Genomic DNA, 284,833 nt, shown 5'->3' with positions numbered 1-284,833 from the left:
AAGCACTCAGGAGACAACGTGAACATAACACTGTCTGTGTAAACTCCCCCAGCCAATCCCCAGATTTCCAAGAAGGGGCCACGTTGAAGTCGGAAGAAATTATAATGCTAGTGCCACTAATAGCCGCACCCATCTGTGATTTACCATCACTTTGTCTTTATTAGTGACCCTTTGCTGTCACAGTCTTAACACAGTTTTGTCCTTATTAAATCTTGAGGTCCATCTGCTCCATAGAAACTGACAGACGTTCCACCATGCCATAACACTGGCTTTTTCTTTGCAACTCTGCCTAGAAGGCCAGCATCCCGGAGTTGCCTCTTCACTGCTGACGTTAAGACTGGTGTTTTGCGGGTACTATTTAATGAAGCTGCCAGTTGAGGACTTCTGTTTCTGTTTCGCAAACTAGACACTAATGTACTTGTCCTCTTGCTCAGTTGTGCACCGGTGCCTCCCACTCTTTCTATTCTGGTGAGAGACAGTTTGCTCTGTTCTGTGAAAGGAGTAGTACACAGCGTTGTATGAGATCTTCAGTTTCTTGGCAATTTCTCACATGGAATAGCCTTCATTGATGAGTTTCAGAAGAAAGTTATGTTTCTGGCCATTTTGAGTCTGTAATCGAACCCACAAATGTTGATGCTCCAGATACTCAACTAGTCTAAAGAAGGTTTTATTGCTTCTTTAATCAGTACAACAGTTTTCAGCTGTGCTAACATACTTAAAAAAGGGTTTTCTAATGATCAATTAGCCTTTTACAATGATAAACATGGATTAGCTAACACAACGTGCCAACGTTGCTGATAATGGGCCTCTGTACGCCTTGTAGATATTCCATAAAAAATCTGCCGTTTCCAGCTACAATAGTCATTTACAACATTAACAATGTGTACACTCTATTTCTGATCAATTTTATATTATTTTAATGGGCAAAAAAAATGAAGGACATTTTTAAGTGACCCCAAACTTTTGAATGTTAGTGTACCTCCTCCATTGAAGTGGACCGAGGTCTATAGGTTTATGTTAAGCCACAAATTGTTTTGGTTAAAGTTTCTAGTAAGTTGAGTGCATACTTTTTTTGTAAGTGATCCCTGCGGGAATTGAACCCATGACCACAAAACACCACATATTGTTTTTAAATATCTGTCCTGAAGTGGCAGAAGATAGTGAAAGAGCAAACCTTGCAGTTCTATATAATTACATAAAATACATAACACATATGTTAGTCTATTTATACATCTTGACCGTCTGCATGTCGGCAACTGTTTTCAAGCAGCTCGAGCCTGTCAGATAGATCAAAACCTATTGAGAAATGTGACTTAGTCGGCCAGAACTGGCACTTTGAGGCGCAAAAGCCCTCTCATAACCACACACAGTGATATAGAAACTGGCTGGTAGTCTAGAGACTGCCCGATGCCAGTTAGTGTGTTGGCTACTGTGCTACACATTAGCCTAGTAACTAGAAGAAGAGCAGCAATTCAAGTCATTGTTTAATCTTATAGGCCCTTCTTAAATAGTTATCTTACTACCTTTTCTCATTTGTTAAAGTGGACATAATCCAGACTACTAATCCAGAGCTCAGACTAATCTAGAGATAAACTGTCCTTCGTAGTTTCGCATGGTTAGACTGACCCTGTCATGTCAATAGAGTGAATGATCTGGGGACAAACCTTAGAATTACTGTATCTCCGAAAGGCACTTGCCAGTCAGGCAAATCAGGTGTACATTTATGGTCACTTGCCCATATATATTTACATGCAGAAATGCCATAAATTGGCCGTATTTCACTTAAACGATGGGGAGGAACCAGAAAGTTTAGGGTTAGGCTACTGGAATTCTTGCAGTTTGGTTGTTTGAGTAAGGAAAACTGCCCACCTTGCCCAACTGTTCAGTTTACTTGCCCCGGGCCAATAGGGTAACCCTTAATGTCAATCCCTGCATAATAGGTATATACATAAATACATACACCCACACGAAAAGACACCAACACCGTAATCATCATACTGCTATTTTAATTGTCCCACTGTTACTTTAAATGCAAGTCTTTTGTAGTTTTATACGTTACTACTTTCTCTGCCATCATAGTTCTCAACGTCATTCGTTCTCTCCATTACAACTTTTACAAAGGTTTTATTAAAAGTGTTTTTTTTTTTTTTTTTTACAAAGTGGTCATGAGCCTTCAACCGTTGTTTTATTCCCATTGACGGACATGTAGTCAAACTGTGCCTGGGAAATAAAATGACATGTGCCAAACTGAGCAGTGCAAGAACTGAATAGACATAAAACATGACTACATCAAGTCCTGCATAAGACATCCAAACCAGCTGCTGGTATCATTGGGGAGAGGGGGGGATACAGGGTCACATAACATGTGCCAAATGCAGTACTCTTACCCAGAAAGTACAATACAGCAGTCATGTGATGGATATGTAGACATTATGTAGTCACACAGCTTTAAAATGTGGCTAAACAATACAAAGTAAAAAATAAATAATGTGGTTTTGATATGCCACTTACAAAAAAAACAATTTGATAAAAATTATAAAAAATAGAGCACAATAAATAAAATTCATTAAGTATAGAGTTGCGTTATAACCGTACCTTTACAAAATGTTTAATGTAAAGTTGTATACATAAACACACACATACATACAGAAAAAATATAAACTATAAATGTTGGCCTAACATTTGCATGTTAACACATACTCAAACATATTGTCAATAGTACCGCTTTATAAGCAGGTCCGTCATGGACCTAACACAAACCGACTGGACCGTTTGACCACAGGTTAGATTGACGACAGAGCAAATCTTTGTCCCTCCTTACAGCAAAAACAGCAGAAGGTTCGCTTTTCTCAGAGACAAATGAAGCTGGTGTCTAAAAGAAAGAAAATTCAACCCAAAGTAGTTTTAACAGTTAGATATAACTTCTTAAGGTCATGCCTAACTTTCCATGTTTCCTTTTGACTAAAGGACTAAAGAAAGATGATGCTCTGTGCAGTGCAAATCTGACCTCACGTGGCAGGTCCAATCATAGCTTTATATCTGATTTAATTCCTTCTGGGGTGCATCTCAATAGTCTAGTGCCTTTCCCACCCCCCCATCCCTGTTCAATCATCTGCAATGACGTGAAAGAATTTGAGAGGAAGCTATGTAAGACTATTGAGATGCACACATGGTTTGAAAAGGACTCTCATTTTGTGCTTTTAGGCTCACCTACCCCGCCGAGAGGGTTCCCAAAACACTAACACTGAAAGGGCCTGGCAACGGACGAGTCTTAAATCGTCCGAGGTAAAAACTCAGATATTAACACACAGACACCCACAGAGGCTTGTAATATTTAGGAGCCCTCTCGAGGAAGAGTTGAGCCTGACTCATTTCCTTACAATGTCACATATAGAAAACAATGCTGTAGCAATCAAACAGACAACATACAGCGGTTAACCAGGTGAAAAGAAAATGGAATGTAAAAATGAAATGAAACTCAAACCGAGCCAATATATAACAACTATTTAAAATGTACAACAACGCATTTTCAAAAATGATACAGCAATTAATAAAACACAGAAGAAAACCTATAGAGGCCAAGGGAATGTATTTTTCGACAAGTACCACTAGAGGGCATTACACATTCATGCTCACACATCCAGTCATAACATTAAATATTTTGAACGTTCTCGTTAACGTTTTCTGTAAATGAGAGACTTGTTACTCTGCTGCCGGTGGTCTAATACTTTTTTGCCCTCTACCATTCGTTAGCCCATCTATCATAACCCCACTAAAACCCATTTTTAGCGTTCATCCTACCACTTACAGCAGCTCTGGTGACTTGGTTCACCATTGAATTCAATTGGACCAATACAGATTCCGTACATTCTTGTCAAACTCTCACAGTGTAAACAACAGCTTCTGTCCAACACTGAATTGTATGTGCACTGTTGCCTCAAACGTCTCACTGAATGACATTTTGTGACGCCACCATTAATGTAGCAGAAATAAACTAAAACATTCCATCATACACCCGACCTATGCAGCTAAGCCACAGCCCACCTGTTCAGAGGGTGTATGATGTTGTACCGCAGTCAGTGTCGCTAGAAACTACAGTCAGACAGTCGATTTGTCTGTTTCTCTATTTGTTTAATGGTTGGTTCTTTTTCTTGGCTCATCTTTTCACCCGTTCAGTCATTTCTTCTCGTATGCAGTCTTTCAGGCATTCGGTTTCTGTTGCTGTCACATTTGCGCTGTCTGTGTTAATTTCTGTATTTCTCTTTTTTATTTTTTTACATATTCATTTGTCTATTTCTTCTCATCTCTGTTCCGTTGTGTCGCTCTGAGTCTGTATGTTCATTGTTTAAGCTCTGTCTCAAGTCTCCAGAGTCAGAACAAGTCTCTGTGTTGCTGTTTCCCCATTGGCCCATCTTTAGCTCAGTCTCTGGGTAGGCACTCCTCCTCTGTGATCCCCTGGGCCTTAAGCTCCTCCAGAACGTTGTCCAGGTGGCCTGGGTCGGGGTAGCCATGGCCTGTTAGGTTGGAGCCAAACTCAGTCTTGTGGTGCACTTCGTTCCAGATGACCGTGTCCGACTCGCCCGTGGTGCTGGACGTGCCCACTGAGAAGATGAGCCGGCGGTCCCACGCCACCAGCAGCAGCTTCAGTACCTAGGAAAAAGAAAAGAGTGAAAGTTAGCTACACAACCCAGTCATTTCATCTACAGCAAACCAGTACAAACTAGTAAACAGGAAGTTAGCTGGTGTTGACCTTGCGTCCCTTCTCGCTATCAGGGAGGTAGCAGTGTCGGGGGAATCCCCGGGCGGTGAATGGCTTGCCCGGGTTCGGGTGCTCAGGCCCCTGGGAAAAGGTGAAAGGGATTAGAATATAAATAATCATGCACAGTCAATGGGTGAATTCACGAGAACGCCCATCATCTTGTATTTACAGTACATCAGGTGCGTGTAGTATGTGGATGGGCAGTAAGGCTGTTACCTGGATGCCGGGGGGGATGTTGTAGATGATGCGGATGGTCTTGCAGTCAGGGTGGCCTGGCAGCGAGTGGGGGATGACGTGGTACTCCATCTTGCCGGGTGGCTGGTTCCCCGTCTTCACGCCGTAGATGGTCTTGCAGGTAGGGCACTGTAGGCTGCCGTCCTTGTTGCCGTTGTTGTACATGGCCACCAAGCACTGCAGGTGGTACTGGTGCCCACATTGAGCCAGGCGACCAACCGACTCTGCCCGCTGGATTCCCCCAACTCCGGGGCCCTTGTATCCCGAGGGCCCAGCCAGGGCCTCCATGCAGATAGTGCAGTCCTCCTCTGGGGGATTCCGGACCTTCTGAAGGTACCTCTTCACTACTTCCTCAGGGGTCTTGCCTAAGAGAAAGGGATGAAAGAGACATTGTTAGTGAATTAATCACTGTGACCCACATTTCCTATGTTGGGGGGTGTGTGTGTGTGTGTGTGTGTGTGTGTGTGTGTTTGTGAGCGCTACACCCACCTTTGCGAGCCTGCTTCTTGGTGGTCTTGCGGCAGCAGTGGCCGAGGCCGGGGACGGGCTTTATGTCACTCTTGCTAACGGGTGGGGGGTGGAGCACCAGCTTGGGAGGGCGGGTCAGACAGACAGGAAGTCCTGCGGCGCTCATCAGGATCCCTGTAATACCTAGAGACAACCAGCAGTGGGAGCAATGAGACTCCTCCACCACTGTCTATTGAGCTTAACCCAGGTAGACACTGGTCCATCATAAGCTACACTCATTCTCTATTTATGGGTCACATTAACAAATTAAGCCGGATTCTCTGTAACACTGTCTATCATTATTAGGTAAAGTGACGTTGACCGCTAAATGACCAAAATAGGCCTAGTAAATGTAGACTGAAAATGGCTTTAGACACTGGTACAAAGTTCCCCAATAGCTTGACTAGGAAACATAGCTTCCCAGGCAGCTTCAAGCTTCCTGTTTTGATATTAAGACTTAATGGTTGTTCTTACCTGCCAATGCAGGGTGGACAGGGCTAGATCCATTGAGGTTCTTCACAGGAACCGTTGGGACACTGAAACATAAAACACACTTCAGAACACACACACCTAGCAGACACAAAGCATTTCCCTGTTGTATTCGGCGCATGTGACAAATAACATTTGATTTGATTTTGAAACAATCACATCAGATGTGTGTCATAGGTAAACTTCAGGTGACCAATGACCACAGTGTCTGGTGTTTTCTGTGTCAAGGGTCATACCATGTCAGCAGGTCAAAGAGCTTTTGCTGAGCCACGTTGTTGACACGTTGACACGTCACTACGCCATCCAGGACTCCCCTAGTTGTCTGCGCCATCACTGAAAACAACAACCCTCACCTGAGCCAACACTGAAAACAACAACCCTCACCTGAGCCAACACCGAAAACAACAACCCTCACCTGAGCCAACACTGAAAACAACAACCCTCACCTGAGCCAACACCGAAAACAACAACCCTCACCTGAGCCAACACCGAAAACAACAACCCTCACCTGAGCCAACACCGAAAACAACAACCCTCACCTGAGCCAACACTGAAAACAACAACCCTCACCTGAGCCAACACCGAAAACAACAACCCTCACCTGAGCCAACACTGAAAACAACAACCCTCACCTGAGCCAACACCGAAAACAACAACCCTCACCTGAGCCAACACTGAAAACAACAACCCCCACCTGAGCCAACACTGAAAATAACAACCCTCACCTGAGCCAACACTGAAAACAACAACCCTCACCTGAGCCAACACTGAAAACAACAACCCTCACCTGAGCCAACACTGAAAACAATAACCCTCACCTGAGCCAACACTGAAAACAACAACCCTCACCTGAGCCAACACTGACAACAACAACCCTCACCTGAGCCAACACTGCTTTGAGAAAACCATGAGTGAATAGATTGTTAAACTTCAGAATGTTTGTTGGCCAGTCGGTCAATTTCATCTTAATTCCGATCAACTCAGGAATGGAATACCACTCCTATGGAAAAAGTCCATGCCCAATATAACTGACAGGAGTTGAAACAGAATCCAACAGCCAGGATTGAAATAACCCATCATTCCCTTCAGCCTTCTCAATACTAGTTATTCACATCCAACATAGTCCCACTGTCAGACAACTGAAAGAAAGAGTGCTGTATCATTATTAGCATGTGTCATGAGCCTCCACATTCTTCACAATATGATCCATACAGAAACCGTACTGACTAGGTGTTCAATTTGATTATTGTCATCTTGACTTTGATTGTGGGGTTTATTTCCCAGCTGAAATCTGCAAACCCCTCAGGTACCAATTAAAATCGTATCCCAAAGACGATTTTCACTATCGCTTCTCCAAACTTTTAATCTCTCTCAATCCTCTCTTCTGTCTCCTTTCCAAATCTCAATAATAAATCCTCCCCGGGTATGTATATCCTCAGATTCGCTGCACCTCCCTGCTCCAGTCTCCCTCTCCTCTCTCAGTAGGTGTAGGAATGTCTCATATTCCTCTGGCTTTTACAGTGTAGGGATTTTCCCTCTGTTGACGTCACCACACTGAGATTACCTGCCAATTAGCATGTCACAATGCACGGCTGCCAAGCGGCAGACAGACACCAGCGCATACTGGAGTAACGGCATTAGCTGAGGTCACCCCCTCTAGCCGTACACGCTGTGAGGGAATGCTGTGCGTTGTCACTGAAGGATAGTCCTTGACATAAAAGCAGAGGCGTGGATTGGTATTGAGTGATTAACTGAAAGTACTTTAGGTAGAGAATATTACATGTGACGTTTACCCCCCCCCCCCCCACACACACATAAAACCTAAACGTGGGAATGTTATAAAGGCTACATTTAGTCCAATGATTCAGCCACATTGTTTGAAATAGGTACTGAAAAATACTGTTCGCCCATCACCGACTTGTGATGTTTCTACTGTTGAAGACAACACAGCACTGAACAACTGTGGCTCATTCGTTGTATGATCTCCAAGGTCTATTCCTCAACAGAGGTATTCCTCATCTGCACATTTCAAACCAGGTTACACCCTCACCAGTCCCTCTTTGAACATTTTGGTAACACTTTATTCGGAAAGCCCCTCACCCCGACAGATGATCTAGCGTAGATGTTCAGCAAGCACAATTGGTTTCGTTTATCGAGTGCGTCCACTGCAACATATTACAACATATTTGAACGCCTGAGTGGCTGAGGATAGTGAACCACGTGTCAACAGTAGTAGTTCAATTCGAATTCATCCAATGACAATAGTTGTTTGATCATCTGAGCACCTGTCTGGCCACTATCCAAATAAAGAGGGACCGGCGTGGTCTTTCAACCGGACACTTTCCAGACCCTCAGTTCAACTGTAGGGAATATCCCAAGTTCCGCCCTACGACGTGGCTGGTGGCATCCCCAACTTGGCTTACAGTTCGAGAAACACAGCGCAGTTCATTGGGTCACCGGCCTTTTGTGTGGTAAACGAGTGACTGTCGGGGTGCTCTTGCCCAGTGTTCTCTCACAGATACGAAGATGTGGGTGAATGAAAAGCACCTTGTGAACTGGAGCAGGCGGCATAAACACATTGGAGAACACGCTCGTGCCAGGGAGCGGACGTGCAAGGTGTGAGATACGGAAGGAGGGAGGGTGGAGGAGAGGGGAAAGAGGGAGGAAAATAGTGAAGGAGAGAGGGAGAGCAAAAATGTGGAGAGGACTTGGGAGTTAAAACTATGTGGTTTAGTTTGATCCCTAGCTAATCTAAAACTTTAGTGCACTTTCTGGCTGATCCATTCAAGAGAACTGCTATGGTGTATAGGACACAAATAGTATTTTATCCACCTCCGAGTGTCTTTTATCCCCCTCCGTGTGTCAGTGAACCTGGCATGGTAACTGTTACAGTGTGTGTGGGTCAGTGTACCAGTCTAAAGTTGTTTGTCTGCTGTGCATTACTAGAAATGATTGGGTTTTGTTACTCTGGGTACGTTTGTCTGCAAAATGTTATAATATGAATAAATTAAATTAAATGTGTATAAAATATAAAATAACTCTAAACAACAACATGAATACTCAAATAATGTGGAAAAGAATGCCCCCGTGTTTTAGAGGAGGGTTTGGCCCGGCAGGGATGTCCTTGTCCCATTGACCACTAGCGACTCCTGTGGGGGGCCGGGAAGAGTGTCGGACACGGTCACCAGGTGTACGGTGTTGTTTCCTCTGACACATTGGTGTGGCTGGCTTCCGGGTTAAGTGGGCATTGTGTCAAGAAGCAGTGCGGCTTGGTTGGGTTGTGTTTCGGGGGACGCACGGCTCTCGACCTTCGCCTCTCCCGAGTCCGTGCGGGAGTTGCAGCGATGAGACAAGACAGTAACTGCCAATCGGATACCACGAAATTGGGGCGAAAAGGGGTACATCTTATTAAAACTTGATTTAAACTTGATTTAACTTCTGAGAAACAATTGAAGATAATTTCGTCAAGTGAATTCTTCTGGAAGCCACAAAAAAGACCTAAAAGCTGCCCTGTCATAAAACTGTATCAATTGACAAAAATGATAATTGAAAAGTAATTAATAATTTATAAGCAAGTTATCAACAATTCCTGACGAACTTTCAAAACGCTGCTTTACCCACGTGTGTCCTGACTCTGGTCCAACCCATCAGTTTCTGGGACCAATCAGACGGTCTAGAATGTATTTCCATTCTAGAAATCACCGGGGAGGTACTCTGATTCATTGCGGAGAGGAAACTAACGTCCGTGGGCGTGGCTCTTGGCCGGAGCAAGGCGTTTGGGTAGCCAGGCAACAAGTTCTCAGCTTTTCACAGTGAGTTGGTCACGCGGCGAACAATGCCCTCTAGTGTTAAGAGGAGATCATTGCTTGACTCCCTCACTACTCTCACAATAACACATTATTCACACAGAGCCAGTAACTGTGTCAATATTGATACTCGCCCTGCAAGCATATGCTCAGGTGGCAACTCATCTATATGCATGTGTGGATTACCGAAGTAACTGCTACCTCGCTTAAAAAACTCTATCTACCTCTGTTGTCCTTTGCCAGGACCCCATTCCACACAGTCTCTTGCTCCCAATCCCCCTATGCACAGATTTGAAAACCTTAGACAGGAGATATGGTGCTATTATCACATTGCTTAAACCTCTCTCTCCTATCTTTTTCCGATCTACACAAGTGCTCGCTTGTGAGCCCCCTGCCTCTGTCCGTGCCCCAGCATTGTTTTGGAAATGGGAACCAGGCCTCGGCTGTGCCCACAATGGTTGCCACGGAGACCGCACACATACACACCAGCGGGGGCAGAGGGGCCTGTAGGAATGAGAATAGGCCTGGGAACTGGGTGTGTAGGGATGATGTCAGTACTACAACAGTAGCACTAAGCATGTCATGAGAGTACTGGGGAGGTTGTGTGTGGGTGTGTGTATGGGGAGAGGTCAATCTATGCATGTTATCAGAAAACTATGCTTACCCCAAGCCCCCCCCCCCATCCACCCTCCTGGCTCTCAAATTCTAACTGGGTGAATCAAATCTGAGTGACACAACGCGGCGTATTTGATATGAATGCGTTAAGGAATTTCACATAGAAATGAACCAGCTAACAGAATGTGTCATAGGGATTAAAGGTTTATTAATGCTAATGTGGTGTTAATGTCAGATATGGGCAGTGATTGTGGAGGCATGTCTACGCCAGTGGAAACGCCTTGGATCAAAATGTTGAAATTCCTCTTCTATCCTCGTGTTTCATCCCTTGTGTTGTGTTTATCTGCGAGAGACAAGCGTAGTCCACCGTGTTTTCGGATCGGGGTTAACAATTGTATCGGCTACATAACATCACTAAGTCTCTCAACACTGAAATTAAATCATATCAGATAGACAAGTGTAGAGAACTATGTCATAAAGGAGGTACATGGGAGGAGTATTTTTGTGAACTGTAGTGACATAACAGCTGGAGCAGTGACTCACCCGGAGGCGATGAGGGCTCTGGACTGGGCCATGGCGATGCGCTGCAGGGCGGGTCGGCTGAGCCCAGCAAGGCTGGCACGAGGTGGCAGGGGGGCTGCACAGGCCGCCGCTGCTGAAGACACGGGCCCCAGGACACGGGCGGAGGGTGAGGGGGTGCAGGAGGAGGCTGCCGTGGAGATGAGAAGAGGGGCCGGCGCGGGCATTGACGGAGGGCCGGAGGACGCCATGGAGAAGGAAGAGGAGAGAGGAAGAATGACACTGGACGCGATAGAGGAGGGCGGAGGCGGTGGAGGAGGCGGAAGGGGGGGTAGAGGCGGGGGAGGGGGTCGGGTAGAGGTGAGGGAGAGTGCGGCGGTGGCCGAACCCAGGAGGGAGAGCGAGTGGGCGAAGCCGCCACCGACCCCTACACCACCGCTAGCCCCGCCCGCGGACGTCCTGTGGGGGGACAAGGACCTGGCCATGGAGGAGGGGGGGCGAGGGAGAGTCAGCGAGTAAGACCCCCCCATGGCCGAGTAACCCCCACCTAGTTTGGGGCTGGGCGGCTTGTTCTGAGGTGGCCTCCTGCCCAGGGTGTGAGCCGTCGCCATGGCGCCTGCCTTGACGCTCAGGACCAGCATGCATTGCTGACAGGCGCAGGGCTGGCCCAGCGATGTGATGGCAGAGGCCGGCAGGGCGCCGCTTGGGTAGGCGCTACCGTTCCCGTTCCCCATGCCCACTGCGGAAACCCCCACCCCCGGCAGTCCTGCAGGGCTGGGTCCCCAGGCGTGGTGTGTCTTGGGAAGGGGCCCCGACACCAGAGGGTAGGCCAAGTCGGAGCGGCGTTGGATGCGGCGGCAGCGCTGCGTCTGCCCGTTGATCTGGGTCATGCTCTGAAAGTCGATGAGGTAACAGAAGCCCAGTGGCGCCAGGTCCAGCCAGGGCTGCTGACGGTCGCGTGCTGCCTGGATGGCGATGCCCACCTCTGTGTCGTAGGCTGTCCACGAGCCTGTGTCGTTCTCCCACTCCCACAGCCAGCCCTGGCCCGGCGCCGACGTGGGGTCGTAGAAGCTGCGACGCACCGGTCGGAGGGTACCTGGGGTAACGGTAGAGAGACGAGGGTCACGCCACAGAACTACAGAGAGGGGAACACAAGAAGGACCTGTTCCAGAAGACCTTTCAACTAACCACATTCAGTCATAACACAACACCGATGACATTTGTTCACAACACCGATGACATTTGTAGCACAGTGCAGTAATAGACATACATTGACACAAATGACTATTGATATGACCTGTTCAAGTGAAAGAAAAGCATGAATAAAAAGTTATGTGTTTTTTTTTTTTCATTAGGCTTGGTTGACTTTTTTGTTGGTCTATCTAGAACCAAAAAGGGTTCTTTTTTTACCTGGAACCAAAAAGGGTTCTGTTGTGGAGCCAGCCGCAGAACCCTTTTGGAACCCTTTTTTCTAAGAGTGCAGATGAGCTAAATGTTCTGTAGGCCTTGCTGTAATAATTGTTGTAGACAAGCAAATTACACCACCACCAAATTTGATCAATCGGTGTGTGCTCCCTAAGAATTTGGGCAAACAGGCTAACAGGTTGCCCCTGGTAACAGCACACCATGTTCTGGATTGTGATTGGTTGCTGGCCTTGGTTGGGCTCAGAGTTGCTCAGAGCTGGTCATGTTTGCTTTCCCAGTCCAGAGACTTAACGTTCAGTCCATATCAACTGTCGTCCTATTACCTGGGATTCAAAGAACTTCTAATCCTGGGTTTAACTCATTTATACTCCCAAAGAGTCTTATTAAAGTGAGCATGACTGGCAGACAATGAATGACGGTTGCTTTTTTTTAACGATGAACACGTTTTGAGAGAATAAATCCGGAGTGCTTGAGATGCCAAGCTGCAATAGAAAACTACATTTTCAAATAACAAGACATAAACCAATATAAATGTATCTATAAACCGTTTGCCGTTCAAAACAATAGGGTTTGAATGTAAATTATACATGAACATACTTATTGAATTATGTAATAGACATATAACAATGCCTGGAATGCAACAGAGTACATTTTTCATCGTATCTGAACTCAACCCAACTACCAACTTTTCTCTCAATGACCTCAGACTTCTGCAATTTATCTCACCTCCCTCCTCCTTTCCCTCCCTCTGGTTTTGGGACTGGGGCACCCTACCCCCTCTCTCCCCACAGCTATCCCCGCCTGGGAAGCAGGAAAACCACACAAAAGTGTTTGTCAGCCCCAGGTCGCTAGGTGCACGGTGTTTCCTCCGACACATTGGTGCGGTTGGATTCCGGGTTGGATGCGCGCTGTGTTAAGAAGCAGTGCGGCTTGGTTGGGTTGTGTTTCGGAGGACACATGGCTCTCGACCTTCGTCTCTCCCGAGCCCGTACGGGAGTTGTAGCGATGAGACAAGACAGTAACTACTAACAATTGGATACCACGAAATTGGGGAGAAAAAGGGGTGTTTGTCAGCCAAAGTGTTGAGAAGGGCGGCAGAGTCTGACAATTCTTCCCTTTGTGTTGTCGCCCACTTTCCTCACTTCATCGTGTGAAGACGTCTCTCTGTCTGGAGGGCTGGATACAATCAGCAATAGCATTAACAGCCTTAATAAGAGGCACATAAGGGAGAGTTTTGGGGTGAAGTTCAGATAGCCAGTCATAGGTGAGAGTAAATACAGTAGTTTTACTTTGGATATTTGCTGCACACCAGAAAGCATGCGAGACTTGCAGTTGCACTGTGAATGTGAACCCAATCCAGGATTGGAGGCATTTGTACACATGGTTTGGGAATGTGTCATGAAAGAGTGTGAGGAAAGTAGTGTGTAGGATACACACTTTTGATTTCAAGAACAATGTGCTTGAGATCAAAAGGGGAACAAGCTAAAAATGTATGCCAATTTTCCCTCCACATTCTCATCTTTATTCATGATCATGTTTTGAATAATAACTCATAATGAGAACAGCTCATCCATAACTGTGCCCTACATATACTGTAGATGTCCACTCACACACAACAACCACCCAGCTAGCACATTTGGTTCCTTGGGAGTTGGGAGCACATATATTTTTGGTTTCACATTGGTTGTGGGAACAAAGCCAGACGTTTCCTGACCGGAAAATGTAGAACCCTCTGTGGAAAGGGTTTCACGTGGAACCAAAAAAGGTTATCCTATGGGGACAGCCGAAGAACTCTTTTGGAACACTTTTTTCTAAGATTGTGCCATGACATCATGCACTACATTGGAGCATGCTGTTATCTAAAAATAAATATATGGAAATATGTGTAAAGCAACTAAATTGTGCCTGGAAAACTGCACTTAAGTGTGCTCAAACAGTTGTCACTTATCAGGGGCCTTATGTATCAAGCGTCTCAGAGTATGAGTGCTGATCTAGGATCAGGTCCCCTTTGTCCATGCAATCTTTTTTTATTGTGATCTAAAAGAACTGATCTTAAATCAGCACTCTTATACTGATACACTTGATACATACTGCCTCTGTAGTCTACCGTACGTACAGTAAGACTGGAAGGTCTTCTGCGCTCACTACCTCAAGGGCTGTGAGCGTACAGTGTGTCACTGCCCAGCTAGCACATAACGTTCTGAGAACCATATGTTTCTTAGTGTTTGGTGAGAGCGTGGTTGTCCTATGGTTATTTTGCATACAACTTTCCCGGAATGGTGGAGGATAGTTGCTTGGCTTTGGAACATTCTAAGCTCATTTAAGGAACTTGACAAAAAAAATATTTTTCTTGGTACTTTTAGGTTCTAGATAGACAGACTCTGAGAAAAAAAAGGTGCCATCTATCTATCTAGGCTACTCTTCTGCCCCTACCCATGCTATGCAGATCCAAAATCGAAAAATGACAACAATGATGATGCTGAAAGACTCTTGTGAAATAATGTTTAGTGAAATGCAAAACACATGATCATGAGAAAAACATAACATAACCTCTGTGTTTGGCATAATGGAGGCAGTTAACAAACATGGCCTTGAAAAATAAATGTGAACTATACACACAACTATACATGCCCACATAGGCTAGTCTGCATAAGATGCGGTTGCCTATCAAACAAGAACATAAAGGCTGTTATTAAACCATATTATTTTGTTTCTACGGGCTAACTGGATAGTGTAGGCTATTGCACTGATATGTTGTGGGCCTATGCTACATTATCGGTTTCACTGCGGTAATAACACTGTAATAGCATAGCGCCTATATTCACATTCCCTCAATACACAGTTGTGTCAATGGTCGTCAGTCACATTAGTCTTACCTGTATCTTGTCGGAACTGGTGCATGGAATGCAAGTCGATGATGTAGGGCGAGAGGCGAGAGTCCACCTGGCCTAAGACAACACTACCACCCCGTGGGTCGTTGCGGATGACTGCCTCGATGTGGTGAGAGACGGCCGGGCTGTAAGGCCGCCAGCGCCCGTGCTCGTTCAGCCATTCCCATACCACCACGGCCGACGCTAGTAACATCCTACGCCTGCGAAATAGAATAGCACAAAAGCATTTTTAGGTGGTTTTCTTTTGAATATGTCCCATTTTAGGTACATATCCGTGCGCAGCTGCATCCATCTTGAGCCATTTGCAAGCTAGGATAGGCTATCGAGATATATTTAGCCTATAATAACAGCGTAACTATAGCTCTGTCAACCTGTAAGTGGCGCCTACCTTCCATGTTGATATTCTGTACAGGTGCAACAATATTTCGTTTCTTTGTTCAAGCGAATCAATAAATCATTAAAATCGTTGTTCATAGGCAGGGGGTGGGGACAAGCAGGTTCCTTGCATTTTAGCCTGTATTCAGAAAAATGGCGTGTAAATCATTTCTGTGGCATAATCAGTTTTGATGTGTGAAGATGCTGTGGTGGTGTGCTGAAGTGATGGGATGGATAGGCTACATCATTCATCGACAAAAAGTGATTTGCTGTAACAAGTGGTTTCATTTTGCGGCAATGTAGCCTATTTGATTTTCTCATCGTATTATTGTAATACAATGTAACAGATACGCAGTGGTCACTGTAAAGACCAAAGATCCATGAACTATCGAGAGTTCCACGGCTTTATTCCACTGTATATCCTTCACATTTTATGAATATTTGTTTATTTGTAGGTAGGATATAGCCTTAAGTAAATCAATATAGACATATTTACCAATGCCGGATACTTTTTGTTCGCCTTCCGTAGGCTAACGTTACCTCCAATCAAAGCCAATCCAGTGTAGGCTAGGGTATTCTTGGTTTAGCTACTATCCATCTCGTTATGTTAGAAAGTATTGCCTATAGTAGTGCAAATCCAAGGCTGTTGTTGCGAGAAAATGTGTTTAGGCTATTTGTTTGGATCTCCACGAAAGCCTGCATAGCCATGTCGTGCAATTGGTCCATGATGTGTATTGGCTTTATGAGTGGGTTGCATTTAAACGCGAGGAACAACTCGAAATAATTCCGTGGGCCATCCCTGGTCAAAAATATATTTTTTTACAAAATGTTGCCATGAGTGCGTGGACAAGCATTTCACCCAGTGATTTCAACCAGTCCTATCTATCAGCAAGAGGTAATGTAGCCAATCAAATTCCAGAAACAAGGCCCAATACTCCGCCCATGACTGAGCGGACAAGGAGGCACCTTTTGCAAGCAGCGGTAGATCTAATTTAAACGTCATAAATAAATTACATTATTAAATGTTTTTATGTGGTAGAATGAGTTTAGCTCCGAATTATCACTTGGTGTTGTAATCAATAATTCATTGTGTAGACAATAGGCGTAAGGTTACATTTTCAGTTAAAAAAAAGAAAACAGTGGAGATGCCGGGGATTGAACCCGGGGCCTCATACATGCGAAGCATGCGCTCTACCACTGAGCTACATCCCCATTTCCTGTATAAACGATATTCAAAATGGAATATAAAAATTGCAACAGGTAAATCTTAGGTGGATTAGGTTGTTTGAAATTGTATTTATGATTTAAAAATGTGAAAGTAATATACACGAATTATTGTATGTGATTAAAAAAAACTCAAGTAATAATTCGAATTAGGCCCTTTATTTCAATACAAACAGCTATTCCTAAAATATACAAAACACACTTTTCATTTTTCGAAATTTTATTTAACCTTTAACCTAGGCAAATCTGTTAAGAACAAATGTTTTATTTACAATGAGGGCCTAAACCGGATGACGTTAGGCTAATTGTGCGCCACCATATGGCACTTCTAATCACAGCTGGTTGCGTTACAGCCTAGAATCGAACCAGAGTGTCTGTAATAAGGCCTCTAGCACTGATATGCAGTGCTTTAGAACACTGCACCACAAATATTCCAATAGTAATAAGACTAATGCAGAAAACAGTACCACTCAAAGCCTGCGCTTCATCATATGAAACCTTTAAAAAAGCTTTTAATATCTCAAAAATATTGTTTCATGTATTCAATCTGCAATTGTTGCTCTTGTCAGTCCCTTTATTCACTTTGATTTATTATTTCACACATATTATTTATGTTGCTCTTTGCTCTGATTGTTGTAATCTGGTTGTAACACTGGTTTGTCAGGTTTACAATTTACAATTATGATGATAATGACGACAAACCTACTGTCAAGCGGTATTGCTGTACAAAGATGAAATATGGAACTATTGTCCCTCGCTGATCCTTCCCTCACAATGCAGTCACATCATCCTTGTCTCTGCCCCCCTCACTCCTATCTTCAGACCAGATGGCACTACCAGAGAACTGATGCAGGTCTATCAGCAAACCTCCTCCTCCACTTTTTTCTCCTCCCACTGCTCCCTCATCACTCTCTCCATCCTCTTTGCTTTCCCACTTTTCCTCCATATTCTCCTCTCTCTCCTCCTCACGCTCTCTTATCTCTTCCTTCTCGCCCGTGAGCTTTGCTCTCTCCCTCAGGTCACAGCCCTCCATGCTGGAGTAGTCATCTGACGAGTCATCCCCTCTGTCTTCCCTCTCATCGCCCTCCTCCTCCCCCCCACTTTCCCTTCCCTCGCTCCCTCTCTCCACATCCCTCTCTTCATTTTTGTGTTCCTCCTCTCTTATGGCCTCCTCATCCGCGCCAAGGGGCCACAGCCGGCGCCCAAGCCGCACTTCCAGGACTCTGACCCCAGCCATGATCCGGTCCCTGGCCCCATTCTGCCCATAGACCAGTTGGCGGACTGTGTACTGGCCATTAGTCTTGCGGTTCAGCCACATGTACAGGAAGACCAGGAGGCAAACAAGGAAGACCAGGAGGAAGAAGGCGATCAATACTTTTCTGGTGGATGTCGTTTCGTCATATACGTTGTTCATGCCTAGAAGTGAAGAGTAAAAATTGGAATGACTGTTTAGACTGACATTTGAAAGGGACATTTGGTTGGGATCTGAACGCCAAGTGAATCTGGATCTAAGGGGTTTTAGACTGTCTGTATGATTCAGATCCTGAAGTGTTTGTTTGGCCTGATCTGCACTGTAAACAATTATATTTCAATTGTCAAACCGAATTTAAATGGAATTGACCCCACCTTGATGGTCACAAAATACAAGTCTCTTAATCTAAAGCTGTTCAAGTACAGTCATGCTTGGCCTTTTATTAGAACAAAACAAATCCTCTCAGAATATCAAAACCATAAACCCACCCTTATTAGGGTGAACGGGTTCAGATTGATTTGATTTCGCAACGTACCTCTTCAAATAGTTATCCGAAAAGTTGAAGGAATCCAAGGCCAAACTCTGCCGTGAAGGAGATCTAGTTTACTGGAAATTGAGGGTGCTCTTTTCTTTCAACTGCAGCTGATCCATACATAGATGTATTACTGGATCTGTAAATAAAGTATATGGACCATTAGTTACCTACTGCCCAAAAACATGTCAATATCCATGCAGCAAAATCTTTAATACAGATAATTACACCTTAAAGAAATATATGTGGCAGAATCGTAGATTTTCCCACACTTTTTTCGAAAGGATAAAGTGAGGCTTGTTTTGAGTGCAGCCTGAAACCTGCCTATGAATAATGATACAATAAATGTGTCACGACACCACCGAGGTGTATAGGCAGGTGCCACGGTGACTGATTATGAATGGTTCTGACAGGTGTCATTTCATGGTAGTTGACATGCCGTGTCATTGTTGTATTGTTCTGTACAGTGTACTGTCACTATATATGCAGCATCCCACCCATTCAGACACAGGAAGTGCCTGTGAAGTCATGATTCTGCCTGAGTGACTCACTAACAGGAAGCCAGCATACTCTCTCTCTCTCTCTCTCTCTCTCTCTCTCTCTCTCTCTCTCTGTCTTGCTCACTTTTTTACAGAGAATCTACATTTCCGCCCTACATATTTCCATCTACCATAGCATCCTACCCTTTATTGCAGGTGACAGTTTTAACATGCATCACTGTATCCTGTATCAAAAGGTTGGCTGGTCCTCATTAAAGTCCCGTAGATCATTTAATTACTCCCTTTTAATTTACAAAGCTCTACTACCCAAGCTTCTAACCTACCTCACTTCACTGTTAAAATGTAAAAATATGAGACACGAAACCCGTTCACAGGGATGGTTACCTCTCGAGGTTCCACTAGTACATACCGATCTAGGTAAATCCGCCTTCAGTTTTAGTGCCTCGCATTTTTGGAATAGCCTGCAAAACTCCCAACATCTAGACTCTGGTGCCTCTATGGCAGTTTAAGACTTTAATGTTGAATGAATTTAATGTGAATTGCAACTGTTTGGATTCAATGTAAATAATTGTATTTGTGATGTTTTGAAGTTGTAGTGTTGATTCTGCAATTTGTAGTTTATTTTATTTTTATTGATCATTTTGAATTTGTTGTATTGTAAATGAGACCCTGGTCTCAATAAATAAAAGTTGTATTTTTTGTTGTTGTTTCAACTATTATATACATAGATATGGATGTCGACAAGTTATTTAAAAACGTACGTTTTGCAATAAGTGTACCTGTTCTCCCTCCCTGGCCTGTGTGGATAGCTGACACATTGAACACTAATTGAATATAATAAAAAAGACTAATAAATGTTTCTAGTTCATACATGAATGCAATGGGATTCATGTATGTGGACTTGTTGTTTCATATGATGTACAAAATGTGACATTCTGCTCATCAGATGAAAGTTATTAACAAAGCACAGCTAATCTCAACTAGATTACCAATTAGACTATGCAAAATATATATATATTTTTTTAATTGAACCTTTATTTAACTGGGCAAGTCAGTTAAGAACGAATTCTTATTTATAATGATGGCCTACCGGGGAACAGTGGGTTAACTGCCTTGTTCAGGGGCAGAACAACAGATTATTACCTTGTCAGCTCGGGGATTCGATCCACCGAACCGTTCGGCTACCTGCCGCCCCAAAATATGATAGTCAATCTTTTCTCTCTCTTTCTACATTCTACAATGCCTTTACATTTCTGCATATGACCTTACATGTTTTCACATGTAGTAGGCAGCCATGATACAGTATTGGTGCGAAGCATAGATTAATAAAGATCCCATGGTGCAATATGCTGTTAACATACTCCATCTGTTTATATGTCTATTACATATGCAAAATCATTTTGTACAGATAATGTAAATGTTTAAATCAAAAGCCCACTTGATATGGAAGTATTAACTCCACTCTTTAGACCCGAATACAGATTCTTACATTTCTGAAAGTAAATAAAACAGGGACACAGACAAAGAGTTGGTGTGACAGAGAAAATCAAGACAACGTGGAAGGAGAGAAAGGGAAGTGAGGAGGAGATGTGGAAAGAGATTGGGAGGAGAGTGCGAAGCTGACGGATGTAAATGGAGAGAGTGGAAAGATGATACAAAAAATGTCAGATAGAAAACGAGAAATTTGAATTATGGTCAGTAGATTTTTAAAAAATCTATAAAACTCACCAATATCTTGCTCTAAATGAACATGCTTTAGGATGGTTTTGAAAAAGATTAACAGACACCCAGAGAGGAAGCAAGAACTCACAGGCGTGTCAGTGGTGGAACTTTTTTTGACTAGATAAGGGGATGCATAAATTTAAAGAAGGGCATGTAAGAATTAGAGCAGGAGGGGGATATAATGTGGGTGGAGAGAGAGACAGAGAGAGGGAGAGAGAGAGAGAGAGAGAGAGAGAGAGAGAGAGAGAGAGAGAGAGAGAGAGAGAGAGTAAAGCGCGGAGATTAGCAAATCCACACCCAAATATAGAAAGAGGAAGGTGCAGTGTGCTTTCATGTATGACAGAAGGTGTGACAGTTGGTGTACAGGGTACGGTTGTGGTTTGGTTCCTTTCAAGTAAATCTGATCTATTATGTCTCCAATATGCTATGGAATTTATTTGTACAGCCATAGGAAGTTAACAGCTGCAAAGGAACCCACCTACAGTATGAACATACTGCACCTGCAAAGTTCAAAGATGCATAAAGTGGATTAACATAACTGGACCTACTGATTCTGCTACACCAACTCTCATCAATGCAGCCTAAGCAAGTGAGATGTATTTGAGTTGCACCAGGTCCCATTTTGTTCTATCCAGACTTGCACAAATAATATTTAGACATATTTTTTTATTTGTTTTAAACAGTCAATGCATGGTTAGAGTTGAGTTTGTTCGCTGAAGTGCAGAACCACTCAGCTGACACTGCAAAGCCCAGAAGCAGGAAGTGAATGATGGAGCACGGGCAGGTTCAAAAGAAATGCACAGAGCTGATGTGCTTTCAGCCTTTAACCACATCCTGTTATGTGCTCCACTGGCTAGTACAAACACAACACCAGAAACTACTGGGGAACCATACAGATTCCGTATGTTTAAAGCCTACTAACAAATGCACTGTATGATCTCTTAATGGAGTTTTATTTAATTTCAGCAATAACGTTGTGGGAGGACTACACTTGATGGTCCATTTGTAATGCAGAATTTCATTGAGTTCTTTCCAAAGAAGCCCCCTTCTCTGAGGAACCAATCAGAACAGCCTTAGTAACATGCTTGCTTTACCCTGTATGATAACACAAGATAACCACTGTGTTACACAGTGTATCATAAACATTCATGATCTGTGTTTAATATGAAACTAAATAATTGTACTACTGGTTGTAAACACTGAGTGTACAAAACATTAGGGACACCTTCCTAATATTGAGTTGCACCCCTTTTGCCCTCAGAACAGCCTCAGTTTGTCAGGGCATGGACTCTACAAGGTGTCAAAAGCGTTCCACAGGGATGCTGGCCCATGTTGACTCTAGTGCTTCCCACAGTTGTGTCAAGTTGGCTGGATGTCCTTTGGGTGATGGACCATTCTTGATACACGGGAAACTGTTGATAGTAAAAAACCCAGCAGCGTTGCAGTTCTTGACACAGTCGAACCGGTGAGCCTGACACTTACTACCATACCCCATTCAAAGGGACTTATATATTTTGTTTTGCCCATTCACCCTCTGAATTTCACACATTCACAATCCATGTCTCAAGTCTTAAAAATCCTTCTTTAATCGGTCTTCTCCCCTTCATCTAAACTGATTGACGTGACAAGGGATCATAGTGTTCTCCTGGATTCACCTAATCAGTCTATGTAACGGAAAGAGCAGGTGTTCCTAATGTTTTGTGTACTCACTTTTCTATTTTTGGTGGGTCAATATACTGCCTTATGAAGTAATTTCAATGAGCGCTAAGACTTCCTGTCATGTGACCTGAGAGGGTTAATAAGTGGCCATTCTACAACCGCAAAAGAGGAAGGACTGTTTATTGGAAGAGTCGCACAGTGGAGTGTCATTTTCATCCCCTATTGGTTCACAACCACACAAAACATGTGTAGTATGACAGTGAATAAATACATATTAATCTAGTAAATAAATTAATCATGTGATGAGCTTGATGTGAGCTAGCCTGGTCCCAGACCCATTTGTACCGTCTCGCCAACTCCTGTGGTCGTTGTCAACAATACAGCCAAAAGCAGATCTGGGATAAGGCTAGATATGAACTGTACCCGAGGGCTGCAAAACGGTGAAGTATAAACTGCTTACAAATGCAAAAAATCTAAATGTAACACAGTGAATATTCTTTTTCAGTTCCGTCTAACAGTTGAGCATTGTATGCCCTTTCTTTCCTATCTTCAAAGACAAACCACAGCTGCTGCTATATCAGTCTAAGACAGTGGTATTCAAAATCAGCGTCAAATCAGTATTCATTATTTGCCACATTTTTTGGGGGTAAGATTATAGATTATTGTATGGGACAATATACAAACCTTTTTGAGAAAGATCATTTGAAAAATACAATTTTATTGGGTAAATGTATTGCGGATGGTTGTGCACGTAAAAATCATAATGTACAGATTTTAAGGTTGTTATTAGTTTTCGGGGTAGGGTCGTGAGAAATACTTGCGGAAAAAATGGAGTCCCAGCTAAAAAAAGTTTGAATACCACTGGTCTAAAACGATTATATTTAGTTCTGACTTGGAATACATCATTCACACAGTAAAAAAAACTCCTCCTCAAATTCCATTGCAACTTTCTTTAGTTCTGTGCCTCATGACAGTCATAGAACTGCTATGATTTAAATTGTATGATATTAAGTTTGTTCTACTGAGAACACATTTTCTGAGGTAACACTTCACTTGAACTCTCTGTTATAAACTGTCATTGGAGTTTACAACACCTTGGGACAAATTATACTGCATGTTGCTAGTCAGTCTGCTTTTGGCTTCACCAAAGGGGGATCATTCACCTAAGACAACTTAAGTTGGAGAGCACAAATTTAGTGTTACCTTCTCTTCGAAGGCAAAAAATTGAAATACAAATCACACAAGAGATTAACAACATACATGATAGCAATCATTTAAGGTACCTCCAACTCAAGTCCTTCACATCATTTGTAAGAAAAATCCCCACATCAAAATCAACATTATTTGGAAATGGACCAATGACTTTTCTTTGTATGTCGACATAGGCGCCATACAGCATAGTTTAATACAACTTACCCAATCGCAATTAACCCGTGCAGTTTTGTAAACAGTATATATCCATTTTAGCATATAGATTTATATTGTTAATACCAATGGTCTGACTTCATCACCTCAGCTAATCTAGGGTAAAAGATTCCTATGATGGAATGGAAAAATAATGTATAGATGCATACTTGTACAAACGTATAAGTACGAATAATAAACTGCAGTATGTATGACGTTTGATATGCATCACGGTTAGCAGCTCTAACTACCCGATTAAACGATCCCTAACGGATTCACAATGTGAGTGCTTCAATGAGAGCAGCAACTGGAAATGACCTGCCTATCTACTTGACAACACTTGTTGAGGGTGTATTCATATTATACAAAATAATGTAGACAGATGTGCCATTTTGTAAATGTGCCAAATTAACATAGACCTTTGTGCCAGTTGTCATACTGTATGGCATAAGGATTCGTGAGTAGGCTACAATTGAATCCTCATGTCTTCAGTTTTGTAGTGATACACAATATTGGATACTTAAATGTATACACCTTCAAATAGTGTCACCATTAACGCTCCTTAATAAAAACCGGTAACATGTCTTACTGCAGTATGGAAGTCCTATGCAGATTATCCCCCTTCATCCTATATCACCCACTATCCAACTGAATCAGCATCTAAAGAGTTGTAGGGTGCATCTAAATGGTGTTTCCTTCTTTTCTCGTGTCCTCCTCTCTACTCGCCTCCTCCTCAAAATGCATTGGAGAAGGTCCGAGGGTAAGAACCTCTGACCTTTTCCTCCAACGCGTTTTGAGGAGGCGAGGAGAGAGGAGGACACGAGGAAATACAATTGAGATTCACCCGCAGAATCCAATTGGTCTCTGTACACCTTCACTATAATAGTTCACCTTATTCTCGACCCCTCTGTGATTCCCACAGTTTAGTAACTCAGCTACACTTCACTACATCCTCCCACTTGCACAGAGCTTAAGGTACTGTTGTTGATTCTAGTAAGGCTATGGTCTATGGAGTTTTAGTAAGAACGCCCTTTGGGTGTTGTGGTGACGCCCCTCTGCCAATCAGACGTCCCCGTCCTCGATGCGGGCCAGCTGCCTCTCCAGCAGCTCGATCCTTTGGCCCTGGGCCAAGACCACCGAACGTAGGGCCTTCACCTCCGCTAGCACCTCGCTCAGCACTTCCTCCTGGAGTGGGGAAGAGGGGGGGATGGATAGGGCGAGATGGAGGTTAAGAGGGAGAATGTAGTCCCATACAGTAGCAGTCAAAAGTTTGGACATACCTACTCATTCAAGGGTTTTTCATTCTTTGTACTATTTTCTACATTGTAGAATAATAGTAAAGACATCAAAACTATGAAATCATGCAGTAATCAAAAAAAGTGTTAAACAAATCCAAATATATTTTATATTCTTCTAAGTAGCCACCATTTGCACACTCTTGGCATTCTCTAAATCAGCTTCATGAGGTAGTCACCTGGAATGCATTTCAATTAACACGTGTGCCTAGTTAAAAGTTCATGCGTTTGAGACAATCAGTTGTGTTGTGACCAGGTAGGTGTGGTATACAGAAGATAGCCCTATTTGGTAAAAGTCCATATTATGGCAAGAACAGCTCAAATAAGAAAAGAGAAACAACAGTCCATCATTACTTTAAGACATGAAGGTCAGTCAATCTGGAGAACTTTGAAAGTTTCTTCAAGTGCAGTCGCAAAAACCATGAAACGCTATGATGAAACTCACTCTCATGAGGACCGCCACAGGAAAGTAAGACCCAGAGTTACCTCTGCTGCAGAGGATAAATTCATTTGAGCTAACTGCACCTCGATTGCAGCCCAAATAAATGCTTCACAGAGTTCAAGTAACAGACACATCTCAACATCAACTGTTCAGAGGAGACTGTGTGAATCAGGCCTTCATGGTCGAATTGTTGCAACGAAAACACAACTAAAGGACACCAATAAGAAGAGAAGACTTGCTTGGGCCAAGAAACATGAGCAATGGACATTAGAGCGGTGGAAATCTGTCCTTTGGTCTGATGAGTCCTAATTTGAGAATTTTGGTTCCAACCGCCGTGTCTTTGTGAGATGCAGAGTAGGTGAACGGATGATCTCCGCATGTGTGGTTCCCACCGTGAAGCATGGAGGAGGAGGTGTGATGGTGCTTTGCTGGTGACACTGTCAGTGATTTATTTAGAATTCAAGGCACACTTAAGCAGCATGGCTACCACAGCATTCTGCAGCGATACGCCATCCCATCTGGTTTGCGCTTAGTGGGACTATCATTTGTTTTTCAACAGGACAATGACCCAACACACGTACAAGCTGTGTAGGGGATATTTGACCAAGAAGGAGAGTGATGGAGTGCTGCAACAGATGACCTGGCCTCCACAATCACCTGACCTCAATCCAATTGAGATGGTTTGGGATGAGTTGGACCACAGAGTGAAGGAAAAGCAGCCAACAAGTGCTAAGCATATGTGGGAACTCCTTTAAGAATGTTGGAAAAGCACTCCTCATAAAGCTGGTTGAGAGAATGCCAAGAGTGCGCAAAGCTGTCATCAAGGCAAAGGGTGGCTACTTTGAAGAATATATAATATATTTGTATTTGTTTAACACTTTTTTGGTTACTACATGATTCCATATGTGTTATTTCATAGTTTTGATGTCTTCACTATTATTCTACAATGTAGAAAATAGAACTAATAAAGAAAAACCCTTGAATGAGTAGGTGTGTCCAAACCTTTGACTGGTATTGTACATGATAACATCCTAAATCCACAAGGCACTACACAAGTCTACTAAACACTTTTCTGGCACTTCTATGTCGTACTCATACCTACATCTCTAACCTCTTATTCATACCAAATCGGAAGAAAACAGACCAAAACAGGGAGGGACTGCCTGAACTTGACCAAGAAACTCTCGCTTTTGTTGCAAAACGTTGTCGGTTACAAAACGCTTTGCTACAGTTTGTACTAGTGAATACACCCCTGCTATACCCACCTACACCCAAACTCCATTCTCACCTCTCTTTTCACCCTATCGGATGCTCCTTCTCCTTGAGTGACCCTCTGCTGCACCACCCCCACCCCCTCGCTCTCCGGCTCCCTGGTTGTTGCGATGGGCATGGCAGCCTGCTGGGGGACTGGGGGAGAGTCTGTCCCGGAGCCCTGTGACGACAACTTGGGCTTGTTGCGGAGGGTGTCCCTGTTCTTGGAGGGGGCGCCCACATAGCCACCGCTCAGAGAGACCAGTAGGGGCGGCGCATCCTGCCCGGCAATCCAGTCCTCGGCCAGAAGGGAGGGCTCCACGCTGGCCGTGTCCGGGTATAGGTCCCCCTGGAACAGGTCTGACTGAGGGGACAAGAGAGGGAGGGGGTCAGAGGGAGAGCGTTTAAGGTCATTTTCAGTCTAGCTTGACTGGTTCCAATATCCACATTAGCATGCCACTTAGTGTAAAGCAACGTTTTGGGCATGCTAGTAATTGGGGTTCTAGTATGGCTATTTGAACATAGCCTTAGTCATAAATGAAGAAGGCCTTCTATTTCAAATGGTGTGCATGGCAGCTTACCTTCCGTGGTACCGTCATAGAAATGGGCTCTACTTTCCTTTCGTGCAGTTTGTAGAACCTGCAATGAGAGAGAGAGAGAGAGAGAGAGAGAGAGAGAGAGAGAGAGAGAGAGAGAGAGAGAATGAAAGAAAGAAAGAATGAGAGAAAGAGAGTGAATGAATGAATAAAATAAATGATTTACAGTGGGAGGACATGAAACTGATAGTGGTACAGTGGGAGGAACATATGAGGTGGAAATGAGGTGTGAAAAAGAGCGCAAAATACACTGAGAAACAATTCAAGTAAAAACCATAAAGACATGCTGAAAAACCTGTTCACCTGGCAATCTCACACTTGTTGACATCCACGCCCCTCTTGCTGAGAAAGCCTGCTCCTCGCTGGGGCTCTTTACTGCTGTACAGGCTGAGGAAGTGGACATAGGGCGATTCGTCCGTCACCTCAAAGTACCGGATGGTGCAGTCCCCCTGAGAGTGATCAACAGATAAACGGAGCTAAACCAAACATCCGGTGGGGAGATCTGATCATATGACACCAGCTGAATTTGTTATTGAAAATGTGGTCGGAAACAGGTGTACGGTACCTTTCCACACAGGTAGACCATGTTGGTGTCAGGGTCATAGTAGGGGAGGAGAACGCCATTACTGGTGTCCATCTCCTGCACTGCCATTGGCTCAGACATATCGCTCTGCAACACACAGATACAATCATTAGAAGATCTGGTGTGTAGCGAACCCCTCAGTGCTGTGTGAGTTGAGTCAACTGAAAATAAACAGGGTTCACAACAAAGACCTGTACTGTCATGATACCTTAGCTCAACCCTCTCCTCTACCATACAGTCAGAGCATCGTTTCTGAGGCGTCAACGTCCCATACACTCCCATAGGACTCTGCAAAGACCTGTTTACGACATGTGTCCATCTAGCCGCCGTACCGTATCCCACAAGGCTAGCTGCCTCTCGCTCATACGGCTGAATCCGGTGGTCAGGATCTTCCCGTCGGAGAGGAACACGGCCCTCATGGGCCTGGTGCCGTCATGGACCTTCTCTTTCACCTGAGACACAGACAACATCACAGGTGTTATAAGGAGGGTAGAGTCAATGTCAACAAGTCATTCTATGTACAGCCAGTAGACTGTAGTTAATGTAGACTATACAGTGCATTCGGAAAGTATTCAGACCCCTTGACTTTTTCCACATTGTTACATTACAGCCTTATTCTAAAATGGATTCCATTTTTTTTTTAATCGTCAGCAATCTAAACACAATACCCAATAACGACATAGTGAAAACATGTTATAATTTTTTTGTTAATTAATAAAAAATTAAAAACAAATACCTTATTTACATAAGTATTCAGACCCTTTGCTATGTGACTCCAAATTGAGCTCAGGTGCATCCTGATTCCATTGATCAGATGTTTCTACAACTTGTTTGGAGTCCACCTGTGGTAAAATCAATTGATTGGACATGATTTGGAAAGACACACACCTGTCTATATAAGGTCCCACAGTTGACAGTGCATGTCAGAGCAAAAACCAAGCCATGAGGTCGAAGGAAATGTCCGTAGATCTCAGAGACAGGATTGTGTTGAGGCGCAGATCTGGGAAAGGGTACCAAAAAATGCCTGCAGCATTGAAGGTCCCCAAGAACACAGTGGCCTCCATCATTCTTAAATGGAAAAAGTTTGAAACCACCAAGACTCTTCCTAGAGCTGGCCGCCAGGCCAAACTGAGCAATCGAGGGAGAAGGGCCTTGGTCAGGGAGGTGACCAAGAACCCCATGGTCACTCTGACAGAGCTCAAGAGTTCCTCTGTGGTGATGGGAGAACCTTCCAGAAGGACAACCATCTCTGCAGCACTCCACCAATCAGGCCTTTATGGTAGAGTGGCCAGACGGAAGCCACTCCTCAGTAAAAGGCACATGACAGCCTGCTTGGAGTTTCCCAAAAGGCACCTAAAGACTAAGACCATAAGAAACAAGATTCTCTGGTCTGATGAAACTAAGATGTAGTTATTTGGCCTGAATGCCAAGCATTATGTCTGGAGGAAACCTGGCACCATCCCTACGGTGAAGCATGGTGGTGGCAGCATCATGCTGTGGGGGTGTTTTACAGCGGCAGGGACAGGGAGACTAGTCAGGATTGAGGGAAAGATGAATGGAGCAAAGTACAGAGAGATACTTGATGAAAACCTGCCCCAGAGCGCTCAGGACCTCAGACTGGGACAAAGGTTCACCTTCCAACAGGACAACGACCCTAAGCTTTGGGACAAGTCTCTGAATGTCCTTGAGTGGCCCAGCCAGAGCCAGAGTCAGAGCCCAAACCCAATTTAATATCTCTGGAGAGCCTTGAAAATATCTGTGCAGCAACGCTCTCCATTCAACCTGACAGTGTTTGAGAGGATCTGCAGAGAAGAATGGGAGAAACTCCCCAAATATAGGTGTGCAAAGCTTGAAGCGTCATACCCAAGAAGTCTCAAGCCTGTAATTGCTTCCAAAGGTGCTTCAACAAAGTACTGCGTAAAAGGTCTGAATACCTATGTAAATGTGATATTTCTGTTTTTGCTTTGTCATCATGGGGTATTGTGTTTAGATTGATGAGAAGAAGAAAAACATTTGAATCCATTTTAGAATAAGCCTGTAATACTTTCTGAAGGCACTGTATCAAGTATGCTGTATTTACAAGTGCTGATTAGTTGCAGCCAATTTAGCATGGCAAAGGTCACTTTCTTTCAAAGGAAGGACATTATGTGAACAAGGTGGTACTTATTTGCTTTGGTCTCCTGTGTGTTGTTGAATTTCTCCTTGAAGGATAATAAGGGAAGTTGTATGGTATTTTGGTACTATTAATTTGACTTATTTCAATTCATTTGCATGCGTGTCATTCATGGGCTAGACAGGAAGCACCTTGAGGACGGTCCCCCGTCGCGGGTCGATGACACGCAGCGCCTTGTCCTTGCACACGGTGCAGATGGCACTGCCCTCCCGGTTCCAGCTCACACTGTAGATCAGGTCTGGGTGGGCATCGGCTATCTGGTACACCAGCTCCCCCGTGCCCACGTCCCACACGCACACCAGGTTGTCACAGCCTGAGAATGAGTGAGTTGCATCAGTCAAAAACAGTCGTGAACACAGAATCTGGGACAGCACAGACAAAACTTACGTTCACAGAAGAGGGTTAAAACGAACACTACCAAGCTTATTTTAACAAAATGTCGATCTCAATAAAAGTGGTAAAATCGTGTGTTTTTTAAGAGTTCTCACAATAAATATGTACGTGCAAAACATTCAAATAATCAAAAGGATACACAGAGATGTAACATCTAAAAAATGCAGACATAAACATACAATTACTGGCACAGGCTAAACGTATAGACATACTGTTCTAAGTAGCACAGACACGTACATAGACATATCAATTGCTTTTAACTTTTGAAACCTTCCGATGCCCTCTTGAAGGATACTCAGTTTCCCGTTGACCTCAACAACATTCTCCTTTAAACGTGCAGCACATGCTGTTAACTGCAAGGCAGGGACACTCAATTCCTGGCTTGCATAATGCATTGGGAATTGAACGGTCTGTCATGGAACACCTCTCCAGTACGTTTAAAGCTGTCCTTCAACTCTCACTGTTTACCCTGACTGACTACTACATCTTCCCTTTCTCTGGGGGTCCAATGTTTAACACATGGGTGTTAAACACCCCCCCCCCCCCCCCCCCCCCCAAAAAAAAATATATATATTTCCTCTATCTCAGACTACGGGCCTATTATCCATAAAAAATCAAAGTCTTAGCATTAGCGGTCTCACATTATCATGACTGGTGGTGACCGACGTGTGTCACAATACTATCAATATGTCTAGTCTACCTTTGTTGCAGCTTAAAGCACACACATTCACTGACATGGGAGGCGTTGCTTGTGAATAGTGACCTGGATAGTCCAAACTGGCAGGCAGACATACACTGCTTGAGGTGAAGACATTGTCCTCTGCCATGTGTTGCCACAAACCATCAGTGCAGACGAAGTCGCTCTATCTGACGTACGACAATGAGGTGCAGATAGATTAAGTTACCTGCAGTTAGGAGGATATTGAAAGCTGTCGGGTGCCAGGCTAGGATTCCCACTCGTTTACTGTGGCCCTCCAGTGTCACCACGGGCTCTGTCATTGGTCCAGTCAGCCCTCCGTCAGGGATTTGCCACACCTTTAACAGACAACACAACCAATAACAAGGCTTTGTTACAGGGGTAGAGCATACAGATGACCCTCCCTCCCATTGGCATACATCTGCTGATCTGCAGCATTTTCAACCCAGATATGCCCTCTTGATAGTAGTCATAAGGCCCTCATAGAACAGCGCATCTGTTATTTACTCCTTTTTAACACTTATGACTATTCATCCAGCTTTATGCCATCTTTCAGCCCATCTCAATCAATGCAAAGGTCTGGACAAAGGTTGAACCTTTTCTCATAAACAATAGTGAGCTGCTTAGGGTTGCAAAGCTACTGGTAATTTAGCAGTTACCAGAATCTTCAGTAAATTTGGAAATGAACTGATAATCTTTGGTAACTTTAGTAATTTATGTCCATGGGTTTCTAGTGGATGGACCATATGCTTCAAGAGAAAATAGACTAATTAATGAAAAAAGTACCTAATTAACAATGGCATTATTTTCAATGAACTCTGCAACTCTTCCAACTAATGTATATATATATTTTTTTTACAACTGCCACCAGTTTGGCACCAAAACTTTTACAACAAAGACATGGTCAAATAAACAAAAGTATGTAATATAATAATATATATAATAATATATATAATAATATATATATATATATATATATATAATAATATATATATATATATATAATAATATATATATATATATATATATATATATATATATATATATATATATATATATATATATAAAGGACGTGAAACACTCGTATTTCTCGTGATAATTAAAGACACCAGAGAATCTGAAGTATCCAAAAAGGCCACTAGATATCACCTGATACAATTCCCCAAAACAATTTAAAGTTAACAAACATTCTGGTAGTTTACGAGTAAACTTCAAACGTTTCCAGTAATATACCCTCCCTTTGCAAACCTAGAACTGTTTATGTTTCCTTTTTAGAGGGCAGCTACCTTCATATCACCACCTACCTTTACAGTGCAGTCCTCTGAGGCACTGGCGATGACGTTGTCGTCATGGGGACACCACTGGACATCCAGCACTGGAGCTGCGTGTCCACACACTGTGGGTGTGGCCTGGTCAATTCTGCCACTCTGTGGAAAAGAAGCAGGTGGGCATGGTCATCATCATCTGATTAGCACAAAACCCCAGGTCAGTGGTTTTCAACTGGTGGTCTGTTATTTGAAACAAATATCAGTTGGGAGTATCAATGGTGATTTAAGGAATTTTCTGTTACTTTTCACAATGCAAATTGTTCATTATAATAATGGGCCTTTCATCTGTTACATTTGTCATAAAATTGCCGGGAATAGGTGGGCACTTTTAGGGTATTAATCCTTATCTTCCATTTGAGAGGTTTGATGCCATGGTGTACTGGAGGGTATCTGCAGGCATATGCCAATTTTATTTATTTAACTAGGCAAGTCAGTTAAGAACAAATTCCTATTTACAATGGCGGTCTACCCCGGCCAAACCCGGACGATGAAGGGCCAATTGTGCGTCGGCCTATGGGACTCCCAATCACGGCCAGATGCAACCTGCCTGGATTCGAACCAGGGTCTGTAGTGTCGCCTCTTGCACTGAGATGCAGTGCCTTAGACCGCTGCGCCACTCGGGAGCCCATATACGCACTTATTTTCAGTGGGCATTGCATATACTCACTTCTTAATCCCCACAATGCGTATCAAAGTAGTGTAGTAGAGGTATACGCTGTATCAATTAAAAAGGCTGATGGAACAAATCAGAATGCTTTGCTTAAAATGTTTATAAACAATCATTTCTTCACATTTTAGGAGCAACAATGTGCACAGGGCTATAGGCCTACACGCGAATATTCCAAAATGTAATGTGCGGGATAACACAGTTCATGTTTCGCAGATGCGAGCGATTTCATGGACAGAGATGGAAACATCCGTTAGAAATGAAAACGGGGCGATCTAAAGATGCAATAACTATCATGGGTTGCCTATATGACCAGGATGCCGCCTTTGGCTGCTACACAATGAAATAAAGTTGAAAGAAAGCCAACAGAACATGAGAAAGCATATGAGGAAGTGCCTCCATGTTTCTATGATGGGATTTTGGCTATAGGCTCCTTTGAAGCAAAGTAATACATGGCTCATAGCCTATGCCTACCTGGCAGAATGATACGATTTTTTTGCATCAATCAAGTGGCCATTTGTTTTGAAAACTCCATCTCATGTGCTACAGAAATACTGCAAAACAAGCAACAGTGCTAGGTCCCTGTGCACTTGAATTAAAGGGTAACTACAATCAAAAATCTAAATTTTGTAGATTTTTCCTAGACATCGAATGTGATCTCCTGATGTGGTTTAAGCATTTTAATAGACTTCGGACCACCAATTTTGCTGTTTTTCTATTACAACAGTGTGAGAGCAAAACATCTCATCTGAAACCTGACTTCGTTGATTAATCTAATCATAATTTATTGGTTTCAATCTTAGGCCTACTATTAACCTACTCGCACAGTACAGCATTGGTTGGCATGACTGAAAGACCAAAATGGGATTTATCATTTTAGGTAATTCAGAGTACATGAAACTGTATCTCAAATGATTTCTCATGCAGGGCACCTTTCCTTTGGCTGGGTGGACTGTTTGGAAAATGTTGGGCAAAATTTGAGTGTACCCACTTCTCCAGGAACCCCTGGGTGGATGCTTAAGTGGGCTAGCACAAACCTTGTTGAGTGGCAGAACTAGGAAGGCCCCTCCTCCACCTGATTCGATGACGACTGCGGTGAATTTGGGGTTCACAGCGCAGAGGGGCCCGTCCCATGTGACACGGGACACTCGGACGTCATCGATGCAGTGCTCTGCCTTCCAAGCCTGGGCGAAGACATGCCTGAACTTGCTCTGTCTGACCACACCTCTTCGGAACGACATGACTGTGGAGAGAGAGATATTGGGAGCGTTCGAGCGGATCACTTTTGTCAATTTGGTGACCATTGTTGGTCACTGCCTTTCAAAGTGTCTTGCATTATGGGGATAAAAATTGTATGACTTGAACATATATTATCGACTGCATGAACTTTACAAAATGAATGCAATCAAAGGTCATGAACGTGACCAAAGACTGACTGGAACAAACTTTGCCCACAATTCATGTATACAGTGGATATGTATAAATGAACGTGATACTGTCTCCCTCTCTCTTACCAATTGATTGCACAATGTAAACATATTTTCAGTTTGGAGGGGTTGGAGACATGTTTATTTCAATATTATAAAATATGAGTTACCCATAACGCACTGTAAGCAATAACGTGACAAATCTTTTATCCTCTAACTATGCAGCCCCACTTCACTGGAGATATCTACCACATGAAATGTACACTGAGTATGGAAAACATTAGGAAGATCTGGACTTTCCTTGACAGACTGACCAGAAGAATACTATGATCGCTTATTGATGTCACTTGTTAAATCCACTTCAATCAGTGTAGATGAAGGGGAGACAGGTTAAAGAAGGATTTTTAAGCCATGTGTGTCATTCAAATGGAGAATGAAAAAGACAAAAGATGTGCTTTTGAACAGTGTATGGTAGTAGGTGCCAAGCACACCGGTTTGATTGTGTCAAGAACTGCAAAACTGCCTGGTTTTTCACACTCAACAGTTTCCCATGTGTATCAAGAATGTTCCACCACCCAGAGTACATCCAGCCAACTTGATAAGTATGGGAAGCATTTGAGTCAACATGGACTAGGATCCCTGTGGAATGCTTGACACCTTGTAGAGTCCATGCCCCGACAAATTGAGGCTGTTCTGAGAGCAAGGGGGATGCAACTCAATATTAGGAAGGTGTTCATAATGTTTGGTATACTCCTTGTATATTGAAATAGTCACACACAAGTGGTGGTTAAAAAGTATTTGAATTCTGGTGGGGCTAATTTTGCAAGTCAGTACTAGGCCAACAAGTTCCTAAAGTGAGCCATGTTCTTTTAAGAACAACCTCAACCAGGCTACAATGTCAAGAGTCAAACTTCTTTTTTTCTTTTTTTTTAAACCCTATCAGGTCAAAGTACAGGATATGGAACTGACCAACACAAACTTGTTTATTCAGTTAATCAGTAACATTTAATGAATGTTAATACTGGGGAGAAGGAAGCAAGTAAACAGCCAAATTCCCCCATACAATGAGTCAGTCAGTTCTAAAAAGAACAGTCAAGGCTGACTGGACAAGAGGGCACGATCCGCCTGCAGTCAAAACACAAGGGGGGACGGGGTAATTCTATAGGCCTATGCAGGGTGATACCCAATTCTTTACAGTTGACGCTACAGTATAATCTAATAAAGGGTATTTACATGTTACATTCCAAAGTAACACATTGATTGTAAATTAGAATAACATGACGAAACGTTGGCTTGCATCCAAATCATTTGAATGTAGGAATGCCTGTGGGAGTGGCAGGTGTAGTTTCCAAATAGATTATCTGCACAAGGCACATTATAATCAGCATCAACAAGAATTTAAAAGATGGGACGGAAAATATCCATATAAGGACACAAAATACAACTAAAGGGAGTGAATGTCACAGACGACAAATAACCTAACGTTAAGTAGCCTACATGATCGAGAAGAGGGTCGACAATATGTGGTTTTAAGAGATTATGCAAGGTAAATACAATAGCAAGGTGTTTTACAAAGAGAATGACATTTTTTTCAATTACTATACCTCGATTTCAGACAACCTCTTAATTGGAAAAGATAAAAAGGCTGAAGCTACACCGTGACAAGAGGAAGCCAATAAAATAATCCGCCACCAGCAGTAACTTAATCCTTTGCTATGTTGGAGAGGCGGCTACACAGCCGACCTACTGCGATGGCAGGAAATAATTGTTGTAGATTATTAAACACAGCCAGGTGATTGATGATTAGAGCTCAATAAAAATTAAACACGCGTAGCGCACAATCCTGAAGCAAAATTATTGCCCACCCAGTTGGTTAAAAATTGCGTATCTGTGATGTAATATTTAACCTGAGCAAGCATGTCAAAAGATTCGTAAATGTAGACGAAGACAAGGGAATGGTAACCGCGAATGATGGGCGTGCGACCGAAAAGATGCTGACACTACGCACTCCGTTTTGGAATGATTACTGTTTGGAACAGAAATCCAGACTTCCGCCCTTGGCAGGATATAGTGGAGGTAGCCAGAGAGGAAGAGGCGAAGCGAGAGGGTTTGCTCCGCTCAAAAGCTGTCCACGAAAATAAGACCATGTAGAGAGGATTTTTTTCAATGGAGGTTAATGAGAGAATGTCGAATTTGGTCAACAAAAACATGTATTGCTAATTTCCTACGTGAGGCTTATTTAATGGAATACAAGTTTCGTAATGTTCAGATTGTTACGAAAGCACTGATAGGATTGGACGCACGTGACATTTCGGCAACAAAAGTACAATACTGTATATCAGCGGTTTCAGCGTATCTGCCCTCTCATTGACTAGAAGGTTCCCACCTGATCCCGTCTCCTCCCGCATGCGTTCCATCTTGGAGGATATGCATTTCCATTGTTAGAGCGGTCACTCGAGTATCTTGTCAATATAATAGAAACTCTTTGATGTAGCGTTGAATCCAAAGCATTACCCAACGATTGGACTGCTGCATTTACACAAAGCCCTACTGTACTAACTCAAATGCATATCAAATGGTGGACATAACGGGTTTGTAAGTGACGTATTCTGTCAACATTTGCATGGCATTACATTATGTCAGCAAAAAAAGCTGTTAAACCGTATGAAGCATACCAGGCCATATATGCACAGTTCTGCTTGTCCCTTGTTGTTTTTCAGGTACGACCCACCCACCACCAGAAGGTGTCTGAAATGCATGACAAGTGAAATGATTATGGGTGTGTGACACATTCTGTCTATATTTGCACATATTTGACAACAGCAAAAAAAGCTGTGTAATTGACCACGTCAAAGCTGGACATGTATGGGTATACATGCAGGGTTGGGTAGGTTACTTTCTAAAATGTAATCCGTTACAGTTACTAGTTACCTATCAACAATTGTAATCAGTAACGTAACTTTTGGATTACCCAAACTCAGTAACGTAGTCTGAGAGGCATTAGAAGACAAAAATGTACGTTACCAATTGAACAACATATATTGTAGGATAAATCCATGTTAAAGTTTACATAGCTGGTCATATATGGATGTTAAATGTTACTTTATGGGTTGGTTATGTAGGCTTCTTCTAACCCATCACTTTCTACTACATATAATAATAATATTAAATGATATCTTTACATCAAAAACCAAAATCTATCAGAATTCCAGTCATTCCAATAAATGTTATACCCCTTGATCTTGAAGAATAGGACTTGGAAATATGGAAGTATATATTATCCTAATTGTTTTACCTGAGCACGACCCCAAAACTAAGGACTTATTAGCCAGCCCTACTCAGTTTTGTATGATTTTGTTGATATAAAAATTATTAAAAGTATTGTTTTAACCATGTTCTGAGACTATACAGTGTTTGTTTACATTTACAATGTTTACAAACATTGGAGTAAAACAGGTTTATATTTTGGGTTCTCATGGAGTGTGACAGAACTAAGCTCATGAGGCATTTATATTCTTCAAGAATCAATGGTTATATATAATTTATAAATTAAAAAATGGATTGAGCAACTACAGATTGCCCCTTTAAGTCTATCAAAAGAGTGTACATTTGGGCATGTGTCCATTAGGCCTATGGATTTTTTTTATCAGCATGAATTAGATTGAGCAATTAAAGTCCCACTTTTATTCCACATGCTTGGATCCGCACTATGCAGCTGTTGCAAGAGCGCATTTGTCACTGGCTGTCCACTGGTTTAAAAAACAATGATTAATAGGCAGCCTAAAATTCTGGAATTCAACCATTATTGGGTTCAAATACACATTTAGATTTGTGAACAGACATCAACAACAACCACAATCCGTAAGGCGCAAATGGCTACATGTGAGAGCAGCAGTGTGATTCACATCAACGCTTTATGTAGATATCAATAATAAGTGATATCCGTATCGCTGTAGACTACACCACTGCTGTCATCCATGGCGTTTATTCAAATAGATTATCTTTGGATGCAGACAACAGTCGTACCATTGGAAGACATAGCTTGGACTGTAGCCTACAAAAGCATATTCCTGCACCTTTCCCGCGATCCATCAAACACATTTGGTGTGTCATCATAGTGGTCTCTGACTTATGGTCAGACTCGCTCAGGTGGAAGAAACGTAAACTTTTTTTTATCTTGTGATGAGCAGACATTTCATTCAATTATTTGTTACACTTGAGATTAAGAAATACAATTTTCTAATTTTAATATCGCTAAATTATTATGTATTTATTTGTGTGATTATTTGGGCCAAGAAATTATCTTATCCCTTCCAATATCATATCATATGATAATCTTTATGTATTTATCACCCCTAGAAATATGATTGTAATTCCATGCTCATACTAACCACGAGATGGCGATCATGTCCCACAAAGAGAAATAAACTGCTTAAAATAACTTTGGGGAAAAGGGAGTGAGTGGGACAATAGCACAGCTAAAACGATGAGACAGATATTTCACCGGATGTATAAATGTGAAGCATCCGTTTGGCTTTTCCACTCACTACAAAATGGAATATAGAAGCCCAGTGGCCGGCAGTAGGAAGAAGATGGAACGAGATGGATTTTGGCCGACATTCTGCACATTTCTTTTTATCGATTAAACTATTAATCTCTATACAGTTTTCGGTTCCCAAAACAGAAATCTGTCATCTAAAGAGTGGACAACGTTTTGTAGACTTTACCCTTTGCCAACGTTTTAAAAATCGCGTTGTTTAGGAGTGCCAACAAGAATTTAGTTATTGCATACGCGCACTTCACATAGTAGGCGTTCCCTAACGGAAATGTGCAAATATTTTCTAGAACGCGCCAATAGGATCTCTCTAGTTTGCGCTTGACTCTTTCCATCCCCTTGCTTGTTCTGCCCGCTATGACTAATTTGTTCCCGTTGGTATCGGCAGGCTGTGGTCAATCTTGGGTTAGTTATACAAATATTTGATGCTAGTAGTAATTGTATCGCGTGCACGGGTTAGTAAATGAAGAGGCTTGATGTAATCTCCCGGGAAGCTCAGTTGGTAGAGCATGGTGCTTGCAGTGCCAGGGTTCTATTCCCACGGGGGACCAGTAAGAAAAAAGTATTATACATCTATACACTCACTACTGTACATCGTTCTAGATAAGAGCGTCTGCTGAATGACAAAAAAGTAAGAGAGAGGGACTTATGTGGAGTATATTACGGGTTGGGCACAATTTTGATCGTCACATTGTGGATTATAGGGAAACTGGCTGTGTTTTTAGTGGAGGAAATTGTGGAGCATGTATGGATATTTGGGAACCGTATGACATAGAGAGGGAGATATTGTGTGAAGGGTTAGAAAGACTGGACGGGTTTGGTTGGTGTAGTGGGGAGAGGGTGTCAAGGCTCTATTTCACTTTCTTAAGAGGAACGGAAGATAATTGAAAGTAGGTAGGCCGTGGCTGACTTCACACTCCAGTACAATAGGTGGCGGTGTATGCTAATTTCAAATTGGATACGATCCGCAAACCCAATCTCAAAGAAGAATAACAATTTTGGTCAAAATGTTTGATGCAGGCCGCCGTAGATCATCCGAACACGCTTGCTGCTAAGGAAGGAACAAATGGTTTTTGAGAAGTCTTCGCGTGATCGTAACCCTGTTAGATAAGTAGTTGCTTCTGGTTATAATAGCCTGACGATATCCAGTACATAACTTAAGTTCACAAGTCACAAAAACAAGAAAAGTAATAGTAAGACTGAACAACCGTAGAATTTCGTTTGTCACTTGAGCTTGCTAGTTAAATGGCTAACCGGCGGTGATGTGTCGGTAGGTATATTGGAATGTTATTGAGCATCTTCCCATTGAAAGCCTAAAGCAGACAAAATAAGTGAGAGGAAGTACATGACACCACGAAGTCCGTTTTAGTACTTTTCCAACAGCAAGGTGTGTTGGAGCAGGTCTAAAACAAGCCTGGACACCTAGTAACTGTCCAGGAGGATTTGTTTAGGCTACAGTTGCATTTAAAAAATGAGACCAATGTAGACAAATTACTTAATTCATAAAACTACAGATAGTTTATAGAAAATGTATCTCTCTCACATTTCACCCTTGTGTGGTGTTTGGGACTGTGGGGCCCATTTTAAATGTTTACTCAAATAAAAATTATACAATTGTTTTTTTTCAACCTGAGACTCATTGGCCTTGGCTCATTTTCTGTGAAGAACATGTAAAATAACACATTTTTATATTACATATGTGGTGTTCGGGTCCACTGTGTGCCTTCAGTCTGTCTTCCTCCTCCCTGGGCCTGCTATTTCAACAGCACCAATAACCTGCCTTTCTTCCTCCCTGCCTGTCCTTTTTTCTTGCACTCTTTACCCTTTGTAGTGTGTGTGTGAAACGTCTTGCTGGAACACATTATTTTGAATTATCACAATAGAGTCGCACATTCCATATAAACTCCAATACCGATTATTGGAGGACCAAAAAAAGACGATAACGATTAATTGTCCGATTTCTATATATATATACAGTGCCTTGCGAAAGTATTCGGCCCCCTCAAACTTTGCGACCTTTTGCCACATTTCAGGCTTCAAACATAAAGATATAAAACTGTATTTTTTTGTGAAGAATCAACAACAAGTGGGACACAATCATGAAGTGGAACGACATTTATTGGATATTTCAAACTTTTTTAACAAATCAAAAACTGAAAAATTGGGCGTGCAAAATTATTCAGCCCCCTTAAGTTAATACTTTGTAGCGCCACCTTTTGCTGCGATTACAGCTGTAAGTCGCTTGGGGTATGTCTATCAGTTTTGCACATCGAGAGACTGACATTTTTCCCCATTCCTCCTTGCAAAACAGCTCGAGCTCAGTGAGGTTGGATGGAGAGCATTTGTGAACAGCAGTTTTCAGTTCTTTCCACAGATTCTCGATTGGATTCAGGTCTGGACTTTGACTTGGCCATTCTAACACCTGGATATGTTTATTTTTGAACCATTCCATTGTAGATGTTGCTTTATGTTTTGGATCATTGTCTTGTTGGAAGACAAATCTCCGTCCCAGTCTCAGGTCTTTTGCAGACTCAATCAGGTTTTCTTCCAGAATGGTCCTGTATTTGGCTCCATCCATCTTCCCATCAATTTTAACCATCTTCCCTGTCCCTGCTGAAGAAAAGCAGGCCCAAACCATGATGCTGCCACCACCATGTTTGACAGTGGGTATGGTGTGTTCAGGGTGATGAGCTATGTTGCTTTTACGCCAAACATAACGTTTTGCATTATTGCCAAAAAGTTCAATTTTGGTTTCATCTGACCAGAGCACCTTCTTCCACATGTTTGGTGTGTCTCCCAGGTGGCTTGTGGCAAACTTTAAACAACACTTTTTATGGATATCTTTAAGAAATGGCTTTCTTCTTGCCACTCTTCCATAAAGGCCAGATTTGTGCAATATTGTTGTCCTATGGACAGAGTCTCCCACCTCAGCTGTAGATCTCTGCAGTTCATCCAGAGTGATAATGGGCCTCTTGGCTGCATCTCTGATCAGTCTTCTCCTTGTATCAGCTGAAAGTTTAGAGGAACGGCCAGGTTTTGGTAGATTTGCAGTGGTCTGATACTCCTTCCATTTCAATATTATCACTTGCACAGTGCTCCTTGGGATGTTTAAAGCTTGGGAAATATTTTTGTATCCAAATCTGGCTTTAAACTTCTTCACAACAGTATCTCGGACCTGCCTTTGTGTGTTCCTTGTTCTTCATGATGCTCTCTGCGCTTTTAACGGACCTCTGAGACTATCACAGTGCAGGTGCATTTATACGGAGACTTGATTACACACAGGTGGATTGTATTTATCATCATTAGTCATTTAGGTCAACATTAGATCATTCAGAGATCCTCACTGAACTTCTGGAGAGAGTTTGCTGCACTGAAAGTAAAGGGGCTGAATAATTTTGCACGCCCAATTTTTCAGTTTTTGATTTGTTAAAAAAGTTTGAAATATCCAATAAATGTCGTTCCACTTCATGATTGTGTCCCACTTGTTGTTGATTCTTCACAAAAAAATACAGTTTTATATCTTTATGTTTAAAGCCTGAAATGTGGCAAAAGGTCGCAAAGTTCAAGGGGGCCCGAATACTTTCGCACTGAAATTGGGCGTGCAAAATTATTCAGCCCCCTTAAGTTAATACTTTGTAGCGCCACCTTTTGCTGCGATTACAGCTGTAAGTCGCTTGGGGTATGTCTCTATCAGTTTTGCACATCGAGAGACTGAAATTTTTTCCCATTCCTCCTTGCAAAACAGCTCGAGCTCAGTGAGGTTGGATGGAGAGCATTTGTGAACAGCAGTTTTCAGTTCTTTCCACAGATTCTCGATTGGATTCAGGTCTGGACTTTGACTTGGCCATTCTAACACCTGGATATGTTTATTTTTGAACCATTCCATTGCAGATTTTGCTTTATGTTTTGGATCATTGTCTTGTTGGAAGACAAATCTCTGTCCCAGTCTCAGGTCTTTTGCAAACTCCATCAGGTTTTCTTCCAGAATGGTCCTGTATTTGGCTCCATCCATCTTCCCATCAATTTTAACCATCTTCCCTGTCCCTGCTGAAGAAAAGCAGGCCCAAACCATGATGCTGCCACCACCATGTTTGACAATGGGGATGGTGTGTTCAGGGTGATGAGCTGTGTTGCTTTTATGCCAAACATAACGTTTTGCATTGTTGCCAAAAAGTTCAATTTTGGTTTCATCTGACCAGAGCACCTTCTTCCACATGTTTGGTGTGTCTCCCAGGTGGCTTGTGGCAAACTTTAAACAACACTTTTTATGGATATCTTTAAGAAATGGCTTTCTTCTTGCCACTCTTCCATAAAGGCCAGATTTGTGCAATATACGACTGATTGTTGTCCTATGGACAGAGTCTCCCACCTCAGCTGTAGATCTCTGCAGGTCATCCAGAGTGATCATGGGCCTCTTGGCTGCATCTCTGATCAGTATTCTCCTTGTATGAGCTGAAAGTTTAGAGGGACGGCCAGGTCTTGGTAGATTTGCAGTGGTCTGATACTCCTTCCATTTCAATATTATCGCTTGCACAGTGCTCCTTGGGATGTTTAAAGCTTGGGAAATCTTTTTGTATCCAAATCCGGCTTTAAACTTCTTCACAACAGTATCTCGGACCTGCCTGGTGTGTTCCTTGTTCTTCATGATGCTCTCTGCGGACCTCTGAGACTATCACAGTGCAGGTGCATTTATACGGAGACTTGATTACACACAGGTGGATTGTATTTATCATCATTAGTCATTTAGGTCAACATTGGATCATTCAGAGATCCTCACTGAACTTCTGGACAGAGTTTGCTGCACTGAAAGTAAAGGGGTTGAATAATTTTGCACGCCCAATTTTTCCGTTTTTGATTTGTTAAAAAAGTTTGAAATATCCAATAAATGTCGTTCCACTTCATGATTGTGTCCCACTTGTTGTTGATTCTTCACAAAAAAATACAGTTTTAAATCTTTATGTTTGTAGCCTGAAATGTGGCAAAAGGTCGCAAAGTTCAAGGGGGCCGAATACTTTCAGTTGATAGGCTTGAAGTAATAAACAGTGCAATGCTTGAAGCACAGCGAAGAGCTGCTGGCAAACGCAGGAAAGTTCTGTTTCAATTAATGCTTACAAGCCTGCGGCTGCCTACCACCGCTCAGTCACTGCTCTATCAAATCATAGACTTATTTATAATATAACACAGAAATACGAGCCGTAGGTCATTAATATGGTCAAATCCGGAAACTTTAATTTAGAAAACAAAACGTTTATTCTTTCAGTGAAATACGGAACCGTTACATATTTTATCTAATGGGTGGCATCCCTTAGTCTAAATATTGCTGTTACATTGCACAACCTTCAATGTTATGGCAGATTAATTACGGTCTTTGTTAGGAAGAAATTATCTTCACACAGTTCGCAACGAGCCAGGCGTCCCAAACTGCTGCATATACCCTGACTGCTTACACAGAACGCAAGAGAAGTGACACAATTTCCCTAGTTAAAAGAAATTCATGTTAGCAGGCAATATAAACTAAATATGCAGGTTTAAAAATATATACTTGTGTATTGATTTTAAGAAAGGCATTGATGTTTATGATTAGGTACACATTGGTGCAACGACAGTGCTTTTTTCGCGAATGCGCTTGTTAAATCACCCGTTTGGCGAAGTAGGCTGTAATTCAATGATAAATTAACAGGCACTGCATCGATTATATGCAACGCAGGACAAGCTAGGTATACTAGTAATATCATCAACCATGTGTAGTTAACTAGTGATTATGTTAAGATTTATTGCCTTTTATAAGATAAGTTTAATGCTAGCTAGCACCTTACCTTGGCTCCTTAATGCACTCACAATCTCCTCGTGGACTGCAATGTAATCGGCCATAATCGGTGTCCAAAAATGCCAATTACCGATTGTTATGAAAACTTGAAATCAACCTCTAATCTGGATAGCGTTGAACCCAGATTTGAACAGAGGGAAGCTCCAGCGGAAACGTCTCTTTCTCGAGGAGCTGGGCTAGGCATTGGTAAGACCTCAAATCCATAGGAGGCAACATATCCCAAGGACCCTAGCTTCTGCAGCCATCGTGAGGAAGATGCTGGTTCCCCATCCGCCTGACCCACAGAACCAACAACTCCAATACTGGAAGTAAGTGTGAGTGATGACGTGTGTCTGACTCTCCTACCTCGGCCTGCTGTGTGTGGTGAGTGAGATGTTAGTAAAATTCCTGAACTATGTATTTTCATAATTCTAGATTGCAGCCGGAAGCAACAAGAAGAAGCGCTGCGATGTGTGTGGACCCAAGAAGGACAGGAAGACACAGTACACATGCGTCAAGTGCAAGAAATACATTTGCAACACACACTCAGTAAAACTCTGTCCCTCATTGTGATGTGTAGACTGGCGTTAATTTGTGTCCAATGGGGCTCATTTATCATTTCCATAAAATACTGTAAGTAAATTGTCCTTCCAATTTGTTCAGTTCAAAGCAATAAATATAAATAGTGATGGAAACATTGTTTCATTTATATTAGTTCCAGATAAACATGATTTATTCCACCCATGTTGATTTTTAATAGCGCTTTTATTGATAAATGTGATCTAGCAGAGGTAAATGGCAAATGTTAACCATGTTATATTGCTTGTAATTAACATAAGTTGACGTCTATGTATTTTAAAACCCCAATAATGTTGTGGGTCCATCAGACCTGCATACATTTGGGGAAAAACAAAAACATGAACACCACACAAGTGTTAAAAGGCTTTATTGGCATGGGAAACATGTTTACATTGCCAACGCAAGTGAAATAGATAATAAACAAAAGTGAAGTAAAGAAATGTACACTAAACATTACATTCACAAGTTCCAAAAGAATAACATTTCAAATGTGTCTCTATACAGTGTTGTACTGATGTGCAAATAGTTCAAGTACAAAAGTGGAAATAAATCAAATATAGGTTGTATTTACAATGGTGTTTTGTTCTTCACTGGATTCCCGTTTCTTGTGGCAACGGGTCACATCTTGCTGCTGTGCTGATGGCACACTGCTATTTCACCCAATATATATATATATATGGACGTTTATCAAAATTGGATTTATTTTCAAAATCTTTGTGTGTCTGTGTAATCTGAGGGAAAAATGTCTCGATGGTCATATATTTGGCAGGAATTAAGTGCACGTCCAGTTTCATTCTCGTTTTGTGGGAAGTGTGCACATAGACTGTCTTCTCTTGAACCAGGTCTTCCTTTGGGCAGCCTTTCTCAATAGCAAGGCAATACTCACGGAGTCTGTACATACTCAAAGATTTCCTTCATTTTGGGTCAGTCACAGTAGTCAGGTATCCTGTCACTGCGTACACGCTGTTTAGGGCCAAATAGTGTTTGCTCTGTTTTTTTTGTAAATTCTTTCCAATGTGTCAAGTAATTATCTTTTTGTTTTCTCATGATTTGGTTGGGTCTAATTGTGTTGCTGTCCTGGGGATTTGTGGGGTCTGATTGTGTTTGTGAACAGAGGCCCAGGACCAGCTAGTTTAGGGGGCTCTTCTCCATGTTAATTTCTCTGTAGGTGATGGCTTTGTTATGGAAGGTTTGGGAATCGCTTCCATTTTAGGTGGTTGTAGAATTTAACAGCTCTTTTCTGGATTTTTATAATTAGCGGATATCGGCCTAATTCTGCTCTGCATGTATTATTTGGTGTTGTAAAGTACACAGAGAATATTTTTGCAGAATTCTGCATGCGGAGTCTCAATTTGGTGTTTGTCCTTGGTTGTTGACCGGATCCCAGACCTCACAGCCATGAAGGGCAATGGGTTCTATAACTGATTCAAGTATTTTTTTTAGCCAGATCCTAATTGGTATGTTGAATTTTGTTCCTTTTGCCTTGACTTTTCTCTCAGATCGTTCATAGCTTTATGGAAGTTACCTCTGGCGCTGATGTTTAGACCAAGGTATGTATAGTTTTGTGTGTGCTCTAGGGCAACAGTGTCTAGATGGAATTTGTATTCGTTTTGGAACACCATTATTTTTGTCTTACTGAGATTTACTGTCAGGGCCCAAGTCAGACAATCTGTGTAGAAGATCTAGGTGCTGCTGTAGACCCTCCTTTGGTTGGAGACAGAAGCACCAGATCATCAGCAAACAGTAGATATTTGACTTCAGATTCTAGTAGGGTGATGGCTTTAGAAGCTTTTGATAGGCTAATTGACATCATTTGAGTCAATTGGAGGTATACCTGTGGATGTTTTTCAAGGCCTATTTTCAAACTCAGTGCCTCTTTGCTTGACATCATGGGAAAATCAAAAGAAATCAGCCAAGACCTCAAAAAAATTGTAGACCTCCACAAGTCTGGTTCATCCTTGGGAGCAATTTCCAAATGCCTGAAGGTACCACTTTCATCTGTACAAACAATAGTACGCAAGTATAAACACCGTGGGACCATGCAGCCGTCATACCGCTTAGGAAGGAGACGCGTTCTGTCTCCTAGAGATGAACGTACTTTGGTGCGAAAAGTGCAAATCAATCCCAGAACAACAGCAAAGCACATTGTGAAGATGCTGGAGGAAACAAGTACAGAATGATCTATATCCACAGTAAAACGAGTCCTATAGACATAATCTGAAAGGCCGCTCAGCAAGGAAGAAGCCACTGCTCCAACACCGCCATAAAAAAGCCAGACTACGGTTTGCAACTGCACATGGGGACAAAGATCGTACTTTTTGGAGAAATGTCCTCTCGTCTGATGAAACAAAAATAGATCTGTTTGGCCATAATGACCATTGTCATGTTTGGAGGAACAAGGGGGATGCTTGCAAGCTGAAGAACACCATCCCAACCGTGAAGCACAAGGGTGGCAGCATCATGTTGTGGGTTTGCTTTGCTGCAGGAGGGACTGGTGCACTACACAAAATAGATGGCACCATGAGGAAGGAAAATTCTGTGGATATATTGAAGCAACATCTCAAGACATCAGTCAGGAAGTTAAAGTTTTAAATGTATTTATTTCTCTCTCGCTCCATTTTCTCCTGCCTCTCTTCCTCCTCCTTCCCGTCTCTAGGTAAGAAGAAGAGGAAAACTAGATGCGATCACTTCAAACAGAGAACTCAAAAACTTCCAGGCTCTACTAGAAGAGGTAGATAATAGAACTAGGACACCTGTCATGATCTCACGATCGTTATAATGATTGGACCAAGGCGCAGCGTGCATAGCGTTCCACATATTTTAATTAATAGAAACTCACCAAACGAACCGTGCCACTACTGGTGTGCACACAGGGAACTAACTAGACAAGATCCCAAACCACCATGAGGAAATGGCTGCCTAAATATGATCCCCAGTCAGAGACAACGATAAACAGCTGTCTCTGATTGGGAACCATACCAGGCCAACATAAACCATTAATCACCTAGATGACCCACCCTAGTAACTATCACGTCCCAACCAACAGAGAATAAACAGCTCTCTATGGTCAGGGCGTGACAACACCTCAAAAGTATCCTTGCGGTGGCAAGCGCATTTTCATCCACGTTCCCTCTCCTCGAGGTATCTCCTCGGTTACCTTGGACCTTTTTCAAAAGGAGGCGAGAGACTACGCAGGAGTTGTGCAAAACCAAATGAGATTCTCCCCATCTTTGCGGAGTCTAACCCTATAACCTGTCCTTGCTGTGTTGTGATTGGCAGAATGTGTCTGAGAGGGAGGAGCCTAAATACCTGTCTGCAGCGGCTAATCTGACCATATTTGGTCATGTTCACAGAATGTTGATGGTAAACACCTCCACCTGTAGCTTTCTAGAATGTTACAACAATACAGGATCGGCACTACGGAGAACTACTAGTGTACCCGAACGTTGCTACAATGTCTCCCTAAGGATGATATGGATCGAAGGCTACCAGAGAACGATGGGGAAAGCTACTAGAATGTTAGAGCATGCACACAGTGGCACAGCACTCTGCAGTGTGATGTTAGTGGAGTAGGATCTGAAGGGGGGCAGGAAGGAGAGGGGTGGGTTTGTGTCATATGGGGAGTAGTAAGGAGGGCACTTGGTCCCATGCATATGTCTATCTTTGTCTGTCTGTCCTGCTGTGATGATTAATTCAACATGTTTTGATATGACTCTGTGTCTGCTGTCCTTTATGTTTTAGCTTAGTCTCCTGTATTTTATATTTTGTGTTTGCGTGGCTGTGTGTCTTCACTGAGCCTGTGCGTGTGACTGGTGGGTGAACCCTGGTCTAGGTTTGTATACAGATGTTTGTTTATGAACTGTGACCTGTTAGAAGGAATGTTCCTAGAGGGAACAACAGGTTGTAAGCTTATTAACTTCCAGGGGTATTTTCTGAAACCATTGCGCACACACAACTGACTAAAGTCTAGCAGTGGTTGAGTATATGACTGACTATATGTTAATTTATTGCATGTACTGAATAGGTTATATAACTTATATGGTGAAGGGGGGTCAAGTGGTAACCAAGGGCAACAACCCCTGAACCTCGAGCTGAAAAGGACGTAAATTATTAATGTGCGCGGATGGAGGCGAGCATGAAGTGTAGCCCTGAATTTGGCACAGACCGGACTTCGGAGTGCCAGAGTGTGTGTGTTTAGTGCTTTGGTGTGTTTGTATCCTATTGACAGCACTTGGGAGTGTCAACGAGTGAAAGCTGCGCGGGCATCGTGTGTTGTGTGAATGGCGGATGACTAGGCTCGGTACAAAAATCGGTCACCTGTTCGCACCGCAGACTTTGCCCAGTGAGGGAGTGTGTACGGAAATTCTGTAACAGGCAGCTGGCAAGCGAAACTAGCAGCGGAACGGGGGCGCCTCGAGCTGTCAAGCGCGAGCCGATCGCTGAAGCGCTCCAGGTGAGTAGGATGTAATGAATGGATGTAGCCTATTGGTCGTCCTTTTAACACACATCTAGGATCAGATCACTATACTCAAACCACTATGAGGGGATGGCAGAGACCGCGGGCAGATTCATCATTCTGATCCTAGGATCAAAGGCTCGTTGATCAATACGCACAATAAACTATAGGCTACCGCAGGCTTTTATTTCAGCCAGGTATAGCCACATAATGCATTTTTCACCGAGCTCAGAGATAAGAAGCATGATATGCTTGTTTTTTCGATTTTTGTTTATTTATTTGACGCTGAAAATCCCCTTCAACGGTGGCAATAGACAATACTGTGATTGGCCAAGCTCTGTGTTCCCCGAGGAGCACAGGGCTCCTATTGGGTAAGAGGTGTGTGCACACTGCACATATTGTGTGAATATGTTTTGTGTGTGTGTGTTTCTCTGTGTAGGGTTATAGGCTAGATTCCCACTGATACCGCTGCTGCCATGAAGAGGAGGGAGGTAAGATATCGGAATATTTGATTGTGATGCACAATGAAACAGCATCCATTGCAGAACATCTGCTCTTACCCCAACCTGCCTCTCTCTCCTTCTCATCTATCTATCCCTCTCTCTCTCTCTCTCTCTTTCTCTTTCTTGTTCTTCAGTATCCAGTCGGCGAAGTCCTCATCATTCCAATGACATCGACTTCACCTTCACCCCAGGACTCAGCTCGACCCCAAGCCCTTCCCCTCCAGCCCTCTTCCCCTCCTCCCCCTGTCTCCTCCCCTCCTCCCCCCCTTTCTCTGTCCAATCCCCAGCTCCAGGCTGAGTTTCTGAGGAGAGCTCCCAGAGCTGCCTCCCCTGACAACGACTCGGCTAGATCCCAAATCCTTCCCCTCCAGCCCTCTCCCCCCACCTCCACCTCTGTGGCTCCCCGCTCCTCCCTTCCTCCCCCTCTTTCCTCCCCTCCTCCACCCCTCTGTCTGTCCAGTCCCCAGCTCCAGGCGGAGTTTCTGAGGAGAGCTAGCCGTGGTCTCAGAACTGTCTCCTGCGACACCGACGATGTCCTCACCTCCCCCAGCTCCCCCCTGGTTTCACCCTTTACCTCCACCACCACTTCCCCCCTTACCTCCCCACCTCAGCCTCTCTCCCCCACCTCTCCCTTTAGCTCTCCACCACAGCCCCTCTCCCCCACCACGCCCACTACAGAGGGTGAGTGTACAGTGTAATACTAATAGTATAGTCTGAGTAATGTGTTGCTAGTCCTTCTCCAGTTCTCAGCTACTGAGTATAGCTAATGTGGTAGTAGCATTGTTGTAGTTGCAGTAGTAAGTGGTGGTGGCGGCGTTGTTGTAGCAGTAGCAGTGGCAGCGTTGTTGTAGTAGCAGCAGCGGCGTTGTTGCAGTAGTAGTAGCAGCAGCAGCAGCGTTGTTGTAGCAGCAAAAGTGCCGTTGTTGTAGTAGTAGAAGTATCAGCAGCAGCGTTGTAGTAGTAGTATCAGCAGCGTTGTTGTAGTAGTGGTAGTAGCAGCAGCGGCGGCGTTGTTGTAGCAGCAAAAGTGCCGTTGTTGTAGTAGTAGTATCAGCAGCAGCGTTGTAGTAGTAGGAGCAGCAGCGTTGTTGTAGTAGTGGTAGTAGCAGCAGCGGCGGCGTTGTTGTTGTTGTAGTAGTAGCAGCAGCAGCGACGTTGTTGTAGCAGCAGCAGCGACGTTGTTGTAGCAGCAGCAGTGGTGTTGTTGTAGTAGCAGTAGTAGTAGCAGCAGCAGTGGCGTTGTTGTAGTAGCAGCAGCGGCATTGTTGTAGTAGTAGCAGCGACGTTGTAGTAGTAGTAGTAACATCAGAATAGCAGTAGTAGTAGTAGCGGCAGCATAGTAGTAGTAGTAGTAGCAGCATAGTAGTAGTAGCAGCAGCATAGCAGTAGTAGTAGTAGTAGCAGCAGCGTAGTAGTAGCAGTAGTAGTTGTAGTAGTAGTAGCAGCAGCAGCATAGTAGTAGTAGCAGCAGCGTAGCAGTAGTTGTAGGAGCAGCAGGGTAGCAGTAGTAGTAGCAGTAGATGTAGTAGTTGCATTGTAGCAATAGTTGTAGCAGCGGCATTGTAGTAGTAGCAGCAGCAGCGTAGTAGTAGTAGTAGTATTAGTAGTAGCAGCAGCGGCGTTGTAGTAGTAGCAGCAGCGGCGTTGTTGTAGTAGTAGCAGCAGCGACGTTGTTGTAGTAGTAGTAGCAGCAGCAGCGTTGTAGTAGCAGCAGCGACGCTGTTGTAGTAGTAGTAGCAGCAGCAGCGTTGTAGTAGCAGCAGCGACGTTGTTGTAGTAGTAGCAGCAGCGACGTTGTTGTAGTAGTAGTAGCAGCAGCAGCGTTGTAGTAGCAGCAGCGACGCTGTTGTAGTAGTAGTAGCAGCAGCAGCGTTGTAGTAGCAGCAGCGACGTTGTTGTAGTAGTAGTAGCAGCAGCAGCGGCGTTGTTGTAGTAGTAGTAGCAGCAGCGGCGTTGTTGTAGTATTAGTAGCAGCAGCGGCGTTGTTGTAGTAGTAGTAGGAGCGGGGTTGTAGTGGTATGGTATTAGTAGCAGCAGCGGCGTTGTGGTGGTGGTAGTAGTAGCAGCAGCGGTGTTGTAATAGCAGCAGCGGCATTGTAGTAGCAGCGGCGTTGTTGTTGTAGTAGTAGGAGCGGGGTTGTAGTGGTATGGTATTAGTAGCAGCAGCGGCGTTGTGGTGGTGGTAGTAGTAGCAGCAGCGGTGTTGTAATAGCAGCAGCGGCATTGTAGTAGCAGCGGCGTTGTTGTTGTTGTTGTAGTAGTAGTAGTACAGTGCCTTGCGAAAGTATTCGGCCCCCTTGAACTTTGCGACCTTTTGCCACATTTCAGGCTTCAAACATAAAGATATATATATGTATTTTTTGTGAAGAATCAACAACAAGTGGGACACAATCATGAAGTGGAACGACATTTATTGGATATTTCAAACTTTTTTAACAAATCAAAAACTGAAAAATTGGGCGTGCAAAATTATTCAGCCCCTTTACTTTCAGTGCAGCAAACTCTCTCCAGAAGTTCAGTGAGGATCTCTGAATGATCCAATGTTGACCTAAATGACTAATGATGATAAATACAATCCACCTGTGTGTAATCAAGTCTCCGTATAAATGCACCTGCATTGTGATAGTCTCAGAGGTCCGTTAAAAGCGCAGAGAGCATCATGAAGAACAAGGAACACACCAGGCAGGTCCGAGATACTGTTGTGAAGAAGTTTAAAGCCGGATTTGGATACAAAAAGATTTCCCAAGCTTTAAACATACCAAGGAGCACTGTGCAAGCGATAATATTGAAATGGAAGGAGTATCAGACCACTGCAAATCTACCAAGACCTGGCCGTCCCTCTAAACTTTCAGCTCATACAAGGAGAAGACTGATCAGAGATGCAGCCAAGAGGCCCATGATCACTCTGGATGAACTGCAGAGATCTACAGCTGAGGTGTGAGACTCTGTCCATAGGACAACAATCAGTCGTATATTGCACAAATCTGGCCTTTATGGAAGAGTGGCAAGAAGAAAGCCATTTCTTAAAGATATCCATAAAAAGTGTCGTTCAAAGTTTGCCACAAGCCACCTGGGAGACACACCAAACATGTGGAAGAAGGTGCTCTGGTCAGATGAAACCAAAATTGAACTTTTTGGCAACAATGCAAAACGTTATGTTTGGCGTAAAAGCAACACAGCTGAACACACCAACCACCCTGTCAAACATGGTGGTGGCAGCATCATGGTTTGGGCCTGCTTTTCTTCAGCAGGGACAGGGAAGATGGTTAAAATTGATGGGAAGATGGATGGAGCCAAATACAGGACCATTCTGGAAGAAAACCTGATGGAGTCTGCAAAAGACCTGAGACTGGGACGGAGATTTGTCTTCCAACAAGACAATGATCCAAAACATAAAGCAAAATCTACAATGGAATGGTTCAAAAATAAACATATCCAGGTGTTAGAATGGCCAAGTCAAAGTCCAGACCTGAATCCAATCGAGAATCTGTGGAAAGAACTGAAAACTGCTGTTCACAAATGCTCTCCATCCAACCTCACTGAGCTCGAGCTGTTTTGCAAGGAGGAATGGGAAAAAATTTCAGTCTCTCGATGTGCAAAACTGATAGAGACATACCCCAAGCGACTTACAGCTGTAATCGCAGCAAAAGGTGGCGCTACAAAGTATTAACTTAAGGGGGCTGAATCATTTTGCACGCCCAATTTTTCAGTTTTTGATTTGTTAAAAAAGTTTGAAATATCCAATAAATGTTGTTCCACTTCATGATTGTGTCCCACTTGTTGTTGATTCTTCACAAAAAAATACAGTTTTGTATCTTTATGTTTGAAGCCTGAAATGTGGCAAAAGGTCGCAAAGTTCAAGGGGGCCGAATACTTTCGCAAGGCACTGTAGCAGCAGCAGTGGCGTTGTTGTAGTGGTAGTAGTAGCAGCAGCGGCGTTGTAGTAGTAGTAGCAGCAGCAGCGGCGTTGTTGTTGTTGTAGTAGCAGCAGCAGTGGCGTTGTTGTAGTGGTAGTAGTAGCAGCAGCGGCGTTGTAGTAGCAGCAGCAGCGGCGTTGTTGTAGTAGCAGCAGCAGTGGCGTTGTTGTTGTTGTAGTAGCAGCAGCAGTGGCGTGGTAGTAGCAGCAGCAGCGGCGTTGTTGTTGTTGTAGTAGCAGCAGCAGCGGCATTGTTGTAGTGGTAGTAGTAGCAGCAGCAGCAGTGTTGTTGTTATTGTAGTAGTAGCAGCAGCAGTGGCGTTGTCGTAGTAGCAGCAGTGGCGTTGTTGTTGTAGTAGTATCAGCAGCAGCGTTATAGTAGTAGTAGGAGCAGCAGCGTTGTTGTAGTAGTGGTAGTAGCAGCAGCGGCGTTGTTGTTGTAGTAGTAGCAGCAGGGGTGTTGTTGTAGCAGCAGCAGCGACGTTGTAGCGCCAGCAGTGGCGTTGTTGTTGTAGTAGTAGTAGCAGCAGCAGTGGCGTTGTTGTAGTAGCAGTAGTAGCAGCAGCAGTGGCGTTGTTGTAGTAGCAGCAGCGGCATCGTTGTAGTAGCAGCAGCGACGTTGTAGTAGTAGTAACAGCAGAATAGTAGTAGTAGTAGTAGTTGTAGTAGCGGCAGCATATCAGTAGTAGTAGTAGTAGCAGCGTAGTAGTAGTAGCAGCATAGTAGTTTTAGTAGCAGCAGCATAGTAGTAGTAGTAGCAGCAGCGTAGTAGTAGTAGCAACAGAGTAGTAGTAGTAGTAGTAGCAGCAGCGTAGCAGTAGTTGTAGGAGCAGCAGGGTAGCAGTAGTAGTAGCAGTAGATGTAGTAGTTGCATTGTAGCAATAGTTGTAGCAGCGGCATTGTAGTAGTAGCAGCAGCAGCGTAGTAGTAGTAGTAGTAGTAGTAGTAGGAGTAGCAGCAGCAGAGCAGTAGTAGTAGTAGCAGAAGCATAGCAGTAGTAGCAGTATTAGTAGTAGCAGCAGCGTAGCAGTAATATTAGTCGCAGCAGTGTAGCAGTAGTAGTAGCAGGAGCGTAGCAGTAGATGTAGCAGCATTGTTGTAGTGGTAGTAGTAGCAGCAGCAGCAGTGTTGTTGTAGTAGTAGTAGTAGCAGCAGCAGCAGCGGCATTGTCGTAGCAGCAGTGGCGTTGTTGTTGTAGTAGTAGTATCAGCAGCAGCGTTGTAGTAGTAGGAGCAGCAGCGTTGTTGTAGTAGTGGTAGTAGCAGCAGCGGCGTTGTTGTTGTTGTAGCAGCAGCAGTGACGTTGTTGTTGTAGCAGCAGCAGTGGCGTTGTTGTTGTAGTAACAGCAGCGGTGTTGTTGTAGTAGCAGTAGTAGTAGCAGCAGCAGTGGCGTTGTTGTAGTAGCAGCAGCGGCATTGTTGTAGTAGTAGCAGCGGCGTTGTTGTTGTTGTAGTAGTAGTAGTAACAGCAGAATAGCAGTAGTAGTAGTAGTAGCAGCAGCGTAGTAGTTGTTGTAGAAGCAGCAGCAGCGTAGTAGTAGTAGTAGTAGTAGTAGTAGCGACAGCATAGCAGTAGTTGTAGCAGCAGCATTGTAGCAGTAGTTGTAGCAGCAGCGGCATTGTTGTAGTAGCAGCAGCGGCATTGAAGTAGTCGTAGCAGCAGCGGCATTGTAGCAGTAGTTGTAGCAGCAGCGGCATTGCAGTAGCAGTAGTAGTAGCAGTGTAGCAGTAGTTGTAGTAGCAGCATTGTAGCAGTAGTTGTAGCCGCATTGCAGTAGCTGTATCAGTAGTTGTAGCAGCAGCATTGTAGCAGCAGCATTGTAGCAGTAGTTGTAGCAGCAGCAGTGGCATTGTAGCAGTAGTTGTAGCAGCGGCATTGTAGCAGTTGTTGTAGCAGCAGCGGCATTGTTGTTGTAGCAGCAGCGACATCGTAGTAGTAGTAGCAGCAGCGGCATCGTAGTAGTAGCAGCAGCGGCATCGTAGTAGTAGTAGCAGCGGCATTGTAGTAGTAGTTGTAGCAGCGGCATTGTAGTAGTAGTTGTAACAGCGGCATTGTCGCAGTAGTTGTAGCAGCAGCGGCATTGTTGTAGTAGCAGCAGCGGCATTGTTGTAGTAGCAGCAGCGGCATTGTAGTAGTAGTTGTAGCAACAGCGGCATTGTAGCAGTAGTTGTATCAGCAGCAGCGGCATTGTAGCAGTAGTTGTAGCAGCGGCATTGTAGTTGTAGCAGCAGCAGCAGCAGCAGCATTGTTGCAGTAGTTGTAGCAGCGGCATTGTAGTTGTAGCAGCAACGGCATTGTAGCAGCAGCGGCATTGCAGTAGCAGTAGTAGTAGCAGCAGCGGCATTGTTGTAGTAGCAGCAGCGGCATTGTAGTAGTAGTTGTAGCAACAGCGGCATTGTAGCAGTAGTTGTAGCAGCGGCATTGTAGCAGTAGTTGTATCAGCAGCAGCGGCATTGTAGCAGTAGTTGTATCAGCAGCAGCGGCATTGTAGCAGTAGTTGTAGCAGCAGCGGCATTGTTGTAGTAGCAGCAGCGGCATTGTAGTAGTAGTTGTAGCAACAGCGGCATTGTAGCAGTAGTTGTAGCAGCGGCATTGTAGCAGTAGTTGTATCAACAGCAGCGGCATTGTAGCAGTAGTTGTATCAGCAGCAGCGGCATTGTAGCAGTAGTTGTAGCAGCGGCATTGTAGCAGTAGTTGTAGCAGCAGCTTCAGCGGCATTGTAGCAATAGTTGTAGCAGCAGCAGCATTGTTGCAGTAGTTGTAGCAGCAGCATTGTAGTTGTAGCAGCAGCGGCATTGTTGCAGCAGCGGCATTGCAGTAGCAGTAGTAGTAGCAGTGTAGCAGTAGTTGTAGCAGCAGCATTGTAGTAGCAGCATTGTAGCAGTAGTTGTAGCAGCAGCGGCATTGCAGTAGCAGTAGTAGTAGCAGTAGTGTAGCAGTAGTTGTAGCAGCAGCATTGTAGTAGCAGCATTGTAGCAGTAGTTGTAGCGGCATTGCAGTAGCAGTAGTAGTAGCAGTGTAGCAGTAGTTGTAGCAGCAGCATTGTAGCAGTAGTTGTAGCAGCAGCAGCGGCATTGTAGCAGTAGTTGTAGCAGCGGCATTGTAGCAGTAGTTGTAGCAGCAGCGGCATTGTTGTAGTAGCTGCAGCGGCATTGTTGTAGTAGCAGCAGCGGCATCGTTGTAGTAGCAGCAGCGGCATTGTAGTAGTGGTAGCAGCAGCGACATTGTAGCAGTAGTTGTAGCAGCAGCGGCATTGCAGTAGCAGTAGTAGTAGCAGTGTAACAGTAGTTGTAGCAGCAGCATTGTAGCAGTAGTTGTAGCAGCAGCATTGTAGCAGTAGTTGTAGCAGCGGCATTGTAGCAGTTGTTGTAGCAGCAGCGGCTATTTTTGTAGTAGCAGCAGCAGCATTGCAGTAGTGTAGCAGTAGTTGTAGCAGCAGCATTGTAGTTGTAGCGGCATTGCAGTAGCAGTAGTAGCAGCAGTGTAGCAGTAGTTGTAGCAGCAGCATTGTAGCAGTAGTTGTAGCATCAGCAGCGGCATTGTAGCAGTAGTTGTAGCAGCGGCATTGTAGCAGTTGTTGTAGCAGCAGCGGCTATTTTTGTAGTAGCAGCAGCGGCATTGTAGTAGTAGTTGTAGCAACAGCGGCATTGTAGCAGTAGTTGTAGCAGCGGCATTGTAGCAGTTGTTGTAGCAGCAGCGGCTATTTTTGTAGTAGCAGCAGCGGCATTGTAGTAGTAGTTGTAGCAACAGCGGCATTGTAGTAGTGGTAGCAGCGGCATTGTAGTAGTAGTTGTAGCAACAGTGGCATTGTAGCAGTAGTTGTATCAGCAGCAGCGGCATTGTAGCAGTAGTTGTAGCAGCGGCATTGTAGTTGTAGCAGCAGCAGCAGCATTGTTGCAGTAGTTGTAGCAGCGGCATTGTAGTTGTAGCAGCAGCGGCATTGTAGCAGCAGCGGCATTGTAGTTGTAGCAGCAGCGGCATTGCAGTAGCAGTAGCATTGTAGCAGTAGTTGTAGCAGCGGCATTGTAGTTGTAGCAGCAGCGGCATTGCAGTAGCAGTAGTAGTAGCATTGTAGCAGTAGTTGTAGCAGCGGCATTGTAGTTGTAGCAGCAGCGGCATTGTAGCAGCAGCGGCATTGCAGTAGCAGTAGTAGTAGCATTGTAGCAGTAGTTGTAGCAGCAGCGGCATTGTTGTAGTAGCAGCAGCGGCAATGTAGTAGTAGTTGTAGCAACAGCGGCATTGTAGCAGTAGTTGTAGCAGCGGCATTGTAGCAGTAGTTGTATCAACAGCAGCGGCATTGTAGCAGTAGGTGTATCAGCAGCAGCGGCATTGTAGCAGTAGTTGTAGCAGCGGCATTGTAGCAGTAGTTGTAGCAGCAGCTTCAGCGGCATTGTAGCAATAGTTGTAGCAGCAGCAGCATTGTTGCAGTAGTTGTAGCAGCAGCATTGTAGTTGTAGCAGCAGCGGCATTGTTGCAGCAGCGGCATTGCAGTAGCAGTAGTAGTAGCAGTGTAGCAGTAGTTGTAGCAGCAGCATTGTAGTAGCAGCATTGTAGCAGTAGTTGTAGCAGCAGCGGCATTGCAGTAGCAGTAGTAGTAGCAGTACTGTAGCAGTAGTTGTAGCAGCAGCATTGTAGTAGCAGCATTGTAGCAGTAGTTGTAGCGGCATTGCAGTAGCAGTAGTAGTAGCAGTGTAGCAGTAGTTGTAGCAGCAGCATTGTAGCAGTAGTTGTAGAAGCAGCAGCGGCATTGTAGCAGTAGTTGTAGCAGCAGCGGCATTGTTGTAGTAGCTGCAGCGGCATTGTTGTAGTAGCAGCAGCGGCATTGTTGTAGTAGCAGCAGCGGCATTGCAGTAGCAGTAGTAGTAGCAGTGTAGCAGTAGTTGTAGCAGCAGCATTGTAGCAGTTGTTGTAGCAGCAGCGGCTATTTTTGTAGTAGCAGCAGCAGCATTGCAGTAGTGTAGCAGTAGTTGTAGCAGCAGCATTGTAGTAGCGGCATTGCAGTAGCAGTAGTAGCAGCAGTGTAGCAGTAGTTGTAGCAGCAGCATTGTAGCAGTAGTTGTAGCATCAGCAGCGGCATTGTAGCAGTAGTTGTAGCAGCGGCATTGTAGCAGTTGTTGTAGCAGCAGCGGCTATTTTTGTAGTAGCAGCAGCGGCATTGTAGTAGTGGTAGCAGCAGCGGCATTGTAGCAGTAGTTGTAGCAACAGCGGCATTGTTGTAGTAGCAGCAGCGGCATTGTAGTAGTAGTTGTAGCAACAGCGGCATTGTAGCAGTAGTTGTAGCAGCGGCATTGTAGCAGTAGTTGTATCAACAGCAGCGGCATTGTAGCAGTAGTTGTATCAGCAGCAGCGGCATTGTAGCAGTAGTTGTAGCAGCGGCATTGTAGCAGTAGTTGTAGCAGCAGCTTCAGCGGCATTGTAGCAATAGTTGTAGCAGCAGCAGCATTGTTGCAGTAGTTGTAGCAGCAGCATTGTAGTTGTAGCAGCAGCGGCATTGTTGCAGCAGCGGCATTGCAGTAGCAGTAGTAGTAGCAGTGTAGCAGTAGTTGTAGCAGCAGCATTGTAGTAGCAGCATTGTAGCAGTAGTTGTAGCAGCAGCGGCATTGCAGTAGCAGTAGTAGTAGCAGTAGTGTAGCAGTAGTTGTAGCAGCAGCATTGTAGTAGCAGCATTGTAGCAGTAGTTGTAGCGGCATTGCAGTAGCAGTAGTAGTAGCAGTGTAGCAGTAGTTGTAGCAGCAGCATTGTAGCAGTAGTTGTAGCAGCAGCAGCGGCATTGTAGCAGTAGTTGTAGCAGCGGCATTGTAGCAGTAGTTGTAGCAGCAGCGGCATTGTTGTAGTAGCTGCAGCGGCATTGTTGTAGTAGCAGCAGCGGCATCGTTGTAGTAGCAGCAGCGGCATTGTAGTAGTGGTAGCAGCAGCGACATTGTAGCAGTAGTTGTAGCAGCAGCGGCATTGCAGTAGCAGTAGTAGTAGCAGTGTAACAGTAGTTGTAGCAGCAGCATTGTAGCAGTAGTTGTAGCAGCAGCATTGTAGCAGTAGTTGTAGCAGCGGCATTGTAGCAGTTGTTGTAGCAGCAGCGGCTATTTTTGTAGTAGCAGCAGCAGCATTGCAGTAGTGTAGCAGTAGTTGTAGCAGCAGCATTGTAGTTGTAGCGGCATTGCAGTAGCAGTAGTAGCAGCAGTGTAGCAGTAGTTGTAGCAGCAGCATTGTAGCAGTAGTTGTAGCATCAGCAGCGGCATTGTAGCAGTAGTTGTAGCAGCGGCATTGTAGCAGTTGTTGTAGCAGCAGCGGCTATTTTTGTAGTAGCAGCAGCGGCATTGTAGTAGTAGTTGTAGCAACAGCGGCATTGTAGCAGTAGTTGTAGCAGCGGCATTGTAGCAGTTGTTGTAGCAGCAGCGGCTATTTTTGTAGTAGCAGCAGCGGCATTGTAGTAGTAGTTGTAGCAACAGCGGCATTGTAGTAGTGGTAGCAGCGGCATTGTAGTAGTAGTTGTAGCAACAGTGGCATTGTAGCAGTAGTTGTATCAGCAGCAGCGGCATTGTAGCAGTAGTTGTAGCAGCGGCATTGTAGTTGTAGCAGCAGCAGCAGCATTGTTGCAGTAGTTGTAGCAGCGGCATTGTAGTTGTAGCAGCAGCGGCATTGTAGCAGCAGCGGCATTGTAGTTGTAGCAGCAGCGGCATTGCAGTAGCAGTAGCATTGTAGCAGTAGTTGTAGCAGCGGCATTGTAGTTGTAGCAGCAGCGGCATTGCAGTAGCAGTAGTAGTAGCATTGTAGCAGTAGTTGTAGCAGCGGCATTGTAGTTGTAGCAGCAGCGGCATTGTAGCAGCAGCGGCATTGCAGTAGCAGTAGTAGTAGCATTGTAGCAGTAGTTGTAGCAGCAGCGGCATTGTTGTAGTAGCAGCAGCGGCATTGTAGTAGTAGTTGTAGCAACAGCGGCATTGTAGCAGTAGTTGTAGCAGCGGCATTGTAGCAGTAGTTGTATCAACAGCAGCGGCATTGTAGCAGTAGTTGTATCAGCAGCAGCGGCATTGTAGCAGTAGTTGTAGCAGCGGCATTGTAGCAGTAGTTGTAGCAGCAGCTTCAGCGGCATTGTAGCAATAGTTGTAGCAGCAGCAGCATTGTTGCAGTAGTTGTAGCAGCAGCATTGTAGTTGTAGCAGCAGCGGCATTGTTGCAGCAGCGGCATTGCAGTAGCAGTAGTAGTAGCAGTGTAGCAGTAGTTGTAGCAGCAGCATTGTAGTAGCAGCATTGTAGCAGTAGTTGTAGCAGCAGCGGCATTGCAGTAGCAGTAGTAGTAGCAGTAGTGTAGCAGTAGTTGTAGCAGCAGCATTGTAGTAGCAGCATTGTAGCAGTAGTTGTAGCGGCATTGCAGTAGCAGTAGTAGTAGCAGTGTAGCAGTAGTTGTAGCAGCAGCATTGTAGCAGTAGTTGTAGAAGCAGCAGCGGCATTGTAGCAGTAGTTGTAGCAGCAGCGGCATTGTTGTAGTAGCTGCAGCGGCATTGTTGTAGTAGCAGCAGCGGCATTGTTGTAGTAGCAGCAGCGGCATTGCAGTAGCAGTAGTAGTAGCAGTGTAGCAGTAGTTGTAGCAGCAGCATTGTAGCAGTTGTTGTAGCAGCAGCGGCTATTTTTGTAGTAGCAGCAGCAGCATTGCAGTAGTGTAGCAGTAGTTGTAGCAGCAGCATTGTAGTTGTAGCGGCATTGCAGTAGCAGTAGTAGCAGCAGTGTAGCAGTAGTTGTAGCAGCAGCATTGTAGCAGTAGTTGTAGCATCAGCAGCGGCATTGTAGCAGTAGTTGTAGCAGCGGCATTGTAGCAGTTGTTGTAGCAGCAGCGGCTATTTTTGTAGTAGCAGCAGCGGCATTGTAGTAGTGGTAGCAGCAGCGGCATTGTAGCAGTAGTTGTAGCAGCAGCGGCATTGCAGTAGCAGCAGTAGTAGTAGCAGTGTAGCAGTAGTTGTAGTAGCAGCATTGTAGCAGTAGTTGTAGCGGCATTGCAGTAGCAGTAGTATTAGCAGTAGTTGTAGCAGCAGCATTGTAGCAGCAGCATTGTAGCAGTAGTTGTAGCAGCAGCAGCGGCATTGTTGTTGTAGCAGCAGCGGCATTGTTGTTGTAGCAGCAGCGGCATTGTTGTTGTAGCAGCAGCGGCATCGTTGTTGTAGCAGCAGCGGCATCGTTGTTGTAGTAGTAGCGGCATTGTAGTAGTAGTTGTAGCAGCGGCATTGTAGTAGTAGTTGTTACAGCGGCATTGTAGCAGTAGTTGTAGCAGCAGCGGCATTGTTGTAGTAGCAGCAGCGGCATTGTAGTAGTAGTTGTAGCAACAGCGGCATTGTAGCAGTAGTTGTATCAGCAGCAGCGGCATTGTAGCAGTAGTTGTAGCAGCGGCATTGTAGCAGCAGCAGCGGCATTGTAGCAATAGTTGTAGCAGTGGCATTGTAGCAATAGTTGTAGCAGCAGCAGCATTGTTGCAGTAGTTGTAGCAGCGGCATTGTAGTTGTAGCAGCAGCGGCATTGCAGTAGTAATAGCAGTGTATCAGTAGTTGTAGCAGCAGCATTGTAGTAGCAACATTGTAACAGTAGTTGTAGCAGCAGCGGCATTGCAGTAGCAGTAGTAGTAGCAGTAGTGTAGCAGTAGTTGTAGCAGCAGCATTGTAGTAGCAGCATTGTAGCAGTAGTTGTAGCGGCATTGCAGTAGCAGTAGTAGTAGCAGTGTAGCAGTAGTTGTAGCAGCAGCAGCGGCATTGTAGCAGTAGTTGTAGCAGCAGCAGCGGCATTGTAGCAGTAGTTGTAGCAGCAGCGGCATTGTAGCAGTAGTTGTAGTAGCAGCGGCATTGTAGCAGTAGTTGTAGCAGCAGTGGCATTGCAGTAGTTGTAGTAGCAGCATTGTAGCAGTAGTTGTAGCAGCAGCGGCGTAGCAGTAGTAGTAGCAGTGTAGCAGTAGTTGTAGCAGCAGCATTGTAGCAGTAGTTGTAGCATTAGCAGCGGCATTGTAGCAGTAGTTGTAGCAGCGACATTGTAGCAGTTGTTGTAGCAGCAGCGGCATTGTTGTAGCAGCAGCGGCATCGTAGTAGTAGTTGTAGCAGCGGCGTAGTAGTAGTAGTAGCAGCGGCATTGTAGTAGTAGTTGTAACAGCGGCATTGTAGTAGTAGTTGTAGCAGCGGCATTGTAGTAGTAGTTGTAACAGCGGCATTGTAGTAGTAGTTGTAACAGCGGCATCGTAGTAGTAGTTGTAACAGCGGCATCGTAGTAGTAGTTGTAGCAGCGGCATTGTAGTAGTAGTTGTAGCAGCGGCATTGTAGTAGTAGTTGTAACAGCGGCATTGTAGTAGTAGTTGTAACAGCGGCATTGTAGCAGTAGTTGTAGCAGCAGCGGCATTGCAGTAGCAGCAGTAGTAGTAGCAGTGTAGCAGTAGTTGTAGTAGCAGCATTGTAGCAGTAGTTGTAGCGGCATTGCAGTAGCAGTAGTATTAGCAGTAGTTGTAGCAGCAGCATTGTAGCAGCAGCATTGTAGCAGTAGTTGTAGCAGCAGCAGCGGCATTGTTGTTGTAGCAGCAGCGGCATTGTTGTTGTAGCAGCAGCGGCGTTGTTGTTGTAGCAGCAGCGGCATCGTTGTTGTAGCAGCAGCGGCATCGTTGTTGTAGTAGTAGCGGCATTGTAGTAGTAGTTGTAGCAGCGGCATTGTAGTAGTAGTTGTTACAGCGGCATTGTAGCAGTAGTTGTAGCAGCAGCGGCATTGTTGTAGTAGCAGCAGCGGCATTGTAGTAGTAGTTGTAGCAACAGCGGCATTGTAGCAGTAGTTGTATCAGCAGCAGCGGCATTGTAGCAGTAGTTGTAGCAGCGGCATTGTAGCAGCAGCAGCGGCATTGTAGCAATAGTTGTAGCAGTGGCATTGTAGCAATAGTTGTAGCAGCAGCAGCATTGTTGCAGTAGTTGTAGCAGCGGCATTGTAGTTGTAGCAGCAGCGGCATTGCAGTAGTAATAGCAGTGTATCAGTAGTTGTAGCAGCAGCATTGTAGTAGCAACATTGTAACAGTAGTTGTAGCAGCAGCGGCATTGCAGTAGCAGTAGTAGTAGCAGTAGTGTAGCAGTAGTTGTAGCAGCAGCATTGTAGTAGCAGCATTGTAGCAGTAGTTGTAGCGGCATTGCAGTAGCAGTAGTAGTAGCAGTGTAGCAGTAGTTGTAGCAGCAGCAGCGGCGTTGTAGCAGCAGCAGCGGCATTGTAGCAGTAGTTGTAGCAGCAGCGGCATTGTAGCAGTAGTTGTAGTAGCAGCGGCATTGTAGCAGTAGTTGTAGCAGCAGTGGCATTGCAGTAGTAGTAGCAGTAGTTGTAGTAGCAGCATTGTAGCAGTAGTTGTAGCAGCAGCGGCGTAGCAGTAGTAGTAGCAGTGTAGCAGTAGTTGTAGCAGCAGCATTGTAGCAGTAGTTGTAGCATTAGCAGCGGCATTGTAGCAGTAGTTGTAGCAGCGACATTGTAGCAGTTGTTGTAGCAGCAGCGGCATTGTTGTAGCAGCAGCGGCATCGTAGTAGTAGTTGTAGCAGCGGCATCGTAGTAGTAGTAGTAGCAGCGGCATTGTAGTAGTAGTTGTAACAGCGGCATTGTAGTAGTAGTTGTAGCAGCGGCATTGTAGTAGTAGTTGTAACAGCGGCATTGTAGTAGTAGTTGTAACAGCGGCATCGTAGTAGTAGTTGTAACAGCGGCATCGTAGTAGTAGTTGTAGCAGCGGCATTGTAGTAGTAGTTGTAGCAGCGGCATTGTAGTAGTAGTTGTAACAGCGGCATTGTAGTAGTAGTTGTAACAGCGGCATTGTAGTAGTAGTTGTAGCAGCGGCATCGTAGTAGTAGTAGTAGTAGCAGCGGCATTGTAGTAGTAGTTGTAACAGCGGCATTGTAGTAGTAGTTGTAACAGCGGCATTGTAGTAGTAGTTGTAACAGCGGCATTGTAGTAGTAGTTGTAACAGCGGCATCGTAGTAGTAGTTGTAGCAGCGGCATCGTAGTAGTAGTTGTAGCAGCGGCATTGTAGTAGTAGTTGTAACAGCGGCATTGTAGTAGTAGTTGTAACAGCGGCATCGTAGTAGTAGTTGTAGCAGCGGCATTGTAGTAGTAGTTGTAGCAGCGGCATTGTAGTAGTAGTTGTAACAGCGGCATTGTAGCAGTAATTGTAGCAGCAGCGGCATTGTTGTAGTAGCAGCAGCGGCATTGTAGCAATAGTTGTGGTATTGTAGCAATAGTTGTAGCAGCAGCAGCATTGTTGCAGTAGTTGTAGCAGCGGCATTGTAGTTGTAGCAGCAGCGGCATTGTAGCAGCAGCGGCATTGCAGTAGTAGTAGCATTGTAGCAGTAGTTGTAGCAGCAGCGGCATTGTAGCAATAGTTGTAACAGCGGCATTGTAGCAGTAGTTGTAGCAGCAGCGGCATTGTTGTAGTAGCAGCAGCGGCATTGTAGCAATAGTTGTGGCATTGTAGCAATAGTTGTAGCAGCAGCAGCATTGTTGCAGTAGTTGTAGCAGCGGCATTGTAGTAGTAGTTGTAGCAGCGGCATTGTAGTAGTAGTTGTAACAGCCGCATTGTAGCAGTAGTTGTAGCAGCAGCGGCATTGTTGTAGTAGCAGCAGCGGCATTGTAGCAATAGTTGTGGTATTGTAGCAATAGTTGTAGCAGCAGCAGCATTGTTGCAGTAGTTGTAGCAGCGGCATTGTAGTTGTAGCAGCAGCGGCATTGTAGCAGCAGCGGCATTGCAGTAGTAGTGGCATTGTAGCAGTAGTTGTAGCAGCAGCGGCATTGTAGCAATAGTTGTAGCAGTGGCATTGTAGCAGTAGTTGTAGCAGCAGCGGCATTGTTGTAGTAGCAGCATTGGCATTGTAGTTGTAGCAACAGCAGCATTGTAGCAGTAGTTGTAGCAGCGGCATTGTTGCAGTAGTTGGTAGCAGCAACGGCATTGTTGTAGCAGCAGCGGCATCGTAGTAGTAGTTGTAACAGCGGCATTGTAGCAGTAGTTGTAGCAGCAGCGGCATTGTTGTAGTAGCAGCAGCGGCATTGTAGCAATAGTTGTGGTATTGTAGCAATAGTTGTAGCAGCAGCAGCATTGTTGCAGTAGTTGTAGCAGCGGCATTGTAGTTGTAGCAGCAGCGGCATTGTAGCAGCAGCGGCATTGCAGTAGTAGTAGCATTGTAGCAGTAGTTGTAGCAGCAGCGGCATTGTAGCAATAGTTGTAACAGCGGCATTTTAGCAGTAGTTGTAGCAGCAGCGGCATTGTTGTAGTAGCAGCAGCGGCATTGTAGCAATAGTTGTGGCATTGTAGCAATAGTTGTAGCAGCAGCAGCATTGTTGCAGTAGTTGTAGCAGCGGCATTGTAGTAGTAGTTGTAGCAGCGGCATTGTAGTAGTAGTTGTAACAGCCGCATTGTAGCAGTAGTTGTAGCAGCAGCGGCATTGTTGTAGTAGCAGCAGCGGCATTGTAGCAATAGTTGTGGTATTGTAGCAATAGTTGTAGCAGCAGCAGCATTGTTGCAGTAGTTGTAGCAGCGGCATTGTAGTTGTAGCAGCAGCGGCATTGTAGCAGCAGCGGCATTGCAGTAGTAGTGGCATTGTAGCAGTAGTTGTAGCAGCAGCGGCATTGTAGCAATAGTTGTAGCAGTGGCATTGTAGCAGTAGTTGTAGCAGCAGCGGCATTGTTGTAGTAGCAGCATTGGCATTGTAGTTGTAGCAACAGCAGCATTGTAGCAGTAGTTGTAGCAGCGGCATTGTAGCAGTAGTTGTAGCAACAGCAGCATTGTAGCAGTAGTTGTAGCAACAGCAGCATTGTAGCAGTAGTTGTAGCAACAGCAGCATTGTAGCAGTAGTTGTAGCAACAGCAGCATTGTAGCAGTAGTTGTAGCAGCGGCATTGTAGCAGTAGTTGTAGCAACAGCAGCATTGTAGCTGTAGTTGTAGCAGCGGCATTGTAGCAGTAGTTGTAGCAGCGGCATTGTTGCAGTAGTTGGTAGCAGCAACGGCATTGTAGCAGTAGCAGCAGCAGCGGTGTTGTTGTAGTAGCAGCAGCAGCGGCATTGTATTACTATACAGCAGCATTATTGTTGTAGTAGTTGTAGCAACAAAGTTGTTGTTGTAGTAGCAGCAGCAGTGACGTTGTTGTAGTAGCAGCAGCGGCATTTTAGCAGTAGTTGTAGCAGCTGCATTGTAGCACCATTGTAGCAGTAGTTGTAGCAGCAGCAGCATAGTAGTAGTAGTAGTAGTAGTAGTAGTAGTAGTAGTAGCGGCATTGTTGTAGTAGTAGTAGTAGTAGTAGCGGCGTTGTTGTAGTAGTAGTAGTAGTAGTAGTAGTAGTAGTAGTAGTAGTAGTAGTAGTAGTAGTAGTAGTAGTAGTAGTAGTAGCGGCATTGTTGTAGTAGTAGCGGCATTGTTGTAGTAGTAGCGGCATTGTTGTAGTAGTAGCAACAGCGGCAGTGTTGCAGCAGCGGCATTGTAGTAGTTGCAACAGCGGCATTGTTGATGTAGCAGCAGCGGCGTAGTAGTAGTTGCAGCATAGTAGTAGTAGTAGTAGTAGTAGTAGTAGTAGTAGTAGTAGTAGTAGTAGTAGTAGTAGTAGTAGCAGCAGTAGCAGTAGCGCAGCAGCGTAGTAGTAGTAGCAGTAGTAGTAGCAGCAGCGTAGTAGTAGCAGCAGCGTAGCAGTAGTTGTAATATGAGCAGCGTAGCAGTAGTAGTAGCAGTAGATGTAGCAGTGGCATTGTAGCAATAGTTGTGGCATTGTAGCAGTAGTAGTAGTAGTAGTAGTAGCAGCGTAGTAGTAGCAGCAGCAGAGCAGTAGTAGTAGTAGTAGTAGGAGCAGCAGCTTAGCAGTAGTAGCAGTAGTAGTAGTAGTAGCAGCAGCGTAGTAGTAGTAGCAGTAGTAGTAGCAGCGTAGTAGTAGTAGTAGCAGCAGCTTAGCAGTAGTAGCAGTAGTAGTAGCAGCGTAGTAGTAGCAGAGCAGTAGTAGTAGTAGTAGTAGGAGCAGCAGCTTAGCAGTAGTAGCAGTAGTAGTAGCAGCGTAGTAGTAGCAGAGCAGTAGTAGTAGTAGTAGTAGTAGGAGCAGCAGCTTAGCAGTAGTAGCAGTAGTAGTAGTAGCATCAGCGTAGCAGTAGATGTAGCAGCAGCATAGCAGTAGTTGTAGCAGCGGCATTGTAGCAGTAGTTGTAGCAAACTAAACTCGTATCACTCATATTTTTTTGTGTGCAGCTTTGACAGTGCTACTGTATCTTTTTTGACACGCAAAGACCCAAACGGCGTAACATAGTATGTATGTCGTGAAGCTAATAGCAGTGACGTTATTATTGTGTAACTCCGGACTTGACCAGTCAGCCAACATCACTTCCAACAGATAACGGTTGATTGTCAAGGGCAATGAATTCCATTATCTTGGCTTTAATGGATTTTGTCTTTGAGTTGTCTTGCTAAAATGTTCTTACTCTTTCAAATAACTGCTCGACTTCTTGACAGCAGACATTGTGGGCTAGGTTAGGAATGCTGTGTTGCGCTCGTAGCGCAACATTTTACGTGCCGTCTTTATATAGGTATGCACTGTAGCTTTGACGTTGGTTTTTAACGTCGTTGTTAAACTAGACATCGGGCTGATATCGGGCTGATAGATACCGATGTTGGCATTTTTAGCTAATATCGTCCGATTACGATATGTTCACGGATATATCGTGCATACCTAGTAGTAGTATATTAATACAGTACTAATGTGTGTGTCTCTCTCCAGTCAAGAATTGCTGTGTGTAGTGGTGTACAATAATATGTGTATGTGTGTGTGCAGGCCGCGCCACTCGCCTGTCTCTTTCCAGTCCTGAGCTGCTGACAGAGCTGCGTCGGTCTCAGTCCCGTCCTATGAAGCAGGTCTCCATCTCTAAAGGACTCACCACTGTCTTCTGTGGACGGGGCAGGGGTGTAACGGTAAGGTGTGTGTGTGTCTCACCACTGTCTTCTCAGGCAGGGGTGAGGACAGAAAGTATTGGGGGATGATGTGAGAACTTATGGTAAATATAAACTCCTCCTGACCCCCCCCCCCCCCCCCCCACCCCACCCCCCACTCCCCCCCCCCCCCCCCCTCGTTCTCTCTCCCTCTCTGTGCACCAGACTCCTAGCTCTGCTCCTGCCTCAGGAGCAACCAACCAGACACTCCGCTCAGACTCCACGGCCAATGGAAGAAGACAAGCGGGTCCCAAGCTGTCCAATGGGACATAGCGTTAGACTAAGTTAAAGTGCCTCTGAGGAAACCAGCTGCTGTATAGTGTCAATGTTATTGATATTAATGAAAACCAGTAGTACGGTGGCCTGAATATGATACATGATCAAACACTATCTATACTGCCATGTGCCAACAATAAACACAATGCAAACTAACCGACAGACGGACACACTTTAGCTCTTCATGTAAGACATGGAGAGCAATGTGTTGAGCTGAGGCATGCCTCACTCTTGAAAAATAAATTATAAAATGTATCATAACACACTTGTTTGTCTGAGTATTGTGGGTGTGTGTGGGTGTCACATCCCTGATAAGATCCAACCCATAGCCAGAGTCCAGAGACATCATGAGATACGGGGACATCATAACTTACCTGCTCGTGTGTGTTAGCTGACAGGGGTGATATAACAGTGGTTGAGATAAAAGCCAAAGGTTACAGGTCAAGTACAGAGTGTCCCAGGGGGTGTGGCTTAAATAGGAAGTGTATGTTTACTGTGTTACATTTAGAAAGGGAGGGAAAGGAAAACAGTACTAAGAAAGAATGTAAGAGGTAGAGAGAGTACAGGAAGAATGAGAAATTACAGAGAGACAGCAGAGGGAGAAAGAGAGGGGGAGAAATTAGCTATAGGTAGAAAAATAGAGTAGGTGATAGCCGTTTACTACAGGTTAGATTTGCTCACCAGCCGGATCTGTCCTGGTAGCAATTAACCTGGGGGTGAGGTTAACTACCGGTAGGTTATGTGAAGGGTGGTCTACTGACATAGCGTGTGTGTGTGTGTAGACAAGATGGGGCTCTATGGGCAACTGCAACGCTACCTGCTGCTGGCCTCCATGGCTCTGCTGCTCTTCCTCAGCTCCTTCTGGCTCCCTAAGTTTCCACTTTAATCATAGTGTTTTGCTGAAACTGTTCTCCGTGTGGCTCTGTTTGTATAATGTGACATACACGTATCCCTCTCACTGCTCAGGTTAGAATGTGTGATTCCTGAGACCTTCTGGCACCCCTGTCTAAGTTTCCATTTTTACCATCCAAAGTAACGAGTAACAAAGTGAAAGATTTGAATATACAACTGTGAAGATATCTAGAAAAATGATGTGATACTTCTCTTTTTTCTTGTGCATTCCTCTCTCTGCCTCTGCCTCTTCTAGCTGGAGACCCCTGTTATTCCAGATGCAGGAGAAGTGCAGAGTGGGGGACAGCTGGGTGACAAGGGTGTAATGTTGCATTCCGTGCCCCCTTTCCAGGTGTGTCCAGGTCAACAGTTCCAGGTGTGGCGTCTCATGCCCCACCTGACCTCTTCCATGGCTGCACACACTGACGATGTTCTGCTGGAGCAATACAGCTGGGACGAACTTATCAAGTGCGACTAGTGTTTGTGTTTGTGTGTGTGTGAGAGAGAGAAAGAACGAAAGTGTTTATAAGGGGAACATTGCCAGGAATGATATAGTGAGGAGTTGTTAGGTAAAGGCCAGACAGAACGCACACAGATGCACACGTGGGCACACACACACTCTAAAGGTCGGTTCACAATCTCACTGAATTATCCCACACTACCCATACACCGGTGGCCATGCCAGCCTCCCAGCAGCGTTGGCACAGATGCCTGCTCTCTCACTCATAGACACACACACACACACACTCAAACCCTAACCCTGCCCATGTTCCCTAAAGAAGCGTACACTGTGGCCCTGGCCCACCGTTGATCCGCAGGGCGGCTGAGCTGGTGTTTGTAGTGCTGCCAGACAGAAGACCTGGACATAGTGTGTGCTCAACATTGTTATAAATGTGATGAGGGAAGTATACACACGCACACAGAGCATACTGGAACAACACAACATAATGGAGCTTTCCTCGACAGACATGGACAGACAGAGACACAAGACATAGCCTGCACAGACTATACTGAGTCTACAAAACATTAGGAATTCGCTCTTTCCATGACATAGACTGACCAGGTGAATCCAGGTGAAAGCTATGATCCCTTATTGACTTGTTAAATCAACTTCACTCAGTGTAGATGAAGGGGAGGAGACAGGTTAAAGAAGGATTTTTTTTGTTTGTTGAGACATGGATTGTGTATGTGTGGCATTCAGAGGGTGAATGGGCAAGACAAAAGGTTTAAGTGCTTTTAAACGAGTTTTGACACCTTGTAGAGTCTATGTCTCGACAAATTGAGGCTGTTCTGGGGGCAAAATGGGGTACAACTCAATATTTGGAAGGTGTCCTTAATGTTTGGCATACTCAGTGTTTACTGTAGAGACACACAGCAACTCCGTTAGTTAAGCCTACCGTATAAGCATGTTTACAACTGTATATGTAGAAAAGCCCTTCTATATTATTCTAACCCTATAACTCCTGCTTTATGTCTGTGAAGTGAAAGGAGTGAATGGACATGTTATTTATTCACAATTGTCTGTACAGATGTAGGAGCTTAATTTGAGCCAGTTTTCTACAGCAGGAAACTAATCCTGCAGCAAGAGTAAATGTGAATTATTATGTGGATTACAATGAATGAACATTTTTGTACGGGTGTCACGACTTCCGCCGAAGTCGGTCCCTTTACTTGTTCCGGCGGTGTTCGGCGGTCGACATCGCCGACCTTCTTGCCATCACTGATCCATTTTTCATTTTCCATTGGTTTTGGCTTGTCTTCCTTCACACCTGGTTCCAATCCCATCAATGACATGTTGTGTATTTAACCCTCTGTTTCCCCTTATGTCCTTGTCGGAGATTGTTTTATTGTATGTTTGTGCAGTTATGTGTTGGTGCGCGACGGGTTTTGTACCCTCTTTTATTATTTTGAATATTTTGGTTTTGGAGTTTTGTGAAGCACTTATTAAAAGACTCCGTTTATACCAAGTTCGATTCTCCTGCGCCTGACTTCCCTGCCAGGAACATGCACCCATTACAAGGGGTTGATACATTTTTCGGCAAATCAAGTCTGCAAATTCAACAACAAAAGTGTGATCAAATTAAGATCTGTATTTTGCTGTAAAAAACGACTGTTTCCTGTATATATATATTTTTTATATCCTAGATATCTCAAATGCATGATGTTACAGGTTCCTTGCATGTCCTTATAATTTCAATAGTTTCCCAATAAACTGCAACACTCGTCTGAAGAAGTGGACCAAGATGCAGCGTGGTAGGGGTAGGTTAATCATATTCTTTAATGATAACCAGCAAAACAGGAAAGAGCGAACCAACGAAACGCACAGCCTTGTAGGCCTCAACAGCCATAATACAAGGACAGGATCCCACAACATAGGTGGGGAAAAAGGCTACCTAAGTATGATTCCCAATCAGAGACAACGATAGACAGCTGCCTCTGATTGGGAACCACACTCGGCCAAACACAAAGAAATACAACACATAGAATTCCCACCCAAATCACACCCTGACCAAACCAAATAGAGACATAAAAAGTCTCTCTGAGGTCAGTGCGTGACAGTAACAAGTTTTCAGGGCCCCCTTTACAATGTTCACGAAATATTGATAATGCTGAACAAAATGAAAACTAACTTCTTTAAAAGTCAGACATTTAATGCTCTAGAGACTATCATCCAGGGTTCCATCTCAAGCAGTATGCATACTCTGTTTTCAAAACATATTTACCAAGCGAGTTACATTTAATTTTACAGTGACTTTTTGCTAAATAAATTAGACATGAAAAGATTACAATGGAGATTAACTGAATGCATTAAGTCTTTGCTTAATTAGGTGTTGTTACTTGTTGTAATGAAGGTTTGAAGGTGTTGCGAAGGCATTTGTTGATGGCCAAGAACATCCTGACAAAGATGAAGGGTTTGTGTTTCTTCTCCTCGGGTTTGGAAGTTGCAGGAAGACTCTTCTCTAGTGGAGCCGTGACAGCCATCGGCACTATGCGGGGTGCTCGAGACAGCAGAGAAAGTCTACAATCATACATATATTTTATGTTTTAAACAGATTTTGTGCTATTCAAAAAAATGCAATGTTGCTAATGTTGTGGGACTGGAAAATACAGTATGTGATGAAATAATGATGTAAGATTTACATATGCAATGCTCCTCCTCATGGGGAAACTGAATCTGGTCCTCTGCTTCCTCTGAGGGCTGGACCTTTTTGTTGATCAGTTTGAAGGGATAATTGTTTCAAAATAAAAATGGTCTTAATGAATATAATTCTTAAATCGCCATAATTTAGACAATAGCAATTCACAGGGTTACTAATTGAAAACAAGACAAGTATAAAGTAATACCATTGATAGGTTTTCCTATTGTGTAGGTTTTCATATTGTGTAGTAAGATGCCCAAAGTAAGTAATAAACACCAAATAATTACAACAATACTCAATGATATCATTTAACTACTACCATCAAGTTCTGTCAATCGAGAAGTAGCGGAACTTGAGCTACGGTGACTAGACAGACGCTCTTGATGGAACATTGTGAAATGAGGCTTCCTGACCCACCCCCATTATGAAGGAGGGAAGATCAAATGAAGCAGCAATCACAAATCTTCTCCTTTGAGATTAAAAAAAAAAAATGCCCAGAAGTGACCTGCTGCAGCACTTCAGGATCAAGATTTTCAATGACGAGGCTCACCCCCATTATTTCTTGGGCCAGTCAATGAGGCCTCGACACAGTATCATTCTTCATATCAATGCATGTGCTTCTAACGATAGGGAACTATTGTCCAGCAACTCAGTTGACATTGGAGTTCCTGGGAGTATTGCCAAATCTCGAGACCTTGAGACTTTTCCCACAGTAGATAAAGAAGATGAAGGCCTTTGAGTCTCTCGCCATGCTCTTTATCCCCCCTTACTGCAAACTGTCTCCACACTCTCCAGTATTGTTCCCACAATGTCATGGAGTTGCCCCAGCTCCCCTGAGGTCATAATTTCCTCTGAACTGATCATGTCCCCTTGGATGGCAAACAAGATTTGCCTGATGCTTTTCTGTGGTGTTCACATCTGGTTGATGATACTGAGTGAAAAACTCTCAAATCGTCTGTGCTGTAGTCCACATTTTCTTATTCAGAAATGGCAACACCACTTTGCCAGATCTTTGTTGAAGTCGCAGAAGAACTTGAGGTACCCTGTAGAAGGACAAAATCAGTTGGCTGTAAATCCATGCTCATAGAAGAAGTTGGAGAGAAATCCTGTCGAATATCAAAATCTGGTTGACTGACCTGACAAGTGCGGGACTCTGATCGTCTGGAACTTCCCGAATTTCACTCGTTTAGCTGCCTGTGCCTGAAACGTTTCAACTGAGCTTTCGCAAATTACTGCTTTGGGAGCAACGCACAAACTTTCTGATGAAGAAGTTTTGGAACTTGCGGCAGAGATGTCCTCTAACCAAGCCATGGCATTGTCCACAAACGAGGTAGCCAAAAGAGACGTATCCGAGGACGTCTCTTCAGCTGAACATGTCAATTCCTCCTCAGGAACCTCTGTCTTGTAAAATGTCACAATGGTGCTCATAACTTCCTTGGTGGTACAGTCGAAGTGAAGCTGAGTGATCTGAGGGCTAAGAGCCATCATAGGTCTGGAGCTTATGCCCTGACCTCCACGAAGAGCCACTTCTTCTGATGACATGACCCCTGGAAGATCTAATATACTTTTGGATGAAAGTAGGAGTGACATGTTTTTAGTTTGCTCTAGATTCTCCTCTTTGTCTCGATCTGAACTTTTAAGGGCCAAAAGTCGAGAGCAGAATCCCCTCAGCATGTTCTGCAACCTTTTAGTAAGTCTATTAACCACAGATAGATCTTTCACTTTTGTCAAATCTGATTGTGCGACACACTTCATATCACACAAAGGAATCCATTATTTCAGAGGCCTCGGAGCCTAACGGTTGTAGATAAATGTTCTTCTGGCATAGCTGGCAGATTTGTTTGACTGGCCAGATTACTTGAAGGCTCAGGTCAGCCAGCAGACATTTGTGCAGATAGACTTCTGCTAGACCTAATGAGCCTTTCTAATAGCTTCAGTGACTTCTGACTTCAGCTCAACACTGGATATTTTCTCAGTGGTTGACATTACAGGAGAGTCAAGCATTTTTCCTGGAGGTGAAAGTATGAGCATGTTTTGACTCACCAAGCTGCCATAGGATACAGTCTTTTCAGAATTTTTTTTTCTCCACTAGGGAATCTTCCAGAAGACCACCAACACAATCCTTTGAAGCAAAATGTTTTACTTTGTGTGCGATTTCTCAAAGTGCATCCATTGTTCCTTGCTCTTCTTTCCTGGCATTCTCCGGAGTTGACAATGACAGCCTTGACCGCTCCTGTCAATGGTGCAAGGGAGGCCTTAATGTCTATATTCTCCATAGATGGATTGGGCTTGGCTTGAGGCACAGCCTTTTCAGTGACTCCAAACTACCGCAGCTTGGCAGAGATAACAGACACCAGGACGGCCTGGATGCCATTTCGCCTGCTAGTTCACACAACACTGGGCTTGATTTACCTGAGCTGGAACAGGAGATGATCAGTGAGATGTCAGAGTTAACCTGAATCACGACATCTCTTACCCTAGATCTGGTCAATCCAAGTGAGCAAAAAGAGCAGGATTGATCTCCCAGAACCTGAAGGATTGTGTCCTCTGTGATCCCAAAGAGGACATTAAAAGGATCTGTCAGTTGAGCCTCTCCTCCATGTGCAGTCTGCAACAAGATCTAAATTTAAATAAAAAAATGTTTTTATCAATCTTGTCTTATGTTTACATATTGATGATCTTTACAAAGTGTTGCTTTGAATGAACCAATAGTTAATTATCTAACCAATATGTAAAATGTAGTTCTATGAAGTGTTTATATGTGGTGTCTGCTTTATTACTTTACAATACATATTGTAGTTTCTTAGCTTTGTATTCTAACAGTCAAATGCTGTGTAATATGAAAAAGTTAACCTGAATTTGAGTATTTACCGTATACAGTGATAAGATCAGTTGGGTCAGGCCCACAGTTGAGGTTGGTGAACATGTGGTTGATGAAGATACCTTCCAGAAGAAGAACGTGGAGTGGGTGTGTGGGAGTTCTAATAATGTATACCACTTCCGCTCTTCCTCAATTTTCTGTTGTAACTTTTCACGCATCAACTCCAGCCTCTGTTCAAATTCAGTGGATGAGGGTAGGGTGTCTCGACCACCCAGAAACTTTCCACTGCTAGGCCTTGTGGGTAGATCTGTCATTTAAACGTCACCATGCGTGACTGCTTAAAGTCAATGGCAGAGGGGTATGGAGCCTTGACCTGTTGGCTGAACAGACTTTCCACTGCCAGGGATCTTGGGTAGACCTTCATTAAACCTCAGTACACATTCCTGGATGCTTGCAATGTTGAAGCACTCCAGTCAGCGAGGAGGAGGACATAAAAAAAAAGTTTTTGCTTTGCCATTATGGGGTATTGTGTGTAGATTGAGGGGAAAAAATAATTTCATCCATTTTAGAATAAGGCTGTAACTGATCAAAATGTGGAATAAGTGAAGGGGTCTGAATACTTTCTGAATGCACTGGACCTATCAGTGAGATTACTCCTGTAATTGGTGAGGATAAAGAATCAGACGTCCTCTGCCATTCCTGAGGGGTGAAGTAGACTATTGAGAAGTTCCTCCTGTAAGAGTTGAATTACTGCTGCCCTGTTTTGGTATTCATCCAAAGAGAATACCACAGAGGGACCAAAAGGACAACAATTATTATGAGTTTTCCCCTTTTTTTATATAATGAATCTGCACAACAAAGGGCACACTAACCCTAAAGTACATATACTGGGAAAAGTAGTTTTAATATCGAAAAATCTCTAACCTGCTTCAGTGTCACGTTCGGCTGAGGTCTTCTTGGCACTTGATTTCCATTTGGCCTTCAAGAAAACAGATTTCAAATCCCACGTTATTATGCTTAATGTGAAACATCAAGTCAAAGCAGCCCATTTTTTAGCCAATACATAGACAGATAGATAAAAACTAGCCAAGAGCCCAAACGACCAGAGGACCAATCTTACCGTTCTCTCTTCCGTCAGCTGAGCAACTGGCTCTTCTTCCTTCCTTCTCCTCCATCCCTTTCTTCTGATGACTATCTTCCAAGTCCTGTTCATCAAAATGAAAGTAATGAGTTTTTTAATCTGTAGAGATTCTATAAACGTTTTGATAAAACGACTGTAAAAAAAAAAAAAGTGGCCAAAATAGACATACCTCCTTTTGTCTGACATTGAATCAGGTTTGTACCAGATAGACATATCAAATAACCCAAATGACCAGAGGACCAATCTTACCTTGTCAGACTTGTCCTTCATCTACAGTGCCTTGCGAAAGTATTCGGCCCCCTTGACCTTTGCGACCTTTTGCCGCATTTCAGGCTTCCAACATGAAGATATAAAACTGTATTTTTTTGTGAAGAATCAACAACAAGTGGGACACAATCATGAAGTGGAATGACATTTATTGGCTATTTCAAACTTTTTTTAACAAATCAAAAACTGAAAAATTGGGCGTGCAAAATTATTCAGCACCCTTAAGTTAATACTTTGTAAAGCCACCTATATTGTAGATTTTGCTTTATGTTTTGGATCATTGTCTTGTTGGAAGACAAATCTCCGTCCCAGTCTCAGGTCTTTTGCAGACTCCATCAGGTTTTCTTCCAGAATGGTCCTGTATTTGGCTCCATACATCTTCCCATCAATTTTAACCATCTTCCCTGTCCCTGCTGAAGAAAAGCAGGCCCAAACCATGTTGCTGCCACCACCATGTTTGACAGTGGGGATGGTGTGTTCAAGGTGATGAGCTGTGTTGCTTTTACGCCATTGCATTGTTGCCAAAAAGTTCAATTTTGGTTTCATCTGACCAGAGCACCTTCTTCCACATGTTTGGTGTGTCTCCCAGGTGGCTTGTGGCAAACTTTAAACTACACTTTTTATGGATATCTTTAAGAAATGGCTTTCTTCTTGCCACTCTTCCATAAAGGCCAGATTTGTGCAATATACGACTGATTGTTGTCCTATGGACAGAGTCTCCCACCTCAGCTGTAGATCTCTGCAGTTCATCCAGAGTGATCATGGGCCTCTTGGCTGCATCTCTGATCAGTCTTCTCCTTGTATGAGCTGAAAGTTTAGAGGGACGGCCAGGTCTTGGTAGATTTGCAGTGGTCTGATACTCCTTCCATTTCAATATTATCACTTGCACAGTGCTCCTTGGGATGTTTAAAGCTTGGGAAATCTTTTTGTATCCAAATCCGGCTTTAAACTTCTTCACAACAGTATCTCGGACCTGCCTGGTGTGTTCCTTGTTCTTCATGATGCTCTCTGCGCTTTTAACGGACCTCTGAGACTATCACAGTGCAGGTGCATTTATACGGAGACTTGATTACACACAGGTGGATTGTATTTATCATCATTAGTCATTTAGGTCAACATTGGATCATTCAGAGATCCTCACTGAACTTCTGGAGAAAGTTTGCTGCACTGAAAGTAAAGGGGCTGAATAATTTTGCACGCCCAATTTTTCAGTTTTTGATTTGTTAAAAAAGTTTGAAATATCCAATAAATGTCGTTCCACTTCATGATTGTGTCCCACTTGTTGTTGATTCTTCACAAAAAAATACAGTTTTATATCTTTATGTTTGAAGCCTGAAATGTGGCAAAAGGTCGCAAAGTTCAAGGGGGCCGAATACTTTCGCAAGGCACTGTATTCCTTTAGCTGAGCAACTGGCTCTTCTTCATTTGCCGCCTCCTCCATCCATTTTTCTTGCTGAGTATTTTCCATGTCCTGTTATATACAAGTGTTGTTAATGTTATTATTATCATAGCACATACAGTCTTAATCAAATTAAGCTTGTTAACCTATCTGTAGACATTGTATAAATGGTTTGTTGAACAGAGTCCAACACAAATCTGCCAAAATAGACCTACTTTCTTGTCGTTTGATATTGAATCAAATTTGTAAAACAAAAACCAAAAAGTGCAAAAATTTGTTCAAGTTCTAGTAGACCTGTGTGGTGACTTTGTCACAGCTGTCGGTCAAAAACACGATGGTGCTAAAGTAGTCCTACCTGAACAACAAGAAAACAGACGCTATTGGCTATTCAACACAATTTTTTAACATACAGCGACTAAAGCGGAATCCCGCGATCTGATGTTCAGCACCGCCGTGCAGTGGACAGCGGCCGTCTCTTGTGCAACCCCATCTCTCATTATGATGGACGGTAGATAACCAAACTCGTCCTTATTACTGTAATACGTAATGCATGTTGTACATGTCATGGATATAGATTAGAATGAGTATTCTAATTCCTAATTCTATTGAGGTGGGTGGGTGTGTGTGTGAGAGAGACAGAGAGAGAGAGAGAGAGAGAGAGAGAGAGAGAGAGAGAGAGAGAGAGAGAGAGAGAGAGAGAGAGAGGTGGTATCAATATTTTCATAGGGCAGAAGAAAGGCTTAGATTTATAATAAAAAGAGTTTGCCCTAGGCAATCACAATGTAGGTCAAACGGATTCTTAATCCATCAAATGAGGCGACTCTAGCGTTTTCTTACACAACTAGAATATATATAATTATATCCGTAAGGAAAATAAACCAAATTTGCCTTTCTAGTGAAAATACAGAGTAAATTTCCTGAACAGGCTACACAGCATTTGGTATTTACCATAGAGATAGATAGAGGACTGATATGTATATGTTTGAAATCATAGCCTCTGTGACAGCATGGGGAGCGCCATTGAGGCTACAACCCATATGAATCCCCACTCAGTTGACTACTTTGAATACTTTAAAATGGCGGAAGCATGGAGGAAGCCCTCAATGCCGCTGGCCATGCTAAAATAGAATTTTGGTCACTAGAGGCTTCTATCATTCTCTATGGCATTTCCCTCCTTTTTTGAATTCCCACAGATGACACGTCATCAACAAGAGACAAAATAGTTTTGCAGAAAGCTTGGTTAGAAAAATACAATCTTATTTAGGTTTTGGTACGAGAGCCTGTGTTTAACGTGGTTCCTCTACATGTATAATGACGTGGAATTTGGGTGTACACATTTTCTAATTTAGAGTGTGTTTACCAACTAATTATTCATCAAGAAAGGTTGTCATACACTGTTTCTTAGTGTATGAGGACCTCACAGTTGGCGAAAACAAACCAAACGCTAGTAGCTCTAGTCTTAAGTCTGAAAGATACGTTAGCTAGCTAAATTATACATTTTTGCCGCAGATAATAAGGTCATGTCTTCTGTTCAATTTGCTATCTGCTTCCTTCTGAAATATATTTGTGGTGAGGGGTCTCCTTGCTATGGCTATCAGTGCCGACTGCCTTTCTAGCTAGCTAACTAAATGCACGTTAGCCACATAAAATTAACTTTAAATTAATTTGACTCCGTGTTCTCAATTAGCAGAATTCACAAAAAATAGTTAGCTTATGATGAATTAATGCCAATAGCTACCTTCAGTGTAATTTTACACTTAAAAAAAAATATTATAAATATTTAACTAGGCAAGTCAGCTAACAACACATTCTTATTTACAATGACGGCCTAACAAAAGGCTTCCTGCGAGGACGGGGGCTGGGATTAAAAATACAAATATTTAAATATAGGACAAAACACACATCATGACAAGAGAGACCTAACGTAACAACATAGCAAGGCAGCAACACACGACAACACAACATGGTAGCAGCACAGAACATGGCACAAACATTATTGGGCACTGACAACAGCAAGAAGGTAGCGACAACAATACATCACGCATGACATATGATCATGCTTTATGTACCACTCACTCAAGTGTTATCAGATCATGGTTGACACCGAGAAAAGAGCAGTGGGCTGTGGTGCCACATCCACCATAGACCTCAGTGGAAAGAACAAAGAGAATGAGAAGAAGAAGCGGTCCTGTGTGAAACTAGTGATGGCAGATGTGAAGAAACAGGTGGACGTCTAGTTCGGGGATGTCAACCTTCACAAGGACAGGCTTCTGAGACGACTCATTGAGGAGTAACAAGATGGATGTAAGTCATAGCAATGAGCAGCACTGGTGTAGTAGCCGTCTAGTTTACTTTCCCTATAAGTTCCTTTCATTTGAAGCGAGTTGAGCGGCTACTGTCAACTATCAAGGGTTTTATTTTCCACAGATGTTGACTAATCAGTGTTGACATCCTTCAACTGAATGAAAAATCTGACAACTGATTGCATGGGCGCTGAAAAATGTATCTGTTGTTGAGGTAAAGTACTACTGTACATATTCAGTTGTTCAGTTGTATGCTCTGGTTAACTCCAGAGTGACTACACACAATAAGAACAAATGCGTATATTGGCCACATTTGATTTAAGTGCCAACGCTCAAAGTGTCAAGTTAACACCCTTTACCATCTGTTAATCTACTGTGTGTGTCTGTCTTTGCAGACGACAAAGAGGAGGAGAATAAATCCAGGGAGAGAGCCAAAAAGGATGCCTCGTCACAGATGGAGACGACAGTGGGCGGGGGCAAACAGGAAATAGAATCTGAGTCTAAACCGTCTGACAGGAAGAGGAAACACACGGCCGAGTTTGCAGAGGGCGTAGCACCTGCGGAGGGCACAGGGAAGCCCCCATCCAGAAAGCTAGAGAAGAAGAGACGGCGGTCCCAGACAGGGGAGACCTCAGAGAGTGACGCACAGGGAGACATGCCATCCAAGCTGAGGAAGACGAGTGAGGATGACATGGTGGAGAGCGATGGGAAAGGTACTTCATTATATTGAACTCGCATCACATTGCTTGTAGGGCTGGGAATTACTAGGGACCTCACAACACGATATCATGATACTTTGGTGCCGATACGATATGTATTGCAATATTGCACGATTCTATATGTATTGTGATTCGATACTGTGATTTTATTGCGATGCTCCAAACGTATTGCTCACCATATGTCTGCTGCAGAGAGACAAGAGAGCCATGAGAACGAGTTTTGATCAGTCATGGAAATAAAAGTGGTAAAAACAAATTGGCTCCCTATTTAAAAAGATGGAGAACCAGCTATGAAGGAAAAATTTTGTTTTGGTGCAACTGTGCAAAAAATAATATTGCGATATTGTCAAAATGATACAATATATGGTCAAATTATATCCCTATATGTAACTATCACCTCCCCACCATCACTAATTGCTTGTGAACAGATAAAATCACACAAAATGGTTTGGCATACAAGAAAATCTGGGTACACGCCTCTCATTAACAGGTAGATGGATCCTGGTTCAGAATAACACATGGGCAGGTTTGACTAAATCCTGCACTAAGGATGGTCTCCTGGTCCGACACTATGGTGAGTTGGTCAGCAGCGACGAATAAAGCCTAATAATAATCGTGTGTTCTTCAGACCTGCAAGTCAAGGGTGAGGAAGAGGAGGAGAAGATGGAAGACTTCCTACTGAAAGCCAAGAGGACAAGGAAGAAGAAGCACAAGGAGAGGGTGAAGATCAGGGAAGAGGTTATTCCTCTCCGGGTTCTCTCCAAGTAAGAACCATCATGCATCTTTATGACTACTAGCTTACTCTTAGTCAATCAGACCAACAGCATTGATGTAATCTAAATAAATCCCTAAAGCATAGCATCTTTATTGAACAATCCAATACCCTAGTGACAAGATATTATTTAGAATCAAGCTGTTTCTTTTGTTCTCTCTCTCTCTTCTTTATCTCTCTCTTCTTTATCTATCTCTCCTTCTGGCTCTGGATGGAAGGAAAGACTGGCTGAAGCAGGAGTATATGACCCTGCAGAAGAGGAGCATGGGAGCTCTGAAGACTTGCTTGACCAAGTTCCACCACAAGGGGGCAGGAGGGAAGATGGACACCAGTCTGCAACAGACATGTAAGTGCCTATACTGAACAAGAATAGAAACGCAACATGTAAAGTGTTGGTCCCAACATACATGACGTTTCATGAGCGGAAATAAAAGATCCCAGAAATGTTCCATACGCACTAAAACCTTATTTCTCTCATATTGTGCACAAATTGGTTTACAGGGATGTTACAGGGATGTAAACCAATTTGTGCACAATTTGAGAGAAATTAGATTTGAGTGCGTTAGTGAGCATTTCTCCCAGACTTTTTCCATATGCACAGCTTATTTCTCAAACATTGTGCACAAATTTGATGACATCCCTGTTAGTGAGCATTTCTCCTTTGCCAAGCGGTTTGCAGCGTTGTGAACAGAGTGCCCCATGATGGCGGTGGGGTTATGGAACGGGCAGGCATAAACTACGGACAATGAACACAATTGCATTTTATCAATGGCAATTTGAATGCACAGAGATACCGTGCCGAGATCCTGGGGCCCATTGTTGTGCCATTCATCCCCCTCCATCACCTCATGTTTCAGCATGATAATGCACGGCCCCATGTCGCAAGGACCTGTACACAATTCCTGAAAGCTGAAAATGTCCCAGTTCTTCCATGGCCTGCATACTCACCAGGCATGTCACCTCATTGAGCATGTTTGGGAGGTTCAGGATCGACTTGTACGACTGCATGCTCCAGTTTCCGCCAATATCCAGCAACTTCACACATCCATTGAAGAGGAGTGGGACAACAGGCCACAATCAACAGCCTGATCAACTCTATGTGAAGGAGATGTGTCATGCTGCATGCGACAAATGGTGGTCACACCAGATACTGACAGGTTTTCTGATCCACGCCCCTACTTTTTTTGTTTCGCTGTCTTTGACCAACAGATGCATATCTGTATTCCCAGTCATGTGAAATCCATAGATTAGGGCCTGATGAATTTATTTCAATTGACTGATTTCCTCATATGAACTGTAACTCAGTAAAATCTTTGGAATTGTTGCATGTTGCGTTATTGCCTAATATTTACCCACTACTTAGCTATCTGTCAGTAGTACAACTTCTGCATAATTAAACCTCTTAGTACTGTCATATGAACTCCCCAGATATTGAACATATCGAGTCAAATGTTAGTTTGCTGTCCACATATTACATTACAATAAATGCTGTAAAACATTTGAAACCGGTTCCCTTACAATTGAGCATTTCCGAACACAATATTATGTCCTCACCATCTATTTTAGTCTTGTTTCTTTTGTTCCTAAGCCGAGGAGAGTAAGGCAGGTGAAAAGGAGACTTCCCTCGGGGCTGCATCATCTAGATCACACTCACCAAACCCTTTCCTGGCAGAAAAGTCATCAAGGTAGAGAAGTGCTTTTAACTCTCTTCTTTTACCATGTGAAAATTATTAGAGCCATGTATTCTTCTAGCCAACAGTTTGTGTTTGCCCGTGTGTCTAGGATGCTCTCGCAGAGGTTTCCCCAGTGGTGTATGTGGACGCCATAGAGGGTGACGCTGAGGGTTATGTCCGCTTCAAGAGTCCAGTCGAGGCCAAGGCCATCATTGATGCTCGCACCGGCTGCAGAACAAACACAGCCGGCAGCTAGAGATCCTCTCTGGTATGCTGACTCTCCCATTACTTCTCTGTAGGTCATCAACGGCCCTGTTCAAATCATCTTTAATTGCGTCCTTCCTTCCTCCCTATCTTAAGGTAATCACTGAGCTGACATGGCTAGTGACAGCAACACAGAGGTCAGGGATTTCTGCAAGGATGGGAGGAAGGAGGGATGTATTTGGGAGAATTCAAACAGGGCCATAAACTATTTACTACATCTGAACAGAAGCAATGGAGATGTAAGATAATGGTCAATTAACAGTTGGGGGTCCTCTGTAGCTCAATTGGTAGAGTATACCGCTTGCAACGGCAGGATAATAGTTTCGATTCCAGGGACCACCCACATAACTAAGTTGGTTTGGATAAAAGCGTCCGCTAAACGGCATATAATATTATATATTAACAGTTGTTTTTCGATTCCTCTTACAGCGTCATCATTAGAGGATCAAGAAAGGTAATTCATGAATGGATGTCTTTTACCGAAAGATGTTTGATTCATTTGGCTTCATTTGCTCATTAGGTGAAAAATGTGGCTGAATTATGTCACATCGAAATGAACAATTGCTCAATTGTTCATTCATTTGTACTTTTAGGCGACCATGAACAAAGGTACTGGCAGAAGATCCTGGTGGACCGCCAAGCTAAGCTGAACCGACCCAGAAACAAGAAAAGGGGCACAGAGAAAATAAGATTCCCCTCCATTTTAATTTATATGGATTATGTACAAGGATCTCTAGCAGCACCCAACCATTTTAATTTGAGGAGAAACATTTTGTTAATGAGCATGTTCACTCATTATTATATGCCTTAAATTGATTTTAACAGAGCAATGTCTCCGTTGTATCTCTTTCTGCCCCAGCTCATTTCCAAAGCTGAGAAAATCATCATAGCTAGGGACAGGAGGCCACTAAACACATCCGCATCATGGAGGACTGATCAAGACTGTCAAGTTCTACTGTGCGTCCTTTCTTTTCTGAATCATTTTCTTCCTTAAAGAGTTTGACTGTCGGCCATTTTGTCATTTCTACATAGGATGATGTTTTTGTGAAGCTTTGTTTTTCTTTTCATGAGAATGGTACAAGCAGAGAGAAGCCATGGTTTTAAAGGGGATGTTGTAGTTTTAAAAGGGATACACGATAACCTTCCGCTGACTGGAAGGTTTTCATGTATGGCGACTGATTTACAAGCAGAAAGCTGCTACGTTATTTAAATTGGGAATAGGTTCGCTCACTAGTTTTTTGTGTTGCAGAGAGAGGTGCCAAAATTTCAGTTATGAAATGTGAATGTATATACTGTAAATATGATTTCAAAACGTGCCCGGAAAAGCTTTGTTCAAGAACAATGTTTCGGTAACATGGCAACGATAACCTTTTCTTTTTGAAGAAATTTTTACTATTTTCTAAATAATAAATATACATTTTGGTGCATAGTAATGGACTTGTGGCTTTTTTATTCAGCCCATGAACAAACGCCTCATGGATTATATTGCTCACACGCATTAGGTGCATTACCATGCTAAATGGTGTCTGATATTCGTGTCCACATTGTTAACATTAAATAGAAAACAGCTTAACAATGACATAATATTCAAAGTAAGAATTGTTATGAATTCTTTGTATATAAAAAAAAACACTGGCACAATCAGGATTATGCTTTTTTTTATGTGAGTGACCATACAAAATACCTGAGGTGCTCGTGATGAATTCATCTAAAATGTCTATTAATATATTTGAATAGAAATATAAGAATCCCCTCTAGCTATCTGTGTGTGTGCAGGTTTGTGGTCGGGACTCTATGGCGCCCTCTTGGCTCGGCTGGGGACCCTGCAGCTCTTTCTGCTGTGAGAGTAAGAGGGCTTATCGGACGTTGCAGCGGCCAGCTGACTCAGCCCCGTTTCCTGTACCGAGATGGTTCGGTACATCCTGTGTCCTCCAGCCCCCATGGAGCTGTACTCAAAGCCAGGAGGACAGCCATCCCGGGCTGGACAAGGTGGGATCTCCTTGGGTGTGTAGGTGGAGCGATAGATGGAGTCTTCATCCATGGTCTGGGGGCTCAGCAGCTTCTGGGTGGGTTTAAAGCTGGTGGCGCGCTGGGCCGTCTTGGGCGTGTATGCTGAGCGGAAGGTGGTGGTGTTGGCGAAAGCCCCCTTGGGTTTCTCTAGCTCATCTGCGTAGACCATGGGGGGACGACGGGCCACGTCCCAGGTCCGGTAGTCCTCCTTCATGGTGGACCTGGTCTGGAGGGGCTCTCTGGCCTCCTTTGTCCAGGCCTCGACCGGGGGACGGGCGGACTGGGGCCGCTGCTGGCTCTCGTGGTTGACATAGTCAGCATGAGCTGTGGACAGACCGACCATAGTGCCCTCGGGTGGGCAGTACTCCTCAGCCTGGTGCCGGTGCTTGGGCTGCAGGGGCCAGGCCTTGTACTGGTCGCGGAACTCACTGATCCCCTGGAATACAGCCGGGCTGCTCTCCCAGGCCACCTTGGCCCTAAAGGGCTTGGCGGGCTCAGCTGGCAGGCCCCGGTAGTCCTGCCTGTGGGTGGAGACCCCATTGAGGGGGGCGCTGGTGGGCCTGTAGACGGCCCTCTCTTTGGGCTGCCTGGGCTGGACCGGGTGGGGGACATACTGCGTCTGGTAGTTGGTGGTGCCGTCAAAGGGCAGGGTCTCTCGGGCGTCGGCAGCCGGTTTGAAGCTCTCCCTGGCCTCGGCTGGGCCCTTGTGGCAGTAGTCGTCTTGGAAGGTGGTGGTCACCTCGAACTTGCTGTCGTTCAGCTTCAGGTTGTCACAGGTCCTGTAGGGTTGGACTTTCTGGTTGTGCCATGCTCGGAATTCCCCTGGAAACATTGTCGTCTCTGATCATTTGAAACATTTACAAATTCTACGAGCGACCCAATGTTAACTCCAAGATGTATTAATTTGATTTGAACAATTATTGTTGATTTGATTACAACTGATTTATTAATCTTCCGTATACTGAGAAGCCTGAATCTTAAACTATTCTCCTATTAAAGACACAGTTTCTGTACCTTTGTATAAGGACTGAGCGACCATCTTTGCTGTGGGCGGATGATACTCTTCTGGCTTGGTCACGATGTGCTTCTGAACAGGGTGTGTTGGGTAGTCCCTGGCGTAGGTGCTGCTGTGTCTCATTCTCCCGTCAGGTGGCACATACACCTTGGTGACCTTTGGGGGCCTCTGGGTCACTTCATGGGCCACGTAGTCTGACCTGGAAGACATGACCCTCATGACTTGCAACGTGCAGACTGAATAAACTACGCAAACAATTAAACTGTGAATGTTGTCATTCACTCTTTTTCTACCAGAATATCATATCTTCTTTGATGAATTATGTGTGTCTCACTTGAAAGTAGTCATGTTGGATATCCTTCCCTCCAGACGCTGATACTCATTATTCTGCTTCTTGGCTGCCCGGACAACAGTGGTGCAGTAGGCAGGGTACTTTTCCTGGTATTCCGAGACCATGCAGCCTGGGATCAGGACACACGGTTCCTCTGGAAGGGATCCTCGTGAGCAGTGGTGATGCCTGCCAGAGGAAAGGGATAATGTGTTGGGATTGGTTGGAATGGCGCAACAGAGTGTGTTGTTGAGAATCTGCTGTTGGTCAAAGTGGTGTTCTGAACCACAGGAGGGAGGTTGGTGGCACCTTAATTAGGGAGAACGGGCTCGTGGTAATGGCTGGAAGAGAACGGTATCAAACACATGGTTTCCATGTGTTCCCTGCCAATCCATTCGCTCAGTTCCAGCCATTATAATGAGCTGTCCTTGCCTCAGCGAATGTAGTTCTTATCAGAAGAATATTACAATTATATTGGGCTCCGATTAGGTTTGTCTCTCTTCTCTCAGATAAACTACATTAAAAAACATAATTTGGTGTCACACAGCATGCAAAATAATTATGGGCAGTTAAACTTGTAAATGTAATTAGAAGATGAGCGATAACACTAGCATGATGTATAATGATCATGTGCTTTCATTGGGTCACAGACAATATATTTGCATTATGTTGGTACGCACGTACACTACCCTACCTTCAGGTAAAACTGTATTGCAACCCACTCCCCTTTCTCCCATCAATGATTTTACAGCCATATCCTCTCTCCATCATCAGAATCTAACTCACACTCCATGCACGATCCGAGGTATTTAAAGACCGCAAAGTTAATACGTTAATGATTTTACCTCATTGGCAAAGGTGGGCATCTCCAAATTCCGGATATAGCTTGAAACATCACACTACGGAATAGGCCTGCGCGTCTTTACGCTGTGCGCTCGGGTGTTGTGTTCCAATCCAATGTACCAAACCCGTTTCAATTATTGACCAGAAGAACATGGGCTGTGTTGTAGTAGGCTACATGAAGTGCGTAGCGACCGAGAGAGCTTCTAAAAATAAATGCCCGTGGATTATTCACTCTCTCTACTCTCACTCTCTCAAGCCCTGTTTATACCTGATGCTTATATGGGTCCTTTATCCTGATCTTGTCTACATTCTGATTGTGCCTACATTTCCAGAAATGTGTCTACACACAATGAGTCTGTTATGAGTCGGATTTCACAGCTATTCCTTTAGAATTATATTTATTGTAAGACACATATTGATGTAATCAGTCAATGGTGCCACCTGTCAATGATTTTAGAGGGCGGAATAATATGATTTATATGGTTTCTCTGCCCAGATCGATTTACACATGTAAGATATCCAGACACAATGCGTGTCTGACTATCTCTGGGGGTGGGCGGGATGAGCTGATGACAATCAGATCACAATGTGTCTTTTAATTGTCACACCTGTCTAAAAATGTGGGCACAATCAGAATGTGGGCACGAACAGGACAAAGGACGCAAGTTAGCACTAGGTATAAACGGGGTTTTAGACTCCCAGCTCTGGCTCACTCGAAGGATGAGAACGCGGCTATGCTTTTGCTCTGTGTAGACAGTTATTTACAGGGCATTCGTTGGGGAAATGTATTACATAAATTCCAGCTACTTTAAGTAAACAAAATACTAACAATTAAATTAATGCTGAGCATACATATTGGTCATCCCATGTCCACTCCAGTTACGAAATTGGATTGGAAATTGGGTGATAGACATCAAAGAGAATAGGCTATGAGACATGTTGCAGCAGATTTTGAGTCAGTGTGCACTCGTAGGTTGTGTCGTAGTTGCAGCTCTCTCCATCTGTTACCTTTTCTTTGCCAAAAAAAGCACTAGCTTATACACTACAGCTGAAATCGATGTGTGAGTGCACTGTCGGTTGAGATGTTGGTACTTACCCGCAGGTGCATATCTGGCACAAACATTGGATTGTCATGGTGTCTGTCTGTTGACTATACACTCCACTCCTGCTGTCAGATTAAACTTTGAACATCATTTTGTGGTTGAGAGAATAATCATTCCAAAATTGGAATTTAATATTCTAGAATGTGTTTTTTTGTGTCATAATGAAGGCTTTGTTCCACAGGTGTGATCATTCTTTGAATGTGTCAAACTTTATGACATATATATTTGGGGTGTTCTTATTCTTTTTGTATGGATTTGTCATACTGAACTCAACCTGTTATGCCATTAGTACCGTCATTGTAAATAATAATTTGTTCTTAACTGACTTGCCTAGTTAAATAATGGTTAAATAAAATTAAAATACACGGTTGGGCAAATGGGCCCCAATCTAAAAAGGATGTCCAATCTTAACTTGCAATATATCAAAGAGTCCACACAGGGGCAGCAATACCCTGTATTTTACTGTATATTTTACAGTATCACCACAGAATCAAAATCATACTACCTGCTTTGTGTCGAATTATTTTATCACGTTGATAGAGGGAGACAAAGAGAAAGAGAGAAAGACCCAGTGGCAGGTATTCCTAGTAGTGTTACTGGACCGATATAGAGGTCTGTAGCATGGGCAAAAACACATTTTCAGTATTTCCACTTTGGCAAAAAAGGTAGTTGTACACCTTTGGCAGCGATTACAGCCTTGAGTCTTCTTGGATATGACACGACAAGCTTGGCACACCTGAATTTGGGAGTTTCTCCTATTATTTTCTGCAGATCCTCCCACGCTCTGTCATGTTGAATTGGGAGGTTCGCTGCACAGCTATTTTCAGGTCTCTCCAGAGATGTTCGATCATGTTCAAGTCCGGGCACTGGCTGGGCCACTCAAGGACATTCAGAGACTTGTCCCGATGCCTTTCCTGCGTTGTCTTGGCTGTGTGCTTAGGTTCATTGTCCTGTTGGAAGATGAACCTTCACCCCAGTCTGAGGTCCTGAGTGCCCTGGAGCAAGTTTTCATCAAGGACCTCTCTGTACTTTGCTCCATTCATCTTTCCCTCGATCCTGACTAGTCTCTCAGTCCCTGCCACTGAAAAACATTCCCACAGCATGATGCTGCCACCATGCTTCACGGTAGGGATGGTGCCAGGTTTCCTCCAGACGTGACGCTTGGTATTTAGGCAAAAGAGTTCAATCTTAGTTTCATCAGACCAGAGAATCTTGTTTCTCATAGTCTGAGAGTCCTTTAGGTGCCAATTGGCAAACTCCAAGCGCACTGTCATGTGCCTTTTACTGAGGAGTGGCTTTCGTCTGGTCACTCTACTATAAAGGCCTGATTGGTGGAGTGCTGCAGAGATGGTTGTCCTTATGGAAGGTTCTCCCATCTCCACAGAGGAACTCTGGAGCTCTATCAGAGTGACCATTGGGTTTTTGGTCACCTCCCTGACCAAGGCCCTTCTCCCCCGATTGCTCAGTTTGGCCAGGCCACCGCTCTAGGAAGAGTCTTGGTGGTTCCAAACTTCTTCCATTTAAGAATGATGGAGCCCACTGTGTTCTTGGGGACCTTCAATGCTGCAGAAATGTTTTGGTACCCTTCCCCTGATCTGTGCCTCGACAGAATCTCGACAGGATGATCAATCGAAACAGGATGCACCTGAGCTCAATTTCAAGTCTCATAGCAAAGGGTCTGAATACTTATGTAAATAAGGTATTTCTGTTTTACATTTTTTATAGATTTGCTAAAATTTCTAAAAACCTGTTTTTGCTTTGTCATTATGGGGTATTGTGTGTGGATTGATGAGAAATATTTTTTATTTAAACAATTTTAGAATAAGGCTGTGATATTACAAAATGTGAAAAAAGTCAAGGGGTCTGAATACTTTCCAAATGCACTGTATATATCACAGTCACAAGGCATGTGAACTAACAGATTATAGAGCAAACTCAATTATCACAACACATACTGTAGGTTGTAAAATACAATTTTTTTCTGGCTTCTCCAGTGATTTTACCAACGCACCAGTACTGGCGAGACCTATAAACTATAAAGCTGTGGCATGACTCAGATGCGGTCAGAGAAGTCAAATAAGGACAATGAACTTTGATCACACTCAACAGGCCATTGAAGATGCTTTCACTACTAGCAACACTAGGTAAACATTTATATAAAGTTGGATTACAAAACCTACCACATTCTGAACAAATATGTAATCTTGTCAGTTTCTCATGTCACATGAGACATAGCCTAAGCCAAACGGCGAAAACCAACGTGACAAAAACACAAACCTACACATGTATTATGTGCTTCGAGACAACTGTAACCTGTCAAATATCCCTTATTGTCCATGCTATGTAGGCCTACTGATTCTGTACAGTTGACGGTGACATCACAAAGTGCATCAATAAAGTGACGACATTCATTGTTCTTGGTCCACAGGTTGTACTTTGCTTGACATCACATCAGGCCAGGCAAATAAAATTATATGATGGAACCTTCTGGATTGTAATACACTATGTGATTGGATTATAGTCCAGATCAAAACAGCAAAGTAATCACAAACGTCACTTAGTCATAGGAAGGGTCAAATCTAGCCTATTACAACTTAGAACTATTGATGTAGTGGAGGGTAAACTTAGCTTTTACCCACCTTTTAATTACTCTAGATCATTTCCCCCCCCCTTTTTCATTACAATTTGCCCACCTATTTACCCACGGTGCTCAGGGTTTAACCTACTTTACCACTACTTCCAAAATATAAAAGGCTAAGGAAAGGGGGTTCAGTTATGTAGAAACGTCTATTTTAGTCCAATATCTCTTTAATCCAGACTTTTGAGCAAGGTCAAAAATGACGGCCAACTGGGGAATAGTTCATTGAGTAATACTGCATTCCAAAATCACATGGCATGATGATTCATAGTCTAAGTATGAATTACACCGTATTACAGTCATTGTAATTATAGTGTAACACACAGAGTCAGGTCATACAGCCTAAATGGTTTGATAAAAGTATCCGTTCTTCTGACACCCCTCATTGTAAAGACTCAAGTACCGCAAAACCCAGGTTCAATTGCCCGTCAGTCTATGAAATTCGATGACTTTTTGGCTAGGGATGTATTCTCGAAATGGCCACAGCCTACTTTAAGGGTTATTAAAAGGGAATCTCTGAATGAATGTGGAATACAATCCAAACAGCAGTACATTACGTATTCGAATACATGTTATCCCAGTAATCCTACAAAAATAAATATAACATCTATGGGATATCCACTATAGAGGTTGTTAGTGTAAGAAGCTACCACATGCAATGTGTTAAATGTCTGACATCGTTTATCCTCAACTGATGCAGGACTGTGTCAGGCCATTCATGTATCTAGGAAATCCCCTGCCATTTTCCCCCTCGTTACCTTTGCCCTATAATTTTTTGAGGCGGTTACGTCAAGTTATTAGCAATATCTCGCGAGAAGCAGATACTATAAATGGGACGTTGTTAGTTCACAATCAAATCAAACCTGAAACGGAGTAAGTTATTACACTGCTGGGATCATCATCATTCACCAAAATTAACCAACTAACGTGGTAGGTAACCTTGTTCCATTTTTTTATTATCATACTTTTGTGTTTATTTGATTTCGTGATCAACCAATTTGGTGGAAATTTGTCTGAACGCGAGAGTTCCTCTTTCGAATTTGACAGCATACAGTAAGTAACGTTTGCTGCTACACTGTATCAATCAATATCACTTTCCCTGATGTTGTTTGGGTAGATAATTGAGTAGACATAATGATGTAGAAATATTAAATCGTATTTTTTCCTTGTGAGTTGATCAAAGCAATGTAGCAGAAAATAACATTTTTTTTTGCGTTGTTGAAAGAAATGAAATGTCCATAACATGAATGTCTTTCTCCTCTTGTTTAGGTTTGCAGACATGGAAGTCGTTGAAGTCGTCAATAACCAGGTATGTCTCTTTTGGGGAGTGAAACGGATCAAAGTAGTGTATGCCAGCTGATAATGAAACAGGACATAAGTGCATATACAGAAAATGATAGGCTACAACTCCTCAGATAGTTGACATTCAATTGGCTTGGTTATAGGTGTGTCTTTATTTTTGAGTGTGTGTTTACGGGTCCAATGTTATGATAAAGGATAGCAAGTTAAAGTGTTGTACTACAGTAGCCAACTTTAGTCAGGAGCTGCTTGGTATTGATCCTTTGGACCCCAGGTGGGTTAGGTTTCTCATTTTAAATCTGAAGGAAAATCTATACATTCAGAAGCCTATAGCATACTTAGGGTTTCTACTTGTATCATTGCTGACATTACTCTTGAGATATTGTAACACGCAGTGTTCTAACATCCATTTTCAACTCAATTTCTCACCAGAATGTGGTTGAGAGGGTGACCAGCCTCCCATTGGTTAGCTCCACCTATGACATGGTGTCCAGTGCCTACTGCACCACCAAGGATAACCACCCCTACCTCAAGTCTATGTGTGAGGTGGCCGAGCAGGGGGTTAGGAACCTCACCACTGCAGCGCTCACCGGTGCAGCACCCATCATCGGCAAGCTGGAGCCACAAAGTAAGAATCTGTAGCCATCTCCAAATCTATAGCCACCTGGTATATTTTCACTAATGTGGACCTACATATTGAGTTTAATCTATTTGATTAATTTTCTATGTGGTGGTCAAATCTGGAGAGCTGTAAATGGAAAAGCAAGCGCTTTGCCAGAATGGAATTTCTAGTATAAGGCTTTAAACATATGCTTATTACAAAAAATACTGTGCTTTTCTAGGTCAGTTTGGTTTCGATTATAAACAAATAGGCAGGGCTTTTCGGTTTCGATAATATTTTTTAAACATTACAGTTACTTTGGAGCTTTTTAATTGCAATTTCAACGCGGGGTGCTGAGAAGCCTATATCGGTCCGATATACACGACTAGTGTACCTTTTTCAAAAACCAAAACTTTAAAAAAAAATTTTTTAATGTATTATTATATTTCTCAGCAACCCAATTTAGCTAGGCTAGCTGCAGAACTGTCTAACAAAATAATTGTACTGTTTCTTCAAAGATAAGGCAAACTATCACGAACTGTCTCTATCTCTTGCGTTCTGTGCGGTGTTTGTATCTAACCTAACGTATTAGGCTTAAAAGTGTATCCATCTATGCCTGAGCCGGACAAAAATGGCGCAATGGATTATGGTCATTGACGTTAATCACCACGTTTCTGCACTGAAATAGGTTGAATATTAGCTTACTGAAAACTACAACTCGCGTTAGCCCAGCGACCCACATAGTTATTGAGTTTATTTCTCTCGTGAATGATTAGAATTTTCTCTAGTGAAACGGCGCGTTGGGCTCACAAAACTCCCGAAGTAAATGGAATTCAAGTAATTGAACCAACATCGGTCAATTAGTTGTTTAATAACCGAAAATCCCGGAAATATTGGTTAATCGCTCAGCATTAGATCGTGGAAAGAGATATTGAGTTACACTTCCTAATTGTGTAAGGACCAGAAAGTCCATCCAGTCATCTATGAGCTGTTGCTCAACAACATAACCTTTTACCTAGTAATCACATCTTATGTCTTGTCTTGAACCAGTAACACTTTTTTAGTATTCTTCTGTAGTGCTACAATTTGTGACTCTCCATTCCCAACCTTGAATGTGATACATTTTGCTTATAATGTTATGCCCTCTTTTTCTGCCACCAGTTTCCATGGCTAATGACTTGGCCTGCAAAGGTCTGGATAAGATTGAGAAGACCTTGCCAATCCTGCACCAGCCTTCTGAGCAGGTATATGACTCTCACTCCCCAGTTATTACTTGGTACCGAATGACACAACGCAACACCGCATTTCACAATGAATCAAGCGGATGCCAGTCAGATTGGCCAACCATAGAGGGAGGAGCAATGACTCATAACCTGTGTGTCAAAATCAGTGACGTATCATCTATTTGGACCGGGCTCTCCCTCTGTCATAAAGCAAGTGTCTAGTCAGTCAGTGGTCATCCAAAGGCCAGGACTCACTCATTTGAAAAATTAAGTTCAATCTCAATGTGACTTTCCTGGTTAAATGAAAAACAACCTTTTTTCTCCCTATCCCATTCTTCCTGTCTAGATTGTCGCCAACGCCAAGTATGCAGTGACCGGTGCCAAAGACGTGATGTCCAACACCGTCACAGGGGCCAAGGACAGTGTGTCCCACACCTTGACCAATGCAGTGGACCGGACCAGGGGTGCCGTGCAGGACGGCGTGGAGATGACTCGTGCTGCGGTCCAGGATGGTATGCAGATGACCCGGGCTGCTGTCAGCGGCAGCGTGAATACGGTGATGGAGAGCCGTGTGGCCCAGATGGTCAGCAGCGGAATGGACACGGCACTCACCACCTCCGAGAGCCTGGTGGACCAGTACCTGCCTTGCACTGAGGACGAGTTGGGTGAGTGAGAGCTAGGCTTATATAACCTAACAGTCTCTTACAATGGATTCTCAGTGATGACTGAATAATTGGACTGGGGCTAGCAACAACACCAAAGAGCATTAAGATCAGTCATTGATACTATTTAGCTATGCTGTTGATCTTCATCAACATTCCGGAGAAAAGGCAGCTAATCGGGTTCGGTTGAGATTCTCAGAAACTAAGATTATTCAGACATGGCCCATTTTTTTCTAATGACCAAAAGAGAACATTTCTGGTTGTTTTGGGCTAAATCATTTTGGTTTATAGTACAGTGACGAATAAAGAGGAATAATCCTGTACACAATGTTTCCTACAACACTTCCAAAACATATATGTTGTCAATAAACTCAAGGTCAGGAAGTCAACTACTCATTTACTCATAATACTATGTCTGATTAGATTCACTAAGCTTGCTCACTTAAACCCATACAATGTCAGCAAGCATTTACATTACATTTACAATGATTACATTAACTTGATATTATTTACACAAAAGGCTCAAAGCAATGCTTAAAGGGACAATCAGCAGTTGCTACTGTCACAGCTGTCGTCGGAAGGATGAGACCAAGGCACAGCGTTCTTTGAGTTCCACATAATTTATTAACGAAGTGAAACTTTTAGAAAAGACAAAACAATAAAGACGACACCGACTGACCAGATTCGTTGTGCAAACTACCTGCACACAAACAAAGAACAAGATTCCACACAGAAGGAAGGAAAAGAGCTGCCTAAGTATGATCCCCAATCAGAGACAACGATAGACAAGCTGCCTCTGATTGGGAACCACACTCGGCCAGATATAAAGAAACTAGAAGGCCCACCCTAGTCACACCCTGGCCTACCCAAAATAGAGAACAAAAGCCTCTCTATGGCTAGGGCGTGACAGCTACATCCATTTTCTGACTTATAAATGAACGATATGCAACCATTGATTCTTGATGAATATAATTTTTAAATGCCTCATGAGCTTAGTTCAACTGTCGTACCCCATCAGAACCCAAACTATAAGCTTCTACTAATCCAATGTTTGTAAACAACATGTAAACAATCACTGTACAGCCCGAAAACATGGTTACAACTATAATTTTGATACCATGGATGGCCAGTCCTTGCATCCATAGCTGTCTTTGAATATGAGAGTGGTTACATTTCGAGTCCTAATTCCCCTTTATTGTTTCAACTCCTGATTGCCGCTTTAGTTTCATGTTCCTCTTTTCACCTTGACAGAAATCGAGGCTAAAATGGTCGAAGGATTCGATGTGGCGAAGGATGCACCTAGCTACTATGTCCGTCTGGGCTCTCTGTCTACCAAGCTGCGTAAGAGGGCGTACCACAAGGCTCTGGCCCAGGTCAAAGACGCCAAGCAGCGCAGCCAGGAGTCCATCTCACAACTCAGCCACACTGTAGACCTGGTGAGTGTTTACATCAAATGATAGAAGTGGAAATGGAAAACTTTATTCTCCATAGAATGTGTAAATTCTGCAGAAGGAGTAAATGGAAATTATTTTAACTGTCTTTCATGAGATGTAATGAGATCTGATGAGGTTCCCTTGCACTGGATTCATTTAAATTATGTGGGAATGAGATGTTCGTTGTGAAGTCTATCATTTAGTTTTCAACCCTTTTAGATTGAATACGCCAGAAAGAATATTGACGGAGCTAACCAGAAGGTGAAAGGGAAACTGAGCTCCCTGATTGAGTGGAAGTCTAATGAGGAAGCCGATGGCAACGAGGCTGAGGTAATGACCATACTTAAGAGCACTCATCATAGAATACCATTTTAGCCACATCATATTGTACATGGACCATCTCTTGCAGTTTTGTGTCCAAATTGCATATTTAAGTTATTTTATTTGACTACTCCTTGAGGAAAAAGCTACTTCATTTTATGTGAAGATACAGGTGAATTAAATGGTCTTCATCATTTATCCCCCAGAATATAGAGTCAAGGACCCTGGCCATAGCACGCTCCCTCACCCAGCAGCTGCAGACAACGTGCCAGGTGCTGGTGTCTGGCCTACAGGGCCTTCCCCAGAACATCCAGAAGGAGGCGCTGTTCCTCAGCCACTCCGCCTCCCAGGTCTACTCCAGCTTCAGCAAAGCGGCGGCGTTTGGGGACCTGTCGGACGGCGTGCTGGCCAGCAGCAAGGCCCAGCTGGGCAAGATGAAGGAGTCGCTGGATGGCGTCATGGACTACCTGGTTAACAACACATCCCTCAACTGGCTGGTAGGTCCCTTTTACCCCCGGCTGGCACCACCCCCCACCGCCACATCCTCCCAGTCTCAGAAGACACCAGCCCCCGCAGAGGTGGAGATGAAATCAATGGAATAACTAGCTGCCTGTTTAACGACTTTCTATCCCATATTATTCCTCCATCAAATATCCTTAAGTCACACTAATGAGCTTGCATTTATTCAGCATGTTGATGAATAAATGTTGACCAACTGTTTGTGAATGTTGCTCAGTGTGTGCTCAATAATCTAGCTTAATTTCCATATGCCTTTTCTTATGCAGGACATTGCTTTTGATGCTACTGTTTTTGACATCACATTATATCCTGTTGTAACCATAACCTGCCATATAGTAGATGCGTAGATGTTAACACCTTAACTTGTATGCTGCCATCTTTGTACAATTCTAATAAATAAGTTAATATGTCATCTGTGTGTTGTCTTGCTGCCTTGAAAATGACCAACCAGTGTGAAAGCATTTGGGAATGGAATTGGATGTTTTATACATTGTTGAAACCCATCTTCGGGCTTCAGTGAATTCAGTGTCTGTAATACATTGAGATAGCTTGGATATGAGGTTTGTCTGTGAGTGGTTCAACTAACTAAACTGTAGTTGTATGGTTTTCCAGGACTAGGTTTGGCAATGATGTAACCCTCCCCCTGTATTAATACCTAGTAGTCCAAAGGTCATACAGTAAGGCAGGTTCTTGTGCTTAGTTGCGTTTTCCATTTACAGGTACCAGACTCTACCCTGTCCGACCTCTCGTCAGTTGAGGATGATGAAATGTCAGATGAGACCAGCACCAACAAACCTCTTATCAGCTCCCATTGCCCACCAATAACCTTCATTGTCAGCTAAATAGCACATATGTCTGATATAATGGTTAGTTATTGAAAATAGTATTTTCTTTTCAAAATACTTTCAAATACCATTGGTAGACATTGATTAATTTGGCCAGTGTATTTTAAATTTTAAATAGAATATGTAAATACTCATGTATTTCAACTGTCTGTTCTGTTGTGGATGAAACATTTTTGCATTTGCTAAGTGACCGCCTCTCCCACTTACATATCCAGTTTTGAATTGGATTCATTATAAAATTCATAATGCGGTCATTTAAGATATAATAAAATTGGTGTTTGTGGATTAATTTACTTCTGCTCGATGCCTTTTATGAACATGTTTGATTGGGTTTTCATTTTTGTAGATTTTGCACTTGAAAACATTCAAAAAGTTAAACTACAAGGCGGTCACTTTCCTAGGGTATTTTCATGGAAGGCGTGTGAGCATTTAAATAAACATTGTAACTATGGTTTCCTATACAGAATATAATGTAATGGTAGTGGGATATACACTGAGGCCTCCAGAATAAGAATGCTATTTATCATAGTTGCAGGTGAATTAGGAGTAAATGTAACCAGTGTGTGGTTGTATGTTCTAATTAGCAGTTCTTTAATAAGTAAATAGAGACAAAGTGTTCTGCCCCATTGCTGCTCATAATGTCTTCTTTATTAACAAGAGGAATAGTCATATACACAAAATCTATACAAAAACTTTTCCAGGAATCCTCAACAATTATGACAGCCTTCATAATGTGTCATGCAGGGATCATCAATTAGATTCAGCCGCGGGCCAATTTCTTTCTGGAGCGGATGGTCGTGGGCCGGAACATAATAAAAAAAATGGTTTTATACTGCAAAATGACCGCAAGACGCCTAAACAGATATTTGACTAAAACAAAAATGTCAAACCTTGATTACATTTGGGAACATTGTCCTGTGAAGGGTGCCTTCTTTTGGATGGCACGTTAAAATGGGTGTCGTGACTCTCCGTGGTGAATCCCATGGTGCTTATTGTAAGAGTATGGATGTTGACCACAGTGTCATGGTTAAATTCCCAACCTGGCCACATTCCATCATGGCCACTGAATCATCCCCCTCATTCCTAAATGGAATATATCACTACTCACCTCTCCACCTGATAGCTGATGTGTGGGGTAGAGTTTTGGCATAAAAATGGTCACTGTGCATCACTGAGGTGGGTGCTGCACATTGATAGTGGATGAGGTGAGTTTCCGCCTACTATGTAAAGTACTTTGAGTACCTCAGTTAGCAGAAAAGTGCTATATAAATCCAATCTATTATTATTATTTCTATACAATCAAATATGTCTGTCTATTATGCGTGGCAGTACTTAGGAATATATTTCAGAAATGAAAACCAATAGATGATTTCCTGGTGTTTTTACAGTCTTATGTCCAACAATGAAAATCTAAATTCAGTCCGCGGGTCGCCAGTTGGGGAACCCTGCTGTACAGAGCACAACGTCCCTCAAGAACTTTCGGACAACTTAAGACTTTTTCTCGATGAACTCGCTGCTGTATTTTCAGGTTGCCGCTTTCAGTGAATCTCTTACCACACCTTATACACTGATAAGGTTTCTCCCCTGTATGAGTTCTCATGTGTTTTTTAACGCAGCTGCTGGATGCAAAACGTTTGTCACACGGTGTGCAGGGGTACGGCCGCTGGCCTGTGTGACTCTGCAGATGCACTGTGAGACTTTCAGGTTGTTTGAACCTCCTCCCACAAAGTTGACAGCTGTAGGGTTGCTCACCTGTGTGTGTTCTCATGTGTACCCTCAACTGACCTGAGGTGCTTAAAGTCATTCCACAAACGCTACATAAGTACGGTTTCTCCCCTCTGTGCATCCGGAGGTGTTGCGTCAGGCCATTGGACTGTATAAATCCCTTCCCACAGATAGAACAGACATAAGGTCGCTCCCCGGTGTGAGTGCGTTCATGTGACTTTAAGATTTCTGTTTTCCTAAAGCCCCTGCCACAATGTGAGCAAACTTATGTCCTTTCTTCAATGCGATTTGCCTGGTGAACTTTCTGGTGCTGTTTTAGACATCCCTTCGTTTTGTATCTCTTCTCACACTGGTCACAATGGAACGGCCTGGCTTCAGAGTGAACGCTTTCATGTCGTCTCAGGTCACAGAGGTTTCTGAAACCTTTCCCACACTGGGAGCAGGTGTACCTGTTGATTTGATGAGACAAGATATGATAAGGTGGTTTAGTCAAGGACCTTACCATAGTCACAAACTATAGAACAACCGAGCATCTCTATCTTCACCACCGTAGTCCTGTACAGAACTCAAACTAATTTTGTTCGAGGGCCACATTCTGTCTTCACTGAGGTCCAGAGGCCACACTGCAAATTTAGTATATTGCCTTGTCTAATTACACAAACTGTATAAATATGTTCCAAAAAACAATTGATGCTCCCTGACTAACAGCCTAGCTTTCATTTCAGTGACTGTTAGTGAATATGTTTGTGTGATTACCTAATATAATATACAGTGTTGAAAAGATACCACCTAGAGAAACAAAGTAACTAATGACATCAATATTATGAGAAAAATCCAATTACGCTGTCATTAAATGACTCAGTATTAGAAAACAGCCAATTATCTTGCTACTATGAGAAAGATGTTATTACGATGTAAGTTAATAACTTGTTCTTATGAAATAACAATTCTCGTTATAAATGGGAAACAGTGTTGTTACAATATAATGTGTGTTCTTAGAACATGGATACACTGTGGTTACTGCAATTCCTGTCCAACGAGGAGCGGTGGAATTTTGTATTTCTTTCTTTCCTTCCTTCTTGCCACACCTGGTGACTTATGGTGGGCCGTACTGATATTACACACTGAAACTTTCAGGTTGTCGCTGACAGTGAATCTCCTATCGCACATTCTACACTGCTAAGATTTCTCTCCTGTAAGAATTCGCATGTGTCCGCTGTGGGACGTGAAGCATTTGTCGCACTGTGTGCAGGAGAACGGCCGCTCTCCAGTGTGGATCCGCCGATGTATTGTGAGACCGTAACATCTTCTAAACCTCTTCCCACAATGCTCACAGCTTTTGGGGCGTTCATCTGTGTGTGTTCGTGAGTGTACCAACAAGGCACCTGAAGTACTAAAACTCTTTCCACAAACGGTACATAAGAACGGCTTCTCACCTCTATGCCACCGGAGGTGACCTATCAGTATTTGATGTTGAATAAATCCCTTCCCACATATAGAACAGACAAAAGGTCGCTCCCCAGTGTGGGTGCGTACATGTGATTGTAAAGTTCCTGCAGACCTAAAGCCTCTGCCACAATGTGAGCAAACATATGGCCTTTCTCCAGTGTGAACTCGATGGTGTTGTTTTAGAGCCACCTTTGTTTTGTATCTCTTCTCACACTGGTCACAATGGAAGGGCTTCACCTCAGAGTGAACGGTTTCATGTCGTCTCAGTTCATATGAACATTTGTGACCCTTCCCACACTGGGAGCAGATGTACCTGTTCTTCCTGGTCTTCTTGGCCGAGGAGCTTTCTGTCTCACTGACAGGCAGGACGTTGTTCTCAGCTCCAGCTTCTCCAGAGTCCAGGATCCCACGGTCCTCCTTTGGATGGTTCTTCTTGATGTGCTTCTGAAGGGTGAGCCATCTCCTGTTGGAGAACTGGCACTGTGAGCAGGAAAAGCCCTGGGACTGGGGGGGCTTGGCTTTAGCTTGTCCTGCAGGTAGAAAACACAGGAGGGTGAAATAAGGGCTGCTGAGTTCAAAGTTCCATTGCAGATTGTTGTCAGTAGTTGATGAGGCAATAATATAAAGATTTGTATTTTATCCATGCCGAAATCTGTTGTGCAATTATAGAATCTGATCTAAATTGATCTAAACTAGTGGAGTTATGGAGTGGAGTAAGAAATTCCTGAAAAATTAAGTGTTACTTTAAAATACATTTTTACAAAGTTACTTTAAAATAAGTTTGACTAACAACTAGTGTTGCACGGTATACCAAAACCTTTGTACCTTTTCCGATACTAGAACATGAAAATATTGTTTGGTATTAGAATTTGTTACTTTTGGTACTTCTGTCAAAGTCTATCAGCGCAAGAGCCTCCCGAGTGGCACAGCGGTCAAAGGAACTGCATCGCAGTGCTAGAGGCGTCGTACAATTTTCCCGGCGTTGTCCGGGTTAGGGGAGGGTTTGGCCGGCCGGGATGTCCTTGTCCCATCAAGCTCTAGCGACTACAACGACACCTGAATAATGCGACACGACATCAGGCATGCAGAAATGTTGAAACTGTTAATTATGGTTCTCAAAACAATGTCCATACAGGCTAAAACCCTTTATAATTCAAGATGATACTGGTAGCTTCCAGCTTTGTAGGCTAACTTTCCTTGCTAGTTTACAGCTGAAGCCAACATCAATTCACTACCCTTTGTGATAATATGCTAAATGTTGCTGATTTAAAAGCTAAACACCACCAAAAAACATTACATTTACTTATTCGGTCTCTCTATCACGTCTCTCCCAAATATTATCTATTGCCTCCGCAAACTGACTGTGTGAATAGGGTTCCGCCTCGTGAATGCGTCATTACTGGCTAAAGAGACAGAGCGCACTTTTATAAAATAAGCTACTTCTATGCAAATGTTGTTGATCAGTACAATAAAATAAGTCCCAAATGGAAGGGAAACAGATTGTTTGTCAAATGAAGCCCCATGAAATCAGCCAAAACAAGCTCAATAACTCAATGCATGCACACACTCCTATTGAATATACATTCACCTGTATTGTGAGAAGGCCTAGGCTAAATCTTGATTTACTCAGTTTATCAAATCGAGATTTATTATTCAAATAAATGACTGCCATTATGCTGTTATGTACTGTAGTTAGAAATTGAGTCTCTGAAAAATGTTACCGTAAAAAGATTCTAATGTAATGATATTGAACTCAAAAGATGCCCAACGATTGAACAAAGCAGTAGCTGAGTTTATCTAGATAAAGTACAATTCTGTGGCTGGCTAATATATGCCTTCTTTTTTTGCCCATGGTATCATTTTGGTATTGAGTATCATGACAATAAACCTGGTATCAAAGTCAAAATGCTGGTATCTTGACAACAATACTAACAACCAGGCTCTGCTACTCAAACTTCAACTCAGTTCGCCAGTGTATGGATGTATGCAATGTATTCCGCCCTGAATTTCCTTACCATTGATGCCTACTAATGATGGCTGTTTCTGCTGCCCAGAATTCCCAGAGGATTCCCCAGCCTCTTCCAGTCTTTCAGTGCCCTCATCACTTCCCTCATTGGCGTATTTGTCCTCCCCACTGACTTCTTGCTGTCCCTCCTCTCCACTCTCCTGTTCTTTCAGTCCTTGAGCATTGTCATTCTCTCCCTTTCTCCTCACATCACTCTTGTTCGTCACCGTGCCTTTTTCTCTGCCTCTTTTGGTCTGTTTAGACTTCAGTGAGGGAGCAAGGCAGGACAACGTGGACAGGATGGTATCAGAGTCATAGAAGAAAAGATCTTGAAAAGAGAGAGAATACAAATAATTCCAAATTCTCTTTCAGGAGAATCCCCTACAGGTATTTCACCCAGAGGTTAACAAGTTCAAATAGATCACCTGAGGGATCCTAACCTTTTTTTAGGTGCCCCAGATTTATATGATGCTGCAGCAGTGTTTTCAGATGCTCAGGGTCAGAGAAAGACTGCTGACACTCTTCCAGGTCAATAGGGGTCAAGTTGAGAATGGATGCTGTCTGAGGGAGAGAAGAATAAGTATGTCTGCAGAACAGAGAAAAGTGCTGTCCAATCCCACATGACCCCTAGCCCCTACCCAGTTGACACTTATCGATGTTTATTCATTCATGGAAGGGTGTCAAGTATACAAATGAACATCAACATGTTTTAGATGATCTAATAGGATGGAGATGGAGTCAGTACCTGTGTAAAGCTGGGCACTGGCATCATCTCCTCCAGTCTGTCAAAGAACTGCCACACCAGTATCTGTAGCGCTGTGTCATACCTAGTGCTGTACTGTACAGGGAACACCTCCTTTAACACAGAGGTAGAAAGGGAGAGTTGTGTGGTTTTAGCCAAGGCACATGTAGTAATTTAAAAGTATTCAATATTCGCATTGAGGTCATTCTAGTCGAGGGATGGGCAGCTTTAATGGGGGTGGGGGAAACTAAAAATCTGAACTCATCAGGGGCCGCAGTTGCTTGCGAGTCTGCGTACCCACATGTGCATACCCCCACAACCACATTTTGAGCAAAACATTTGAGCAGCCACCCTCTGACAGCAGGGAGACATTTTTTTTGTTTATTTTAGATTTAATTTTGTGCAATTTTACACATTTTGCCATGGGGCGGAGAGAATATTTAGCAATTGTATAACTAATTTCCTGCAATTCAACACATTTTGTCATAGGATGGAGAGAAATGTTTGCAGTTTTTAATAAGATATCTGGGTGAGACTGACTAACACAATCAATGGGTGCCCCTCAGCTGGTAATTGGACCATTATTACCAAGTTTAGGTAGCTGGCCACTAAAAAAATGTTAACTGACATGGGCTAATTGAGTGTCTATCAGTGAATGACGTAAGAGAAAATCTGTTAATGAACAACCCAATTTCGAAATTGCACCTTGTGTATTCTACTATTTCAACTCTGAACAGTAAGTTCAGACCCGGACTGAGTTGGCAAAAAAATTACAATTGAGTTGCCCATCCCTGTTCTAGTCCTTAGAAGGTGGGATTTGTAACATCTAGATGTGAGATATCATCTCACCTGAAAAAAATGTTCCCTCTTTGTTGAGTCTTCTAGCAGAGTTTGGACCAGATCCATAAAGTTATCCTTTGAGGCCTCCACAGATCTGTCTTGCTCTGAATATGTCAATCACACACAAAACAACTGTAACCATCTACAATGAGAAATAGGTAAAGCAGCCTTGCCATTAATAGACTGATATTTCAGGTTACTTACCCCTTTACGTGTTGTGCATGAATGGATTCTGTCCAGGTGGGGCTGGATGGTTTTGTAGCCAGCTGAGTTAGACTCCACACCACGACACAATTCAAGAACCAGCTGAAACAGGAGGCATATACTGTTATAGCTATGAACAAATTATTACTGACCAAAAATATAAAACGCAACATGTAAAGTGTTGGTCCCATGTTTCATGAGCAGAAATCAAAGATACCAGAAATGTTCCACACGCACAAAAAACACATTTCTCTCAAATTTGTTTATCTCCTGTTAGTGAGCATTTCTCCCTTGCCAAGATAATCCATCCACCTAACAGGTGTGGCATATCAACAAGCTGATTAAACAGCATGATCATTACACAGGTGCATCTTGTGCTGGGACAATAAAAGGCCACACTAAAATGTGCTGTTTTGTCACACAACACAATGCCACAGATGTCTCAAGTTGAGCGAGTGTGCAATTGGCATGCTGATTGCAGGAATGTCCACCAGAGCGGTCGCCAGAGAATTGAATGTTCATCCTTCTACCATAAGCCGCCTCTAATGTCGTTTTAGAGAATTTGGCAGTATGTCCGTCCGGCCTCACAACCGCAGACCACGTGTAACCAGGCCAGCCCAGGACCTCCATATCCATCTTCTTCACCTGCGGGATCATCGACTAGAGTATAGGAACACTGTGGACAATTTTCAGCAAGTTGCAACCATGAAATACAGTTATAAACACTTTTCCATAAACAAGGTCTAAATCATGTTTGATGCACTAAGTAAGTCAATTATTGGCAGGACTGTTTAGACTAGACCAGCTACCAGGAAAGCTGATGAAACGGTGGGCTTGCAGAACCAAGAATTTCTGCACAAACTTTCAGAAACCATCTCAGGGAAGCTCATATGCGTCTTCGTCATCACCAACAGGGTCTTGACCTGACTGCAGTTTGGCATCATAACCAACTTCAGTGGACAAATGCTCACCTTCGATGGCCACTGGCACGCTGGAGAAGTGTGCTCTTCACAGAATGTACAGATACCATGCCGAGATCCCGAGGCCCATTGTCGTGTCCTTCATCCACCGCCATCACCTCATGTTTCAGCATGACAATGCACAGCCCCATGTCAGAAGGATCAGTACACAATTCCTGGAAGCTGAAAAAGCCAGACATATCACCAACTGAGCATGTTTGGGATGCTCTGGATCGACGTGTACGACAGCGTGTTCCAGTTCCTGCCAATATCCAGCAACTTCGCACAGTCATTGAAGAGGAGTGGGACAACATTCCACAGACTTGGAAGGAGGTGTGGCACTGCATGGTGGTCACACTAGATACTGATTGGTTTTATGATCTACGCCCATACCTTTTTTTTTAAGGTATCTGTGACCAACAGATGCATATCTGTATTCCCAGTCATGTGAAATCGATAGATTAGGGTCTAATGAATGTATTTCAATTTACTGATTTCCTTCTATGAACTGTAACTCAGCAAAATCTTTGAAATTGTTACATGTTTTATTTAAATTTTTTGTTCAATGTATATACTGAGGAAACACAAACTGAAGAGTCAAATATGTAACTGATAACTGTGAGATCCAGGGGCAAACAAAGGTCTGAATATCACCCAATGGCCCACATTATACTTTAGTGGTAGACGTTTCTCAAATTATTCCCCACACCCTACACCATTCCCAAACACTCAACACTCCCACCTGTCTCACCCTCGCTCTCAGTCCCAGGATGAGTTGGACCCTCTGCTTGAGCGTCAGGAGCTCCGGAACCATCTCTGTCACCAGAGTCACAAACTCCTCCAGCTTCCCATACTGCATCACGTTACGCTGCTGAGCCACTTGCCACATGGATGCAGACATCAGACGTAGTGGTGGCACCAGGAGACGCAGGGAGGATAGAGGGAGATGGGGACCTGTCACCAGAGGAGGAAGTTAAACAGTGGAGTGTACTGACATGAACTGTCTTTGTGTGGCATTTGAGTCTTTGTAAACAATTAGGCTATATGTTTGAAAGTACACTGTTGAATGTCAGTCTCATGGTCAGCGTTTAGACAGGCAGCCCAATTCTGATCTTTTGACCAATCACATCAGAACTTTTTCAGAGCTGATCTGATTGGTCAAAAGACAAATGAGTGAAAAAAATATCAGAATTGGGCTGCCTGTCTAAACACTGCCATGGACTGCCAGTACTTGCAACCATTAGCTAGCTACAGTATTTGCATTTCCCCAGCCTTTAGCTTACCAAAGAAGTAGCTGCGTCAGGCTTGTCGATGTTACAGACAATCAAAAGCATTAACATAACAATTCAACAAACCTATGTAGGGTCCATTTCCCCACTCACTTGGGGAAACTAGACAACCAGGTGTGGGGCATGGCTTACTAATTAGTGACCTTATTTCATCAATCAAGTTCAAGGACTTGACGCTGTCCTCCCTGGAATGAGTTTGACACATGTACCCAAAATGGTTGGAAGTACACAGAATGTATGATCTCCATGTATGATCTAAGTTTTAGTGTGGGGTGAATAGTTATTTTGGATAGCCTGTAATGTATTGTCCCCCTCATACCCTGAAATAAAATCTGTTTCATCAAATATTTAACGGTCAGTCTTATCAACCTATTAATTACGCATATGGATGGCCATAAATGACATCAAGGACTTGCTTTCTCCTTGGCAATATTCTGGAGGCAAAACTCGTAACGCAGTCGCGTTGTACGTTCCACATTACGCCAAAGGTCCCTCACGTGACAAATGACAGCAAAAACGGATTATTTGAGGTATTGCACTCCCATGGGTTAGTTCTAAAAAATATTTTGTGGTAGTTTTGACAGTTGATATTCCTTTACCACGAATAAGCATATTTACTTTCGACAATGATTGCTCCATCAGAGGCTACCACTGTACTGTTGGCTTTGGGTAACGTGAGAGATAGCGAGTAAAGGTAAATTAGCTAGTTGATCATGTGATGCACGGAATGCCATATCTAGCTCAATACATTTGGTTATCAATAACATCTTTGAACAATGTCAAAGTAACTAGTGGAGATCGGAAACGGTTGTTTCTACTTTGGCAAAAACCTAGCTTTTAAAGTCGTTAATTTCGCTCGCAGGGTGAGAAACAGCCGCACGCCCTCAGCCATCCCCACAGAGATGCACATGCGATTCAGGAACTGCAAACATTTTCACGGTGTGAGAAATTTTACAACATAACGCTGGGAATATTTTTTTACACGACCCTGTCCAATTCTGATATTTTTTATACTAATTGGTCTTTTGACAAATTTAAATCAGATATTTTCACGTCTTTTTTTTTATTTTTTTTTGAGCTGAACTGATTGGTCAAAAGACCAATTAGTTAAATATCAGAATCTAAACTCATGGACTGCAAGTCCTTGCGTACATTACAGTAGCGCGCTGGTTACTTGCATTTCCCCGCTTATCAAAAAGTGTCAAAGTAATATTTTGCGAGACAAAAAGTATGAATATAATTCAACAAACCTGAAAATGTTGACGTGGGATACATTTCCCCACTCACTTGGGGCAACTTTCCAAATGGTTAGCAGGTGCTGCAACGCGGCAAAATGTGGGTTTAAACGTCAGCTAGCCAACGTTAGCTATGCATTGCCAACACAATGTTTAGCTGCCTTGGCTAGTAAACAATATTTCGCCCAAAGACAGGGTTTTACTGTTTTCTAAACTACTAAGTTCGACTTGTCACAACCATTAAACAAGGTAAGTACTTTTTTATCTGCAACCAGAAATGTTTTGAAACGAGTCTGCAGCTTTTCTTCACCACGCCAGAGCGGAAAGGGTCTACGACAGAGGCCCAACTCGGCGGAAAATGTCTCCCTCCAGCAGCAGGTGGCGTTGTTTCGCAATGAGTGTCGAATTTGGTAAACAAAAAAATGCTTGGTTTATTTTCTACGTGAGGTTTATTGATCAAATAGACGTTCCGTACTGCCTAAATTATAAGTGTACTGATAAGTAGGACACGTGACATCAAGGAAAATTAGCGAAAAACCACTGTCGGAGTTTTTTTTATTTTAATTTAATTGTTTTAAATTAACAAATCAATACATAAAGCACATGAGGGAACACAAGCATACATAGATTACAAACAATGGACAATCGAGCTAGGGGATACAATATCACATTACAATTACACAAGGACCTTAAGGGACATGCATATACTTACAATTCTAACAGCTTTTTTGTTAGTAGAGCATTTAACCGTCTTAAAATACAGTTCAATTTCTTTTTGTAGGGTACAAAAATGTGGTTTTCTGTTTGTAAATTTACATTTGTGTATATGAAATTTGGCCAAAAGAATAATGAAATTAATTACATAAAAATGTTTCAGCTTATTTCTATTGTATGTAAAGAATCCAAACAGTACATCTCTCCACAATAGTGTAAAATCTTCATAAATGTGTTCAATTATAAACCTACTGATGTCTTGCCACAGTTTTCTTACATGCATACAATGCCAAAAAAGATGCAACATTGTTTCTGGATGGTCATTACAAAAGGAGCAATTTGAGTTGATGTTTTCCTTAAACTTCTCCATATAGTGGTTGGCAGGATAATATTTATGAATAATTTTAAAGGAAACTTCCTTAATTTTGTTAACAAGTAGGTATGTGTGTGGCAAGTCTCACCGCGTCTCTCTCGCGGTTGACGTCAACAACCAAATATTCAAAAAATGATTACAATAATGAGATGTATCCACCAATCCAAAGAAAGGATAGGCGGAAACTAGACCGCCCGCCGTGCCACTTTGTGAACAATGACTCCCGTTATTAGGGCGGAGAGACGTATCGCAGTCTATCCATAATCTATCATGAAAAGTGAACCACTGGAGGCAGGCATAAACCTATAGGAAAAACGGGGGTACATCTCAATAGTTTAGCCTGTCTTCCTCTCGATAGCTTCTTGCCTCGCTTTTATCGTATGAAGTTGTCATGGGCATATGTTTTTCCATTCATGTTTTAATACCAGCAAACCTTTCCTATACACTTAGGGTAAAACTTTTCCATACAAAAAAAATATTGCCGTTTTGAAAACTGCAGTGTAAATGCAGTTGACTGTGGTATTTTGGATGCAGTAATTGCAGAATATTGAACTGCAGTTATACTGCACGGTAACTCCAGTTATTCTGCACTTTAACTGCAGTTGTACTGCAATCTTTTTTCGTAAGGGTTATTATAGAATAGGTAGCATTTTTTAGACCTCAAAATATTGAATAATAATAGGTAGGGGATAATCAATGAGGGGCTTGTGTTCTCTGGAAAATAATGCACAATGTGGAAGGTGTGTTCCAGGACGCGCTAGCCTCCTTCCATGGAGTTGCATTATTTTCCAGAGAACGCATAGAGCCCCGAGTTGATTATCCCTTTTATACCATGGCTATAATTTAACACATGTACCGTTAGAAATGTTAATTTGCTGGTAGAAATGTTTAACATCCACTGAAGTAGCTATCAAGTTGACTAGATATCAACAATAGTTGCCTTGGTAAACAGACTTGCTAGTTTAGCTAACTAAACCATCAGTCCTAGCTTGCTGATATAAAAATCAAATTCAACAATGCTAATGTTTTCAATTCAATTTTTGCTTTCAAAAGTAGCTCAAACATGGAACATGTAAGAATGAACTATAGTCATTGAATTCTACCGCGCAAATATATTGTGCATTATAGGGAAATAATGCATGCTCTAGAATGCCCTTCAATCAGTGGTATAAAGTATTTAAGTAAAAAATAATTTAAAGTACTACTTGAGTACTACTACTTCTGCCAACTTACTTTAATACATTCTTAAAGAAAATAATGTACGTTTTACTCCATACATTTTCCCTAACACCCAAAAGTACTCGTTACATTTTGACAGGAAAACGGTCCAATTCTTACCATGAGAACAATCCCTGGTCATCACTACTGCATCTGATCTGGCAGACTCACTAAACAAATGCTTAGTTTGTAAATTATGTCGGTGTTGGAGTGTGCCCCTGCTATCTGTCAAAAAAAATAAAAGACAATTGTGCAGTCTGGTTTACTTTTACTCAATTATGGCAATTTAGTACTTTTTCCACCACTGCCTTCAAGCCAATCAGAAATGAGTATTCAACAATGCCATGATATAATGCCAGAGAAGCCGGTGTTTGGAGGATATATAGGCAAGGTGTTATTACGTACGTCGGAGACGAAGTCGAGGGCCAGCAAACCGTGCCAACATATTCTCCAAACACGGGCTTCAAGGTCATTATCAAGGGTTACCAACATATTCAAATAATGATTGACATTTTTATTTAAAAAAACCATTGAATTTATTCATACCATTTCACCCTTCCATGAGATACAGTCCTGACACATCTAGGGTTGCTTCCCAAGCCGGATGGTCGTTCATTCTATCGGTACGTTTGCCAGAGACTGAACCAGTCATTAAGTCTCTGTTCTGTATCTATGACGTATGTTCTAAATGTTCTGTTGCCATACTGTCTGGCAATGTTCTTATCCCTTGCTTCCTAGCTAGCCAACTACGGCTAACTTACGGTCAAACATTACAGCCAGAATAACAGCTAAGTAGCCACATTTGCATTTGTTTAAGCGGTTTTCTAGTGATATTTGATCATGATGCGTGATTTTACCTGGCATAGAAAATGTGCTCAGATGAGCTAGCCAACAACACAGCTAACACAATCACTTCAAACTGAAGCTGGGAAGACTGCAAACTAGCTGCATTTCGTTTTCAATTGACATTTCTTTGTATATATCCATTAAAAAAAATGTCTGATTCATGATTGACTGGCTGAGAAAACCTGCCTGCCTGTCTCATCCTGACACCCGACCCCTACACATGCCTAACCAGTTATCATTTAACAAGTGTCGTATCAATTTGAGGTTTGTCAAAGTCGGTAAGGAACAGATGAGTCTGTTCTACTCATGAATTCCGAAAGTATTCAGACCCCTTCACTTTTCCTGCATTGTTATGTTACAGCCTTATTCTAAAATGGATTAAATAACAAATCCTCAATCTACACACAAAAGCCCTTAATGACAAAGCGAAAACAGGTTGACATTTTTTGCAAATTTATTTAAAAAAAAACATACCTTATTTACTTAAGTATTCAGACCCTTTTTTAAAAACCTTTAACTAGGCAAGTCAGTTAAGAACAAATTCTTATTTTCAATGACAGCCTAGCCTAGTGGGTTAACTGCCTTGTTCAGGGGCACAATGACATATTTTTACCTTGTCAGGTCGGGGATTCGATCTTGCAACCTTTCAGTTACTCGTCCAATGCTCAAATCACTAGGCTACCTGCTGCCCTTTGCTATGAGACTGGAAATTGAGCTCAGGTGCATCCTGTTTCCGTTGATCATCCTTGATGTTTCTAGAACTTTTATTCAATTTATTTGAAAATGATTTGATTCAATTAATTTGACATGATTTGGAAAGGCACATCTGTCTGTACAAGGTCCCACAGTTGACAGTGCACGTCAGAGTAAAAACCAAGCCATGAGGCCGAAAGAATTGTCTGTAGAGCTCCGAGACAGGATTGTGTCGAGGCACAGATCTGGGGAAGGGTACAAAAACAATTCTGCAGCATTGAAGGTCCTCAAGAACACAGTGGCCTCCATCATTCTTAAATGGAAGCAGTTTGGAACCACCAAGACTCTTCCTAGAGCTGGCTGCCCGTCCAAACTGAGCAATCAGGAGAGAAAGGCCTTGGTCAGGGAGGTGACCAGGTCACTCTGACAGAGTTCCTCTGTGGAGATGGTTGTCCTTCTGGAAGGTTCAAGATTGAACTCTTTGGCATGAATGCCAAGTGTCACATCTGGAGGAAACCTGGCGCCATCCCCACGGTGAAGCATGGTGGTGGCAGCATCATCCTTGATGAAAACCTGCTCAGGACCTCAGACTGGGTTGAAGGTTCAGCTTCAATACATTTGCAAAAATGTCTACGCCATAATGAAAAGCAAAAACAGGTTTAGTGTGTGTAGATTGAGAAACATTATTTAATCCATGGCTGTAAAGTATCAAAATGTGGAGAAAGTGAAGGGGTCTGAATATTTTCCTAATGCACTATACATCCAAAACCACTCAGTGGTTTTGAATTCAACACATTCTTTATGAATTACATCTGCATACTGCTCTGCTTGCATGGTTTCAGATTTTTTGTTCTCTCTCATATTGTAGGAAAACTTTTGAAGGGGTCTGAACAGTGTTTTCATGGACTTTCCTGAGTATTAAAGGTCAGGTGAGCATTGGTGTCATTTGGAATTAACCACAGGTTTTGCTGCACCAATTAAGGAACATACAAATGGAAAAGATTTATATATATTCTTTATTTTAAATACATCAAATGTATAAGTATTTGCCAATTTTGTTTTAGGGAAATTGCCCGTTACATAATGTTGCATCAGGCTTTCAAAATGTGTGGGTGAATATTTTTTAAATGGACATTTTAAAAACCAATCTGAACAATACATGGACCTATGTGTAGTTCATTCAAATTACATTTGAGGGTGCATGCTCCACAGCTCATAAAGATTGTGCTCACAGAATGTTTCATGTTTTGAAGATACTGTGACATTGTGGGTCTAATCGAGACCAATATGTAATGAAATCACATTGCTGTTGCAAAGAGAAATATGTTCAACAACTGACATTTTCAGATATTATTTTGACAAACACACTTTGGTGCTTACCAATTCATTCTCTATTGTCATAGATTTTGTGGGCACCGTCATGTGATCTTTGTGATATGACTTTAAGCATGTACTGATGAAACTCACTTTTATTCTTAAAGTCTACAAACGCTCTACATTTATTCACTCTGTGATAGGGTTGGATCCTATATGCTACTTGTATTATTGTCCTGTAAATGGTTCAGTGCCTATAATGTAGGCTGTGTGTAGAATGGGGCATAAAGGAAATTACCTCTACTAGATTATAGTGATATGGAAAACAGCATACAAATTTGGCCTGTGTATTCATTTGCCTATAACTAATCAGAATTTCATTATGTTTACATAAAAAAGAGTACTTCAAAATGAGAAGATCCTGCCATGGAAAAGACGACTGGGTGGACAAAGTGGAAAGGAGGGGAAAACTCACCATGCAGCAGGACACCTTCAGCTGCGGGGTCTTTAATGCAGGTTTGATAGCTAACCATTCATTATTGAAAATATAACTGCTGTGTGACAATTAGGTCAAAAACTCTTATTTTTTGGTATAGATGGCCAAGGAAGTTGCACAGAACTTCCCCTCCCAAATTGATATAGAACCTTCACAAAAGCACATGGAGCAACTGCAAAACTAAATGGCTGAGGATATACTAAAAATGTCTGGTATGTAATGACATTTGAATTCAAAGTAAATGTACATTCTTAATTTGTATGTAGTTGTGTGGGACAGCCATATGTTCAGTTCATGCCTATGATTTGAGTTCAACAAAGCCAACACCTGCTTCTTGTGTGTCACCGATAAAGAACCTGGATGTGGCCCAAAGACTGACTGGGTTAGTAACTTTATTTAACACATTTATAATCTTTTGACAACCGTGACGGCATGTAAGACCATTTTTGATAACACAATGGATGGCTAATTCGTCATACGTTATAAATAATATCAATGCAGTGTTACGCTTTGTTTTAGATTTGATGTTTTGCATGCCAACAGTGGTTCAATGTGCTGTCCCTAGGACTGAAGACGAGTTCAGAGTGAAGAACACAAACTGGAAGTGCTCTCTGTTGTTGAAAATGTATGCTATACCCCATCCACACTGAAGAGGCTCTGAAATGTACATCAACCAGGGATAAAGAGAAAGTCAACACTGAAATGTTTCATACTCATTTGAATGAAAGTGTCTGACATGTTGGAAATTATTAAAGGTCTACAATTTCTGCTTAATTTGTCAATATTACATTTTTATTCATTGATTTACTGGCCACTATTACTGTGGTTACATGTTCAGTATATGTATTGACCAGCAAACCCACTGCAGCCTACCTCAAGCTCACTCTCCATCCCTGCTTTGGACAATTAATAACATGACAGTGAAGTCCTCTGAAATATTCACAGCATTCCAAAGACATAGCAGGAATGGTATGTGGATCTTCGACTGCCTTGCCTTAACTGTCAGGACCGTTTTTTTCTGTTCTACAACAGTCTGATTAGTACTGATATATTACATGACGATAGTGCTACACCATAATGTTTACTGTTCTATCTTGACTTATTCCATCTTGTCTGCAGATTGAGCAAGATTTTAGTGATGCAACCTCTGCAAAGTTCCTGGAGAAGTGGCCTACTCTCTCCAAGCAGAAAGTTATTGACCAAAGCCGTGGCCTCACACAGACAGGCGACCTGCAAGACCTGGTTCAAGATGCTGAATCCACAACAGAAGTGGAAAATGGTATGCTGGAATATAAGTATTATACTAATGGAAGGGTGCATTATTTTGACAGCAAAATGGAAATGTAACTTTCAGGATGGGACAGTGACATGTCCTCTATTTTGGTCCTTGTCCACCTTATGCCACCGTCACCTCATGGCCACAAGAGACCAGGAAAATTCTCAGCCAGACACACCAGTAACCACATTGTGAAGTTTATCAAGGTGAGGTTACAGTTGACTGTTCTCTCTCCATTCCTAATCCTAAACTACTTTAAAGATTATGGACAAATTGTAAGATCATGTGTAGCTGTAATTTAAATTGACAAACTGTTTGCGAACCGTGATTCATTTTAATAGCAAACTAATGAAGTTCTTGTGTCACAGACTGGGACCAGCATCTGGAGAGCGCCATGGAAAGCCTTCAACCCTATCTGCTTGCTGTGGGGACCCAGAGGAGTGTGATTCACAAGTACTTCATTGTGATTGACAAACATGCAATACATTGTAAGTCACCAGACTCTCTTGCCTGTTTTGATGAGCTTTTCAAAGCTCACTTTGTCTTTGGTACCTCACATCTCCCTCACCAGCTGTCAGAGCAGCTTACAGATCACTGCACCTGTACATAGATAGCCCATCTGTAAACAGCCCATCTATCTATCTATCTATCTATCTACCTCATCCCCATACTTGTATTTATTTATTTTGCTCCTTTGCACCCCAGTATCTCTACCTGCACTTTCATCTTCTGCCAATCTATCATTCCAGTGTTTAATTGCTATATTGTAATTAATTCGCCACCATGGCCTATTTATTTCCTTAACTTACCTCATTTGCACTCACTGTATATAGACTTTGTTTTCTTTTGTTCTACTGTATTATTGACTGTATGTTTTGTTTATTCCAAGTGTAACTCTGTTGTATGTATCAAATTGCTACGCTTTAACTTGGCCAGGTCGCAGTTGCCAATGAGAACTTGTTCTCAACTAGCCTCTGGTTAAATAAAGGTGAAATAAATAAAAAAATTAATTTGGTTTTGTTGAATCATTCAGTGCCAGATTTTGTTGCCGCTTTTGTCTTGCTGAGAAAGGACTTTCAGACTGAATTTGATGAAGATTCACCCAAGATAGTTATGCGAACTTCATGCAGAACACTGCCAAAAAAGGAGACGAATCCCAGTCTTCCCTTTGAAGGGTGTTACACGTTCTTGCATTCTAAACTCCTTGCAGTACTTCAATACATGTGAAAACTTCTGTTGATATTATGCATGATATCTTGGAGGGAAGTGGCACAAAATAAAATGAAACTGCTAATACTGCACTTGAACAAGTACACAACATCAAATGAAATAGTTAAACCTCTTTATTCTCCTGTCTATGGTTACATGGAGCAAAGTAACAAACCTCCGGCAGTGAAGTTAGAGGACTAATGACTTGGGGTTAAAAGCTATCCAGTCCTGTTGTTTACTTCGCAATCTACCACTTATCTTTGGAGACTTAGCTTGTCCAAATTATCTACACTGGTATTTACTGTTGCTTCAGATGGTAAAATTGTTTTTTAAACACTTAAATCACAGAACACCACAGGTTATTCAAGCAATTGTTTCCAAAAAAAAGAGGCTGCTACCGAAGCATCATTTTATGGTGCATTACCCCACATATACAAGTCGGAAGTTTACATACACTTAGGTTGGAGTCATTAACTCGTTTTTCAACCACTCCACAAATGTCTTGTTAACAAACTGTTTTGGCAAGTCTGTTAGGACATTACTTTGTGCATGACAAGTAATTTTTCCAACAATTGTTTACAGACAGATTATTTCACTATCACAATTCCAGTGGGTCAGAAGTTTACATACACTAAATTGACTGTGCCTTTAAACAGCTTGGAAAATTCCAGAAAATGTCATGGCTTTAGAAGCTTCTGATCATAATTTGAGTCAATTGGAGGTGTACCTGTATTTCAAGGCCTACCCTTCAACCTCAGTGCCTCTTTGCTTGACATGGGAAAATCAAAATAAATCAGCCAAGAGAAATTGAAGACCACAAGTCTGGTTCATCCTTGGGAGCATTTTCCAAACGCCCGAAGTTACCACGTTCATCTGTACAAACAATAGTACGCAAGTATAAACACCATGGGACCACGCAGCCGTCATACCACTCAGGAAGGAGATGCGTTCTGTCTCCTAGAGATTAACGTACTTTGGTGCGAAAAGTGCAAATCAATCCCAGAACAACAGCAAAGGACCTTGTGAAGATGCTGGAGGAAACGGGTACAAAAGTATCGATAACCACAGTAAAACAAGTCCTATATTAACCTGAAAGGCCACTCAGTAAGGAAGAAGCCACTACTCCAACACCGCCATAAAAAAAGACAGACTACGGTTTGCAACAGCACATGGGGACAAAAATCTTCCTTTTTGGAGAAATGTCCTCTGGTCTGATGAAACAAAAATAGAACTGTTTAGCCATAATGACCATAGTTATGTTTGGAGGAAAACTGTGAGACTTGCAAACCAAAGAACACCATCCCAACCGTGAAGCACAGGGGTGGCAGCATCATGTTGTGGGGGTTCTTTGCTGCAGGAGGGACTGGTGCACCTCACAAAATAGATGGCTTCATGAGTGAGGAAAATTATGTGGATATATTGAAACAACATCTCAAGACATCAGTTAAAGCTTGGTCGCAAATGGGTCTTCCAAATGGACAATGACCCCAAGCATACTTTAAGTTGTGGCAAAATGGCTTAAGGACAACAAAGTCAATGTATGGGAGTGAACACCACAAAGCCCTGACCTCAATCCTATAGAAAACTTGTGGGCAGAATTGAGAATGCGTGTGCCAGCAAGGAGGCCTACACACCTGACTCAGTTATACCAACTCTGTCAGGAAGAACGGGCCAAAATTCGCCCAAACTTATTGTGGGAAGCTTGTGGAAAGCCTCCCAAAATGGTTGACCCAAGTTAAACAATTTAAAAGGCAATGCTACCAATATACTAATTGAGCGCATGTAAACTTCTGACCCACTGGGAATGTGATGAAGTAAAAGCTGAAACTGAGTAATGTATTTGGCTTAAGGTGTATGTAAACTTCCGACTTCAACTGTATGCTTAAAATTGGACCAGTTTTGCATAGCTGGTGCATGCTCTATGAAGAAATGCATAATTTATTTAAAAAAGCTTCTAAAATGTAACTAACATTGGGAAAAAACCAAGTCAAATAGCATACAGTTGGCAGACATTTGACACCAACAGTCATGATCAGTCCATGTAAAATGTTATCTTTAAAAATGTGGTAGGCTGTAAGATGGCTGAGACTCTTCAGGTACCAATTGACACCATGGTGTTAAATGGGCCAAACACCATGGAAATATGTATTGTTCAGTTGTTTGTCTTAAAGTCCATGCCAGATGCCAGTTTCAGAAAATCCGCCATATTGTTGTTAAAGATGAGAGGTTACTTTTGCCCTACAATGTCTTGATGAGCATTTTAATCCATATAGAGTTGGTTGTACAACAGAGGGACCTTATGTAGTTGATGTTAAAGAGCTTTTCTATCACAAAGCATTTGAAATACAGATGTCTTACAGTTGTGATGATTCAAGTTTGTTTATTGTCCCATACGGTTTCCTGTGACTCTACACTGCACAGTAAGCTCTTTAAAACCAAGATGTATTGTATTGCAATATTGGCTTTTTTATTTACTTTTTAATACAGGGGGGACAGATGCCACAATTTTATTTTCAGTGTTTTTGATATGTGAGATGCCAGTTTCACAAAATCCTCCATGTCATTGAATTGCAATATTGAGGTTTTTATATGTACATGTATTAAAGTGAACGGAAGCCAACATTTCATTTCAGTCCACAATTTTATTATCATCAGTATTTTAAATGTATGTATTGCAAATGTCTTACATTTAAGAATAAAGTGCTTTGTTAAATACTGACTTCTGATTTGACGTTAAGTTCAGTTGAATGATAATTTTCAATTCTATATTGAGTGAATTGGCAGTAGAGTTGTTTCCATGTTACTCTAAATGGAGTAAATTACAGTTTAGAGTTATGAAAATTGAATTCTGCAACAAGAGTAATAATTTTTACTCTATTTAGACTAGGACCAAATGTTATCTTTTGTAGAGTATAATTCTATTCAATGAGTACAATTTACTGTGTAATTTGTGGTATTAAAAGTGACTGCTAATATGTAAAAGTGCATGAAATGTGTACAAAATGATTTTTTCTTAGACCTGCAAATACAATAATGGATTGAAGCAATGCTTTTACTATAAAGGAGATCTTTCCACCCCCAACTCTTGATCACGGTCTGTGAACCCACAACCTTCTGGCCCGCAGGCCTCTGTGCTATAAAATGTCCTGCCTTCAGGACAAAGAACAGTTCCTTTAACTGCTTATCTAAGTCTCTGGTCTGTCCAAGAAGTGAGGATAAATGGTAGACATGTTTTCTGCTATCCACTTTGTTTTAATTATTATTTTGGGGATAAGAGAGGTTCACTTGTTTCAGGGAGGGTTTAGGTCAAATATATTTAGCTGAGGGGAGGGCCATTCAATTTCATTTCAGAGAGGTCCGATTTGCAGTGCCTTGCGAAAGTATTCGGCCCCCTTGAACTTTGCGACCTTTTGCCACATTTCAGGCTTCAAACATAAAGATATACAACTGTATTTTTTTGTGAAGAATCAACAACAAGTGGGACACAATCATGAAGTGGAACGACATTTATTGGATATTTCAAACTTTTTTAACAAATCAAAAACTGAAAAATTGGGCGTGCAAAATTATTCAGCCCCCTTAAGTTAATACTTTGTAGCGCCACCTTTTGCTGCGATTACAGCTGTAAGTCGCTTGGGGTATGTCTCTATCAGTTTTGAACATCGAGAGACTGAATTTTTTTCCCATTCCTCCTTGCAAAACAGCTCGAGCTCAGTGAGATTGGATGGAGAGCATTTGTGAACAGCAGTTTTCAGTTCTTTCCACAGATTCTCGATTGGACTCAGGTCTGGACTTTGACTTGGCCATTCTAACACCTGGATATGTTTATTTTTGAACCATTCCATTGTAGATTTTGCTTTATGTTTTGGATCATTGTCTTGTTGGAAGACAAATCTCCGTCCCAGTCTCAGGTCTTTTGCAGACTCCATCAGGTTTTCTTCCAGAATGGTCCTGTATTTGGCTCCATCCATCTTCCCATCAATTTTAACCATCTTCCCTGTCCCTGCTGAAGAAAAGCAGGCCCAAACCATGATGCTGCCACCACCATGTTTGACAGTGGGGATGGTGTGTTCAGCTGTGTTGCTTTTACGCCAAACATAACGTTTTGCATTGTTGCCAAAAAGTTACATTTTGGTTTCATCTGACCAGAGCACCTTCTTCCACGTTTGGTGTGTCTCGTGGCAAACTTTAAAACAACACTTTTTATGGATATCTTTAAGAAATGGCTTTCTTCTTGCCACTCAAAATGCCAGATTTGTGCAATATACGACTGATTGTTGTCCTATGGACAGAGTCTCCCACCTCAGCGGTAGATCTCTGCAGTTCATCCAGAGTGATCATGGGCCTCTTGGCTGCATCTCTGATCAGTCTTCTCCTTGTATGAGCTGAAAGTTTAGAGGGACGGCCAGGTCTTGGTAGATTTGCAGTGGTCTGATACTCCTTCCATTTCAATATTATCGCTTGCACAGTGCTCCTTGGGATGTTTAAAGCTTGGGAAATCTTTTTGTATCCAAATCCGTCTTTAAACTTCTTCACAACAGTATCTCGGACCTGCCTGGTGTGTTCCTTGTTCTTCATGATGCTCTCTGCACTTTTAACGGACCTCTGAGACTATCACAGTGCAAGTGCATTTATATGGAGACTTGATTACACACAGGTGGATTGTATTTATCATCATTAGTCATTTAGGTCAACATTGGATCATTCAGAGATCCTCACTGAACTTCTGGAGAGAGTTTGCTGCACTGAAAGTAAAGGGGCTGAATAATTTTGCACGCCCAATTTTTCAGTTTTTGATTTGTTAAAAAAGTTTGAAATATCCAATAAATGTCGTTCCACTTCATGATTGTGTCCCACTTGTTGTTGATTCTTCACAAAAAAATACAGTTTTATAACTTTATGTTTGAAGCCTGAAATGTGGCAAAAGGTCGCAAAGTTCAAGGGGGCCGAATACTTTCGCAAGGCACTGTATATACCGTTCATTCCCTAAGCAACCCTAATTAGACTTACCTGTGTTAATGGTTTTCACAGACAAAGTTGAGTCAATTAGGATCCCAATTATTTACTGCACATGCATCCTGGGGTCCACATAAAACATACAAATACATGAAAGTACAGAACAGCAGACAATAACATAAGATACAGTAAATTCAACAAATATGTATATATGAAAGACACCAAGAGACTACTATTTACACTATTCCTATACAGTTACATAAGATCTTTAGAGGAGTGGCGCTGTGATACAAGACGCTAAACTGGTGGCAGAGCTGAGCGGTGCATTAAATCTGTTTTTGGTTTGGTTAGTGAAGAAACCCATAGTGGCGTATGTACAGAGCATTCGGAAAGTATTCAGACCCCTTGACTTATTCCAAAATTTGTTACGTTACATCCTTATTCTAAATTTAAAAAAAAATGTTTTTATCCCCCTCTAACTACACACAATACCCCATAATGACAACAGCAAAAACCTTTTTTTTTTTTTTTTTAAGATTACATTTACGTAAAGTACTCAGACCCTTTACTCAGTACTTTGTTGTAGTACCTTTTGGCAGCAATTACAGCCTCGAGTCTTCTTGGGTATGACGCTACAAGCCTGACACGCCTGTATTCGGTGAGTTTCTCCCATTCTTCTCCCCAGATCTTCTCAAGCTCTGTCTGGTTGGACGGGAGTGTTGCTGCACAACTATTTTCAGGTCTCTCCAGAGATGTTTGATCAGGTTCAAGTCCAGGCTCTGGCTGCACAACTATTTCCAGGTCTCTCCAGAGATGTTTGATCAGGATCTCTCTGTACTTTGCTCCGTTCATCTTTCCCTCGATCCTGATTAGTCTCCCAGTCCCTGCCGCTGAAAAACATCCCCACTGCATAATGCTGCCACCACCATGCGTCAACGTAGGGATGGTGCCAGGTTTCCTCCAGACGTGACGCTTGGTATTCAGGCCAAAGAGTTCAATCTTGGTTTCATCAGACCAGAGAATCTTGATTCTCATGGTCTGAGAGTCTTTAGGTGACTTTTGTCAAACTCCAAGCGGGCTGTCATGTGCCTTTTACTGAGGAGTGCAAATTAAATTAAAATGCAAATGAATTACTTAATCATACAATGTGATTTTCTGGATTTTTGTTTTAGATTCCGCCTCTCACAGTTGAAGTGTACCTATGATAAAAGTAGGAAAACCTGCAAAATCGGCAGTGTATCAAATACTTGTTCTCCCCACTGTATGTTAGAGAAGCTTCCATTGAAGAATACTCTGAGTTCTATTGGATAGATAAGTAACTCTCCAACCATGTGATAGCAGGTGATTGTAAAGCCAAAAGTGAGTTTTTTCAATAACTAATTATGATCAATAATATCAAAGGCTGCACTGAAATCTAACTATACAGCTCCAACTACCATCTTATTATCCATGTATTTTAGTCAATCAGTCCTCTGAGTCAGTGCAGTACAAGTTCCCTTCCCTATATGTACACTGAAAATCAGTAGTTAGCTTGTTCTTTAAAAAAATATATTGTATTTTTTCAATGATAGATGACTTTGCTCATGATGCGCACCCCTCAAAATGATACAAAAGTGCACTGGACTTGAAAAAATGATACAGATGTAACCATGTGCCATTTAATGTATTATTTGACCAGCATGAGTGCTCCCAAATCAAAATTCCATGTGCATTCCACAGGTCACGTTTATAAGTGAGTGTTATTTTTTTTTATCAAGATGAGGAAAAGTTTTGCTGGTTGGGAACCACTGGTTTAGACAAATCACCTTAGTCAAACTATAGATCTAACGAGCATCACTATCTTCACCAACATAGTCCTGTACAGAGCTCAATGTCCCTCAAGACCAGGAGTCTCAAACTCATTTTCTTCAGGGGCCACATTCTGTCTTCGATGAGGTCCAGAGGGCCACACCACAAATGTAATATTACCTTGCTGTGTAATTCTGCAATAACAGTACTCCTGTATCAATCCGTTATGAAATGTTCGACCCTGACAAGCTTTCATTTCAGTGACTGAGTGGGCAGGATACAGTGAATACGTATGTGTGATTACCTAATATATGGTGTTGAAAAGCTACCACCTTGAGAAATAAAGTAACCAATGACATCAATATTACGAGAAATCATATTACGCTGTCATTAAATGCCTCGCTATCACAAAATAGCCAATTATCTTAGCAAGTCAACTTTAAATGAAATAAAAAATACCATTTTTATGGCCCGGGAATCATAACGTTGTTCCAAAATGTGTGTTGTTAGAACATGATACACTGTGGCTACGGCAACTCCTGTCCAACAAGGAGTGGTGGAACATTGTCTTTCTTTCTTTCCTTCTTTCTTGCCACACTTGGTGACTTGTGGTGGGCCGTACTGATATTACACACTGAAACCCGTACATTTGTGGCTGTTCCCCGATGAACCCGCTGATGTACTTTCAGGTTGCCGCTTTCAGTGAATCTCCTATCGCACATTTTACACTGGTAAGGTTTCTCTCCTGTATGAATTCGCATGTGTCTGCTAAGGTCGCTGTGGGACGTGAAGCATTTGTCGCACTGTGTGCAGGAGAACGGCCGCTCTCCAGTGTGGATCCGCCGATGTATTGTGAGATCGTAACATCTTCTAAACCTCTTCCCACAATGCTCACAGCTTTTGGGGCGTTCATCTGTGTGTGTTCGTGAGTGTACCAACAAGGCACCTGAAGTACTAAAACTCTTTCCACAAACGGTACATAAGAACGGTTTCTCACCTCTATGCCACCGGAGGTGACCTATCAGTATTTGATGTTGAATAAATCCCTTCCCACATATAGAACAGACAAAAGGTCGCTCCCCGGTGTGGGTGCGTACATGTGATTGTAAAGTTCCTGCAGACCTAAAGCCTCTGCCACAATGTGAGCAAACATATGGCCTTTCTCCAGTGTGAACTCGATGGTGTTGTTTTAGAGCCACCTTTGTTTTGTATCTCTTCTCACACTGGTCACAATGGAAGGGCTTCACCTCAGAGTGAACGGTTTCATGTCGTCTCAGTTCATATGAACACTTGTGACCCTTCCCACACTGGGAGCAGATGTACCTGTTCTTCCTGGTCTTCTTAGCCGAGGAGCTTTCTGTCTCACTGACAGGCAGGACGTTGTTCTCAGCTCCAGAGTCCAGGATCCTACGGTCCTCCTTTGGATGGTTCTTCTTGATGTGCTTCTGAAGGGTGAGCCATCTCCTGTTGGAGAACTGGCACTGTGAGCAGGAAAAGCCCTGGGACTGGGGGGGCTTGGCTTTAGCTTGTCCTGCAGGTAGAAAACACAGGAGGGTGAAATGAGGGCTGGTGAATTCAAAGTTCCATTGCAGATTGTTGTCAGTAGTTGATGAGGCAATAATATAAAGATTTAGATTTTATTCATGCAGAAATCTGTGCAATTATAGAATCTGTGCACTAAATAGATCAAAACTAGTGGAGCTGTGCATTAAGAAATCCTTCAAATACAAGTGACTAACGACTAGGGCTGTGGCGGTCACAAAATTGTCAGCTGATGATTGTCAAGTAAATAAAGTCTAATTAATCCATGTAATATAGCCTACACCTTCACAATAAATCCATTATTTATTTTAGACAGGTCTAAAGAAACATGATATGAAGAAAATGTAGTCTATTTCAGAAGAACAGAATAGCATACCGAGTTGTCCTTATGTTAGGTCCTGATGTGGCTATGCTATTAGGATATTCCTTCACATTATAAGAGCAGTAATGCGCACATGGTAGTACGCTATAAGCGCGAATGTTGCATTTGCGGTCACTTTTGATAATGGTGTGTTCCTGCTAATGCAATTATGCATGTACTGATTTTATTATAAAAATGCATTTTTAAATGGTGAAAATTATCTTCCCCAAATTTGAAACTCACGTGCTGCTTCTGTCTGCCAGTTAGGGTCTACACCCCGTGAAAAGAAGATTAATGTGCTTAATTTTACGTTATTTGGCCACTTTAGTTGTGATACAAACCTTTTTAAAACATAGGCATATGTGCTAGGCTACATGAAGTGTACAACTATTATTCGAAAAAGTCGCTAAAATAAAATAATGCATTGTTTCTTATGCTGGGCATCATACATTCATCAAGTGATGGGTGACAATATTAGCCTATCAGAATATTCTTGATTTAATCTTGTCTTCACATATATTATATGTGTGAAATTTGTTTTGATTTAGAATGGACCGTTATCATGCACCTGTATCGAAAAAGCACATGTCATCTATGCACTTAAATAGCAAATGGAGGACGCTTTTCGCGTGGTTCATTTTCATCCCAACCAGGTAGGCTATACTCCCATTGTAAATATATGCTATACTCCCGTTGTAAATATATGCAATTTGCTTAATATTAGGAAAGTTGAGAAATAAAAATAGTAGGCCTAACCTATAGAAAGCTGATGTGATCCTCCTCTTTTTAGTAGAGGCCATCACTCTATTTTCTTGAGCAATTACATAGCCTATAGAAATGTTGCGCAACATGAGCTCATGGAGTGTTTGATTAGATTTTTGATTACATTTGCATTGATGTCAGGGTGATTAGAGGGACAATAGAGTGCTGAGTACAAGGCAGATAGCAAGTTTGGTAAGCTACTAATGACCAGCAGCAGCAGAGCTTGGAGAAGCCTAATTACCGTGACTAAGCGGTCACATGGAATTTGACTGCCTTCATGACTCGTGACAGCCGATGTGGCGGTAATACGGTCACGGCAACAGCCCGACTACTGACCCCACTCTATTACTGGACAAAGTAAACAACTTCACCAACTCAGTTCGCCAGTGTATGGATGTATGCAATGTATTCCGCCCTGAATTTCCTTACCATTGACGGCCACTAATGATGGTTGTTTCTGCTGCCCAGAATTCCCAGAGGATTCCCCAGCCTCTTTCAGTCTTTCAGTGCCCTCATCACTTCCCTCATTGGCGTATTTGTCCTCCCCACTGACTTCTTGCTGTCCCTCCTCACCACTCTCCTGTTCTTTCGGTCCTTCAGCCTCTTCGTTCTCTCCCTTTCTCCTCACATCGCTCTCGTTCTTCACCGTGCCTTCTTCTATGCCTCTTTTGGTATGTTTAGACTTCAGTGAGGGAGCGAGGAAGGACAACGTGGACAGGATGTTATCAGAGTCATAGAACAAAAAATCTGGAAGAGAAACCACGTTTACATCCACAGTTTTTATGCAAGTCATACCGTATATAAAATGTAAAATCAGGACAGCTCTTTTTTATAAAGGACATAGATAATTTGTTTGTTTGACATGGTGGGAGTTTCTGGTGCACGATGTATTATGGGAGTGTATGTATTATGGGAGAAACGTCTTTATGCACAAATATTGATATAGTAACCACCAAATCGAAGTAAACTTGGTCATGTGATATGGTGTGTGGTCTTCCCACTACAACCTGGGAAACCATGCAGTTTATTAAGCAACATATTAAATAAATTAACTTCACAGGGTGATGAAAATGCCCAGTGCTGAGCTTGATGCTCCTTTCCAATAAATATAGGTGGTGACATGAAGGTCGATGTTAAGCTGCCATTAGACAAATATTCCTTGCTCCTAAGTATAATATTCTCATGTAGACTAGCCTACCTGCGAGCTGTTGTCTGGCACATTTGTGACAAAACTATCGGTGATGTTGAAAATGCGATGGAAACACATTGAACTTTAGATGTTGATTCGTTACATGAAAACAAAAAGTATAGTGTGTCATCACCCACCTACTTGTCTATCCGCATTAACACAGTTTGGTGGAAACACCACATTTTATTTATGCAGATTTTTGAATATTCACATGAAACTCTGTCGCCAATTGGATAGAAACCTAGCCAGAGAGAAAATCCAAATAATTCCACATTCTCTTTCAGGAGAATCCCCTATAGGTATTTCACCCAGAGGTTAACAAGTTCAAATAGATCACCTGAGGGATCCTAACCTTTTTTTAGGTGCCCCAGATTTCTATGATGCTGCAGCAGTGTTTTCAGATGCTCAGGGTCAGAGAAAGACTGCTGACACTCTTCCAGGTCAGTAGGGGTCAGGTTGAGAATGGATGATGTCTGAGAGGGAGAGAAGAATAAGTATGTCTGCAGAACAGAGAAAAGTGCTGTCCAATCCCACATGACCCCTAGCCCCTACCCAGTTGACACTTATCGATGTTTATTCATTCATGCAAGGGTGTCAAGTATACAAATGAACATCAACATGTTTTAGATGATCTAATAGGATGGAGATGGAGTCAGTACCTGTGTAAAGCTGGGCACTGGCAGCATCTCCTCCAGTCTGTCAAAGAACTGCCACACAAGTATCTGTAGCGCTGTGTCATACCTAGTGCTGTACTGTACAGGGAACACCTCCTTTAACACAGAGGTAGAAAGGGAGAGTCGTGTGGTTTTAGCCAAGGCACATGTAGAAATGTAATCATATTCAATATTTGCCATTAAGTCATACTAGTCCTTTGAACAGAAAATGGCGCTGGAATAAATGGCAGCAGTTTTATTGTTGGATTATGTGGGGTATTTTCATGTTATTTGTAACTTATTTTGTACATAATGTTTCCGCAACCGTATGTTACGGCAAAAAAACAGCTTCTGGATATCAGGACAGCGATCACTCACCTCGGATTAGACAAATATTTTTTTCTTCAACAAGCAGGACGCACAGGACATTCTCCGAACACCCGACAAGGTGTTATTATTTGCAAGAGGAAGAGACGCAGGTACAGAGGACACAGGGCAGGATGCCTCGTGAGGACCCGCAGAAGGCGAGTGGGAAAGCTGCCGTTACCGTCAATATTACTCACCAACGGGCAATCATTGGACAATAAATTAGACGAGGTACGATCACCAATATCCTACCAACGGGACATCAAAAACTGTAATATTCTATGTTACACGGAATCGTGGCTGAATGATGACATGGAAATTCAGCTAGCGGGATATAAGCTGCACCGGCAAGATAGAACAGCTCACTCCGGTAAGGCGAAGGGGGCGGGGGGGTGTCTGTGCATATTTGTAAACAACAGCTGGTGCAAGAAATCTAAGGAAGTCTCTAGATTTTGCTCGCCTGACGTAGAGTATCTTGTGATAAATTGCAGACCACACTACTTGCCTAGAGAGTTTTCAGCTATACTTTTAGTGGCTGTTTATTACCATGTTTGACAGTGGGGATGGTGTGTTCAGCTGTGTTGCTTTTACGCCAAACATAACGTTTTGCATTGTTGCCAAAAAAGTTACATTTTGGTTTCATCTGACCAGAGCACCTTCTTCCACATGTTTGGTGTGTCTCCCAGGTGGCTTGTGGCAAACTTTAAAACAACACTTTTTATGGATATCTTTAAGAAATGGCTTTCTTCTTGCCACTCTTCCATAAAGGCCAGATTTGTGCAATATACGACTGATTGTTGTCCTATGGACAGAGTCTCCCACCTCAGCGGTAGATCTCTGCAGTTCATCCAGAGTGATCATGGGCCTCTTGGCTGCATCTCTGATCAGTCTTCTCCTTGTATGAGCTGAAAGTTTAGAGGGACGGCCAGGTCTTGGTAGATTTGCAGTGGTCTGATACTCCTTCCATTTCAATATTATCGCTTGCACAGTGCTCCTTGGGATGTTTAAAGCTTGGGAAATCTTTTTGTATCCAAATCCGGCTTTAAACTTCTTCACAACAGTATCTCGGACCTGCCTGGTGTGTTCCTTGTTCTTCATGATGCTCTCTGCACTTTTAACGGACCTCTGAGACTATCACAGTGCAAGTGCATTTATACGGAGACTTGATTACACACAGGTGGATTGTATTTATCATCATTAGTCATTTAGGTCAACATTGGATCATTCAGAGATCCTCACTGAACTTCTGGAGAGAGTTTGCTGCACTGAAAGTAAAGGGGCTGAATAATTTTGCACGCCCAATTTTTCAGTTTTTGATTTGTTAAAAAAGTTTGAAATATCCAATAAATGTTGTTCCACTTCATGATTGTGTCCCACTTGTTGTTGATTCTTCACAAAAAAAATACAGTTTTATATCTTTATGTTTGAAGCCTGAAATGTGGCAGAAGGTCGCAAAGTTCAAGGGGGCCGAATACTTTCGCAAGGCACTGTATATACCGTTCATTCCCTAAGCAACCCTAATTAGACTTACCTGTGTTAATGGTTTTCACAGACAAAGTTGAGTCAATTAGGATCCCAATTATTTACTGCACATGCATCCTGGGGTCCACATAAAACATACAAATACATGAAAGTACAGAACAGCAGACAATAAGATAAGATACAGTAAATTCAACAAATATGTATATATGAAAGACACCAAGAGACTACTATTTACACTATTCCTATACAGTTACATAAGATCTTTAGAGGAGTGGCGCTGTGATACAAGACGCTAAACTGGTGGCAGAGCATTCCACGATGAACTGGCTCTACACAATTGAGCGGTGCATTAAATCTGTTTTTGGTTTGGTTAGTGAAGAAACCCATAGTGGCGTATGTACAGAGCATTCGGAAAGTATTCAGACCCCTTGACTTATTCCAAATTTTGTTACGTTACATCCTTATTCTAAATTAAAAAAAAATTGTTTTTATCCCCCTCTAACTACACACAATACCCCATAATGACGACAGCAAAAACTTTTTTTTTTTTTTTTTTAAGATTACATTTACGTAAGTACTCAGACCCTTTACTCAGTACTTTGTTGTAGTACCTTTTGGCAGCAATTACAACCTCGAGTCTTCTTGGGTATGACGCTACAAGCCTGACACGCCTGTATTCGGTGAGTTTCTCCCATTCTTCTCCCCAGATCTTCTCAAGCTCTGTCAGGTTGGACGGGAGTGTTGCTGCACAACTATTTTCAGGTCTCTCCAGAGATGTTTGATCAGGATCTCTCTGTACTTTGCTCCGTTCATCTTTCCCTCGATCCTGATTAGTCTCCCAGTCCCTGCCGCTGAAAAACATCCCCACTGCATAATGCTGCCACCACCATGCGTCAACGTAGGGATGGTGCCAGGTTTCCTCCAGACGTGACGCTTGGTATTCAGGCCAAAGAGTTCAATCTTGGTTTCATCAGACCAGAGAATCTTGATTCTCATGGTCTGAGAGTCTTTAGGTGACTTTTGTCAAACTCCAAGCGGGCTGTCATGTGCCTTTTACTGAGGAGTGCAAATTAAATTAAAATGCAAATTAATTACTTAATCATACAATGTGATTTTCTGGATTTTTGTTTTAGATTCCGCCTCTCACAGTTGAAGTGTACCTATGATAAAAGTAGGAAAACCTGCAAAATCGGCAGTGTATCAAATACTTGTTCTCCCCACTGTATGTTAGAGAAGCTTCCATTGAAGAATACTCTGAGTTCTATTGGATAGATAAGTAACTCTCCAACCATGTGATAGCAGGTGATTGTAAAGCCAAAAGTGAGTTTTTTCAATAACTAATTATGATCAATAATATCAAAGGCTGCACTGAAATCTAACTATACAGCTCCAACTACCATCTTATTATCCATGTATTTTAGCCAATCAGTCCTCTGAGTCAGTGCAGTACAAGTTCCCTTCCCTATATGTACACTGAAAATCAGTAGTTAGCTTGTTCTTTAAAAAAATATATTGTATTTTTTCAATGATAGATGACTTTGCTCATGATGCGCACCCCTCAAAATGATACAAAAGTGCACTGGACTTGAAAAAATGATACAGATGTAACCATGTGCCATTTAATGTATTATTTGACCAGCATGAGTGCTCCCAAATCAAAATTCCATGTGCATTCCACAGGTCACGTTTATAAGTGAGTGTTATTTTTTTTTATCAAGATGAGGAAAAGTTTTGCTGGTTGGGAACCACTGGTTTAGACAAATCACCTTAGTCAAACTATAGATCTAACGAGCATCACTATCTTCACCAACATAGTCCTGTACAGAGCTCAATGTCCCTCAAGACCAGGAGTCTCAAACTAATTTTCTTCAGGGGCCACATTCTGTCTTCGATGAGGTCCAGAGGGCCACACCACAAATGTAATATTACCTTGCTGTGTAATTCTGCAATAACAGTACTCCTGTATCAATCTGTTATGAAATGTTCGACCCTGACAAGCTTTCATTTCAGTGACTGAGTGGGCAGGATACAGTGAATACGTATGTGTGATTACCTAATATATGGTGTTGAAAAGCTACCACCTTGAGAAATAAAGTAACCAATGACATCAATATTACGAGAAATCATATTACGCTGTCATTAAATGCCTCGCTATCACAAAATAGCCAATTATCTTAGCAAGTCAACTTTAAATGAAATAAAAAATAAAAATTTTATGGCCCGGGAATCATAACGTTGTTCCAAAATGTGTGTTAGAACATGATACACTGTGGCTACGGCAACTCCTGTCCAACAAGGAGTGGTGGAACATTGTCTTTCTTTCTTTCCTTCTTTCTTGCCACACTTGGTGACTTGTGGTGGGCCGTACTGATATTACACACTGAAACCCGTACATTTGTGGCTGTTCCCCGATGAACCCGCTGATGTACTTTCAGGTTGCCGCTTTCAGTGAATCTCCTATCGCACATTTTACACTGGTAAGGTTTCTCTCCTGTATGAATTCGCATGTGTCTGCTAAGGTCGCTGTGGGACGTGAAGCATTTGTCGCACTGTGTGCAGGAGAACGGCCGCTCGCCAGTGTGGATCCGCCGATGTATTGTGAGATCGTAACATCTTCTAAACCTCTTCCCACAATGCTCACAGCTTTTGGGGCGTTCATCTGTGTGTGTTCGTGAGTGTACCAACAAGGCACCTGAAGTACTAAAACTCTTTCCACAAACGGTACATAAGAACGGTTTCTCACCTCTATGCCACCGGAGGTGACCTATCAGTATTTGATGTTGAATAAATCCCTTCCCACATATAGAACAGACAAAAGGTCGCTCCCCGGTGTGGGTGCGTACATGTGATTGTAAAGTTCCTGCAGACCTAAAGCCTCTGCCACAATGTGAGCAAACATATGGCCTTTCTCCAGTGTGAACTCGATGGTGTTGTTTTAGAGCCACCTTTGTTTTGTATCTCTTCTCACACTGGTCACAATGGAAGGGCTTCACCTCAGAGTGAACGGTTTCGTGTCGTCTCAGTTCATATGAGCACTTGTGACCCTTCCCACACTGGGAGCAGATGTACCTGTTCTTCCTGGTCTTCTTAGCCGAGGAGCTTTCTGTCTCACTGACAGGCAGGACGTTGTTCTCAGCTCCAGCTTCTCCAGATTCCAGGATCCCACGGTCCTCCTTTGGATGGTTCTTCTTGATGTGCTTCTGAAGGGTGAGCCATCTCCTGTTGGAGAACTGGCACTGTGGGCAGGAAAAGCCCTGGGACTGGGGGGGCTTGGCTTTAGCTTGTCCTGCAGGTAGAAAACACAGAAGGGTGAAATAAGGGCTGGTGAGTTCAAAGTTCCATTGCAGATTGTTGTCAGTAGCCGATGTGGCGATAATATAAAGATTTAGATTTTTTTAATGCAGAAATCTGTGCAATTATAGAATCTGTGCACTAAATAGATCAAAACTAGTGGAGCTGTGCATCAAGAAATCCTTAAAATACAAGTGACTAACGACTAGGGCTGTGGCGGTCACAAAATTGTCAGCTGATGATTGTCAAGTAAATAAAGTCTAATTAATCCATGTAATATAGCCTACACCTTCACAATAAATCCATTATTTATTTTAGACAGGTCTAAAGAAACATGATATGAAGAAAATGTAGTCTATTTCAGAAGAACAGAATAGCATACCGAGTTGTCCTTATGTTAGGTCCTGATGTGGCTATGCTATTAGGATATTCCTTCACATTATAAGAGCAGTAATGCGCACATGGTAGTACGCTATAAGCTCGAATGTTGCGTTTGCGGTCACTTTTGATAATGGTGTGTTCCTGCTAATGCAATTATGCATGTACTGATTTTATTATAAAAATGCATTTTTAAATGGTGAAAATTATCTTCCCCAAATTTGAAACTCACGTGCTGCTTCTGTCTGCCAGTTAGGGTCTACACCCCGTGAAAAGAAGATTAATGTGCTTAATTTTAAGTTATCTGGCCACTTTAGTTGTGATACAAACCTTATTAAAACATAGGCATATGTGCTAGGCTACATGAAGTGTACAACTATTATTCGAAAAAGTCGCTAAAATAAAATAATGCATTGTTTCTTATGTTGGGCATCATACATTCATCAAGTGATGGGTGACAATATTAGCCTATCAGAATATTCTTGATTTAATCTTGTCTTCACATATATTATTTATTATATGTGTGAAATTTGTTTTGATTTAGAATGGACCGTTATCATGCACCTGTATCGAAAAAGCACATGTCATCTATGCACTTAAATAGCAAATGGCAAACGCTTTTCGCGTGGTTCATTTTCATCCCAACCAGGTAGGCTATACTCCCATTGTAAATATATGCTATACTCCCGTTGTAAACATATGCAATTTGCTTAATATTAGGAAAGTGGAGAAATAAAAATAGTAGGCCTAACCTATAGAAAGCTGATGTGATCCTCCTCTTTTTAGTAGAGGCCATCACTCTATTTTCTTGAGCAATTACATAGCCTATAGAAATGTTGCGCAACATGAGCTCATGGAGTGTTTGATTAGATTTTTGATTACATTTGCATTGATGTCAGGGTGATTAGAGGGACAATAGAGTGCTGAGTACAAGGCAGATAGCAAGTTTGGTAAGCTACTAATGACCAGCAGCAGCAGAGCTTGGAGAAGCCTAATTACCGTGACTAAGCGGTCACATGGAATTTGACTGCCTTCATGACTCGTGACAGCCGATGTGGCGGTAATACGGTCACGGCAACAGCCCGACTACTGACCCCACTCTATTACTGGACAAAGTAAACAACTTCACCAACTCAGTTCGCCAGTGTATGGATGTATGCAATGTATTCCGCCCTGAATTTCCTTACCATTGACGGCCACTAATGATGGTTGTTTCTGCTGCCCAGAATTCCCAGAGGATTCCCCAGCCTCTTCCAGTCTTTCAGCGCCCTCATCACTTCCCTCATTGGCGCATTTGTCCTCCCCACTGACTTCTTGCTGTCCCTCCTCACCACTCTCCTGTTCTTTCGGTCCTTCAGCCTCTTCGTTCTCTCCCTTTCTCCTCACATCGCTCTCGTTCTTCACCGTGCCTTCTTCTATGCCTCTTTTGGTATGTTTAGACTTCAGTGAGGGAGCGAGGAAGGACAACGTGGACAGGATGTTATCAGAGTCATAGAACAAAAAATCTGGAAGAGAAACCACGTTTACATCCACAGTTTTTATGCAAGTCATACCGTATATAAAATGTAAAATCAGGACAGCTCTTTTTTTATAAAGGACATAGATAATTTGTTTGTTTGACATGGTGGGAGTTTTTGGTGCACAATGTATTATGGGAGTGTATGTATTATGGAAGAAACGTCTTTATGCACAATTATTGATATAGTAACCACCAAATCGAAGTAAACTTGGTCATGTGATATGGTATGTGGTCTTCCCACTACAACCTGGGAAACCATGCAGTTTATTAAGCAACATATTAAATAAATTAACTTCACAGGGTGATGAAAATGCCCAGTGCTGAGCTTGATGCTCCTTTCCAATAAATATAGGTGGTGACATGAAGGTCGATGTTAAGCTGCCATTAGACAAATATTCCTTGCTCTTAAGTATAATATTCTCATGTAGACTAGCCTACCTGCGAGCTGTTGTCTGGCACATTTGTGACAAAACTATCGGTGATGTTGAAAATGCGATGGAAACACATTGAACTTTAGATGTTGATTCGTTACATGAAAACAAAAAGTATAGTGTGTCATCACCCACCTACTTGTATATCCGCATTAACACAGTTTGGTGGAAACACCACATTTTATTTATGCAGATTTTTGAATATTCACATGAAAATCTGTCGCCAATTGGATAGAAACCTAGCCAGAGAGAAAATCCAAATAATTCCACATTCTCTTTCAGGAGAATCCCCTACAGGTATTTCACCCAGAGGTTAACAAGTTCAAATAGATCACCTGAGGGATCCTAACCTTTTTTTAGGTGCCCCAGATTTCTATGATGCTGCAGCAGTGTTTTCAGATGCTCAGGGTCAGAGAAAGACTGCTGACACTCTTCCAGGTCAGTAGGGGTCAGGTTGAGAATGGATGATGTCTGAGAGGGAGAGAAGAATAAGTATGTCTGCAGAACAGAGAAAAGTGCTGTCCAATCCCACATGACCCCTAGCCCCTACCCAGTTGACACTTATCGATGTTTATTCATTCATGGAAGGGTGTCAAGTATACAAATGAACATCAACATGTTTTAGATGATCTAATAGGATGGAGATGGAGTCAGTACCTGTGTAAAGCTGGGCACTGGCAGCATCTCCTCCAGTCTGTCAAAGAACTGCCACACAAGTATCTGTAGCGCTGTGTCATACCTAGTGCTGTACTGTACAGGGAACACCTCCTTTAACACAGAGGTAGAAAGGGAGAGTCGTGTGGTTTTAGCCAAGGCACATGTAGAAATGTAATCATATTCAATATTTGCCATTAAGTCATACTAGTCCTTTGAACAGAAAATGGCGCTGGAATAAATGGCAGCAGTTTTATTGTTGGATTATGTGGGGTATTTTCATGTTATTTGTAACTTATTTTGTACATAATGTTTCCGCAACCGTATGTTACGGCAAAAAAACAGCTTCTGGATATCAGGACAGCGATCACTCACCTCAGATTAGACAAATATTTTTTTCTTCAACAAGCAGGACGCACAGGACATTCTCCGAACACCCGACAAGGTGTTATTATTTGCAAGAGGAAGAGACGCAGGTACAGAGGACACAGGGCAGGATGCCTCGTGAGGACCCGCAGAAGGCGAGTGGGAAAGCTGCCGTTACCGTCAATATTACTCACCAACGGGCAATCATTGGACAATAAATTAGACGAGGTACGATCACCAATATCCTACCAACGGGACATCAAAAACTGTAATATTCTATGTTACACGGAATCGTGGCTGAATGATGACATGGAAATTCAGCTAGCGGGATATAAGCTGCACCGGCAAGATAGAACAGCTCACTCTGGTAAGGCGAAGGGGGCGGGGGGGGGGGTGTCTGTGCATATTTGTAAACAACAGCTGGTGCAAGAAATCTAAGGAAGTCTCTAGATTTTGCTCGCCTGACGTAGAGTATCTTGTGATAAATTGCAGACCACACTACTTGCCTAGAGAGTTTTCAGCTATACTTTTAGTGGCTGTTTATTTACCACCACAGATGGGTGCTGGCACTAAGACCGCACTGTCAGCTGTATAAGGAAATAAGCTAACAGGAAACCACTCAACCAGAGGTGGCGCTCCTAATGGCCGGAGACTTTACTGCAGGGAAACTAAAATTAGTTCTACCAAATTTCTATTAACATGTTAAATGTGCAACCAGAGGGAAAAAAAATTCTAGATCACCTGTACTCCACACACAGAGACATGTACAAAGCTCTCCCTCACCCTCCGTTTGGTAAATCAGACCACAATTCTATCCTCCTGATTACTGCTTACAATAAAAAAATTAAAGCAGGAAGCACCAGTGACTCGGTCTGTAAAAAAGTGGTCAGATGAAGCAGATGCTAAACTACAGGACTGTTTTGCTATCACAGACTGGAACATGTTCCGTGAATCTTCCGATGGCATTGATGAGTACACCACATCGGTTACTGGCTTTATCAATTAGTGCATCGAGGACGTCATCCCCACAGTGACTGTACATACATACCCAACCAAAGGCCATGGGATTACAGGCAACATTCGCACTGAGCTAAAGGGTAGAGCTGACGCTTTCAAGGTGCGGGACTCTAACCCAGAAGCTTATAAGAACTCCTGCTATGCCCTGCGACGAACCATCAAACAGGCAAAGCGTCAATACAGGGCTAAGATTGAATCGTACTACACCGGCTCCGACGCTCGTCTTATGTGGCAGGACCCCCAAACTATTACAGACTACAAAGGGAAGCACATCCGCGATCTGCCCAGTGACACGAGCCTACCAGACAAGCTAAATCACTTCTATGCTCGCTTCGAGACAAGCAACACTGAGGCATGCATGAGAGCATCAGCTGTTCCAGACGACTGTGTGATCACGCTCTCCGTAGCCGACGTGAGTAAGACCTTTAAAACAGGTCAACATTCACAAGGCTGCGGGGCCAGACGGATTACCAGGACGTGTGCTCCGGGCATGTGCTGACCAACTGGCAGGTGCCTTCACTGACATTTTCAACATGTCCTTGATTGTGTCTGTAATACCAACATGTGTCAAGCCGACCACCATAGTCCCTGTGCCCAAGAACACCAGGGCAACCTGCCTAAATGACTACAGACCCGTAGCACTTACGTCCGTAGCCATGAAGTGCTTTGAAAGGCTGGTAAAATGGCTCACATTTACACCATTACCCCAGAAACTCTAGACCCACTCCAATTTGCATACCGCCCAAACAGGTCCACAGATGATGCAATCTATATTGAACTCCACACTGCCCTTTCCCACCTGGACAAAAGGAACACCTATGTGAGAATGCTATTCATTGACTACAGCTCAGCGTTCAACATCATTAGTACCCTCAAAGCTCATCACTAAGCTAAGGATCCTGGGATAAACACCTCCCTCTGCAACGGGATCCTGGATTTCCTGATGGGCCGCCCCCAGGTGGTGAGGGTAGGTAGCAACACATCTGCCACGCTGATCCTCAACACTGGAGCCCCCAGGGGTGCGTGCTCAGTCCCCTCCTGTACTCCCTGTTCACCCACGACTGCATGGCCAGGCACAACTCCAACACCATCATTAAGTTTGCAGACGACAACAGTGGTAGGCCTGATCACCGACAACGACGAGACACCCTATAGGAAGGAGGTCAGAGACCTGGCCGGGTGGTGCCAGAATAACAACCTATCCCTCAATAATTGTGGACTAGAGGAAAAGGAGGACCGATCGACGGGGCTGTAACGGAGCAGGTTGAGAGCTGTAAGTTCCTTGGTGTCCACATCACCAACAAACTAGAACAGTCCAAACACACCAAGATAGTCGTGAAGAGGGCACGACAAAGCCTATTCCCCCTCAGGAAACCAGAAAGACTTGGCATGGGTCCTGAGATCCTCAAAAGGTTCTACAGCTGCAACATCGAGTGCATACTGACTGGTTGCATCACTGCCTGGTACGGTAATTGCTCGGCTTCTGACCACAAGGCACTACAGAGGGTAATGCGTATGGCCCAGTACATCACTGGGGCTAAGCTGCCTGCCATACAGGGGAAGGCCCTAAACATTTTCAAAGACCCCAGCCACCCCAGTCATAGACTGTTCTCTCTACTACCGCATGGCAAGCGGTACCGGAGTACCAAGTCTAGGACAAAAAGGCTTCTCAACAGTTTTTACCCCCAAGCCATAAGACTCCTGAACAGGTAATCAAATGGCTACCTGGACTATTTGCATTGTGTGCAATTTTCCCTACTTCTTTACTTATCTATTGTTCACCTAATACCTTTTTTACACTGTTGGTTAGAGCCTGTAAGTAAGCATTTCACTGTAAGGTCTACACCCGTTGTATTCGGCGCACGTGACAAATAAACTTTAATTTGATTTGAAAGAGGGATTTATGACATAAAGATGTTAGCCATCTCACCTGAAAAAAATGTTCCCTCTTCATTGAGTCTTCTAGCAGAGTTTGGACCAGCTCCACAAAGTTATCCTTTGAGGCCTCCACTTCCTTGTCTTCGCTCTGAATATGTACATCACACACAAAACAACCATCTACAATGAGAACTAGGTAATGTAGACTTGCCATTACCAGACTGGTGTGTTTTACACATATTTCAGGTTACTTACCCCTTTATGTGTTGTGCATGAATGGATTCTGTCCAGGTGGGGCTGGATGGTTTTGTAGCCAGCTGGGTTAGACTCCACACCACGACACAATTCAAGAACCAGCTGACACAGAAAATGTATGCATTAATAACAGTTGCCTGAACAATTTATATACTGAGGAAACAAACAGAGTCAAATATGTAACTGATCATGAGTAAACAGAAGATGAGTAAATTGTGATGAGCTATCTTCTGTCAGCATCCCTCGTCTCTGATTCAGAGGGGTTAGGTTAAACGCGATAGACACATCTCGGTTGAATACATTCAGTCGTGCAAATGACTAGGTAACCCCTTTCATCATACTTAAGTGGTAGACTTTTTTAAATGTTATTCTCCTGACCCCTACTGCGTACACCATTCCTAACCCTCAACACTTCCACCTGTCTCACCCTCGCTCTCAGTCCCAGGATGAGTTGGACCCTCTGCTTGAGCGTCAGGAGCTCCGGAACCATCTCTGTCACCAGAGTCACAAACTCCTCCAGCTTCCCATACTGCATCACGTTACGCTGCTGTGCCACTTGCCACATGGATGCAGACATCAGACGTAGTGGTGGCACCAGGAGACGCAGGGAGGATAGAGGGAGATGGGGACCTGTCACCAGAGGAGGAATTTAGACAGCTCATGTTAGTACACTCCACTGTTTTCATGTGGCATTTCAGTCTTTGTAAAACAAATTGGCTATATGTTTGAAAGTACAGTGTGAGTGTCAAGTCTCACGGGCAGCGTTTAGACAGGCAGCCCAATTCTGATCTTTTGCCCAACCACATCTTTTCAGGTCTTTTGCAGAGATCTGATTGGTCAAAACACCAATTAGTGAAACAAGATCAGAATTGGACTGCCAGTCCTTTCACATTTTAGCTAACTATTGGTATTTGTCCAGCCGTTAGCTTGCCAGAGTGGCAGGGTCAGGCTTGTCGACGTTACAGACAATAAAAAACATTAACATAACAATTCAACAAACCTGAAAATGTTGTAGGGTCCATTTCCCCATTCACTTGGGGAAACTTTCCAATTAGCTAGCAGGTGCGGCAAAGGGTGATTTTAAACGTTAGCTAGCTAATTATTCATTGCCAGCAAAACATCATCGACAGCTGGCCTGGCTAGTAAACAATGTGCCTCCCTAAGTCATGGTTTGACTATTTTCTGAACTACTAGGCTCGACTTGTCACAACCATTTTAACTAGCAAGTACATTTTTTTTATGCAACCAGAAATGTTTTGAAACGAGTCTCTGCAGCTTTTCTTCAACATGCTCAATTTCTTCCGCATTATGTGAGTCACGTGGTATGCAGCAGAGCCAACCATTAGCTCCAGTGACCCCAACAAGGTGTATCATTTAAAGTATACCACTGGAGGGAGGCAGAAACCTATCAAATGAAAAACGGCGGTCCGTCTCAATTGTTAATCGTGACTTCCTCTCTTCAGCTTCTTGCCTCGCTTTTATCGTGTGAAGTTAGGTCATTTGGATATTTGTTTGTCATTTATGTTATTTTTTAACACCAGCAAAACATTCGTGTCGATAGATGCTTAGGGCACAACTGTGTTATTGAGGGGGCGATATAGAATAGGTAGCATTTTTGGGGGCCTCATCAAAAGATCACACACCTTTGTGATACCATGTACAACATACATTGACGTGTTAATATGTCCAGGACGAGTTTGGTTTCCAACCATTCATCGTAATCAATTTACATCCAACCACAGAAAGTCGCATGAGCAATTCAACACAAATATGGATGAAGAAAATGTAAGATACTAAAACCCTTTTAATTAACTGAAACTGTATGGCTAATAATCAAAATATATTGCAATAGTTATACGAATCACAATTATAACACGCAAAAATAATTCATCTTTCCTTTCTCTGTTTCATAATTTTCTTTCAAATTGCACGAGGCAGAATGTGTCTCACTGGAGAAAGCGAGTGAGCGAAACAGCGCCCCTCGTCTCTGTATGTGTAGCCCATCTATCTATCTGATGCTGTCTGGTCAAAAAGAGTATAATATTGTTGCCGCCCATAGCATTGAAACAAGAGGGAATTTGGCCTCCCTTAATAAAGAGGAGACCAAATGAATGGTGAATGGTCCTAGCCCCCCGCAAAAAAAAGTGCCAAGGGAAGACAGTTTGGAATTGGCTTCACACCAATCACATCACATCAAAGTCAAATGCCATTGACAGAAAAAAATTGAATTGTTGCGTCTTGTTGTGTTGTTTTCCTCCAGTGGCTAACTAGCTTGCTAAAATTGGCCTTTCCGAAATTTGCCATGGAAGTGAGATAGGGATTTGGACTTGTGTAACGCTACAGCCTGGTTTTGCGCCGGGTATTGTTTGTAACCCGTGGTTTTGTTACTTGTACCTATTTGTGTAATTTGTTGCGCTCGCTTTTTCCTTGGGATAGAGTGTTGTGACGCTATTGTGTCCGGCTGTTTTCCTCTACCTTAATAAAGTGTGCCTGTTCACTCATCTCTGCTCTCCTGCACCTGACTTCCTTTGACCAGTTGCGCACACTCTGACATGCGGTCTGCCCAACGCATCACCGGGGGCAAACTACCTGCCCTCCAGGACTCCAACCGCACCCGATGTCACTGGAAGGCCAAAAAGATCATCAAGGACAACAACCACCCGAGCCACTGGCTGTTCACCCCACTATCATCCAGAAGGCAGGTGCATTAAAGCTGGGACCGAGAGACTGAAAAACAGCTTCTATCTCAAGGCCATCAGACTGTTAAATAGCCATCACTAGCACATTAGAGGCTGCTGCCTATATACATAGACTTGAAATCACTGGCGACTTTAATAAATGGAAAACTAGTCAATTTAATAATGTTTACATATTTTGCATTACTCATCTCATATGTATATGCTGTATTCTATTCTATTCTACTGTATCTTAGTCTATGCCGCTCTGACATTGCTCGTCCATATATTTATATATTCTTAATTCCATTCCTTTTCTTAGATTTGTGTGAATTGGGTATATGTTGTGAAATTGTTAGATATTACTTTTTAGATATTACTGCACTGTCAGAGCTAGAAACACAAGCTACACCCGCAATAACATCTGCTAAACACATGTATGTGACCAATACAATTAGATTTGTAATATTAGAGTGTTCTAGGATATTTTATCCAGTATTAGGATATTTTTAGTGGGACATGGTTGCATGCAAGTTCCTGTCCGGTGTCATGACGTTGGCCTGGGGGTAGGTTTATGACAGTCATAAAAACCTCTTCCCCCCTTTTTCCTCTCTTTACCCCAAAGATGTGACATTTGAAAATCCCTTGGTTAACATAAAGATTCTGGGAACATCAGAAGGTGGGGGGAAATTAACTATATTCTGGTAATCCGACCAATTGAACATATGCGGTGGTACTTAATGAATATGATGTCAGTTCAGTTGTCATCTGAGACATTCTCATCAATGATAGGATGACATAAACTCTACAGTGGAAAGTCTGCACTTTGTAGTTATCGGATTCACATGGAATTGTTGTTCAATTTAAATGTTTGAATATAAAATGATTGGTGAAGAGATGAAATGTAATTTTAGCTTCCAAATGAGAGATTTGGGTTTTCATAAGGTTAGGGCTCTGCTCAATCAGTGGCCCGCCCCTGTGAAGAGACATGGGTTATAAAACTTTTCAAACACACCCTTCTCGCTCCACTACATGAAGCCTTGACGAAAATGTAACCTCCGGTTCTAGGTACGTGAGGTCTGCCACCTCTGCGTTAAAAGGACTAACATCTCAACTACAGAACTAAACCAACCTCAATGTGAGCTTTGGTTGCGAATGGTATGAACTTTGAACTCTTATTCACTACAGAAGTGATACCTCCTAGCCGTTGAGTTAGCAACAGCAGCTGCAAACGTGGGCTAGGAAAGAACAGACAGAGTAACCCGTCTACCACACAACGACGTTACTACAACGTATTCAATTTACCACCAGAGACATTCTTCAAAGGACAAAGGACTTGGTTGGGCAACACGGCCTTCCATCAGCCTCCAACCTACCGAAGCGCAGCTCAGAGTAAATATTTATTGCATTTTCCTTTTCCAAATGGGCAGTAATTTAGAATGCAATAGATACTGTATTTACGATAGAGACATCACTTCTCCCTTTGTTCTTCAGTCTTCCCGCTCTTTCACTCAAACCAATCCCCCTTTTCTTTGTGTAACCAACTGTCATATCTGTTCCGCCCACTAGGGACGTTTTCCTTCATGATATAATTTGTAATCAAGGTATGATTCATTCTTTGTATATGTAATTCTGTGTGATTAGTTAGGTATTTAGTAAATAAATAATTAAACCCAATTTTGTATTGCTGATTCAACTTGTTAGCCAGGGTTCGTGAAGATAACCAAGAATTTACAACTTTCAGATGAGACTGAATTAAGATGACAATTAATATTGACTGCTATTGATGTAAAATATTACTAGGTCTTTAAGAGATTATTCGGAAGATAACAGCTCTATAAATATTATTTCGTGGTGCCCCGACTCTTTAGTTAATTACATTTACATGATTAGCTCAATCAGGTAATATTAATTATGGAGAAAGGATTTTATAGAATAGCATGTCATATCACTTAATCCGGCATAGCCAAAGACACGACACCGGGTTCACAGTTGATGTCCACTATGACATAATTATGACATCATGGTCAACATAAGTTTATCCGTAGGCTACTTTGGCTGCTGCAGTTCAGACAGTTCAGGCAGACTGTGTCCGTGGTTCAGACGTGTCTAGATGGCCTAGCCTAAAATACAAATTTCTGCACTTTTTTGTTTTACAACTTGATTCAATGGCAGCTTTGTGTTACAGAGGAAAAAAACATGATCATTTTTACAATGTCTTCATGAACACTGTACGTGCTATGGTGATTTTAACAACACTTAATTGGAAGAATGTCACCAAGAGAAACAAATGGAGGAGGAGGTAAAGGAAGAAGAGGCAGTTGCTCTGCTGAAGAAAGAGAGGAAGGTACGATTGGTCCTCTGGTCATTTGCTAGGTTTTAATCGATCTGTTCTTGTATTGGCTAAATAATGGACTGCTTGACTTGATGTTCCACATTAGGGATAATCATTTATTACGCAAGAGTTTACTTCACCCCTCAGGAATGCAAAAGGACGTCTACTTCCCAATCCTCATCAATTTCATGACGAATCTCACTGATACTGTTGGTATAATCAACATCTTTCAATATACAACAAACCTGTCTGAACCAGTACAAAACAACTGAACATGTTTACTTGTCTTTATCAGGCAGTGGAAAGTGATTCAGGAGGGAATTTGATCTCCTGTAAGTTTCTGTCAACATTTGATGTGCGATTATTTGATACAAAGTTTAACATTAAAGTTTGTCATATCGACTAACTAAGCACTTGACACAACATCCTCTCAAAAATAAACATTATTTTTTGTATTGAAACAGGTGACCAAAGTACACCTTGCCAAAATGTGCTTGGAAGATAGCGAAAACAGTTCTTCCCATATAGAGATCCTCATCCCGGCCCTTGAACACATATTAAAGCTTGGTGCTGCTAGAGAAGCTAGCTCCTCCCCCTCGCTGACTGTGCCAACATTGCAAGCATCCAGGAACACGTGGTGAGGATGAACGAAGGTCTACTCAAAAAGCCTGGCAGTTTAGTCAACGGGTCAAGACTCCCTACCCCTCATCCACTGAATTTGAGCAGAGCCTGGAGATGTGTGAACACAGAGTTACAACAGCAGAGAATTGAGGGCGAGTGGCAGTGGCACACAACATTACAATATTACTTATTCTAGAAGGTATGTTTACCAACCACATTTCAACTGAGTGCCTGACCCAAATAATCTCATCACTGTTTACATACTCAATTCAGGTGATTTTTTTCCACACATTAAACAGCATTTGACAGTTCCAAGAATGAAAAGATAAAGAACTACTGTTTTAATGGTGAAGAAGGAAGGCAGACACCACATCTATAGAGAACTAAATATGACAAATATTGTGATGTAGTTGAATTCAAAGTATTAATTTGTGGAGATGAGTAGTTAAACATTAGACAAGATTGAGCAACTCTTGTGTTTTGTTTTGAAGTTCCAAGACTTTGTTGCAGAGGGCACATGGAGAGGCTCGACTGACAGATCCTTTTAGTGCCCTCTTTGGGATCACAGAGGGTACAATTCTACAGGTTCTGGGAGATCAATCCTGCTCTTTTTTGCTCACCTTGATTGACCAGATCTGTGGTCAGAGATGTCGTGAGTCAGGTTAACTCTGACATCTCACTGATCATCTCCTGTTCCAGCTCAGGTAAATCAAGCCCAGTGTTGTGTGATACTGGCAGGCGATATGCCGTGCAGGCTGCCCAGAAGGTGGTGTTAGTTATCTCTGCAAAGCTGCGGAGGATTGGAGTCACTGGACAGGCCACACCTCAAGCCAAGACCAATCCATCTAAGTAGAATATGGACATTGAGGCTTCTCTTGCACCGTTGCCAGGAGGTAATGGCTGTTATGGCTGACTCCGAAGAATGCCAGCAAGAATCAATGGATGTGTTTAGAATAATGTTGCACACAAAGTACAAATTTAGGCATCAAGTTGGTGGTCTTAATTGTGTTGGTCTTAATCTGGAACAATACGCATCAGAGAAACAAATCTCTTGAAGAGCCTTATCCTCTGGCTGCATGTTGAGTGAAAAAAGCTCCAGAAATGCAATGTCAACCATTGAGAAACGAGTGTTGACCTGAAGTCTGAAGCTATTAGCTTAGTTCTCATTAGGTCTAGCAGAAGTCTATCTGTACAAATGTCTGCTGGCAGACCTGAGATTTCAAGTAATCTGGCCAGTCAAACAAATCTGCCAGCTATGTCAGAAGAACATTTATCTACTACAATTAATGTGGGTTCTGAGGCCTCCGGAATTATGGAGTTGTTTGTGCGATACACTTCATATCACAAACAATCCGATTTGACAAAAGTGAAAGCTGTCCCGGTGGCACGTTAAAAGGTTGCAGAATATGCTGTTTTACTCTCGAAATTTGGCCACTAAAAGCTCAGATTGAGTCAAAAGAGGAGAATCTAGAGCAAGCTTAAAATGTTTCTTCAAAAGTATTTTTGATCCAGCAAGAGTGAGCCTATGCTTCTAGGGGCCATCTCACCAGAAGTGGCTCTTCATAGAGGTCAAAGCGAAAGCTCCAGACCTATGATGGCTCTTAGCCATCAGATCATTCAGCTTCAACTGGACTCTACCGCTAAGGAGGTAATGAGCACGATTGTGTAATTTTACAAGCCAGAGGTTCCTGAGGATATGTCCCTTTTGGCTATGGTGTTTGTGGACAATGTCAAGGCTTGGTTAAAGGACATCTCTGCCACAAGTTCCTCAACTTCTTTATCTGAGAATGTGTGCGTTGCTTACAGTGCAGTATTTTGGGAACTCTTAGGTCAAACGTTTCATACAAAGGCAGCTAAACAATTGAAACAAGTCCTAAACTGAACAAAAATATAAACACAACATGTAAAGTGTTGGTCCCATGTTTCATGAGCTGAAATAAAAGATCCCAGAAATGTTCTATATGCACAAAAAGCTTATTTCTCAAAAATGTTGTGCACAAATTTGTTTACATCCCATGTTAGTGAGCATTTCTCCTTTGCCAAGATAATCCATCCATCCGATAGGTGTGGCATGATTAAACAGCACGACCATTACACAGGTGCACCTTGTGATGGGGACAATAAAAGGTCACTTTAAAATGTGCAGTTTTGTCACACAACACAATGCCACAGATGTCTCAAGTTGAGGGAGCTTGCAAGTGGCATGTTGACTGCAGGAATGTCCACCAGAGCTGTTGCCAGAGAATTGAATGTTCATTTCTCTACCATAAGCCACCTCCAACGTCATTTTAGAGAATTTGGCAGTACGTACAAACAACCTCACAACTGCAGTATGGCGTCGTATGGGCAAGCTGTTTGCTAAAGTCAACATTGTGAACAGAGTGCCCCATGGTGGTGGTGGGGTTATGGTACGGGAAGGCATAAGCTATGGGCAATGAACACAATTGCATTTTTTGATGGCAATTTGAATGTACAGACATACCGTGACGAGATCCTGAGGCCCATTGTCGTACCATTCATCCACTTCAGCATAATAATGCACGGCCCCATGTCGCAAGGATCTATACACAATTCCTGGAAGCTGAAAATGTCCCAGTTCTTCCATGGCCTGCATACTCACCAGACACGTCACCCATTTGAGCAAGTTTGGGATGCTCTGGATCAACTTGTATGACCATGTGTTCCAATTCCCTCCATATATACTGTTGGATTCAATTAATTTCCATTGTATTTTTACAAAAACAGTTGAGTGTAACTCATTTGGTTAAATGTAATGCCAAACAAAGTGTTCATGCTGCTTGAGATGGAACCCTGGAAAGGATAGTACACCCTCTGATTATCACTAGAGCATTAGAATGTTAAATAAGTAGTTCACTAATCAGAAGTTCAACAAATACGCTGTTTATTTATCAGTTTGCATTTGGTTCAGCATTGTCAATATTGAGTGAACACTGTAAATATAGGCTCAGTTGATTGAAAGATAATTGATACAATATGGACCTGCAGGGGACCTGTACAGGGGACCTGTAACATGATGTATTTGAGAGTTCTAGGACAAAAAGAATATGATATGAATACGATATGCAGGAGGGAAAAAAAGTATGTGTAAACAGTAGCCTACATAAAAATTGCCAACATCTCTGACATAGAATATGTAACACACAGCCAGGACAAGTTGAGAGATCATTCTGAAAACAATGTACTTCCTGCCTTACTACATGCTGCCTTCAGAAGTAAAATCTCACCAGAGATATGGATTGTCTGGCTAGCGAGAACATTAGATTCACATTATTCCTAAGCGAGAACATTACATTCACTTTATTCTTAAGCGAGAACATTACATTAGATGAACTTTATGCCTAACATTTTGGGGAAAATAACCTCAAATTCTATCTGGACTAGAGAGTTCAATCTGTGAAAGTCAATCCTGAGATTCATAGAAGGAAATGTTTATCTCTGATAAACAATTCGTAGTAGGGGATGGTAAAGCATCACTCTGACAGGGGCCTCTACTCTAGCTCACATAGCTCAGCAGTGGTCTTAAAACAATGAAGCCAAAACCCAGGATAGAGGGGCTGAGTGAATTTAGTCTGGACTCTGTGCAAGAGGGTCATTTTGTCCGAAACACTGTAGAAGGACAGAGTGCCCGCCTGGTGATCAAGATACACTCCTACTCTGGAGGACTGAGGGCGTGCCACTTCAGTCTTGACATTATTATGTCGGAAAAAGTAACCATTACTACAGCACTCTAAACTCCAGGACTTGTCATTGTGTCCGAATTGACAATCGTCCGCAGGTCCTGATCGGCTGATGTCTTTATATGAGACGCCTGCATAAATCTTCCACCCACTCCACTCCACCTCCCAGTAACAGCGCCCAGACAGACCTTCCCTGCACAGCACCTGACACAACTGAGTGAATCTGTCTGGACGGCTGGGGTAGGAGTAGCCTTTGCGCTTCAGTTTCACCTTTCTGTTTAGCTCAGACAGAAAGAGTTGTCTGTATAATGTGTGTGGGTCCAGGGTGAGCCGACAGGAATCTGAGGGAAGAGAAATGAAGAAATACAACTATGATATGAGTGTGGTTGAGTATCATTGGAGATACGACTGTTAGAAAATTCAGGATAAAGGGACTCACATTGTAAGAAGTCGGCTCTGGTCTTGGGTTCGGGAGGGTGTAGAACATCTACTAGATTCACTGAAAACACACAATCACACACTGTAAAAGACGAACTGAAATCCCGTCAAAGTATACAGGTGAAACTCTCATTTCTAACCTACCTCTGGTGGAAATTCTGCACCATTCCCTCTTCAAGACGCCCTCTAGTTTCTCTCTCAGGTTAGACACAGCCTCACTCACATCCTCAAAGTGCGGAAGAGGACAGACAGCGATGGTGGGCAAATCTGAAAATACACTGGGACTGGCGAGAGACTGATAACTCTGCAGAGCGAGAGAGAGCACATAGCCACCAGAAAATGATTAAATAGTCAATCGTCTGTGCGCAAACTAATAAATTCCTCAAATGAAGCACTTTGATTTTCTACGAGAGGCATTAGTTTAAGTCGGCGAGCTAGAGAAACAACATTCTACTCACTACTTTAGATAGCTACAAAGGCTTTGGTAAACCCACCCCAGAATAACGAGTTCCTTTTGCAATAACAAACGAATGGTCCCTCAGTGTAGCTACCTCCAGGAAATGGATGTGATCCTCTGTGTGTGCGAGCTTCTCCAGCTCAATCCCTCTCATCTTCAGCTCAGCGATCTCCTGCTCCAAGCGCTCCATGAGGCCTTCAGCTTGACTCACAGCTGTATACTCCTGGGCTACAATCAGCTCCTTCATCTCAGAGCGCCTTCGCTCAACGGAGTCAATCAATTCTGTGAAGATCCTCTCACTTTCCTCCACTGCCGCCTGTGCAGAGCGCTGTTATGAGACCGACAAAGACAAGAGAACGGTTCATGTTAAAAAAAACTACCATCTCTCTAACTTGGAGCCCAGTGGGATTGGAGTGGCCTTTAACTGTCTGACTGGTTAAAAAGCAGTGAAATGGGTCGTGATTCCAGGTTGTCTTTGTTGCACTTATACTGTGCGTCTAAGAAGATTGATATATCATACCAATGTGGTTCCTGAGATATCAAACACTTCTCCAGGCAGTGTGGGATCTGATCATCTGTGCAACTCTACTGCAACAAAAACGACACGGTCGATCTTCTCAGATCAATACTCACACTGAGAGACTCCACAGCCTTTTGCACTTCCTTCAACTCCTTCTCCCTCTCCTGGACTCTTTGCTTGACCTTCTGCTGACTCAGCCCGATCTGCTTCTGTGGACAAAAACAAACAGTATTTATTTGACATTTTGCAGGATGAAATCTCTTGAGATGCACCGTCTCATTTTCAAGAGTGTCCAAATGAAGAAAAAAAAATCTAACAAACAATACTTAGAAACAAGACAATAATAAAATAATAATTCAAAACGTACAAAAAAAAATCTAAATGTAGTTGTACAACTACTAATAGCCCTACAACTAATAAAAACTACTGCTACAACTACTATACAACTAATGAAACTAAGGATAATATATACATACATATTTACTAATATCTCCACATGGTGATGTTTCTAATAGTTAAAAACACAAACAGTTTGTTCTTGACATTTTATAAAAAAGGGCTTTCTTAAATTCACTGTGTGAATTTAATGCCCTGATTTCTAGAGGTACAGTCATTTGGGACTTTACATCGAAAAGATCTCACTCCAACCTCACGATGTACCCTTGGAATGTGTAATTGCTGCTGAGTCTTGTATAGTGTCTTGTATAGTTCGGTGTTCCTTTATACACACAGGGAAATCTAAGTTGATACATTTAAAAAGTAAATTGGTACCAATGCAGTGGTCTTCTAGTTGGGAATGGCCATGTACTGTTATAATCTCCCCACGGCACCGCAAGAAGATGACTGGCCACCCCTCAGAGCCTGGTTCCGCTCTAGGTTTCTTCCTAGGTTCCTGCCTTAGTTTTTCCTAGCCACTGTGCTTCTACATCTGCATTGCTTGCTGTTTGGGGATTTAGGCTGGGTTTCTGTATAGCACTTTGAAAACATCTGCTGATGTAAAAAGGGCTTTATAAATAAATTGGATTGAAATAAATTTGATTGTTAAGACTTCCTCTTCTAATTATAATGTGGGAAAGTGAAAATATTGAAACTATCGACCAAATAATTTAAAAGTGTTGAATACTTCTCCTTGCCATTATTATTTACAAGACAAGATGTGTCTAACATATGGTGGGGGTTCCTGGGCCACCGATTTGCCCGGGAGGGTGTTCCTCTGCAAGAAAAGGTTGAAGAGCCCTGCTCTATTCATCAGGTTAAAATATTTTGCAGATACAAGCAACTGTCCAAGATGATTTTAACACTTTACAAAAAAAATGGTTTCTAGCAAATAATTTGGTTTTAAATCAAACAGTCCTATATCAATCATGCTGTTCGGTACATGGCAAATAAACTCCACAGCTGGCAATTTCAAAATTGATGCACCTAATTGAATAATGCTTGGAAGTGTTGATTGGTTGAAATATCTTGGTTTGAGGATTGATTCTTAGTTATCTTTTGGAAAGCATATTGTTTATATTATTAACTACAAGCTTGGCTTTCCATACAGATCTTAGAATTGTTTTACTGTATCCATTAGAAAGACCTTAGTCTAGGATAGGAAGCAGCAGTTGGGTTACTATGGTGACATCATCTAGCAAAACACAACCAAGACCTACCTTACTGTAATTTCTAACAATATTTGCTAATTAATTATTGGATGCCATTATAAAAGACACATCATTGCACAATGTATGACTCACTAAATCAACTGTCACTCCTAATTAGAAGACAACTGCATTGGTACCAATTTATTTTTCAATGTATCAACTTAGGTGTTCCTAATATATACAGGGAAATCTAACTATACAGCCTATTAGCTAGAAAGGTAACTCCAAACACATTTTCGCTTAGACGTGTGTTGGCAAAAATGTATGTCCATGTCAAAAAAGCTTACCAGCAGCACTTGCCGCACTGGTAGCCTATACGCGGTTGCTTTTTCAAAGCCTGTGTCAGATACTCCAGTGAGTGTAATTGACTCCAATGAGTGTAATTTACTCAATATTAGGATTTGAGAATATATTTTTTTAATAAATATTTTCACTGACCCCATACAGTACCTAGAACCCCCGGTTGAATACTTCAGGTATAGAGGACTGTATCATTAGTGAAAATGTGAATTCTGACAAATTAGAGACTATTCATTTATGAATATAGGGCAAAGAAGTGGGTCAATACTAAGCCTTGAGGTACTCCTCTACTGAGTGAAAGGAGTTCTGATTTGTGTTCTATGAAAACAGTGTTTTCTATTGCTAAGATAGGCGTGGAAACAGTTTAGTGATCTTTTAGTGAAACCAAACTTTTTAAGTTTTCCTAGTAACATTGATTGAATGATCAACTAAATCAAATAAAGATTTGGTCAGATGAAGAATTTGTATATCGTAGTAAGTTTCAGTAATATTGTAGTTGTAGTAGAATGGTTGGGTCTAAAGCCAGATTGAAAAGGGTAATATTTTATTTATCTAGGTACTGATATATTTTGGAATGTAATAATTTCTCACAGATTTTTGCTATTGAACAGATTACTATAGGTCTATAGTTGTTTGGGGCTAAAGAGTTTCCACTTTAATGAAGAGGGGTCTTGACTGAGCTACATGGTATGGATGTGATGTGACAATACAAATCTGTCTCATATTCCCATCTAAATGTGATTTTTCCATCACATCATAACTGTAATATTAGCTTGATTCTCACCTGTTTCTCCATCTTTTCAGCTGTGATTGAGACTGTATCATGGCCTTTATGTTCATCCATGGTACACAGATAACAGATACACTGCTGGTCGGTCCGGCAGAAAATCTCCAGCAGTTTGTCATGATGAGAGCAGATATTGTCCTGCAATTGTGTGGTGGCTTTGATCAGCTTGTGCTTCATCAATGGAGCTATATTATAATGAGGCTGGAGATGAGTCTCACAGTAAGAGGCTAGACACACCAGACATGACTTGAGAGCTTTCTGCTTTCTTCCATTGCAGAAATCACATTCCACATCTCCAGGTCCAGCAAAGCACATAGCAGGAGGAGTAGGCTGGAGTCCTATCTTTCTCATGTTCCCAACCACCATGGCTAGCAAGCTATTCTTCATCAGAGCCGGCCTAGGTGAGAAAGTCTGTCTGCACTGGGGACAGTTGTAGGCGCCCTTTGGATCATCCTTATCCCAGCAGTCCTCAATACAATTGCTACAGTAACTGTGTCCACAGTTGATAGTGACCGGCTCCTTCAGTAAATCCAGGCAGATAGAGCAGCAGAACTGGTCCTGGTCCAGGAGAACTCCCTGCTCAGCCATTTTAGCTATCACTCACAAAGACCAATAACTGGAAAGACAAAGACACACCCCGGCAGAAATGAAAAAATCTAGGTAGACGTAAAATGTATCTCCCAGTCCAGCAGTTGAACTAGTCTAATTGGAATTCAATAATTCCATTTTTACCAGTCGTGATTTCAATATAAGACATCACAATTCAAATATAATTGTTGATAACCGACTAGCAGCGAGAGATCGATCCGAGATCGGAAGGGGGACATAATTATGCGCGACACAGGAAGTATGCACACCAACATCCGGCTGATCTAATTATTTTCTTTCTTAAAATATTTGGCGGTTTGAGGAAGACATTCGTAAAAATTGGCCTGCGTAATGTCGAGTAACTACATATTTATGGTGTTCATTTATTTTTTATGTCGTTAACTATATTTGTATCCTTTGTTACATTTCGACGACGGTAAGGCGCATTACTAACTAGCCATGTTTGCTTTCTGTTTCTGCCCAACTAGCTAACTAATGTTAACGCGTTAGCTTTCCTCGTATCTGTAACGTTTTCAGTCTTCTGCTAACTAGCAGCTAGTTTTTAGATCTAAACGTTTGCAGCTCGCTGGAAATATGTCGAACATTCAGAGAACGAATGGCAAATATCTGTGGTGGTCGCTTTTGGGTCTTGGATTTCAACCTGAAGTCGCAGTATCATCAGGGGCCAGCAAAGCCAATGTCAAACACATCATTCTTGGCCCGTACGTGTTGATTGTCGTGGTAACAGTTAACAGTACAACATCAGTAGTGCAACCCTGTTTCAATCCAGTGAGAAACTGGCAATGGCATGACATTTAAAATAAACTAATAGACAGAGACAGACGGACTCTATTCTCTCAGGTCAGTCAAAAGCCTGTTTTGACACCAGTTTCTGTCTCTCACCAACAGAAATATGTTTGACAAACCAAACAAGGATGCGTTCTACATAGTTACCCATTTCCTGTTAGAGAAACTCAACCCCACCCGCTTCCACGATACATACAGGTGATGGTCCCATTCCCAGCTTGTTTTTCTTCACAATTTTGTAATGTTCTGCAATCATGTAATATGCTGGGTTTTGTATGCAGGCATTGCTGGCCGGTGTTGGACCACAAAGCAGATGCTGAATTCCGTAAGGTGACCTATGCTTGGCTGCGAGATCTGATGGTAAGGATTTGGCATTCATTTCATATGTACAGGATTTGACATACTTGTTGTAGCAGATGTATACTGTCTGTAAGTATGGCTCTTAATCAGGTCTAAAGCATTTGAACTTGATCTGTGCTTTCAGGATGAGCAGGGCAGCACAATTCCCAAAGTGGTGGCGTCACTGTTCCTCTCGCCTGGTGGTCCCAAGTTCATCAACCTGATGCTCCATCTGGCCAATTATGTTGAGTTTCAGGAGATGCAGACATTTTCTACAGGTAGGAAGGCCAGAGAGGGGTAGGCGATGTGGGAAGGTTGACTCCGCCCAAAATCTGTACATGAAAATAAGACCACGAAGTGAGGAATAATTGTATGGAGGTCAATGAGTGTGGAATTGAACTTTTTAATGTTAATTTGCTACGTGAAATTAATATAAGTTTTGTAATGAGATTTTTAAGAATGCACTGATAAGTGGATCCACATGGCATTTCAGCAACTTTGAAAAAAAATGACTGTCGGAGTTGTGCCTGTTGTTCACACACGTATCTGCCCTCTCTCATTGGCTAGAATGCTACCACCTGATCTCGCCTGCCTTCCATCTTTGAGGACATGTATTCCCATTGTGAGAGCAGTAACTCTACTATCTTGTCAAATAGATCATCTTTGGGAAGGCCTATGTATGACTAAGGTTTGGGCTAAAAGGCATACGCCATCGATTTTCTTCTGCCTGTGAATTGCAAGCGTCTGTCTAGTTGTTTTTCAATGTGTGTTATTAGATGGCACGTGGGTCCCAGAGGCGGCGGCAGCCCCTGCCTCTTCTGTGCAAATGGCACTGAAGCGGTTTCAGCTGGTCAAGACCAGATTCCTGAGGGGAGCTGTAGAGCAGGACCGGATCTTGCATGAGTACGAGAGGCAGGCCCAGTAAGTCACAGGCAACTGTACAAACCACAAGCATTGGCTATGTTTCAGATATTTTTCAATGCCTAGAAAAGTATCACATTTTTGTTGACAATTTCAGTTGGATAAAAAAAAACAGATCCTTTCATTGGGTAGGTATCATGTGATTCTGACTAATTAGCACAGGTGCAAATAATGAGCAGGCAATCAAGCCTTACTATAAAACATGGTCACAGAGGTTGAGTTTATATACTCTGAATGTCTTGCTTTTGTCGGTCAACTGGGCTGTGTATTCACAGGCAGCTAATTATTTCCCCTAATTTATATTCTGCCCAATCAGATTAGCTCTGAAACAAAGCTGATGCGAAAACATCAGATTTGGGCTGCCTGTGTAAACACAGCACTGTTGGTTCTTTTTTAATGTGCCTAGTTTTGCCCTTCTACGTCTGTGTCCTTCTCTTGTAGATCTCAAGTGAAGTCTCTGAGGGATTTGAGGGCTGAAGATGCAAAGTATAATGATTTGCTCAAGTATGTATGAGATATTCCATCTATCCTTCAATAATTTTTTTTTTGTCGTTGCTCTGTTTTCAGTTACCTTTTGGCATAAAACACTGCTCAAAGTGCCAATAAACAATGGCAGCTGGTTAAATTCCTTATTTCCCCCGCACAGGCGTCACAAGAATGAAGCTGACAAGGAGGAAACTCCTCAAGCTGAGAAGATTCAAAAGGTTTTTCCTTAATTTCATAACTGTCTAGTTCGTCAAACATCACTGGAAACTGACATTCATTACATTTCTATCTGCAATGTTCTGAACCTTACACCTCTGAATGAACAAACCCCAGGTGCGCTCCCTGTGGTCATCCATCAACGGAGTGCTGTCCACCCTGGAGGAGGAGCGGCGCGTGGTGGAGTGTGTGATCGGGGGAGGTGTGGACCAGTACACCCTGGATGGGACGGGCCTGGCCCTCAAAATCCCCCGGGTTCTGCTGGAGCGGATAGAGCAGTTATCCCACCTGGTGAGAAGCACAAAAAATGATATCGTTGCCTTTTTAGGTTAGTGGGTGATGGTGCATTTGGAACTTGATCCATATTTCAGTGCAATGTTAACCAAATCTTTCCTTGAGTACTCCGATGTTCTAGAACTAGCACAACTGATTAAATGAACGAGTAGTGATTAGTTGACCAATTGAATCTGGTATGCTAGTGCTGGAAATTAATAAAATAAGTGGAACTTGGCCTCCCGGGTGGCGCAGTGGTTAAGGGCGCTGTCCTGCAGCGCTGGCTGTGCCACCAGAGACCCTGGGTTTGGCCGGTAGGGATATCCTTGTCTCATCGCGCTCCAGTGACTCCTGTGGCGGGCTGGGCGCAGTGCGCACTAACCAAGGTTGCCAGGTGCATGGCGTTTCCTCCGACACATTGGTGCGGCTGGCTTCCGGGTTGGATGCGCGCTGTGTTAAGAAGCAGTGCGGCTTGGTTGAGTTGTGTATCGGAGGACGCATGACTTTCAACCTTCGTCTCTCCCGAGCCCGTACGGTAGTTGTAGCTATGAGACAAGACGGTAACTACTAACAATTGGATACCACAAAATTGGGCAGAAAAAGGGGTAAAATTCACACACAAAAAAATAAAATAATAATAATTGTAAAAAAAAATAAGTCGAACTTGAAGGGGGTACTGCTCTAGTCTGCGTGTTTATCACTAAGCTGTGTGTTGTCAGTCGAGTGTGGGCAGTGTGTACGAGGCAGACCAGCTGAACCTCCTCAGCATGCTGGAGCTGCTCCACCAGGCCCTAGGCCTCCTGGTGGAGGAGAGGGTCAAGATGGCAGAACACACCCCCATTGCTCAGCTCCACCCCCTGCTCCTGCAGGAGAGAAACCTGCAGATGGCCCGTGCCCTGGAGGACCTCCGACTCATGAGGTGCGATAAAACATTTTTAAACCCATCTTGAACTGTAGTAATAAAGCTCTTTTAAAACGGTGTTGCTCCTTTCTCCTTGTTATCACTGCATCCCACTGTCTCTCTCTTTGTCCAGGAAGAGGATTTCAAAGGAGGAAATCCCCGAGGTAAAGAGTGTCATCAGGAAGTTGGAGACGGAGTGGGACCAGAAGTGGGCAGACTGTCTGAAACGCACGCCGCTGACCTTGTTTCTCAACGAGGATCCTGTAAGTGCCTCTTAGGGTTTGTGACCTGGATGTATTAAATGGAGGCTCTGTCCATATATAACCAGTAGCCCTTACCCTCCTGCAGGCTAGTGCTATTCTACTACGGCGACTGTAATCTTTAACTTTACTGACTTTATTGTCCTCTTGGAGACGTTTTGTTGCAGTGTCATGTACATGTTTTAAAGTGGCATTAAATACAAAACAAATTGACAATACAACTTTAATAACAGTTACATACTAATAAAAAGAGACTAGGCTGCTGGCCTTACTGGGTCGATAGGAACATTAGCCCAAGCTATTTAGGAGATTTTATCACACTTGGCACTAATTGTCCAGTTCTGTTCTTCCTGCCGGGTGGTACCCTATACCTGCGGCCAGGGGTGAGTAGTTCAAAGTCCAGGTACAGGGGGTGGCTTGAGTCTAAAATAATTGTGTGAGCCTTGCGGAGGGCCCTGACCTAAAAGATCTCATCCAGGCCTGTCTGTTTGACTCCATGTACCTTACTTGCTGTGGTGATAATCCTTCTCTGCATATTTCTCTGGCTGACAGTGGCATGACAGTGGCATGCCAAACCATGCCAATACAAAAAGTAAAAACTCTCAAAAGATTTGAAAGTCAGTCTAGTACAGTCAACCTTAAAATATCCCAGATTTTTGAGAAAGTACAGTCTGACTCTTTTTGTAACTCAGGTCTGTACATTAAATCCACTGTAGCTTATTGTCCAAGAGGACACCCAGATATTTGTATTCCTCTACAGTCTCTTATGTTCTGACCTCTGATAGATGTTGCAGTGGTAGGTGTTGTGTGTAGATCTCTTTGGTCTTGTTTTTATTGAGGACCAAGTGTGATTCCTCACTCTACCAACTCCTTTAGGACCGGACCATGGTGTTTCTCATCCTGCAACAGGCTGATCAAGGAAGTGTCTGTCAGGATGGGAACTAGTACTATTAGTGTACAAGAGTGGGGTCAAAACGTATCCCTGAGGAGAGCCTGTGTTTGTGGTGCGTGTGTCTGACACGTGGGGTCCTACTTTGACCCGCTGTGACCTCTGGCTCAGGAAGTCCAACAGCCCCTCCCCCATCTAAAGAGAAGTCTCTGGTTGATTGTGTTGAAGGCAGAAAAAAAAGTCAGCCAACAGAACCCTGACATGGGATTTGGCACCATGTTGAGAAAAGTAAGAATGGCATCATCAACTCCTTTGCTGGGCTGATAGGCAAACTGAAACGGGTCGAGGAACTTCTGGGTGGAGCTTAGAATGACTTTTCACAATTTTCTCAAAGCATTTGATTACTAAGGATGTCGAGGCCACAGGACAGTAGTCATTCAACACAGCGGGATTAGACGTTTCTCTGCAATACTGGCACATGTTGCTGGTTGAGTGAGGTTTGGAGAATGTCTGTAAAAACACCAGCCAGATGTTCAGCGTCCACTTATTTTGTCTGGGCTTTTGTTGCATTTCCTGAACTACTTCAAAAACATCTGCCTGTTGAACAACAACCCTCTCAAACATATTTATAATGACGCTTCCATTTGTTTTACCTCCGACACGAGGTCGTCAGATTCAAATCTTGTGAAGAATACATTCAGTTCATTGGCCGTGTTCTGGCCCTCATGTCTCCCAAGGTCAGCATTGGTTTTCCCCTTGCCGATGTAGGGGGCACAAGCCGTGGCGTTAATCCCTTGCCAGGCCACCCTTGAGTTTTCTGAGGAGAGGGTCTTCTCCACCCCTTTGCTTGAATGCCTCCTTGTCCACCAGTATCTCTTTTGATCTCAACTTGTACATCTCTTAAAGCCTGTCTATTACACTCGTAAACTGCCTTCCTATTAAGTAGTGATTTCTTTTTTTGATACCCAAGGCCTATTGTTCAGGATGCTTTTTCAGGTTTTAGTAGGCGCAACTGACTCAACACAAGTTTACATAGTCTGAAACGACATCTGAGCGCTCCTCAAGATCAGAGTTGCTGTCCTCCAATACCTCCCAGTCAAAACAAAACACCCTTGGAGACAAGTGATACTGTTGTCTTTTCAGATCTGTGACAATTTTAACTGGGTTTCTCCCTCTCCAGGGTTGGCCGGAGGTAGTCAACATTGTGGTCTGATGTCCCCAGGGGAAGTCTGGTGGTGGCAGAGAAATCATTTGGTATTGTCCCATAGCCCAAATCAAGAGTCTTATTTTTTTCTAGTGTGACATTTCACATACTGGTGGTACGTGCACAGGACCTTGCGCGAAGTACAGTTGTTAAAATCACCTAAAATGTGGGTGCGTCGGGGGAGATGGATTCTGTTTTCTGTGACGACAGATTATAAATTATTTCTGATGCTTTTTCTGTATTAGCTTTTGGTTGTAAGTACACACTGGTCACAAACAATTGGGGGAACTCACGGGGCAGATGGTAGGGTCGCAGTGACACGGAAAACAGTTCAATGTCGGGGGTACATAGATCTTACCAGGATTAATTTACACCACTGGTCCCTGACAAGCAGGCAGACACTCCGCCGTGAGGTTTCCCTGTGACGGTCAGATCACGGTCCGCTCTGACCATTGTGAAGCTGGCCGGCTCTACTTCCCTGTTCGGGACTTTGTCGTCCAGCCAAGTCTCAGTAAACGGCAGCAAACAGGCCTTTCGGTATTCGTGTAGGAAGTGCAGATTCGCTGACACCTCATCCGCTTTCCCCTCAGTGACTGGGCATTGATCAGCAAGGTGGTGGGTACATAAAAAAAAGTATTTGTCTGAACCCTGTTTTCCACGTTTGTAATCCACTCGCAGACAATCAGGGATTAGATTGGCCATTGAGATATCCATCGCGTTTGAGTTGCACTGTAGTAGGAACTCTGCTGTATTAGATTTTGCTGCCACCAGCGTTTTCATAATTTAGTCTGTTAGTAGCGATCAACAAGATAAGTCCAACACCCCACCACTGTAAAGCCATTGTTGACAGATGGTTTACAAGCAGAGGGAACAAATTAAAAACTCAAGAACGCCACACCAAACATCACACATTGCGGGATGCAACAGAGCCATGCCCCCTCTAATCTCTCTCTCTCTCACCATTCAGGCCCTTGACTTTCTGTGCCCCATGGCTCCTCTGTCCTTTGAGCCGGCCACAGAAGCCAGTTTTAAATCCAGCGTTTTCTCCCAGTATCCGGCGACGCTACCCAGTGAGTAGAGGGAAACAAAATATTTCCACTTCTAAGTTGCTTTATTGTTTAACTGCATATTTTAACAATTGTTACTTTTTTTCTTTTTAACTTAGAATTTTCTGAGGAGAAGCTTGCGGAGACTGACTCCATTCCAATGGATTCTGCCCTCAAACGGTATATTAATACTCGGCCTACCTTGTTTTCATTGCTAATGTGCAACTAGTAGTCTGATTCCTCTGTATTGTTGTTGATGGGAGGCAGATACCTGGGCAGTTCTGAGCTGTGCTCTGTTCGTCACTAGTCCTCCCTATAGCATACCTGCTCTCTGATGACCGGGGCGAGTTGAGTGAAATCGCAACGGACAGATACGGAGCAGATAACAATTATCCTGTCTTGTTCTTTTTAAAAAAATATATATTTTTTTTACCATGAACTTCATTTGATGCACAGAAGTCTTTATAACGTCTCTTTATGAACAGCCTTTGCCCTCTAGCCGTTGAGAGGGTTGCGTCTCGTCTTCCTAGTGTGGTCTCTTCCCCACTGACTCCCCTCCATGCACTTTGTGAAACTCCTCTGGCTGTCCCTGTCAAAGCTCCCTCACCAAGCCCCCTGCCGGTATGTGATGTGCACCAAGTGTCCTATTCCATGTTCAGTTCAGACCAGTGGATGCTGCTGAGTGGAGGTCGGCTCATAATAATGGCCCGGAACAAAGCAAATGGAATGGCATAAAACACCTTAACCAGGTGTTTGATGTATTTATCATTCCACTGATTCTGCTCCAGTTATTACCACAAGCCCATTCTCCCCAATTAAGATGCCACCAATCTCCTGTGGTTCAGACTCAGTCGGAAGGTTTAAAAAAAACTATTTAAATTTTTTTTAAAGGCTCATTGTTTTAGCATATTTCAATGTTTTAATATTGCTTTTCATTTTTAAAGTATTTTGGCCCATGTTACTCCTGCACACAAATGTCCTTAATTCATGTTTAATCTCTTGTGGCAATCTTTCCTTATAGGCCAGTGTAAGGAAGACTCCTTGTGCATCTCTAAAGATGTCTGCGGTGAAGAGAGAGGCTCAGATCCTGGACTCTGAGTTTGACAACTTGGCAAATCAGGTACAGTTTCCATACATTTCCTCACTTGAACCACAATGCAGAATGAGGGCTGACCCTTCTAGTCATTATTTTGGTAGTTGTTGGGAGGCAGATACCTGGGCAGTACTGAGCTGTGCCCTGTCCGTCACTAGCCATCCCTATAGCATACCTGCTCTCTGATGACCGGGGCGAGTTGAGTGAAATCGCAACGGACAGATACGGAGCAGACAACCGTTATCTGCATAGACATGACTGATTTGAGTCACCGAAGAAGGTAGTCTTATGTACCATGCTGCTTAACATGCCTATTTTCAATTTCCTTACTAAGCGTGTGTATGTATTAGTTTGCAGAGGCTGTGACCACCAGCCCTGGTAATGGAAGTTTACAAGGACTTGCGCTGGGTGATTTACTGTGCAATCTTGGCACAGACCCTTTCTCCACCAGGAAGCAGATTCCACGTACCCCAGAGAGTTTGAGTGCGTATTGAACCTTATTTGATTATGTACTTTGAAAGGCAGAATTAGTTTTGCTTTTTGTTGGGCAGAGGAGTAATGTTTTTTTTTTTATTATTAGTTCTAGATGTGAGGAGTTCCTGGCGAAGGGCAGTGGAGGAAGGAGAGGCTCAGAAGGCCCGTCTGTCTGATAAGTTTGACGGCGACGGCATCTTCAGGCACCTCACGGCCCTCTGCGAGGTACAGGAGACCTCCCTCAGCCCCGACGTGCACTCGCTGAGCACAGGCCTGGATCCCACCAATGCCGGTTGCAGTACTGCAGCCCCCGAGCAGGCATCGCTCATGTCTACCCTGCCCTGGGACTGCTCCAACACGGAGGCTCTCCACAGCCTGAGCAGTAGCGACGTGATCCAGTTCAGAATCGACCAAGAGGCGATCCCAGAGCAGTTCAGTATAGATCAGGAGACTCTCCCCGAGCTGCCGGGCAACGACGGCAGCTTCCTGAGCTCCAGTGACACATCCAACACAGAGGAGGAAGAGCTGCTCCTCCCCCACATCCCCTCCCTCCTTCCCACAGAGACTGAGCCGGCCCTGCTGGTCTCGAGCAGGCGTCTGGACAAGATCCAGCAAACCTTCAGAGAGGCCTCCTCCATGGACCGACACCAGGGGGCACAAGAAATGTCTCCCCCACAGCATGACGAGAGGAGCCTGGATGCCAGAGACTGGCTGATGGCAATGTCACTGGAGACTGCAGCCACAGTTGGCGCGACAGACAAAGTATTTTCTCTGGATCTGGACACTCTAGAGAGCCCTTCACCACCAAGAAAAGAGCAGTTTAGCCTCTCGCAACTCTTAACATTCTCCCCCATAGAGGACCTGTAGTGCCTCCAGAACATTTATTTTATATATATCTTTTTTTCTTTTTTAACTTGGACTTTATAGACTACCTGAACTATCTTCTAGTTTCTCACTTTTTCACAATTAAGTCTAACCAACTTCACTGCACATGCAATTCAAATATTTGTACCTATGTGTGCCATAGTTGTGTTCCAATCCTTTTTTCTAAGAAACTAATATGAATTGTAAAATATTGTTAATAAATGGTCTAGATAGTTAAATTTCAATCTGTTTAATAATTATTTTTCTATGTGTGCATTTCCTGGGCCTGTGAAGTTTTTATTTTCTTGTTGGGTGTAAACTATAACATTTTCTGATGGTCATTGGACTTTTCAATTGATGAAATGTCTACTTGATTTTTTTTTAAAGTATCGATTAAGTGCAGTAGACGGTCTTAGGCTATAGAAGACAGCCAAAGTGTTGGTAGCTTTGAGATTTCACTAAATAAATACAGTAGCACTCCTAAAACCTTTGACTAGTAGTGTATAATGACTGCTGTACTATTTTAAGGTTAATAGAAAACCTACTCAGTAAAAATAAAATAAAAACCCTTGAATGTTTTCTATATTGTAGAATAATCGTGAAGACATCAAAACTATGAAATAACACATGGGATAATGTAGTAACCAAAAAAGTGTTAAATCAAAATATTTGATTAGGTAATTCAAATATCCACTCTCTTCCTTGACAGCTTTGCACACTCCTGGCATTCTCTTAACCTGAAATGCTTTTCCAACAGTCTTGAAGGAGTTCCCAGAACGTTCTGAGCACTTGTTGGACCGCAGAGTGAAGGAAAAGCAGCCGACTCATCCCAAACCAACTCAATTTGGTTGAGGTCGGGGGTTTGTGGAGGCCAGGTCATCTGAAGCAGCACTCCATCACTCTCCTTCTTGGTCAAATAGCCCTTACACAGCCTGGAGGTGTGTTGGATCATGGTCCTGTTGAAAAACAACTGATAGTCCCACTAAGCCCAAACCAGATGGGATGGCACATCGTTGCAGAATGCTGTGGTAGCCATGCTGCTTAAGTGTGCCTTGAATTCTAAATAAATCATTGTCACCAGCAAAGCACCATAACACCACCATGTTTTACGGTGGGAAATACACATCCGGAGATCATCCGTTCACTCACACGGCATCTCACAAAGACATGGCGGTTGGAATCAAAAATCTCAAATTTGGACTCCAGACCAAAGGACACATTTCCACTGTTCTAATGTCCATTGCTTGTGTTTCTTGGCCCAAGCAAGTCTTCTCTTCTTATTGATGTCCTTTAGTAGTGGTTTCTTTCCAGAAATTTGACTGATACATGCAGTCTCCTCTGAACAGTTAATGTTGCGATGTGTATGGTTACATTTAATTGGGCTGCAATTTCTGGGGCTGGTAACTAATGAACTTTTCCTCTGCAGCAGAGGTAACTCTGGGTCTTCTATTCCTGTGGCGGTCCTCATGAGAGCCAGTTTCATCATAGTGCTTGATGATTTTTGCAACTGCACTTGAAGAAGCTTTTAAAGTTTTTGACATTTTCAGGATTAACTGGCCATGTCTAAAAGTATGGATGGACTGTCATTTCTCTTTGCTTATTTGAGCTGTTCTTGCCATAATGTGGACTTGGTGTATTACCGTATAGGGCTATCTTCTGTATTTTACCCCCCCCCCCCCTTCCCTCCCTCCCATCTTGTCACAACACAACTGATTGGCTCAAAAACATTAAGTAGGAAAGAAATTCCACAAATGAACTTTTAACAAGGCACAGCTGTTAATTGAACCGCATTCCAGGTGACTACCTCATGAAGCTGATTGAGAGAATGCCAAGAGTGTGCAACGCTGTCATCAAGGTGGCTACTTTGAAGAATCTAAAATATTAAATACATTTAGATGTAACACTTTTTTTTGGTTACATGATTTCGTATGTGTTATTTCATAGTTGTGATGTCTTCACTATTATTATGCAATGCGGAAAATAAAGAAAAACCCTTGAATGAGTTGGTGTTTCCAAACTTTTGGCTGGTACTCAATATGTTGCATCTGTAGCCTACTACTACTAGTTTATAAAGATAATGCACAACATTTCAGATAGAGGGCATAGGAGGCCCATGGAATATGTGGCCTACTACCAGTGCAAAAATAGCATGCACTACATTACAGATAGGGGGCATAAGAGGCCCATGGAAAAGGAGGAAGGTTCTCGTCATCTGAACGCCATTACTGTTCCCCGAGCAGCAGGATATTATGCTTGCAGCACGATGGTGCTTTCCCGAAGTTCAGCAAAGACATGCTAAACTTTGGGAATGTCGATTGTTTATTAAAGTTTTTGAACTAGTGCAGTACGTGTTTTTCACAAAATTGCAACCACGTATGAAAAAATTAATGGATCATTTGACGTATTGTATTATTTATACCAGCATTTTTTATTTTTATTTTACAAACATACTGGTATGTTGAAGGCTGTTGTGTAGGCGATCTTTAAAGAAATACACTGAATAAAATACATATGCTATTGGAACTATTCTGAGTCTGCAAAACTTAAATGTGCCTCTTGTGCTGGGCAACGTGTTAAAGTTCGTGACTCCTTACTCCACCCACTCCATTCACTGCAGTCAGTGATGTAAAGTACTTAAATAAAAAATACTTTAAAGTACTACTTATGTATTTTGGGGGGTATCTGTACTTTACTATTTATATTTTTTGACAACTTTTACTTTCACGTCACTACATACTTAAAGAAAATAATGCACCTTTTACTCCATACATTTTGAGAGAATGTTGTTGAGATCATTGTTGAGATCAAGATATTTGCAGGTAGCATTTCCTTCATGAAAGATTCTATTATATCTCACACATCACTGTTTTGAAGCCAGTGTTGAAGCAATGGTTGTGTAGTCTCCCCTGTTTTCACTGCATCCAACTGTGAAATGACTTGCATACCGCCCCAACAGATCCACAGATGATGTGATCGCTATTGTACTCCACACTGCCCTTTCCCACCTGGACAAAATGAACACCTATGTGAGAATGCTATTCATTGACTACAGCTCAGCGTACAACGCCCTAGTGGCCTCAAAGCTCCTCGCTATGCTAAGGACCCTGGGACTAAACACCTCCCTCTGCAATGGGCCGCCCCCAGGTGGTAAGGGTAGGTAACAACACATCCGCCATACTGATCCTCTCGGGGGCCCCTCAGGGGTGTGTGCTCAGTCCCCTCCTGTAGTCCCTGTTCACTCACGAATGCATGGCCAGGCACGACTCCAACACCAACATTAAGTTTGCAGATGACACAACAGTGGTAGGCCTGTTCACCGACAATGATGGGAGGAGGTCAGAGACCTGGCTGTGTGGTGCCAGGGTTCTAACTTCTCCCTCAACGTGATCAAGACAAAGGAGATGATTGTGGACAACAGGAAAAGGAGGACCGAGCACGCCCCCATTCTCGTCGACAGGTCTGTAGTGGAGTAGGTTGAGAGCTTCAAGTTCCTTGGTATCCACATCACCAACAAACTATCATGGTCTAAACACACCAAGACAGTCGTGAAGAGGGCACGACAAAGCCTATTCCACCTCAGGGGACTGAAAAGACTTAGCATGGGTCCTCAGATCCTCAAAAAGTTATACAGCTGCACCCTCGAGAGCATACTGACTGGTTGCATCACTGCCTGGTATGGCAACTGCTCGGGCTCCGACCACAAGGCGCTACAGAGGGTAGTGTGTACAGCCCAGTACATTACTGGGGCCAAGCTTCCTGCCATCCTGGACTTCTATACCAGGCGGTGTCAGAGGAAAGCCCTAAAAATTGTCAAAGACTCCAGCCACCCTAGTCATAGACTGTTCTCTCTGCTACCGCATGGCAATCGGTCTAGGTCCAAAGTCTTCTTAACAGCTTCTACCCCAAGCCATAAGACTCCTGAACAGCTAACCAAATGGCTACCCAGACAATTTGCATTGCCCCTCCCACCCGCTTTACACTGCTGCTACTCTCTGTTTATTATCAATGCATAGTCACTTTAATTCTACCTACATGTACATATTACCTAAATTACCTTGACTAACTTGTGCCCCCGCACATTGACTCTGTACCGGTACCCCCTGTATATAGCCTCCCTACTGTTATTTTACTGCTGCTCTTTAATTGTTTAATTTTTTAATAAAAATAAAATAAAAATCTTAGCTATTTTTTACTTAACACTTATTATTCTTAAAACTGCATTGTTGGTTATCCCCGAATGACAGATTACTGAGATCAATCTGTAGGTCAACCTCTCATTGCCAACTGCTGGAAGATCAATAAAATAAGATGGGGATACAGGGTTTCGAATTACAGTGGTGACTTTTGACCTTACACAAGAAACATAAAGTACAAGAATATCTGGAGTGCGAGTCCAAATTTGTTTGTCTACTGAGTATTACTGCGCATTTACTGAATGTGTGTGGTACTTCTCCCTTTGTAATAATTTGCTTGAAAAGGATGTCAAGCCTGCCTTTAATGTTTGGAAGTCAAATGCTAAACATTTACGTTTCTAATAAGACAAAGGCCAAGTAATAATCTTCTCACAAATTACAATTTGGAGAGATGGGCTATGATCCATGAATCAGTCCAAAACCTGTTTCCAAGAGGCAAACCTTTGGATTGATTGCGACCAACGTGGGTTTAAGACAATTGTTGGAAGGCTGTGCATAATTGGGATGATATAAACCTATAGCAACATAATTTTACTAGGATACTACCTCAAAGATATTTTATTTGTCAGGCCAAGCGATTGATCTGATGCAACTTTTGGCACATGTCGATGCTGGCCTTGGGCTGATTTAAATGTGGAAAGGTGGATCTATTACCATCACCATTATGTTAATCTTGGTCGTTAACGGGTAAGCCAGTCCATCATTGTTTACATTGTGTCTTTGTTTACATTTGATTTCACACTGGAAGCAAACAAGGCAAGGCAAAAAAAAGGTGTTCAGGTGCTTGTGTTACAATTGATTTTCAACACAACAACAGTACATTAAGTTATTGTTTTGGAATTCATTTAACATGCAGAACTAAATGCACATGTCTAGAACACAGTGCCCATTCAAAGCTAACCATATTCGGTTAGTAGAGATCCTACTGAGTATTTCACACCCCACTTTAGCTGAGACAGGTAGAAAAGTTATCTCTCTGCAAGCCAGTATATATCCCATGTACAATCTATTACAGTGTCTTGCATTGGGGGCTATGGACGGGGTGGAGAACGAAGTGCTGCTGGATATGTACGACACAGTCCCCCTCCAAAACGAATCATATTTGGTTAGTAGAGACCTCACTAAGTATTTCCCACTCCACTTTAACTGAGACAGGTAGAAACTTTTTCTCTCTACAAGCCAATATGTATCTCATGTACAGTTTATTACAGTGAATTGCATTGGAAGCTATAGAGGGGGCGGAGTGAAAAGCCATTAGCAGGCCATGGGACATAGTCCACCTCCAAAACTAACCATATTTGATTAGTGGAGACCCTACTGAGTATTTTCCACCCCACTTGAGCTGAGACAGGTAGAAAAGTTCTCTCTACAGCCCAGTAGTCTCAACATACCAGTGTCAACATTGCATTTCTTCATTATTGCTCTTTATGTTTTTAAAACACTATGTTTTTATTTGTTTTCATTAATTACTTATTGCATTTTCTTATTGGCACAATGAAAGTGGCCACCGACTAAAATGCATTATCATTTGTATGAGTTATCCACATTGCAAAGTTTTGAAATGCAGGCTTTTATTTTGAAGGTTTCAACATTCCCATACGAATACGAAGTCATCGTGTGTGCTGCTGGCAGAATACTGGTTTGAGCGCCAGTCATTATTCTCTGGGCGGTTCCATTCTGTCTCAAGCAGCCGTCTAAACAAACCAAGACTAGCTCACCAAAGTAGCTGACAAAACACGAACATGGCGCATGCTTGCACCGACAGCTACCGATAAAACAGTGTCGCGAACAAGTGGGAAACAAAGTTTTCAGATATTGCACCCACTTTGTGCCTTCAGTGGTGGATTTGGTCATGTAAAACACGAACGGAATAGCTCTAGCGGGTGAAAGCTGCAAGTTGACTACATGACAACATTGTCTCTTATAGTGTTGTAAAGAGCTGGTAAGTATAGCAGCCTGCCTCTTTTGGTTGGGGGAACAAATCACGTTTTTTGGGGGTTGGTTTAGGCGCTTTAAGTTTATCAATACAAGAGGATGAAATGTTACTTTGTCATGACGCAGTTTAACGATATGATATATTTTTTTAGACATTTCAAATGTTAAGTACTTTGCGTGAATATATTGCAAGAGCGGTGGTGGCATAGTAGTTTTTACTGCGCAACAGTAAGACGGGCAACGTAATTGTGTTTCCCTGCGCAAACTTAACACATTTTGAGTCTCTTATTGAGAGTGGAATGTTTTGTTTTCAGACGCTGTCATGAGTGATCGGAAGTTGAAGTACTTTTAAGTCGTAGTCAAAGATGCAACAGTTGGAACAAATTCTTCCCCCGAACCCTGTAGTCGAGACCCTCATTCATATACGGTGACGGATCGGTTCTCTTGTACTCTTATCAAACGTTGCAGGTGCTTGGGTGTCAACACTCTCGAAAGACTATTTATTGTCAGGCAAAACAAGCGTTTTTCTTTTGAAATATCTATTGAAATACATATTGCTTTTTCAACATAATTATTTCTCTCAAAGATCATGTCTAACAATCAGACTGACTTGTAACCAACCTAGGGTATTTCCTTATTTTCTGCTAACAATGCTATATTCTCCACTGAAAATCTGACTGCCAAAATAATATGTATTTTTTTTATGCCGTAATGGAACTAAAAACAAACATGCAGAGCGTTTGTAGTAGCCTAGTAATTCCAGAACAATCCTCTACTACATTAGTCAACGTGTGGGCCTCAGTTTAAGCAACAAGCCTTAGTGTGTTTACTAGACCTATATCCCCAATGACCTTTGTGACTGACTGTGCAATGTCTGCATCGTGTGACCCTGACTCCTTGCAGAGGACATGTGTTGTTGCCACAGTCATAAACCCGCCTATTTCTAGATTATCTCTAATTGAAGATTTTAAACCTAACCTTAGGTTAACCTTAACCACACTGCTAACCTTGTGCCTAATTGAATGTCTGTCTGAAGCTCTGTATAGGTTCCTCTCCATGTGCACTGTCTGTCACTGAGTGCAAGTCAAAGTGCTCACATATCTGTGGCTCAGCACTTGACTGATTGCCAGCAAGCAACTGAGGCGCTGCACTGACAATATGAATCAGTGTCATTCCTTACTTCCCACCTCCATGCGTCCTTCCAAGTGTGTGTTTGCCATGGCATCTCTGTGCCAGTCTGTGGCATCGGTCCCAGCAGGGCAAAAAGGATGGTATTTCACCACGGGTACTGTAGCCACATTTAGGTTTCCATTAGGGTAGCAAATATCAATGCAGTTTGTGACACAGTATTCCCTCACTCTTGTGAGGGAGGAACATGATCTGACTTGTCTCAGAGCATGGGAAACAACGCACTATGCAACAATACTTCAATCTATTTAGATTTGTAGCTTGCACATCTTTTCAGCCCAACCCCTGGAATGCACTGAAATGCTGCTTTCTCACAACAGACATGTACTAACTACATGTCGGTTGTGAGAAGTTGTGAGGGTGTTGGAGTACATTTTTCCCCATTTCAGTGTTCTAAACTGGGTCATGTGCCCCAGGTGGGTGTTTGTCTTTGGCTGCTTTTACACAAGCAGTCCAATTCAGATTGGGCTCAACGATTACCGGGCACCACTACTAGGCATTGTGGGTAGAGGAAAAGTAATAGTTCATTGGTACTGCAGCTACTTAGGTAGGACTTCTCATGTGAAAGAGAAATATGACACCATTTATATGCGTCACACAGTTTAGGTCCATAGTGTGAACAGGGGCAGAGTGCATTTTGCCATCTCATATGTGGGTAGTGGAAATAGAGATCGTGGCTCGTTATGTGTGAAGCAGATGAGAAGTACAGTATGAATGACTTCAGTCTTATAATTGACTTATAGCAAGAGTTCATATGAGGGTATTTTGTTTTTAAAACAGGACGTGTGCACCTCACACACAGTCAGGAAGTAGTTTTATAAATGGAGATAGTTCTCCAACTTTGCTAAAGCATGATAGAAAGAATCAGGGGACTTGTTCATTTCCTTTATGACTCGCATGTCTCTGTATTGTAGTCTTTGTCCTCAACTTTCAATGGATCTGGGACCATTTTGTCTATCGCTGTAGTTAGCGAGTGCAGTGAATTTTTCCACCTCCATGTGGAAAGAATGCTTTTTGCCTGGCTGCCCGTCACACTCGAGGGAGGAGGCAGTGAGTCTTGTGACATTTCAGCTGAGCTTTTCTTCACCCCTCAGCTACCTCTGTCTGATTCCAAGGACCTGTACTTTATCTGTCAAGGACCACCACAAGCATTGTAATGGCACCAGAGCTATTATATAATAAATATTGCAATCAAGCTTTTTCCAAGACTATTTTGGCTGTTCTCTCTTCCCTCTCCTTTTCTATCTCATTTTCTCAGTCTCACACTCTCTCCTGCTGATAGTCGTCATAAGTCAGACAGATGGCCAAGATGTTGTTTTTTTCTCTCGCTCGCTCGTCTATCTGCTGATAGTCATATGTCAGGCAGATGGTCAATAGGACGAGCCTTGTATTTATTCTGTAGCTCCTACAGCCAATACACAGCCTTCACAGGCAGCAGATGACGTCACACCCCACAGCGCAAATCCTTTATCAGACTTGTATGTAAAGCATGTCTGCTGTTGGATATGTTGGTGGAATGTGTTTGGCATTACGTGAAAGTTAAACAAAAACGTGGCAGTGCTCTATTTCACAGTGCTAGACTTTCAGTTGTAAACAAAGCTGTCTTAGAATGTCACACAGAGCAAGAATCCTACTTTTGGGTGCGGTTGTGAGGCCGGTTGGACGTACTGCCAAATTCTCTAAAAATGACAGACGCGGCTTATGGTAGAGAAATTAACATTGAATTCTCTGGCAACGGCTCTGGTGGACATTTTTTGCAGTCAGCATGCCTATTGCGCGTTCCCTCAACATTTGAGACATCGTGGCATTGTGTTGTGACACCTTGTTTTGTCACATGTGTAATGATCATGCTGTTTAATCAGTTTCTTGATATGCCACACCTGTCAGGTGGATGGATCATCTTGGCAAAGGAGTACTGCTCACCAACAGGGATGTAAACCAAATTTGTACGGAACATTTGAGAGAAATACGCTTTTTGTCTGAATGGAACATTTCTGAGATCTTTTATTTCAGCTCATGAAACACGGGGACAACAATTTACATGTTGCGTTTATATTTTTGTTTAGTATAATTTGGTCTCCTGGGAAATTAAGCTAATTGATTGCACGCAAATTGACCATTTTAATATATAGGATTCATATAATATTCTAGTCGATCGCCAAACAGATCTGTTAACCCAACGATAAAGTCTTGTTTCTATTTTAGTTTTATTTCTCTAGTGCTGTTGACGGAAGGTGCACCCGACTCAGCTGCCCTGAAGTTTTCCGATTTTGAACCATTTCATGTATCTGAAGGTGCATACTCTGCCTTCCCGTCAGTCCCGGAGAGCAAATCAAGTGCACTATAGGCCTACCGCTAGTCAATCGCATGGCTCAACAACCAGCACTGCAGCTGTAATGAATGAGTAGGACAGTGTATCGATAGGTTTGTGTTGGTTGTTGTTATTAGCGGCGTGGGTCTTTTTTAATGTCGAGGAATATGTCACTTTCTCTCTTTTTATAGGAGTAACAACATGATTTTGTGCGTGAGGCAGAAATAATGTGGTGCAACTCGAGTTTCGCCATCTCTGGAACACAGTGTCCCTTTTTGGTCAGTGTCAGCGGAGAAAATGGAGAGCGGAGGGGCGATGAGAGGTGGGCCCTCAGTCTGCTGCTCTCTCCTTCCACTGAGACCGACCATCGGATGCAGGCACCATCAGCCCATTAAAATTTAAAGCAAATTATTCACTAACCTGGATTCACTTGGTCAGTCTAGTCAAATGGCCAATTTGGGTGCAATTAATTAGCTTAATTTCTGAGATCAAATTAGATTTCAACAAAATATTTCAGAACAATCTGTGATGGTGGTTGTCATGGCTTGATGAAATAATATGGAATGACTCAGCCATTTTGTCATTCAAATGACCCTCCTATTTAGTCAGTGGACCAACCCCATGTCAGTGTCACTCAGACCCTGTTCACAAAGTCCTTTTGACTCCAACTGGCAGTCTGCATATCTTCTCCCTCTATAGCTGGTAGTGAAGGGAGAACTACACTTGGAAAGCCACAAATAGGCATTGAGACATTGTGCTCTTGCATACTAATTTGTGCACTGTGTTGTAGCCTATTGGATTGAACTTGTTCTGTGTTTTTGTGCTCTTATGCCTGCCTGAGATGCAACATGAAATTGCTTTGGCCTTGGAAAAACTCATCACTTTTGACACACCTTTTCATCGAATTGGTGCGTGGGAGGTTTACGACTTGTGGTGCATAGAATTGATTTTTCTGCCGCCTTCTCTCTCGACTGTTGCATATGCTCTGTCTGTTGAAACAGACGATGCTCTGGTGTGAAATCTGACAATTTGCTAGGACCTGGGACCTTTCCTGTTTCTTGAATGAATATTTAGCAATTTGACATTATCATACACAGAAATCAACAACGTCTGTTGTAGGCCTATGTTGCACTGTATGTTCGTGAATTGCGGTATTACAGCAGAAGACTGTCTTTTATCATCATTGTTCATGTCAGTGGTAGGTTACAGGCCATCTTTTTAGACTGAATGACCTATTTCGCTGCGACTCTTTTGCTTTGTCTCACACGTCAGAAATATTGACTATTGACCCATCCGACGGATATGAAAAGGTGTCTGTTCGTCAGTCATTGCGGGGAAAGTCCTGTCCATATTTCCCCTCTCTCTGTCAAGAACTAGAAAGATGTCAACCGCTCGTAATTCAGTGAAGACTATGCTTATTTTCCAGGTTGGCTAGGTTAATGCATTAGCCTAGCCAGCCTGAGCTGTGTAATATATTAGTCTTGATGCACTTGGTTACCCAGAGCAGGGGAAAAATCAGGAGTTCAATCAGACTTCTGTCAACAGGTTGCCTGCACTTAAGAACAGGTGGTCCAGGACTACGTTTAATCGCTCTTTGGCCCAGTCGTGGATTTTCTCTCGTCCTGTTTGCCCATTCTGCTGGATGGCCGCATCGTTTCTTCCATCTGCGTAGACAGGTTTGTTTTCCATTTTTGCTGCAAATTGCAGATGAGGAGGCCTTGTGCCTTCTGGCAAAGTGTTATAATAAGCTAATATGTATTTTCCCCTTTAACTGTGCACATCGGTGACATTTTGCGGATTGCTGCCTAATGTGTCTGGGAAAGGATTTGCAGTTCAGGGGTGGGATCTGTGTTTTTGTAATCATGACGTTCTTCTCAGTTCTGATTGACAAGTAATAATGTGGTAAACAAAATACATTGCTGATTGCCTCATTGGCTGGAATGAGTAGGCTCAGGGATAGGCCTCAGTGTTGTTGGCCTAGCTCTCACTGAGTGGGGAATGTCTTGTGCATACTGAAATCTCTCAATGCATGTCCCCCCCCCCCCCTGTTATTTTCTTTACTCTTAACCCAAAACTGATGTAGTGAGATGTCCTCTTCAGCATAGGAAAAGTTGAAACATCTTCTCATAATACATTGTTTTGATTCATTAACAACACATTGCTTTGGTAATTACAAACCACAGTTGGAATCACTCATACACATCCCTGCCTCTGCTCTGCTGGAATAATTGAGCCCTGTCTGAACAGACTCGAGGTTGTCTGCTGTCAATGGCCACACGCGCATGCACAGACGTACACACACACACACCAGGGTTTCCGTTAGCCAGTAATAGCCGGCTCCCCCCCCCCAAAAAAAAATATAAAAAGCCAATCAATAAAATTGCCGCTGGCCAATTGACCGGGAGAAAGAATCCCATTGCAAAATTATGCTTTTTAGCCTGTTCATTGGTGGAAATACCAGTCGATGGAGATACATTTGACCATGCTTCTATGTTAATTTGTGGAATTAAATTGGCGAGTGTGTATTAGTCATTATGTTCAACCCATTTGCATAGCATACATATACAGAGCTTATGAGTGGGAAAATTGGTCAGACAGTGCGAAGCTGCTCAAACAGCTCATTTGTTGGTTCTGGTGTGAAACGTGTTTTTATAAGCCCAATCATTGCATAACAATTTTAAAATGCGATCGCATGTTAAAACATTTTTGATGGCCACAATTTAAAAAGCTACGATTTGTATTAATTATGGTGCGCTTCCCATTCGCCATTCAAGTGCATAAAGACAACGGTAGGCAGGCTTCAGCACATCACACACCACTTTGCAATGAGCTGGAGGCATTTATGCATTTTGAAAACTTACACTTAATTGTTTGAAACCAAAACATTTTACTTCATTATGAGACGTGTCTTACCTTGCTTCAAAGTAAAATCTGACCATAGAAATGTTAAGGCAATTATTTTAGACTTCCATATACTTATTAAACCAGTAGCCTATTTCTCTCATGCTCTAATGGTTTTCAAATAAACGTTCTTTCATTGTCCAGCAGCGAAATGCATCATTCTAGTCATGTTAGCAACCCATGCTAGTTGTATCTTTAGATCTCCCCTATTTATACATTTCTAACGGATATTTTCATCTCTGTCACATGAAACCGTTCGCGTTTGACTACTGTGGTTGCATTATGGAATGAATGTTTGCTTACTTAAAATGTGAAGAAATAATAGTTTATAAACATTTTTAAGCAAAACGTTCTGATCTCTTGCATCAGCCTCATTATTTAAAAAAAAAAAAAATTTTTATGAAGCCTAGTGGTTGTAAGAATTTGGGATCTATATTCCCACAACTGTCCCAGAGTTTGGAATAGGCTATTTCTTTCTTGCACAGAACATGCTGACCAATAGAATGTCAACTTTTCTACTATGAGGGATATTCGTTTGACATAAGCTAGTGATTTTGCCGTTCGTTACTCGTCTGGCTGGCTGAGGAAAAGGAAATGTGGCAGTAATTCCAACGAGGGTGCCGATAGACATCTGGCTCCCAAGCAACTTTGCCCTATTTTTAAAAAAATTAATAAAAAAAAGTTATTTCCCACATTTATTAGCTCAGATCATTTTTAGTATTATTGCATACAGCTGGAAAAACCTTTTAGATATCAGAGCAGCGGTACCTAACCAGCATTTCGACCAGAAAAACAACTTTCCTAAATTGGATCCTTTGTCCGTACCCTCCTAGGCAGATCCACTTATTCCAAAGCCTGCTTCAAAACACCACCACTGGAGAAGAGGTATTCGGAGTGGACTTTTAGTCTGACTCAGTAGGTGTGCAAACCATCCGCTTCAAACGTCAGTACAGAGACAAAGTGGAGTCACAATTCAACGGCTCAGTCATAAGACGTATGTGGCAGGGACTCCAGACAGTCACGGATTATAAAGGGAAAACCAGCCATGATGACGTCTTGCCACCGGACAAGCTAAACACCTTTGTCCGCATCGAGGACTGTGAGCTATCGTTCTCCGTGGCCGATGTGAGTATGACATTTTAAGCTTGTTAACCCTCGCAAGGCTGCCGGCCCAGACGGCATCCCTAGCCGTGTCCTCGGAGCATGCACAGACCAGCTGGCTGGTGTGTTTACGGACATATTGAATTTCTCCCTATCCCATTCTGCTGTCCCCACATGCTTCAAGATGGCCACCATTGTTCCTGTACCCAAGAAAGTGAAGGGAACTGAACTAAATGACTATCTGTCATCATGAATTGCTTTGAGAGGCTAGTTAAGGGTCATATAACCTCCACCTTACCCGACACCCTAGACCCTCTGCAATTTGCATACCGCCCCAATAGATACACGGATGAGGCCATCACACTGCCCTATCCCCCCCCCCCCCCCCCCGGTTACTCAACCCTGCACCTTAGAAGCATGTCCTTAGAAGCTGGCCCTATGTACATAGACATGGAACACTGGTCACCTTAATAATGTTTACATACTGTTTTACTCACTTAATTTGCGTATATACTGTATTCTAGAGAAGCCAGCAGCTCCATAAGAGAAAGACCACCATGGTTGGCACAGTTAGAACGAACAGGCCTGCGCTCCCCCCTGCACTCCTCACAACAAGAGGGAGAGAAGCCTTCTCATCAAAGTTTTGACTTCACCACCCCTCTAGTTTCTTACCTCCCAAAGAGGAATAAGAATGTGGTCCTCCTAAGCACACTGCACAAAATGGCTGAGATCAGTGATTGTGAGGGCAGGAAGCCAGCCATCATCCTGGACTACAACCACAACAAAGGAGGCGTGGACAACCTGGGCAAGGTGATTGGAACTTACAGCTGCAGCATGATGACTGCCCGCTGACCCCTGGTCATCTTTTATAACATATTTTTATTTCATTGATGTGTCCTCATACAATGCCTTCGTGATATGGAACAAGATCAACCCTACCTGGATGCCTGATAAGCGGAACAAGAGGAGGGTGTTCCTGGAGCAAATGGGATAGGCACTTGTAACCCCACACAATCAAAGAAGGGAGCGCCTCCCCCGCACTGCAGCCTCTGCAATGCTTGTGAAAGCTATCTTGTCCTTATCCACCTGAGGCGAGGATATGCCAATTCTGCCCACAAAGAAAGACTGTAAAACAAATACTATGTGCTGTACATGTGAGAAATACATCTGCAAAGTCCATGCACACACACTTGCATACTGTCCTACATGTGCTAATTAGAGTTGATTGATTTATGTTCTTCACATTTTTGTTTTTGTTTTGTATATATTATCTTATTTTATTCTTATTGTTGTTTATACACCTTGTGGGTGGGGGCAATGGTTCAAAAAAATGGGAGAAGACTAGTATTTTGTAGTTGAAATCCTCATTGTATAGTATATAAGAATATTTCACCATGTTGCCAAAAAAGTTCAAGACTGTCATTGTTTCCCTTCAATAAAATGCATTCAAAACTACTTTCTGCACATTTCTGCTACTTTCTTAGTCTATACAAGTGCAATCTCTTGGGAAACAATTCATGTTTACACCTATGCAGTACCTTTTTAGCAATAATAATAAACCTCTACTTTAGTACAGAGAACAATTCTGACAGGTGTGTTGTAATAAAAATGAGTGATGTCCACTGATTTAAATGCGTTCTTTCTGCATCGTGAAGAAGGAAAACGCACATATTCATGAAGCCGCTGTAGAACTTTTTGAGTATCTAAGGGCCCATGCCACATCTTCAGCCTCCTGAGGGGAAGAGGCATGGTCGTGTCCTCTTCACGACTGTTGGTGTCTGTGAACCGTGATGGATCCTTAGTGATGTGGACACCGAGGAACTTGAAGCTCTCGACCCACTCCACAACAGCCCAGTCGATGTGGATGGGGGCGTGCTAGGCCCTCCGTTTCCTGTAGTCCACGATCAGCCCCTTTTTGTCTTGCTGACGTTGAGGGAGAGGTTGTTGTCCCGGGTCTCTGACCTCCCTTTAGGCTGTCTTGTCATCGGTGATCAGGCCTACCACTGTTGTGTCGTCGGCAAACTTAATGATGGTGTTGGAGTTATGTGTGGTCATGGGAATACAGGAGGTGACTAAGCACACACCCCTGAGTGGCCCCCGTGTTGAGGGCCAGCATGGTGGATGTGTTGTTACCCCAAACACACGTGCACACACACTTTTGCCATCTGAATCAAATCAGGCAGAGGGGGTTTCAGCTATTCCCCCCCCCCCCCCCCCCCCCCATTAATAGCCTGATTCCTCCTCCAGACGAGAACACATGGTTTTCCTGTTCTTCTTTTCAAATGGGGGTTTTGTTGCCGCCTTATCCCGGCTCTGTGCCGCAGACACCATACTGCGATGACAGGTTGCAGGGCCACTATTTTGCCGTGGGCCCTGTGGAGACTACAGCCATGGAGTGGTACTTTAGAGAGACATGGGTACCGCACTTATGAGGTGTAAGTCCAAGCTGTCACCAGATTGATGAAAGGGGCCACATACCAGACGTTTTGAGCTGGCTTTACATAATATGCAGTTGTATATGAAAGTCTTCCAAAGGATATTCCATTTAACAATCAATATAACGATTCCTAAAGCTATGAGGATGAGACAAAAACACACGTTGTGCTTCTCTTTCCAGAATGGAGGTTAGAATTGTCAGAGCGATATTTGCTGTGTGAACTGGAATGAGCCTCAAGTTGATATGAATGAATTTGCTTCGCCGGACCTCAGGGGCCTCTGGATAGTGGTTTGTGTTATCGGTGTTCTAGTTGATGCCCTAGAGATATTGTTGAATCCAGTAAGTGATTGGTCATAAGTATTGTTTGCTTATAGTACTGTAAAAGGGAAGGAGGTGGCTTACTAAATTTGTGTGGTGTAGGTTTTCAAGGCAGTAATTTAGATCGGTGAACATAAGACGTGTTATAGGTTCATGTTATTGTAACGTATTCAAATGTTCTTAAACATTTGTCTAGAGAGAAATACCTGTGCTTTGGTAGGAAAACTGTCTTTTCTGTGATATGTTCATATGTCTCTCTGTATGACAGTGTTGTGTGTGTCACTCACTGCCATTGCCATTCTCCTCAGACAAGTTGGTCCCCAGTCTCCAATGAATGGAGCTTCATGACAGGGCCTCTGCTCTGCTGGAATAATTTGAGACAGGCTTGTCAGAACAGACACAAGACTGTCTGCTGTCCATGACCACACACACACACACAGAAGACCCATCCCGCCCCCCACAAGACCTAACGTCCAGGGTCTGTTGTGTGACAGGAATGAGATGACTGACTAGAGGAGACCATTGGGGAGGGAGTTGGGGGTTTCACTCCGTACAGTTCATGCTGAAGAGTGAACCACTCTATAACCCTATAGATATTTGCCCCTACAGCTTATTTGCTTGATTTATGTGGATCTTGCTTAGAAGTGTGCTTGGGAGAGACTATAGAGTACTGTTAAAATTGGACGATAGCTTGGCACTTGGAACAATGTGTGTGGTGAGGGTTCCTAGAAGAGTCCTCCTCTGCCTGAGGGCCGTTGGACTGGCGTTACTGGCTTTTGTCAGGTTTTCAAGTTGAGACCAGCACCACAGCCAAGAAACATGACCTGTAATACACAGGCACATAGGGGCCTGGCCTCTTCCCTGTGAATGGAATGACTCAATGGAGAGTAAAATATAATGAGTGAGGAATTGGCCAGCATGCCTCCCCCCTGATGACCAACGGCCAAAGCCAAGGGGAACTTCTGCCATATTGCTTACAGAAGGGCCATGTTCATAAGGGCACAGTGTAGTGAAATGTTCAGGTAGTGCCTCATCCATTTATATTTTTTTTCCCCCCTTGGCTATATTCGGTAGGGCACAAAACGTTTGAAACAAAAGCAAGCGTTTCTTAAGCCCAGGTTGTCTCTCCCTTTTTTCCCTGTCCGTTTTCTTCTGTTTGGTGTAAATACAACACGACACTGGTGAACGTTGGGTGAAACAAGACTGGTTAGACTAGTGTTGGCACTTTCTATAGGCCTCTGTTGCTCATTCACACAGCCATCCCAGTGGAGACGGTGCTTAAATGAATGCAGAAAATTGCAAATCAAAACTTTTCTCCCACAGCGACTGTCATTTTTGTAAAGCCTATTTGATTCGGAGTTCGGACATTTTAAAGTTTGTATTTGAACTATTTCTAAAATGCATACTTCTGTTTTTTTTCTGATCTCAATTCACTCAGGCGTAAGAGGGAGACTTGCGCTAATGGTGCTGGCACATGCGCAGATCAAATACACAGCTGGAATGCTGATTAAGCTGTTAACATGTCCTAATAATTCGAACGATTGCTCAGAAAACCAGGTTTTAATGGGCGTATGCTTACTTCGATTTAAGATAAACAGAGTGAAGTGTTTACATGACTAATGCCATACTCGGCCTACTGCCACAATCAGTTTAATATTGAATTATTAGTGTGCATGTAAACGTACTCCCTGTGACACCCAAGTAGTTCAGCTCTGCCCCAGAGTTACACAGGGGGACAAACTGTTCTGTTTTATAACCTTTTTAGTGACCAGTTAAAACATTAGGAAAGACTGTAGCACAATGGACATTTCACAGACCAGTTCAATTGGCCTTTAATATTATTTGAACTGTGCTTGATAATGCTCTTGTTGTACGAGGATGTGTTTTTATGACCCTACCTGCCCACGCCTGAGGCCTGCAGTTGTTTTAGAGTCAATGTTTTGTCTAAACACATTTATTGCTGAGTCATTTATGTTGATGTCAGATTGTAAAACGGTTAGTTCTGGCTACGCAATCTGATTGTCCGATGCCTCTTTCATGTTCCCTGTAGTCTACAGGGCCGCTATTCTCACAAGACAAGATGGCCGAACGTGAAAGGAGCACATGCCAGCTTCTGTTTACAATGTCCTCAAAGGCTTTTAATTTTAATCCCTTCTCCTTCTCCCAAAGTACTGGCGTGCACAGTTTATGGCTGAGAATTAATTTTTTATTTGCTTTCTGAATGTTTAAGGTGTACTTTAAAAACGAGCCTTACCCGCTTTTATTTACTGTAGGCGAACGTCTTCATTGAACTATTTTGTAGGCCACAGAGTTTGTGTAGGCATACATTATCCATGTGATGCCCTTTGAAGAACCACACCGGATCGATTTCCTGCGGGGACTCACCCCTTCCCAGATAGAATAACAACACGAGTGGCATGGGGGCTGCCTGGCATTGTTCAGGGCTGGGTTGCCATGGCAGCGCTAGTGTTTGTGTACATTGTCTGTCCACAAAGAGAATACGTTGTGCTTGTCTTCTATTTTACTAGTGTGTGTTCGTGTTCAGGGTAGCCTAAATATAGGAAACACACACATCCTCTACCCAGTGTGTGTGCGCATGTGGCCTACATATGTAGGATCTTAATTTGATCACCCTGTTGCAGGAGAACTTTCTCCGGGATGCTGGCCTTCTAGGCGGAGTTGTAAAGACTGGCCAATAAAAAGAAAAGGAAAGATTAAGATGGGCAAAAGAACACAGACACTGAACAGAGGAACTCTGCCTAGAAGGCCAGCATCCCGGAGTCGCCTCTTCACTGTTGAAGCTGAGACTGGTGTTTTGCGGGTACTATTTAATGAAGCTTCCTGTTGAGAACTTGTGAGTGTCTGTTTCTCAAACTAGATACTCTAATGTACTTGTCCTCTTGCTCAGTTGTGGACCGGGGCCTCCTACTCCTCTTTCTATTCTGGTTAGAGCCAGTTTGCGCTGTTCTGTGAAGGGAGTAGTACACAGTGTTGTACAAGATCTTCAGTTTCTTGGCAATTTCTCGCAAGGAATATTCTTCATTTCTCATAACAAGAATAGACTGACGAGTTTCAGAAGAAAGTTAATTGTGTCTGGCCATTTTGAGCCTGTAATCGAACCCACAAATGCTGATGCTCCAGATACTCAACTAGTCTAAAGGCCAGTTTTATTGCTTCTTTAATCAGAACAACAGTTTTCAGCTGTGCTAACATAATTGCAAAAGGGTTTTCTAATGATCAGTTAGCCTTTTTATAATGATAAACTTGGATTAGCTAACACAACGTGCCATTGGAACATAGATGGTTGCTGATAGGTGTTCAGTGGCCCATTATGTAGATCTTCCATTAAAAATCAGCTGTTTCCAGCTACAATAGTCATTTACACTGTATTTCTGATAAAATGTTATGTTAATGGTTAAAAAAAATGCTTTTCTTTCAAGAACCAGGCAATTTCTAAGTGACCTCAAACTTTTGAACAGTACTATATATATAATATATATTCTCTCTCATATTTAATTTGACAATTTTCACTGTCCGGAGGAATGTGATCTGGGCCTCTGTGCCATTAGGACAGCCATTAGTGAGGCTTGGTCTGGTGGATTAGGTGATTGGCAGGTAGCTGATATCACCTTGCTTTCACTGAGTTGTTCTCTCTCAAGCTTGACACCTTTACTTCCTACAACACACTAACCTTGTTGTGTGGGGTGCGTACATGCGCGTGTGTTTTGTTGGGGGTCCATTTCGAAGTATAGGTGCAGGTGTTCAACAGGTAATCCACTATGCTGCAGAATTTCAAGCGACGGGGTTGGTTGAGAGTGCTGTTGTCAGGGAAACGTCGATGGAGCCAAACACTTTGCCAGGACCGTGTGCTGAATACGAAGCCACGATGATGCTGCTTTTGTTTCAATGAACTCAAGTCCCATCTTTAGCTCAGGGGGAACAGAGGAATCATCATCCAAACCAGACCGTATTATGAAGGGGGACATTTCCTCTCAGTTGAATTCCATTCAAGGTTGTGTTTGTTATGAGATTCTGTGTGCATGAGTTTACATACTCATAATGTAGTTTATATAGGCCTATTTGTTGTGGTTGTAGGAGAGTTAGTTGGATGTAAAAGGATGATGACGTGTGATTATTTTTCCTAATGGTGGGCTGATGGGACTAATGGGCTACTATTCCGAATAGTGGGATATGTTTTGTCTGAGCCTTACCAAGTACAAGGCCTAACGGTACATAACACGATGGGGGCGACGAAACGACGGAAGCCTCTACTTTTCAATGGAGGGAAGGGAAGTGGGCGGGGTGACCGTTGGGCGATTCGAGCCTGTGGAAACATGAACGGGGGAGACTTAAATTGTGGAAAGCTGAACTTTATGCAAATACTCTGCGATGTCACGGTGCTATTGACAAATCGAAGCACGCTATAGCTTCCAGACCCTACTGGATTGGCTGTTGATATTTAGCAGTACCTTGCTAGCACCCAAACGAGGGCGAGGCTAGGGTGGCGAGGCAAAATACAAGTGCTAGTTAACAGGGCCGGTAACAGCGTTGGCAGGACTTGTACAGTGTTTGTTTGTAGATCTCTGTTTCTGTTTACGTTTTGTCTTGTGGATCCTTTCATTACCAACCGCGTGTGTGTTTATTTATGTGAAAGATCAGGCATCTGGGCCCACAGTGCCAGGAAGCTGACATGGCCATAGCATGACCGTGAGTCATACCCACCACCACTCTGTGATAACAGTTTGCTCCTGACTCCTACTGGCACCATATCAGCTTGAGAATAATGGTCTCTGTTTGTTACAGAGTGTTCTACCGTTAAGTATCCAAAGAAGAAGAAAAAATGCTTCTTGTACACCGGCTAGTGTGGGACTTGGTCTTCAATAATCCAGTGAGATTGTAAATGTATGGTTTGAGTAGATCATTGTATTCAACAGCTAGGCAATATGATTTGTTACAGTGGATTTTACTGGCCTACTTATCATGACATTGTGTCCATAGTCCATCAATATGTATGTTTTAATTGTCACATGGCACTTAGCAAGCTGCATTAAAAGACAATGCAGCTCAGCCTCGTTTAGCTATTGGTAATTCAATGCATGATTTAGATATGGTACCAAGATGCATAAATAACTCACTCCCAGTTGTGTGAAAAATATGTTATTGATGACATCAGCCACTTAAGTTGGGTGTTTTGTTTGGACTGCTGCAAATACCCATTAATTGAACAGTATGAACCTGAGCCTTCATCCTTAATCGTGTGAGCGTGCATGCCAGATGACGCAATTCAAATGTCACTCTGGATCTTCGATTACCCGTGCAAGCATGTTGACTCTGAAGTCTTAACTATTCATGAGATCTAAAATATATGAGGTGGGAGTAGCTTTTTCAAACCTTGAGCTGTAAGGTACACTGAGTGTACAAAACATTTAAGAAAACCTTCCTTATATGAGTTGCCCTCAGAACAGCCTCAATTCGTCGGTGCATGGACTCTACAAGGTGTCGAAAGCGTTCCACAGGTATGCTGACCCATGTTGTTCAAAGGCACAAACATTTTGTATTTCCCATTCGCACTCTGAATGGCACACACACAATCAATGTCTTAATTGTCTCAAGGCCTAGAAATCCTTCTTTAACCTGTCTTCTCCTCTTCATCTACACTGATTTGAAGTAGATTTACCAAGTGCCATCAATAAGGGATCATAGCTTTCACCTGGTCAGTCTATGTCATGGAAAGAGCAGGTGTTCATAATATTTTGTACCCCACTGTTACAGACCAGGGTTGTTTATTTTTAAAAGCCTGATGTACCACTTCAGAGTTCTGATGCGAAACGTCTGATACGGCTTTGAGAGAGCCAGGCCCCTCTATGCATTAAAGACTAACAAGACAAGCTGTTTTCCAGTCACAAGTCCACTAACCACCACCAGACAAACACATTCTCTGTGCCATAAGAGCATTGATCTAGAACACATTTAATGGTGTGCTTTATTACACGGCAAAAAGTCTATTAAGAATGAAAGCTAGCTCTGACGGTTAACTGTGAGGTGTAACCATGGATACGATGATTTAAATCTCTGCAGAAAGTAGTACCAACAGTGGCTTGTCTCCTCTGTCTGCTATAGTGCACTGCATAGCATACTAAGGACTCTGTTCAATCAAACTAACTCACTATCTGGATGGTGAAGGGGTCCGGACAAACACCATTATTTTTGTGGTATGAGAATGCATGGCCAGATTCATTTGGATGAGAACTTTGTTTACTGCGCAAAGCAAAATAAACTTGACTGCATTTTGATTTGCACACACACATTTTCAGAGGAATAATTGCTGCCTGTGGTTTTGCCCTCTGAGTAAAGTAAATAGCTCAGGGAAAGAGCATGTTATGTGGGATGTATCTCAGCTCCTTTGATCCTGAAGCCCGGTCCCACTCACTCTCTCCAGAATCGTTCCATGTCATTTCAGCAAGCCATGACGCCACCCATCTTCGATTGTTCTGAAATATTTTCTGCAGTTAGAAACCGATACGATAAGCATTCCTGTAACATTATTTCATGAAATATAACTTGAACTCTGAAAAAATGTAGCTAATTGATTTCAGATAACATTAATTAAATATAGCACCTATCGTCTGATTTGGACAACATCTTCCTACCAGTGAGTAGTAATACATGAGGAATTCCCAAAAAATTCAGAATGCCACCCATGGACCCCCCCCACACCCCAACAACCAGTATCTGTTCTCCATGTCTGACAAGTAGTGTGAAGCTGAGGTTTGGAGTATTGCTTCTTAATACTATAATGTATTCACAGTGATTTTGGTAATGGTTATGTTCCCCTGTTCAGAGAATTTAGACATTTGAAGTCTCTTGCCCTAATTCCCAAAATAGAGTGGGAAAGTACCAGGTTTTGCCCAGTAGATGGTGCTATTCGTGCTACCCACCCTTGTATCCAGTTTTCTGGTTTCGTGTTTATTAAATTGATCACAATATTTTCGTTGAAAGTGGGTAGAAAACCATTAGCTCTAGCTCATGGTGATGACAAATTGTGTGGCCATCCTCACAAGTCAAGCCAGTCCTCCATGAAAGCAATTTAGTTTGTCCTTCTCTAGAAACCTAATGGTTCAACCCAACTCTCCTTTAAAAGTCTAACAAATGGCAGCTCTCTGAGAGGGCTTATTCCTATGGTGCAATTCTCATGAATACTTTTCCTACAAGCCCACAACTTGGAGAAATGGGCTGGAGACGAAACTGCGGCGAAAACCCTAATAAAATAAAACAATTATAAACCATTGCGTGGTAGTCTTATGTTTTCCAATACAATTATTAGAAAAATCTCTATGATAAGTGACATTTACCATTAAACCCAATACCAGTGCCATTGTATTGTTGGGACTTTCACCATTGTAGACCATTAGAGACCATAATGGTTTGCTTTTGTTCACCAGGAGTGGTCTAACTAATACACCACACACTCAAAGGGGCCGTTTCCTGGACAAAGATTAATCCTAGACTAAAAAGCATTTTCAACTGAGTTTTTCCATTGAGTTTGGCTGTTCTGTCTAGGCTTAATCTGTTTCCCGGGAAACAGCCCCTCAATCCATTCTCAACCAATGGAAACTCATGATGCTGAAAAGCCCTTGGCTAAATAAATAAATGATCTCACTCCAATACATTTTAATAGAAAGTTAGCAAAAATAGATAAGATCTTGCTACCATGGAAAGGAAAATACCTGTCTATTTGTGGAAAATTCACCCTGATTTAACTCTTTCGTCATCACAGTTTACCAAGCGACCGTTTCTTTAAATTAAATGAGCAAAAAATATATTTATTTGGAATGGCAAACCAGACAAAATGAAAAGGTCCTATTTTTAAAATGAATTAGGAGGACAGAGATTAAATATTAAAACATTAGAAGTTAAATATTAAAGCATCAGACCTCTCACTAAAGGCTTCAGTCATACAAAAGTTATAGTTAAATCCAAACTGGTTCTCTAGTAAATGACTAAGAATGTCTCACCCCATGAACAAAAATTGCCTTTTTCCTTTTATTCAGATTACAACCGCTCACTTTCGGTTATTTGAAAATGAAATCAGCTCCAAAATATCATTAAAAAAATAACAAGCCATAGAAAGTTGGTTGCAATTTCAGTTTAATCCACCTGAAAAGAAAGAGCACATAATACAGCAAATATTGTGGTTAAACTCAAATATACTAATTGATAAAAAACCTTGATTTCCTGATAAAATGTAAAAAATTAAATTAAATTAAAATGTAAATAGACAATCTTTGTAAATTATATCATAAACAGGACTGGTGGAGTTATGTCACACATGCAGCTAACAAAGACTGTCTGCTCTACCCAAAATTTCAAACAACTAATTACAGCATTACCACAAAAATGGAAGCGGCAAATGGACGGGGGAAAAAGTAAGGAACTTGTCTGTCGGCCCTGCATTAAAGACCAAATAGGTTCAAGAAAATTGTGATAAATAAAAATATATACCAGTTTCATTTAAGGACCAAAGAATTGACAGCTGCGCCATGTAAATTGTAAAATAGTTGGGAAGAGATCTTCGATGTACCGATTCCATGGCACAACGGCGCCGGATTCAAAACTTCAAATTTTTCTATTTAAATGATTCTACAAAATTCTTGCTTACCAATAGAATGTTATATACAGTTGAAGTCGGAAGTTTACATACACCTTAGCCAAATACATCTAAACTCAGTTTTTCACAATTCCTGACATGTAATCCTAGTAAAAATGCCCTGTCTTAGGTCAGTTAGGATCACCACCTTATTTTAAGAATGTGAAATGTCAGAATAATAGTAGAGAGAATTATTTAGTTCAGCTTTTATTTCTTTCATCACATTCCCAGTGAGTCAGACGTTTACATACACTCAATTAGTATTTGGTAGCATTGCCTTTACATTGTTTAACTTGGGTCAAACATTTCAAGTAGCCTTCCACAAGCCTCCCACAATAAGTTGGTTGAATTTTGGCCCATTCCTCCTGACAGAGCTGGTGTAAAGGAGTCAGGTTTGTAGGCCTCCTTGCTCGCACCCACTTTTTCAGTTCTGCCGACAAAGTTTCTATAGGATTGAGGTCAGGGCTTTGTGATGGCCACTCCAATACCTTGACATTGTTGTCCTTAAGCCATTTTGCCACAACTTTGGAAGTATGCTTGGGGTCATTGTTCATTTCGAAGACCCATTTGCGACCAAGCTTTAACTTCCTGACTGATGTCTTGATGTTGCTTCAATATATCCACATATTTTTCCATCCTCACGATGCCATCTGTTTTTTGAAGTGCACCAGTCCCTCCTGCAGCAAAGCAACCCAACAACATGATGTTGCCACCCCTGTGCTTCACGGTTGGGATGGTGTTCTTTGGCTTGCAAACCTCCACCTTTTCCCTCCAAATAATGGTAATTATGACCAAACAGTTATATTTTTGTTTCATCAGACCAGATTACATTCCTCCAAAAAGTATGATTTTTGTCCTCATGTGCAGTTGCAAACCGTTGTCTGGCTTTTTTTACGGCGGTTTTGGAGCAGTGGCTTCTTCCTTGTTGAGCGGCCTTTCAGGTTATGTCTATAGGACTCGTTTTACTGTGGATATAGATACTTTTGTACCTGTTTCCTCCAGCATCTTCACAAGGTCCTTTGCTGTTGTTCTGGGATTGATTTGCCTTTTTGCACCAAAGTACGTTAATCTCTAGGAGACAGAAGGTGTCTCCTTCCTGAGCGGTAAGACAGCTGCGTGGTCCCATGGTGTTTATACTTGCGTACTATATTTTGTACAGATGAACGTGATACCTTCAGGAGTTTGGGAATTGGTCCCAAGGATGGAACAGACTTGTGGAGGTCTACATTTTTTTTCTGATTTCTTTTGATTTTCCCGTGATGTCAAACAAAGAGGCACTGAGTTTGAAGGTAGGCCTTGAAATGCATCCACAGGTACACCTCCAATTGACTCAAATGATGTCAATTAGCCTATCAGAAGCTTCTAACGCCATGACATCATTTTCTGGAATTTTCCAAGCTGTTTAACATCTTATGGATCCCTTCACGCGCCAATCCCTTTAGCGGGATTGATTTGACAACATCCAGTGAAATGGCAGCGCGCCAAATTCAAACTACAGGAATATCAATATTCAACATTCACAAAAATATATGTGTATTACATCAAAATAAAGCTTAACTTCTTGTTAATCCAGCCACTGTGTCAGATTTCAAAAAGGCTTTACGGCAAAAGCAGAACATGCGATTATCTGAGGACAGCGCCCTGCATACAAACACATGAAAATCAGATTTCAACCAGACAGTGTGACAAAAGTCAGAAATAGCGATATAATTAATGCCTTACCTTTGAAAATCTTATTCTGTTGGCACTCAAATGTCCCAGAAACATCACAAATGGTCCTTTTGTTCGATTATGTCCCAATAATGTCAATTTATTTGGTGCGTTTGATTCAGAAATACACCGGTTTCAACTCGCCCAACATGCCTACAAAGTATCTAATAAGTTACCTGTAAAATTGGTCCAAACATTTCAAACAACGTTCCTAATCCAACCTCAGGTACCCTAAAACGTAAATAATCAATACAATTTAAGGTGGAATAAACTGTTTCTGATACCAGATAAAAACAACGTGAAGTGCGTTCCAGTTCACGCGCACCAAACAGTGGAGTCCACCTGGAGTGACACTTACAAAGAACAGCTGTACTTCTTAATTTCTCAAAAGAAAAACATCAACCAATTTCTAAAGACTATTGACATCTAGTGGATGACATAGGAACTGCAACCAGGTTCCTCATAAATAGGGCTTTCTATTGAAAACCATTGGGAAACACAATGACCTCAATTTTTTCCCCCTGGGGGGATTGTGCTCGGGGCTTCGCCTACCAAATCAGTTCTGCTATACTCACAGACATTATTCTAACAGTTTTAGAAACTTCAGTGTTTTTTATCCAAATCTACTAATTATATGCATATCCTAGTTTCTGGGCCTGAGTAGCAGGCAGTTTACTTTGGGCACACTTTTCATCCGGACATGAAAATACTGCCCCCTATCCCAAATAAGTTTTAAAGGCATAGTCAACTTAGTGTCTGACTTCTGACCCACTGGAATTGTGATACAGTGAATTAAGTGAAATAATATGTCTGTAAACAATTGTTGGAAAAATGTATTGTGTCATGTACAAAGTAGATGTCCTAACCGACTTGCTAAAACTATAGTTTGTTAACAATACAATTGTGGAGTGGTTGAAAAACAAGTTCTAATGACTCCAACCTAAGTGTATGTGAACTTCTGACTTCAACAGTATATGGGGAATACATTTTTCCCAGCTCTGTAGAGTTTGCTGTGAGGAGGCAGAGTCATTAGATAATTTATTTTGGTACTGTCCAGATGTAACTCATTTTTGGTCACAGGTCCAAGAATGGCTGAAGAATTGCAACATTTACTTAGAGCTAATGCTGCAGATACATTCGCACTACTGGGTGATCTGAAAAGTCATAGTCAATTGATAAATAATATAATTATTTTAGCAAAAAATGTTTCTTTAATTTACAATCTGTAGAAACTCTGAGAATAGAAAGGTTCAGTACTTTTGTGAAGCATCACAGGACACAGTTGAAAAATATATGGCAAATAGAAAGCTTAAGTGTTATTATTTAGTTTACTCCAATTGGGGGAGGGGTGGTATTGTTTGCTGGGAATAATAAAGGAAATTATATTCTAAAAAGATGTGTGTGTGTGTGTGTATGTGTGTGAGACACACACAGAGTTGTACGAGATCTTCAGTTTCTTGGCAATTAATCGCATGGAATAGCCTTCATTTCTCATAACAAGAATAGACTGACGAGTTTCAGAAGAAAGGTCTTTATTTCTGGCCATTTTGAGCCTGTAATCAAATCCAAAAATGCTGATTCCCCAGATACTCAACTAGTCTAAAGAACTCCAGTTTTATTGCTTCTTTAAGCAGAACAACACTTTTCAGCTGTGCTAACATAATTGCATTAGGGTTTTCTAATGATCAATTAGCCTTTTAAAATGATAAACTTGGATTAGCTAACACAACATGCCATTGAAACACAGGAGTGATGGTTGCTGATAATGGGCCTCTGAACGCCTATGCAGATATTCCATTAAAAACCAGCCGTTTCTAGCTACAATAGTCATTTACAACATTAACAATGTCTACACTGTATTTCTGATTAATTTGATGTCCTTTTAATGGGAAAAAAAATGATATTTTCTTTCAAAAACAAGGACATTTCTAAGTGACTCCAAACTATTGAACAGTAGTGTATATTTATCCCCAAAATATATGGGGAATTGGAAATGATGCAGGCAATTACATTGATGGAAGCGACAATAAATAAATAAACAATAAATAAATACCCCCCCTCTTAGATTAGTCCATGCTGATTGGGAGGTTCCCCAGAATCTCAACCAATCCTAATCCAACCAAACCTAATCATGACCATAATGGTGAATTTGTTCTGGATATGTAGTTATTGGCATCCTCTGACTGGATAAAAAATATAGTAGAAACAGTGCCATTTAGTGGGCAAAACATGGTTGTATACCAAAACATACTGTATGGTAATTGTTGGGGTGGTGTTGGCGTGGGAGGTCCGTGTGTGGCTTTTGACCGTTGTTTTGTGTTCCTCGTGTCTTAATGATTGTAAGGAAGAAATTGCGTCCACATCGGACGTTGGGAACTCTCTATTGAATATTATGGGAATCCTATAATGGAAAATTGCCAATCTAGGTGCAATCAATTAGCTTCATTTTTCAGTAATCAAATTATATATACACTGCTCAAAAAAATAAAGGGAACACTAAAATAACACATCCTAGATCTGAATGAATTAAATATTCTTATTAAATACTTTTTTCTTTACATAGTTGAATGTGCTGACAACAGAATCACACAAAAATTATCAATGGAAATCAAATTTATCAACCCATGGAGGTCTGGATTTGGAATCACACTCAAAATGAAAGTGGAAAACCACACTACAGGCTGATCCAACTTTGATGTAATGTCCTTAAAACAAGTCAAAATGAGGCTCAGTAGTGTGTGTGGCCTCCACGTGCCTCCCTACAACACCTGGGCATGCTCCTGATGAGGTGGCGGATGGTCTCCTGAGGGATCTCCTCCTAGACCTGGACTAAAGCATCCACCAACTCCTAGACACTCTGTGGTGCAATGTGGCGTTGGTGGATGGAGCGAGACATGATGTCCCAGATGTGCTCAATTGGATTCAGATCTGGGGAACGGGCGGGCCAGTCCATAGCATCAATGCCTTCCTCTTGCAGGAACTGCTGACACACTCCAGCCACATGAGGTCTAGCATTGTCTTGCATTAGGAGGAACCCAGGGCCAACCAGCATATGGTCTCACAAGGGGTCTGAGGATTTCATCTCGGCACCTAATGGCAGTCAGGCTACCTCTGGGGAGCACATGGAGGGCTGTGAGGCCCTCCAAAGAAATGCCACCCCACACCATGACTGACCCACCGCCAAACCGGTCATGCTGGAGGATGTTGCAGGCAGCAGAACGTTCTCCACGGCGTCTCCAGACTGTCACGTCTGTCACGTGCTCAGTGTGAACCTGCTTTCATCTGTGAAGAGCACAGGGCGCCAGTGGCGTATTTGCCAATCTTGGTGTTCTCTGGCAAATGAAAAACGTCTTGCACGGTGTTGGGCTGTAAGCACAACCCCCACCTGTGGACATCGGGCCCTCATACCACCCTCATGGAGTCTGTTTCTGACCGTTTGAGCAGACACATGCACATTTGTGGCCTGCTGGAGGTCATTTTGCAGGACTCTGGCAGTGCTCCTCCTGCTCCTCCTTGCACAAAGGTGAAGGTAGCGGTCCTGCTGCTGGGTTGTTGCCCTCCTACGGCCTCCTCCACGTCTCCTGATGTACTGGCCTGTCTCCTGGTAGCGCCTTTATGCTCTGGACACTACGATGACAGACACAGCAAACCTTCTTGCCACATCCCGCATTGATGTGCCATCCTGGATGAGCTGCACTACCTGAGCCACTTGTGTGGGTTGTAGACTCCGTCTCATGCTACCACTAGAGTGAAAGCACCGCCAGCATTCAAAAGTGACCAAAACATAAGCCAGGAAGCATAGGAACTGAGAAGTGGTCTGTGGTCCCCACCTGCAGGACCATTCCTTTTATTGGGGGTGTCTTGCCTATAATTTCCACCTGTTGTCTATTCCATTTGCACAACAGCATGTAAAATGTATTGTCAATCCGTGTTGCTTCCTAAGTGGACAGTTTGATTTCACAGAAGTGTGATTGACTTGGAGTTACATTGTGTTGTTTAAGTGTTCCCTTTATTTTTTTGAGCAGTGTATTTAAAATGTTGCAGGAATGGTAATCTTACCTGTTCCTTAATGCAAAAACTATTTTGGAAATCCTCCTTGTGCTTTTTGAGGTGGAATGACCCTCCATGAAGCTAGCCGAAGAGCCTATGTGTTCACCCCCCCTCCCCTTTGACCACTCCAAAGAACTTTAGCATTTCCATTTACTTCTTTTACCCTGGAGCAACCAAACCACATCAGAGTGGGTGCCACCCCTCCCTCATTAAAGGCGTTTTTTATTGCCTGCCTTGTTTGTGGAAACCCTGAGTCATTCTTCCTTGATCGTTCACCTAACATGAAACTGTGTTGTCTCGCTCTGGACCATTATGCAATCCTTTTGAGGGGTGGAATCCAACAGGGGTGCACCACTCAGGCTCTTGAGTAGTACTGGGAAATAACCGAGTAAATTAACTTAACTTGTGCTCATCTAAGGTCTATGATGATGCATCATGGGTTTTCTTAAGTACAATTGTAGAGAATGACTCGAGTTTAGTCCAGACACATTTCGGTAAAAAGAATTAACAGTGAAAAAGTACAACATTCTGGCAAATATATATATATATATATATATTTTAAACTAGACACTTTGCCAAAAACTAGACATCTTAGTCTTCAGAGTGATAGTTTATTTTTGCAAATGCATCATAGTTTTGTAACCACATTTAGCTACGGACATGTTTAAAGCTGGTTTAATGAGAATCACCTAACCCTAATTCTAACCCTAAACCTCAACTTCACCCCTATGCCTAAAATAGCCTTTTTCTTGTGGGGACCCGGCAAAATGTCCACACTTGTCAGAATTTTCCTTGTCCCCACAAGGATAGTAAAACCCAATAAACACCGACTTCATGGCATGCCAACTACCACGGCTGTTTGAGTTCATACATACCCTTTCACTTACTGTGGACCTTATGTGATTCATTATTTCTCCTGTCCAAATATGTATAGTTGTGAATGCACAAGTGCAAAACTCTGTACATCTTGTCCCCGTCCTTTCCTTGTACAGACAGGACACAATACCCATGTAGCCTAGTGCATGACATTTACTTGGAACAAACAGGGCACAGTTTGGGTCACCTTTCTGACATGGTGAGAGAGTGGTATTTCTCTTTATGGAACCAACTGCAGGGGTACAAATGTACTGTAGTCTGTAACCGAGGTGACAGCCCTGTTGTGAGGTCCCAGTCTTTGGTCGACATAGGGCTGGCACAATTATTGTATAATCGTGTAACTGACAATTGTGGACAATAACAGTGAACTTTAAAAAAATTATCGGCATCTTTAATACATTTATTTTAGGTGAGAGAGGGATTCAACTCGATATTATAGTTTACCTAATAGGAGTTTGGTGGTTAGAGTTGGTCATAATTTTACGAGCAGAGCAGCTTAAGTTCCAAAAGTTCCAAGCGGTTAAAATCATAAAATCAACTGTTTTTTAGACAGGGGTGTCAGCAAGGCTGTGTTGTATTTATTAGGGGCACTACATTGGCAAAATGATGTTGTCGAACATCTCATTCCAAAATCATGTTCATTAATATGGAGTTGGTACCCCCCCCTGCTGCTAAAACAGCCTCCACTCTGCTGGAAAGGCTTTCCACTAGATGTTGGAACATTGTTTGCTGGGACTTGCTTCCATTCAGCCACAAAAGCATTACTGAGGTCGGACACTGATGTTGGGCGATTAGGCCTGGCTCGCAGTCGGTGTTCCAATTCATCTCAAAGGTGTTCGATGGGGTTGAGGTCAGGGCTCTGTGCAGGCCTTCTTCCACACCAACCTCGACAAATCATTTCTGTACGGACCTCGCTTTGTGCACGGGGGCATTGTCATGGTGAAACAGGAAAGGGCCTTTCCCAAACTGTTGTCACAAAGTTGGAAGCACAGAATCATTTAGAATGTCATTGTTTTCTGTGGTGTTAAGATTTCGAATACACAGCCAGGAGACAACAAGAATCATTTGCGGTCTACTGGCTGTGTATCCGTTTTGTTGCTCTCTCCCTCTCCAATGTTTCTTTTATCAACTGCAATGAACAAAAATATTAACGCAACATGTAAAGTGTTGGTCCCATGTTTCATGAGATGAACAAAAAAAATCCCCAACATTTTCTATAGCTTATTTCTTTCTATAAAAAAAAATGGCACAAATTCGTTTACATGCCTATCAGTGAGCGTTTCTCCTTTGCCAAGATAATCCATCCACCTGACAGGTATAGCATATCACGAAGCTGAAAAACGGCATGATCATTACACAGGTGCACCCTGTGCTGGGGCATTACAAGGCCACTTTAAAATGTGCGGTTTTGTCACAACACAATGCCACAGATGTCTCATGTCTTGAGGGAGCGTGCAATTGGCATGCTGGCTGTAGGAATGATTGGCTGGGCCTGGCTCCCCAGTGGGTGGGCCTGGCTCCCCAGTGGGTGGGCCTATGCCCTCCCAGGCCCAGCCATGGCTGCACCCCTGCCCAGTCATGTGAAATCCATATAATCAATGTATTTCAATTGACAGATTTTCCAACATGAACTGTAACTTAGTAAAACCTTTGAAATTGTTGCATGTGGCTCTTATTTTTCCGACATTCAAATTGGATCCAGATTATGAAGGCATTTTTTTTGTAGGGCCTACATTCAGGTTTGACTATTAAACACTGTAATGAAGTGGGCTACATTAAGTAGAGCCTGCCGGGTGCTCCTCCCCCAGTTCAGAGGGGCCACGTTTCTTCTCCTGCTCCTGCCCCATGCTGCAGCTGACTCACGACTGGAAAATGTCACTTCCTGCATGCTTTTCCACCTCTCTTTGAAGAGAATGGGATGTTTGCTTTCTTGGCTTTTCTTTCTTCCTTAGACAGCCGTTTGCTTCATTTTGCCGTATCCTCCTCCCAAAGCCCAGTGTTTTTCTTGGACGCCTGAATAACCTATTTTTGCACCGTAAAGTAGTTATTCTAACTGTATAAATGAAAATAGTCTGTCTTTAGAAGCCCACCACTCTCCCACAAGCAAGGTAACCTGGGACTTATGCTGCCATGTTATTTGAGACTACCGTTGACAGTATTTATGCCTGTGGTTATTGTGCACAGTAAATGGCTTGTTCAGGAAAGATGTTGAGAGATTTGAGTAATTTACAGACTATAACAAGTTATAGTTATAATATCTACCAGCAGAAGAAACAAGCTGTGATAGTTTCCAACCCCTCTCACTGAGAGCAGAGGGTTCGTGCTCCATTAGCTGTTAGACTAATTGCATCTAATTACTACCTCTATGCCATAGTGCTTGTTATGGCTAATTGATGGATCATTCTACTTCTTCTACAGCAGGAAATCGAAGCATCTGATTAATCCTCGCCGAGCTTTAGCATATGGTCGTCTTGAATCTCGGGAAGGAAGCGTTTTTATATCCCAAGTGAATAGAATAACAGGACCCCATGCTCTCGTTTTCCAGAGAAGGCTTTGTAAGACTCGTGTCATCTTGATTTATGCTTACAGTGGTGTTTTGCTGCATTCCGCTCAGCTCTGCCGCTCTCCTCTGCCTCTCCCTAGTCACCGACGCTCCGAACTCTCTCCATGTCCCTTAGTATGGGACTGGGAAGTGATATACAGTGACAGGAGTGTTTGTGAATAAGTCGCGTCGTTTCACAAGACCCCTGTCATTCTTTAGGTATATTAAGTACTTTATGGTGGGATGCTGTTTAGACACGTAAACAGTCATTAGGGATTCCACATACACTGTTAGAATGAAAAGGACTGTCCCATGGTGCCTGTGTGATATAAGGAGCAGGTCGTTCCCATGTGACTTGCTCTGTACCATTTATAGACTAAGACATAGGCTACATTGCTCTTACAGAAGGCCTGGATAAGGCCCCAAATTCCATAGACATATCCCTACTTTGATAACAAACAAAAAACATGTTCCCATTCTCTGACCTCTAACCTCACTTTTGACCCTGCCCCACCCGCCTCTTCTCTCCCCAGGCACGACCAGCCATGATTGAGGACAAGGGCCACCGCGTGACCGACTACTTTGTGGTGGCCGGGCTGACGGACAAGTCCACGCCCCTGGAGCAGGACCTGTCGGAGACCAAGTCCAGCGGGCCTAAGGCGCCCATTACTGACCTGGCCGTCATCAACAAGTCGGCGGGAGAGACTGTTCCCGAGGGCTTCACCTGCATGGAGAGCACCTACAGTGGGCAGCAGGCCAACCTCAACCACGGCAGCCTTAAGAGCCACGAGCTGTTCCTCTGCTACAAGAGGGACCGCGACAAGCCCCCGCTCATCGACATCGGGTGAGTCCATCTGTGTGCGCTCTACTGTGAAACCAAATGGAGAAAAAAAACGGTGTTTCACAATGGCATCATTAGGGTGAACTCTGAAACAGGTGCACCATAGCCTCAGAATCCCTTCCTCGTCCCAATGAGACCAATTACCAAAATAGTCATCTCTAATAGAGCTGCAAAGTACATCTACCTTAATCCCTTTCTTTGAAAACGACACTGACAGGAGAGAAAATTGTAATGAAAATTGCTTCTGGTCTATTATTGAGCTATTGTGGAAAAACCCTCTGCAATGTAGGCCTATTGCTTGCTTATTATTTGTAGTGCTTTTCGGTTATTTGCTAGATTAATTGAATGCAACCCCCCCCCCCCATTTCATTTTAAAGCACTTAACTTTCTATCAGGGAAATAACAGCACCCAGTGGTGTTGCGTTTTGAAAGAGTGATGCTAACCACTATCCTCAAATGAGTGTTTAGCCTTGATCCGGGGGGTTTGTTGGCGCCTGTCATTCTACGCTGTTAGATTTGCTAGCCACATATCTCCACTCTTCTTAACCAAAACAACAAGCTGGAGTTTCCAGTTACTTGGCTCGACTGATTAAAAAAAAAAAAAAAAATCCTCTGTCCTGCTTTGGGAACGCACATGTTTCTCTTCAACTGTCACTGACTAGAGTGTAAACAGCAGATCAAATATAAAGTGTTTACCCAAATAAATTACATAATCATACTCTGGCTAGTTATAGGCTAGTAAAGGACACTTAAACTTCTTGGAGTGGAGAGCGAAAATTCCATCTTGGATTTAGGTAGTTCCAATTTAGCATAATTATCGGAAATAGACATGGTTTGGGATGTGGAGACTTAGAATTAATTTTGTTATTGAGCTCCTTTTAGGTTTGTGAGATTGAAGGATGAGAATAGAGGCAGGAAGCTTAAAGCGCTTGAGCTATTGCCCCAAGGCTTTGTCTAGGCTTTGACTGCTAACTCAATCCAATGTAGAGATACAATCCAGACCCTTTATCCTAATACAGTTCTACTCCACAGCAGGCAAAGCGTGTTTAAATTGTCATTAAAACCTACATTACAACCAGTTTAATTATATAATTTCAACCAATTTCACCCCTGGGTCCATGTAGCTAATACCCACAGGGTCAAAAATATCCACCGGTCATTGAGTGAAGCCATAGCCTTGGTTGAAGACAGACCCGGCACCAGGATAAAGTGACTAAAAGGGCAGTTGAAATCGATGATGGGGCACAATCAGGGCCTAAAATGAACTTTTTGGTCCACCAGCCATTTAAAAAATCTCCCAGCCACTCAGATTTTTTATTTATAATTAATTTTTGTAATTAAACACATTTTTTTCCTCCCCAATTTTGCGATTTCCTTGTCTCATCGCTGCAACTCCCCAACGGGCTCGGGAGAGGCGAAGGTCGAGTCATGCGTCCTACGAAACATCCTTAACACCCACTCACTTAACCCGGAGGTCAGCTGCACCAATGTGTCGGAGGAAACACTGTCCAACTGACGATCAGTCAGCCTGCATGCGCCCAGCCCGCCACAAGGAGTCGCTAGAGCGCGATGAGCAATGGGCCAAACCCTCCCCTAATTGTGCGCTGCTGCCGGTAACGAACCCCAGGCTGTAGTGACGCCGCAACATTGCAATCCAGTGGCTTAGACCGCTGCGCCACTACGCCACTCGGGAGGCCCTAGCCACTCAGATTATTTACCAGACAAAATGTTTTTTACCTCAAATTACACCAACAAAACACAAAACCGATGAGCATACTTTGTAATGTTTCTAAAACAAATGTATTACTAGTAAGAAGTAATGTGGTATATTGTTTTATTTCATTTTTGTTACCATGGTAACGAGACTCATATTTGTGCCTGTGAGATTGAGTCTGACTAGGGTTGTCTTCTCTTACCTAGCAGTTGAAACTCAAACATTGAAAAACAACCTAGCTTGTGAACAAAACAATGTAAATAGCCAAAAAACACAAGGACTAAGTCTCACTTCAGTAGACTTTCGTTTCAAGTAAAAAATGATTATTTCACTCAGCTCTTCACGTGCTCAAAGCCCCCAGACGGGGAGTGTTGCATCGCAATGTGGGATAGGCTATATAGGATTCAGTTCTTTGACTTTGTATGATTATTTTACCAGCTATGAAACAAAATGGCAGAAATACTTTGAAGACAGCTACTGCATTTATTTTACTGGAAATGTGATCATACTGTACTATTTGTATTCACTAATACGAGTGAAATGCATGACCACCCGCCTATATGGCTAGTGAAATAGACATCTTACCCGCTAATGCCAAAATCTACCTGCATTTGGCAGATGGTGGGTGTTAATTCTAGGCCCTTTGCACATTTTTGGGGGGTTCTTGCATTGGAATTATATTGATTTCTGCTTATCACGCTATAACACAGCAAAAAGGTCAAATACAGAGACACCGAGACCATTGATTGTGCTTTTGAAGTGACAGGTTGACACAATCTCTGCTTTACTGTATCAGCACAAACAATGTACAGCGCCCTACACACTAAAGCAAGACCGTTTTGATAATTAATAAAGGCTATAAGCTAGATAGACTTTTTGTAATAGGTGAATGTCCCCAGGGGCGTAACTTTCATTGGGGACGGGGACATGTGATGCAAAACGAGGCAACAGTGTTCTTTTAGGACCCTGCGAACACCTCCGAGCGGTCGGGTGGGCTGTTTTGTAGTTTGTATCCGACTGAAATAAAATGTTTTAAAAAATATATATGTTGTCCCCCCCCCCCACATCTAAAACCAAAGTTGTGCCCCTGATTGACCCTATGTGAATGCAGCCATACACACAGCTAGCTGTCTTACCAAAATATTGCAAACTAAAGTATTAGCCTTGTTATTCATGCATAAAAACAAATACTGAATAGCAGTTTGGCTTAGAATACAGACACAACTGTGAATGCGAACGAATGAATGTGAACAGAACAAAACAGCGGTAGCGTGTAGGCCTAGTAAACAACATATCAGATCAATGACGACACGAAAGAATCTATAGTGCCTTCAGAAAGTATTGACACCCCTTGACTTTTTCCCCACATTTTGTTGTGTTACAGCCTGAATTTAAAATGGATGAAATATATGTTTTTGTCACTGGCCTACACACAATACCCCATAATGTCAAAGTGGAACTATGTTTTTTGACATTTTTACAAATGAATAAGTATTCTCCTTTGTTATGGCAAGGCTAAATAAGTTCAAATTTGCATAGAAAGTCGCATAGAGTGAGTTCATATATGTAACTATGTGCAATAATAGTGCTTAACATGATTTTTGAATTACTACCTCATATTTGTACCCCACACATAATTAATTATCTGTAATGTCCCTGAGCAGGGAATTTCAAACACAGATTCAACCATAAAGACCAGGAAGGTTTTCCAATGCCTCACAAAGAAAGGCACCTATGATTTGAATATCCCTTTGAGCATGGTAAAGTTATTAATTACACTTTGGATGGTGTCTATACACCCAGTCACGACAAAGATACAGGCGGCCTTCCTAACTCGGTTGTCGTAGAGCAGTGGTTCCCAAACCTTTTATAGTGCCGTACCCCTTCAAACATTCATCCTCCAGCTGCGTACTCCCTCTAGCAACTGGGTCTGCGCACTATCAAATGTTGTTTTTTGCCATCGTTGTAAACCTGCCACACACACTATACGATACATTTATTAAACACAAAAATGAGGTTGAAGTTTTGTCACAACCTGGCCCGTGGGAAGTGACAGAGGTCTTATAGGACCAGGGCACATATTATAATAATAATAATAATAATAATAATAATAATAATAATAATAATAATAATAATAATAATAATAATAATAATAATCATAATAATAATAATAATAATAAATAGTTTTGGTCTTTATTTATGCTATCTTACAGATAAAACCATATTTATTCATAAATTGTGAACAACTCACCACATGTTAATGACAAGTGTGTGCTTGAAAGGATGCACCTAACTCTGCAATGTTGGGCTGTATTGGAGAGAGTCTCGGTCTTAAATCTTTTCCCATGCACAATCTGTGCCTGTATTTAGTTTTCATGCTAGTGAGGGCCGAGAATCCACTCTCACATAGGGAGAGGTGGTTGCAAAGGGCATCGGTGTCTTAATAGCACGATTTGCCAAGGCAGGATACTCTGAGCGCAACCCTATACAGAAATCTGGCAGTGGCTTTTTATTTTAAATTACATTTTCACAGAACCGCTTGTTGCAATTTCGATGAGGCTTTCTTGTTCAGATATCGGTAAGTGGACTGGAGGCAGGGCATGAATGGGATAACGAATCCAGTTGTTTGTGTCGTCCGTTTCGGGAAAGTACCCGCGTAATTGCGCACCCAGCTCACTCAGGTGCTTCGCTATATCATATTTGGTCCGTTAGCTTGAGTTAATTTGCACACAAAGAAATCCTACAATGATTGAAAGACCTGTGTTGTCCTTGTTAATGCAGACAGAGAAGAGCTCCAACTTCTTAATCAGCCTCAATTTTGTCCCACACATTGAATATAGTTGCGTAGAGTCCCGGTAATCCTAGATTCTGATCATTCAGGCGAGAAAAAACTTGGCATCAACCAAGCGGTCAGACAAGTGAAAATTTTGGTCAGTAAAGAAAACTTTAAGCTCATCTCTCAATTTAAAAAAATGTGTCAATACTTTGCCCCTTGACAACCAGCACACTTCTGTATGTTGTAAAAGCGTTACATGGTTGCTGCCCATAACATTACATAATGCAACAAAATACACAGGAGTTCAGGGGCCTCGCTTTAACAAAGTTAACCATTTTCACTGTAGTGTCCAAAACGTCTGGTCTGTGGTATGTAATGAGGAGTAACAAGATGCTGCACTTGACGCATAAATAAAACTACCTATTCCAGTTACTAATAAGCACACACCCATTAAAAAAATTACTGTAAAAACTGTTAAATCCCCTTGGATTGATGAGGAATTGAAAAATTGAGAGGGATGAGGCAAAGGGTATGGCAATTAAGTCTGGCAGCCCAACTGATTGGCAAAACATACTGCAAATGAAGAAATCATGTGACTAAACTAAATAAAAATAAACTACACTATGAAAGAAAGAAATTATGTAAAGAATGATAGTAAAAAGCTTTGTTGCACCTTCAATGACATTTTGGGGATAAAAGCCAACTCTGCTCCTTCATTCATTGAATCAGATGGCTCATTCATCACGAAGCCCACTGACATTGCAAACTACTTTTAATGACTTTTTCATTGGCAAGATAAGCAAACTTAGGGATGACATGCCAGCAACAAACGCTGACACTACACATCCAAGTATTTCGGACCAAATTATGAAAGACGAGAATTGTACTTTTGGAAGAGGTGAAAAAAATGATTGTTGTCTATCAAAAATGACATGCCACCGGTGTCTGACAATCTGGATGGAAAATTACTGAGGATAATAGCAGACAATGTTGCCACTCCTATTTGCCACATCTTCAATTTAAGCCTACTAGAAAGTGTGTGCCGTCAGGCCTGGAGGGAAGCTAAAGTCATGCCCCTACCCAAGAATAGTAAAGCCCCCTTGACTGGCTCAAATAGCCGACCAATCAGTCTGTTACTAATCCATAGTAAGCTTCTGGGAAAAATTGTTTGACCAGATTACAATGCTATTTCACAGTAAACAAATTGACAACAGAATTTCAGCATGCTTGTAGGGAAGAACACTCAACGAGCACAGCACTTACACAAATGACTGATGATTGGCTGAGAAATTGATGATAACATGATTGTGGGGGCTGTCTTGTTAGACTTCAGTGCAGCTTTTGTCATTATCGACCATAGTCTGCTGCTGGAAAAACGTATGTGTTAAATTTAGGGTTACAAAGATCATGGGGACAAAGATCATACTTTTTGTAGAAATGTCCTTTGGTCTGATGAAACAAAAATAGAACTGTTTGGCCATAATGCCCATCGTTATGTTTGGAGGATAAAGGAGGATGCTTGCAAGCCGAAGAACACCATCCCAACCGTGAAGCACAGGGGTGGCAGCATCATGTTGTGGGGGTGCTTTACTGCAGGAGGGACTGGTGCACTTCACAAAATAGATGGCTTCATGAGTGAGGAAAATTATGTGGATATATTGAAGCAACATCTCAAGACATCAATCAGGAAGTTAAAGCTTGGTCACAAATGGGTCTTCCAAATGGACAATGACCTCAAGCATACTTCCAAAGTTATGGCAAAATGGCTTAAGGACAACAAAGTCAAGGTATTGGAGTGGCCATACAAAGCCCTGACCTCAATCCTATAGAAAAGTTGTGGGCAGAACTGGAAAATTGTGTGCAAACAAGGAGGCCTACAAACCTAACTCCGTTATACCAGCTCTGTCAGGAGGAATGGGCCAAAATTCACCCAACTTATTGTGGGAAGCTTGTGGAAGGCTACACGAAACGTTTGACCCAAGTTAAACAATTTTAAAGGCAATGCTACCAAATACTAATTGAGTGTATGTGTGCACAACCGGTAATACCATATATATTCTGTTATGGCACGGTGTGAAGGTATAGAAATCTGGATACTGCACAACCCTAGTGGGTAGGCTCTGCAAGCGGAGCTAGCTGGAGCTTGGCCGCATCATCGCCGTTGGGCTTGGCGGCGGCCTTGGTGGTTTGATGCTGCTGATCATCACTCTCCTTCTCTTTTGGCTTTGTTTGGCTACTTTGACAAAGCCAATTTCTGATGCCCATCATGGCAGATTAGCTGGTTCGAGCTAGCTAATTAGGCGAAGGCAGATAACACTAACGCTTTTTCAGCTAGCCAAGAAGCTTACGAAACTATAGTGGTGGGGTGTTTGGCAGAGTTGAGTGAAGCAGCTTCAGCATTAAACCGGACCCCACCTTTATGAATCAAAATCAAATATTATAGGCGGAGGCGTGTCACGTTATTCACTTAGCCTACAACAGATGAGAAGTGTCCCCCCCCCCATGCTTTTTATGGAAACACAAAGGAGTCATACCTAACCACTCTGGTGGCTTTCAAGAGTCCCCCTACACATACCCTGTCACGCTCTGTCCATTATGCTGACACAGCACAGCGGAGATTGAGTGACAGAAAAAAATCAATCAGTTGAACTTTTTTGCTATACAGTGGGGCAAAAAAGTATTTAGTCAGCCACCAATTGTGCAAGTTCTCCCACTTAAAAAGATGAGGCCTGTAATTTTCATCATAGGTACACTTCAACTATGACAGACAAAATGAGAAAAAAATCCAGAAAATCACATTGTAGGATTTTTAATGAATTTATTTGCAAATTATGTGTATAGTGACATAAACTAAAACTGAGGGGGCACAAGTTTCAACTGAGGGGGCTAAGTCCCTTTTTGCCCCATCGTGGAGCCGGGACTGATTTGGTGTTTGCAAGTCTGGATACAAGTGTTATGAACTGCAAGCCTCCTTCACTGGCTGACTTGGTAAAGGTTTCAGAAGGATCCACTTCTTGTCAGAAAAGGGAGAGGTAGAATTGGGGATCAGGTCATAACATATTTTTGGCTCAGTTCCGCTCTCCCATCCATCTCAGGCATATACGGATGGCTATTCCACATGCCATTATTCATCTCTGTCAGAAAGTTTCAACATAAGAATGGGCAAAATAATAAAAAATGGCACCTGTAAATTATTCATCGTCCTTCTGCTCTTCGTAGCAGTTGCAAGACCCCATTTCCTTGCCCCCCAGCCCCTGTGTTCAGTGTTTCACCATTGACTGTCACTGTTCCAACTTGTTCTTGTGTGTTAATTAGGAGTTCACTGGCACTTGTCCTTCCTATGCGGCCTCTTTGGATTCTTTCGCCTCCCGTTCAGAATGAATGGTGCACCGGCTGCCAGATACAAAACATGAGGGCCTGGGACCTGTCTGTGTTCCTTCTCATGTCACAAAGTGTCCCCTCCTTGGCTCCTGTGACCCTCCCAGGATTGCAATTACTTGGTACAAGGAGGGCAAGGCTATTGGCTGTGCCCAAGGCATGCTGCACATTAGAGACTCTGTCAAATCCTTGAAGGATATAAGGTCGGCAGAAGCAAGGATTTGACTTTGCTAGTAACGTTGCTTTGGAACTCCTGCAGTAATTGCTGTCAACCAGAGTATAGGTTGTAGTGGTAGACTGATTGCATTCCTGATTACATCTAGATTCCTGTTTTTAATCATTAAAAAAAATGTTACCCTTATTTTACCAAGTAAGTTGACTGAGAACACATTCTCATTTACAGCAATGACCTTGGGAATAGTTACAGGGGAGAGGAGGGGGATGAATGAGCCAATTGGAAGCTGGGGATGATTAGGTGGCCATGATGGTATGAGGGCCAGATTGGGAATTTAGCCTGGACACCGGGGTTAACACCCCTACTCTTACGATAAGTTCCATGGGCTCTTTAGTGACCACAGAGGGTCAGGACACCCGTTTAACGTCCCATCCAAAAGACTGCACCCTACACATGACAATGTCCCCAATCACTGCCCTGGGGCATTGGGATATATATTTTTTTAGACCAGAGAAAGGAGTGCCTCCCACTGGCCCTCCAACACCTCTTCCAGCAGCATCTGGTCTCTTATCCAGGGACCATCCAGGACCAACCCTGCTTAGCTTCAGAGGCAAGCCAGCAGTGGGATGCAGGGTGGTATGCTGCTGGCCTGTGTGGGTGGATGCAGTGAGGTAGTTTTAAAAACCATGGAATGCTGAAATCTGAAGACTTGCATTTTGATAATACTTTTAATACACAAAATATTGCTTCGCCTTTTGGTCAACCTCCTCTTGTTGTGTAGTACTTTAGAAACATCAATGCATGATAGCGCTGCGCTAGAATGTGTCATTCTCCAGTTTGCTATCTACTGTCTGGAAGGTTGAAATGAGTCATGTGCCAAGGATGTCTGACTCAGATCGCCCAGTGAAGAGGCTGACCAGGAATAGTTCTATCCAGAGGAAGAACTGACTCGGTAAAGGGGAAGCCTGGATGGAAAACCAGCCTTGTCTTCAGAAACAGGCAGTTCTGGCCACAAATCCCCCCCCCCCCCCCTTTTAATACTGTACAAACTACCAAAGTTCCTCAACACAAATAGAAAACCATGATTAATTGTCATAGCTATATTTCTTCTAAACATGCCCTAGGAGGGCAAGTGGAGATAACTGTACCTTGCATTAAACTGTGTGTTTGAAGCGATGACGCATTCACCCACCCCATCATACATCCCTCTACCTGTGAGAGTGTACTTGATCTCACAGTGAATCGGGGGGTAGCCCGACCTGTCAGTTCAACACCTTAGCCCTTACACCAAGAGGTCCAAATCCCTTTGAGGTTGCTAAATGTTGTACTAAGGTTGCTAGAATATGTTCGGCCACAGTACCTAGTCTCTGGCCTGAGTGTCAGTCTGTTGGTGCTACTGTACAAACTCCTTGTAACTTATTGTCTTGCCAATAATGTCGGCTTGACAATGACCTCAGTGGAGTTGACGAGCACAAACAGATCTGGGACCAGTCTACCTAGTGTCTAGCCTGCCATGTTGAGCTCGGTTCACTTCAGAACCCTGGTTGGTTCACTTCCGAGGCTATGGAGGAGACTGAACAAGTTTCTCAACAATTCCTTGAGAGGAAACCACAGATATTCCCCAACCATCAGAAAATATTCACTCTCTTCCTTTGAGGTTTGCCTTCGCTGCATGTTTTTGTTTCCAGCAGGCATGTGACATTATGTGGCCAGAGTGGGAGGTGCGTAGAAATGACCCCTATTGACTTGACTTGAAATATGACCACACTGAACTTGCGAAATGTTGCGCTGTGGAAACAAATCAAGATTCCTATACCTATTATGTTGATGCGTGGTTGAATAAACCGAAAACTAAAAAATACCTGTTTATTTACCATTTGTTTTCTGAAGGATAATGTATAGTATGTATTGGAGTTAAACTCTAGAGAAAGCTCAGTTAAACCTGCATAAGTTTACTGTGGTAGCATATGCCTACTAGTTGAGAGACTGTCTGCATAGAGAGCGAGAGTGAGCATTCTGATTTAGTGTGGCTCTGATTGTGTGGGCAGGAGTCATTCTGCTGCCAGCACTTTGACAGAGAGCAGAGTGGTGCAATCTCAGCTTCCTCACATGCTGTTGACACTCCGGCCTGTTGAATGCAAGTCAAAGGCAAGCCACATGAGCGAAGACAGGATCCTGTCTCAACTCTCGCTCCTCTTTCTGTCGCTCTACCCTGCTCTCTACCTCGCTTCCTCTCTCTCATTCTCTCTACCTCCCTCTCTGACTATCTGGCCATCTTTTCCACTTCTTTCTCTGCAGTTTGCTAAGCAGTGCAAACGGATATCCAACATCAACACCAATTAAAAACGCTGCATAGGGCAGTTCACCTGTGGACCTATATGGCCTCAGGACAGACTTGTCATCGAAGGCCATGGGATAGTTGGTGGTACAAATAGGATTTGGCCATGAATTAATTACATTCCTGCTCTCTAGGTCACTCTAAATGCACTGTGTGTGGAATCCCTCTATAATGCTACTTGCCTAAGGCCAGGCAACAATGGATGGCAGTACTTTTGTTAGCGGGTGGTTACATTTATGAAACTGGACCCAAGGTTATCTCAGCTTGAGCCCAGACGCTCCATTGTGATACAAGGTCATGGTGATTTGATCACCCATTGTTGCACTCCGATACATCGTAGGCTAACGTATTTAGATGGCAGTTGAAACCGAGCAGCTGTGTTAGTTGTTACACACTGCGGGATATGGTGGTATTTTGTCTTTTTCAGGCACATTCATTCTTTCCAGTTTATGAAAGACTATACCTGTCCACAGAAGTCCACTCCCTGGTGGAGTGGTTCCAGAAAATGAACCTCAACGTCAACAAAACGAAGGAGCTCTTTGTGGACTTCAGGAGACAGCAGAAGGAGCAGGCCCCCATCCACATCGACGGGGCCGCGGTGGAGAAGGTGAAAAGCTTCAAGATCCTCGGCGTACACATCATTGACAATCTGAATGGTCCACCCACACAGATAGTGTGGAGAGTAGAGCGCAACAGGAGGCTGATGAAATTTGGTTCGGCCCCGAAGACCCTTACAAACTTTTACACATGCACCATCGAGAGCATTCTGTCAGGCTGTATCACCGCCTGGTATGACAACTGCACAGTCCGCAACCGCAGGGCGCTCCAGAGGGTGGTGCGGTTTGCCCAACGCATCACCGAGGCACACTGCCTGCCCTTCAGGACATCTGCACCACCCGGTGTCACAGGAAGGTCAAGAAGATCATCAAGCTTCTGAGCCACGGCCTGTTGACCTCGCTATCATCCAGAAGGTGAGGTCAGTGCAGGTGCATCAAAGCTGGGACTGAGAGACAGAAGCTGTTTTTCAATATCATCACTCTCGCCATCACTAGCCGGCCTCCACCCAGTACCCTGCCTTGAATTAAGTCACTGACGCTCGCCGGCTACCACTCGGTTACTCATCCGTGCACCTTAGAGGCTGCTGCTCTATGTTCATATACATCAAATAACATTTTATTGGTCACATACACATGGTTAGCAGGTGTTTTTTTGGGTGTAGCAAAATGCTTGCGCTTCTAGTTCCGACTGCTGCAATATCTAACAAGTAATATCTAACAATTCCACAACAAATATCTAAAACACACAAATCTAAGTAAAGGAATGGAATAAGAATATTTAAATAAATGGATGACTAATGACAGAGCAGCATAGGCTAAGATGCAATAGATAGTATAGAATACAGTATATACATATGAGATGAGTAATGCAAGGTATGTAAACATTATTAAAGTGGCATTATTAAAGTGACTAGTGTTCCATTTATTAAAGTGGCCAATGATTTCACGTCTATGTAGGCAGCAGCCTCTCTATGCTAGTGATGGCTGTTTAACAGTCCGATGGCCTTGAGATAGAAGCTGTTTTTCGGATGCTGTAGGTGTCCTGGAGAGCAGGTAGTTTTCCCCCGGTGATGCGTTGTGCAGACCGCACCACACTCTAGAGAGCCCTGCGATTGCGGGCGGTGCAGTTGTCGTTCCAGGCGGTGTTATAGCCCAACAGGATGCTCTCAATTGTGCATCTGTAAAAGTTTGATGGTAATAGGTGCCAAGCCAAATTTCTTCAGCCTCCTGGGGTTGAAGAGGCGCTGTTGCACCTTCTTCACCACACTGTCTGTGTGCATGGACCATTTGTTTGTCTGTCATGGGTGCGCAGAGGAACTTAACTTTCCACCTTCTCCACTGCTGTCCCTTCTATGTGGATAGGGGGGTGCTCCCTCTGCTGTTTCCTGAAGTCCACAATCATCTCCTTTGTTTTGTTGATGGAGAGGTTATTTTCCTGACACCATCGTTGTTGTTGGTAATCAAGCCTACTACTGTTGTGTCATCTGCAAACTTAATGATTGAGTTGGAGCCATGCATGGCCACCCAGTCATTGGTAAACAGGTAGTACAGGAGGGGGCTGAGCACTCACCTTTGTGGGGCCCCGGTTTTGAGGGTTTTCCTACCTTCACATCCTGAGGGTGGCCCGTCAGGAAGTCCAGGACCCAATTTCACAGGGCGGGGTTGAGACCCAGCTCCTCAAGCTTAGTGATGAGCTTGGAGGGTACTATGGTGTTGAATGCTGAGCTATAGTCAATGAATAACATTCTTACATAAGTATTCCTCTTGTCCAGATGGGATAGGACAGTGTGATGGCGATTGTGTCGTCTGTGGACCTATTGGGGTGGTAAGCAAATTGGAGTGGGTCTATGGTGACAGGTAGGGGGGAGGTGATATGATCCTTGACTAGTCAAGCCCTTCATGATGACAGAAGTGAGTGCTACAGGGCGATAGTCATTTAGTTCAGTTACCTTTGCATTCTTGGGTACAGGAACAATGGTAGCCATCTTGAAGCATTTGGTCAGCTGGTCTGCGCATTCTCTGAGGACGCGGCTAGGGATGCCGTGGCTGGTTTTCTTTTTGTAATCCGTGATTGCCTGGAGACCCTGGTTTAAATATTCACAGTGTGTACAACATCTCCTATACATTTCCTTAGAAACTCACTCACCGAATCGGCGTATTCTGTGAGGCTAACCGGGAACATATCCCAGTCCGCTTGATCAAAACAATCTTGAAGCGTGGATTCCGATTGGTCAGACCAGCATTGAATACTCCTTTGCACGGGTACTTCCTGTTTGAGTTTCTGCCTATATGAAGGGAGGAGCCAAATGGAGTCGTGGTCATGTGTGCATCACGGAAGATAGAGTAACAGTGGTCCGGTGTTTTTCCTGAGTGGGTGCTACAGTCCATATGCTGATGGAATTTAGGTAGCCTTGTTCTCAAATTTGCTTTGTTAAAATCCACAGCTACAATAAATACAGCCGCGGGATATATGGTTTCCAGTTTGCATAAAGTCCAGTGACGTTCCTTGAGGGCCGTCGTGTTATCGGCTTGAGGGGAACACTGGTCGCTTTAATAATGTTTACATACTCTTTTACCCATTTCATATGTCTATACTGTATTCTAGTCCATCCTATTCAACTATTGCTGTGCATATAATATTTTATCCACATATTCGAATATCATATACAGTACCAGTCAATAGTTTGCTCATTCAAGGGTTTTTCTTTATTTTTGCTATTTTCTTTATTGTAAAGTAATAGGGAGACATCAACACCAGGACATAACACATATGGAATCATGTAGTAACCAAAAAAAGTGTTTAACAAGTCAATGTATTTTAGATTCTTCAAAGTAGCCACCTTTGCCTTGATGGTGGCTTTGCACACTCTTGGCATTCTCTCAACCAGCTTCACCTGGAATGCTTTTCCAACAGTCTTGAAGGAGTTCCCACATATGCTGAGCACTTGTTGGCTGCTTTTCCTCCACTCTGCAGTCCAGCTCATCCCAAACCATATCAATTGGGTTGAGGTCGGGTGATTGTGGAGGCCAGGTCATCTGATCCAGCACTCAATCACTCTCCTTCTTAGTCAAATAGCACTTACACAGCCTGGAGGTGTGTTAGGGCATTGTCCTGTTGAAAAACAAATGATAGTCCCACTAAGCCCAAACCAGATGGGATGGTGTATCGCTACAGAATGTTGTGGTAGTCATGCTGGTTAAGTGTGCCTTGAATTCTAAAGAAATCACTGACAGTGTACCCACAAAGTACCTACACACCATCACACCACCTCCTTCATGCTTCACAGTATGAACCACACATGCAGATATCATCCGTTCACCTACTCTGCGTATCACAAAGACACGGCAATTGGAATCAAAAATCTTAAATTTACACCAGTCTAATCAGTCTAAACACCAGTCTAATTTCCATTGCTCGAGTTTCTTAGCCCAAGCAAGTCCCTTCTTCTTATTGGTATCCTTTAGTAGTGGTTTCTTTACAGCAATTTATCCATAAAGGCCTGATTCACGCAGTCTCCTCTGAACAGTTGATGTTGAGATGTCTGTTACTTGAACTTTGAAGCATTTATTTGGGCTGGTAACTCAAATAAAAATTAAAAATAAACATGTTTAAACTTTTTGATTTAAATTGGCAAGTCAGTTAAGAAAATATTCTTATTAACAACGCCGTCCTACCCTGGCCAGACGCTGGGCCAATTGTGTGCCGCCCAATGGGACTCCCAATCACGGCTGGTTGTGATACAGCCCAGGATCGAACAAGGATCTGTAGTGACGCCTCTAGCACTGAGATGCAGTGCCTTAGACCGCTGCGCCACTCGGGAGCTCCAAAATACAGTGCCAAGTCAGCCAGGAGAGAGACACAGACAGACATACAGTTGAAGTCGGAAGTTTATATACACAAATACAGTTTTTCACAGTTCCTGACATTTAATCCTAGTAAAAATTCCCTGTCGTAGGTCAGTTAGGATCACCACTTTATTTTAAGAATGTGAAATGTCAGAATAATAATAGAGAATGATTTAATTCAGCTTTTATTCCTTTCATCACATTCCCAGTGGGTCAGAAGTTTAAATACACTCCATTAGAATTTGGTAGCATTGCCTTTAAATTGTTTAACTTGGGTCAAATGTTTTGAGTAGCCTTCCACAAGCTTCCCACAATAAGTTGGGTGACTTTGTTGTCCTTAAGCCATTTTGCCACAACTTTGGAATTATGCTTAGGGTCATTGTCCATTTGGAAGACCCATTTGCGACCAAGCTTTAACTTCCTGATAGAGGTCTTGAGATGTTGCTTCAATATATCCACATAATTCCCATATGTGCAAACCGTAGTCTGGCCTTTTTATGGCGTTTTTGGAGCAGTGGCTTCTTCCTTGCTGAGCAGCCTTTCGGGTTATGTCGATATAGGACTCATTTTTACTGTGGATATAGATACTTTTGTACCAGTTTCCTCCAGCATCTTCACAAGGTCCTTTGCTGTTGTTCTGGGATTGATTTGCACTTTTCACACCAAAGTACGTTCATCTCTAGGAGACAGAACGAGTCTCCTTCCTGAGCGGTATGACGGCTGCGTGGACCCATGGTGTTTATATTTGCGTACTATTGTTTGTACAGATGAACGTGGTACCTTCAGGCGCTTGGAAATTGCTCCCAAGGATGAACCAGACTTGTGGAGGTCTACTATTGTTTTCTGAGGTCTTGGCTGATTTCTTTTGATTTTCCCATGATGTCAAGCAAAGAGGCACTGAGTTTGAAGGTAGGCCTTGAAATACATCCACAGGTACACATCCAATTGACTCAAATAATGTAAATTAGCCTATCAGAATCTTCTAAAGCCATTACATCATTTTCTGGAATTTTCCAAGCTGTTTAAAGGCACAGTCAACTTAGTGTGTGTGTAACTTCTGACCCACTGCAATTGGGATACAGTGAAATAATCTGTCTGTAAACAATTGTTGGAAAAATTACTTGTCATGCACAAAGTAGATGTCCTAACCGACTTGCCAAAACTATAGTTTGTTAACAAGAAATTTGTGGAGTGGTTGAACAACTCCAACCTAAGTGTATGTAAACTTCCGACTTCAACTGTACATCGGACTCTGACATTGCTCGTCCTAATATTTCTCTATTTCTTGATTCCATTCTTTTACTTTTAGATTTCTGTGCATTGTGTATAGTTAGATATTACTGCACTGTTGGAGCTAGGAACACAATCATTTTACCCGCAGTAACATCTGCTAAACGTGTATTCGACCAATAGAATTTGATTTGAATGTATTATTCATGTGGATGTGCATGAATATGTGTACGTCATTGGCTCATTGTTGAGTGTATGTGTATGTGCTCTACGATGATTCTGGCCTTGATCTCGTTTGTGAATGTGTTTGGTGTTGTATGTATTAATGTGGGTGTATGTGAATATGTACATAGTCATTGACTCATATGGTTGTCTCTCTCTCTCACAGTGTGTTATACGAAGGGAAGGAGCGTCTCATCCAGGGCTGTGAGGTCATTCAGGCCACGCCGTACGGCCGGTGTGCCAACGTCAACAACAGCTCTGCCACCTCGCAGCGCATCTTCATCACCTTCCGCCGCGCGCCGCCCGTTCAGCCCCAGAACTCACTGGCCGTCACCGACATCTGCGTCATCGTCACGAGCAAGGGCGAGACGCCGCCGCACACCTTCTGCAAGGTGGAAAAGAACCTCAACTGTGGCATGGTGAGTTCTCTGGTCCTCTGTGGCTCAGTTGGTAGAGCATGGCACTTGTAAACGCCTGGATTGTGAGTTTGAATCCCGAAAATGTACGCACGCATGACTGTGGTTAAAATCATCTGCCAGATGTCATATACTTTACCATTGGTAAAGAACTAAAGCCCACATGCTCAATTTCTCCAACACATATATACATTTTTTTAATGGTTTGCAACATTTCAATCCCTGAAAGGATCTTCACCTTAAAAGTAGGGTTTTGGGAGGAATGTATGGGGCTGGAATATACCTATTATGAAATGTAGGCCATGGCACTCACCCAGAGTACGTCCTGTTGAAATTAAGCATTGAAAATGTTGTTTTGAGCCCAAATTCACATGGTCTTATTGTTCATCCTCCAGTGGGGCTCCAGTGTTTTCCTGTGCTACAAGAAATCAGTGTCCGCGTCCAACTCTATCAATTACAAAGCCGGTGAGTCTTCTTTGTCGTCTCTCGTCTACCATCTTTTCACACCGGTCTGCCTGTTTTGTTCACATTGACGGATAGTTATTATTTCCTGGCCTTTGTTCAATGCCGTTTACCATATATTTCCCGCTTGCTTCGCGCCTGAGTCGACTTCAAAGTAATTGTGTGTTGATCTCTTATGATTGATCTGAATTGACAGGAGCTTTCCGTGTGCTGTAGATAAGACTAAAGGCACTGGTGTATGCCAGCGCCGTTATCTGTCACTCAAATACCTGTAAACGGATGATTCCTGGAATAGATGGCTGGGAAATGGCATGACTCATTTGGGGGTTTTGTCGCTCTTCTGAATTTTAAGATATGGGCTGCGTCTCAAATGGCACTCTATTCCCAAAAGGCCCTGGTCAAAAGTAGTGCACTATATATGGAATTAGGGTGCCATTTGGGACACAGTCCTAGTTTGAAATCAGTGCATCTATCTGGAGTTTAGAAAAGGGCAGCGCCTCACTGCTCCAAGTGTTTCTCATCAGCATTCCAAGCCTTATTTCGGGTCCCCATTTATTTCAAGGTGGAAAGCGTTGTCATTGTGCACCATTGCAATTGCCCTCTTTTTCGCGTTTTGGTTTTCCACTTTAATGACCTCCAAACAGGTTCTTATGGAAAATAGAATAGCATGTGTTCTTACTATACACTATACACTAATGTTTCTGAGGACAGCTAGCCCAGAATCAGACATTTTGTAAGGCCCTATTCAGCTGGTTTCCCTACATGTACCAGTATCCACATTCTTGTAAATACAGCAGAGTTGTTCCCTGTCTCGCACTTGCTACTTTCTGAGGTCAGAGCTGGGTGTTGGCTTAGACGGGCCCCTGTTCAGATACTGCGCACATACGCCTTATCTCCACTAGGCCTTCCTGTGAGATGACGCTTTTTATTCTCCAGACTGCTTCCTACCCCGCCTCCTCTTTCGGTCTCTTTATTTTGACAGCGTTCTCTGGAATTCACAAAAGGCCATGGGTGACACAGGCCTTGATCAGCTAAGTGTTATCCTTTTGAAAATAATGTGTTCTGTATCTCAGCACACTGGCTGATGTCAATGAAAATATGACGAAGGGAAATGGGGTTCGATTTTATTCCAACAGCCAAGTGAGCCCATTTTTGTCCTTCCTTCCTTCCTTCCCTTCTCCAGTCTTCACTTCATAGATGTTATTATTGTGTAGTGGGATCTGTAGACATAATTGTCCTTGGTGTATGTAGTCTAGTGCTTTCAGTGTACCCCAAGGAAATGAGTGTTACATGTATGGATGCCTTTTGGGTGTTGGACCATTCTTGGTACACACAGGAAACTGTTGAGCGTAAAAAAAACAAAAAACAGCAGCGTTGCAGTTCTCGACACACACCAGTGGCGCCTGCCACCTACTATCGTACCCCGTTCAAAGGCACTTACATTTTTGGTCTTGCCCATTCACCCTCTGAATGGCACGCACAGACAATCCATGTCTCAAGGCTTAACAATCCTTCTTCAACCCGTCTCCTCCCCTTCATCTACACTGATTGAAGTGGATTGAACAAGTGACATCAATAAGGGATCGTAGCTTTCACCTGGTCAGTCTATGTCATGGAAAGAGCAGGTGTCCTTCATGTTTTGTACACTCAGTGTATGTCTTATGTGTCACTTGCCATATGAAAAAGATGGATTGATTGCTCTCTCTCCTCCAGGCCTCATCTTCCGCTACCCAGAGGATGACTATGAGTCCTTCCCCCTGTCTGAGTCTGTGCCCCTGTTCTGCCTCCCCATGGGGGCTAAGATCGAGTGCTGGGCCCCCAACACACGCTACCCTCTGCCCGTCTTCTCCACCTTTGTGTTAACCAACTCCTCTGGGGAAAAGGTAGGTGTAACAGCAATGGCATTATATCAGTTAACGTGATTTACAATGAATCGTGAATAGATAGTTATGGATGGCTGGAACTGAACAGCCCTGTGATACTGTCGATTTGATTGACAGCTGTAATAGTCAACATTCAAGCCTCACTTCCTGAGTTGCATGTGACATTGGGTGACTGTGGGAATGGGTAGAATAATTTGTTTCCTCATCAGGCTGTGTGTTTCACTGCACCTCAATGTCAGCTGCTGCTTGAGCAAACTACAATCTGATCACAAGTTTTGTCCCAAACCACGTCACATCTCTCTGAGCTAGAGTAATGAAATTGGACTTTGTTGTATAAATGGTGAATGCCAGTTGAGATGACGGGTGGCGTTCAACGTAAACGGATTCAGCGATTTAGTGTAAAGTGTGCTCAAACGCTACTCCACCATATCGTTACAATGCGTGAAACGCGTTTGTTAACGTCCCTTATGTTAACGCAGGAATCGATCTGTTATAATTTGCTCTGTCCCAGATGTACGGCGCAGCCATCCAGTTCTACGAGGTCTACCCCATAGATCTCCTCAGTGAGAAGCAAAAGGTGCAGCTGGGCTTGCTCACCACCGTGGAGAAGAAGATGATCCCCAACCGGACGGTCAACACCAACAAGTGCATTTGCCTGCTCTCCCGCTGGCCCTTCTTCGAGTCTTTCCGCAAGTTCCTCATGTTCCTCTACAAGCTGTCCGTCTCGGGTCCCCACCCGCTGCCCATCGAAAAGTAAGGATTGCGTCATTTGTCAAGTTGGAGGCTTGCTTTAGGTTGTGGTTTGCACTTTTGGGACTATTCCATTGGTTCCATTGTACCAGGACAACTAAATCAGGCGCAGCTCAAGATGTATGTGTTTTATACATGTATTTGAGTTTTTATAAATTCATTTGATAGTTTGGAGAGGGGTAGGTGGGCGTTGGTAGAGACTAATGTGGCTGTGTTTGCTGCTTTGTTTCTTTGACAGGCACATCTCGCACTTTATGCACAACGTGTCCTTCCCTTCACCTCAGAGGCCCAGAATCTTGGTCCAAGTGAGATGCCGCAGTTTTTTTTTTGTGTTGGAGAGGGAAGTTTGTTGGTGTTTTTGCATCTGTGTCTGTACCTTTATGTGAATGAATGTGTTTGATGTGTGGAGAAAAAAAAAACTTGTCATGGCAGGTGTGACATTTTTTTTTTTTCTCTTTCAGCTCTCTGCACACGACACCTTGATGCTCGCCCAACCTGTGTGTACTCCTCTCCCTCTCAGGTACGACTGATTTAAAGCTGGCTGAATGGATCAATGCGAGTGTGTGTTCTCCTGGACGTTATCGGCTGTCTCAAAGGCTCAATCTGATTTTGTACTTGCACACATTTAGAACACAAACACACAATGAAAAATCAGAACCGTCACCGTATCCTCGTAGCTTCGTTTCAGACGGTACGTCCTCTCCACAAGTTTAGAGCTGTGAAAGTCTAGGCTTCAGGAACAGAAAGAGAAACTGGGCCCAGTTATTGTTATCATTGCAGATCATCAACCACATATTTTCCAGAGGAAATACCGGGGTTAGAAAAAATCAATCATCCAGCAATCATCCAGAACCTCCAAAGGTTCTAGTTTGGTAATGCAAAACGCATTCATTCATGTCAGTTTTCTGAGGTCAAATAGTTACGCTTTGAAACAGCCAATAGAAAACAGGCATTGGGACTGCCAGAAACAGCACTGCCTGTCTGTCACATTGTGGACAGGTCCTTCATTATTAAGTGCATAAGCCCAGCCTGTACATATTACATAAACTGTTATGCTGCCATTGCATTCTGCCAACAAACCTCAAAATGTTCTGAAAATACCAGATGTTCCTTCATTATCATCAGGCTCTTTCCTCTCCAGGTTTATAATTTCAGAGTGGAAAATGTTGTTGTTGGTCAGCTAGAGAGATCATGACTTTGGGGACCCAGAAGACTTGCTGGCTGGTGCCTTTGGGCCAGATTTACAAGTGTTTGCTGCTTTGGAAAGTTTCAACTTTTTTTCAACTGTACCAATTACAAACCTCCCTTCAAAGACGGCTGCCCTTCATCCAATCCAACCTTTGATGACCCACCCATTGTATCCCTGAGTCTGGTTTGAATGGTTTCCCCAATCCCTCTGTGCTCCTCTGTTCCCAATTTGCCTCTCATCCCCTCCTGTCTCTCCTCCTCTCCTCTCCTCAGTGGGGCAGACTACAGTACGTTGCTGATGAACCTGGGCTCTGAGAACTGTGCCACGCTGCTGCATTTTGTCCTGCTGGAGAGTAAGATCCTGCTTCACTCCCTGAGACCCGCTGTACTCACCGGGGTAGCAGAGGCCGTAGTGGCGGTGAGTGATACAGGATATGGTCATTCAGCTTTTAGAATGTTGTAAAAAGGACTATTCAAATAAAATGGTATTGATTAGTTAGTTGGTTGGAGTTTTTATCCAGTTAGCTTTTATATACAGCTTGTGGCCCATGTAGGACTGATTTTAGGTTAAAAGTTAGATCAAAATGTTAAATAAAAGTTCTCTCCATCTGTGTTCTTCTCTCTAGATGATCTTCCCGTTCCAGTGGCAGTGCCCGTACATCCCCCTCTGCCCGCTCTCCCTGGCGGGGGTCCTCAATGCCCCCTTTCCCTTCATCGTGGGCGTGGACTCCCGCTACTTTGACCTTTATGACCCCCCGCCGGACGTGGTCTGTGTGGACCTGGACACCAACACTATTTACCTGTAAGATCCATACACTTTAAAGGAGCATTTCCCCCATTTTGACATGTGGATCTGTTTACACACTTTATCCTGTTGTCGATACCGCCAAACAGTTTTTCGGTACATATATTGCATGTTAAATATTTTGTTATTTACACGAGAATGAGCATATTCCAAAAACACTATTCTGAACCAACTGTGTAGGTCTGATGAAAAGAGACACAGTAACTGGAAAAACCTCCCAAAGAAACCCTGCAAGAGCCTGTTTAACTCCCTGGCCAACCTGCACCACCAGCTGGGCATCGGTAGGTACACATAGTCACAGTCACCTCAACGGGTTTCTCATAGCAATTGCTTCATGGCCAGTGCATTCAGGATAAAAGTACACTAATTGTACGTATGATATAGAAGTTAATTCTTTATGAATATATGTCTTTAGATATAAATTATGAAAGAATTCTAGCTGTCCAGCCGATAATGAGTAAATGGTGCATTCAGCCTGCTATGCTCATGTAATGTAATCATAATATATTTGCTTTAGCAGATCCTATTTCCAGTCATGCGTGCATACATTTCACGTACGGGTGTTGCCGGGAATCGAACCCACTAGCTTGGTGTTGCAACTGAGCGACAGAGGACCAATTTTTTTGGTATGTTACATTTGAATAAAACGAGAAAGGTAAATATCCGGTCTGGTGGCTGTTTTCAGTGCGTCGGACAGCCCAGGAGGGCTTGGCGGTGGAGATGACCCCCATCGAGGCGGACTTCACCTGGCACAAGAAGATGACCTCCCTGGAGATGGAGATCCAAGAGGCCCTGCTGCGCTTCATGGCCAACATCCTGAAGGGCTACCGCTCTTACCTCAAACCCATCACCCAGGCCCCCTCCGAGAAGGCCACCTCCGCAGACTCACTATACGACCTACAGGGTTAGTGCAGGCTGTGTGTTACCGCTCTTACCTCAAACCCATCACCCAGGCCCCCTCCGAGAAGGCCACCTCCGCAGACTCACTATACGACCTACAGGGTTAGTGCAGGCTGTGTGTTACCGCTCTTACCTCAAACCCATCACCCAGGCCCACTTCGAGAAGGCCACCTCCGCAGACTCACTATACGACCTACAGGGTTAGTGCAGGCTGTGTTACCGCTCTTACCTCAAACCCATCACCCAGGCCCAGTCCGAGAAGGCCACCTCCGCAGACTCACTATACGACCTACAGGGTTAGTGCAGGCTGTGTTACCGCTCTTACCTCAAACCCATCACCCAGGCCCCCTCCGAGAAGGCCACCGCTGCAGACTCACTATGTGACCTGCATGATAACAATGGAGAATGGATGGATAATTTTTAGTCCTTCATTTATTTGCCCAGAACATTAATCGCAGCACCCAGAACAAAATCTTATGCAGGCGCTGTTTTGTAGTTCTTAAGAGACTACATAAAACAGACAAAATAATAGACAAATGGGTTGTCGATGTAAAATTTAAAAAAAATAATACTTTGTATACTAACACATCAGAAAAAGGTCTACATAGGGGTGCTAATTTAAAAAGCTCTGACGAAGGCCGTGAGGCCGATACGTAAAGCTTATTAAAGATCAGTGATGCTATCAAGAGCAGTGTGCGGGTCCCTTCTTTTTTCTCATCTTATTCAACGGTTACCATGCACCTGCAACAAAGATGGCTCAGATGTGCGAGTGTCTTTTTGAATTTTGAGTATACTAAAACATCAGAAAAGTCCCATTTTTATTTGTTGCAATCGCACACATTTCTCAAAGTATTTAAATTGCGCAATGTATTTTATGCGTTATGTTGATGTCAACTCCAGGGCCTGTGTTAAACAGAAAGCCATCTGACTCCTCCAAGTGTTCATAGCAGGCAGATCTCCGATTTCACAGGTCTACTTAGTGATTGCTCAGTGTCGGAAATCAATCATCCATGGCATTAGCTGTAAAGACTTCCACTGACGTAGGCTTTTTGGAAAGGCATCGATCACATCCTCATTTAGGTCCATGAAGGCCAATGGAAGCTGCAGAACCAGTGGGGAAAGAGCTGCACATTTATAATGGCTAGCTTTATTGGCTACACACCTGGGTTGAATACCTTCACCTTCACTTATATAATACATTCTGAAGAAAATGTAGTGATATACGGTGCATTCGGAAAGTATTCTGACCCCTTGACTTATTCCACATTTGTTACGTTACAGCCTTATTCTAAAATGAATTAAATTGTCTTTTCCCCTCATCAATCCACACACAATACCCCACAATGACTGTAGCAAAACAGGTTTTTAGACATTTTTGCAAATGTATTAAAAATGTAAATATCACATTTACATAAGTATTCAGACCCTTTACTCAGTACTTTGTTGAAGCACCATTGGCAGCGATTGCAGCCTCGAGTCTTCTTGGGTATGACGCTACAAGCTTGGCACAGTTGTATTTGGGGATTTTATCACACACTTTTCTATGCAGGTCCCCATCCAACTAGACAGAGCTTGGGTGGAGGGTCGCTGCACCGCTATTTTCAGATCTCTCCAGAGATGTTTGATTGGGTTCAAGTCCAGGTTCTGGCTGTGCCACTCAGGGATATTCAGAGACAGAGACACTCCTGCGTTGTCTTGGCTGTGTGCTTAGGGTTGTTGTCCTGTTGGAAGGTGAACCTTCACTCCAATCTGAGGTCCTGAGCAGGTTTCGATCAAAGATCTCTCTGTAATTTGCTCCGTTCATCTTTCCCTCGATCCTGACTAGTCTCCCAGTCCCTGCCACTGAAAAACATCCTCACAGCATGATGCTGCCACCACCATGCTTCACCGTATGGATGGTGCCAGGTATCCTCCAGACGTGACGCTTGGCGTTCAGGCCAAATAGTTCAATCTTGGTTTCATCAGACCAGAGAATCTATTTTTCATGGTCTGAGCAATCCCCCGATTGCTCAGTTTGGCCAGGCGGCCAGCTCGAGAAAAAGTCTTTGTGGTTCCAATCTTCTTCCATTTAAGAATGATAGAGGCCACTGTGTTCTTGGGGACCTTGAATGCTGCAGAAATGTTTCCTGAGTGTTTCCTATGAAATAGGCCCATTGACCTGGCTCTCTGTCCTCTCCCAGGGTTTCTGAGGAGCAGGGAGCGCACCCACCAGAAGTTCTACTCCCAGCTGACCAAGACTCAGATCTTCATCCGCTTCATTGAGGAGTGCACGTTCGTCAGCGACAAGGATACGGGCCTGGCCTTCTTCGACGACTGCATTGAGAAGGTGAGCATTGACAAGAACCAGGCATCAGGGATCCATGTTGGAGCCAATTCCATTCGGACTCCCATCAAGCCAGGAAGTGAATTGAATTGAAAAGTTACCCCCAAACCCTGCTAGACAAGAATATGTCTTCCCTCCATCATCCTAGTGCCTCAGACAGATGTACATTTTCGAACCCATTTTTCAGCTTCCACCGTTCCCCACGAAAGACCTTTTTGTTACGTGTTGTTTTATGGTCGGAACATTCCTCCAAGGGAGTCTGACAGAGGAAGGCTCATTTCCTCTGATTGAATCTGTTCCTTTCACTTTTTCCCCCTGCAGCTATTTCCCTCCGATAAAGGCAACGACAAAGGCACTAAGGTAATCCCTCACACCGTCATCATGTTTTAACACATCTCCTTTTCCAACTGGGGTCTGTCAACTTTATTTTATGCATCGATTAGAAGAATGGTTTTTGATCTGGTTGTGGTGATTTTATTGGTCTGTGTGTGTACGGCCATGTGCGTGGACTCTGACAACATGTCTCCCTCTCCACAGGTGGAGGGTGAGTCCTCAGAGGACACCAAGCTTATGGAACTAGACGAATCACAGAAGAGCGAGCACACTGTCTTTGTCATGCCCCCAGAACCCCCCGCCACCGAGGAAGGGTCCGACCCCCTTGCCCACTACAGGTGAGCTTATACCCCTCTAATTCCTGCTGCACCACTAACACATTGGCATTACTATAACACCAGTGAGCCCGGTAGTGTTTTATAGTGTGAGCGTAGAATGTGTAAATCTGTGGTGAAAGGTTGACCCAAGACCTGGCCAGGAGGATCGGAAGCGGGTCTGCATTGGCTTCACTCTCATACCTGTGGCATCTCCCTTTTCTCTGCTCTCTCTGTGTGTATGTCTCTCTCTCTCTCTCTCTGTCTCTCTCTGTCTCTTTTAGTTATAAGAGTTTTCCACGGTTGTGTATGGACCTGTTTGACCGCCCCAGGGAGGTGATACCAGCGCTGAGGAGTAGTACACCTGGGGCCAGCCTGTCCAGCAGCCCTGCACTACTGGCCAAGAGGACCAAGCAGGTACACGATCACACAGTCAGACAGATAAGCAGGTGCAACTGTTTGCTTTATTGCAGCTTTGTAGGGAAGGGGGGAAAACAACAAAAGAAACTGACTAACAAATTCCGGTACTTTCCTGATCGTTCTGGTTCTACCCACTGCAAGCTTGCTGTACTGACCACCTAACCACTTCCCCAGTCAGGGAATAACCTAACCTAACCTGCAATGGACGCCGTCTGCTGCGGAGTCATTTTCTCAGGCTGTGATGGCTCCAATAACAATAAATGACTCACCACAGTCACCAGCAGAAACTTATTTACAGTAGGTCAGAGGAGGGGTTCAAAGCCAGTCTGCACGTGTCAGCCTCCAACACTAGCTTTTATTTGGACAGGGATGGAAGAGCAGGAAGAGTGAGGCGTGTGTGTGTTAGAGGCATGGCCGATTAATTAGGGCTGATTTTCAAGTTTTATAACAATTAGGTAATCGTCGTTTTTGGATGCCGATTATGGCCGATTACATTGCAATCCACGAGGAGACTGCATGGCAGGCTTGACCACCTGTTAAGCGAGTGCAGCAAGGAGTCAAGGTAAGTTGCTAGCTAGCATTAAACTTAACTTGTAAAAAACAGTAAATCTTAACATAATCACTAGTTAACTACACATGGTTGATGATATTACTAGTTTACCTAGCTTGTCCTGCGTAGCATATAATCGATGCAGTGCCTGTTAATTTATCATTGAATCACAGCCTACTTCACCAAAAGGGTGGTGATTTAACAAGCGCATTTGTGAAAAAAGCACAGTCGTTGCACCAATGTACCTAACCATAAACATCAATGCCTTTCTTTAAATCAATACACAAGTATATCTTTTTTAAACCTGCATATTTAGTTAAAAGGAATTAATGTCAGCAGGCAATATTAACTAGGAAAAGGGTGTCACTTCTCTTGTGTTCTGTGTAAGCAGTCAGGGTATATGTAGCAGTTTGGGTCGCCTGGCTCGTGGCGAACCGTGCGAAGACCATTTCTTCCTAACAAAGACCGTAATTAATTTGCCAGAATTTTACATAATTAAGACATAACATTTGAAGGTTGTGCAATGTAACAGCAATATTTAGACTTATGGATGCCACCCGTTCGATATAATATGGAATGGTTCTGTATTTCACTGAAAGAATAAACGTTTTGTTTTCGAAATTATAGTTTCCGGATTTGACCATATTAATGACCTACGGCTCATATTTCTGTGTTTATTATAATGAAGTCTGATTTGATATTTGATAGAACAGTCTGACTGAGCGGTGGTAGGCAGCAGTAGGCTCGTAAGCATTCATTCAAACAGCACTTTCCTGCGTTTGCCAGCAGCTCTTCGCAATGCTTGAAGCACAGCGCTGTTTATGACTTCAAGCCTATCAACTCCCGAGATCAATACTATAGTGCCTGTAAGAACATCCGATAGTCAAAGGTATATGAAATACAAGTAGTATAGCGAGAAATAGTCCTACAATTTCTATAATAACTACAACCTAAAACTTCTTACCTGGGAATATTGGAGACTCATGTTAAAAGGAACCACCTGCTTTCATATGTTCTCATTTTCTTAGCAATTAACTTAAACGTTAGCTTTCTTACATGGCACATATTGCACTTTTACTTTCTTCTCCAACACTGTGTTGTATATATATTTGTAATGACAATTACAACAATACTGAATGAACACTTTTATTTTAACTTAATATATTATATATATATATATATATATATATATATATATATATATATATATATTTTGTTTTTCTATTTTTTTATAAAAAAAAATTAAAATGTAATCGTCCGATTTAATCGGTATCGGCTTTTTCCTTCAATAATCGGTATCAGCGTAGAAAAATCATAATCGGTCAACCTCTAGTGTGTGTGTCAAGGGGCCACTTGTGACCTGTTTTCTAGAATAATAGACCTCCCAGGAAACAATACTTGTTGTCTTTTCTCCCGCTTTCGTGGGAGGCCAATATGTTGTTCCAGTTCCAACAGAACTGTATGTGTTTTTTTGTCTGGCATATTAACATATTCACGTATATTCTCACCACAGGCACAAACGCATACTGTAGTTGTGGGTGTCGGGACAGGACGTCAAGCCAGTGTGTGGGCGTTGTTATGTCTAAGCTGCTCTTGTCTACGCTCTCGCCTCAGAAGGCCACGAGCAGTATTTGTTGGCCATTGTTCTACGGAGGGATGGGAGGTTCACCATTAGGAACGTGCACAGTCACACACAAACTCTCTCCTCCCAACTCTAACCATCAGGAAATGGTGAAGGAGAATAATCGGAAATACATCATCTAAAATCAATCATAATCAGTCAATTGCGTGCACGTCCCCCACCCCCATAAAAGGGACAAATAAAAGTCATTGAACTGAACTCTGTGTCCCGCCACAGGAGATCAAGCTGGCCTACAAGATGGCCAAGCGCTTCTACTCCAACCCTCCGCTGTGGGCCAAGTGTCTGTTCAGCCACTGCTACAGCCTGTGGTTCATCTGCCTGCCCGTGGGGGTGAGGCTGGCTCAGTCCAAGAGCTGGGCCATGCAACAGGCCTACAACGTCCTGCTCAAGATGAGGACATCTGAGGTGGAGGTGCTGGATGAGGTAAGGGAAACTTGGGGTTTACTGGGTGTGTGGAGGGGGTAGGTATAGGGTCGTGAGTGCTTATGGTTGGTTGTCTGTTGACGTATGCGGACATAAGTGTGCGTGCATTTGTCTGAGAATGTTTGTGAACGAGTCTTTGTGTGTGTATGCTCCCATATAATCGCTTCCACTACAGTGATGACACCTTCAGTGGAAGTCTAACTACCATTAGGTTTTTAACTTGTTGTGTCCTCTCACACATAGCCACCCTCTGTCCCTCCGTAGGTGTGTTACCGTGTAGTGATGCAGCTGTGTGGCGTGTACGGTCAGCCTGTCATGGCCGTCCGTGTCCTGGTGGAGATGAAGAAGGCAGGGGTGCACCCTAACGCTATCACCTACGGATACTACAACAAGGTAGGGTACTTACACCAGCCCATACACATGCATACGCTCCCATTTCACTCCCTTCGCCTTGGCCCTTAACCTTTAATGTTCGGTCTGGATATTAGGATGTGTAGTTGTGGATCTTCACCCATATTGCTTAGGCCTTACATAACTGCAACCATTTAGGGTTAGGGCACTTAAAGGGACAGTGCAAGATTTTGGCTTGCTAGCTGTACCTGTAGGCTTCCAGTCATTGCGCTAGTTAGCAATGTCTGGCCAAACTACCTTCAACTTCAAACTGCACGCTGGGACAAAAATGTCTACAATCTCGCGCTATCCCTTTAAACTAGCCTAAACAAATACCTCAATCCAAAGTATGTCCGTGTTCATCTCCTCTCCACTCATTTCTCCAGGCTGTTCTGGAAGGCCCCTGGCCCAGTCGGAACCGCAGTGGGCTCTTCATGTGGGCCAAGGTGCGCAACGTGGCGCGCGCTCTCTCTCAATTCAAACAGGCAGTCCACCGGATGCCCGCCATGGAAGGACCCACCGTCATCACGACAGGTGAGGTGTCCGAACACAGAGACCGAGCATGGGAGAGTCAATCACTTAGGTTAGAATGCAATCACCACAGTTGTTGCACCAAATGCATATCACTTTCTACTCTTTTCATATATTTTATGTAATGTACCTGTGCTTGTATGTAGGACAATACACTCTATTTACAATATACTGTAGAAGCCCCCTTGCTATGTTTGTTTGTATTGGACTTAAATGGTTAAGTGCAGTAGCTCCCCTTTTTTTAGCTTGCTCAGGAAGTGATTTAGGCCCGTCAGCGGGCGGCTTGGCGAGCAGCGACGGCGACCGGCTGAGCCACGGGAGTGCAGACAGCTCCAGCGAGGCAAACGGAGAGGATCACACCCTGTTCGCACGCAGCCTCATCATAGCAGACACCGCAGACAACCACTGCAGCGGAGGTAGACTGCAGCCTGGAGACACTGGACCAAGTCCCTACATGTACAGCTTCCCCTAGCCCCGAACTATTAGCCCCTAGCTACTCGCCTGTTAGCCCCTAACCTCTCGTCTATAGCCCCTGGCTACTAGTCCCTAGCCTCTAGCCCTTAGCTCCTAGCCTCTAGCTCACCCTAACTTCTTGCACCTACAGCGCCGAGCCTCTAGTCCCTACCCTTCAGAAGTGCACAGAGCTGAAAAGACTGGGTAGATTAAGACAGTATGTTTGTGTCCCGCAGGAGTTCAGTCTGATCAAGGCTACGGCTCTAAAGATGAGTTGCACCAGGACCTAGTGGATTTGGCTCAATCAGCAGCCCTTGTAATCGCTGTGGATCAGTGCAGCAAGTCCGCAGCACAGCACAACGGTAACCAGCTCAGCCCCCCCGTCTCAGGCATAACATAAGATAGTTATGGCGAGAGTTCATCTGCTAGATGAGAAGGCAGTGTGTCAGACTTTCGTATTCATTTTTTTTTTGATGAGCATAAATAAAATAACAAATAATTCAATGCCAACGTGCATAAAGATGGCGGCCCCCATGTACTTACCACAGATGCCTCGTTTGCTCAGTTTGCAGTATTGTACATTGCTCTCCGTTACTCTTACTTGTTTTTGTATTGGCAGTAGCAAAGTATACATGTAGATTGGACAGATTTTATTGGTACGTTGAACCATGTCGTGCGGCGTACTGGGTACTGCTAAAAACAATGACGTCATATCTGAATTCCTCTTGTCTTTATGCACCTTCGCCATTGGTGTGCAATCTTGTCTCGTCAGGTGGGGACATAGCTGGCTCGGTGGACAGTGCAGTGGCTGTAGCGGAGCCCCCCAGCCCTGTGAAAGCACTCCCACATGTCCCTAGCATCGTCAAACTGTCCACAGGGGCGAGTTTTGATACCGCCATGAAGAGAGGAGACACTGGTGAGTGACGGGAGCAGACTCAAACCTAAATCTTAACCTTATCTCATATCTGAGGTTTACACATTTGATATTTGTGGTTACATGTTTGTCTTCAAAACAGCACTGAACTCTGCTTATGGTTATTGGGGGAATTTGTGGACAGAAAATGTCCCCCCGGTATTGAAGGCATGCCTATGTGTTCATCTCTACCGACAGCCCCTGGGAAGCTGTTCTCTCTGCGCAGCCAGAGCGAGGACATCTCCCTGCCGGTTGAGGGTAGGTCTGCACCTCCGGGTGGCTCCGGGGTGGCGGGGCCTGCAGTCCAGGTCCAGCGCCAGAAGGCCTTCTCGGAGCGCAGCTGCAGCTTCAGCGCCGAGAGCCGTGCTGGCATGCTGATGGAGAAACATGGTGTGGACCACATCGTCAGCCGCATGGGCGCCGATGCACGGATCTTGGCGGCGGTTCTCTCTGGGGGCGGCACCACCCCCCCGCCTTCAAAGCCGCTTCCCAGTGCGGCCAAAGCCCTCTTTAAGGACCTGGAGTTGGACTCTGAGGAGGGGCGGGGTCCGACGCTGGGGAAACTGTCAGAGGAGGAGGGGCCAGTAACGGACCCAACCCCACTGGAGGAGGGGTTAGGGAAAGAGGAGAAGAGGATGAAAGGTGACCGGAAGGAGGCAGGAGGGGAGGATGAGATGGGTCTAAAGTTGGGGGAGGATGAGATGGGTCTAAAGTTGGAGGAGGAAGATGAGGAAAGAGATTCAGAGGGGAGGGGCTCTATTTCTCTGCCAACCTTGGAGATTAAGGAGGTGCAGGTAGGGGCAGACCCCCTCTCCCTCCTTGTCTCGGAGCACGAGGAGTTAGCCTCCGTAACCAGTCAGGAGCTGCCGCAATCCCTGCCTCCCATGGTGTCCCGAAACCTGGCAGATGAGATTGAGATGTACATGAGCCTCCGGAGCCCGCTTGGCCCCAAATCCTGTAGCATGGAGCTCCACCAGGAGGGCCAGGGAGGGGACCCTTCCCCGGATGCTGCCCCAGTGAAGCAACCTCAAGAACGGAGGTCCAGCCTCCCCGTGCCCCCTGTCAAACACCCAGGGGGGTCAAACGGGGACACGACGCCTAAACGCAGCCCCGCAGCAGTCACGCGCTCCAAGACCTTCGCCGTGAAGGCCTCCAGAAGCCCTGCCTCTTCCAGGGGTGTTGTGGCCAGCCCAAGGTCATCGCCACTGACTGCGCTGGTGAGGTCGTCGCAGAGTGGTTCGCTGGGGTCGGTCATCAACTCCATCTCGGGCATGAAGATGGACACCCTGCTCTCGGGACCCAAGATAGACGTGTTGAAATCAGGCATGAAGCAGGCAGGGAACCTGGCCAGCAAGGTGTGGGGGGCTGTGGCCTCAGCCTACTCTTACTCTGACGACGAGGTGAGCGGGGATGGACTGCAGAACATGCATACATAGCTAGATTCACTAAAAGATCAAGTAAAATGGTAATTAATTGCACAATATAACCTGCAACAGTCGGATGACATACAGTGAGGTCTGACACCCTTGACAAAGATTAACAGAAATTACTGTATAAAATAAGTAATTCAAATACTGAGCTATATTGTATGCAACAAAAAAAAGGTAAGTGATGTTATTTTATACTAATACAATTGTTTGGTGCAAGAGATTTTGTTTAAGAAGTAATACTTTTTTTCTCAAAGTTGGGGGCCTACAGTACCCCTGGTCGTTCTTCAACTTGAGTAACTCAGTGAGAGGGGCAGCACTGAACTAGCCTGCAACATCACTTCCTGGAGTAGCTCAAACTGTCCATGTTGTGTCTACATGAGACGCCATCTTAACCAACTTCATTTGGCTTCAATGCGTCTTCACATGGTAATTGATTGATGATTGATGGGTTTGTCCATTCATATATGCAGGAATTGGTCTGCACTTATAGAAGCAAAATAGCCCCATAACCACTGTTTAATTTGAGCCGGATCCTGCCGGAACAGGTTTATGATTTGCGCAACATTGTAGCCTATAGACCAACGTGTGGCCATTGCTGTGGTGAGAGAGAAGCGCACCTGTATCTCACAGAACTAGAATGAGATTCACTTTCTATGATCGCTTTCCCTCTCTGCTCTGATAGACTTGAGCCTGCCACTACCATCTCTCCAGAGTCATACTTCATCATTTATTTCCTTATAGAATCATAGCCATGGGAAGGATGCTGGTGGTGCCACAGCACCCCTGATAAGTTGAAATACATTTGCCAAAGTTCTAGAATTACTGCCAACTGTTCAGAAATAAATGAACTCATTCCGAAGACTACACCAGGAGTAGCCACGAGGATCAATAGACTTTTTAATTATTGCTTAACTGTGGAGTGTAGCCAATCACAAGGCATTGCCTACAGTCGGAAATGCGTGGCAAATCTGTCAGTGAACAGCATGCAGCCAAAACATGCCTTTCGCAATATTTCAAATACAATCGTGGGAAACGACAGGTTGGAAAGTAAATGGCTCCTGCTGAAAAGAGAAGACTAATCTGCCTGTAGGCCACTAAATATGTTATCAACTTCCAAATAGACATATTGAGCGAACAACATTGTTTTACAATGTAAAACATGAGAGAGGCTTTTGACAAGGGGCCATCGGCCACCGCCGGTGAGTGAGTGAGCTGCACATCATCGGGTGAGTCAGTGGAACTGGAAAGCTTTATCAGGACTATAATTTTGTCCTCATGTTGTACAATGTGTCTCCGCACACCTAGGCCTAGGCTAGTGATAGATTCAAGACAAGGTCGTCTTTATTGATCTCAGATTCTCGTCAGCTTCAAAGTAGACTATCATTTGTGAGGTATAAAAAAAAGAAAGAAGAATGACGTCTTCAGTCGTCTGAAATTATGTAGAACTGCATGCGGTGTGTTTATAGAAGGCAAACATTTTCCCAGACCCGAGGCTACAAAACCTTATCTCCATGTGTGCAACTTCTTCAATCGCCTCTACTCTACTGCTCTATGCCTGTACCCGAAAGCGAGGATAATGCATGCAATGCTTTATTATAAAGGTGATTTTTTTTTTATATATTTTGTTTTGCATTCCGATACCTTCCACTGGTCCTAGGACCCTTGTTAAGGTCAACGGCATCATGAACTTCACCAAGTACCAGGACATTTTTGCCATAAACCTTGGCTGCTAGTGGACCTCCCAGCAAGACAATAACCACAAGCACACATCAAAATACACAACATTGGCCACAAAATCAACATTTTGCAATGGTCATCTGTCTCCAGACTTGAAACCCATTGAATACGTGTGGTTTGAATTGAAGAAGGCAATCCCCATACACGCAGACGCGGATGAATTCGGTATGGAGGAAACTCCCTCCAAATGTGTTCTCCCATCTCATAAACCATTTAAAAAAAAGGTTTGGTGCCTTTGAAATCGAGTGTCAATAATTTTGACCCATACCTTTTTTGAGAAAAAAAAACATTGACTTGTTAAACAAAATCTCTTTCTCCAAGCAATTGTATAAGTATAAAATAATTACATTTCCCCACTTTGTTTTTAGCATAAAATATACCTAAGTATTTGAATGATTTATTTTCTACAATTGTTTTTGATAATCTGTATCACGTCTCAATAATTTTGGACCTCACTGTAGATACCACACTGTAAAACATCAGTATATACAGGACAATGATGTAAGACCTTGACTTGACAGGTTCATCTTCCAAAGCATATTGCAGAATGCATTCAGTTTTGTAAAAGTGAGTAATAAGACCATTCACAATCGTTGAGAAGTTTACATTTGGCCTTATTTCCCCCTCTTCCCAGGATGAACTGGGCCCCGGCTATAGGGAAAGGGACAGTTTCCCTGCCGGGCTGGATGAGTCCATGCTGTTGGGGGGTGGAGGAAGTGACAGTCCCACCCACAGAGGGCCCACCCAAGACCTGGTGTCCAACGGCCTGACCCAGAGCAGCACCAGCCTGGGCAGCAGCAGTGGGAGCAGTGACACAGGGAGAGGACCCCACTCCACACGTAAGCATAGACACACTTGACACACACACAGCTTATAAAAATAAAAACGTATGCAGGCACACACACACACTGTTTACGCATGCACAAGAAGACAAAACAACGTTACCCGTATACCCATAAACAGATACACGCACAAGATGTGTATGGTTGAAAGTGTGTTGTGATTGTATACTCTGTGTTTGTGTGTGTGTGTATATATGTATATGTATATATGTATGTGTATATATATATATATATATATATATATAGACGTGACTCCAGGAAGGCCAGGCAGAGGTCCAGACTCTGAGAGGTCAGACCAAGGCTCCCACCACACCAGCTCCTCTAGTATCTACCAGAACTGTGCCCTTGAGGTGAGACTATCATACTTTATATTTACAGTTGAAGTTTTTCACAATTCCTGACATTTAATCCTAGTAAAAATTCCCTGTCTTAGGTCAGTTAGGATCACCACTTTATTTTAAGAATGTGAAATGTCAGAATAATAGTAGAGAGTGATTTATTTTAGCTTTTATTTCTTTCATCACATTCCCAGTGGGTCAGAAGTTTACATACACTCAATTAGTATTTGGTAGCATTGCCTTTAAATTGTTTAACTTGGGTCAAACATTTCGGGTAGCCTTCCACAAGCTTCCCACGGTTAGTTGGGTGAATTTTGGCCCATTCCTCCTGACTGAGCTGGTGTAAGTGAGTCAGGTTTGTAGGCCTCCTTGCTTGCACACGCGTTTTCAGTTCTGCCCTCACATTTTCTATAGGATTGAGGTCAGGGCTTTGTGATGGCCACTCCAATACCTTGACTTTGTTGTCCTTAAGCCATTTTGCCACAACTTTGGAAGTATGCTTGGGGTCATTGTCCATTTGGAAGACCATTTGCGACCAAGCTTTAACTTCCTGACTGATGTCTTGAGATGTTGCTTCAATACATCCACATAATTTTCCTTTCTCATGACGCCATCTATTTTGTGAAGTGCACCAGTCCCTCCTGTAGCAAAGCACCCCCACAACATGATGCTGCCACCCCTGTGCTTCACGGTTGGGATGGTGTTCTTCGGCTTGCAAGCCTCCCCATTTTTCCTCCAAACATAACAATTGTCATTATGGTCAAACAGTTCTATATTTGTTTCATCAGACCAGAGGACATTTCTCCAAAAAGTACAATCTTTGTCCCCATGTGCAGTTGCAAACCGTAGTCTGGCTTTTTTATGGTTTTTGAGTGGTTTCCTTGCTGAGCGGCCTTTCAGGTTATGTCGATATCGGACTGATTGATTTGCGCTGTTCACACCAAAGTACGTTCATCTCCTTCCTGAGCGGTATGACAGCTGTTGATCCCATGGTGTTTATACTTAGATGTCATAACCGACTAGCCAAAACAATAGTTTGTCAACAAGACATTTGTGGAGTGGTTGAAAAACCAGTTTTAGTGACTCCAACCTAAGTGGATGTTAACTTCCGACTTCAACTGTAAGTGGCTACCGTACTCAATATATGGTCTCACAAAGACAGAGTACATACAGAAAGTATTCAGACCCCTTTTTCTACCTTTTCTTACGTTACAGCCTTGTTCTAAAATTGATTAAATCGTTCCCCCCCCCTCATCAATCTACCCACAATACCCCATAATGACAAAGCAAAAACTGATTTTTTAGAAATGTTTACAAAAATATACAAAAACAAAATAATTGAAATCATATTTAAATAAGTATTCAGATCCTTTATTCAGTACTTTGTTGAAGCACCTTTGGCAGCGATTACAGCCTCGAGTCTTCTTGGGTATTGGGGAGTTTCTCCCATTCTTCTCTGCAGATCCTTTCAAGCTCTGTCAGGTTGGATGGGGAGCGTCACTGCACAGCTATTTTCAGGCCTCTCCAGAGATGTTCAAGTCCGGGCTCTGGCTGGGCCACTCAAGGACATTCAGAGACTTGTCCCGAAGCCACTCCTGCTTTGTTGGCTGTGTGCTTAGTGTCGTTGTCTTGTTGGAAGGTGAACCTTCGCCCCAGTCTGTGGTCCGGAGCACTCTGGAGCAGGTTTTCATCAAGGATCTCTCTGAGGGCCTCCCGGGTGGCGCAGTGGTTAAGGGCGCTGTACTGCAGCGCCAGCTGCGCCACCAGAGACTCTGGGTTTGCGCCCAGGCTCTGTCGTAACCGGCCGCGACCAGGAGATCCGTGGGGCGACGCACAATTGGCCTAGCGTCGTCCGAGTTAGGGAGGGTTTGGCCGGTAGGGAAATCCTTTTCTCATCACGCACCAGCGACTCCTATGGCGGGCCGGGCGCATTGCGCGCTAACCAAGGTTGCCAGGTGCACGGTGTTTCCTCCGACACATTGGTGTGGCTGGCTTCCGGGGTTGGATGGCGCTGTGTTAAGAAGCAGTGCGTCTTGGTTGGGTTGTGTATTGGAGGACGCATGACTTTCAACCTTCGTCTCTCCCGAGCCCGTACGGGAGTTGTAGCTATGAGACAAAAACAAAATAACTAGTAGTAGCTACTAAACAATTAGATACCACGAAATTGGGGAGAAAAAGTTTTTTAAATGTTTTTTTTTTTAAAAACAATTTTATTTTTAAAACTTTTTTCTCTGTTCATCTTTCCCTCAAGCCTAACTAGTCGCCAAGTCCCTGCCGCTGAAAAACATCCCCACAGCATGATATTACCATCACCTTAGGGATGGTGCCGGGTTTCCTCCAGACGTGACGCTTGGCATTCAGGCCAAAGAGTTCAATGTTGGTTTCATCAGACCAGAGAATCTTGTTTCTCATGGTCTGAGAGTCCTTTAGGTGACTTTTGGCAAACTCCAAGCGGGCTGTCATGTGCCTTTTACTGAGGAGTGGCTTCCGTCTGGCCACTCTACCACAAAGGTCTGATTGGAGGAGCGCTGCAGACATGGTTGTCCTTCTGGAAGGTTCTCCCATCTCCATAGAGGAACTCTGGAGCTCTGTCAGAGTAACCATTGGGTTCTAGGTCACTTCCCTGACCAAGGCCCTTCTATTGCTCAGTTTTGCCAGGCGGCCAGCTCTAAGAAGAGTGTTGGTGGTTCCAAACTTCTTCCATTTAAGAATGATGAAGGCCACTTTGTTGTTGGGGACCTTCAATGCTGCAGAAATGTTTTCGTACCCTTCCCCAGATCTGTGCCTCGACACAATCCTGTCTCGGAGCTCTACGGACAATTCTTTCGACCTTATGGCTTGGTTTTTGCTCTGACATGCACTGTCAACTGTGGGACCTTATATAGACAGGTGTGTGTCTTTCCAAATCATGTCCAATCAATTGAATTTACCACTCCAATCAAGTTGTAGAAACATCTCAAGGATGATCAATGGAAACAGGATGCACCTGAGCTCAATTTAAGTCTCATAGCAAAGGGTCTGAATACTTTATTTTTTAATACATTTGACAAAATTTCTAAAGACCTGTTTTCACTTTGTCATTATGGGGTATTGTGTGTCGATTAATGAGGAAAAATAATATTATTGAATCCAATTTAGAATAAGGCTGTAATGTAACAAAATGTGGGAAAAGTCCAGGGGTCTGAATACTTTCCGAATGCACCGTACAGTATGCTGTAGTAATCTGTCAGTTCATACGTACAGGGTGCTATAGGCTCATAATAGACTGTGACCTCTTTCTATCTGTAACCGATAAGTTTGTTACTTAGTCAGGTTGCTTCAAGTAGCCTATGCCAGGTGCGTCTGTAATGTTTATCTCTCTCTCTCTGTGTGTGTGTGTGTGTGTGTGTGTGTGTTTCTAGGTGCTGATGTCCAGCTGCTCCCAGTGTCGATCCTGTGAGTGTCTGGTATACGATGAGGAGATCATGGCGGGCTGGACGGCAGACGATTCCAACCTCAACACCACCTGTCCCTTCTGCCGCACCGCCTTCCTGCCCCTGCTCCACGTCGAGTTCCACGACCTGCGCACCACCACAGCGTGGGTGTTTGTCTGTCTGGGCCATGAAGTATACACTTGTATAATAGTGTATTCAATAAAACAGGATGCGAGATTTTCCATGCTAATGTTTAAATTATACTTACTAGTTCATGAAGAACTCACTAAATGAGGCAGAATTTTGTTGTGAGACACGGTACAATTCAAATTAATCCGATTACATGTACAAAACCAGACAATTAAGCACATTTATGGAAACGGCTACATAGGAAGATGCGGTGGCGGGCTTTGACATGGGCATTAAATACATTTTAACCTACTACAATTGGACATACTTCATTATCTTCGTCTAAGTCATTCAAATGTTCTATGTGGCTGGATGTGTGTGCTCTTCCCCTGTTTCATTGTGTGTGATCTCACCTACAGGTTCTACCTGAACCCCAGCGCATCAGGAGACAGTATCCACAGCACCAGCCAGCAGGCCACAGCTACAGGCTCCACCGAGAACAAGGTAGGGGCTGCAATGGACACCCCGACCCCTGGCCTCATCAGCTTCCCAGAATCTGAGGACCCAGGAGAGGCCCCGGCCAGCCAGACTGCCACGCACAAGAGGTCGGTTCACAAGAAGTGCCTGTCTCAAAAAAACACATTTAATATTCTGTCTCCATCATTATTACCTTTTATCCTTCATCTGATTTGGTGCCTCCTATTCAGTAAATTAAAGGGTTAACGTGTACCCTAATGATGCTAATGTGTAGCTAAGCAAACTTGTTCATCTGTCAATTGAACTGTAAGAACTGAAAAATGACAAGCTGAAAACTCGACTTGGCTCACTCTTGCTTTACATTTTTCTGTTGTTAAAGATCCTCTGTCTTTGCCCTCTCCTGTCTGTCTGTCAGTTTGATACCGGAGCCGGCTCAATCGGATCCCCTGGGCCTGCTGGAGCACCAGGCAGGGAAAAGGGGGACGTCTCTGACACGCAGCAACAGTGTGGGCGGGCCTCTACAGAGCCTGGTTGCCCAGAGAGAACCAGGACACAGCGTGTCCACCACCAGCCTGCCCTGCAGCCTGACAGAGATGGTGAGTGTCCTTAGAATGTCCCTGCAATCCTTCCCACTCAGCGCACCAGGACTTGAGTCAATTAAATTTCAGGTCAGTAAATTCAGGGTATGAAATTTAAATCAATTCAGCGCTTATGAATCGAAAATGAATGATTGTTTTCTGTATGTGGACTTTCATTGAAATAGAATTTACTCTGAAACTGCAGCACATGTACAGGCCATGCTTTTCTATGCTATTGAGAAAGCAAAGAGGTTGTTTACACAGTGCTGTCAAACCACATTTGTCAAAATCCAGAAATAAAATTACTTGGGATACGTAATCAGTGGTCACTGTCCAATGGAATAGGTGATTCACTGTGTTTGTGGGTGGGAGGCAACAAAGGTTCTATTTATGTGGATGGTCAGGAGTTATGCAACTGACTAAAGCGCTGTGTGTGTGTGGTTCTCAGGATGGCCTGGGACAGAAACGGCCCAACCCAATGCCCGTGTCTGTGCCCTACCTCAGCCCCCTGGTCCTCCGCAAAGAACTAGAGACCCTACTGGAGAATGAGGGAGACCAAGTAACACACATTTAACAGATATAATAATATTTTCAGAAAGAAGCAATATTACAGGACAGCAAAGAGGGGCCCATAGATTCTCACATGTAGTATGATTTACAGTAGGTGGCATTGATGTTGAAGGGCCCCTGTGTTTTTAAAAATGTCATAAATGTAGCTAGCTGTTGTGTGTCCCTTGATGTTCTGGTCATTTGTCGCCCTCACTGTTACTGCTTCCATTTTTATTTAACTGTTAATCTTTACAGATTTGAACATTAAGCTGTAGTATCGCTTATAAAGCACAGTTTAATTGGTTTTCTCCATCAGGTCATCTACACCCACAAGTTCCTGAGCCAGCACCCCATCATATTCTGGAACCTGGTGTTTTATTTCCAACGCCTGGACCTGCCCAGCTACCTGCCTGGCCTCATCCTCACCTCGGAACACTGTAACAATGGAGTACAGGTACATAACCATGCAGAACTCACACACGCTACTCATCTACACAAATATTCACACACAGCTTACAAACAGTGCTCTCTACTCGTGATCACCTCAGAGCGACCAGCCACCGTGAACCCACGTGATCAGTCACTGTTTTTAAAAAGCATTTTTAATTTAACCTTTATTTAACTAGACACGTCAGTTAAAAACAAATTCTTATTTACATTGACCATCTACCGGGGAACAGTGGTTTATAACTGCCTTGTTCAGGGGCAGAATTACATTTTTAGTAACAGGCCCAACGCGCTAACCACTAGGCTACCTGCTGCCCCTGTTAAAGGTCATGAACTATCAAAACTATCAAAATCATGTTTTTCATTAATGATGGTATTTGAAGGGAACCAGATCAAAGTATGAAAAATGACTGTTGCTTCTATGTTGATAACGTTTGATCATAAAGTTACTGGTCTCCTCCCCCATGTCAAACACTTGGACTCATTGTTAAGGGGACAAGGTGACATCACCTTAACTCTCTTTTTAATACACCAATGGTATCATGCTATTCTCTTACCTAATTAAAATCAGTACTGCCTTGTAACCAACATCGGAGAAGACATGGTGGTTTATAGCTAGCTAGACAGCTACTCTACTGGTGCCAGCAAAAATAATGTAAAGTTTACACTATTCATCTATGGCAAAGACACTTATATGTTTCCCCTTTCATCTGTGTCTGGTGTTAGCTAGTTACTGACTCGCTAGGTTTTTATCCGTGTCTGGTGTTAGCTAGTTACTGACTCGCTAGGTTTTTATCCGTGTCTGGTGTTAGCTAGTTACTGACTTGCTAGGTTTTTATCTGTGTCTGGTGTTAACCTAGCAAGTCAGTAACTAGCTAACACCAGACATGGATGAAAACCTAGCGAGTCAGTAACTAGCTAACACCAGACACAGATGAAAGCTAGTTACTGACTAGCTAGGTTTTCATCTGTGTCTGGTGTTAGCTAGTTACTGACTCGCTAGGTTAACACCAGACACAGATGAAAACCTAGCTAGTCAGTAACTAGCTAACACCAGACACGGATGAAAACCTAGCAAGTCAATAACTAGCTTTCATCTGTGTCTGGTGTTAACCTAGCGAGTCAGTAACTAGCTAACACCAGACACAGATGAAAACCTAGCTAGTCAGTAACTAGCTTTCATCTGTGTCTGGTGTTAGCTAGTTACTGACTAGCTAGGTTTTCATCTGTGTCTGGTGTTAGCTAGTTACTGACTAGCTAGGTTTTCAGCCAGCATGGAACAAAAGGGGGGGTCATTCAAAACTCAGATGCAGTTGTCATGTCAACACATCTGTCAGTGCTGCTGTGAACCGCATCACAGCCATGAGAGAGAAAGTACTTTTCAGAATGACTGTTCAGGACCTTTAAAGCAGTGCAACAGTAGATAACTGTGTGTCTGTATTTTCCATTCACTATGTCCACAGCTCCACCAGACATCCCTGTCTCAAGACAGTAAACAGGTGTATGTTCAGCTGCTGTGGGACAACATCAATCTGCACCAGGAACCTGGGGATCCCCTCTACCAGAGCTGGAGGACCCTGAGTGACTACAAACTCTCTCACACATACATAGCTCTCATACATCTAATCAAGCAATCATCCTCAGAGCACTGAGCTGTCTGTCTGTCTCTTAACTTTTTAACATGCATGTCCTGCTCATATTTGATAATGGAACACAGTTTGAGTTGACAGCTAATGAATAGAGCCATATACGTAAAAAACAATTATTCTAATGTATTGAATAGTGACTGAGTACTGAAGAATCTCTGTTTCCCAGTGGAGAAGAAGGGCACCCTGGCCCCCACGGACTACCAGGAGACACGGACCCTCCTCAACAGCATCGTCCGCAGCATCCAGACCAACGACGTCTATGGCCCCATCAACCTGCTTCTCCGGGAGGTCAAGAGGAACCCAGAGGTCAAACGCCAAAGGTCAGTCCTCTAAAGCTTATATGTGGGGGTGACACATTTATGAGCTAATGTCAACTTTTGGTGTGAACTTCTCTAATGTAAACTTTAGATTTTGATCTATTTATTGGTCTCTTATCAGGGGTATCTATCGGGAGATCCTCTTCCTGGCGCTGGTGGCATTGGGACGGGAGAACATTGACGTTGGTGAGTGAACTGCATGACACAACCAGTCTTTTTTAAACCAAGACATGGATTTGGGTAATTCCAATCATTCAGTGTCTTGTTCCTGAGTTTAATGAGCTAAATGATTCTGTTTTTCCCCTCCTTGTCTCCCCAACAGAGGCTTTTGACCGTGAATACCGCCTGGCCTTTGATGAGCTGAGCCCAGAGCAGCTCAAGGCCCTGCATAAGATCGACCGGCCACCCAACACCAACGTCCAGTGGTGCCTCAAGTGCTTCGGCGCTCCAGTCATCTGATTTGGCCACTGCTGCTATCTGCTGGACGCTCTGAGGACCTCACTCACACTGGAGAGAAGCAGACAAGAGAAAGGGGGGGAAGGAACTTGATGGGTGAGGGTGTAAGGGAGAATTTTTGCACCTTCATATCACCCAAAGATGGTACTTTTTTATCCCGAAAGTCCCTTTTGTTGTTCTTTCCCCGCGGGCCGCTTGTATTGCATTGTTATTTATGTAAATACTCTGGAAGGTCAGGAAAATAGATCCTTGTATTTATAAAGCCCTTCTTACATCAGCTGATGTCACAAAGTGCTGTACAGAAACCCAGCCTAAAACTCCAAACAGCAAGCAATGCAGGTGTAGAAGCACTATACATTAACTGAACTGTTGGTAAACGAATAGGTTAACAAAATAACCGCATATTAACAATTAAGCTTGTATGATAGCAAGCTAGCTACGTTAGCTTCCTAGCTACAGTAGCATGGCAAGAATGGGGGACGCCTACTATATAAAATGGTGTGGTGAGAATGCCACTTGTACAGTGTTAGTTCCTTTTATGATCGAGTATGTGTGTCTCTCACTGCCCAGTCCTGAGTGGCCTTGCTCCATCTCTGTCCTATAGCCCCAGGATCTGACCCCAACACCCCTGGCCCTAGAACCACTTTGTAGTATTCTAGTAGGCGATTTACCCATGGACAGAATACTGATCGTCACTGTCATTGATGTGCACTTTTAGAAACGGTAGCTTTACCAGTCCGTTGGTTGTCTTTTTTGTACATATTTTTCTACATGGGGGATGCCTTGATGCTGATAATGATTTCTACAGATTCAGTCTTCACTATTGTTGTGTCATTGTGGGTGTTTGTCTTGGAATGCATTTCGTTTTTGAGAAGTAGATTTCTCTCGTTTTGTGTGTAAATAAGTGTTGGAGATCAGTTCGAGAACATTCCAGAACCCTGCAAACGTGTCTTAAAAGAAAAGCCTGAACTAAATGTTTTATTCTTACAACATCGACATCCCAATGGGAGAGAAAAGGAATCTGTCGCAGCATACTCAACCTAGAATGTTTCAGGTTTAGCCACTAGCCATTTTGGGGCTAAAAATCAAATGTAACCATGAATAGGAAGGGAACTGAGATGCAGCTCTTTCCTTCCATGCCTTGAGCAAAAGACGTTCTGTCACAGGGAAAGAAACCACGGTAAGTTACTGCGGTGCCTCAGTAGTAGTGACAAGTCCAACATATACAGTTAAACTCTTATGGTAATATATGCTTTCATGTGATTTAAAAATCTGCTTGTGTACATGCTTGGGTTACTCCATAATATATCGACAGTATATCTGACTGACATAGAAATATCCCTCCCTTTGAAAGCTTAACCATCATGAAGAATTGTAGTTAAGGAAGATAAGCTAGCTTTTAAAGGTTTACATATTAGTGAGGTCTGCCTTAATTCATTTTATCCCATCTCTTGTTTTCCTTTTATTGTGAATGGAATATCAACTTTGAGCAGCGGAAGAGACTTTACACAGCACATAAAGGGCTCATTCAAACCGGAGAATTATGCCCAGGGCCTGTAGGAGTGAGTGCTGACCTAGGATCAGGTCTACATCTGTCCATGTAATCTTTATTATTTGAAAGGCAGAACTTATCCTAGCTCAGCACTCCTACTCTAAGACGCTTTAAGAATACGGACCCAGATGACATTACATAAAGTATCATAACGGCTCTACACACCACGTTGTAGGTGGTCCTTTCTAGATACAAAAGGGAGAGTCACACAGAAGTGTGAATACTCTATGTAAAGATGTCAGATTGCACTGCTTAGATTAGTACGTGATTTAACCCCAATTGGGATCATCTGTTCCAACTTCAAACTTTACCACCGCGAAACCTAAATCCAACTGTTTATTATTAGAACATATGGACAACAGAACATGTATCAAGCCAATCACAGTGGTGTTATACATTTGATAACTAACTTCTTTATATCGAAGCGATTCCATCATATATGACATTTGAGCATTTCCTGTTGGCTAAAAGCTGTGCTTGATGTGCTCGTCAGAGGATGTATACAAAATGGTTCAATCTACCGTCCTGTGGAATGCACGTGAATGTCTATACACTATTGTACTGCAATAAATGAGTTGTGACCTGATTCAAAACAAAAACCTGCCACTAGTGATGCATTTTTATACAGTCGTCAATGCATGGGTTTGGGGACAATTACTCACCTACTCTTCAACATTGCATTAAGGGTGTACTTTTTGCCATCACAACACCAACACAATTCTGGAAAAGTTCCTGAAGAATGAATGATTTTAAAATAGTTAAATAATTCATTTTGGCTTCACACATAAATGAATGCACGTTGAGGATTATCATCATAGCTCTCTTACAGCAATCACTCAATAAAATATTTAGTACAAGATCATAAACTGTATTGGAATATTTGTAACATATTACTCAGTTCCCTCTGTGGTCTGCAAATAATAAACACATCTTACAAGTTCTTCTACTCCGCCTGACACAGGATGCTTTTCTATTTTGAAAAGGGACACTGACGTGCCATTAGCCCAAACCCTAAAGGCTGGATAGACTAGCTCAGAGAACTTTGTGTGGAATGTATGAAGATGGGTCAATGTGCTACAGGAGACACTGTAAAAGGACAGAGTGCCAGCTGACCAGTCCAGATACAGTCCCAGTTTGTTGGAGGGGACAGGTATGGCAGTGCTCGTCATATTGTGCCAGGCCATGTATTGGTCATCAGCACAAAGCAGACTCCAGGACTTGTCATTGTGTCTGAGGAGGAGGTCGTAGTGCCTTCCTCTCCTGCTGATGTCTTTGTATGCTATTCCTATATAAGTTGAATACTTGTTCAGCGTCCAGTCAGTCCCTCAGTGCATAACACCTGTGCAGGGCGCTCAAACCTGTCTGGGTGATAAAGACATGGTTGCATTTCTCCCCGGGTGACTCTTCTCTCCTCAGACAGCGAGAGCTCTCTGTGTGCTGTGTTTTGGTCCAGTGTCAGCTCACGGGCATCTAATAGGAATGACAGACGAGAAATTAAAAAATACAAATATTTCTATTCATATCCATTTATGATATATACTGATCAAAAATATAAACATGCAACAATTAACGTTTTTACTGTTAGTTCATATAAGGAAATAAATTCAATTGCACGCTCCCTAAAAACTTGATGTCTGTGACATTGTGTGGCCTTTATTGTCCCCAGCACAAGGTGTACCTGTGTAATGATCATGTTTAAATCAGCTTCTTGATGTGGGTGTATTATCTTGGCAAGGAGAAATGCTCACTAATTGGGAGGTAAACAAATTTGTGCACCAAATCTGAGAGAAATAAGCTTTTTGTTCGTATGGAACATTTCTGGGATTTTTTTTATTTCAGCTCATGAAACATGGGACCAACACTTTACATGTTGTGTTTATATTTGTTTTCATAATTTAGGCTTATTAATCAGAACATTCTTGACTTACAGTTCTTCAGGCCAGCTTTTAACCAGCATTCTGCATCATGTTCAACACTAAATAAGAAGCAGAAGATTAGATTGTGTATATCACTCAAACACTATCTACAGTCCCTTCATAGCCATAGCGTGCCTGTGTGCAGAAAGGCCACACAATTGTCACACTGACAGCATAGATTAGTTATAATGGTTTCTACATTTGTAGTTACCAGATGGTCTATGTTTCCTACCTGAGTTTCCCAAGATTATAGAGTGGGTCCTCTAGTAAAGTAGAGAGCAGTTTCACTCCTGGGTTGTACTCAATTCCAGTTCTTTCAGGCATGAGGGGTTTGACTTCAGAGCAGAGGCCAGAGAAGCACAGCCTTCCATCTTGACTCCACAGAATGACAACCTGCAGTGCAAAGACTTCCGTATTGCGGAACATACACGTTAGATCGATTTGAAATGTAAGGCAATGATCCCACGTTCGCGGAGACCGCATTGACGGTAAACGATGCATATGTCGGCTCAATCGGAAATTACCTTCACATTTTAACGAGGATCTTCCTCTATACTTCTGTTATACAAACTGAATCCAGACCTTATTCTAGACATGGACTCACTTCTATGGCAAGTGAATTATCTCAAGAATCACATATACTCTTTGACCCCAATGTCCTATTCCTGTATGATACTATTTTATTTGGTTATGAGAGAGCAATACTTAATCAAAGTAGTTGTCATTCAAGGTTTTTTCAAGTAGCCTACTTTTGAGGGGAAACCTGTTACCTCAGTGTCTCCAGTTTACAGTGTGGATTCTTCAGTCCAACAGAGAGCAGCTTCACTCCTGAATCCTGCAGGTCATTGTCGCTCAGATCCAGCTCTCTCAGCTGTGAGGAGTTTGAGCTGAAGCCAATGCTTCACAGCATTTCTCTGAGATTGCATCCATTCAACCTTTGGGAAATACAGCATAGTCGAGCTGACCGGTATGAACACATAAGTCAATGCATTTATAGTGCATTGTTTTTGTTTGTAAAATAGGCAAAGTATTCAAATTCTTACATAGCCTTTCTGGAGGCTTTGACCACTGGCAGCAGCCTCCGAAGACCTTCCTCTGAACTGGAGTATTTCTTCAGGTCAAACACATCCAGCTCCTCTTCTGAAGTCAACAACACAAAGACGAGGGCTGACCACTGCAGGTGATAGTTTGGCTTCTGAGAGACTTCCTGAGCTCAGGGAGCTTTGGATCTCCTCCACTAGGGAATGGTCATTCAGCTCAATCAGACAGTGGAACAGGTTAATGCATCTCTCTGGAGACAGGTTTTCTCCTTGATGTACTTGGCTGTCTCCTTGTTGGATTGTGGCCCGATATTGGTCTGCGTCAATAAACCTTGCAGGAGAATCTGATTGGACTCCTGTGAGAGACCAAGTAGGAAGCGAAGGAATAGATCCAGGTGTCCGTTCTTGCTTTGTAAGGCCTTATCCACTGCACTCTTGTGGAGGATGCTTGTTGGCATGTGGGTGAGCAGTGGTTTCTTTGAACTGGGAGGTTATTTTACCATCAGATTGTCACTGTTGTTGCTGAAGATGAGAAAAACATACAAAGCAGCAAGAAACTCCTGAATGCTCAGATGCACAAAGCAGTACACCTTCTTTTGGTACAATCCATACTCTTCTCTGAAGATCTGTGTGCACACTCCTGAGTATTCTAAGGCTTCTTTGACATCAATGCCACACTCTCTCAGGTCTTCCTCATAGAAAATCAGATTGCCCTCTTCCAGTTGTTGAAAAGCCAGCTTCCCAAGTGACATGATGGTTTTCTCATTCCTTTGCTGATTCATCTCATGTTCTCCAGGGTGCTTCAGGTCCATCTGTTTAGTCAGGAACGTCAGGAAGTGTGTGTACATTTCACTTTGAGTCTTTGGCATTTCTCCTTTCTTTGCTTCAGACAAAATGTTATCCAGAACTGTCCCTGAAATCCAACAGAAGATACAGTGCCTTGCGAAAGTATTCAGCCCCCTTGAACTTTGCGACCTTTTGCCACATTTCAGGCTTTAAACATAAAACTGTATTTTTTTGTGAAGAATCAACAACAAGTGGGACACAATCATGAAGTGGAACGACATTTATTGGATATTTCAAACTTTTTTAACAAATCAAAAACTGAAAAATTGGGCGTGCAAAATTATTCAGCCCCTTTACTTTCAGTGCAGCAAACTCTCTCCAGAAGTTCAGTGAGGATCTCTGAATGATCTAATGTTGACCTAAATGACTAATGATGATAAATACAATCCACCTGTGTGTAATCAAGTCTCCGTATAAATGCACCTGCACTGTGATAGTCTCAGAGGTCCGTTAAAAGCGCAGAGAGCATCATGAAGAACAAGGAACACACCAGGCAGGTCCGAGATACTGTTGTGAAGAAGTTTAAAGCCGGATTTGGATACAAAAATATTTCCCAAGCTTTAAACATCCCAAGGAGCACTGTGCAAGTGATAATATTGAAATGGAAGGAGTATCAGACCACTGCAAATCTACCAAAACCTGGCCGTTCCTCTAAACTTTCAGCTGATACAAGGAGAAGACTGATCAGAGATGCAGCCAAGAGGCCCATTATCACTCTGGATGAACTGCAGAGATCTACAGCTGAGGTGGGAGACTCTGTCCATAGGACAACAATATTGCACAAATCTGGCCTTTATGGAAGAGTGGCAAGAAGAAAGCCATTTCTTAAAGATATCCATAAAAAGTGTTGTTTAAAGTTTGCCACAAGCCACCTGGGAGACACACCAAACGTGGAAGAAGGTGCTCTGGTCAGATGAAACCAAAATTGAACTTTTTGGCAACAATGCAAAACGTTATGTTTGGCGTAAAAGCAACATAGCTCATCACCCTGAACACACCATACCCACTGTCAAACATGGTGGTGGCAGCATCATGGTTTGGGCCTGCTTTTCTTCAGCAGGGACAGGGAAGATGGTTCAAATTGATGGGAAGATGGATGGAGCCAAATACAGGACCATTCTGGAAGAAAACCTGATGGAGTCTGCAAAATACCTGAGACTGGGACGGAGATTTGTCTTCCAACAAGACAATGATCCAAAACATAAAGCAAAATCTACAATGGAATGGTTCAAAAATAAACATATCCAGGTGTTAGAATGGCCAAGTCAAAGTCCAGACCTGAATCCAATCGAGAATCTGTGGAAAGAACTGAAAACTGCTGTTCACAAATGCTCTCCATCCAACCTCACTGAGCTCGAGCTGTTTTGCAAGGAGGAATGGGAAAAAATGTCAGTCTCTCGATGTGCAAAACTGATAGAGACATACCCCAAGCGACTTACAGCTGTAATCGAAGCAAAAGGTGGCGCTACAAAGTATTAACTTAAGGGGGCTGAATAATTTTGCACGCCCAATTTTTCAGTTTTTGATTTGTTAAAAAAGTTTGAAATATCCAATAAATGTCGTTCCACTTCATGATTGTGTCCCACTTGTTGTTGATTCTTCACAAAAAAATACAGTTGTATATCTTTATGTTTGAAGCCTGAAATGTGGCAAAAGGTCGCAAAGTTCAAGGGTGCCGAATACTTTCGCAAGGCACTGTATATACCTCTGAGAGAAAACACACGGAGGCAGAACTCCACTCTTTCCTAGAAGGAATCTCGCTACCTAAACTATCAGAGACCGACCAAGAAGATCTCAACTCCCCCTTCACTCCTGAGGAGATCCTGGAGGCAATTACCTCCATGCCACCTAATAAGTCCCCAGGCCCAGATGGATTCCCCAGAGAGTTCTACAAAGCTTTTTGGCCCCAGCTCAGCCCTATCTTCATGCCAATGCTGGAGGATTTTTGCAAAAACGGAGTTCTCCCAGACTCAATGCACACAGCTCGCATTACAGTGTTGCTAAAAAAAGACAAGGACCCCCTATCCTGCTCGTCCTTCCGGCCCATAAGCTTGTTGGATTTCGACTATAAAATAATTACCAAATTGCTCGCCAAAAGACTATAAACACTGTCATTTGTCATTTGTAGGTAGTGGTGAAGTGACTATGCATAGATAATAAACCGCGAGTAGCAGCAGTGTACTATAAATGTAAACAGTCAGTTGGCCATTTGGTTAATTCTTCAGCAGTAGTATGGGCTGGGGGTAGAAGCTGTTAAGGAGCCTTTTGGTCCTAGAATTGGTGCTCCGGAACTGTTTGCCGTGCGGTAGCAGAGAAAACAGTCTACGACTTGGGTAACTGGAGTCTGACAATTCTTTGGGTTTTCCTCTCAGTCCGGTGGACATTTTGATGAATTGTTCAGTAGTCTTATGGCTTGGGGGTAGAAGCTGTTAAGGAGCCTTTTGGTCCTAGACTTGGCGCTCCGGTACCAGTCTGACTTGGGTGACTGTAGTCTGACAATTTTTTGGGCTTTCCTCTAGGTCTTGGATGGCAGGAAGCTTGGGCAGTATGCCCTATCCTCTGTAGTGCCTTACGGTCAGATGCTGAGCAGTTGCAATACCAGGCAGTGATGCAACCGGTCAAGATGCTCTCGATGGTGCAGCTGTATAACATTTTGAGGATCTGGTGATCGATGTCAAATCTTTTCAGTCTGAGGGGGAAAAGGTGTTGTTGTGCCCTGTTTATGGTTCTTGTTGTTGATGTCAGGCAAAGCGTTTTCCAGGATTGTCACCTTGCCCCCTATCGCACTGAGCTGAGAGTTGATGGCATCTAATTTAGTGTTTAGTTCTGTACGTTGGGATCTCAACTCAGAAAGGATGTCTTCGACAGAGTGCGAGGTTGGCATTCGTTGTGCCTCGTGGGGGAGCGGGTTCTCTTGCTCCTGGCTAATGGCGCTAGTTTTTTCTGAAGCTAGCTTCTTCTTGGAGGCTTTTTCCGTCGCTAATACTCGAGTCCGGGTAAAAATGTCACCCGTAGTGTCGCCGCCATGACTTTTTCTTACTAAAGCTAAATGAGTTTGAACTTGGAGTGGAGGTAAGATTAGGAATTGGAAACTACTTGTGCGGAGCTCTTAGTTCATGCGGCCATCTCGTCCAAGGGTCACGTGATCCCCCACCAACTCCATTTAAATTAATAAAGACAAGTCAGGCTTCATGAAAGATCCAATTTGTACATATTTTTATTGCAGCACATGCAATCCAATAGTCTCAAAAGTCAATTAAACACTTGAACAGAGACTAATAATAATATAAGGAGAGGAAAGGGGAAACCAATGTGTTTGAAGTCACAGGAAATCAGATCACTGCAGTTCTTTTAAAACCAGCTGGCAGCACTCGCCGACCTTGGCCGGGTCGGTGACCGAGGTGTACTTGGCGATCTGTGACATGACCCCCAGTGACTTGGCCAGGTCCTGGGCTGTCTGGTCAGAGGCCACTGTGGTCCCCAGAGCCACCAGGAGCCTGAACACTGCCTCCTTGTCCTGCACCGACTCCAGTGCCGCGCTGGCCACCGACAGACACTGGGCCTTGGCCTCCAGGTCGGGCTGGCCGTGGAGTGAGCCAGCGTAGTTGAGAACGAGAGTCGCGAGGGCGATGTGAATGTTTTTGTTGCAAACAGAGCAGAGGTCAGCGGCGTGGGACAGGACAGCTTCCCGTTGGGCCAATAGGAGGGCCCGGCCTCGCCAGCCACTGAAGCAGTTGCACAGTGTCCGCAATGCCAGCATCTGATTGGCTGGCCGACCCTGAGGCTTCATCAGGCTCAGCAGGTGGTTGCAGAGCGCCACGCCATCATCCGTGTCGCCACCGCACAGGCTGTCGTTGACCTGCGGGTGGCGCACCGCCAGCCGCAGGATGTCCAGGACGGGGAAGACTATGTCTGCAGGACAGGAGAACAGGTGATCACAGCTCAATGATAATGGTACATTACCATATGTTCAATTATTGTAATGTGCAAAGGTTTCACATACTTGAAAAGGCCGATAGGGCCTTTTATTCTTAAAACAATAAAACAATAAAATGCTTCTCAGGACTTCAGAGGGTAAAGTGCAAGAGTGGGCAATAACAGTGCTGGGGGCTTGCAGTCCACTCCAACACACCTGACCATAATTGCTTGACTATCTATACTGAACAACAATATAAACGCAACAATTATAAAGGATTTTACTGAGTTACAGTTCAAATAAGGAAATCAGTCAATTGAAATGAATTCAATAGGTTCTAATCTACGGACTTCACATGACTGGGCAAGGGCGCTGCATGGTCAATACTGCACATAAATCCACTAGCATTCTATAATTAAACTATTCGTTTTTCTTTTTTGAACCCCTTTTTCTCCCCACGTTCGTGGTATCCAGTTGGTAGTTACAGCCTTGTCTCATAGCTGCAACTCACGTACGAACTTGGGAGACGCGAAGGTTGAGAGCTGTGCTTCCTCCGAAACACAAACCAACCAAGCCGCACTGCTTCTTGACACAATGACCACTTAACCCAGAAGCCAGCCGCACCAATGTGTCGGAGGAAACACTGTACACCTGGCGACAGTGTCGGCGTGCACTGCACACGGCCCGCCATAGGAGTCGCTAGTGCGAGATGGGACAAGGACATCCCTGCCAGCCAAACCCTCCCCTAACCCAGACGAAGCTGGGCCATTTGTGCGCTGCCCCATGGGTCTCCCGGTCACGGCCAGCTGCGACAGAGCCTGTAGCTATACAGTCTGATAATACAAGTGATGGTATAGACCTACATCTGCTTGCTTTTTGTGCAACAGTATCTTCTAAATCAAATGCACAAAGCAATAATATGTTAACTACATGAAGTTCTAAGATATACCCAAAGATTATAGGGCCCTATAGGAAACACTTGTCAACACTTTGGTTCCTACCCTGTCACAATAACTACAGTTGAAACTGGGATTCATCCATGAAGAACACACTTCTCCAGCATGCCAGTGGCCATTGAAGGTAAGCATTTTCCCACTGAAGCCAAACTACAGTCAGGTCAAGACCTTGGTGAGGACGACGAGCATGCAGATGAGCTTCCCTGAGACGGTTTCTGACAGTTTGTGCAGAAATTCTTTGGTTGTGCAAACCCACTCTCGTCTCAGATGATCCCGCAGGTGAAAAGGATGGATCTGTAGGTCCTGGGCTGGTGTGGTCTGCGGTTGGACATACTGCCAAATTCTCTAAAATTACAGTGCCTTGCGAAAGTATTCGGCCCCCTTGAACTTTGCGACCTTTTGCCACATTTCAGGCTTCAAACAAAGATATAAAACTGTATTTTTTTGTGAAGAATCAACAACAAGTGGGACACAATCATGAAGTGGAACGACATTTATTGGATATTTCAAACTTTTTTAACAAATCAAAAACTGAAAAATTGGGCGTGCAAAATTATTCAGCCCCTTTACTTTCAGTGCAGCAAACTCTCTCCAGAAGTTCAGTGAGGATCTCTGAATGATCCAATGTTGACCTAAATGACTAATGATGATAAATACAATCCACCTGTGTGTAACCAAGTCTCCGTATAAATGCACCTGCACTGTGATTGTCTCAGAGGTCCGTTAAAAGCGCAGAGAGCATCATGAAGAACAAGGAACACACCAGGTAGGTCCGAGATACTGTTGTGAAGAAGTTTAAAGCCGGATTTGGATACAAAAAGATTTCCCAAGCTTTAAACATCCCAAGGAGCACTGTGCAAGCGATAATATTGAAATGGAAGGAGTATCAGACTACTGCAAATCTACCAAGACCTGGCCGTCCCTCTAAACTTTCAGCTCATACAAGGAGAAGACTGATCAGAGATGCAGCCAAGAGGCCCATGATCACTCTGGATGAACTGCAGAGATCTACAGCTGAGGTGGGAGACTCTGTCCATAGGACAACAATCAGTCGTATATTGCACAAATCTGGCCTTTATGGAAGAGTGGCAAGAAGAAAGCTATTTCTTAAAGATATCCATAAAAAGTGTCGTTTAAAGTTTGCCACAAGCCACCTGGGAGACACACCAAACATGTGGAAGAAGGTGCTCTGGTCAGATGAAACCAAAATTGAACTTTTTGGCAACAATGCAAAACGTTATGTTTGGCGTAAAAGCAACACAGCTGAACACACCATCCCCACTGTCAAACATGGTGGTGGCAGCATCATGGTTTGGGCCTGCTTTTCTTCAGCAGGGACAGGGAAGATGGATGGAGCCAAATACAGGACCATTCTGGAAGAAAACCTGATGGAGTCTGCAAAAGACCTGAGACTGGGACGGAGATTTGTCTTCCAACAAGACAATGATCCAAAACATAAAGCAAAATCTACAATGGAATGGTTCAAAAATAAACATATCCAGGTGTTAGAATGGCCAAGTCAAAGTCCAGACCTGAATCCAATCGAGAATCTGTGGAAAGAACTGAAAACAGCTGTTCACAAATGCTCTCCATCCAACCTCACTGAGCTCGAGCTGTTTTGCAAGGAGGAATGGGAAAAAATTTCAGTCTCTCGATGTGCAAAACTGATAGAGACATACCCCAAGCGACTTACAGCTGTAATCGCAGCAAACGGTGGCGCTACAAAGTATTAACTTAAGAGGGCTGAATAATTTTGCACGCCCAATTTTTCAGTTTTTGATTTGTTAAAAAAGTTTGAAATATCCAATAAATGTCGTTCCACTTCATGATTGTGTCCCACTTGTTGTTGATTCTTCACAATAAAATACAGTTTTATATCTTTATGTTTGAAGCCTGAAATGTGGCAAAAGGTCGCAAAGTTCAAGGGGGCCGAATACTTTCGCAAGGCACTGTACATTTGAGGTGGCTTATGGTAGAGAAATTAACATTAAATTCTCTGGCAACAGCTCTGGTGGACATTCCTGCAGTCAGTATGCCAATTGCACACTCCCTCAAAACTTGAGACATCAGTGGGATTGTTTTGTGTGACAAAACTGCACATTTAAGTGGACTTTTATTGTCCCCAGCACAAGGTGCACCTGTGTAATGATCATGCTGTTAAATGAGCTTCTTGATATGCCACACCTGTCAGGTGGATGGATTATCTTGGCAAAGGAGAAATGCTCACTAACAGGGATGTAAACACATTTGTACACAACATTTTAGAGAAATAATATTTTTGTGCAAATGGAACATTTCTGGGATATTTTATTTAAGCTCATGAAACATGGCACCAACACTTTACATGTTGCGTTTATATTTTTGTTCACTATAAATCAGTTTGCTAGTGACTGGAAGCAAAAGCCTGCACACATTGCGGCTCGCCAGGATCAGAATTGCCCACCTCTGTACTGGTCTAGTGGGATAAACCCAAATCCTGCCCAAGATGTGCGTTAGCCTACCTTCTGGCCAGTGGGAGGTCTTCCAGAGCAGGCTGATCTGCTCTGTGGTGGGCTGCTCTGAGGCACAGGGGTTACAGACAGACACCAGCAGTTTCTCCAGGCTCTCCAGGACCTCCTCAGACAGCCTGTATTCCCCAGGGGCCCCACCATTCAGCTCCTTCAGCTTGGCTGGTGAAAAGGCAAAGTTATTATAAAGAGATGCCATTGAGAATGAAACAGACATAATACCCATTATGTATTTACTGTAGTAAGGTTTCCATATGGCTATCCACATTATTTCAGTTCAGCGACAGTGCTGGTTGATCAGTTTTGTACGCTGGATAAATAGACACTGAATATTACCGCTCGTAAAGTATCAAAAAATCATGTTTTGTTCAGTGGTTACCCATTATCTGTGTGGAGTTAGCCTGCTCGAAGGTCACACCGTCCGTTTTTGGAAAGTAGATGTTTGTGGAGGTCTGCCTCGAGGCAGCCGAGGAGTAGGCACCCTCACCTGGGAAGACAAGAGGATGGTAGAAGTGTTAGTCCTACCCCTTTAGCAGTGATATTGGGTTGTCTTTTACATGTAATTTTTGGGGTAAAAACACATTTGAGTGTTAATGCGACCTCCGATTAAACCCTTGATGTTGAAGGAGTTGCTATAGTGACTAACCTGTGAAGGGGTCTGCCACGCCCACCGGAGCCCCTGTAGGAGTCCCCGATCCTGGGATGTACCGCCCAGTGCCTGGGGAAAACGCCATAATAAATGTATTAGAACAGCATGTCCTCATCAAACTGAAATGTACAAGAAAATTATATTTGTGTTTATTTACCTGTGAAGGGGTCAGCCCCAAAGCCTGCTCTGTTGTCAGCAGCTCCAGGAATGTATCGGCCTGAGCCTAATGGTGAACATGATAAAAGCAGGGTGAAAATAGTTTGTGTGGTATTCTAAACTCAATTTGAATTTCCATGACCTACTTCAAATATTACGGTAACTTTGATCACTGTGTGTTAGAAAAGGGAACAATCACCCTATAGAGTGAAAATGGCCAGTCGGCCCTACCAGTGAATGGGTTGATACTACTAGGCTGGGCCGGTGTGTGTTAAGAATCTAAAAATGTAATGTAGCAGCCTATATATAGTATGAAGATGGTTCAGTGGCCCTACCAGTGAATGGGTCAGCAGCGCTGGGCGCGGCGGCTCCCAAGGTGTGTCCTTTGGTGTTTTCGATGATGAAGTTGGCCACCTGGTCCAGGAACATGGGGCTGAGCTCGTTCTTCTCCAGGAAGTTGTGGGCTGTCAGCCAGGGGTCGTCTGTCACGTTGTAGGGCAGCTTCATGGACGGGCCACCCTCGTTGATGTCGATGGTGAAGACAAAGTCGTACTCCTGGAAAATCAATCAGAAGATGGCTTGGACCTGTGTTGAGAGATTCACTGTGTGACAGCTCGCTTCAGTTAAGTGTAGATGAAATCACTTGTGAATAATGTGCCTTGCGCCTGTACTCTGGACATTGATTTGATTTTAGTACAGTGTACAATAATTTTCCTCTGAGGAAAATGATCTATTGTTATCACCATTCACCCAACGTTGGGGTGCACCTCACCTTCCCCTCATAGTTGACTTTCTTGGAGGTCTGCTGGTTGGACCCTCCCACCACATCTCCAATCTTCATCCAGCGGCTGTCAGCCACGCTCCACTGGTACGCCTCCACGTTCTGGCCCTCTTTGATAAGCCGTGTCTGGCCGTCCCGGTTCCCTGGGAGACAGACAAACAGACATCTTAATGTGTAATCATACTCTCTGCACTACAATACAACAAGGATGTTATCTGGATTACTCCCCTTTCATGTGCATCTGTGGTTTTTAGTTGTGCAGGTTTTACTAAAGCTTGACGATTGGTCAAATAAGTTGATCATTCAAGTAAGATGTCAGTGACCATGGACTGTAGGTGCAAAAAACTATAATATCCAAAGAGTGATTCTGTGCATGTAATGTCTTTATAGTTTCTATTAATTGAATATATACAGTCAGGTCCAAAGTTATTGGCACCCTCAATAAAGAAAAGCAAAATATACTATAAATTAAATACAAATACTGAGTATATTGTATGCATTTTTGGGGGGTGAAAATGACATTTTATACTCATTCAGTTGCTCAGCAAAAGTGTTTACTTTTTTCTCAAAAAGACAGGGGTCAAATTATTGGCACCCCTGTTTTCAATACATCACCTTGCAAGGATAACCATAATGAGATTGGCAAGGATCTTACACCATTCCTCCATACAAAATCTTTCCAGATCCTTGATATCCTTCACCTGCACTTATAGACTACCATATGTTTAACCACAGGTTTTCAAATGGGGTTCAAGTCAGAAGACTGAGATTGCCATTGCAAAATGTTGATATTGTGGTCAATTAACCATTTCTTTGTGGATTTTGTTGTGTGCTTGGTGTTATTGTCTTGCTGGAAGATCCACTTGCGGCCCAGTTTCAGCCTCCTGGCAGAGGCAACCAGGTTTTTGTCAAAACTCTCCTGGTACTGGGTAAAGTTCATGATGATGTTGACCTTAACAAGGGCCCCAGGACCAGTGGAAGCAAAATAACCCCATATATTCAAAGATACACCACCGTATGTCAAAGTAGGAATAGGGTTCTTATCTGCTTATGCATCTTTTTTGACGCAAAGCCCACCACTGGTGTGTGGCCAAAGAGCTGTATGTCATCTGACCATAGCGCAGGTGCCAATCCAAGTGCCAATGCCGTTTTGAAAACTCCAGGCATAGGCACTTACGTTAGTTTGATGACATGAAAATAGAGCTCCAGGCATAGGCGCTTACGTTAGTTTGATGACATGAAAATAGAGCTCCAGGCATAGGCGCTTACGTTAGTTTGATGACATGAAAATAGAGCTCTTTGGCCATGCACACCTCACAAGGCGAGGTATTGAAAACACAATTTTGAAACCTATTCTTTTAGAGAGATTTTATTTCTTGTTAAAACAAAATGTCTATCTCTGAGCAATTGTATTAGTAGAAAATGTTCATACCCCTTGACTTATTCCAAATTTTGTTGTTACAGATGGAATTCCAAAATGTTTCTCTCACCCAAATCAAATCAAATGTATTGGTCACACAAACGTGTTTAGCAGATGTTATTGCGGATGTAGCGAAATGCTTGTGCTTAGATACAGTGGCATAGTATAGAATACAGTAAATACATATGAGATGGGTGATACAATATTTACACACAATTAAAGTGACTAAGATACTGTAGAATAGTATAGAGTACAGTTTATCCATATGAGATGTATAATACAAGAAACATAGACATTGTTAAAGTGGCTAGTGTTTCATTTCCTTAAAGTGGCCAGTGATTCCTAATCTATGTCTATACCTAATCTATGTCTATAGGCAGCCGCCTCTGATGTGCTGGAGATGGCTGTTTAACAGTCAGTGGTATAGTAAAGAATACAATACAGTATACACAACTGAAATGGCTGAAGCAAAATGGAAACACAATTTAAGTGACTAAGATGCCGTAGAATAGTGTGGAGTGCAGTTTATACATAAGAGATAAGTAATGCTAGATACGGAAATTAAAGTGGCTAGTGATCCATTCCTAAAAGTGCCAGTGATTCCTAATATCTATGTCTACAGGCAGCCGCCTCTGGTGTGCTAGTGATGGCTGTTTAGCAGTCTAATGGCCTTGAGATTGAAAAACAGCGTCTGTCTCTCGGTCCCAGCTTTGATGCACCTGTACTGACCTCGCCTTCTGGATGGTAGCGGGGTGAACAGGCAGTGGCTCGGGTGGTTGATGTCCTTTATCTTTTTGGCCTTTCTATGGCATCAGGTGCTGTTGGTCTCCAGGAGAGCGGGAAGTTTGCCACCGGTAAATACGTTGGGCAGACCGCACCACCCTCTGGAGAGCTTTGCAGTTGTGGGCAGTGCAGTTGCCTTACCAGGCGGTGATACAGCCTGACAGGATGCTCTCAATTGTGCATCTGTAAAAGTTTGGGAGGGTTTTAGGTGTTAAGCCAAATTTCTTCAGCCTCCTGAGGTTGAAGTGGCTCTGTTGCGCCTTCACCACACTGTCTGTGTGGGCGGACCATTTCAGTTTGTCAGTGATGTGTACGCCGAGGAACTTGAAGCTTTCCACCTTCTCCACTGGTGTCCTATCGATGTGGATAGGGGGATGCTCCCTCTGCTGTTTCCTGAAGTCCACGATCATCTCCTTAGTTGTTGACGTTAAGTGAGAGGTTATTTTCCTGGCACCACACTCCCAGAGCCCTCACCTCTTCACTGTAGGCTGTCTCATAGTTGTTGGTCATCAAGCCTACTACTGTTGTGTCGTCTGCAAACTTGATGATTGAGTTGGAGGTGCTCGTGGCCACGCAGTCATGGGTGAACAAGGAGTACAGGGTGGGGCTGAGCACCCACCCTTATGTTAAGGATCAGGGAAGAGGTGTTTCCTACTTTCACCACCTGGGGGCGACCCGTCAGGAAGTCCAGGACCCAGTTGCACAGGGCGGGGTTCAGACCCAGGGCCTCGAGCTTGATGATGAGCTTGGAGGGAACTATGGTGTTGAATGCTGAGCTATAGTCAATGAACAGCATTCTTACATAGGTATGCCTCTTGTACAGATGGGACAGGGCAGTGTACAGTGTGGTGGGGCGATTACATAGTCTGTTGATCTATTGGGGCAGTAAGCAAATTGAAGTGGGTCTAGGGTGGCAGGTAAGGTGGAGGTGATATGATCCTTGACTAGTCTCTCAAAGCACTTCCTGATGACAGAGGTGAGTGCTACGGGGCGATAGTCATTTAGTTCAATTTCCTTTGCTTTTTTAGGTACAGGGACAACGGTGGCCATCTTGAAGCATGTGGGGACAACAGACTGGGATAGGGAGAGATTGAATATATCTGTAAACACACCAGCCAGCTGGTCTGCGCATGCTCTGAGGAAGCGGCTAGGGATACCATCTGGGCCGGCAGCCTTGCAAGGGTTAACACGCTTAAATGTCTTACTCCGGGTCTGGAGAGCCCACAGTCCTTGATAGCGGGCCGCGTCGGTGGCACTTTTATCCTCAAAGCAAGCGAAGGAGGTGTTCAGCCTGTCCGGAAGCAAGACATCGGTGTTCGCGATGTGGCTGGCTGTCCTTTTATAATCTGATTGTCTGTAGACCCTGCCACATCTGTCTCGTGTCTTGAGTCGTTGAACTGGGACTCAACTTTGTCCCTATACCAACGTTTAGCCTGCTTGATGCTTTGCGGAGGGAATAACTACACTGTAGTTTTGCGCAAATGCTCCCATACATCCACAACTTCTGGTTGGGGTAGGTTTTAATAGTCACAGTAGGTAAAACATCTCCTATGCACTTCCTGATAAAAACTCATTCACCGTATTGGTATATGTGTCAATATTATTTCCTCACCCATCTACACACAATACCCCAAAATATAGTTTTAGAAATGTTTGCAAATTAAATGCATAAAATAAACTATTTACACAACTGAGTCAATACTTTGTAGAAGCACCTTTGGCAGCAATTACAGCTGTGAGTCTTTCTGTCTTCAAGAGCTTTCCATACATGGATTGTGCAACATTTGCCCATTATTCTTTTAAAAATGCTTCAAGCTCTTTCAAATTGGTTGTTAATCATTGCTAGACAACCATTTTTCAGTCTTGCCATAGATTTTCAAGTAGATTTCAGTCAAGACTAACTCGCTCACTCAGGAATATTCACTGTCTTCTTGGTAAGCAACTCCAGTGTAGATTTGGCCTTGTGTTGTTGCCTGTGCTTAGCTCTATTCCATTTCCTCCTGAAAAACTCTCCAGTCCTTAATGATTACAAGCATACACATAACATGAAGCAGCCACCACTATGCTTGAAAATATGGAGAGTGGTACTCAGTAATATGTTTGCGGCAAATCAAATATAACACAACACTTTCTATTCAGGACAAATATTGAATTGCCAAATTTTTCACAGTGTTACTTTAGTGCATGTTTTGGAATATTTATTTTTGTACAGGGTTCCTTTTCACTGCCAATTAGGTTAGTATTGTGGATTAACTACAACGTTGTTCCATCCTCAGTTTTCTCCTATCACAGCCATTAAACCCTGTAACTGTTTTAAAGTCACCATTGGCCTCATGGTGAAATCCCGGAGCAGTTTCCTTCCTCTTCGGCAACTGAGTTAGGAAAAACGCTTGTAAATCAAATCAAATGTTATTTGTTACATACACATGGTTAGCAGATGTTAATGCGAGTGTAGCGAAATGCTTGTGCTTCTAGTTCCGACAATGCAGTAATAACCAACGAGTAATCTAACTAACAATTCCAAAACTACTACCTTATAGACACAAGTGTAAGGGGATAAAGAATATGTACATAAAGAAATATGAATGAGTGATGGTACAGAGCAGCATAGGCAAGATACAGTAGATGGTATTGAGTGCAGTATATACATATGAGATGAGTATGTAAACAAAGTGGCATAGTTAAAGTGGCAGTAGAGTACAGTATATACGTATACATATGAGATGAATAATGTAAGGTATGTAAACATTATATTAGGTAGCATTGTTTAAAGTGGCTAGTGATATATTTTACATAATTTCCCATCAATTCCCATTATTAAAGTGGCTGGAGTTGAGTTAATGTGTTGGCAGCAGCCACTCAATGTTAGTGGTGGCTGTTTAACAGTCTGATGGCTTGAGATATAAGCTGTTTTTCAGGCTCTCGGTCCCAGCTTTGATGCACCTGTACTGACCTCGCTTTCTGGATGATAGCGGGGTGAACAGGCAGTGGCTCGGGTGGTTGTTGTCCTTGATGATCTTTATGGCCTTCCTGTGACATCGGGTGGTGTAGGTGTCCTGGAGGGCAGGTAGTTTGCCCCCGGTGATGCGTTGTGCAGACCTCACTACCCTCTGGAGAGCCTTACGGTTGTGGGCGGAGCAGTTGCCGTACCAGGCGGTGATACAGCCCGACAGGATGCTCTCGATTGTGCATCTGTAGAAGTTTGTGAGTGCTTTTGGTGACAAGCCGAATTTCTTCAGCCTCCTGAGGTTGAAGAGGCGCTGCTGCGCCTTCTTCACGATGCTGTCTGTGTGGGTGGACCAATTCAGTTCGTCTGTGATGTGTACGCCGAGGAACTTAACTTACTACCCTCTCCACTACTGTTCCATCGATGTGGATAGGGGGGTGTTCCCTCTGCTGTTTCCTGAAGTCCACAATCATCTCCTTAGTTTTGTTGACGTTGAGTGTGAGGTTATTTTCCTGACACCACACTCCGAGGGCCCTCACCTCCTCCCTGTAGGCAGTCTCGTCGTTGTTGGTAATCAAGCCTACCACTGTTGTGTCGTCCGCAAACTTGCTGATTGAGTTGGAGGCGTGCGTGGCCACGCAGTCGTGGGTGACCAGGGAGTACAGGAGAGGGCTCAGAACGCACCCTTGTGGGGCCCCAGTGTTGAGGATCAGCGGGGTGGAGATGGTGCCTACCCTCACCACCTGGGGGCGGCCCGTCAGGAAGTCCAGTACCCAGTTGCACAGGGCGGGGTCGAGACCCAGGGTCTCGAGCTTGATGACGAGCTTGGAGGGCACTATGGTGTTAAATGCCGAGCTGTAGTCGATGAACAGCATTCTCACATAGGTATTCCTCTTGTCCAGATGGGTTAGGGCAGTGTGCAGTGTGGCTGAGATTGCATCGTCTGTGGACCTATTTGGGCGGTAAGCAAATTGGAGTGGGTCTAGGGTGTCAGGTAGGGTGGATGTGATATGGTCCTTGACTAGTCTCTCAAAGCACTTCATGATGACGGAAGTGAGTGCTACGGGGCGGTAGTCGTTTAGCTCAGTTACCTTAGTTTTCTTGGGAACAGGAACAATGGTGGCCCTCTTGAAGCATGTGGGAACAACAGACTGGGATAGGGATTGATTGAATATGTCCGTAAACACACCAGCCAGCTGGTCTGCGCATGCTCTGAAGGCGCGGCTGGGGATGCCGTCTGGGCCTGCAGCCTAGCGAGGGTTGACACGTTTAAATGTTTTCCTCACGTCGGCTACAGTGAAGGAGAGTCCGCATGTTTTAGTTGCGGGCCGTGTCAGTGGCACTGTATTGTCCTCACAGCGGGCAAAAAAGTTATTTAGTCTGCCTGGGAGCAAAACATCCTGGTCCGTGACGGGGCTGGTTTTCTTTTTGTAATCCGTGATTGACTGTAGACCCTGCCACATACCTTGTGTCTGAGCCGTTGAATTGAGATTCTACTTTGTCGCTATACTGACGCTTAGCTTGTTTGATTGCCTTGCGGAGGGAATAGCTACACTGTTTGTATTCGGTCATGTTTCCGGTCACCTTGCCCTGATTAAAAGCAGTGGTTCGTGCTTTCAGTTTCACGCGAATGCTGCCATCAATCCACGGTTTCTGGTTTGGGAATGTTTTAATCGTTGCTATGGGAACGACATCTTCAACACACGTTCTAATGAACTCGCTCACCGAATCAGCGTATTCGTCAATGTTGTTGTCTGACGCAATACGAAACATATCCCAGTCCACGTGATGGAAGCAGTCTTGGAGTGTGGAATCAGATTGGTCAGACCAGCGTTGAACAGACCTCAGCGCGGGAGCTTCTTGTTTTAGTTTTTGTCTGTAGGCAGGGATCAACAAAATGGAGTCGTGGTCAGCTTTTCCGAAAGGAGAGCGGGGCAGGGCCTTATATGCGTTGCGGAAGTTAGAATAGCAATGATCCAAGGTTTTTCCAGCCCTGGTTGCGCAATCGATATGCTGATACAATTTAGGGAGTCTTGTTTTCAGATTAGCCTTGTTAAAATCCCCAGCTACAAAGAATGCAGCCTCCGGATATATGGATTCCAGTTTGCAAAGAGTCAAATAAAGTTCGTTCAGAGCCATCGATGTGTCTGCTTGGGGGGGAATATATACGGCTGTGATTATAATCGAAGAGAATTCCCTTGGTAGATAATGCGGTCGACATTTGATTGTGAGGAATTCTAAAATCAGGTGAACAGAAGGACTTGAGTTCCTGTATGTTGTTGTGGCCACACCACGTCACGTTAACCATGAAGCATAGGCCCCCGCCCCTCTTCTTACCAGAAAGATGTTTGTTTCTGTCGGCGCGATGCGTGGAGAAACCAGCTGGCTGCACCGACTCCGATAGCGTCTCTCCAGTGAGCCATGTTTCCGTGAAGCAAAGAACGTTACAGTCTCTGATGTCCCTTTGGAATGCTACCCTTGCTCGGATTTCATCAACCTTGTTGTCAAGAGACTGGATATTGGCGAGAAGAATGCTAGGGAGTGGTGCACGATGTGCCCGTCTCCGGAGTCTGACCAGAAGACCGCTTTGTTTCCCCCTTTCACAAAGTCGTTTTTTTGGGTCGCCGGCTGGGATCCATTCCGTTGTCCTGGGTGAAAGGCAGAACACAGGATCCGCTTCGCAAACGTCATATTCTTGGTCGTACTGATGGTGAGTTGACGCTGCTCTTATGTTCAGTAGTTCTTCTCGACTGTATGTAATGAAACCTAAGATGACCTGGGGTACCAATGTAAGAAATAACACGTAAAAAAACTAAAAACTGCATAGTTTCCTAGGAACGCGAAGCGAGACGGCCATCTCTGTCGGCGCCGGAAGTACTTGTATCTTTGTTATGACTGGGTGTATTGACACCATCCAAAGTCAAATTAATAACTTCACCATGATCAAAGGGATATTCAATGTCGGGTATTAATAAAAAAAACAATCTACCAATAGGTGCCCTTCTTTGCGAGGCATTGGAAAACCTTCCTGGTCTTTGTCAGGGATTCTGTGTTTGAAATTCACTGCTCGACTGAAGGACCTTAGAGATAATTGTATGTGTGGATACAGAGATGAGGTAGTCATTGAACAATCATGTTAAACACTATTATTGCACACAGAGTGAGTCCATTACATTTTTACTCCTGGAATTATTTAGGCAAAAAAAATGTATTCAGGCTCTTTGCTGTAACACAACAAAATGTGGAAAAAGTCAAATGGTGTGAATACTTTCTGAAGGCACTGTAGCTATTTGTATTATTTAATTCAGTATATTTTGCTCATCTTTATCAACGGTGCCAATAATTAATACATAGTCGTGGCCAAAAGTTTTGAGAATGACAAAAATATTAATTTTCACAAAGTCTGCTGCCTCAGTTTGTATGATGGCAATTTGCATATACTCCAGAATGTTATGAATAGTGACCCGATGAATTGCAATTAATTGCAAAGTCCCTCTTTACTATGCAAATGAACTGAATCCCCCAAAAACATTTCCACTGCATTTCAGCCATCACAAAAGAACCAGCTGGCATCATGTCAGTGATTCTTTCGTTAACACAAGTGTGAGTGTTGACGAGGACAAGGCTGGAGATCACTCTGTCATGTTGATTGAGTTCGAATTACAGACTGGAAGCTTCAAAAGGAGGGTGGTGCTTGGAATAATTGTTCTTCCTCTGTCAACCATGGTTACCTGCAAGGAAACACGTGCCATCATCATTGCTTTAAACAAAAAAGGGCTTCACAGGCAAGGATATTGCTGACAGTAAGATTGCACCTAAATCAACCATTTATCGGATCATCAAGAACTTCAAGGAGAGCGGTTCAATTGTTGTGAAGAAGGCTTCAGGGCGCTCAATAAAGTCCAGCAAGCGCCAGGACCATCTCCTAAAGTTGATTCAGCTGCGGGATCGGGGCACCACCAGTACCAGAGCTTGCTCAGGAATGGCAGCAGGCAGGTGTGAGTGCATCTGCACGCACAGTGAGGCGAAGACTTTGAGGATAGCCTGGTGTCAAGAAGGGCAGCAAAGAAGCCACTTCTCTCCAGGAAAAACATCAGGGACAGACTAATATTCTGCAAAAGGTACAGGGATTGGACTGCTGAGGACTGGGGCAAAGTCATTTTCTCTGATGAATCCCCTTTCCGATTGTTTGGGGCATCCAGAAAAAAGCTTGTCCGGAGAAGAGAAGGTGAGCGCTACCATCAGCCCTGTGTCATGGCAACAGTAAAGCATCCTAAGACCATTCATGTGTGGGGTTGCTTCTCAGCCAAGGGAGTGGGCTCACTCACGATTTTGCCTAAGAACACAGCCATGAATAAAGAATGGTACCAACACGTCCTCCGAGAGCAACTTCTCCCAATCCCAGGAACAGTTTGGTGATGAACAATGCCTTTTCCAGCATGATGGAGCACCTTGCTATAAGGCAAAAGTGATAAATAATTAAGTGGCTCGGGGAACAAAACATCAATATTTTGGGTCCATGGCCAGGAAACTCCCCAGACCTTAATCCCATTGAGAACTTGTGGTCCATCCTCAAGAGGCGGGTGGACAAACAAAAACCCATAAATTCTGACAAACTCCAAGCATTGATTATGCAAGAATGGGCTGCCATCAGTCAGAATGTGGCCCAGAAGTTAATTGACAGCATGCCAGTGCAGATTGCAGAGGTCTTGAAAAAAAAAAAAGTCAACACTGCAAATATTGACTCTTTGCATCAACTTCATGTAATTGTCAATAAAAGCCTTTGACACTTATGAAATATTTGTAATTATACTTCAGTATTCCATAGTAACATCTGACAAAAATATTTAAAGACACTGATGCAGCGAACTTTGAAAATAAATATTTGTTTCATTCTCAAAACTTTTGGCCATGACTGTACATTGTAGAGGTCGACTGATTAATTGGAACGGCCGATTAATTAGGGCCGATTTCAAGTTTTCATAACAATCGGAAATCGGTATTTTTGGACACCGATTTTGCAGATTATTATTTTTTTTTTTACACCTTTATTTAATCTTTATTTAACTAGGCAAGTCAGTTAAGAACATTCTTATTTTCAATGACGGCCTTAACTGCCTCCTTCAGGGGCAGAACGACAGATTTTCACCTTGTCAGCTCAGGGAATCCAATCTTGCAACCTTTCAGTTAACTAGTCCAACGCAATAACGACTTGCCTCTTGTTGCACTCCACAAGGAGACTGCCTGTTACGCGAATGCAGTAAGTCAAGGTAAGTTGCTAGCTAGCATTAAACTTATCTTATAAAAAACAATCAATCATAATCACTAGTTAACTACATATGGTTGATGATATTACTAGATATTATCTAGCGTGGCCTGCGTTGCGTATAATCTGACTGATCATACAAGCATACAAGTATCTAAGTATCTGACTGAGCAGTGATCGGCAGAAGCAGGCGCGTAAACATTCATTCAAACAGCAGTTTCGTGCGTTTTGCCAGCAGCTCTTCGTTGTGCGTCAAGCATTGCGCTGTTTATGACTTCAAGCCTTTCAACTCCCGAAATGAGGCTGGTGTAACCGAAGTGAAATGGCTAGCTAGTTGCTCTCGCTGCTTCGAGAGTGGCTGTTGTCGTTGTGTTCCTGGTTCGAGCCCAGGGAGGAGCGAGGAGAGGGACGGAAGCTATACTGTTACACTGGCAATACTAAAGTGCCTATAAGAACATCCAATAGTCAAAGGTTAATGAAATACAAATGGTATAGAGGGAAATAGTCCTACAATTTCTATAATAACTACAACCTAAAACTTCTTACCTGGGAATATTGAAGACTCTGAAACGTTAGCTTTCTTACATAGCACATATTGCACTTTTACTTTCTTCTCCAACACTTTGTTTTTGCATTATTTAAACCAAATTGAACATGTTTCATTATTTACTTGAGGCTAAATTGATTTTATTGATGTATTATATTAAGTTAAAATATATTTTAAAAAATATATTTAAAAAATAAAAATTGGCCGATTAATTGGTATCTGCGGTTTGGTCCTCCAATAATCGGTATCGGCGTTGAAAAATCATAATTGGTCGACCTCTAGTACATGGAGCTCCAAAAGTATTGGGACAGTGACACATTTGGTTTTTGTTATGGCTCTCTACTCCAGAACTTTGGATTTGGCACAAATATCATAACCTCCCCCCCCAAAAAATGCTACCCTCCCCTGTTACTGTAATGGCAAGAGGTTACCATGTCTTGGGGGTATGATCTAAAATGCTAACCTGCCCTGTTATTGTAATGCTGAGAGGTTAGCATGTCTTGGGCATCTAACTTTCTCACTCATCATTATTCACAATTAATTCAGGACTATCCATAATCATGGTAGCATCCACATTAATGTATTAGTGTTTAAAAAAAATATTATATCCTTATTCACAATAACAGTGACTCCAAAATGACAATACATTATTTACCATTCATTTCACAAAATAATCTGAAACACAACCAAAACAAACAGCTAATGCAGCCAACAAGTTTGTAGAGTCACAAGCTTGATGTAATCATTGCATGTTAGGAATATGGGACCAAATACTAAACGTAGAACTACTTTAATACACAGGTGAATTTGTCCCAATATTGGGAGGACTATGTACAAAAAGTGCTGTAATTTCTAAACAGTTAACCTGATGTGGATGAAATTAAAGCTGACAGTCTGCACTTCAACCTCATTGTCATTGTATAATTTCAATGTACAGAGCCAAAACAACAACACATTTGTCACTGTCCCAATACCGTTGGAGCTCACTGTATATAGTGGAATGGAAAAATATAATAGAACATGCAGATACAAATTAATTTACCAGGCTCCTCGAGGTGCTCCCTTCCTGGAAGATCCTCCATCTTGATGTCCCCCAGGTCCCCTGTCTTGGGGTCGATGGTGGTCTTGGAGAGCTCATCCTCGAAGGCCTGGAGGTCCTGGGGGCTAGCCATACGATCTTCCACCTCAGTGAACACTCTGATGAGGCCGTCACTGTAAGGCAAATAACACGACCGGTGACACAAAAGCAAGGTCATATCAGAAATATCCATCTCACCTCACTTCCAACTATGTTTACCCTCTGTGTGAAGCTAAAAGGAGGGAGGGGGCATCATGATATTGTATGAGCATACACCAAAGAGAAGATTATTGTATTTGTTTTATCATTTCGGTGGAGTAGCAGTATTGGTGCCCATATGCCACAAAATAAATAGACAGTGGGGTTTACCTGGCGCCCACAGCTATATCCCCGTTAGGCAGGATGCAACAGCACCACACGGACTGGGCTGGGAGACGGATGGTCTGTTGGCAGTCGCCCTGCTTCCATATCCTCAAGGTCCGGTCCTCTCCTGTGCTTACGAAATCTGAGAAGGGAGGGGAGCACCAACCAATTGTCTAGAAAAATGTCTGACGGAAACGTCAACACGGTAAATGTGCAGAGATAATACACTGCTCAAAAAATAAAAGGGAACACTTAAACAACACAATGTAACTCCAAGTCAATCACACTTTTGTGAAATCAAACTGTCCATTTAGGAAGCAACACTGATTGACAATAAATGTCACATGCTGTTGTGCAAATGGAATAGACAACAGGTGGAAATTATAGGCAGTTAGCAAGACACCCCCAATAAAGGAGTGGTTCTGCAGGTGGTGACCACAGACCACTTCTCAGTTCCTATGCTTCCTGGCTGTTGTTTTGGTCAATTTTGAATGCTGGCGGTGCTTTCACTCTAGTGGTAGCATGAGACAGAGTCTACAACCCACACAAGTGGCTCAGGTAGTGCAGCTCATCCAGGAGGGCACATCAATGCGAGCTGTGGCAAGAAGGTTTGCTGTGTCTGTCAGCGTAGTGTCCAGAGCATGGAGGCGCTACCAGGAGACAGGCCAGTACATCAGGAGACGTGGAGGAGGCCGTAGGAGGGCAACAACCCAGCAGCAGGACCACTACCTCCGCCTTTGTGCAAGGAGGAGCACTGCCAGAGCCCTGCAAATTGACCTCCAACAGGCCACAAATGTGCATGTGTCTGCTCAAACGGTCAGAAACAGACTCCATGAGGGTGGTATGAGGGCCCGAAGTCCACAGGTGGGGGTTGTGCTTACAGTCCAACACCGTGCAGGACGTTTGGCATTTGCCAGAGAACACCAAGATTGGCAAATTCGCTACTGGCGCCCTGTGCTCTTCACAGATGAAAGCATGTTCACACTGAGCACGTGACAGAGTCTGGAGACGCCGCGGAGAACGTTCTGCTGCCTGCAACATCCTCCAGCATGACCGGTTTGGCGGTGGGTCAGTCATGGTGTGGGGTGGCATTTCTTTGGGGGGCTGCACAGCCCTCCATGTGCTCGCCAGAGGTAGCCTGACAGCCATTAGGTACTGAGATGAGATCCTCAGACCCCTTGTGAGACCATATGCTGGTGCGGTTGGCCCTGGGTTCCTCCTAATGCAAGACAATGCTAGACCTCATGTGGCTGGAGTGTGTCAGCAGTTCCTGCAAGAGGAAGGCATTGATGCTATGGACTGGCCCGCCCGTTCCCCAGACCTGAATCCAATTGAGCACATCATGTCTCGCTCCATCCACCAACGCCACGTTGCACCACAGACTGTCCAGGAGTTGGCAGATGCTTTAGTCCAGGTCTGGGAGGAGAACCCTCAGGAGACCATCCGCCACCTCGTCAGGAGCATGCCCAGGCGTTGTAGGGAGGTCATACAGGAACGTGGAGGCCACACACACACTACTGAGCCTCATTTTGACTTGTTTTAAGGACATTACATCAAAGTTGGATCAGCCTGTAGTGTGGTTTTCCACTTTAATTTTGAGTGTCACTCCAAATCCAGACGTCCATGGGTTGATAAATTTGATTTCCATTGATAATTTGTGTGCGATTGTGTTGTCAGCACATTCAACTATGTAAAGAAAAAAGTATTTAATAAGAATATTTCATTCATTCAGATCTAGGATGTGTTATTTTAGTGTTCCCTTTATTTTTTTGAGCAGTGTATTTTGTGTGCAGGAGTTATCTTTTCGACTATGAATCACAAAAAAAGACAAGCAGCCAATAACAATACAAAAGGTTCTGTTAACTATTTCCAAATTATACACAACTACATTTAAGTAGGAGTAGATCAGCCTATAGATTACAATACACCAGGACGGATAACTAAAACTATGAATCACCAACAGATTGTCACACTTTCCTAGGGCATAGTGGTTCCACAAACAGGGCACTAGTAGATTCTCAGGGTTCAGTCGTCCATACTGTACCTTGTCCATTGGGGAAAACGGCCAGGCTGTAGATGTAGTTGGTATGGCTGTAGTACACTTGCACACATTCTCCAGTCACTAGCCATCTCCTGATAGTGGCGTCGTTGCTACAGGAGAAGAATTCCAGGTCGCTGACCACCGCTAGCCCCCTGACACAGTCCTCATGACCTGGGATAGACAAGGACATTTAGTGATGTCTGGCCCCAGAACTGCCGCAATATTTATAGGGGGCAACGTGGGTAGTGGGTGTGTGATGAAAAATGTTATGTTTGTGCTTTTCTAATAACACATTTCTGTGTTCATGCAAGTGCCTGATTGAACATGCCTGGGAGGAACCCTCACTATAAGTATCTGCAATTTGGCAGTATGCCCAGAGCATTGTTTTGAGAACGGAAAGGGATATCTCAGTTTGAAGGTCTCGGAGCTTGGAGAGAAGAAGCCTTGCGAGGTATTGGTCGGTCACATGCATGAACCAAACATTAGTGATGAATTAATGATGAATAAGCTAAATCATGCAAATATAACTTGTGTGTGTAAGCAGTATATGAGATATCTAACAGAACTGCCGTGACGGAGGTCGCTTCAGACCGGTACTTTATGTATCTAAGTTTGACTGCGACCTCTCCAGTTTGCTGTTAATAAATAATGATTCATTTAAGATTGACATCGAGTGTCCCTGTGTAGAATTTCCACGACAGGTGCATTAATCTCTCACCTGTAAACGTCTTCTCACAACGTCCAGCCTTCCACAGCTTGATGGTCTTGTCAGCTGATCCAGACAGCATGAGGCCTTGTTCAGGTAATATGACCACCGCCCACACTGCTGCTGTGTGTCCCTACAATACAAAGAGCACAATTTACCATGGTCACTCACCTGGGTTGTGTTTAGCAGGGAGAAAACTATTTCAGATTTATCCAATTAGAACAGATTTTCATTTTATGTTGCAAAATGTTTTGCTACTGAACATGACCCAGATAAAAAATTCTATAGACAAATCTCAGATACTTTACCTGTAAGGTCATCATGCACTTCTCGTTGAGCCAGACTTTTGCTGTGGTGTCCCAAGAGCCACTCAGTAGTGTTCCAAACTTCCCAGAGGACAGTGCACACACTGTGGACATACGTAACATGGACAGTTTCTACTTATAAACAACGAAAGCGTCATCAGACCAAGTTGGTATTGTAAGTAGCCAAGTTGAGTTAGTTGTTCCACAATGATGCATTACATTTACATTTCAATCAATTAGCAGACACTCTTATACAGAGCACTTACAGGAGAAATTAGGATTAAGTGCCTTGCTCAAGGCATATCAACAGATTTTTTTTCACTTAGTTGGCTCGATACTGGCCACACGCTCTTCTTACCTGCATCAACAGTATATCAACTATACCTGTGTTTTTGTGTCCCTTGAGTGTGAACAATGGTTGTGGTTGGTCCAGTGTGAAAACACAGATGTTGTGGTCGTTTCCACCTGTGGCTATGAGTCCCCGAGGATACGTGTCGCTGGGAGCGATTATGCATACACAGGATACAAAGTTCTCATGGCCTGTCATACAATGCATTTCTGTGAAACCCCTGTCTGGGCTGTAGAGAGAATAGCGACACAGAACATATACTATTTTAAGTTAAACTTGATTACATTGAAAACACAGAGCAGGACAACAGCAACAATGTGCTTTCAAATCTAGTCATTCTGAACAGTCTGGCTTCTTTCAGTGACTAGATTTATATAAAAGCTTACCGTTAGCTATAAAACGAATTGCCATATGGCCTAGAGAAACCTTGTGCACATATATTATCATTCAAAGTTTAGAAAGCTTGTGTCACGTTTTTGTCCCGTACAGTTTGTGTGGCAATGCTATTAATGGGGGGGAAATATCAGAAGTGAAACCACACGTCCAGACCATAGTGTGGTTTGGTTGCACATTTCAGTTGAGTGAATGACAACGCTAATTATGTTAGCTAGCTAGTATGCTTTAGTAGACTTGTTGGTTTGCCTTGAAATTATGGTATATTGAGAGGGGCATCGATATGTGTGTCTAAGGGTTGCTAAATGATTCTCTTTACAACATTAAAATGGTAAGACAAACATAGTCATTTGAGCTAAGCTAAATTAGCTAACTAGCGGTACCTTGAGTTTGGTACCCAGACCCTTCCGGTTCGGTCTCTGGAAACAGACGTAAAGGCTCCGTCAGGGAAAAAAGCAGCTGCAAGACCTCTAACATCCATTTCATGGCCAGGTATGGAGCAGCTTAGTTTATATGAGTTAGGTGATGCCATTGTATCACCAATATCACAATGTTGTAATCGTAACTTCTAAAGAGAAAAGAGGCACGCACCCCTTGTCAAGAAGAAATCGTCCGGTTAAGTAAAGCGGAAGTAGTAAGGAAAATTAACCTTGACCTCAGATCGCATGCTGGGACAATTACATTTATTTTGTTGTAATTATATATACATATTAGATAAATCATACAAATAACACTACCAGAATAATATTTTATTTGGCTTACAAAAAAATACATTATACAAAAAAGTTCGAACGCACCTCCAGTAGGTGGCAGCAGGACTAATCTTTCTGACAGCAAATCAAAACACAGTCACAGAATATTTCATTTGCGGCATCTCCACGGAAGTACTCACTAAGAACTGAACCGGTGGACTCATTGGAAAAGACAGTACTAATAAGTGGGGTATCCCTCTGAATTTTAGGAATACATATCCCCAGCTTGACGTGTAGGTGGAGTAACTAAAGTCATGTGATTGCTAGCTACATTTTGATCTGTTACTGCTAGCTATTTACAAAGACCAAGCCCGTGCGTAGCTAGCTAGCTACCTGTCAGACAAGCTCGCCAGTAATCAATATATTTTTCATGTGTCTACTGTCTACCTTGTATGCTTGACATGGTCTACTTTCAGAAAATATGTAGCTAGCTAGTAAAGTGTCAGTATGTTAAGGTACAATCAGAATGTATTACATTATTGTGTGTGTGTGTGTCATAATGTGATTTATTGGTGGGGGTGCACACTAACATATCATCATTGGTTCATGATGTACACAGGCATCCAATAAGAATCAGACGAGTATGAGAAAGTGAGATAAAGTTGACTATGAGCTCAATTTTTATTGAGTTAGACCTTCACAGGTGCAACCTAACCTATTGATTAACACTGATCATAAGCTGCCAATGGGCATATCCATATCTTTTTCTCCAGGGAAGGTTATGATACTTCGTCTCTCTGTGTCCCCAAGTCACAGGAACCATGAAGCTTCGGCTGCACTTTGTGGTGGACCCCATGGGCTGGTTCTGCATCAGTGTGGTGTTTGCCATCTGGCTCTACAACTCCTTCTTCGTCCCCAAGTTGGTGCTGCTGCCACATTTCTATGAGGGTCATATCCACTGGGCCTTGGTTGTCGGTGAGTATCAATCCCACAGACCAGGAGTTATTTCTGAATAATCAAAGACTTTTACTGCTATAGTCATCCTGTTCCTCTACTCCTAGGTTACTACTTAGCATCAGCCTTCTGTATGGCAGCACTTTTTAGAGCTTCTACAGCCGACCCTGGCAGACTCCCAACCGAACCCCACATCCCTCACTCAGGTAATGTGGCATTCCACAGCCTCTCCCTCTGTGTCATGAATAAAGATAGAAGATCCGCTGATATAAGGTTTTTTATAGGACAAAAGTATATCATTTGACATGGTCAGTCATGACATGGAGACCTTTTTTGTTACTTTGTTTCAGAGCGAGAGCAGTGGGAAATGTGTAGCAAGTGCAACATGATGAGACCGAAAAGGTCCCACCACTGCAGTCGTTGTGGCCATTGTGTACGTAGAATGGACCACCACTGTCCATGGTAAAGGCTTCAGACACTTCTATCACTCCCCTAGGAGATTCAGCTATACAGGGCAGCTCTTTGTGGTTGGAAATGTTGCATTTTGTGTAGCATTCAAAGAGCTGATGGTGATATTGTCTTTCCTCGAACTGGCCAAGAGAGGGGGCCGCCTGTACAGTATTTACACCCTACACTGCACCTCTTCTCTAGCAGCACCCCCAGGATTGCCATTTGCCACATTGCTAAAAGAAATAGACAGTTAATTGAACGGTTTATGCCTAAAAAAAATGTTTATCCTCTTAGGAAAATCTGCTTGATATTTGACTAGCTTGAAACTAGGCCTATGAGCAGTCCTGTAAAATATATAATTTCTCCCTCTTGTCTCCTGGCAGGATCAATAATTGTGTAGGGGAGGACAACCACTGGCTCTTTTTGCAGCTCTGTTTTTACACACAGGTCCTCAGTTTGTTCACCCTGGCTCTGGACTTCTGCCAGTACTATTACTTCCAGTCCTTAACAACATTGGACCAGGTAAAGTCAATAATGAAAAGTGAGGCCTTATCAACATCGAACTAGCATTAATTCAAGGAATGAATCACCGGACAGAACCCTACATGGTTTGAATCATGACTTGGTTCTATTTGGTAAAAGCGATCACAAGGAAGCATTTCGTCAGAGTTTTTGATTACGTCCTAAGTCAAGATGTGACTTATTTCCTTGGAAAGTATGGTATCAAGCTCTCACAGATCCCTGTCTGTTAGACACATAAAAAGCACTCTCCCGTCTGTTTTGATGATTCATATTTGAATGGGGATGGTATGCTGAATGTATGGAAGGTGGACGGGGGTATGTGCATGGTGCTGTGAAGTTGACTTTGGCCTCTTCTGGTTCTCTCATAGGAGGCATTTACTGCGCGTCACGAGCTTGCCCTGATACGAGTGTCTGCGATCATGGGTCTGGTGATGTTCGGAGGCATGAGCAGCCTCTTCTACACTCAGCTGGCTGGCATCCTGACAGTGAGTTAAATCTCTCTCCTGTCTCTCATTACAGATTGTGGTCAGAAAATTGTGGTCAAGTAAATATCAAAGTTGTTGTTGTACAGTGCGTTCGGAAAGTGTTCAGACCCCTTCCCTTTTTCCACATTTTGTTACGTAACATCCTTATTCTAAAATTGATTACTTAGATTTTTTTCCCCCCTCATCAATCTACACACAATATCCCATAATGACTAAACAAAAACATGTTTTTAGACATTTTTGCAAATGCATATATAAAAAACAGAAATATCACATTTACATTATTATTCAGACCCTTTACTCAGTACTTTGTTGAAGCACCTTTGGCAGCAATTACAGCCTTGAGTCTTCTTGGGTATGACGCTACAAGCTTGGCACGCCTGTATTTGGGGAGTTTCTCCCATTCTTCTCTGCAGATCTCACCAACTCTGTCGAGTTGGATGGGGAGTGTCACTGCACAGCTATTTTCAGGTCTCTCCAGAGATGTTCGATCGGGTTCAAGTCCGGGCTCTAACTGGGCCACTCAAGGACATTCAAGGACTTGTCCCGAAGACACTTATGCATTGTCTTGGCTGTGTGCTTAGGATCGTTTTCCTGTTGGAAGGTGAGCCTTCGCCCCAGTCTGAGGTCCTGAGCACTCTGGAGCAGGTTTTCATCAAGGACCTCTCTGTACTTTGCTCTGTTCATCTTTCCCTCAATCTTGACTAGTCTCCCAGTCCCTGCTGCTGAAAAGCATCCCCACAGCATGATGCTGCCACCACCATGCTTCACCGTAGGGGTGGTAATGGTGATGAGCAGGGCCTGATTTCTTCCTGATGTGATGCTTGGCATTCAGGTCAAAGAGTTCTCTTGGTTTCATCAGACCAGAAAATCTTGTTTCTCATGTTCTGAGAGTCCTTTAGCTGCCTTTTCCAAGCGGGCTGTCATGTGCCTTAACCTGAGGAGTGGCTTCCGTCTGGCCACTCTACCATAAAGGCCTGATTGGAGGAGCGCTGCAGACATGGTTGTCCTTCTGGAAGGTTCTCCCATCTCCACAGAGGAACTCTGGAGCTCTGTCAGTGACCATCGGGTTCTTGGTCATCTCCCTGACCCCCCTTCTCCTCCGATTGCTCAGCTCTAAGAAGAGTGTTGGTGGTTCCAAACTCCTTCCATATAAGAATGATGGAGGCCACTGTGTTCTTGGGGACCTTCAATGCTGCAGAAATGTTTTGGTGCCCTTCCCCAGATCTGTGCCTTGACACAATCCTGTCTCGGCGCTCTACGGACAGTTCCTTTGACCTCATGGCTTGGTTTTTGCTCTGACATGCACTTTCAACTGTGGGACCTTTATATAGACAGGTGTGTGCCTTTCCAAATCATGTCCAATCAATTGAAATTACCACAGGTGGACTCCAATAAAGTTGTAGTAACATCTCAAGGATGATCAGTGGAAACAGGATGCCTCTGAGCTCAATTTCGAGTCTCATAGCAAAGGGTCTGAATACTTATGTAAATAAGGTATTTCTGTTGTTATTTTATAACTTCGAAAACATTTCTAAAAACCTGTTTTCACTTTGTCATTATGGGATATTGTGTGTACATTGATGAGGGGGGGGGGGGGCGGGACGATTTAATCCATTTTAGAATAAGAATGTAACATAACAAAATGTGGAAAATGTGAAGGGGTCTGAATACTTTCCGAATGCACTGTATGTCAAAGTAGCACGTTAGACACTGTTTACTGATTGACGTATGCCATTCGGCCTCAGTGCTGTTCCTTGGGTATGTGACTAGTGTATCCACACTCAGACCAGATTTTTACCTATTGCTCTCAAAGTAGTTGGAATATTAGGATGTGTTTGTAAACTTTTCTGTGTCCTTGGCTGTCATGACCTAGATGAGCCCTCACCTTTAACCTCTGTGAGTGGATTGACAGGATGTAATGAACCAACACCAAGGTGCAATAGACTTAAAAGCTTAAATGTGAGCCCAGCTGAGTAAAACCATCTGGACTGCTAAGCCATTAATGTCCCTGTAGGTAAACACGGGTCCTTCTCGCAGCTTAGGAAGGCCTAGTTAGTCCAATACTCACTCGTCTTGTTGTTGCACAGACCTGTGAACAGGCTTAGTAAAAGATTTGCTGATTGGCCAAAGCCCTACACCTCCCAAGTCTCAATGTATGGATGTACGCCACCAGAAACTATTGGCTATTTTAATACAACAAAACATATGGTAAGGAGGAAGGGCAATGGCAGGAGGTTGGTCAGTTGCTTGTTATTAACCGAGAAAGCAACCTAACAGGAATAAGATGATAACAATATGTTACAAATGTACAGTAAACGCAGAGTCATGTGATAGTTAGCTGTTTTGATTGTTGATTAAACAGATGGAGGTCCTTTTCAGAAAACATCTTGACTTTGGAAACCTTTGGAAATCCGCACAGGTGGGCAGGTGCATTAATGCAGCGTTGTTAGGGTTTGGCCGGGGTAAACCATCATTGTAAATAAGAATTTGTTCCTTATTGACTTGCCTAAGTTAAAGAAAGTTGATTTTTTTAAAATTACGTCTCATTTGTATTTGGTGTGTTTTCTGTTTGATGAATCGCTTTGTGTGTAAGGCCTCCACTTGAAGAGGTTTGCCTGGCTAAGTACATCCTGTTAATTAATGCAAATAAATGTTCCAGGGCAGTCTGTGATCATGCAAACTACTCAAATATGTTAACTGTTTAAACTATTTCCCTCTTGTGTGACCCTCTAACAGGACACCACCACCATTGAGAAAATGGCTAACTTCTCAAATAAAATGTAAGTACCATGGGTTTGCTCCTTTGTGCTGCCTTTGATACAAGCGACAATAAAATCCTCTTAGTACTTGCAGACTTTGTTGGGCTCTGTGGACAGCCTCTTCAGTTTCATGTTTTACTGATCTGGATGGAAACAATTTGTCCAGCCTGCTAGTTGACAAATCATCTCAGTACTATTTCGTTGAATTTGGTGTTCCACAAGTGTTGGGACCTCTGTTTTTCTCTTAGGGACCATTCGGACTTGCATGCTTATGCACATCATTTTTCCTTTTTCTTTCACAGAGGCGGGGCTGGTGGTGGGTCAAAGGAATCATGGCAGCGGACTCTGGCTGAGGTGTTTGGCACCACCTGGAAAGTCCTGTGGTTCATCCCGTTGAGGAGCAGGCAACCGCTGACCTTTCCCCACCACTTCCGCACTCACGTGTAGATAAGTGAAGGAGCGCTGTCCCACTTCGAACCAGACGATAGGCTGCCATCTCTGACAGAGAATACACTGTGCACACATTCGGCACCCCCCCCCCCGCCTGCCTTCACCTCCCTGTTTTGTGCCATCTAAGCTCGGTGGTAGTCTTGGTTGGCCAGTGGATACACACAGTCTTTTTGTCTTTCTCTCTAGGAGTAGGATTGACAGTGCCTGAACTGGATCACAAACTCGAGTACATGTTACCAAGTGCAACCTAGTCCCCTTTCTAATCATTACTAGGGGCTCCATTGTGCTCTATTGTCCCATTGCGGAAACCACTTTAAAGGGAAATTGCTTTTGAGAGAAACTCAAAAGGAAATCACTAAGAACCTCAAGTTGATTGTAGGACCATGTAGACCTTCAAACGACACTAAATATTAACCCTAACTCTGTCCCCAATACACAGCCTAATTTTTCTATAATTTGTGCCATGACACTTTTAGTCAGTCTCCCAAATGGTTTGGATACACGCTTTTTTACAGAAGGCTATATAAGTCATTATTTTGGGAAGAAGTTGGCAAGTTGGTTTATGGGTTGCTATATTGTAAAGCAGTACCATGATTTAACTGCATTCCATAAGTATATGGTTCAAGGGTTCCTTTGCTTTACTGTTTACACTAATATTTATTTTAAATATTTTTTAAAAGATGCTCCTACCACTAGTAACACCTTAATATTAACTACATAGTAACCAACCATGAGTTATTTTCCATTCACAGCGGTAATGTCTTGTGTTCCACTTTCATTACTATCAATTAGACAACATTTCCACAGAAGTGCTGAACTTTCACAGATATCCAGGATTAGAAACATCTCACAATGCTAGAAAGTCATCTGTTATAAAACACTATGTTTGCTTGAGACTTTTTCAAACCTCTACACTGCCTATTGCCAAATTATTTAACCTTACCAATGAAGATGATTTGAAAAATGTCCCAATGGAGAGTCACAGTGAAACAAGTGGATTGTATCAACATTTATTTCCAGCTATACCAAATACTTGTATTTATATCTATCTGCTGTTGTACACTTGGCTGTAACATTGTGCAAATGCACTGATATATTACCTCTATATTCTTTTGTACACATTCCACATTTTTTCAACATACATATGCTGTAGAAATCTTTGACGAATTACTCCTCTTTTAATCTTTTAACATTTTTATTTCAATGTTCTCATCACTTGTTGAGTTGATCATTTTTTATGTATTGAATGTATGATGATAACGTTGTCTCCTGTACCTAATGTAAGACCCAGTGGAGTCTCAGAACACTGTACATGTAAGTGAGTAGGCACCGATTGATGTTGATTTGTTCTTATGTTGAATGTGGGGACGGCTGCTGTAAATTGTCTGTCATATTTCTAGTTTCTCCTTTTCTGTAGCTTGATTGGTCGTAAATGGTAGTGGACGCTGGAATCTTTTTTGTTGTTGTAATAACAATAGGGTCTTTAATTTGAATTTCCTGGTTGACATTGTAGTATGTTTTCTACTCTTTACTTCATCATATAAGATGCATCATATATGGGGAATGTTAATGTTACAATAATGAAAAATACATGTTTTTCGTTTAGACTTGAAATATTTGTCAATGGCACGTCACCAATAGGAGTGCCACCAACTGTCTTAAACCATGTACAATTTTTGTTTTTTAACACTACATCAACTGTAAGTCTAAAAAGGACCCTGGTGAGGAACTGTATGCTCATTACATCAACTGGTGTCCCACAGGGCTTGATGCTAGGTCCCCTGCTGTTCCCATGTGTGTCTTCTACACTCCCCAACCCTCCCCTACTTAAACGTTATCTCTCTCCTAACTTCATCACTTGTGATGGATCCTCCATTGTCTTATGACACTATATAATGTAATGTACCACTTCCTCTGTAATCATTCAACTTCGTGCTACTGAAATCTGCACTTTATTACATCCCATGATCTTAGAATTTAGCACTTTTTTATTTTAGTAAGGAATTTGCCATTAACCTTTGCCATAGCATTAACATAGGTATTTTTTAGTTGGTTGTTTAGCCCCCTTATTATAATTAACTTTTAATAAGTGGCTCTAGATAAGTGTCTATGCTAAATTACAAATGTACTAGGAAGGAGAGTCCACATATACAGATGTAGGATCTTAATTTGAGCCAGTTTGCACGAACAATTATCCTGCAACAACAGGACGTGAATTATTATGTGGATTATAATGAATTGACGTTTTGTTGAATTGATACATTTTTCATAAGGAAAAATCAGGTCTGAAATGTCAAAGTGGAAATTACAAATTTCAGAAGCCTTTTTAAACCTCAAATACAATTGCCTCCATTACAGGAAAGTTCTCCTGCAACTGGGTAATCAAATTAAGATTCTACATCTGTATTGAGTCTTGTAGTTGCGGCATACGTCTTTAAAAAATTGAATCTAATGTAATCGACACGTGATTCATGCATGTTCAGGTTAAATGACCTGTTGTTTACATATTTATTTTTACATATAAGAGCACCAATATTTTACAGTTAGAGATTTCAGCTTGAAATACCAATGTTGTGCTGACTCATGCATTTGGCTAAATGATTCTCGTTAGGCCTTTTTGCTGCAACAACTTTTCTTTCTCAATGTAATTAAGAAGAATGCATATATACAGTAGATCATAAATGTGTTGTGCATATATCATACATCATATATTCCTGACTGTTGTGTAATGAATTGGGCTCCAACCTGACATCAAGACTGACTTGAGGATGCATGAGAATGTATAGAGGCTTGAAGCTTAAGACTCTTTTGTCCTCAAGATGTTGCAATAAGATGGAATTGAATTTCATTGAGTTCAATTGAAATGTATCTCCATAACTTAAATATAATGTAGACGTCCGTATACTCAACATAATATATATTTAAAGGGAATGTCTCTTAAGATGTTGGTATGCCTCACATACATTGCCTCGCATATACATGCATTTCAAATAGCCACCTACATTTGACATTACCTACAAACCATTACTGTTTTTTATTGTACCCATGATACCTATATTCTGAAAATTCTAATATTTAGTTAACTTACAGATAGATTAAGGTATGGCATAAGGAATGGAACATCAGTTTGGGCCTAATATTGTCCATTTGAGAATCAATTTCAGGGAAATATTTTGATCTAAAAAGTGTTTTTAACTGATGCAAGTAAAGGAATTTATTAATGACTTGAAATTCAGTTTGAGCTTTTAAAAAATTGTTCAGTTCAAATCTGTTTTGGGAAGACCGAATTTAAAGTTAATGTCATACATGTTGGTTATTTTCTGTGTCTCAGGTTATAATTATATTCATTTTCTTTGACAATTAAGAAAACACCCATTGTTTTAATCATGAGAATATGAATGCTGCCAATACACATGATTATTTACTAAATAAAGGCTGTAACTAAGTTCTTAAATGTGCTTTATTGTTATTTCCTGCTCATTTCTGTTCATCAGAGGTGGCCAACCCTCCTACTGGAGAGCTACTGGCTGTGCAGGCTTTTGCACCAGCCCTGCTAAAACGCATTTGGTACTACTAATCAACTACTCATCAGGACCTTTATTAGCTCAGTCAGGTATTAGACTAGGGTTGGAGCAAAGTCCTGCACCCCAAAAACTTTGAGGATACATTTAACAGACCCTTCATCTTGGTCAGGCACTGTTTTTACACAATGTGCCTAAAGTCAAAACCCAACAAAGTATGTAGTTATGAATATTCACTGTTTGAATTCAGTAAAACAATATGTGGGTCGTCTTTGTCAATTGTCCCTAACCCCAGGTCTTAACAACTCAATGAAGCGGTCATAATGTGTGCATGAACCCAGAATTACATTTATGCTACCATTGTTGTCTTCCAGACGATTTAAACTGGCAACAAGTATGGAGTCCGTTCCTCACAAACTCCTATGAGTGATGAGCCTTTTGGATGCCCCGAGCAAAGCTGACATACAGATGTAGTATCTTAATTTGACCAGTATCGTTTAAGTGAAATAATCCGGCAGCAACAGGATTGGAACATTTAGTCGATAATGTTGCTTGATCAGCGGTTAGGCTATTAGCTGGAGGCTACATGGAAAGTACAATACTGTTAAGATAACCATGTGTTAGTACGGGTTTTCAGTGAATTTATGAACATCATAAAGCTAATCTGCATTTCTGCGATGCAGGAAAAACCTCAACAACAAAAGAGTGATCAAATTAAGATTGTACATCTGTAGAGGCAATTTCCGTCTTTACATTTACAAAGTAAAAATGCTTCATAATCAGTTTATGGTTACTGTGGGGCTATT

The 284,833-nt window shown here is 43.0% G+C and overlaps 15 protein-coding genes, 2 long non-coding RNA genes and 3 other non-coding genes across 39 annotated transcripts; 9 read left to right on the top strand and 11 right to left on the bottom strand.

The window, feature by feature from the left end:
* Window positions 1-1,989: 1,989 nt before the first annotated feature.
* Window positions 1,990-16,514, bottom strand: dtx4a (deltex 4, E3 ubiquitin ligase a). 2 transcript variants are annotated; one of them, XM_021615215.3, is made up of 8 exons: window positions 16,117-16,514; window positions 15,231-15,445; window positions 10,954-12,064; window positions 5,975-6,036; window positions 5,483-5,644; window positions 4,976-5,358; window positions 4,751-4,840; window positions 1,990-4,650 (listed from the first exon to the last, which is right to left on the bottom strand). In XM_021615215.3, exons 2-8 carry the CDS (start codon window positions 15,436-15,438, stop codon window positions 4,420-4,422), a joined length of 2,247 nt encoding a protein of 748 aa, XP_021470890.1. In that variant the 5' UTR covers window positions 15,439-15,445; window positions 16,117-16,514; the 3' UTR covers window positions 1,990-4,419. The 2 variants fall into 2 exon arrangements, with proteins under 2 accessions (XP_021470890.1, XP_090040032.1); XM_090183906.1 differs by having other exon boundaries at window positions 10,954-12,025.
* A 246-nt stretch (window positions 16,515-16,760) lies between these two features.
* On the bottom strand, window positions 16,761-16,832 carry trnaa-cgc (transfer RNA alanine (anticodon CGC)). Its single transcript has one exon. It is a non-coding gene; the product is annotated as a tRNA-Ala (tRNA).
* Window positions 16,833-16,976: 144 nt separating this feature from the next.
* Window positions 16,977-21,176, bottom strand: LOC110531802 (uncharacterized). Its single transcript, XM_021615235.3, has 3 exons — window positions 20,857-21,176; window positions 18,632-18,767; window positions 16,977-18,260 (listed from the first exon to the last, which is right to left on the bottom strand). Exon 3 carries the CDS (start codon window positions 18,256-18,258, stop codon window positions 17,614-17,616), a length of 645 nt encoding a protein of 214 aa, XP_021470910.1. The 5' UTR covers window positions 18,259-18,260; window positions 18,632-18,767; window positions 20,857-21,176; the 3' UTR covers window positions 16,977-17,613.
* Window positions 21,177-22,671: 1,495 nt separating this feature from the next.
* LOC110531795 (coronin-1B) lies at window positions 22,672-36,847 on the bottom strand. The gene is made up of 11 exons (XM_021615222.3): window positions 36,370-36,847; window positions 34,376-34,581; window positions 32,648-32,770; window positions 31,552-31,681; window positions 30,385-30,566; window positions 28,413-28,532; window positions 28,063-28,167; window positions 27,801-27,946; window positions 27,483-27,540; window positions 26,939-27,265; window positions 22,672-25,098 (listed from the first exon to the last, which is right to left on the bottom strand). Exons 2-11 carry the CDS (start codon window positions 34,577-34,579, stop codon window positions 24,976-24,978), a joined length of 1,518 nt encoding a protein of 505 aa, XP_021470897.3. The 5' UTR covers window positions 34,580-34,581; window positions 36,370-36,847; the 3' UTR covers window positions 22,672-24,975.
* Window positions 36,848-49,576: 12,729 nt separating this feature from the next.
* LOC110532976 (uncharacterized) lies at window positions 49,577-70,048 on the top strand. Its single transcript, XM_036987650.2, has 5 exons — window positions 49,577-50,158; window positions 50,601-50,652; window positions 50,799-51,345; window positions 69,357-69,493; window positions 69,677-70,048. The coding sequence occupies exons 2-5, from the start codon at window positions 50,638-50,640 to the stop codon at window positions 69,782-69,784; spliced, it is 807 nt and encodes a 268-aa protein (XP_036843545.2). The 5' UTR covers window positions 49,577-50,158; window positions 50,601-50,637; the 3' UTR covers window positions 69,785-70,048.
* An 11,310-nt stretch (window positions 70,049-81,358) lies between these two features.
* Window positions 81,359-86,602, top strand: LOC110531801 (la-related protein 7). The gene is given in 13 exon segments (XM_090185789.1): window positions 81,359-81,750; window positions 81,874-81,928; window positions 81,930-82,069; window positions 82,130-82,462; window positions 83,097-83,232; window positions 83,459-83,586; window positions 84,829-84,925; window positions 84,977-84,980; window positions 85,023-85,134; window positions 85,137-85,181; window positions 85,771-85,860; window positions 86,035-86,070; window positions 86,073-86,602. Coding segments are annotated over 13 exon segments (1,458 nt in total). The 5' UTR covers window positions 81,359-81,509; the 3' UTR covers window positions 86,114-86,602.
* Window positions 86,603-86,821: 219 nt separating this feature from the next.
* Window positions 86,822-89,592, bottom strand: LOC110531796 (stabilizer of axonemal microtubules 1-like). Its single transcript, XM_021615224.3, has 4 exons — window positions 89,376-89,592; window positions 88,537-88,719; window positions 88,202-88,401; window positions 86,822-88,009 (listed from the first exon to the last, which is right to left on the bottom strand). Exons 1-4 carry the CDS (start codon window positions 89,423-89,425, stop codon window positions 86,970-86,972), a joined length of 1,473 nt encoding a protein of 490 aa, XP_021470899.3. The 5' UTR covers window positions 89,426-89,592; the 3' UTR covers window positions 86,822-86,969.
* A 2,230-nt stretch (window positions 89,593-91,822) lies between these two features.
* On the top strand, window positions 91,823-100,306 carry LOC110531797 (perilipin-2). 6 transcript variants are annotated; one of them, XM_090183897.1, is made up of 10 exons: window positions 91,823-92,175; window positions 92,471-92,620; window positions 94,384-94,423; window positions 94,846-95,041; window positions 96,176-96,258; window positions 96,584-96,902; window positions 98,151-98,335; window positions 98,552-98,662; window positions 98,860-99,150; window positions 99,892-100,306. In XM_090183897.1, the coding sequence occupies exons 2-10, from the start codon at window positions 92,562-92,564 to the stop codon at window positions 100,012-100,014; spliced, it is 1,407 nt and encodes a 468-aa protein (XP_090040023.1). In that variant the 5' UTR covers window positions 91,823-92,175; window positions 92,471-92,561; the 3' UTR covers window positions 100,015-100,306. The 6 variants fall into 6 exon arrangements, with proteins under 6 accessions (XP_090040023.1, XP_090040026.1, XP_090040025.1 ...); XM_090183900.1 differs by lacking the exon at window positions 92,471-92,620; XM_090183899.1 differs by lacking the exon at window positions 99,892-100,306 and having other exon boundaries at window positions 98,860-99,584.
* Window positions 100,307-100,643: 337 nt separating this feature from the next.
* On the bottom strand, window positions 100,644-110,836 carry LOC110531798 (uncharacterized). Of its 5 annotated transcripts, none has more exons than XM_090183904.1 (10): window positions 110,481-110,836; window positions 108,693-108,895; window positions 107,954-108,124; window positions 106,983-107,084; window positions 106,788-106,882; window positions 105,942-106,052; window positions 105,637-105,757; window positions 105,207-105,524; window positions 103,505-103,721; window positions 100,644-102,191 (listed from the first exon to the last, which is right to left on the bottom strand). In XM_090183904.1, exons 5-10 carry the CDS (start codon window positions 106,842-106,844, stop codon window positions 102,008-102,010), a joined length of 1,008 nt encoding a protein of 335 aa, XP_090040030.1. In that variant the 5' UTR covers window positions 106,845-106,882; window positions 106,983-107,084; window positions 107,954-108,124; window positions 108,693-108,895; window positions 110,481-110,836; the 3' UTR covers window positions 100,644-102,007. The 5 variants fall into 5 exon arrangements, with proteins under 5 accessions (XP_090040030.1, XP_090040028.1, XP_090040029.1 ...); XM_090183902.1 differs by having other exon boundaries at window positions 106,983-107,627; window positions 110,481-110,832; XM_090183903.1 differs by having other exon boundaries at window positions 106,983-107,627; window positions 108,684-108,895; window positions 110,481-110,783.
* Window positions 110,837-115,169: 4,333 nt separating this feature from the next.
* On the top strand, window positions 115,170-116,324 carry LOC110531803 (uncharacterized). The gene is made up of 3 exons (XR_016483179.1): window positions 115,170-115,238; window positions 116,023-116,139; window positions 116,220-116,324. It is a non-coding gene; the product is annotated as an uncharacterized LOC110531803 (long non-coding RNA).
* A 7,326-nt stretch (window positions 116,325-123,650) lies between these two features.
* On the bottom strand, window positions 123,651-130,546 carry LOC149980867 (uncharacterized). The gene is made up of 4 exons (XM_090183896.1): window positions 129,862-130,546; window positions 129,555-129,675; window positions 128,443-128,760; window positions 123,651-126,879 (listed from the first exon to the last, which is right to left on the bottom strand). The coding sequence occupies exons 1-4, from the start codon at window positions 130,054-130,056 to the stop codon at window positions 125,876-125,878; spliced, it is 1,638 nt and encodes a 545-aa protein (XP_090040022.1). The 5' UTR covers window positions 130,057-130,546; the 3' UTR covers window positions 123,651-125,875.
* A 2,757-nt stretch (window positions 130,547-133,303) lies between these two features.
* LOC149980866 (uncharacterized) lies at window positions 133,304-142,854 on the bottom strand. Its single transcript, XM_021615216.3, has 8 exons — window positions 142,493-142,854; window positions 141,920-142,122; window positions 141,493-141,594; window positions 141,290-141,385; window positions 137,980-138,090; window positions 137,673-137,793; window positions 136,560-136,877; window positions 133,304-134,989 (listed from the first exon to the last, which is right to left on the bottom strand). Exons 1-8 carry the CDS (start codon window positions 142,512-142,514, stop codon window positions 133,977-133,979), a joined length of 1,986 nt encoding a protein of 661 aa, XP_021470891.3. The 5' UTR covers window positions 142,515-142,854; the 3' UTR covers window positions 133,304-133,976.
* A 7,144-nt stretch (window positions 142,855-149,998) lies between these two features.
* Window positions 149,999-155,828, bottom strand: LOC110531793 (E3 ubiquitin-protein ligase TRIM16). 2 transcript variants are annotated; one of them, XM_021615218.3, is made up of 6 exons: window positions 154,967-155,828; window positions 152,350-152,445; window positions 151,811-152,044; window positions 151,404-151,563; window positions 151,261-151,320; window positions 149,999-151,162 (listed from the first exon to the last, which is right to left on the bottom strand). In XM_021615218.3, the coding sequence occupies exons 1-6, from the start codon at window positions 155,555-155,557 to the stop codon at window positions 150,633-150,635; spliced, it is 1,671 nt and encodes a 556-aa protein (XP_021470893.3). In that variant the 5' UTR covers window positions 155,558-155,828; the 3' UTR covers window positions 149,999-150,632. The 2 variants fall into 2 exon arrangements, with proteins under 2 accessions (XP_021470893.3, XP_021470892.3); XM_021615217.3 differs by having other exon boundaries at window positions 151,754-152,044; window positions 154,967-155,820.
* On the top strand, window positions 155,761-165,816 carry LOC110531789 (HAUS augmin-like complex subunit 6). Of its 2 annotated transcripts, none has more exons than XM_036987642.2 (16): window positions 155,761-156,279; window positions 156,467-156,562; window positions 156,646-156,724; window positions 156,849-156,981; window positions 157,480-157,624; window positions 158,066-158,128; window positions 158,271-158,328; window positions 158,444-158,617; window positions 159,469-159,518; window positions 159,634-159,763; window positions 162,821-162,923; window positions 163,019-163,079; window positions 163,385-163,520; window positions 163,921-164,019; window positions 164,343-164,475; window positions 164,573-165,816. In XM_036987642.2, the coding sequence occupies exons 1-16, from the start codon at window positions 156,152-156,154 to the stop codon at window positions 165,331-165,333; spliced, it is 2,349 nt and encodes a 782-aa protein (XP_036843537.2). In that variant the 5' UTR covers window positions 155,761-156,151; the 3' UTR covers window positions 165,334-165,816. The 2 variants fall into 2 exon arrangements, with proteins under 2 accessions (XP_036843537.2, XP_021470887.3); XM_021615212.3 differs by having other exon boundaries at window positions 159,319-159,518.
* On the top strand, window positions 163,157-163,287 carry LOC118966243 (small Cajal body-specific RNA 8). Its single transcript, XR_005053502.1, has one exon.
* Window positions 164,101-164,231, top strand: LOC118966244 (small Cajal body-specific RNA 8). The gene has a single exon (XR_005053503.1).
* Window positions 165,817-171,121: 5,305 nt separating the features above from the next.
* On the top strand, window positions 171,122-245,825 carry LOC110531786 (DENN domain-containing protein 4C). 7 transcript variants are annotated; one of them, XM_021615208.3, is made up of 35 exons: window positions 171,159-171,465; window positions 178,692-178,983; window positions 200,073-200,383; window positions 216,783-217,035; window positions 217,428-217,497; window positions 219,208-219,377; window positions 219,889-220,130; window positions 220,366-220,432; window positions 220,589-220,647; window positions 221,589-221,733; window positions 221,942-222,117; window positions 222,301-222,401; window positions 222,806-223,024; window positions 225,201-225,346; window positions 225,665-225,703; window positions 225,881-226,014; window positions 226,275-226,407; window positions 228,819-229,025; window positions 229,290-229,418; window positions 229,802-229,949; window positions 230,192-230,362; window positions 230,636-230,761; window positions 231,172-231,315; window positions 231,511-232,712; window positions 235,114-235,318; window positions 235,568-235,671; window positions 239,061-239,236; window positions 239,621-239,806; window positions 240,094-240,274; window positions 240,705-240,815; window positions 241,122-241,259; window positions 242,716-242,833; window positions 243,068-243,221; window positions 243,340-243,404; window positions 243,541-245,825. In XM_021615208.3, the coding sequence occupies exons 2-35, from the start codon at window positions 178,855-178,857 to the stop codon at window positions 243,675-243,677; spliced, it is 6,096 nt and encodes a 2,031-aa protein (XP_021470883.3). In that variant the 5' UTR covers window positions 171,159-171,465; window positions 178,692-178,854; the 3' UTR covers window positions 243,678-245,825. The 7 variants fall into 7 exon arrangements, 6 of the variants coding, with proteins under 6 accessions (XP_090040018.1, XP_090040020.1, XP_021470883.3 ...); XM_090183892.1 differs by lacking the exon at window positions 178,692-178,983 and having other exon boundaries at window positions 171,122-171,465; XM_090183891.1 differs by lacking the exon at window positions 230,636-230,761.
* LOC149980865 (uncharacterized) lies at window positions 244,403-249,158 on the bottom strand. Of its 2 annotated transcripts, XR_016483177.1 has the most exons (3): window positions 247,375-247,483; window positions 247,155-247,201; window positions 246,568-246,696 (listed from the first exon to the last, which is right to left on the bottom strand). It is a non-coding gene; the product is annotated as an uncharacterized LOC149980865 (long non-coding RNA). The 2 variants fall into 2 exon arrangements; XR_016483178.1 differs by lacking the exon at window positions 247,155-247,201 and having other exon boundaries at window positions 244,403-246,696; window positions 247,375-249,158.
* Window positions 249,159-252,216: 3,058 nt separating this feature from the next.
* LOC110531785 (phospholipase A-2-activating protein) lies at window positions 252,217-275,016 on the bottom strand. Its single transcript, XM_021615206.3, has 14 exons — window positions 274,575-275,016; window positions 273,834-274,027; window positions 273,453-273,553; window positions 273,157-273,277; window positions 272,442-272,609; window positions 270,404-270,539; window positions 269,999-270,168; window positions 257,985-258,136; window positions 257,548-257,767; window positions 257,214-257,279; window positions 257,054-257,125; window positions 256,787-256,894; window positions 256,402-256,569; window positions 252,217-252,940 (listed from the first exon to the last, which is right to left on the bottom strand). Exons 1-14 carry the CDS (start codon window positions 274,721-274,723, stop codon window positions 252,366-252,368), a joined length of 2,400 nt encoding a protein of 799 aa, XP_021470881.2. The 5' UTR covers window positions 274,724-275,016; the 3' UTR covers window positions 252,217-252,365.
* Window positions 275,012-283,960, top strand: LOC110531784 (palmitoyltransferase ZDHHC21). The gene is made up of 8 exons (XM_021615205.3): window positions 275,012-275,176; window positions 275,694-275,858; window positions 275,945-276,043; window positions 276,188-276,299; window positions 276,671-276,809; window positions 277,178-277,294; window positions 280,034-280,077; window positions 280,359-283,960. Exons 2-8 carry the CDS (start codon window positions 275,705-275,707, stop codon window positions 280,501-280,503), a joined length of 810 nt encoding a protein of 269 aa, XP_021470880.1. The 5' UTR covers window positions 275,012-275,176; window positions 275,694-275,704; the 3' UTR covers window positions 280,504-283,960.
* Window positions 283,961-284,833: the final 873 nt, after the last annotated feature.

The sequence above is a fragment of the Oncorhynchus mykiss genome, chromosome 9, assembly GCF_057628025.1.
Source record: "Oncorhynchus mykiss isolate SJ-2025 chromosome 9, ASM5762802v1, whole genome shotgun sequence".
NCBI classification, from domain to species: Eukaryota; Metazoa; Chordata; class Actinopteri; order Salmoniformes; family Salmonidae; genus Oncorhynchus; species Oncorhynchus mykiss.
Note: the sequence above shows the minus strand (reverse complement) of the source record. Positions and strands in the feature narration are given on the sequence as shown.

What these genes read in the sequence shown, in the direction of transcription:
- dtx4a (XM_021615215.3), bottom strand. Translation starts at nt 15,438, where the DNA reads ATGTTACTAGCGTCGGCCGTGGTGGTATGGGAATGGCTGAACGAGCAC. An exon ending in TGTCCACCCTGCATTGGCAG is followed by an intron (nt 5,645 to 5,974) that starts GTAAGAACAACC and finishes GGTTGTCTCTAG; the next exon opens with GTATTACAGGGATCCTGATG. An exon ending in ACATCCCCCCCGGCATCCAG is followed by an intron (nt 4,841 to 4,975) that starts GTAACAGCCTTA and finishes ACCTTTTCCCAG; the next exon opens with GGGCCTGAGCACCCGAACCC.
- LOC110531802 (XM_021615235.3), bottom strand. Translation starts at nt 18,258, where the DNA reads ATGAACAACGTATATGACGAAACGACATCCACCAGAAAAGTATTGATC.
- LOC110531795 (XM_021615222.3), bottom strand. Translation starts at nt 34,579, where the DNA reads ATGTCGTTCCGAAGAGGTGTGGTCAGACAGAGCAAGTTCAGGCATGTC. An exon ending in GACGGGGGACCGTCCTCAAG is followed by an intron (nt 28,533 to 30,384) that starts GTGCTTCCTGTC and finishes TCTGTGTCTCAG; the next exon opens with GTGAAAGAGAAGGTCCATGA. An exon ending in TGGTCTACCTGTGTGGAAAG is followed by an intron (nt 27,947 to 28,062) that starts GTACCGTACACC and finishes GATCACTCTCAG; the next exon opens with GGGGACTGCACCATCCGGTA.
- LOC110532976 (XM_036987650.2), top strand. An exon ending in CACCACGCCCACTACAGAGG is followed by an intron (nt 51,346 to 69,356) that starts GTGAGTGTACAG and finishes GTGTGTGTGCAG; the next exon opens with GCCGCGCCACTCGCCTGTCT. An exon ending in GACGGGGCAGGGGTGTAACG is followed by an intron (nt 69,494 to 69,676) that starts GTAAGGTGTGTG and finishes TCTGTGCACCAG; the next exon opens with ACTCCTAGCTCTGCTCCTGC.
- LOC110531796 (XM_021615224.3), bottom strand. Translation starts at nt 89,425, where the DNA reads ATGTTTCAAGCTATATCCGGAATTTGGAGATGCCCACCTTTGCCAATG. An exon ending in TGCCCACCTTTGCCAATGAG is followed by an intron (nt 88,720 to 89,375) that starts GTAAAATCATTA and finishes TTCCTCTGGCAG; the next exon opens with GCATCACCACTGCTCACGAG. An exon ending in TCCAACATGACTACTTTCAA is followed by an intron (nt 88,402 to 88,536) that starts GTGAGACACACA and finishes CATGTCTTCCAG; the next exon opens with GTCAGACTACGTGGCCCATG.
- LOC110531797 (XM_090183897.1), top strand. Translation starts at nt 92,562, where the DNA reads ATGAACTTTGATCACACTCAACAGGCCATTGAAGATGCTTTCACTACT. An exon ending in TCAGCCACACTGTAGACCTG is followed by an intron (nt 98,336 to 98,551) that starts GTGAGTGTTTAC and finishes CAACCCTTTTAG; the next exon opens with ATTGAATACGCCAGAAAGAA. An exon ending in CCGATGGCAACGAGGCTGAG is followed by an intron (nt 98,663 to 98,859) that starts GTAATGACCATA and finishes TTTATCCCCCAG; the next exon opens with AATATAGAGTCAAGGACCCT.
- LOC110531798 (XM_090183904.1), bottom strand. Translation starts at nt 106,844, where the DNA reads ATGGATCTGGTCCAAACTCTGCTAGAAGACTCAACAAAGAGGGAACAT. An exon ending in TCTGGGGCACCTAAAAAAAG is followed by an intron (nt 105,525 to 105,636) that starts GTTAGGATCCCT and finishes TCTCTTTTCAAG; the next exon opens with ATCTTTTCTTCTATGACTCT. An exon ending in ATCATTAGTAGGCATCAATG is followed by an intron (nt 103,722 to 105,206) that starts GTAAGGAAATTC and finishes TTCTACCTGCAG; the next exon opens with GACAAGCTAAAGCCAAGCCC.
- LOC149980867 (XM_090183896.1), bottom strand. Translation starts at nt 130,056, where the DNA reads ATGGCAAATATTGAATATGATTACATTTCTACATGTGCCTTGGCTAAA. An exon ending in TCTGGGGCACCTAAAAAAAG is followed by an intron (nt 128,761 to 129,554) that starts GTTAGGATCCCT and finishes TTTCTCTTCCAG; the next exon opens with ATTTTTTGTTCTATGACTCT. An exon ending in ATCATTAGTGGCCGTCAATG is followed by an intron (nt 126,880 to 128,442) that starts GTAAGGAAATTC and finishes TTCTACCTGCAG; the next exon opens with GACAAGCTAAAGCCAAGCCC.
- LOC149980866 (XM_021615216.3), bottom strand. Translation starts at nt 142,514, where the DNA reads ATGGACCCTACAACATTTTCAG. An exon ending in CATGCACAACACATAAAGGG is followed by an intron (nt 141,386 to 141,492) that starts GTAAGTAACCTG and finishes GTACATATTCAG; the next exon opens with AGCGAAGACAAGGAAGTGGA. An exon ending in CAGTGCCCAGCTTTACACAG is followed by an intron (nt 137,794 to 137,979) that starts GTACTGACTCCA and finishes TCTCCCTCTCAG; the next exon opens with ACATCATCCATTCTCAACCT.
- LOC110531793 (XM_021615217.3), bottom strand. Translation starts at nt 155,557, where the DNA reads ATGGCTGAGCAGGGAGTTCTCCTGGACCAGGACCAGTTCTGCTGCTCT. An exon ending in CTGAAAAGATGGAGAAACAG is followed by an intron (nt 152,446 to 154,966) that starts GTGAGAATCAAG and finishes TTTTGTCCACAG; the next exon opens with AAGCAGATCGGGCTGAGTCA. An exon ending in AGGCTGTGGAGTCTCTCAGT is followed by an intron (nt 152,045 to 152,349) that starts GTGAGTATTGAT and finishes GTCTCATAACAG; the next exon opens with CGCTCTGCACAGGCGGCAGT.
- LOC110531789 (XM_021615212.3), top strand. Translation starts at nt 156,152, where the DNA reads ATGTCGAACATTCAGAGAACGAATGGCAAATATCTGTGGTGGTCGCTT. An exon ending in AAGTATAATGATTTGCTCAA is followed by an intron (nt 158,129 to 158,270) that starts GTATGTATGAGA and finishes TCCCCCGCACAG; the next exon opens with GCGTCACAAGAATGAAGCTG. An exon ending in CCTCACCAAGCCCCCTGCCG is followed by an intron (nt 163,521 to 163,920) that starts GTATGTGATGTG and finishes CTTTCCTTATAG; the next exon opens with GCCAGTGTAAGGAAGACTCC.
- LOC110531786 (XM_021615208.3), top strand. Translation starts at nt 178,855, where the DNA reads ATGTGGCAGGGACTCCAGACAGTCACGGATTATAAAGGGAAAACCAGC. An exon ending in GTCCGCAGCACAGCACAACG is followed by an intron (nt 230,762 to 231,171) that starts GTAACCAGCTCA and finishes TTGTCTCGTCAG; the next exon opens with GTGGGGACATAGCTGGCTCG. An exon ending in ACCAGAACTGTGCCCTTGAG is followed by an intron (nt 235,672 to 239,060) that starts GTGAGACTATCA and finishes GTGTGTTTCTAG; the next exon opens with GTGCTGATGTCCAGCTGCTC.
- LOC110531785 (XM_021615206.3), bottom strand. Translation starts at nt 274,723, where the DNA reads ATGGCATCACCTAACTCATATAAACTAAGCTGCTCCATACCTGGCCAT. An exon ending in GTCTGGGTACCAAACTCAAG is followed by an intron (nt 274,028 to 274,574) that starts GTACCGCTAGTT and finishes TTCTCTCTACAG; the next exon opens with CCCAGACAGGGGTTTCACAG. An exon ending in CGTTTTCCCCAATGGACAAG is followed by an intron (nt 270,540 to 272,441) that starts GTACAGTATGGA and finishes CTCCCTTCTCAG; the next exon opens with ATTTCGTAAGCACAGGAGAG.
- LOC110531784 (XM_021615205.3), top strand. Translation starts at nt 275,705, where the DNA reads ATGAAGCTTCGGCTGCACTTTGTGGTGGACCCCATGGGCTGGTTCTGC. An exon ending in ACCCCACATCCCTCACTCAG is followed by an intron (nt 276,044 to 276,187) that starts GTAATGTGGCAT and finishes ACTTTGTTTCAG; the next exon opens with AGCGAGAGCAGTGGGAAATG. An exon ending in AGCTGGCTGGCATCCTGACA is followed by an intron (nt 277,295 to 280,033) that starts GTGAGTTAAATC and finishes ACCCTCTAACAG; the next exon opens with GACACCACCACCATTGAGAA.